The sequence below is a fragment of the Pongo abelii genome, chromosome 11 (genome assembly GCF_028885655.2).
Source record: "Pongo abelii isolate AG06213 chromosome 11, NHGRI_mPonAbe1-v2.0_pri, whole genome shotgun sequence".
In the NCBI taxonomy this organism is placed as follows: Eukaryota; Metazoa; Chordata; class Mammalia; order Primates; family Hominidae; genus Pongo; species Pongo abelii.
Genome location: NC_071996.2, coordinates 110,781,959 through 111,039,000, shown reverse-complemented (window position 1 = coordinate 111,039,000; position 257,042 = coordinate 110,781,959). Strand labels below are relative to the sequence as shown.

Here is a 257,042-nt window from a genome sequence, read left to right as displayed (position 1 = left end):
GAGGTCAGGAGATCGAGACCATCTTGGCTAACACGGTGAAACCCTGTCTCTACTAAAACGTACAAAAAATTAGCTGGGCGCAGTGGTGGGCGCCTGTAGTCCCAGCTACTCGGGAGGCTGAGGCAGGAGAATGGCGTGAACCTGGGAGGCGGAGCTTGCAGTGAGCCAAGATCGCGCCACTGCACTCCAGCCTGGGTGACAGAGCGAGACTCCGTCTCAAAAAAAAAAAAAAAAAAAAAAAAAAAAAAAAAAAAATTCTGGTTATGTAATCAATGCTTTGCTCAGGAAAGAAAAAGAAAAACTCTGAGCTCACAGGAGCAATTGAAGCCAGAGTGTCCAAACTGGACCTGTCTTGTTCTTTGCAGCCATAGTGTTAGCTTCAAGATCTAAAGAGTTGGGAACTCAGTAGCTGCCCTGCTCTGGCCATCTGATAAACCTCTATTCAGTCTTTGAGCCTCAGAGTGCCTATGAATTTCTTTGATTCCCTCAAGGCTGTGAGATTCTGCATCTTCAAAGCAATCAGTTCCTTCTCCAAATCCTTACTATAGAGCAACATTGTATTACATTGTATGCTAATTGTTTACTTGTCTGACACCCCCATTAAACTAGGAACTTGCTGAGATCAGAGCTAATTTAGTCATTTTTCAGTATCTCCCACACTAACTAGCTTGTAGCACTCTCAACAAATTTTTCCTGAATGAATGGATAAATAGATGAAAAAGTTGAATTGACAATACTAACAATCACAATTTGAGAATTGTGTGCAATGATTCCTTATTTTGTTCAGTATTTCCTATTCTGTTTTATGCCTCTGCTTCTAGTTGCTGTTCTCCTGTAGCATTTTAAAAAACAACCACCATTGTATAAAGCTCATGAGTTCGGGTCAGGAAATTAGGCAGGCCACTATAGGGACTGTTCATCCCCGCTCCAGGATGACTGGGGCCTCAGCTGGAGTGGACATAATGGTTGGACCTGGCTGAGACTGCTCACCTGGGGCCGTATGTCTGGAGTGTTAGCTCTAGCTGTCAGTGGGGTGCTTCCACTCTTCTCCAAATCACATCCCCAAGACTGAAAGTTTATGATGACTTGCAAATCAAGTGACTAGCCCATGAAGGCTGGCACATGTGGGACTGGTTGCACATTCCCTATAGCATGGTAATCTCAGAATAGTCAGACTTCTTACAGAATGCAGCTATCTAATCTCAGTGTGTTTCACTTCTCCAGGAAACATTAATCTAAAAACATGGGGCAAGTAGAAGAGGTGTGGTGAGCAACATTCCTTCAAGTGAAGGGGAAAAAAATCCCCAAATCTCAAAACCAGTTTCTTCACTATTGTGAAGTTCATCCAGGTCATCACCTTACAATGGATTATGCTAAAATTACTGTAACCAAATCTAAGTCTTTTGCACTATCTGGCATCCAGAGAACCCCATTTTTCTCCTTGCCTCTGAGTTTTTTAGGAGTTACAAAGAATGCAGTTTTCTGCAGGTGCTTTCAGAAAAAAAATTGCTATAAGTTAAGTCTATTTTGTCACGTCAACTTATATTTTCAATATATATTCAACTTACTTTTTTTGAAAACAACACACACACACACGCACACATTAAATCAAACTAAAAAGAGTAATAGGGGAAATTTCCTAAAATTTACACATTAAGAACATCATATTTTTCTTTTTTTTCTTTTTTTGAGACGGAGTCTCACTCACCCGCCCAGGCTAGAGTGCAGTGGCATGATCTTGGCTCACTGCAACCACCATCTCCCAGGTTCAAGCGATTCTTCCATCTCAGCCTCTCAAGTAGCAGGGATTACAGGCACCTGCAACCATGCCTGGCTACTTTTTTTTTTTTTTTTTTTTTTTTTTTGAAATGGAGTCTCGCTCTGTCACCCAGGCTGGAGTGCAGTGGCACAATCTCGGCTCACTGCAACCTTTGCCTTCCAGGTTCAAGCGATTCTCCTGCCTCAGCCTCTCGAGTAGCTGGGACTACAGGTGCGTCCCACCATGCCCGGCTAATTTTTTGTATTTTTATTTGAGACAGGGTTTCACCATGTTAGCCAGGATGGTCTGGATCTCCTGACCTCGTGATCTGCCCTCCTTGGCCTCCCAGAGTGCTGGGATTACAGGTGTGAGCCACTGCACCCGACCATAAAACAAGATTTTAAATGTGATTATTATTGCTACTTTTTTTTTTTTTTAAGAGTCTCGCTGTGTCACCCAGGCTGGAGTGCAGTGGCACAATCTCAGCTCACTGCAACCTCTACCTCCTGGGTTCAAGCGATTCTCCTGCCTCAGCTTCCCAAGCAGCTGGGAAAACCGGCATGTGCCACCACGCCAGGCTAATTTTTTTCTATTTTTTGTAGAGACAGGGTTTCACCATATTGGTCAGGCTGGTCTCATACTCCTGACCTCAGGTGATCTGTCCGCCTTGGCCTCCCAAAGTGCTGGGATTACAGGAATGAACCATGGCACAGGCCTATCATTGCTACATTTAACTAGCAATTACCATGTGAATGTGTACTGGGTATTGCTTTACATGATTAACTAATACCCACAAAAATCCCAGGATATGTAATATGAAAGTCCCTCAGGAAACCCTCCACCAAGACCAAAGACCTGCCTAACTCCATCACAAGAATTTCCCTTCTTCCAGGAAGTGGATGGAATGAGCAGACTGTGTGCTATGGCCTGTTTTTGAAGCAAGGTATGCACAGGTCTGGGTGCCCTTCCCCAGAAGTATCAGGGGAGGAATCTGCAACATCTGTAAACTCTGCTTAGTCCTCTTTTGGGTAGAAATCATACTCTGCTGGCATTTTATGTTTCTATAAAAGAATAGGGAGAAACCTGCCCCTCAGAGTTCTCAGTGAGGTAGAAGGGCCACAATTAGGTAGCAATTATGATTAGGTATCTATATAGAGGAAAGGAACAAACAGGGTCAGAAAAATAAATATTCCCTATTGATATCCTAACAAGGCCTTGACTGAAAGCAAAACAAACACAGAATGAGCAATGCAGCTTCTGAGGCTCAAGACAATTTGGATAATTAATTATAATTAAGTAATTAATAATGATTTGGATAATTGATGGTCTGCTCCCTTCAGGCTGTGGGCTGGAAGCAGTGCTTAACTCATCCATAATGGAGCCTGAGGCAAAGGAAAAATTACAAATACTTACTGTGTCTTTACCAAAATTATTGCTATCTTGTTCATTGTAAATTTTTATATAATTTTATGCTTTAAAATATTGCATTAGCATGTTATTTATGATGAGTACCAAGTGGTTTTGGTGCCCCTTAGGTTTGGTGCCTGTGGCAAGCACCTTACTACTTACCCTAGTTCAGGCCTGTACTCAGAAGCAATGTGAACAGTATCTGGATATTATTTGGCTTGCCCTTGAAGGGGAATAAAAGGAGAACCAAACCCTTGGACTAGTCTCTGACCCTTGGTGTCTTGATATTTCCAAATCACTGAGATCAAAAGAATAAAATTCTAGCCTGGGCCAGCGACTAGAGGCAATATGTCCTGTAAGTACAATATTACCCCATTTTACAGATGAAGAACCAGGACAATACGAGTGATAGACATGCCCGAGATGACAGATCTAGAAAGTGGCAAGTGAGGACGTGAATCCAGATGGGATGGATTGCACAGGCTATGTCCCCATCTGCTGGGCTCGGAGACATCACCCACTTGCTGTGCTTCCCACCATTCCCACTGAAAAGAAAAAGAGCATCTTTTTTCTTTCTTAACCTAACAACCAGTTAAAAGTATGACAACATATCTTCTATTAACCATTCATAACTTCTATTGTTTTTTCTCTTACAGAATTTATATTCACTACAGAGAAATTAGAAAATACACATCAATGAGAGAAAAATAAATCAAAATCTCAAGAGCCAGCCAGGCGCGGTGGTTCACGCCTGTAATCCCGGCACTTTGGGAGGCCAAGGCAGGCAGATCACCTAAGGTCAGGAGTTCGAGACCAGCCTGGCCAACATGATGAAACTCCGTCTCTACTAAAAATACAAAAATTAGCCGGACCTGGTAGTGAGTGCCTGTAATCCCAGCCACTTGGGAAGCTGATGCAGGAGAATTGCTTGAACCTAGGATGCAGAGGTTGCAGTGAGCTGAGATTTTGCCACTGCACTCCAGCCTGGGTGACAGAGCGAGACTCTGTCTCAAAGAAAAAAAAAAGAGCTACCTGCTATTAGTAATTTGCAGCATATTTCACTAAGCTTTATTTGTTTATTTGGTTTTTTCTTTTTTTTCCAAGACAGAGTCTTCCTCTTCACCCAGACTGGAGTGAAGCGGCGCAATCTCACCTCGCTGCAACCTCCGTCTCCTGGGTTCGTGCGATTCTCCTGCCTCAGCCTCCCGAGTAGCTGGGATTACAGGCGCCTGCCACCACATCTGGCTATTTTTTTTGTATTTTTAGCAGCGATGGGGTTTAACCATGTTGGCCAGGCTCATCTTGATCAAACTCCTGACCTCATGATCTGCCCGCCTCAGCCTCCCAAAGCACTGGGATTACAGGCGTGAGCCACCGCACCCAGCCAGTTTTTTGTTTTTGTTATTGAGATGGAGTTTCGCTCTTGTTGCCCAGGCTGGAGTGCCATGGCGCAATCTTGGCTCACTGCAACCTCCGCCTCCCAGGTTCAAGTGATTCTCTTGCCTCAGCCTCCCAAGTGGCTGGGATTACATGCATGCAGCACCATGCCCAGCTAATTTTGTATTTTTAGTAGAGATGGGGTTTCACCATGTTGGTCAGGCTGGTCTTGAACTCCTGACCTCAGGTGATCCGCCCACCTCAGCCTCCCAAAGTGCTGGAATATCAGGCGTGAGCCACCGTGCCCGACCTCTAAGCTTTATTTGAATACAAATAAATAATATGTACATGATTTTAAAATGAAACTACGCTACCCAGGAGGCTTTTGTAATTTGCTTTCTTCACTTTTCAATATACCTTGAACATCTTTCTCTGTCATTACTTTTTTGTGGAGTAATTTGTAATGACTTTCTATGTGTTCATCCATTCCTGAACATTTATCGAGGGCCTTTTACTGTCCAGGCAGGGAGCTAGGTACTGGAGATACATCAGTTCATAAAGAAGTTGGCGCTCTGGGGTTGACATTTAAGTAGAAGGAGACCTTCAAAAAAACTAAATAAGGCCGGGTGCAGTGGCTCATGCCTGTAATCCCAGCACTTTGCGAGGCCGAGGTGGGTGGATCACTTGAGGTCGGGAGTTCAAGACCAGCCTGACCAACATGGAGAAACCCCATCTCTACTAAAAATACAAAATTAGCCGGGTGTGGTGGCACATGCCTGTAATCCCAGCTACTCAGGAGGCTGAGGCAAGAGAATCGCTTGAACCCGGGAGGTGGAGGTTGCTGTGAGCAGAGATCACACCATTGCACTCCAGCCTGGGCAACAAGAGCAAAAGTCTGTCTCAAAAAATAAAAAAACAAGAACAAAATTAGCCGGGCATGGTGGAGCATGCCTGTAATCCCAGCTACTTGGGAGGCTGAGGCAGGAGAATCCCTTGAACCCAGGAGGCGGAGGTTCAGTGAGCCAAGATTGCACCACTGCCCATTGCACTCAAGCCTGGGCAACAAGAGTGCAACTCTATCTCTAAAAAAAAAAAAAAGAAAGAAAAAGAAAAACTAAATGAATAAATATATTCGGTTAATAAGGGCACTATTTTATAAAGAATGGTTGGGGAGTCTTCTCCAATCAATAAGCGGCTGTTATAATCTGAATTTTGCCTCCCCCTCTACCCCCCAAAATTTACATGTTGAAGTCCTAACTCCCAGTACCTCAGAATGTGACCATATTTGGAGACAGGATTTTTCAGAGGTAATACAGTTAAAATGATATCATTAGGGCAGGTCCTAATTCAGTAATGGTGTGTGGTGTCACTATAAGAAGAGGAAGTTGGCTGGGTGTGGTGGTTGATGCCTGTAATCCCAATACTTTGGGAGGCCAAGGTGGGTGGATCACGAGGTCAGGAGATCGAGACCATCCTGGCTAACACGGTGAAACCCCGTCTCTACTAAAAATACAAAAAATTAGCCAGGCGCAGTGGCAGGCGCCTGTAGTCCCAGCTACTCGGGAGGCTGAGGCAGGAGAATATCATGAACCCAGGAGGCGGAGCTTGCAGTGAGCCGAGATCCTGCCACTGCAGTGTAGCCTGGGCGACAGAGTGAAACTCTGTCTCAAAGAAAAAAAAAAAAAAGAAGAGGAAGTTTGTGCCAGGCATGGTGGCTCATGCCTGTAATCCCAGCACTTTGGGAGGCCTAGGCGGGAGAATCATGAGGTCAGGAGTTCGAGACCAGCCTGGCCAACATGGTGAAACCCTGTCTCTGCTAAAAATACAAAAAATTAGCTGGGTGTGGTGGTGGGCGCATCTAATCCTGGCTACTTGGGAGGGTGAGGGAGGAGAATTGCTTGAACCCAGGAGGCACAGGTTGCAGTGAGCCGAGATCGCACCATTGCACTCCAGCCTGGGCGACAGTGCAAGACTCTCTCTCAAAAAAAAAAAAAAGAAAAAGAAGAAGAAGAGGAAGTTTGGACATAGACATGTGGAGGGAAGGCCGTGTGAAGACACAGGGAGGGAATGGTCATCTACAAGCCAAGGAGAGAGGCTCGGAACAGATCCCTTCCTCACGGCCCTCAGAGGAACCCAATCCTGCCAGCACCTTAATGGCAGAGTTCTGGCTTCCAGAACTGTGAGAAAATAAATTTGTTTTTTAAGTCACCCATCTGTGGTACTCTGTTATGGCAGCCCAAGCAGACTAACAAAGGGTATAGAAAGCAGCCTGGATGAAGTGAGAGCGTACAAGCTCTACGGGTATTTGGGGAACAGCCCAAAAGTGGAACCCTAGAGGAAAGCCAAGGGGCCAGGTACCTGGAAGAGGGGTTGGAGGAGAATGGAAGATGTGGTTAGAAGAGGCAGCAAGGTACCACTAGGTCCTAAAGTGTCTGCAGGCCTTATAAAGGACTTTAGAGTGTATTCTGGGGGAAATGGGAAGCCACTGGAGAGCCACTGAACCTGACATATTTTATAGGGGCTCCTTGGCTCCTGCATGAAGCCCAGACTACGTATATCAAAAAGTTTGTAAGCTTCATATTAATTATTTAGCAGCACAGTTTGAAGGGTTGGGGCAAGACAGAAAGAAGCGCTTCTAAGGCATTGACCCCAAGTCCAAATCCCTCTTTGTACCCCTGCTATTCCACTTGGCCATCCTACTCCCCAATCTGATAAACTGGATAAGCCATCATTTGAAACCAGCCTGATTTTTTCATGAGTCCTCTCTGCAGGGTCATTCAGTGGGACCTCTCTTTCCCTCTTTAAAGCCAACTGGTTGCTCTTCCTTTCCCTTCCTACATCTGTTCCCTGTGCCTGTGTTTGCACACCAGGCTCCTCATCCTCAAGCCTTTCTGGCTCCCTGGTAGCAACTGCCATCTACCAGGATTCCAGCACTCATTCAGTCTCCCCTCCCCAACCCCAACTCCCACATTCCTGGCTTCCCCCTAGGGAATGCAGAAATGTCACCCTCCTCTGATATCTGCAAACAAAATTTCAGGGAAGTGGACAATTTTTGCCAGTCAGGTTTGGGAGAAAAGTCATGAGTGCTCTGCCCAGTTTGGAAATGTCCATCAAGTCAGTGGTAATGGCTTTGTGGGAAATAACACAGCTCAGAGTTGGACCAAACTTTGACCAGCATGCTCCTCTTGGGAGACTTTGAGATAAGTCTCAAGACCCCTTTTATGATACTCAGGGGTCTTCTCTTACGGAAACAGCCCGCATCGATAGCTTCCTTTAAGGATGTGTGATGGTTAATATTGAGTGTCAACTTGATTGGATTGGAGGATGCAAAGTATTGTTCCTGGGTGTGTCTGTGAGGGTGTTGCCAAAGGAGATTAACATTTCAGTCAGTGGGCTGGGAGAGGCAGATGCACCCTCAATTTGGGTGGGCACCATCTAATCAGCTGCCAGCATAAAAGCAGGCACGGAAAGAGCAGACTGGCTGAGTCTTTTAGCTTCCATCTTTCTCCCGTGCTGGATGCTTCTTGCCTTTGAACATCAGACTCTGAGTCCTTCAGCTTTTGGACTCTTGGACTTACACCAGTGGTTTGCCAGGGGCTCTTGGGCTTTCGGCTACAGACTGAAGGCTGCATTACTGGCTTCCCTACTTTTGAGGTTTTGGGACTTGGAGTGGCTTCCTGGCTCCTCAGTTTGCAGACAGCCAATTATGGGACTTCACCTTGTGGTCATGTCAGTCAATTCTCCTAATAAACTCCCCTTCACATATTCATTTATCCTATTAGTCGTGTCCCTTTAGAGAACCCTGACTAATACAGGGTGTATGTACTTATTTTTGCTTCCTTCTGCTCAAAGTCTCTCTACATCCTCCCCCAAACTGCCCACCCCAAGGCCAATCGACTCCATCTACATACACTTGTCCTTCCACTCCAGGCTGCTTTTGACAGTTATTCAACAAAAATAAGGGATCAAACTCAGGGCATGTGAATTGGAAAAAATAACAATAAAAAACAAAAAATGCCATTAGTAAGAGCCCAGGTTCTTGGGCCCATTTGCTCACTTCACAACAGAGGAAAGTTGACATTAAAAAGATAGGTAGGGGCCAGATGCTGTGACTCATGCCTGTAATCCTAGCACTCATGCCTGTAATCCCAGCACTTCGGGAGTCCGAGGTGGGCGAATCATGAGGTCAGAAGATCGAGACCATCCTGGCCAACATGGTGAAACCCTGTCTCTACTAAAATATAAAAAATAAGCCAGGCATGGTGGTACATGCCTGTAGTCCCAGCTACTCAGGAGGCTGAGGCAGGGGAATTGCTTGAATCTGGGAAGCTGAGGTTGCAGTGAGCCGAGATTGCGCCACTGCACTCCAGGCTGGCGACAGAACAAGACTCTGTCTCAAAAAAAAAAAAAAAAAAAAGATAGGTAGGGCTGGGCACGGTGGCCCACACCTGTAATGCCAGCACTTGGAGAGGCTGAGGTGGGAGGATAGCTTGAGCCCTGGAGGTCAAGGCTGCAGTAAGCAATTATCATGCCACTTCACTCCAACCTGGGCGATAGAGCAAGACTCTACCTAAAAAAAGAAAAGATAGGCAGTGGTGCCTATCTATATAAGCTGGACATTTCCAGGAGCAAACGTCTTGAGACTGAAAAGGGGACATCAGGAGGCCACTAGCTCTGGGCCTTACTATCACCAAGGGCCTCAGTGCCACCAGGTCACACCCACAGTTAAATAGAAGCACTGGCAGGTTTGAAGAAAGAAGACGGCATCGACCAACTTTAGCTCCCTGTCTCATTACTGTCTCATCTCTCATGAACTATGAACCAATATTTTAAATAAATCCCCTAATAACCCCCCAATCACTTTGGGAATATAATAATTATACTGAACTGAATGCGTGTGTGCATGTGGGTGTTGGAATTGCTTACTTGTTAAATACTGATGTTTAAAATACACGACAAATCTTGTAACCCTATTTTGGCATATCTTTTTCTTCTTCTTTTTGGTTTTTGTTTAATATGGAAGTGGACAGTGCCTCTCTTGACCTCTGGAAGGCCCTATGAAAACCTGAAACCTAGGCAAGGTGACAAAGTCTGGTCATTCAGCACTAAGGGCCGCCTCAGATTACTTCTTTACTTAGAAAAACAAAATGTTGTTGCAAAAGATTCAGAGTCACAAATATTCTTCCCGGGCCTGTCAGTTTCTGAATTCTTAGATTTTTCATTTAATTTAGCCATCAGGGAATTTCTGAGTCTAGGAATACCTAGGCAGAACCCAGACAAAATCTCGAGCATGAGCCCGTATCTTCAAGGTTGGTGAGAATCAGATATGCCTCTGGGCTGAAGTGAGCGAGGGAACTGATTTTTACCCCATGCAGTCACCTCAGGATCAGATAGAAGGTGAATGAGAGGTTGCACGTGTCTCGATGTGTATCTTACCAGATTCTCATGCTTATTTTCTTGAGCAATCCTAAATACCTTGTTTAGAATGTTTGCAAAACTATAGCTTAGTCTTTGTAACTGCCACTTCCTACCAGAAACTAGAATGCCCATATGTTCAGTATAGAAATGACAACGTAAAGCTTTTTAGCAACTCTTGTCCTCTGTAATAGTACTGTCGCCTTGAGTTTGAGGGATCATGACACTGTCTGTATGTAGTTTTAAATTCCCCAGTGATGCCAAATATATTTGTGTCAACAGATACTGTTCCAAAATACCGGAGTTCAACTTAGCTGAATACCAAGGGACTGACTCAAATTACTTTGAAGGAAATAAATATATCTTTACCGAACTCATATGACAAACTATAGAAAACTCAGAAAATTTGTATTATAAAGAGTTAGTAGTAAAGTAGGAAATTTCCAAAAAGGCTAATAAGTTTTATGCTTTAATTATATTAGTGTAGCCCTTTTCAATTCACAATTTTAGCAGCCATATGTGAAAATGCTGATTTTACTAACTAGTGATAGTATTTAATTAATTACTAATACTAAATAATTATTGTTAGAAATATAGAAAGCTGTCTTTTACTACAGAACTTTTCAATATAGTGAACTAATAATCATAGTAATAATAATCATCAAGTTAATACCTAATTTTGAGGACTTAAGATGAGCTGAGAACTCTGCTAAGCACTTTTTAAATTTTTATTTTTATTTATTTTTTTTTTGTGGAGATAGGGTCTCACTTTATTGGCCAGGCTGGTCTCAAACTCCTGGGTTCAAGCAATCTGCCCACCTCTGTCTCCCAGGGTGTTGGAATTACAGGCGTGAGCCACCCCGCCTGGCTGTAAGTACTTTTATAGGTTGTCTCATATAAACCTCCCAACAAGCTTATGAGATAGGGGAAATAATTTTTTACTTCAGAGCCTAGGGATCATAATGGCTAAGATTTTTATTGAGAATTTACTATGTGACAGCTGCTGTTCTAGGTCCTGTATGTGGATTAATTCATTCATTCCTCACGACTACCCACGAAGCAGCGCTCTCATTATTCCCATCTTAGGGAATAAGGAAACAGAGCTGAAGTGACCCGCCCAAGGTCACATAGCTGTAAGTGACAAGCCAACGTGCTCAGGCTCTAGCAATCTGGCTCTAAGCCCAATCTTTTCCTCTCTAAATGGCTAGTCAACACTAGTTACATTTTCTTTAAGACTTTTGCGTGCTAGGAACTGTCTCAAACGATCTTCAGCTATTAAATTATTTCTCCATGAGGAGCTCATTGTTTTTCCCATTACTCAGATGAAGAAAGTAAGGTACAGGTCACTTGCCCAGAGTTTAGAGCTAGGATTCAAAATCTGGTTTTGCCTGATTCCCAGGCTCTTACTGTTTCCACCTTACTGCACAGGAAAAGTTGGTATGGCTTCTAAAGATGCATAGTGACTCCAAAGGAAAAGTATATGCATAGTGAAAATTTGATTAATCAGGCCATGAAATAGAAGAAATGCCCCACAAACACAATGTACCACATGTTAGACACAGACGCGGGAGTGGAGAGCTAGATGACACCCTTCCTTTGTCTCCTTGAATCTTCCAGGGTTCTGGCCCTAGAAAAAGATTAAAAATGGGCAGGGGAGGCTGGGCACGGTGGCTCATGCCTGTAATCTCAGCACTTTGGGAGGCCGAGGCGGGCAGATCACAAGGTCAGGAGATCGAGACCATCCTGGCTAACACGGTGAAACCCCATCTCTACTAAAAATACAAAAAATTAGCAGGGCGAGGTGGCAGGCGCCTGTAGTCCCAGTTACTTGGGAGGCTGAGGCAGGAGAATGGCGTGAACCTGGGAGGCAGGGCTTGCAGTGAGCCGAGATCGCGCCACTGCACTCCAGCCTGGGCCACAGAGCGAGACTCCATCTCAAAAAAGGACAGGGGAAGCTGCCATCTTCAGCAAACCAGACTTGGAAGACATCCACGAGTCCTGGTTGCATCCAACCCGACTCTTTATTGGGCTTGCCCAGGCTGGAAGACACAGGGTCAGAATCTATCCTCATGGTTTCTCATATTTTTAAATTATTGCCTGGGAGCAGTGGGCCATACTTACTGGGCCAGCTACTTAGGAGGCTGAGGCAGAAGGATCCCTTGAGCCCAGGAGTTAGAATCCAGCCTAGGCAACATAACAAGACCTTGTCTCTAAAAAAAATGTAAAAACATTGTTTTAGTTATTTATTTAGGCCAATAGTGTGAAAAGGCTCAAGTGGCAGGCGAGCAGTGGAAGCGCAAGAGAAACTATTCTTGCAAAGCAAAGACCAGCTTGTAGTTTTTCCTGTTATTCATTTTGCGTTTCCTCTTCCTCACCATTGAACATTGTTTAAGGGATTATTTAGGCACTAAGTTGAAGTAATTTCTATTTTCTTAAATTTCTTAGATTTCTATTTCCCCACATTACTTTTTGAAGGACACTCACAGCCTCAGATTTTTGCAGTGTACTTTCAAAAATTTGGAGATGGTTCCAGCCTAGCCTGGTGTACAAGGCAAAAGACATTTCCCCTGCAAAAAAGGTGTTTCATTTTTCTGAACTGTATACATAATTGTCACTTTTCTTTGTTTCTTCAGAAGTATATCCCTTCATACAATAAACTATTGTCATTTCTTCTTTCTGAAGTCATCTCAGTCTGTTGCATTATTGAATTGGGATGCTTGAGTCCTCTGCCAGGGCTTGCTGTGAATGGCGCCCCCTGGGATTATTCAGGGCACAAACAACGATAAGCAGTGGCCCTGAGGTCAGAGCTGTATGCTAGGAGAACTGAGCACTGGAGCAGAGAACTTAGTAACAGGAACTATTGTCCTTTGATTTATCACTCCTGCTCTGTCTGTAACCTTTTGCCTTATTTCTAGTTTTAGCACTATGACATGTATTTATTTACTTATTATTTTTGGTTTTGAGATGGAGTTTCGCTCTTGTTGCCCAGGCTGGAGTGCAATGGCATGATCTTGGCTCACTGCAACCTTCGCCTCCCGGGTTCAAGTGATTCTCCTGCCTCAGTCTCCCGAGTAGCTGGGATTACAGGAGCATGCCACTACGCCTGGCTAATTTTGTATTTTTAGTAGAGATGGGGTTTCACCATGTTGGCTGGGCTGGTCTCAAACTCTTGACCTCGTGATCCGCCCGCCTCAGCCTCGGCCTCCCAAAGTGCTGGGATTACAAGCATGAGTCACCATGCCCAGCCAGCACTATGACTTTTAAATCATTTTCTCTGCTATGGCAGAATCTAAACAGACGTAAAATAGTCTATCTACCTATGTGTCTAAGACAGAATGGAAATCAACTGGCCTGTCTGAAATAAGTTCAGCTTAATTGTTTTTTAAATTTAAGTTTTCCAGGAAATTGTTGCTGTGAGTAAATTTGGTTTAGTTGATCAGAGGGTTAGTGTTTCTTTTAGTTGAAGTAAGTAATGAAGAGCTGGAGTTTGTAAACACAGCTCTGAAACGTGTATGTTTTGGTTGATTAGACATTTTGGTAAACCAATATAGTTTTTTAATGTCATTACAAAAACAGCCACCAAATACAGAATTATAACAGGAAGAAAGTCTGGGAAGGTGGTAATTTTGACTCATCTTACTGATTTGGTGCAGACATATTCTAAAGATCAAGAGAAATAAACCAACACTCCATCACCTTTGTACCCATCCAGCAAACTTGCTTTGCAAATTTTTACTTCTTTTTTTTTTTTGAGACGAAGTTTCGCTTTTGCTGCCCAGGCTGGAGTGCAATGGCGCAATCGCGGCTCACTGCAACCTCTGCCTTTCAGGCTCAAACAATTCTCCTGCCTCAGCCTCCAGAGTAGCTGGGATTACGGGCGCCCACCGTCATGTCCAACTAATTTTTTGTTGGACAAAAATTAGAGCTGGGGTTTCACCATGTTGGCCAGGCTGGTCTCGAAATCCTGACCTCAGGCGATCCACCAGCCTAAGCCTCCCAAAATGCTGGGATTACAGGCATGAGCCTCCATGCCTTGTCTGCTTTTTAAAAATTTTTATTTATTTGTTTTGCTGAGACAGAGTCCCACTCTGTCACCGAGGCTGCAGTGCAGTGGCGCAATCTCAGCTCACTGCAACCTCTGCCTCCTAAATTCAAGCGATTCTCATGCCTCAGCCTCCAGAGTAGCTGGGTTTACAGGCACACACCACCACATTCAGCTAATTTTTGTATTTTTAGTACAGACGGGGCTTCACCACTTTGACCAGGCTGGTCTCAAACTCCTGACCTCAAGTGATACACTTGCCTTGGCCTCTCAACGTGCTGGGATTATATGTGTGAGCCACCATGCCTGGCACTTTGCAAATTTTAAAATGCCCAGCAAAAGTTCTTCAATTTGGAGTTTTCTTTTTGCTGGCTTAGATCCTACAAACTGAACACAGAAAAGAGCTGAATTCACTGATGCTTCCTCTTTCCTGGCTTTTCATTTTCGAAAAACACACATAAAAATTCCAAATTATGTATGTGATGACTCTGACAATCAGAGAAACAAAACAAAGACAAATAATAAGTGTCTAGGGAAAAGTTACATGGCAATTAGTGAATGCTCAGTGAATTTTGTCGAATTGAAATAAAATACATGCATTGTAAAGATCAAGTCTTGTCCCTTGATTTTAAAAATTATAGATGTAGCCTAAGGACATAGTTAAACCCATAAACAAAGACTAATGCACAAATATTTATTGAAGAGTTATAACAATGAAAGAAAGAAAGCAATTTAAATATGCAATAATGAGAATTATTGAATAAATGGTGTATCCATGAAGAAATACCATACGTCCATTTAAACTATACTTATAGCAAGTTCTAAGGACATGGGAAAATGTGTATGATGTAGGTTAAATTTATAAAATAAAGGGTATACTAAACAATATTTCAGTGTAAGTTCAGCTTTGTTAGAAAACATTGTTCAGGGCTGGGCGCGGTGGCTCACGCCTATAATCCCAGCACTTTGGGAGGCCAAGGCAGGCGGATCACCGGAGGTCAGGAGTTCGAGACCAGCCTTACCAACATGAAGAAACCCTGTCTCTACTAAAAATACAAAATTAGCCAGGTGTGGTGGCACATGCCTATAATCCCAGCTACTCAGAAGGCTGGGGCAGGAGAATCGCTTGAACCCGGGAGGCAGAGGTTGCGGTGAGCCAAGATCATGCCACTGCACTCCAGCCTGGCGACAAAGCGAGACTCTGTCTCAAAAAAAAAAGAAAAGAAAACATTGTTCAGGAAAAAGACCCAGAAGCGACTGCTAGAATATCAATAGTGTGGCCGGGCGCAGTGGCTCACGCCTGTAATCCCAGCACTTTGGGAGGCCGAGGCGGGCAAATCACGAGGTCAGGAGATCGAGACCATCCTGGCTAACACGGTGAAACCCCGTCTCTACTAAAAATGTAAAAAATTAGCCAGGCGCGGTGGCAGGCGCCTGTAGTCCCAGCTACTTGGGAGGCTGAGGCAGGAGAATGGTGTGAACCCGGGAGGTGGAGCTTGCAGTGAGCTGAGATCTCACCACTGCACTCCAGCCTGGGTGACAGAGCAAGACTCTGTCTCAAAAAAAAAAAAAAAAAAAAGAATATCAATAGTGTTTCTGGGTAGTGAGACTATTGGGTTTTTGGTTTTTTGGGTGGTTTTTTTTTGGTCTCTTCTATATTTCAGAATTTATCTGAAATAAAAAAGTTGTGTTATTTTGATAGTTTAAAGACGTTAAAAATTAAAAACACTTTTTTTTTTTTTTTTTTTTTTTTGAGACGAAGTCTTGCTCTTGTCCCCAGGCTGGAGTAAAATGGCATGGTCTTGGCTCACTGCAACCTCCGCCTCTCGGGTTCAAGCAATTCCCCTGCCTCAGCCTCTCGAGTAGGTGGGAGTACAGGCATGCAAAGTGCTGAGATTACAGGCGTGAGCCACCACGCCCAGCCCAGAAAACATTTCTAAGTTTTTTTTGTTTTTGTTTTTGTTTTTTTTTTTTTGAGACAGAGTTTCGCTTTTGTTGCCCAGGCTGGAGTGCAATGACACGATCTTGGCTCACTGCAACCTCCACCTCCCCGGTTCAAGCGATTCTACTGCCTCAGCCTCCCAAGTAGCTGGGATTACAGGCATGCACCACCGTGCCTGGCTAATTTTGTGGTCAGGCTGGTCCAGAAAACATTTCTATGAAAAAAATTTACTGGTATAGCAGCTCAAAATCAATGAAAAATGTATGCATTTATCATCTAAGCTAAACCTGTCATATGGCTTTTAATACAATCCAACGAGAGTCACATAATCCAATGAGATAATAAAATCCAATGAGGTAATAAAATCCAATGAGAGTCACATAATTCATAATTCTTGCAGGTAATTTATTCTAAAGTATAACCAAACATTTTCAAGCTTACTTTCAATTCTCTAGTTTCAATTTGAATCCACTGTGAATCAGTGAGTTTGTAGGAGTATGTACACTTAGGTCATATTGTAACATCTCTTTTACTAAATAGCATATTACTTTTCATCTTTTCCTTTTTGTGTTGTTTGATTTGATTGCCTCTTTGTTTTCTTTTGCCGTTTCTTATTTTATCATTTACTATCTCAGTTTCTTGGGGTGCTAATTCTCCCATTTTGCTTCCTGACTCCCCTGTAGATCACTTCCTCAACATGCTCTGTAATTTTTCATTATGAGCACATTTTTAGCAAAGTGCAACTGTTCGTTAGACATTCCATGTGCCTTGAATTATAAAAGTGTCTCCAAAAAGAGATTTTGTGTTAACTTCTGTCAGGGCTTTCGCTGATATCATCCTATTCAGGGCCCACTTTTATACAAATTTCTGGGCTTGGGCCGGGCACAGTGGCTCACACCTATAATCCTGCACTTTGGGAGGCTGAGATGGGCGGATCACTTGAGGTGATCCCAGCTACTCGGGTTGCTGAGGCACGAGAATTGCTTGAGCCCAGAAGGTGGAGGTTGCAGTGAGCCGAGATTAGGCCACTGCACTCCAGCCTGGGCAACAGAGCAAGACTCTGTCTCAAAAAAAATAAAATGCCAGTCCATGGCCATTAGAACTTGTATCTGGGCACAATGCCCCCATAGGCTTCTTTGACATCATGTCACACTCTAGTTTTGAGTTCTGTCTTTTGTTCTGGTGCCCAGGTATTTCCTTTGGAAGGATTAGGCTAGTCAAGTGAAGCAGTGGGAGTGGAGAAGGAACAAAGAAATCTGTAACTCGTGGTGATCATAGTTGTAAACACCACTGCACACAGACTAGCCTACATTTTATTTATTTATTTATTTATTTTGAGATAGAGTGTCGCTCTATGGCGAGATTCTCCTGCCTCAGCCTCCCGAGTAGCTGGGATTACAGGCTCCCACTGCCGTAATTTTAGTAGAGACTGAGGTTTCACCATGTTGACCAGGCTGGTCTCGAACTCCTGACCTCAGCTGGTCCGCCCACCTCAGCCTCCCAAAGGGCTGGGATTACAGGCATGAGCCACCGCAACCAGCCCGACCAGCCTATATTTTAAACTGTTATTGCATTTGATACAGGAATCTTATTGTTTGGGGTAGGAGGAGTTCTATGGAACTCTTGTAACTTTGGAGAGGAAAGAGTTACCTCAGATGTATTTCAAGTCCTCTAGAAGTTTTCTAGATCAGAGCATCTCAGGCTATGGCAGCGCACCTGTATGTGACAGCAACCTGGGTCTTGCTATCCATCTGAAGAGCCACAAGAGATTAACAATAGTTAGAACATCTAAATTCTCCAATTTTTCACCTTTTCAAATAAATTTAAGGCTCTTCCTGTATGATAACATGATCCTTGTTTCCTTGAATTATTTTCTTTCTTTCTTTTTCTTTTTTCTTTTTTTTTTTTTGAGATAGGGTGTCACTCTGTCGCTCAGGCTGGGGTGCAATGGCCTGATCATAGCTCACTGCTGCCTTGAATTCGTGGGCTCAAGGGATCCTCCTGCCTCAGCCTTTCTGGGTAGCACACCACCACACCCAGCTTGTTTTTAAAAGTTTTTATGGAGACAGAGTCTTGCTGTGTTGCCCAGGCTGATCTCAAACTCCTAAACTCAAGTGATCCTCCCACCTCTGCCTCCCAAAGTGCTGGGGTTACAGATGTGAGCCACCACGCCCAGCCCTTTCTCTTTCCTTCTCTTTCTTTCCTTCCATCTTTCTTTCTCTTTCTTTTCTTTTCTTTCTTTCTTTCTTTTTCTTTTTCTTTCTTTTTTTTCTTCCTTCCTTCTTTCCTTCCTTCCTTTCTTTCTCCCTGCCAACCTCCCTCCCTCTCTCCCTCCTTCCCTCCCTTCCTTCTTTCTTTTCCTTCCCCTCCCCTCCCTTCCCCTTCCCTCCCCTTCCCTTTCTTTCTCTCTTTATTTGAGACAAGGTCTCACTCTGTCACCGAGGCTGCACCATGCCCAGCCAAATGTTATCTTTCATGTTGAGGTGGACAAGAAAGCTAAGAGGTTACTCTAGACTGTATTCATGACCCTGTTAGTGCCATCTGAAGACACTATCAACCTCAAACCTCTATCAAATTAATTCTTAAAAAGTAAACATTGGGCCCGGCGCGGTGGCTCACACCTGTAATCCCAGCACTTTGGGAGGCCAAGGCGGGCAAATTACCTGAGGTCAGGAGTTCGAGACCAGCCTGGCCAACATGGTGAAACGCCGTCTCTACTAAAAATATAAAAATTAGCTGGGCATGGTGGCACATGCCTGTAATCCCAGCTACTCAGGAGGCTGAGGCAGGAGAATTGCTTAAGCCTGGGGGCAGAGTTTGCAGTGAGCCAAGATCATGCCATTGCACTCCAGCCTAGCCAACAGAGCGAGACTCTGCCTCAAAAAAAAAAAAAAAACTATGCTTCATAATGATAAGCAGAAAAGTAGATTTACTTCTGCGTCTTTCTCAAGATTCTTCTTATGATTAATTCCAAAGTGCATTTTCACCAAAATGAAATATAATTTGTAAAGTGTGCGCTATAATTGGCCGGTTACTATAATAGGAAACTGAACTGAACTTCTTTTTTTTTGAGACGGAGTCTCGCTCTGTCACCCAGGCTGGAGTGCAGTGGCGCAGTGGCAGCCTCCTGAGTAGCTGGGACTACAGGCACCCACCACCACACCCGGCTAATTTTTTATATTTTTAGTAGAGATGGGGTTTCACCGTATTAGCCAGGATGGTCTCGATCTCCTGACCTCGTGATTTGCCCGCCTCGGCCTCCCAAAGTGCTGGGATTACAGGCATGAGCCACCGCACCCGGCCTGAACTGAACTCACCACAAGTCCTGTCCCAAGCCTATAAAAGAATCAAACCTACCTCAATGGGACATCCCTAACCTTGTGCCTCTACTCCATGCCAGGGGCCACTCTTGCTACTGAGATCTCTAGTATTTGTAGCCACTTTGTCCTTATTGGTGGTAAAAAAATTTAAGAGGGGGGCTGGATATAAATAAGAACAACTCGGGCAATTGTTTGGTAGGGTCTGATTTTTATCTACATCACGAAAATGCATTTTCTTCAATTACATGACACCTCAAAGAGAGTAATGGGGCCAGGTGCGGTGGCTCACGCCTGTAATCTTACCACTTTGGGAGGCCGAGGGTGGCGGATCACCTGAGGTCAGGAGTTCCAGACCAGCCTGGCCAACATGATGATACCCATCTCTACTAAAAATACAAAAATTAGCTCGGTGTGGTGGCGCATGCCTATAATCCCAGCTACTCAGGAGGCTGAGGCAGGAGAATCGCTTGAACCCAGGAGGCAGAGATTGCAGTGAGCTGAGATCTTGCCACTGCACTCCAGCCTGGGTGACACAGCGAGATTCTGTCTCAAAAAAAAGAGTAATGGTAAGAAGTCTTTACCATTCTTACTAATGATAATTACCTTTTTGAAAAAAACACAAAATGTGTTCCTTGCTGTATAGGACATCAAGATTTTTATAAACTCTTGTTGTCACCTGTCACCTCACTGACTTTGAGAATCCTCTAAGGAAAACAGATGAAATTATGACTCCACTCATTTAACAGCAGAGCTGCCCAGTGCTGAAACCAGGGCTGGGGGCCCTCATGTGCCATAGAACCTACAGTATGTCCACTGGGTGAATCTGGGGATCTAGGTTAGCATCGATCTGAAACCTTCTTTGACTCCGTATCTTTCTTTTTCTTTTTATCTGAGATGGAGTTTCGCTCTTGTTGCCCAGGCTGGAGTGCAATGGCACAATCTCGGCTCACTGCAACCTCCACCTCCTGGGTTCAAGTGATTCTCCTGCCTCAGCCTCCCGGGTAGCTGGGACTACAGGCGCGTGCCACCACGCCCAGCTAATTTTTTTTTATTTTTTTATTTTTAGTAGAGATGGGGCTTCACTGTGTTAGCCAGAATGGTCTCGATCTGCTGACCTCAGGTGGTCCACCCACCTAGTCCTCCCAAAGTGCTGGGATTACAAGCATGAACCACTGCACCTGGTCTCTTTTTTTTTCTTAACTTTTTTTTAAGAGATGGGGTTTTGCTGTGTTACCCAGGCTGATCACAAACTCCTGGCTTCAAGAAATCCTCCTGCCTCAGCTTCCCAAGAAGCTGGGATTACAGGTGCGAGCTACTGCACCTGGCTTGCTGCCATGAGTTTGATTCAGAAGTTCTCTCTAAACTTGATGGGTCTAACCTCTCACCCCAATTCCATCCATGTCTCAGCTCCACCATTGTGGAAATTCTCACACATGCCACTGCCTTACTGCCATAAATCTTCCTCCCGTTGTTCCAGAAATGGTTCTACATGGGCTTTCACATGAGCTAAGTGCACATTTATCACTTTGGCTTGTGTTGAACATTGGCCGTAATCTTCTAAGTCACAGCAGATGAACCAGTGTGATTCATGCAGGAATGGTAGGAATGACTGTGACAAATGTTTGTCTTCAGAAAGACAAACATTATTTGTAGCTCACTTGTGGTGGGAAAGTAATCTAATATGCAAAAGACATCTGAATTTATTAGGTTGGTATAGCTATAACATAACTACTAATATATGAGATTTTTCTCACAGACTGATAACAGCTTTATTGCATGTGAGTCCTTGTCATTTATTGCTTCCTAGTACTATAAAAACTGAAAATAGCATATTATTCCTTGACCAGCTGACATGAGTTTGTGATTCATTTGACCAGAAATGTGCCCTCTAACCACAGCACTTCAATTTATGGTCATAGTTTGTTTGACAATAAATTTAAAAACATAATTAGAGAGCACTTAGGAAATTGGTCTACTTACCTTGATTAGAGTTTCTAAGGTGGTTATTTATTGTGGGCCAAAACTCTACTTAAGTTTTGTAACTTTACAAAAGTTATGCAGATAAGTCAAAAGATCTAACTAAGTAGTTAAAAGGCCACAAAGTCTCTTCATATTGCTTCAGCTCTTAACAGAAGGACCTGCCTAGGGTCCTTCTCATCATGTGTGAGAATTCTCGTATGTGTGAGAATCAGGAGGCAGCAGGTACACGAAAGGGAAAATGCTGTGAGCAATGAGCCTGTGGCACAAAGATGAAAATAACCACATTGGCAACAGATAATGGACAGCGAGGAGGGATGACTGTTCCTCAGCTCTGCCCCTTTGCCTGTGCACAGAAACAGTAGTCCAGCAGCCATTCAAAGAGAACACGAGAGAAACAGATCTTCCTATTTTGAAGCCAGGAGTTTGAGACCAGGGCAACATGGCAAGACCCCATCTCTAAAAAGAAAGAAAGATCATGACTATAAAAGGAAAACTTGCATCAAGGAAGGTTGGCATATAATGTTGGTAAGAATGGTCTGGGATACACTAAAGAGGAGAGCAACAGAACTTGGCAAAAAAAAAAAAAAAAAACTATGAGTGGAATTATTGACTTAGTACCTAGTAGTACTGTACCTACTAGTAGCACCTTTAATACTTAGCAGTTATATTAAAACTGGTTTTAAATCCCAACACTCTTGTTTGATTTTTGGCTTTTAAAAAAAAGAAATCAAAAGGATTGGGTGAGGCCAGGATAACTGCTGTTGTGAGAAAAGCGGGAAATTTTGAGGTTTGGCACTTATAGGTTCTTATTTAAGAATCCCATAAAAAATCCTGAGTAGATTGGCTGGGCGGGGTGGCTCACGCCTGTAATCCCAGCACTCTCGGAGGCTGAGGCGGGCAGATCACCTGAGGTCAGGAGTTCGAGACATGCCTGGCCAACATGGTGAAACCCCGTCTCTACTAAAAATACAAAAATTACCTGGGCTTGGTGGCGGCTGCCTGTAATCACAGCTACTCGGGAGGCTGAGGCAGGAGAATTGCTTGAACCCGGGAGGCAGAGATTGTGGTGAGCCGAGATCAGGCCACTGCACTCCAGCCTGGGCAGCAAGAGTGAAACTCGGTCTCAAAAACAAAAACAAAAACAAAAACAAAAAGAACAGTCAGGCTGGTATGTGGCTCACAGCTGCAGTCCCAGCACTTTGAGACTTTGGGAGGCTGAGATGGGAGAATTGCTTTAGCCCAGGGATGTCAACGCTGCAGTGAGTTGCGCCATTGTACTCCAGCTGGAGCGACAGAATGAGATCCTATCTCAAAATAAATAAATAAATAAAGATTTTAAAATATGGAAAAGTACAGTCAGAGGACTAAGATTTATGTTCATATATGTCCATTGCAACATTATTTATAATATCAGAAAACTAAAAACAATAAAAATATATAACCATTCATATGGCTAAATATCTTCACTTGATGAAGGGTATGGTGTTTAAGAACGTGTAATAAACCTTAACAAAAAAACCCTAAAAAGCAAGATACTATTAAATTGTATGTACAGAATGATCTCAACTGTGTTTTAAAATAAAGAAAAAAAGATTAAAAAATATAAAAATATAAAAATTGTATCTACTTGGGGAAGACTATGTTTTTTCAGGAGAATGTATTATATATAGAAAGAATGTTGTTTTTTTTTTTTTTTTTTTTTAAAGTCCCATCAGTTTAATCACAATAAAAAACCCCAAAAGTGGAAAACTGAGGGGGCAGGGGAAGAGACCCCTGGGCCAAGGGCACGAGGAGCCCTGCTCATGGCACCAGGCTTGGCCGCAGGGTCCCCCGGTATTGCTGTTGCTACGAGGTCGGGGGGCAGCGATTGTCCTGTGGGAGCCACCGTTCTTCTGGGTAGGGGACCCTCACTTCTTCTGGGGTGTGCTCAGCTTCTGCATGCCCCCGGATCTTGTCCAGCAGGCCAGAGATGAAGGCCTCTGTGGGTTTGTAACAGTCAACCAGCAGCTCCTTGACCTTGGCAGCCCGGGCATCGTCACTCTCCATGTCCAGGAGCTCATCCACGTCAATCTCCAGTTCTGGGATCTCTTCCTGGCAGTCTAGATGCGCGTCAGCTGCTCCAGGATCCACTCCTCTAGGTTGAGGCGCTTCGGTAGCTCCTTGCGGTCATACTTGACGGTGACCTTCACTTGGCGCCTCACTGGGCCCTCATCGGCCGCGCCGCCCGGGCCCTCTTCTGCGGCTCCGGGGGGGCTCTGAAAGTAGACGCGTGGTCCTGGGCCGCCACTGCCCGGCCTGGGGGCCGGGGCAGCCAACGCCGCGCCCCTCGCGCTGCAGCTGTCTGCCATGGCGGCCGCCGGGGCCACGTGCGCGCGTCGGGCCCCTCCCTGCGCCGCAGCCTCCAGGATGCCCGCCGGCTGGCTCGGGTTAGCTCGCCGGCTCAGCTCCGCGCGGCTCCGCGGCTAGGGCGGCGGCGGGGGAGCCCGGGGGCAGCGGCAGCATGCGGAGCCTCCGGGCCTGGCCTGGCCGCGCCCCGTCCCCTCCCCGCCGATCCGCCCGCCCTTTGTCCTCCGCGGCCGCTGGAAAGAATGTTAAGGTTCACTAGGACTAGATAGAAGAACTTGATCGTAAAATAAATACAAGTGAGGAAAGGAATTAGATGAAATAGTATGAAGTAAATAGAATTTAAGAATTCAAGGCTGGGTGCGGTGGCTCACCCCTGTAATCCCAGCACTTTGGTAGGCTGAGGCGGGTGGATCATTTGAGGTCAGGAGTTCGAGACCAGGCTGACCAACATGGAGAAACACTGTCTCTACTAAAAATAAAAATAAAAATTAGCCAGGCGTGGTGGCGCATGCCTGTAGTCCCAGCTACTCGAGCGCCTGAGGCAGGAGAATCACTTGAGCCCAGGAGGTGGAGGTTGCAGTGAGTGGAGATCACACCACTGCACTCCAGCCTGGGCAACAGAGCAAGACTCAGTCTCAAAAAACGGAATTCAGGGAAATTGGATTATCTATGTCTTTAATTTCTGACAAGTCAACTATGTTCACACAACCTGTATTTTTCATACAATGGAGGCCTGAAATGCAAACCAATGACTTCATTTGTTGCCGATCCACAGCAACAGTGATGGACTCCAACGCTGGAGAAAAAACTGGCTGCACTGCGTTTATTAAGAGATGATAAAGAATATATTAATCCTGACTATTACTATACCCTGGACAATTCAAGGGATTTTTCCAGAGTAATATTCACAGATCAGATGCAATTTTCATTTGACATACACTGCAGAATATAACTTTTGGTGCTAGTTTCAGCAGCACATATACTAAAATTGGAATGATGCAGAGAAGATTAGCATGTCCCCTGCATAAGGATGACATGCAAATTCATGAAACGTTTCATATTTTAAAAATACCTATCAGGTACTACACTTAGTACCTGGGTAATGAAATATTCTGTACACCAAATTCTCGTGACATGAGTTTACCTATATAACAAAACCGCATAATGAGCCCCTGAACCTAAAACAAAAGTTAAAAAAGAGGAAAAAAAAGAATATAATCTTTGGTTAAAAAGTGACTTCTACCTTGATTTTAAGAAAATTTTTATCATTTAGTTTGATTCCATTCAGGGATCATAAATAAATAGTCTAATTTTTTTAAAAAAATTGAGATAGAATTTACATAGCAGCATTCACCCTTTTAAAGTATAAATTTGTTTTGTTGTTGTTGTTTGTTTGTTTGTTGTTTGTTTGTTTGAGGCAGAATCTTGCTCTGTTACCCAGGCTGGAGTGCAGTGGCATGATCTTGGCTCACTGCAACCTCCATCTCCCCAGTTCAAGTGATTCTCCTGCTTCAGCCTCCCTAGTAGCTGGGATTACAGGTGCCTGCAACCATGCCTGGCTAATTTTTGTATTTTTAGTAGAGACAGTGTTTCACCATGTTGGCAAGGCTGGTCTTGAACTCCTGACCTCAAGTGATCTGCCCGCCTCGTTCTCCCAAAGTGCTGGGATTACAGGCGTGAGCCACCACGCTTGGCCTGGAACCTCCCTTTCCAGTTTGAATTCCCTCATGTCTCCTACTCACACCTCTCTACTTCCAGCATTACCTCCTCCTTCTCCTCCAGTCTAAATCCCACGCATTTTACAAATCCCACTTCAAATCACGAGTTTTTGATAAAGCCTTCCCAGGCTATCCGACCCCTAGACACAGCTTCCCAAATCTCATTGCATATAGTAGCTGCACCTTTTGTTTGGCAAATATTCTGCCTTTCTGGCATATATTTATGGCACATTGTAGGTGGTTGCATGTATGTTAAGTGAATGAATGAATCTCTACACCAGATTATAAGCAAATTGAAAGTTGTGGCTTATGCTACGTTCTAATCCAGGGCTGTAGAGTGGTTGAGGAGAGATATATGGCAATGATGAAAATATTTGAAAAGCTTAGGAGCCCCAGGGAGGGAGGAGCATTTCCCAGAGTCCTCTCTGTTTCCTTAGTTTAGAGCAACACCAATTTACCTTCTGGCTATGATCAAACTGTTTTTGTCCACCAAAATTCATATATTGAAAACCTAATCCTCAAGGTGATGGATGGTATTAGCAGGTGGGCCCATTGGGAAGTGATTAGGTCATGAGAGGGGAGCCCTCATGAATGGAATTAGCGCCCTCATGAAAGAGGCCCCAGAGGGCTGCCTCTCCCCTTCTACCACGTGAGGACACGGAGAGAAGGTGTTGCTCACCAACCAGAAGGCAGGCTCTCCGTAGACACCACATCTGCTGGCATCTTGATCAAAGACTTCCCAGCCTCCAGAACCATGAAGAAACACATCGTTGTTTGTTTGTTTATTTTATTTATTTTTTTTGAGACAGAGTTTCACTCTTGTTTGCCAGGCTGGAGTGCAATGGCACGATCTCGGCTCACCGCAACCTCCACCTTCCAGGTTCAAGTGATTCTCCTGCCTCAGCCTCCCCAGTAGCTGGGATTATAGGCATGCGCCTCCATGCCTGGCTAATTTTTGTATTTTTAGTAAAGACAGGTTTCACCATGTTGGCCAGGCTGGTCTCAAACTCCTGACCTTGAGGCCTGGCGCAGTGGCTCACACCTGTAATCCCAGCACTTTGGGAGGCCGGGCAGGCAGATCACCCAGTCAATGTTATAGCAGCCCAAACAGACTGAGACACTCCTGCAAAAGCATGCCAAGAGCAAAGGGCCTTTTCTTCTTTTAGGGTCAGGATCAGGGATGGCCTTTAGTAACCATTTTGCCTTGGACCTTTCCTGTCCAACTTCTCATGCTCTCTTGATTTGACACCCAGATGTATGGCCAGCAGACTCCTACAGGGCCACTAACAGCTCCTCTGCAAAGTGCTCTGGTAGCACAAAGGTGTCAGTCCTTCCTCTCAGCCACCACTGCCTACGGAGAGAGGGACAGAAGTAACAAGTGAGAAGACCCCTCATACCTTCTCTCACTCTACCTCATGATGATATTCTTCAAAATCTGTGGGCTCCTTTAGTTTGAGCATCACTAGTATATTATAATATGGTATGTTATAATACAGCATAATATAGTATAGTGTAGTGTAGTGTAGTATAGTATAGTATATTCACCAATCTATTTTTTGTTCTTTTTTTTTTTTTTTTTTTTTGAGAAGGAGTCTCGCTCTGTTGCCAGGCGTAATCCTGGCTCACTGCAGCCTCTACCTCCTGGGTTCAAGTGATTCTCCTGCCTCAGCCTCCTGAGTAGCTGAGATTACAGGCATGCGCCACCACGCCCAGCTAATTTTTGTATGTTTAGTAGAGACAGGGTTTCACCATATTGGCCAGGATGGTCTCAATCTCTTGACCTTGTGATCCACCCACCTTGGCCTCCTAAAGTGCTGGGATTACAGGTGTGAGCCACCACGCCGGCCTTTTTTTCTTCATTTTTTTTAGGTTTTTGGAGGGGTCCAGCTTCTGTTACTCTCTCGTCCCATAAGCTGGATACCACTATTTTATGTGTAATTCTATTTTTATTTATTTATTTATTTTGAGATGGCATCTTGCTCTGTCGCTCGGCTGGAGTGCAGTGGTGCGATCTCGGCTCACTGCAAACTCCGCCTCCCAGGTTCAAGCGATTCTCCTGCCTCAGCCTCCCAAGTAGCTGGGACTTCAGGTGCCTGCCACCACACCAGGCTAATTTTTGTATTTTTAATAGAGTCAGGGTTTCACCATGTTGACCGGGCTGGTCTGGAATTCCTGACCTCGTGATCCGCTTGTCTCAGCCTCCCAGAGTGCTGGGATTACAGGCATGAGCCACCATGCCTGGCCTTGTGATTCGATTTTTCTAGCTAATGATAATCACTTTCTGAAAATAAGTGCTTTTGGTTTTATCTTAATATTTTGAAAAAATATCTTTACCAGAACTTTTCCCTCATCAGTGAATAGCGTTCATTGGACAGTTCTTCCTGGTCAAGGAAAAGGGAAAGGAAACTTCTGGATTACTTTTGGCCTTACGATTCTAACTACACATCCGTGAACACATCACAAAATGCTATTTGTTGTCTCACATATTTGACAGATGAGTTGAAATGCTTTTTTGTAATTCAGCAAACATTTAACATGGGAACACTGTGCTAGGCTTTTGTGAAATCTATAGCTGAATGAGAAAGTCTTGGCCTTTCTCTGTGTTTGGATGGTAAGACACAAACACAGATAACTTCACAAGAACTATTTCAGGCATCCCTTCTGACTCACCACTGGCAATAGATTGGGCCTTAGACCAAGAAAAACGAAACCCAAGATTAAAAAAAAAAAAGTCCTTTCAATTTACTGGGCAACCAACCAAAACTACAGACTTTTCAGGTTTTAGATAACATTACAAAGAATCTTTCTTGATAATACATTTGCTCTTGTAGCAACGTAAAACGTTTTCTGTAATTATAGTTAAAGTGCCGGTTATGTGACTGTTTTACCGTTGGGGATAGATATGGATTTTTACTTGTGTTTAATTGCGGAAAGTGAATACATAACTCCTCTCCTCCCCAGCCCCTGCCTACCTTCAGGGGGGCGAGGGGGAATCAGGAAGGAACTAAAATACAAGGCTTTTCCTCCCATTTTACATTCAAACTTGTCTCACAGGAAATGAACAAAATAGTGATTCTCAAATGTAACATTGTACTTCTCTGTGCTGTGGTACAAAAAGAGCTTTACAGGAATTTTTTTAAGGACAAATGTGGAACTTGGATTTTCTTTTCTTCTCTTTTCTTTTCTTTCTTTCTTTCTTTTTTTTTTTTTTGAGACAGAGTCTTACTCTGTCCCTGAGGCTGGAGTGTTGTGGAGCGATCTCGGCTCACTGCAACCTCCGACTCCAGGGTTCATGCAATTCTCCTGTCTCAGCCTTCCAAGTAGCTGGGATTACAGGTGCCTGCCACCACACCTGGCTAATTTTTGTATTTTTAGTAGAGATAGGGTTTCGCCATATTGGCCAGGCTGGTCTTGAACTCCTGACCTCAAGTGATCCACCCACCTCGGCCTCCCAAAGTGTTGGGATTACAGGTGCGAGCCACCTCAGGCGGCCAAGAACTTGAATTTTCATTTCCTGAAGAATAAATGCCAAACTCCTTTACATTCAAGATCTGCAAAATCTCATCCCAAATCATTTCCAGCTTTATCTATATATCCACCCTTACTCCATGTACCCAGCAATATCCTGTGAAGCATGTGGAATATTTTTATTTCCATATCTGGATTCCATCCCCTCCTTTAAAATACCCTTTTTCTTTTCTTTCCTCACAATCCTACTGCTAAAATCCTCATCTTTCAAGGCACATATTCAAAGAGGAGGCATCCATAAAGCATCCCACTCACCATTCTCCAAACTAGTATTTCTCCTTTCCTGAATTTTAATAATTTTCTATAATTAAGAGTTATTGTGGCTGGAGCAGTAGCTCATACCTGTAATCCAGCACTTTGGGAGGCTGAGGTGGGCACATCACATGAGATCAGGAGTTTGAGACCAGCCTGGCCAACATGGTGAAACACTGTCTCTACTAAAAATACAAAAATTAGCCAGGCATGGTGATGTGCACCTGTAGTCCCAGCTACTCGGGAGGCTGAGGCAGGAGAACTGCTTAAGCCCAGAAGGCAGAGGTTGCATTGACCTGAGGTCGGCCACTGTTATCCAGTCTGGGCAACAGAGCGAGACTCCATCTCAAAAAAAAAAAAAAAAAAAAAGAAAAAAAAAAAAGAAAAAAAGTTATTGCTTTTGTAATCAGAAATAAAAACTAAATGGTTTGCCTTTGCTTTATTGGTAAATTAAAGAAAGGAATAAAAACTAAAATGTATAAAATAGCTTGTCAAATAAAAAACGAACATAACCTTTTTTTTTTTTTTGAGGCTGATTCGATCTTTGCTCACTGCAACCTCCGCCTCCCAGGGTCAAGTGATTCTCCTACTTCAGCCTCCCTAGTAGCTGGGGTTATAGGCACGTGCCACCACGCCCAGCTAATTTTTGTATTTTCAGTAGAGACAGGTTTCGTCATATTGGCCAGGCTGGTCTTGAACTCCTGACCTCAGGTGATCCACCAGCCTCGGCCTCCCAAAGTGCTGGGATTACAGGTGTGAGCCACTGCACCCAGCCAAAACTTTTGCACCTTGAATATAAGCCGAAGGACACAATTGATATCTGCCTAAGAGGTGCGTCAGCCTCATTCTTTGATCAGTTTCTCCCCCCTCCCACCTTCAGCCCCTACCCTCATTCCAAACATGTAGCAATAAAAAGCTTATAAAAAGGGGAAATAAAAATGATGTAGTTGGTTCAGAATGCAAAAACATACATATCTCCATGGCACAGAAACAAACAAAAATTACACAGTGAAGAGAGCTGAATTGCAGCTGTATACCTACTTGCCTTCTGTTCTTATGTCCAGGGCTTTGGCTCCCACAGGGTAGTGAAGAGTAACAGTAGACAACATCACGCAGAGAGCTTTGAGGATGAGGACTAGCAACGGGGCTCCCTCTTGTGATGAAGCCTGACAAAAAGTTGGATACCCCATGGCTTAAAGCTATGGAAGCAGAAGTTGGGAAAGGAATTCAAGGACAGAGCCTGATGTAATGAAGGAATCAAAAGAAAAAAATACATTTTAATGGAAGATTTTTTAAAAGACAAATTAATGCATGTCATAGTCCTATAAATTTTTCTCAAATTGACATGTGGGTTTAATTTTTTGGTATTCCTGGCTTATTTTGATATTGTAAATATTGTGACAATTGTGATATTGTAAATATTGTGATATTTACACAGTATTTACAATATCAAAGTAAGGCAGGAATACCAAGAAAAAATGCTGTGTTTCTGCTTCTGAACTGAGGTCCCAGGCTGCCATGTGGAGAAGATAAAGGCAACACTGTCAGGTAGGAAAAAGTGAGCATGGAGGGAACAGGAAACAGAAAATAAGAGACTACAGCTCCTTCTGCTCAGAATAGCCTCCTGCAAAGTAAAATTCAAAACCACATTAAAATGTTTTACATAAGAAAGAATATGAATTCCACCTCCCCAGTTAAGAGTATGAATTCACTCTAGATAAAATTAGGCCTGGCATGGTGGCTCTTCTCTGTAATCTCAGCATTTTGAGAGGTCAAGGGTTTGAGACCAGCCTCGGCAACGCGGCATGACCTTGACCTTAACCTAAAAATAAAAAAATTAGCCATGCGTAGTGGCTCACTTCTGCAGTTCCAGCTACTCAGGAGGCTGAGGCGGGAGGATGGCTTGAGCCCGGGAGATTGGGGCTGCAGTGAGCCATGATCGTGCCATCGCACTCCAGCCTGGGCTGCAAAGCAAGACTGTCTCAAATAAATAAATAAATAAAATAATAATAATAATAATTTTGTGGAACTGCTTGATAAGGAATTGAAAATAAATGTGCTTATGATACTTAAAGAGATAAAGATATTTCCTCCATTAAAAAAGAACAAGAAAATAGGAAGCAAAAAAAAAAAATCAACAAGAAATAGGTAGATCTGAAAGAGAAACAAGTAGAAATGTAAAAATAGGCATTAAAATTAAAAAATCAATTGAAAAAATGAACTCTAGGCTGGATAGCTTTGAAAAGGGGATTACTGAATTGGAGGGAAGGACTTCACACAATCATGGTCAAAGATGAGAATAACATGAGAGAAACATGAAGGAGGATTGAGGTTAGATTGTGAGGATTCCGGAAGAAAATGAAGGGAAAGTTAATTTTTACAAAAGCGTGTTACATACCAAAAGGATAAAGAAGTCAAATCATTACAGGACAATTTTAAAACATCAAGAACAACAAGAAAATCTTAAGGGCCATCAGAGATAAAAGACAGATTAGGAGCAAAGGAATGACAATTAGGAATGGCAATTAGGCAACCCTCTTCTCAACTGAGAGATTAAATGCCACAAAGAAGCCAGTGAAGTAGTGTCTTCAAGGTGCTGAGGGAAAACAGTATCTGCACTGCTGAACTACTGCAATGCGGGTGCAAAATAAAACAGTTTTTCATTCTTTTCCACAAAAATATATTTAACAAGTTTGTTATGTGAAATCAAACAATATTTTTGGCATTTTGTCAATAATTCAAACTCTTACCAATAATTCAAACTCACTGATACCTAACTAGGAGTGCTTTGTATTTTGGAAGATTCCCTAAACTAAAAATATATTCAAGGCCGGGCATGGTGGTTCACGCCTGTAATCCCAGCACTTTGGGAGGCCGAGGCGGGCAGATCACAAGGTCAGGAGTTCAAGACCAGCCTGGCCAATATGGTGAAACCCTGACTGTACTAAAAATACAAAAATTAGCTGGGTGTGGTGGCGGGCGCCTGTAGTCCCAGCTACTCTGGAGGCTGAGGCAGGAGAATCGCTTGAACCTCGGAGGTGGAGGTTACAATGAGCTGAGATCGTGCCACTGCCCTCCAGCCTGGGTGACAGAACGAGGCTCCGTCTCAAAAAAAAAAAAAAAATATATATATATATATATATTTACAACATATGTAAATATAACTGAAGAACTACTTCAAATAATATTGAAATTCACAGAATTCTAAAGATTTATAACCTAGAAGTATCATAAATTTGTCTGCAGTTGGCTGGGCACAGTGGCTCACGCCTGTAATCCCAGCACTCTGGGAGGCCGAGGTGGGTGGATCACGAGGTCAGGAGTTCAAGACCAGCCTGGCCAATATGGTGAAACCCCATCTCTACTAAAAATACAAAAATTAGCCGGGTATGGTGGCGGGCGCCTGTAATCCCAGCTAATTGGGAGGCTGAGGCAGAGAATTGCTTGAACCCGGGAGGCAGAGGTTGCAGTGAGCCGAGATCACACCACTGCACTCCAGCCTGGGTGACAGAGTGAGACTCCATCTCAAAAAAAAAAAAAAAAAAGGGTCTGCAGTCAAACATACTGTGCTAATTATGAAAAAATGCCTTAACAACTATTAAACCAAAAGGAGAATAAAATTGAGGGGAAATATGGTTTTAAAGTCCTATGACAAACAGAAGATTAGTAATTGCGGTTTTTCCCATTAAAAGTAATGGCAAAAACCACAATTACTTTTGCACCAACCTAATAAAAAGTAATAATATAGGCCGAGCGCGGTGGCTCACGCTTGTAATCCCAGCACTTTCGGAGGCCGAGGCAGGCGGATCATGAAGTCAGGAGATCCAGACCATCCTGGCTAACACGGTGAAACCCCATTTCTACTAAAAATACAAAAAAAATTAGCTGGGCATGGTGGCGGGCGCCTGTAGTCCCAGCTACTCAGGAGGCTGAGGCAAGAGAACGGCGTGAACCCGGGAGGCGGAGCTTGCAGTGAGTGAGATTGCGCCACTGCACTCCAGCCTGGGCGACACAGCGAGACTCCGTCTCAAAAAAAAAAAAAAAAAAAAAAGTAATAATATAAAATCGATTTAACGACCAAAATTTCTTATTGAATCCCTGATTGTCATTTTTGGCAGCTTAACCCCATCTGTCGGAAGCTAGTGTGCTATGCTGTCAGAAATTCTCCACTCTCTCATCAGAGCCATGCCAAATGCAGTAAGAACCCTGGGGGAAAGTTAGGAAATTGATGTTAGCAACTTTGAGTGCTGCACACACCTTCCCCATAGAGGCTGAATCCTTATGCTTATATGTATCCCTGAAAGATTTAAAGGCCTGTCACCCTTTCACACCAAAAAATACCTTCTCAACATGCTGTAAAAGGGTTCCTTACTTTGGCGGGGAGACACAACCACATACATCATATACAGAAATTTATCACAATAAGGTTCCAAATCCTATTTTATATTTTAAACTACACTATGGTAATATTTAAACCATTCCATTCCAGGCAATATTCCACACTAGAACAGTAAATATCTTAAAAAAAAAAAACTGGTCAGGCACGGTGGCTCATGCCTGTAATCCCAGCACTTTGGGAGGTCAAGGCGGGTGGATCACAATGTCAGGAGTTCGAGACCAGCCTGGCCAACATGGTGAAACCCCATCTCTACTAAAAATACAAAAATTAGCCGGGCATGGTGGCGTGCACCTGTAATCTCAGCTACTCAGGAGGCTGAGGCAGAAGAATCACTTGAACCCGGGAGGCGGAGGTTGCAGTGAGCCGAGATTGCAACACTGCACTCCAGCCTGGGTGACAGAGTGAGACTCCATCTCGGGAAAAAGAAAAAAAAAATACTGCATATAGTCTCTGTTTCTGTTTCTGTCTCTCTTTCTCTCTCTGCAGGCTGGGGCTGACAGTCACTGAGGATGGCAGCACTGGTGTGAACAAAGAGGCTGCTTAAAGTCAGTGCCTATTCTGATGGGTCAGTGCCCTGTTCTGGCTGGTGAATGCCTGTCTCTCCACCGCTCCCCCACACCACAATCCTCCCATCCTCTTTCAACCTCTCCCCGCCCCTGCAGGAAGAGAGCATGCTGATTGGTCAGCTCAGTTTGATTCCAGGGTCCTGGCTGTTACATATTTTGAATAATACCTTGTACTGTAGCAGGTCTTCTTGAAAGTCGCAAGAAGAAAAGTGGCTCAGATACATTTGTACACAGAAAACAGATTTTAGCACACAAATTGACAAATTATGTCAGAAAATTTATTTAACAATTGTGAAAAAAAATTATGGGGTGAGGGTACTTAAAAGAATGTTAAACCTCCAGAGAACACTATTATGATGGGGTGGGAGGTAAAGTTATACAACAAATTATTCACGCATACTTTAATATGTCACAATGTGTTTAAGAAAAGATAAAAACAGTAAAAACTTTCGATTTTGTTAGAAAAAAGTATTTTATGGCTGGGCACGGTGGCTCAGGCCTGTAATCCCAGCATTTTGGAAGGCCAAGGCGAGTGGATCACCTAAGGTCAGGAGTTCGAGAGCAGCCTGGCTAACATGGTGAAACCCTGTCTCTGCTAAAATATAAAAATTAGCCGAGGGTGATGGTGTGCCCCTGTAATCCCAGCTACTCCAGAGGTTGAGGCATGATAATTGCTTGAACCCAGGAGGCTGAGGTTGCAGTGGGCCGAGATCATGCCACTGCACTCCAGCCTGGGTGACAGAGTGAGACCCTGTCTCCAAAAAAAAAAGAGAGAAAGAAAGAAAGAAAAAAGTATTTATTAAATAATATACATGTAAAAAAATTTAAGGTCTATTGTAAAAGAATTGAATTGTATAGCCTCCAATAAGAAAAAGAAAGAAAATGTAGGAAAATTTATCAAACCAATCAGTTAGTCCAGGCAAACGAGATAGGTTGTGTTAAGGCAATGATGGAGAAGAAAAAAGGAAAGCAAAAGATAATAAACAGAAAACTTCTACTGAAAGAGCTTTTAAAAATACCCATGCTCTTTGGAACACTTGTGCAGTTCGTGGGAATGTAAAATGATGCAGCTGCTATGGAAAACAGAATGGAGGTTCCTCAAAAAATTAAAAATATACTTACCATATGATCCAGCAATTCCACTTCTAGCTACATATCCAAAAGAATTGAAAGCAGGATTTCAAAGAGATATAGTATTTGCACATCCGTGTTCACAGCGGCGTTATTCACAATAGCTAAGATGTGGAAACAACCTAAATGCCCATAGATAGATGAATGGATAAAGAAAATGTGTTATGTACATACCATGAAATATTATTCAGCCTTAAAAAGGAAAGATATATAGTATTTGCACACCCGTGTTCACAGCGGCATTATTCACAATAGCCAAGATGTGGAAACAACCTAAATGCCCATCGATAGATGAACTGATAAAGAAAATGTGTCATGGGGCGGCGTGGTGGCTCAGGCCTGTAATCCCAGCCAAGGCGGGTGGATCACGAGGTCAGGAGATGGAGACCATCCTGGCTAACACGGTGAAACTCCGTCTCTACTAAAAATACAAAAAAATAGCCGGGCATGGTGGCGAGCGCCTGTAGTCCCAGCTAATCAGGAGGCTGAGGCAGGAGAATGGCAAGAACCCGGAAGGCGGAGCTTGCAGTAAGTGGAGATCGCGCCACTGCACTCCAGCCTGGGCGACACAGCGAGACTCCATCTCAAAAAAAAAGAAAAAAGAAAATGTGTTATGTACATACCATGAAATATTATTCAGCCTTAAAAAGGAAGGAAATGCTGACACATGCTACAACATAGATGAGCCTTGAGGACATTATGCTATGTGACATAAGCCACAAAAGACAAATACTGTATGATTCCACTTACATGAGGCATCTAAAGTAGTCAAATTCATAGAAACAATAAGTAGAATGGTGGTTGCCAGAAGCTGATGAGAAGGGGAAGTGGGGAGTTGTTTAATGGGTGTAGATGGCGGGGCACGGTGGCTCATGCCTGTAATCTCAGCATTTTGGGAGGCTGAGGCTGGTAGATCACGAGGTCAGGTGTTTGAGACCAGCCTGGCCAATATGGTGAAACCCCATCTCTACTAAAAATACAAAAATTAGCTGGGCATGGTGGTGAGCGCCTTAGTCTCAGCTACTTGGGAGGCTGAGGCAGGAGAATCACTTGAACCCGGGAGGCGGAGGTTGCAGTGAGCCAAGATCATGCCACTGCACTCCAGCCTGGGCAACAGAGCAAGACTCTGTCTCAAAAAAAAAAAAAAAAAAAAAAGGAACTTACCTAAGGCTGGTTGCACGGTTGCAGTGGTTCATGCCTGTAATCCCAACACTTTGAGAGGCCAAGGCGGGCGGATCACCTGAGGTCGGGAGTTTGAGACCAGCCTGACCAACTTGGAGAAACCCCATGTCTACTAAAAATACAAATTAGCTGGGCATGGTGCCGCATGCCTATAGTCCAGCTACTCGGGAGGCTGAGGCAGGAGATTTGCTTGAACCTGGGAGGCGGAGGTTGCAGTGAGCCAGAGGTTGCCGTGAGCTGAGATCACACCACAGCCTGGGGAGAGAGGGAGACTCTGTCTCAAAATAAAAAAAAATGAAAAATAATAATAAAAAAAGAAGCTTATCTAAAATAAAATCATGAATTTGAAACAAAATTTTAAAAGAAGGGTGAGAGAGAGAGTTTGGAAAGATAAATATAAAGCAAATAGAAGGCCAGGCACGGTGGCTCACTCCTGTAATCCCAGCACTTTGGGAGGCCATGTGGGCAGATCACCTGAGGCCAAGAGTTCGAGACCAACCTGGCCAACATGGTGAAAACACTTCTCTACTAAAAATACAAATATTAGCAAGGGGTGATGGTGCACATCTGTAATCCCAGCTACTCGGGAGGCTGAGGCAGAAGAATCGCTTGAACCTGGGAGGCAGAGGTTGCAGTGGGCTGAGATAGTGCCATTGCACTCCAGCCTGGGCAACACAGTGAGACCCCATCTCAAAAAAAAAAAAAAATCCTACAGGCCCAGGCTTTGAGGGAAGCTCAGCTTCTTCACTCACTGTATGTGACAGCTGGGGCCTCACTTCTCAACTTGCAATGGACAAAGCACAGTGGAGCTTCTTAACCTGGATGGGAGAAGGGAGAAGCGAGATGGATTTGCAGATGCATCCATGTGGAGACAGCTATCTTTAAACTTATGTTGTGCCATTATAAATGAGAACAACTACAGCCTTCCCTGGGTTAGAATGGGGAAGTTGAATAATTTCAATAATTTAAAACAAAGCAGTAAGTCAAAGTCAAAGACTCCTAAAAGGATTTTAATTACTGCAAGAGTATAGAGTCCCTTCAAACAGGCTCCCTTTCTGAAAACACAGCAATCCTAGATCTGGGGAATAAATGTAATACTGATGGAAACCACAAATGATGACTGAGAATGAAAAAAAGAGCTATGTAATTTAAATAAGCATTTTCTTTTAAAATTATCTATTTTTTTTAAAAGAAAGAAAAAATATTTCAAACACATTCATAGATATTTCTCTCAAGGTTCTCCCCGAAGAAAGACACCATCTCCCAGACAAGAAGAAATTATATTTTGCAAGGTTTTGAATGAGAACACGCCTCCAAATCAAACGTGTGTTGTCTTAATGATTAAAATAGTCTCTTGTTTTACAAAGGCAGGTTTGATCCTTCGATCAAATAAAGCATGTTTTGATGATTAAAATGTTTGTAAACACAGCAACAGTCAGAAAGAACACTTTCATTTGTTGAATCCATTTTTCCTCTATCTCTTCTTTCCTTTCTTCCTTGAGTTGCCCATAAGGGCCAGGCAGGTGGTGCAAAAATAGCGGAAAGTGTTAGTTGCAAGAGTAGGGATGCCGGGGGGGTGATGAACTGGAGAGCGCGGGCTCCATCTGCAACGAGAAGCCACTGGTCAGCAAGAGCCAATGGGTGCCTTGCAGGAATGCTGGCCCAGTGCTAAGGGATTATCCCATTACTCAAATAAGCCAGAATTCTTCATATTCATATGAAACCTCTCAGGTTCCAAATGGTTGCAATCCATTTAAACATTTGTTTAAACCAGGCAAGCCAACAGTGAGTGACCAGATTGCAGTCTTTGACTTAACCTGTTTAAGCTCAACTTTCTCATCTAGATCAAGGGGCTACAATACAGAAAATACTTTTTAAAAAATAATAAAAGCTGAATTCGCTGAGTCCTTACTTTGTGCTAGACAGTGTTTGAAATACTTCATAAATATTAATTCATGGCAGGATGCAGTGGCTCACGCCTGTAATCCCAGCACTTTGAGAGGCTGAGATCGAGACCATCCTGGCTAATACGGTGAAACCTCGTCTCTACTAAAAATACAAAAAATTAGCCGGGCGTGGTGGTGGGTGCCTGTAGTCCCAGCTACTCGGGAGGCTGAGGCAGGAGAATGGCGTGAACCTGGGAGGCGGAGCTTGCAGTGAGTGTCTCTCTGCCTGGGTATTTCTGTATCTTTTTTAAAGCTTTCCAGATAATTTTTTATATACACACAGACACACATACATAAAGGCTGGGCTCAGTGGCTCAGGCCTGTAATCCTAGCACTCTGGGAGGCCGAGGTGGGCCTCCCACCTTGAACTCAGGAGTTTGAGACCAGCCTGGGCAACATGGTGAGACATTGTCTCTATAAAAAATACACACACACACAAACACACACACACACACACACACCAATTAGCTGGGCATGGTGGTGCGTCCCAGCTACTCGGGAGGCTGGGCAACAGAGTGAGACCCTGTTTCAAAAAAAAAAAAAAAATCTAGTTTTGCCCAAAGTGAGAATCTTCACAGCAAGCAACACCCTTTCCCTCCCGCTCTTCACACCCAAAACTTATCCCCTATGTCCTTCGTTTTATTGAAATAAATAATTCCTGGCAGCAGTGCTAGGCAGGCCTAAGCTAGGCTCTGTTTGGGGAATCAAGGACGAATCAGACATAGAATTGCCCTGCAGTAGTTCACTGTTGTCAGGAGAAAAAGACAAGAAATAACAGTAGCAAGAGAGAGAAAGGGGAAAGTGTCATAAGGAACACAGCTAAAGTGCTCCAGAAATTTAGAGGAGAGAGATTACTTCCAGCTGCACCCTTAATCACATACTGCCTCACATCTCTTGTATTATTGTCTTGTCTGGTTATTAATTCCTGTATTGTTAAACAATAGCAAACCAGTCACACCGAATAATTCATGGTGTTGCTTCTTCCTCCACATCCAGATCATCAGCTCCTCCAAGTCAGGATTGGAGACTCTGATAGGCACATTTCAGAGGCTAATATCTATAGGCCCCCTCTTTTTTTTTTTTTTTTTTTTTTTTTTGAGATGGAGTCTCGCTCTGTCAGCCAGGCTAGAATGCAGTGGTGCGATCTCGGCTCACTGCAACCTCTACCTCCTGGGTTCAAGCAATTCTCCTGGCTCAGTCTCCTGAGTAGCTGGGATTATAGGCATGCACCATCTTGCCTGGCTAATTTTTGTATTTTTAGTAGAGATGAGGTTTCACCACATTGGCCAGGCTGGTCTTGAACTCCTGAACTCAAGTGATCCACCTTCCTCAGCCTCCCACAGTGCTGGGATTATAGGTGTGAGCCACAGCGCCCAGCCTATCTATAGCCTTAAGAATACCTGCTTCAGCAGAAGAGACCACCAATAAAATGTTATGGGAATAAAGCCTGTAACAATTTAGTCCTTTATTAGCTTACTAATATTTCTTCAATGCATTCAACAAAATAGGAAATTCAAAGTGATAAATAGAAGACTGCTTTTTGGCTGGCTGCGGTGGCTCACACCTGTAATCCTAGCACTTTGGGAGGCCGAAGCGAGCGGATCACCTGAGGTCGGGAGGTCGAGAGAAAGCCTGACCAACATGGAGAAACCCTGTCTCTACTAAAAATGCAAAATTAGCCAGGTGTGGTGGCGCATGCCTGTAATCCCAGCTACTGGGGAGGCTGAGACAGGAGAATTGCGTGAACCTGGGAGGCAGAGGTTGCAGTGAGCTGAGATCGTGCCATTGCACTCCAGCCTTGGCAACGAGAGCAAAACTCCATCTCAAAAAAAAAAAAAAGAAGACTGTTTTTCCCTATAGTCACCTTTTTTTCTCTTCTAGTGGGAGAAAATGTCTTCTTATTGGTGTTTCCTGGTTCCAGTGATGGGTATCTCAGTTGGGTTTGTTCTCTCCTCCTGGCTACACAGAAATGTCAAATAAAGGTGAGAAATGTCAAATAAAGGTGACTAACTGTAATTGTAAATACACCTTGGGTGTTTAGACTGTTTTTATATAGTAATCTCAGACTCTTCTGAGAGCTCTTTTGTGTGTGCACCACCAGAGTATTGCCTTTTGGCATCATTTCCAAGTCTTTCTGAAAAACATGCTATGTTTCCTTTTTTTGTTTCTGATTTTTAAATGACAGATGGTTAGGAAATGTCTTCTTTACTCTTATAATTATTTTCCCCAGTTTTTCTCCATTAAACAGCAATTACTCTCATGCATAATCTTCCTAAGTAGTTATTTTCTAGCTCCTGAAGAGCATAATCACCATGAATGCATTCATCTTATGCACGTCATGGTTTTTCCTCAGCGTGGAACTTCTACTGAATATAATTTGTACCACAGTAACTAACATGGACACTTAAACATGTTTGGTAGTTAACTTTTTATAAGCAAACCAAATTTTTAGATGAAACATTCATCTATTTTACAAAGGGTCGTTTTCCTGGAATCTATCCAAAAGTACCTTCAAAGGGAAATTAGAAATATGACTACCATATTTTAAATATTTTCCAAGGGAGTGGTGGAGTGAGAAAAATCTTTTTCCTCTGGCTTAAATTATCTCACATTTATACCATGCTAAGCAGTTTACAAAACATGCAAATTATCTGCTTTGTGGAGAAGTAAAACCCTTTGTAAATTTATTTCTTCATGCTAGCAATATCAAAAACAATTTAACTTACATTATGCCCAACAAATCTTATTCTTATTAATTAATTAATTTATTTATTTATTTGAGACGGAGTTTTGCTCTGTTGCCCAGGTTGGGGTGCAGTGGCGTGATCTCGGCTCACTGCAACCTCTGCCTCCTGGGTTCAAGTGATTCTCCTCCCTCAGCCTCCCGAGTAGCTGGGATTACAGGCATTGTCACCATGCCTGGCTAATTTTCCTATTTTTAATAGAGACGGGGTTTCACCATGTTGGCCAGGCTGGTCTCAAACTCCTAACCTCAGGTGATCCAACTACCTCGGCCTCCCAAAGTGCTGGAATTACAGGTGTGAGCCACAGCGCCTGACCCCCCCAAAAACTTGAGATTTAACAGTTAAACATATAAATCAAGTCATAACAAAGTAGTGAAAACAGAAACAAGCAGTTATGATATCTTCAGAAGAATTATAACTTATCTAAAAGCTTGGAAACAGTAAATGAAATATCAAAAGACAAAAACAAGAGATTTGATAATTTGTGAATTGTAATACTAAAGGTGATTTTGGCAGGCCATATTATTTTACCAGAAGCCACTCATGATGAATTTAGAAGAAATTTTATTCTTGGCATTTGGCATTCAGTGATGTCTACATTTTACAAATAATCTCAAAAGCCAATGATACACAGAATTTTTTGCTTTTGTTGTTGAGTCAAAGTTTGAATTCTGTGGAAGGCATAGTATCCCTGAGTCTCTCAATAAAAAGTAGTCCGGGTGCAGTGGCTCACACCTGCAATCCCAGCACATTGGGAGGCTGAGATGGATAGATCACCTGAGGTCAGGAGTTCAAGACCAGCCTGGCCAACATGGTTAAACCCCACCTTTACTAAAAATACAAAAATTAGCTGGGCATGGTGGTGCACATCTGTAATCTCAGATACTTGGGAGGCTGAGGTAGGAGAATCGCTTGAACCTGGGAGGTGGAGGTTGCAGTGAGCCAAGATCACGCCACTGTACTCCACCCTGGGTGACATAGTGAGACTCCGTCTCAAAAAAAAGTATCCTATCTGACCGCGCATCTTAGTCTGTTTCTGCTGCTATAACAAAATACCACAGACTGAGCAATTTATTTTTAAAAACCCCAGAAATCTATTTCTTACAGTTCCGAAGGCTGGGAAGTCCAAGATGAAGGCACCAGCAGGTTTGTTGCCTGGTGAGGGCCCAGTGTTTGCTTTCATGAACATTGCATCCTCAGGAGGGAGGAACACTGTGACCTCACATGGCAGAGGACAGAAGGGGAAAAGGGCTGATCACAGTTGGTTAAGATTCTTTGTAAGTCAGTCAAGCCTAATGCCACTCACAAGGGCTCCACTCTCATAACTTAATCACCTCTGGAAAGCCCCACTTCTTTTTTTTTTTTTTTTTTTTTTTGAGACAGAGTTTCACTCTTGTCGCCCAGGCTGGAGTGCAGTGGCACCATCTCGGCTCACTGCAACCTCTGCCTCCCAGGTTCAAGCAATTCTCCTGCCTCAGCCTCCCAAGTAGCCAGGACTACAGGTGCATGACACCATGCCCAGGTAATTTTTGTATTTTAGTAGAGACGGGGTTTCACCACGTTGGCCAGGATGGTCTCCATCTTCTGACCTCGTGATCCGCCAGCCTCGGCCTCCCAAAGTGCTGGGATTATCGGCATGAGCCACTGTGCCCAGCCAGCCCCACTTCTTTACATTGTGACATTGGTGATTACGTTTCAAAACATGAGATTTAGAGGGAACATAAACCTTCAAACCGTAGTAGACTTCTAGTACCTGAATTTCAGTCACTCTCCAAAAGTCACACGTTAGTGTGTTTGGACAAAAGAAAGCATTTATTACTGTGTTTTTTCTCAAATATGGAGACTAAAAAGGTCTCACTTAGGCCTGGCACAGTGGCTCACGCCTGTAATCCCAGCACTTTGGGAGGCTGAGGCAGGAGAGTCACTTGAACCCGGGAGGCAGAGGTTGCAGTGAGCCGAGATCGTCCCACTGCACTCCATACTGGGTGACAGAGCAAAGCTCTGTCTCAAAAAAAAAAAAAAAAAAAGGTCTCACCTAGAATGCATTTCTGGAGAATAGTATTATTGCTGGAAAATTCCATAGAATGGAGATAAAAGAAAGATAAATGAGAAGTTAGTGAATTCTGGAGCTAGTCTCCAAATCAGAACTCTCTCTAATTGGTTCAGGAGAATTGCAACTTTGAATACAAATGGCAATATTCAAGAGAAATAGAAGAAAGAAAGAGGCAGAAGACCCTCTCCCAGAGTCACACACAACAACAATGACAAACAAGCTAGTGACCATATGATCTCTCCAGGCAGTATCAGCAACAGACTAAGCTAAACAATGCCCAGAGTTACTCAGCCAGGCAATGTCCATGGCTACACACCTCAGGAATGGCGACAGCAGCTCCCGGCCACCCCTGCATTCCTGTGTGCTGTCACTTCTCCTTCCTGCTTCTCCCTGAGCCTGACCCACCTCATCACCCCATGCTGGACTGCCTGGCCCTGCAGCTGGCCTCCCAGGCTCCAGTCTGCCCACTGCCAAACTGTGAAGCACCTTCCTCCGAGTTTACTCCGTAAAGTACAGGTGTGTTTGTGTCCCTCCGAACTTTAAACTACTTCAGGGAATGGCCCATTACCTTCACCAGACTGTTCCTACTTCATAATTGTGGTTCACGCCCCTCAGGATCTAGTGTTAAGCCCCCTTTCGTGACACCCTTCTCTCTGGTGAGAGGAGTTCCCCAAGGTTCCGTCATGGAGGAGCCGGACTATTCACATCTCCACTGGGAGTTCATGATGGGGTGTTCCCCTCCCCACCTCAAGCACATCTTGATCGCTAGGGCAAAATCCACTTCCGTCAGAAAGAAAAATGACCTTGAGGGGATCGCCTTTGGGAAGCCGTCTCTCACCATGTCCCTTAGCCCACCAGCCCCTCCAACAGATCTGAGTCCTCCTTCCTGTGGACCTCACTGGTGTGCAGGGCTGATCATGTGGGCAGGCTTGTGATATTTATTTATTTAATTAATTAATTTATTTTTGAGATGGAGTTTCACCCTTGTTGCCCAGGCTGGAGTGCAATGTCGCGATCTCAGCTTACTGCAACCTCTGCCTCTGGGGTTCAAGTGATTCTCCTAGCTCAGCCTTTCGAGTAGCTGGGATTACAGGCACCTGCCATCATGCCTGACTAATATTTTTTTTATATTTTTAGTAGAGACGGGGTTTCACCATGTTGTCCAGGCTGGTCTTGAACACCTGATCTCGTGATCCACCCGCCTTGGCCTCCCAAAGTGCTGAGATTACAGGAGTGAGCCACCATGCCCGGTGTGATTTTTATTTATTATCTGGCTCCCCTAGAAGACCAGAGATCCTTAAAGGCAGAGCCAATATCTTTTTTGAGACAGGGTCTCACTCTGTTTCTCGCTTAGGCTGGAGTACAGTGAGGATCACTGCAGCCTGGAGCTCCTAGGCTCAGGTGATCCTCCCACCTCAGCTTCCTAAGTAGCTGGGACCACAGGTGTCCACCACCACACCCAGCTAATTACTTTAATTTTTTTTTGGTATCGAGGAGTTCTCAATATGTTGCCCAGGTTGGTCTTGAACTCCTCAGCTCAAGCGATCCTCCTGACTCAGCCTCCCAAAGTGCTGGGATTATAGATATGCGCCACTGTGCCCGGCCCAGAGCCAATATTGTATTCAGTTTTCAAACTCTCTTACCCAGCACGGGGACAGCCAGGTAATCTGCATCGTTGATGTCTTCTGAAGGAAGGGAGGGGAGGATGAAGAAAGTTTGGTGGGTGGGTGGACAAGCAGGCGTGAAGGAAGACACAGGACCAAGCTTCTCCTCTGCCCCTGCCCCAGCTTCCCCTGCTGCCTTGTTCTCTGTGCTCAGGATCAGAGGACTTGCCCTGGCCGCACTGGCTGCTGCACGCACATCTCTCTGGAACCCCTGTCTCAACATCCCAAAGCTAAATATCACTTAGTCCTCACAAATGGGACCCTTCCACTTCCAGATGTGGGGGCCCAAAAGGGGAGCTTAGATCCAGGGATTGCAAACTGATGGTTCAGTGCAATCTGACAGATCAAGCCTTGGATTATTGAGGAGAAAACTATCATGTATGAAGTATCTACTCCATGCAAGCCAACACACAAGGCCTGCAGACTGATCACATTTCAGTTCCTTTTCAGTCTTTTGAGAGAGGTGTTATTATCCCCACTGCTCAAATAAGGAAAGTGAGACACAGCCAGGATTCCAGCTGTTTCCTTAATGCCAAGGCCATCCTCTGATTATCACACCTTGACACCTCAAGGTTGGAGTCTTTTGAGACTTACAATAGAATAGTCCTTTTTTTTTTTTTTTTTTTTTTGAGACAGAGTTTTGTTCTCATTGCCCAGCCTGGAGCACAATGGTGTGATCTCAGCTCACTGCAACCTCTGCCTCCTGGGTTCAAGCGATTCTCCTGCCTCAACCTCCCAAGTAGCTGGGATTACAGGCATGCACCACCATGCCCGGCTAATTCTGTATTTTTAGTAGAGACAGGGTTTCACCATGTTGGTCAGGCTAGTTTCGAACTTCTGACCTCAAGTGATCCACCTGCCTCAGCTCCCAAAGGGCTGGGATTACAGGTGTGAGCCACCGTGCCCAGCCTGGTCCATTATTTTAATAACTATTTACTAGATGTCTGCTGTATGGTTCATGGACTTAGAGGATTTTAGAGCTGGAAGGTGTCTTAGAGAACACCAAATATAATCCGCTTATTATATTATATAATATTATTTCTTTTTATTTATTTATTTTTGAGACAGAGTCTCACTCTGTCGCCCAGGCTGGAGTCCAGTGATGCGATCTCGGCTCACTGCAACCTCCACCTCCTGGGTTCAAGCAATTCTCATGCCTCAGCCTTCTGAGTAGCTGGGACTAGACAAAGTTTCATTCTTGTCACCCAGGCTGGTGCAATGCTGCGATCTCAGCTCACTGCAACCTCCGCCTCCGGGGTTCATGCAATTCTCCTCAGCCTTCTGAGTAGCTGGGATTACAGGCACCTGCCACTACACTAATTTTTGTATTTTTAGTAGAGATGGGGCACCTGCCACTACACTAATTTTAGTAGAGACAGGCACCTGCTACTACACTAACTTTTGTGTTTTTAGTAGAGACAGGGCGTGGGGCGGGGGTGGGGTTCACTGTGTTGGCCAGGCTGGTCTCAAACTCCTGACCTCAGGTGATCCACCTGTCTCAGCCTCCCAAAGTGCTGGGATTACAGGCGTGAGCCACTGCACCTGGCCAAATCCCCTTACTTTATAATGAGGAAGCTGACAACTTGATGGGATCTGTAACAGTGCAGTGAGGGATCTGTAACAGTGCAGTGAACACATGTATGATATAATCATGCTCGGCAGAGATTTTTTTCTAATTGATTTTGTAATAGTATTTTTTAAAATATTAAAGCAATACAAGCTCAGTGTTTAAAAAAATGAAAAACTAAATAAAACAAGAAATTAAAAATAACCCATAATACATATTCCAAAAATGCTAACATGGTTTTAGATTTGATTTGCTTGTTCCTCATTTTAGGCCGTGCTAAGCAGATGTATTTATTAGGTGAATGGTCATATATTTATACATATACACACTTATATACATACAAAATTAGTTGCTATTATATTCTTTATAAAATATAGTGTTTTTTACTGCATATTGTGAATATTTTGTTTTATTAAAATTCTCCATAAATATTCTTTTTTTTTTTTTTATTTTTTTTTTTGAGATGGAGCTTCACTGTGTCACCCAGGCTGGAATGCAGTGGTGTGATCTCAGCTCACTGCAACCTCCGCCTCCTGGGTTCAAGAGATTCTCCTGCCTTGGCCTCCTTGTTAGCTGGGACTATAGGCCCACGCCACCACGCCTGACTAATTTTTGTATTTTTAGTAGAGACAGGTTTTCACCATGTTGGCCAGTCTGGTCTTGAACTCCTGACCTTAAGTGATCCCTCCACCTTGGCTTCCCAAAGTGCTGGGATTACAGGCGTAAGCCACTGCGGCCGGCCTGTATAAATATTCTTCAGTGATTAAAATAACTATAATCAGTGAGTAATACTTTCTCACTGGGTATAGAATTTTTAAATATAATTCCAAAATAAAAACTACCTATTATCCCATCACCAAGAAATAACTATCATTAACACCTTGACTTGGCAAGGGGTGGGGCATTTCTTTTAGCTCTGTTTGTGCATATGTATATAATTGAGACAAATGGAATAGATGTTTTAAATTCTTGATACATTTTTGCCAAATTGTTTTTGAGAAAGTTTGTTCTGATTTAAATTCACAGCATCAGTGAATGAAAATGTTTATCTCATGATAGTCTCACCAACGATGTTTTTTAAATTTTTGCTAATTCGATAGTGGGAAAATGGTTGTGAATGTGAACTTATAAAAAATAAATATTGGTGGTTATGAAAATTATTGCTTCCTGCTGGGTGCGGTGGCTCACGCCTGTAATCCCAGCACTTTGGGAGGCTGAGGCCTCAATCACAAGGTCAGGAGATCGAGACCATCTTGGCTAACATGGTGAAACCCTGTCTGTACTAAAAATACAAAAAATTAGCCGGGCGTCGTGGCGGGTGCCTGTAGTCCCAGCTACTCGGGAGGCTGAAGCAGGAGAATGGCATGAACCCGGGAGGTGGAGCTTGCAGTGAGCTGAGATTGCGCCACTGCACTCCAGCATGGTGACACAGTGAGACCCATCTCAAAAAAAAAAAAAAAAAGAAAGAAAGAAAACTATTGCTTCCTTATAATTATTTATGGAGCAAATAAAATTTAAAATTAAGCGTATAATATTAAGAAGTCTAGATATCTAAGTTCTAGTTTATATCATGCATGGCTTAAAAACAGTTTTGTAAGACTGAATTATATTAAATGGAATCAAAAGAATAAGTAAAGGCAAATCATAGAGCCTCAAGTAAGACTTCTGTAGAAGACATGAAGCCATCATCTCTCTTGTAAGCTATTTGCTAATTTGTCTGTTTATTTCCTACTGTGTTCCAAAAAGGGAACAACTAGTATTAATAGATTGATGTATATAGCACAATGCAAAGCAGTCAGATCCCGCCCACAACTAGAATTTCTCAAATATTCTACTTGGGTATATTTTGAAACCTCAACTGATTTGGAGGAATACACATGAAAGGCATAATTCCCAGAACGCTAGAATTACAAAGCAACTTCAGAAAAAGTTTAATTACTACCTTCTTAAGGCGTCCCAATGCTGCTTTATGTACTCCTCCTGTTACTTTGCACCTAAAATTTTAAAAATAAATATTTATGCCTGTAAAATTCCTAGTATGGATCGTACACCACTGTTGAACTTAATACTGTGACTGCACTGTCTGCTGAAGGAAAAGGAAATCATATTTGTGGAATATACAGTGTTTGGGTTTGGTATTTAGAGTTCCCAGGCCTGATAGGATTCCCTTTCCCTACCTGAGAGGAGGCACAGATGGTTTGTGATGTTGGTGTGTAAGGCTACCGCTGGGATCTCTAGATAAATACATGAGACAATCTGGGGAGAAGTAGAGCAACAGTATAGTGGAAATGTTTGGATTGGATTTAATAAACATTAAGACACATGGGAGCAAATGCAAAATTCTGGACTCTGTTATAGCCCGTGAATGCAATTTGATGCTGTCATTAGTGTTGCCCTCTGCAAAATGAAGTCTTTTCTGACTGAATGTATTTTCTGGTCTGGGGCCATTACTTGTCAACAATTAATGCTGTAATTGTTCTTGGGCCTTTGCGTTAAAAACGCATGATGATCTGGCTGGACATGGTGGCTCACACCTGTAATCCCAGCACTTTGGGAGGCTGAGGCAGGTGGATCACCCGAGGTCAGGAGTTCGAGACCACCAGGCCCAGCCTGGCCAACATGGTGAAACCTTGTCTCTACTAAAAATAAAAAATTAGCTGGGTATGGTGGCACCTGCCTGTAGTCCCAGCTACTCGGGAGGCTGAGGCAGGAGAATTGCTTGAACCCAGAAGGCGGAGGTTCAGTGAGCCGAGATCGTGCCACTGCACTCCAACCTGGGCGACAGAGTGAGACTCCGTCTCAAAAAAGAAAGAAAAAGCATGATGATCATGATAATGGAGGAATGGAATTAAAACTCTTTCCCTGTGTAGTCCCAGCTACTCAGGAGGCTGAGGCAGGAGAATGGTGTGAACCCAGGAGGCAGAGCTTGCAGTGAGCCGAGATCGCACCATTGCACTCCAGCCTGGGCGACAGAGCAAGACTCCGTGTCAAACAAAACAAAACAAAACAAAAAAACCTCTTTCCCTGACATTGAAGGCCTTAGATAGCAGGGATCTAACCCACGTTTAAAGCTTAATCGCTCTCCTATGCAAAACTTTGTGAGGAAAACTAGTTACTCAACATTCTATCTCCACCACTATTGCTTTATTAGTGCTCATTGCTCCTTCTGGAATGCTGCTGTTACTAAGACTGGCAGTTCTGTCAAGGATCATTTCAAATGCTACTTCCTCCGTGATACACCTCTTCTATGAACTCTCTTCTACTCTGATGAAGTTTCTTTTCTCTTTTTTTTTTTAATTAAAGATTTTTTAAAAATAAATGTTTATTTTATGTACAAAAAAGTATCATGGTTTTTCATTGGGTAGATGCCTTGGATAATCCTTTGAAGGAAGATCATTTAGTTCAACTTAATGAAACCGATATCCTTCGCATACTGACGGAAACACTGGCTGCACATCTTGAGGCTGTATTTCCAGATCAGACCGTGCTGGTTTGAGCAAACGCGACAAGAGCGAGAACCCCGGCCAAATTTTCGCGGGTGGCTCCAGTACAGCTGTTGGTGACCCATCTTGCTCTCAGGAGTTTAACGAGGTAAAAGTAAAAAAATTTTTTTTTTTTGGAGGCAGAGTTTTGCTCTTGTCGTCCAGGCTGGAGTGCAGTAGCGCGATCTCGGCTCACCATAACCTCTGCCTCCCGGGTTCAAGCCATTCTCCTGCCTCAGCCTCCCGAGTAGCTGGGATTACAGGCATGCGCCACCACACCTGGCTAATTTTGTATTTTTAGTTGAGACAGGGTTTCTCCATGTTGATCAGGCTGGTCTCGAACTCCCAACCTCAGGTGATCCGCTCGCCTTGGCCTCCCAAAGTGATTACAGGTGTGATTACAGGCATGAGCCACTGCGCCTGGCCAAGATTTTTCTTTTTAAGATCAGTTTTAGGTTCACAGCAATACGGAGAGGAAGGTAAACAGATACCTCATATACTTGTCCCCAAAGATGCATAACCTTTACCATTATCAACATCCCGCACCAGAGGGGTGCACTCATTACAACTGATGATGCCATACGGACACATCATATCCCCCAAAGCCCATAGTTTACATTAGTGCTCTTGGTGTTATTCATCCTGCGGGTTTGCACAAATGTATAGTGAAATGTATCCACCATGACAGTATAATACAGAGTATTTTCACTGCACTAACCCCAGGCTCCAACCCTTAGCAACCACTGATATTTTTACTGTCTCCATAGTTTTGCCTTTTCCAAAATGTCATGCAGTAAGCAGCCTTTTTTTGGATCGGATTCTTTCGCTTAGTAATATGCATTTAAGTTTTCTTCATAATTTTTTTGAGACAGCCTCCCTTTGTCGCCCGGACTGCAGTGCAGTGGTGCGATCTCGGCTCGCTGCAACCTCTGCCTCCTGTTTCCCAGCAATTCTTTGCCTCAGTCTCCTGAGTAGCTGGGTTTGCAGGCATATGCCACCAAACCTGGCTAATTTTTGTATTTTTAGTAGAGATAGAGTTTCACCATGTTGCCGAGGCTGGTCTCCAATTCCTGGCCTCAAGTGATCTACCTGCCTCGGCCTCCCAAAGTGTTGAGATTACAAGTGTGAGCCACTGTTCCTGGCCTCTTCATAAATTTTTATGGCTTGAGAGCTCTTTCTTTTTTCTTTTCCTTCCCTTCCCTCCCTGCCTCCCTTCTCCCTCCCTCTCTGCCTCCTTTCCCATCTCCTCCCTGCCTCCATCCTCCCTCCCTCCTCCCCTCCCCTCCCCTCCACTTCCCTTCCCTTCCCTTCCCTCCCCTTCCCTTCCCTCCTTCCTTTCTTGTTTTTTTGAGGCAGGGTCTTGCTCTGTCACCCAGGCTGGAGTGCAGTGGTGTGGTCATGGCTCACTGCAGCCTCAACTTCCTGGAGTCAAGTTATCCTCCCATCTCAGCCTCCCAAGTAGCTGAGACTACAGGCGTGCGCCACCATGCCTAGCTAATTTTTAAATTTTTTGTAGAGACGAGGTCTCACTATGTTGCCCAGACTAGTCTTTTTTTTTTTTTTTTTTTTTTTTTTTTGAGACAGAGTCTGGCTCTGTCGCCCAGGCTGGAGTGCAATGACTCGATCTCAGCTCACTGTAACCTCTGCCTCTTGGGTTCAAGCAATTCTCCTGCCTCAACCTCCCGAGTAGCTGGGATTACAGGCATGCGCCACCATGCCCGGCTAATTTTGTAGTTTTAGTAGAGACGGGGTTTCTCCATGTTGGTCAGGCTGGTCTTGAACTCCCAACCTCAGGTGATCCACCCACCTCAGCCTCCCAAAGTGCTGGGATTACAGGCATGAGCCACCGCGCCCGACCCCCAGACTAGTCTTAAACTCCTGAGCTCAAGTGGTTGTCCCACCTCAGCCTCCGAAAGTGCCAGGATTACAGGTGTGAGCCACCATTCCCCACCCTGGACATAAGTTTTTAACTCCTTTGGGTAGACACCAAGAAGCATGATTGCTGGGTCATATGGTAAAAGCATGTTTAGTTTTGTAAGAAACTCCCAAACAGTCTTCCAAACTAGTTGCACCATTTTTGCATTCCCACCAGCAACAGTTCTGTTGCTCTATGTCCTCACCAGCATTTGTTGTTGTCAGTGTTCTGAATTCTGGTCACTCTAATAGGTGTGAGGTGGTGTCTCACTGTTTTAATTTGCTTTCCCTTGATGACATATGATGTGGAGTATTTCTTCATATGCTTATTTGCCATCTACATCCTGTTTGGTGAGGTGTCTGTTAAGGTGTTTGGCCCATTTTTAAATCAAGTTGTTTTTTTCTTACTGTTGAGTTTTAAGAATTCTTTGGTCTGGGTGCAGTGACTCATGCCTGTAATCCCAGCACTTTGGGAGGCCGAGGTGGGTGGATCACCTGACATCAGGAGTTCAAGACTAGCCTGGCCAACATGGCGAAACCTCATCTCTACTAAAAATACAAAAATTAGCCAGGTGTGGTGACATGTGCCTGTAATCTCAGTTACTTGGGAGGCTGAGGCAGGAGAATCACTTGAACCCAGGAGGCAGAGGTTGCAGTGAGGACTCCATCTCAAAAAAAAGAAATTCTTTGTATCTTAGGTAATAATCTTAATATATCTTTCGAAGATATTTTGTCCTAGTCTGTGGCTTACCTTCTCATTCTCTTGACATATTCTTTCACAGAGCAGAAGTTTTTAATTTGAATGAAGTCCAGCTTATCTATTATTTCTTTCATGGATCATGCCCTTGATGTTGTATTTAAAAAGTCATCACCATACCTAAGGGTATCTAGGTTTTTCTCCTATATTTTCTTCTAGGAGTTTGTTTGTTTTTGGAGATGGAGTCTTGCTTTGTCACCCAGGCTGGAGTGCAGTGGTGCGATCTTGGCTCACTACAACCTCTACCTCTCAGGTTCAAGCAATTCTTCTGCCTCAGCCTCCTGAGTAGCTGGGATTACAGGCGTGCATCACCAGGCCCCGCCAATTTTTTTTTGCATTTTTAGTAGAGATGAGGTTTCGCCATGATGGCCAGGCTGTTCTCGAACTCCTGACATCAGGTGATCCAGCTGCCTCAGCCTCCCAAAGTGCTGGGATTACAGGTGTGAGCCACCTCGCCCGGCCTAGGAGTTTTATAGTTTGCATTTTACATTTAAGTATATAATCCAATTCAAGTGATTCTCCTGCCTCAGCCTCCCAAGTAGCGGGGATTACAGGCATGCACCACCATGCCCAGCTAATTTTGTATTTTTTTGTGTGTGTGTGAGACAGAGTCTCACTCTGTCGCCCAGGCTGGAGTGCAGTGGCGCTATCTCGGCTCACTGCAAGCTCCACCTCCTGGGTTCACGCCATTCTCCTGTCTCAGCCTCCCGAGTAGCTGGGACTACAGGCGCCCGCCACCATGCCTGGCTAATTTTTTTTGTATTTTTAGTAGAGATGGGGTTTCACCATGTTAGCCAGGATGGTCTTAATCTCCTGAACTCGTGATCTGCCCACCTTGGCCTCCCAAAGTGCTGGGATTACAGGCGTGAGCCACCGCACCCAGCCTAATTTTGTATTTTTAATAGAGACAGGGTTTCTCCATGTTGGTTAGGCTGGTCTCAAACTCCCGACCTCAGGTGATCTGCCCTCCTCGGCCTCCCAAAGTGCTGGGATTACAGGCATGAGCCACCGTGCCTGGTCTGAAATTTGATGTTTTATTCCTACAGAGCTAGAGCCATTTCCCTGACTATTACAACTTGGTATCCTTTTAATGCTTGGCTCATTTCATTTCATATGGCAGGTGCTCAGAAAGTATTTATTAAAATGAACTGAAAAATCAGAGACAAACACAAAGAAAATATAAATTAGGTTATACTATTAGAACATAGTTTGAGATGTCTGATGGCACAAAAATACTCTCTGAACCCTATTTTTCATTGAGAAAAATGCATCTTCCCCCAAGTCATTTGTTTTATAGGTTAAGTGCTTACACTTTGAGATCAGTTGTCACTTGGTTCTTGGCAAAGAGAAAATAAGATGTTTTGAGAATTGATGGTCATTCTGGTTGAATACGGATGCCAAGTTTTCTTCTGGGTATAAGAGCCAGATGGCATAACTGTGAACAGGTAACAGCAGGATGAAAGCTATCCCTCTTTGATTGTCAGATACTTGGGTCAGATTTTCAGATGATACATAATTAGTGGACAGGGGCCCTTGGCCAATAGCACATCCATTCACATTTCAATTAGAGGTGCATGGTAAGGGGATGATATTATTATTGCTGGTATTATTTCTGCAGTTGAGCTAAGTACTAAAAGGGAGATAGTCCCAAGCCCAAAATGTCATCAGGCCAAAATGAAACTGGGTCACCAGCCCTCCAAATCAAACTTCAGGCTAATTCAATATGATTGAATGAGGTATTAGAAAGTCAGAATTTAAAGCCTGAAGAGTAAGAGATGGGAGATGATCAGAAGTGTGGAATACAGCATTTGTTTTGTGTATTAAAGTTATGCTTCAATCTCCTCTCAGAGTGCTTCTTTTTTTTAACCTCTTTCACCCACTTTATTTGTCCTACATCTCAATAAGCAAGCTTCCTGTGGAGTCATGTTTCTCTCTCCATTCAGAGACATGTTCCCATGATTTCTTTCTGCTTGGATTGTATGATTTACCTGGCTGGCCTCCTGTTCCATCAGATTGTTTCCCATAAAAATGCTGATGAACATTTATTTTTGAGAATTTTTTCCAATTTTTTTTGTTTGTTTTTTCCTTAAACAAAAAGCCAAACACAGACTTTCTCATAGCAAGTAGACTAATTACAGTTTAGACCTGTTTTGGGGGACCCATTCGTAGTCATAAAAATCAACTTACTGAGGCCAGGTGTGGTGGCTCACACCTGTAATCCCAGCACTTTGGGAGGCCGAGGCGGGTGGATCACTTGAGGTCAGGAGTTCAAGACCAGCCTTCCCAAAATGGTGAAATTCCGTCTCTACTAAAAATACCAAATTAGCCGGGTGTGGTGGTGCATGCCTGTAATCCCAGCTACTCAGGAGGCTGAGGCAGGAGAATCGCTTGAACCCGGGAGGCAGAAAATTGTGGTGAGCTGAGATCACGCCATTGCACTCCAGCCTGGGCAACAGGAGCAAAACTCCATCTCCAAAAAAACAAAAACAAAACAAAACAAAAAAAACACCAAAGAAAAGAAAATATCAAAGTGTGTTATAGGTAAATATCAGTTCATGAAACACCTATTTATGTTACCTATATGTTGTTATGTACTATGAGGCAAGAAAAAACTTTTTTCTTTTTTTTTTTTTTTTTTTGAGATGGAGTCTTGCTCTTGTTGCCCAGGCTGGAGTGCTGTGGCGTGATCTTGGTTCACCGCAACCTCCGCCTCCCCAGTTCAAGCGATTCTCCTGCCTCAGCCTCCTGAGCAGCTGGGATTACAGGCATGTACCACCATACCCGGCTAATTTTTGTACTTTTAGTAGACACGGGGTTTTGCCATGTTGAACAGGCTGGTCTCAAACACCTGACCTCAGGTGATCCGCCCACCTCGGCCTCTCAAAGTACCGGGATTACAGGCATGAGCCACCACGCCAGGCAAAATAAAATATTTCTTAGTGTGGGTTGCAGTAAAAAAAAAATCCATTGATTTAGCAGATATTTTTCTGGCTATTATTAAATTAATAATTAACTATCTATTGTTGGGGTTTCTTGGGGAGGAAGAAGAAGAGAAATGTCAAGTTGTTAATATTTAGTATTGTTCCTTGAGGTAAAGGGAAGACATAGAATATAAACTTTATTCATTGTAAAACACTTTTACAATGAAAAACTTTGAAGCTTGTTTTCTAAAATAAGAATAAAATTTACAAGGAAATTATCACATTATCCTGAAGTTGTATTAACATATTAATCTGACTAATTATTAGCTTTAAAGGCTCATTTTTTAAAAACAGCTTTATAGGCCAGGCATGCTGTGGCTCATGCCTGTAATCCCAGCACTTTGGAAAGCCGAGGTGGGTGGGTCACCTGAGGTCTGGAGGTTGAGACCAGCCTGACCAATATGGTGAAACCCTGTCTGTACTAAAAATATAAAAATTAACTGGGTGCAGTGGCAGGTGCCTGAATCCCAGCTACTTGGGAGGCTGAGGCTTGAGAATCGCTTGAGCCTGGGAGGCAGAGATTGCAGTGAGCCGATATGGTGCCACTGCACTCCAGCCTGGGCGACAGAGCCAGACTCTGTCTCGAAAACAAACAAACAAACAAAAAAACAGCTTTATAGAGATGTAATTCACATACTGTAGGATTCACCCAGTTAAAGTGTACAAAAGAGTAGTTTTAGTATGCTTAGAGTTGTACAACATCGTCAACCAAAAAAGAAATTCTGTACCCATTAGCAATGAATCTCCATTCTCCACCCCCACAACCCTAATTAACCACTATTATTTTTTCTGTCTCTATGGATTTGCTTCTTCTCGATATTTCACATAAATAGCATCATACAATACATGTAGCCACACATACACACATAAATATGATCTTTTGTAACTGACTTCTTTCACTGAGCATAATGTTTTCAAGGTTTATCCATGTTGCAGTACTTCATTCTTTTTATGGCTGAATAATAATTCATTATACGGATATACCAGATTTTGTTTATCCATTCACCATTTGATGGACATTTGGGTTGTTTCTACCTTTTGTTACTATGGATAATGGTACTATAAAATTTGTGTATGTGGTTTTGTGTGGATATATATTTTCATTTCTCTTGGTAACATATCTAGGCATAGAATAGTGGGTCATATCATAACTCTATCTACAACAGTTTGAGGAACTGCCAAACTATTTTCCAATGTGGGTGCACCATTTACATTCCCACCAGCAACTTATTAGGATTCCAGTTTCTCTACATCCTCTCCAACATTTATTATTATCTGTCTTTTTTATTATAGCCATCCTAGCAGGTATGAAGTGGCATCATATTATGTTTTTGATTTGCAATCTCTGTGAATTAATAATATTGAGCATTGGCTGGGCACGGTGGCTCATGCCTGTAATCCCAGCACTTTGGGAGGCCGAGGCGGGTGGATCACGAGTTCAGGAGTTCAAGACTGCCCAACATGGTGAAACCCCATCTCTACTAAAAATACAAAAATTAGCCAGGCACGAGCAGGAGCCTGTAATCCCAGCTACTCGGGAGGCTGAGGCAGGAGAACTGCTTGAACCAGAATGGCAGAGGTTGCAGTGAGCCGACATCGAGCCACTGCACTCCAGCCTGGGCGACAGAGTGAGACTCCGTCTCAAAAATAAATAAATAAAATAAAAATAAACAAACAAAAAAACTACAATTGAGCATTGTTTCATGTGCTTATTGGCTTTTTGTATATTTTTGGAGAAATGTCTATTTAAATCCTTGTCCCATTTCTAAGTGTTTTTTTAAATTGTTGAGCTGTAAGTGTTCTTTATGTATTCTGGGTGCAATTCCCTTATCAGACAAATGACTTGTAAATATTTCCTCCTGCTGATTGTCTTTTAACTTGCTTGATGCTATCCTTTGAAGCACAAATATTTTAATTTTGATGAAGTTCAATTTTCCATTTTTTCTTTTGTCACTTGTGCTTTGGGTGTTACATCTTAAAAGGCATTGCCTAGTCCAAGGCCATGAAGATTTACTCCTGTGTTTCCTTCTAGGAATTTTATAATTTTAGCTCTTATGTTTTGGTCTTTGATCCATTTTGAGTCAATCTTTGTGTACGGTGTGAGGTAAGGGTCTGACTTCATTCTTTTGCATGTGGATACCAGTTGTCCCATCCCCATTTTCTAAAAAGACTGTTATTTCCCCATTGAATTCTCTTGGCACCTGTGTTAGGCCCTTTTTGAGTTGCTATAAAGAAATGCTTGAGACTAGGTACTTTACAAAGAGAAGAGGTTTCATTGGCACACAATTCTGCAGGCTGTACAAGCAGGGCACCAGCATCTGCTCAACTTCTGGTGAGGGCTTCAGAAGCCTTACAATCATGGTGGAAGGTGAAGGGGGAGCAGGCACATCACATGGCGAGAGCAGGAGCAAGAGAGAGAAGGGGAAATGCCACACTTTTAAACAATCCGATCTCACGTGAACTCATTCATCACCAAGGGAATGACGCTAAAACATTCATGAAAAATCTCCTCCCATGAGCCAGTCATCTCCCACCAGGCCCCACCCACAACACTGGGATTCCATTTCAACATGAGATTTGGTGGGGACACAGATACAAACCATATCAGCACCCTTGCTGATGCTCAGTTTACCATAAATGTAAAGGTTTATTTCTGGACTTCCAATTCTATTCTGTTGGTCTACATGTCTCTCTTTATGTCAGTTCCACACAGCCTCGGTTACTAGAGCTTTGTAGTAAGTTTTGATATTGAGGAGTGTGAATCCTCCAACTTTCTTTTTCAAGATTGGTTTGGCTATTCTAGGTCTCTTCCATTTTCTTCTGAATTTTAGAATTAACTTGCCAGTTTCTCCAAAAAGTCTAGCTGGAATTTTTGATAGGTATTGCACTGAATCTGTAGATCAATTTGAGGGTATTATCATCTTAATAATAGTGTATTGTGATCCACAAACATGGAATAGCTTTCCATTTATTAGTTCTTTAATCTCTTTCAACAATACTTGTTAGCTTTCAGTGTACAAATTTTGCACTTCTTTTATTAAATTTATCCAGAAGTGTTTTATCCTTTTTGATGTGATTGTAACTAGAATTGTTTTCTTAATTTCATTTTGGATTGTATGTCACTAGTATATACAAATATAATTGACTTTTGTATATTGACCTACTACCCTGCAGCCTTGCTAAACTTGTCTATTGGTTCTAATAGATTTTGTCTTATTTTGTTTGGTGTGGATTTCTAAGGATAGTCTATTTACAAGATCATGTCACTGGAAAATAGAGATAGCTTTACTTTTTCTTCCTGAATTTGGATGCCTTTTATTTCTTTTTCTTGCCCTGACTGGAACCTTTACTACAATATGAAAGAGAAGTAGTGAGATCAGACATCCTTTCACTCTAAGGAGGAATGCATTCAGTCTTTGACTATTAAGTACAGTGTTAGCTGTGGGTGTTTCATAGCTGCCCTGTATCAGGTGAAGAAATTCACTTCTACTTCTAGTTTGTTGTGTATTTTTTTTAATCACAGAAGGGTGTTGCATTTTGTCAAATGCTTTTTATACATGTGTTGAGAGAATTATGTGGTTTCAGTTCTTTATTCTATTAATATGGCATATTATTTCAATTGATTTTTGGATGTTAAATCAACTGTGAATTCCTGTGATAAATCCCACTTCATCATGGTGTATAATCCTTAAAATGTCTTTGTCTGGTTTTGGTATTAGGGCAATGATGACCTCACAAAATGAATTGGGAAGCATTTCCTCCTGTTCGAGTTTTTGGAAGTTTGTGAATCGTTGGTATTAATTCTTTAAAGAATTTTGGTAGAATTCACCAGTGAAGTCATCTGGGTGTAGGCTTTTCTTTGTGAAAAGTTTTAAAATTGCTGATTCAATCTGTTTACTTTTTTTTTTTTTTGTGAGATGGAGTCTCACTCTGTTGCCCAGGTTGGAGTGCAGTGACACAATATCGGCTCACTGCAACCTCCACCTCCCGGGTTCAAGCGATTTCCAGCTAATTTTTGTATTTTTAGTACAGACAGGGTTTCACCATGTTGGCCAGGCTGGTCTCAAACTCCTGACCTCAAGTGATCCGCCCGCCTTGGCCTCCCAAAGTGCTAGGATTACAGGCATGAGCCACCGTGCCCGGCAATCTATTTACTTACTATAGGCCTATTCAGATTTCCTATTTCTTAAGCCAGTAGTTTGTGTCTTTCTAGGAATTTGTTCATTTTATCTAAGTTATCAAGTTTGTTGGCATACAGTTGCTTATAGTATTCCCCTGTAATTATTATCATTTTCTTTCAAGATCTGTTTGTGGACCCTTGTAATTATTTTTATTTCTATAAGGTTGGTGGTGATATTCCCTTTTTCATTTGGGTCTTCTTTCTTTTTTTCTTGGTGAGTCTAGCCAACTGTTTGTTAATTTTGTTGATCTTTTCAAAGAGCAATTTCTTGCTTCATTGATTTTCTCTGTTGGTTTTCTATTCTGTTTCATTTATTTTTTCTATGTTTGTTATCATTTTTTTTCTAAGTTTGCTATTTGTTTTTCTTTTTTCTTTTCTTTTTCTTTTTCTTTTCTTTTCTTTTTTTTTTTTGAGACAGAGTTTTGCTCTTGTTGCCCAGCCTGGAGTGCAATGATGCAATCTCGGCTCACCACAACTTCCGTCTCCCAGGTTCAAGTGATTCTCCTGCCTCAGCCTCCCTAGTAGCTGGGATTACAGGCATGTGACACCACGCCCAGCTAATTTTTGTATTTTTAGTAGAGACAGGGTTTCTCCATGTTGGTCAGGCTGGTCTCAAACTCCTGACTTCAGGTGATCCACCCACCTTGGCCTCCCAAAGTGCTGGGATTACAGGTGTGAACCACTGCACCTGGCCTGCTATTTGTTTTTCATATGTCTTACGTCTTTTTTGTTTGTTTCTCTATTCTTTAATTACTGCCATCGTGTGGAATAGATATTTTCTGGTGTATTATTTTTATTCATATATATATATTTTTAATTGAGACAGAGTTTCACTCTTTTTGTCAGGCTAGAGTAAAATGGCACAATCTCAACTCACGGCAACCTCTGCCTCCCAGGTTCAAGTGATTCTCCTGCCTCAGCCTCCCAAGTAGCTGGGATTACAGGCTCCCGCCACCATGCCTGGCTAATTTTTGTATTTTTAGTAGAGACGGGGTTTCGTCATGTTGGCCAGGTTGGTCTCAAACTCCTGACCTCAGGTGATCCACCCACCTCAGCCTCCCAAAGTGCTAGGATTACAGGCATGAGCCACTGCGCTCAGCCTTTTACTATGTATGTTTTAGTTATTTCTTTTTTTAGTGATTGCTCTGGGGATTACAATTAGCATCTTAAAACAATCTAGTTTGGATTAATACTAGCTTCATTTCAATGGTATACAGAAACTTTGTAACAATATATCTGTTTCCCCCATCCTTATTTGTTCTTTGTATTATAGTGCCATACAAATGACATCTTTATGATTTATATATGCATGAACACGGTTTTACAGGTGCTACTTTATGCCCTTGTCTTTTTTTTTTTTTTTGAGATGGAGTTTTGCTCTTGTTGCCCAGGCTGGAGTGCAATGGTGTGATCTCCGCTCACTGCAACCTCCACCTCCCAGGTTCAAGCAATTTTTCTGCCTCAGCCTCCTGAGTACCTGGGATTACAGGCGCCCATCACCACGCCCAGCTAATTTTTGTATTTTTAGTAGAGACGGGGTTTCACCATGTTGGCCAGGCTTGTCTCAAACTCCTGACCTCAGGTGATCTGCCTGCCTCAGCCTCCCAAAGTACTGGGATTACAGGTGTGAGCCACCATGCCTGGCTGCCCTTGTCTTTTAAATTAGGTAGGAAAAGAGTTACAGACACAAACAGAAACCCATTTATAATGTTATTTATGTTTACCTTTGCAGTTTTATTTTTACCTTTACTGGTGCTCTTTATTTCTTGGATTCAATTACTGTCTAGTGTTCTTTCATGTAGCTAAAGGATTCCCTTTAGTATTTCTTACAGGGCAGGTCTACTAGAGATGACTTTTTTTAGTTTTTGTGTATCTTTGTTTATCTGAATGTCTTAATGTCTCAATTTTTGAAGGCTATTTTGCTGAATGTAGAATTCTTGTGTGATGGTCTTTGTTTCAGCACTTTGAATATGTCATTCTACTGACTTCTGGCCCCTACAGTTTCAGATGAAAAGTAAGCTGTTAATCTCTTTGAGGATCCCTTGTACATTATGTGTCATTTTTCTCTTGCTGTTCTCAAGATTCTCTCATTGTCTTGAGATAACTTGATTACTTGACTATAATGTGTTTCAGTGTGGATATCTTTGAGTTTATCCCACTTGGAGTTTATTGGGTTTCTAGGATGTGTAAATTAATATTTTCCATTAAATTTGGAAAGTTTTTGGCAATTGTTTCTTCAAATATTATTTTTGCCTCTTTTTTTTTCTCCTCCCTCTGTGGGATTCCCATTATGAATATGTTGGTTAATTTGATTGCCTTATTCAAAATTTTTATGACAGGCATAAGTACTCCTATAGGTGTACTCTTTAAGTGGAACTGCTAGGTTATGGCAGTGACATTAAGAATTTTGATAAGGCTGGGTGTGGTGGCTCATGTCGGTCATCCCAGCATGTTGGGAGGCTGAGTCAGATGGATCACTTGAGGTCAGAAGTTTGAGAACAGCCTGGCCAACATGGCAAAACCCAATCTCTACCAGAAATACAAAAATTAGCCAGGCATGCCTGTAATCCCAGGTACTAGGGAAGCTGAGGCACAAGAATTGCTTGAACCTGAGAGGCAGAGGTTGCAGTGAGCTGAGATTGCACCACTGCACTCCAGCCTGTGTTACAGAGTGAGACTCTGTCTCAAAAAAAAAAAAAAAAAAGAAAAGAATTTTGATACACATTGTCATTTGCCTTCTCAAACGTTTAGAACAATATATCCTCATACCAACAATGTATGAGCAAGCCCATTTTTCTTAGGAAATTTTTAATTGATTACACTGAAGATGCTTTTTAAATACTAGATAAATAACTTCTTTTCAGTTGGCTAGAGTTCCTTAGATGTGACTTACTGCCTCTCAGAATCTTCCATCAATGTTGCTGTTACCTACTCCTCTAGTTCCTTCTAGAATCATCCTTGAAAAACATTCATGAAGGAGGAAGAAATGATGGGTATGTTTCCCAATACTTTTTTGTCTGATCTGTTCTGTTTTGTTCTTTTTTGTGTTTCAGCATCTAACACAGAATCTGCTTCATAAAAGACACTCAGTAAATATGGATAGAAAAAATGTGTTTGAGGCCGGGCATGGTGACTCATGCCTATAATCCCAGCATTTTGGGAGGCCGAGGCGGGCAGATTGCTTGAGGTCAGGAGTTTGAGACCAGCCTGCCCAACATAGTGAAACCCCATCTCCACTAAAAATACAAAAATTAGTTGGGTATAGTGGCTCACGCTTTTAGTCCTAGCTACTCAGGAGGTTGAGGCAAGAGAATCGCTTCAACCTAGGAGGCGGAAGTTGCAGTGAGCTGAGACTGCACTCCAGCCTGGGTGACAGAGCAAAACTCCATCTCAAAAAAAAAAAAAAAAAACGTGTTTGAATAACAAGTTTTTTTTTTTTTTTTTTTTTTGAGAAGGGGTCTTGCTCTGTCACCCAGGCTGGAGTGCAGTGGTGCGATCTCGGCTCACTGCAAGCTCCGCCTCCCGGGTTTGCGCCATTCTCCTGCCTCAGCCTCCTGAGTAGCTGGAACTACAGGCGCCTGCCACCACCCCTGGTTAATTTTTTTAATATTTTAAGTAGAGACGGGGTTTCACCGTGTTCGCCAGGATGGTCTCGATCTCCTGACCTCGTGATCCGCCTGCCTCAGCCTCCCAAAGTGCTGGGATTACAGGCATGAGCCACTGTGCCTGGCCGAATAACAAGCTTTTATGTATTTAAATCTTTATTCACAAATTCAATTATTTCCTTTTGAAAAATCCTCAGAGGAGAAATTGCTAAGTAGGTGGATCTGTATATTTTTTGAACCCTTGGTTGGTATTTTCAAATTGCCTCCAGAAAGGTTTGGCCATTTTCCACTCTACCAGGAATATCTGTTTTTCTACCCTGACCAACTACTGATTCGTTTAAATCTATGTAATTGCTGGTTGAAGAACAGGGCATTACAGTTTTAATGCAGATTTCTTGTAGGACAAATGATGCTGAACTTTTTTCTTCTTCCAGCCCATCCAGGCATGTTGGACTTTCTATTGTCTTTTGCCATTTTTCTCTCTTGACCAGCAAAAGCACATCACTTTGGGAGAGAGAGCTGGTCTCTCTGAATCCCAGGGGCCACAGCCTGTGGCTGCTCAGGAAATGAGAGGGCTGTTTAGGGCTTGTGACAATCCACTTGTTTCTGAGACAGTCTCACAAGATGTCATCCTCATTGGTAATAAGAAAAGCAGCAGACGTTTAATTGTACCTTGCTTCTGGCAGGTTCTCCTTTCCCTGTACCATGACCCAGGCAATTCAGTTTATCTTTTGGGTCATAGGAACTCAAGTGTGGGCTTTTGTGATCATCATCTTCATTAATGTTGACCTTCCTCTAGGTAGGTAGACTCCAAGCTTTTTTAGTTTTGCACACACATTAGTAAACAATTTCCAAGCATGCCTTTCAAATATATGTCTATTAATGAATGAAGTCTAATACATGTATTACATAATACTAGTGTATCAAATACATATAAACCTATCACACAAAACTCTACATCTAGTATATCAAATACATATAAACCTATCACACAAAACTACATTTTAAAGGGTGAGATGAAAAAGATATACAAACATGGTAGTACCAACATTCCTTCTTGCTCAGTGATATTTCCTTTTGAGCACCTCACTTTTGAGTCCACTGCTCTCGTATATTTGCAGAAAAGTGGGTTGTCTCCTGTCTGAGCTTGTGAGTCATTTAAATATTTCTTAGGGTGCTAGACTTTCTCAGACACTGATCAGCTGGCTGTGTAAACCAGCACTTTCTATGGGGTTGAAAGAAGGGCACTTTAAACTACTGATCAGTAAACTGAGCCCAATGTCCTCTAATGCAAAATGTATACAATGGACAGCCAGAGAAGCAAGTAGTGCTGGCCATCTTTCTCATTCTCCTCAATCTCCACTGCCTCAGAATTAGTAGTTAATCTTTTTATTCAAAAATTGCCATTGGAAAGACATAGTGCTCATGCTTGTAACTCCAGATCTTTGGGAGGCCCCAGCAGGAGGATTGCTTGAAGCCAGGAGTTTGAGATTAGCCTGGGCAACATAGTGAGACTCCGTCTCTATTTTTTTTTAAATTGCCATTCACATTTGAGTAAAGGAAATCAACAGCAGGAGGCTTGGCAGGACCTACCCTATGCAGTTACAGTTTGTTTCCAATTATCCAATTGAGTAAAGTAGTATATTACATCATACTGTGTGATATGGTTTGGCTGTGTCCCCACCCAAATCTCACCCCCACAGTGGGGCGTAATTAAATCATGGGGGTGATTACCTCCATACTGTTTTCATGATAGTGAGTGAGTTCTCACGAGATCTGATGGTTTTATAAGGGGCTTTTCCTGCTTTTGCTTGGCACTTCTCCTTCCTGCTGCCATGTGAAGAAGGACATGTTTGCTTCCCCTTCTGCTACGATTGTAAGTTTCCTAATGTCTCTCCAGCCTTGTGGAACTGTGAGTCAATTAAACCTCTTTCGTTTATAAATTACCCAGTCTTGGGCAGTTTATAGCAGTGTGAGACTGGACTAATATACTGTGTAAACATGTAAGGTCTCTATATGTATTAGACCATTCTTGCATTGCTAACAAGAAATACCTGAGACTGGGTAATTTACAAAGAAAACAGGTTTAACTGGCTCATGGTTCTGCAGGCTGTATAAGCATGGCACAGACATTGCTTGGCTTCTGAAGAGGCCTCAGGGAGCTTTTATTCATAGCAGAAGGTGAAGTGGGAACAGGCATTTCACATTGCAAAAGTAGGAACAAGAGAGGGGGGCAGGCAGTTGCCACACTTTAAAACAACCAGTTCTTGCAATAACTCACTATTGAGAGGACAGCACCGAAGGGATAGTGCTTAGCTATTCACTAGAAATCCACCCTTATGGGCCAGGCGTGGTGGCTCACACCTGTAATCCCAGCACTTTGGGAGGCCGAGGCAGGAGGATCACCTGAGGTCAGGAGTTCAAGACCAGCCTGGCTAAATGGTGAAACCTCGTTTCTACTAAAAATACAAAAATTACCCACTGCATGTGTGCCAGGTTCCTCTCATAAATATGTATAGCTTTTCACTCAAACTTGCTCAATACGTATGATACTGGCCCTGTGAGTCATAAAACCTAACCTGTCCTTTCAAGAGGGAGCACCTTTACTTGACACTGGGGACTTTCTCTTCACGGCTTGGAAACTGATGTGGCCAATAAAGCTCTAAAATAATAATAGTAATATGACCAGGTGCGGTGGCTCACGCCTATAATCTCTGCACTTTGGGAGGCTGAGACAGGTGGATTACTTGAGGTCAGGAGTTCGAGACCAGCCTGGCCAACATGGTGAAACCGTCTCTACTAAAAATACAAAAATTAGCCAGCCATGGTGGCAGGCACCTGTAATCCCAGCTATTTGGGAGGCTGAGGCAGGAGAATAACTTGAACCTGGGAGGTGGAAGTTGCTGTGAGCCGAGATGGTAACACTGCACTCCAGCCTGGGTGAGAGAGTGAGAGCCAGTCTCAAAATAAATAAATAAATAAATAAACAAAATAATCATAATAAAAGTAACAACATACAAATAAAAGTTATGAGGGAATTTTTCACCCTCCCAAAGTTTTGGGATTACAGGCATGGGCCACTGCACTTGGCCCAGAATTTCTTCACAGAAAAATTTACTATCAAATATTTTCATGGAAGTAGTTTTCCCTGAAGAAAGAAGGAAAATCAGTTGGGTGCAGTGCCTCATCCCTGTAATCCCAGCACTCTGGGAGACCATGATGGGAAACTGCTCGAGGCAAGGAGTTTGAGACCAGCTTGAGCCACATAGCAAGACCCCATGTCTTAGAAAAAAAAAGAAAGAGGCCAGGCGCAGTGGCTCACGCCTGTAATCCCAGCACGTTGGGAGGCCAAGGCAGGCGGATCACGAGGTCAGGAGATCGAGACCATCCTGGCAAACATGGTGAAACTCCGTCTCTACTAAAAATACAAAAAAATTAGCCAGGCGTGGTGGCGGGCGCCTGTAGTCCCAGCTACTCGGGAGGCTGAGGCAAGAGAATGGCATCAACCTGGGGGGCAGAGCTTGCAGTGAGTGGAGATCACGCCACTGCACTCCAGCCTGGGCGACAGAGCAAGACTCTGTCTTAAAAAAAAAAAAAAAAAAAGAAAGAAAGGAAATCCTCCAACAGATTCTAGTTGAAAACTTGGGAGCGGGGGGAGCAGGGGAAATAAGAACATCAGGACTAATGCCTACTGGTGCCATCCTGAATAACCAGGATGTATTTACCAGGGCAAAGGGCTTTGGCCCCAGACAGTTAGCTTTGAAATAGCTTTGGGCCCCAAGCCTGCCATGTACTGGCAGTGTGACCTTTGGCATTGAGATTTTTGGTCTATAAGGAAGGGATAATCATCCTGTTACCTTAGAGTTATGATATGGTTTGGATCTGTGTCCCCACCCAAATATCATGTCAAATTGTTATCCCCAGTGCTGGAGATGGGGCCTGGTGGGAAGTGATTGGATCATGCTGGAGGATTTCCCTTTCGGGGCTGTTCTTGTGATAGTGAGTTCTTGCGAGATCTGGTTGTTTAAAAGTGTGTGGCACCTCCCCCCGCCACCCACCTTCCTCCTGCTCTGGGCATGTAAGGTGCCTGCTCCCACGTTACATTCTGCCATGATTGTAAGTTTCCTGAGGCCTCTCCAGAAGCAGAAGCCACTATGCTTCCTGTACAGCCTGCAGAACCGTAAGCCAATTAAACCCCTTTTCTTTATCAATTATCCAGTCTCATCATGAGGTCAGGAGACCCAGACCAGCCTGACCAACATGGTGAAACCCCATCTCTATTAAAAATACAAAAATTAGCTAGGCATGGTGGCATGTACTGTAATCTCAGCTACTCAAGAGGCTGAGGCAGAAGAATCGCTTGAACCTGGGAGGAGGAGGTTGCAGTGAGCCGAGATCGCGCCTCTGCACTCCAGCCTGGGCGACAGAGTGAGACTCAGTCTCAAAAAAAAAAAAAAAAATTATCCAGTCTCAGGTATTTCTTTGTAGCAATGCAGGAATAGACTAATACAAGTTACATTATGTAACTCAAAGGAGAGAATGCCCACCAACCACCTTGCATGTGGTAGTTGCTCAATAAATGTTCATTCCTTTCTCACTTTTTTTTTCTTTTTTAAGCCATGGGAATTTCCTTCAGTCCTGCTAACTTTGCCACTCTTTTTTTTGTTTTTGTTGTTGTTGTTTTTTTTTTTGAGATGGAGTCTCGCTCTGTTGCCCAGGCTGGAGTGCAGTGGCATGATCTCTGCTCACTGCAACCTCTGCCTCCCAGGTTCAAGTGATTTTCGTGCCTAAGCCTTCAGAGTAGCTGGGACTACTGGCGCCTGCCACCACGTCCAGCAAATTTTTTTGTATTTTTGGTAGAGATGGAGTTTCAGCATGTTGGCCAGGCTGGTCTTGAACTCCTGACCTAAAGTGGTCCACCCACCTCAGCCTCCCAAAGTGCTGGGATTACAGGCGTGAGCCACCAAGCCCGGCCCAAAGTTTGCCTCTTTTTTCTTTCAGCATCGATAATGTAAAACATTTCTCCTAGGGTTACTTTAACTAGTTAAAAAAAATTCTTAAGCTTGAAACTTCTATTAGAAAAATCTATGCTTCGCTGGGCGCGGTAGCTCACGCCTGTAATCCCAGCACTTTGGGAGGCTGAGGCAGGCAGATCACAAGGTCGGGAGATCGAGACCATCCTGGCTAATACAGTGAAACCCCGTCTCTACTAAAAATACAAAAATGTAGCTGGGTGTGGTGGCGGGCGCCTGTAGTCCTAGCTACTCGGGAGGCTGAGGCAGGAGAATGGCGTGAATTCAGGAGGCGGGGCTTGCAGTGAGCTGAGACCACACCACTGCACTCCAGCCTGGGCGACAGAGCAAGACTCCGTCTCAAAAAAAAAAAAATAAAGAAAGAAAAATCTATGCTCTATTTGATCATCTCCACGTCTGTCATGCAACCAAATGGGTTTATTGCTGATGAAAGTTAGTGGATAGAGGCCGGGTGTCGTGGCTTACGCCTGTAATCCCAGCACTTTGGGAGGCCGAGGCAGGCGGATTGCCTGAGCTCAGGAGTTCGAGACCAGCCTGGGCAACAGGGTGAAATCCCGTCTCTACTAAAATACAAAAAATTAGCTGGGCATGGTGGCAGGCACTTGTAAGTTGCAGCTACTTGGAAGGCTGAGGCAGGAGAATGCTTGGACCCAGGAGGCGGAAGTTGCAGTGAGCCGAGATAGTGCCACTGCACTCCAGCCTGGGCGACAGGGCGAGACTCTGTCGCAAAAAACAAAAAACAAAAAACAAAAAAAAAAGAAAGTTAGTGGATAGAGGGACAGAGCCTTGGGTATTTCTGTAATGTGATTGGCATCAAAATTATTTTTGGCATCAGATTTTTTCCTTTTTTTAACTGTAGGTAACACTGGTGTTCTAGAAATTCACATACACTGAACATACACAAAGAAAAACCTGTCTTTAAAGAAAGCTTATCCATCCAGCTCTTTCTGTTCAAATTTTCTTTGCTCCTGATTCAGTTCTGTAAATACAGATTTATATTTAGCCACTTTTTGACTCTCCATATGTTCCTTCTAAAAACATTTCCTATTAAGGAAATTTACACAGTTGTTCTCTTAGAGAACTGCTGAGTGAACGTGACTCTATACAGGTATGTGTTAGGTTTGTCTGCTGGTGGCATCGTGACTGCTGAATCAGGAGTCAAGGAGGTCCCTGGAAGAAGGTTCTTCTGCCACACAGCTCCCCAGCTTTTCTGGAAACCTTGTTGCTGATGACTGGAAAGGGTCAAAAACGGTGTCTCTGGAGGCTGGTTTCATATCCCTGGGTGTTTAGCCTTTTCCCAGCTTCCTTCTTTGGCTAGGTGTTGCTCTGTGGTGTGGAGTGGGGACTGGACAGCCAGAGGAGCGGTCGGTCAGGTCACAGCACCACAGGGAAGAGGATGAACAGGAAGACAAAAATGAGCGCTTGTTAGCAGGAAGATGCGCCAGTGCTTGGACTCTCTGGGCAGGGCGAGCCTTGAGTTTCCAGCCCCAGCTGAGGGCCTTGGCTCCAGACCTGCCCTTCTTTTTATTTTATTTTGTTTATTTTTTTGAAATGAGGTCTTGCTCTGTTGCCCAGGCTGGAGTGCAGTGGCATGATCATAGCTCACTGCAGCCTCAACCTCCTAGGCTCAAGGGATCCTCCCACCTCAGCCTCCTGAGTGGCTGGGACTATACTCAAGCATGTGCCACAATGCTTGGCTAATTTTGTTTATATTTTGTAGAGACAATGTCTCTCTGTGTTGCCCAGGCTGGTCTCAAACTCCTGAGCTCAAACAATCCTTCCCCCTCTGCCTACCAAAGTGCTGGGATTACAGGTGGGAGCCACTGCACCTGCCCTCCGCTTCTTTAAAGGAGCCCATTCCAGCCACCCCAGAGGCCTCAGGCTGCTCCTCCTCTCTATGAAGCCCCATTCATTTGGCTGAAACAGCAGGCAAGGAGAGGGGAAAGGTTCCTTTCAGAGTCAGTGGGGCTGCCTGTGGAATCTCCACTGGCCTTTTGGAATCACTCTCTGCTTCAACTTCCTCATCTCTAAAGTGGGGTTCGCATGACCTACTTTGCATCATCACAAGTGTGCATGGCACCAGCTAGTGCTCAATGAATATGGTGGTTATACCTCAGTCACTGGCGCCTGGACCCCACTTGGTCACCTGTCTGTGCCTGGGCCCTTTCTTGTTTTCCTCAATTTAGCATCTATCTTAACAGCACATCTTGGATTCCCTTTTTTTTCGTTTTTTTTTAATTCTCTTGCCTTTGCTTTTTATTCTAGTTGATTTGCCCCAGTAGATGGTGAGTTCTCCTTTTTTCTTCCTAGAAACTTTTGTGTTTCCATGGTAGCTGAATGTTACCATATTTACTTGAGCTAAAAACCCCTTGAAAAAAAAAATCAGCATGACCATGGGGAGGACATCAGGTATTCTTTGCTTGGGATGTTAAAGAAATCTTCCGTAGCCTTCATCAACTCCAGACCAGTGAGGCCCCGGTGAGTTGAGGAGTGCTACTTCTCCTCAACGGGAGCTCTGTGAATGCCACTCCAGGCCTCTCTGCCCTGGAGTATGCATTGGCAATAAATTCCCTATGTGCGGCTCAGTCCAGATCTTTCTTCCTCTAGGAGCAGGCCTGTGGGCAGAACCTGCACTCTCCTCTGCTCCTTAATGCTATAGGAATTACATGGAAGGCCTGCCCCATTCAGTGCTGGATGAGTCACCTTAGCGTTCTTTGTAGGTCCATCTGCCTGCAGATATAAGCCTCGCCCTCCAACTTCTTCTCTCTCGGTAAATAGAGAGGATGTTTTTGCCTTCAGCTTTAGTCATTGTTTTATTTCTCAGCTTGTTTAGAACCCAGAGAAGATAAAGTGAGAGGCTGTTTACTGGTGCTCCCTCACAGACCCTGACAGTACCGTAAGTAAATGAATGAAGCTTGTGGGGACAAGACAACAAGCAGGGGAGGGGACCAAGGCACACTGAGGAGAGACCATAATGTCCAAAGGGGGAAGAGCCAGCTTGGCTCTAGCTCATTGCCATCTTGTGGGCATTTGGACCCATGTTTGCCAGATATTTCAAAATTTTCAAAGAAAGCCATTTCAAATAATTATCTCAATTTTACTATCTTGATTTTTATCTGACATCTTGCTATAGTTTGAATGTGTTCCCCCAAAAGGCACGTATTGGAAACTTAATCCGTAATGCAACAGTGTTGGGAGGTGGGGCCTAATGGAGGTATTTAGGTCATGAGGCTCCACCCTCATGAATGGTTTAATAATGATTATAAAAGGGCTTGAGGGTGCAAGTTTGAACTCTTGCTCTCTCTCACTCCTTCTTTGTCTTTCCTTCATGGGATGACACAGCAAGAAGGTTCTCCCCAGATGCCAGCCCCTTGATCTTGGACGTTCTAGCCTCCAGAACCAGAAGTCAATAAATTTCTGCTCATTGTAAATTACTCAGTCTTAGATAATTCTTTTTTTTTTTTTTTTTTTGAGATGGAGTCTCGCCCTGTCACCCAGGCTGGAACGCAGTGGTGCGATCTCCCCTCACTGCTACCTCTGCCTCCCGGGTTCAAGTGATTCTCCTGCCCCAGCCTCCCAAGTAGCTGGGATTACAGGCGCGTGCCACTACGCCCAGCTAATTTTTGTATTTTTAGTACAGATGGGGTTTCACTATGTTGGTCAGGCTGGTCTCCAACTCTTGACCTTGTGATCTGCCCGCCTTGGCCTCCCAAAGTGCTGGGATTACAGGCGTGAGCCACTGCGCCCAGCCGATAATTCTTTTATAGCAGCACAAAATGGACTAAGATACATCTCCCTACTTTCAAATATTGACACTAAACTAAAAAACAAAACACCATGAGAACCAAGTCTGCATGGGACACACAAAACACACCTGTAGGTCAAGGCTTTCTGGAGGCTGCCAGTCGGGGACACTGCCTCCATCCTGCCCTGGATCCTCAGCACTGCATCCTCTCTGGTCACATTAGCATGTAACTCCACTCCCACTCCAGTACATACCACCAGGAAAACTTGAACTCCAAATGCCCTGTGTCACCTGGGAAGAGGCACTGCTATAAATATATGAGCTCTTGGAATTAGAAGCTAGCATTTTCACTTGACTATTTACTATTCTCCCCTTGATGTTGTCTTTTGGTTTGACTTAATTAAAATGTACCTGCTTTTCTAATTACACACAAATTAACCTATGAAGTATGAAAAGGCAAATGGCTCCATATCTTTTCTTGGAGTCATCAAAAGATAAGACAGTCAATAGCTTCTTGCCCAAACATGTACTATACCTGTGAATATTATTGAACCCTAGGTTAATGAAACACAAATAACGAAAGTAACTACAAATTCTTCAGCATCATTAACTCAAAGGTATCTAATAAGTCGAATTTGCATTTAAACACTTTTGGAGTGAGGTGGACTATAATTTGATGTGATGTATTGTAACATTCATTCATTTAACAAATAGTTGTCCAGCCATTTCCAGCTAAAAGCCACAGATGTGACTCTAAAACCCAACAGAACACAAGTCTGGAAACTTCTCCCCTAGCTGCTGCTTCTATTTTGTTGTAGAACAAGGGCATCAGGCATGGCTGCAGTTGTCCAGGAGCTGTGATCAAAAATGTGATTTCATCAGCAAAATGAAAAATCCAAATGTAGCTATTTATGCTGCATATTCCCTCAAGGTAGCGCTGAGCAGTTGTCTTGTTTTTTCTCTCTGCAGTCAGGTCTTACGGAAATACTGAGAAGCTAGAGAAGAACTTAAAAAAGATGGTGGTGAACACAGTTATACCAATACTCTGTCGCTAGTTGTCTTTCTTTGGCACCAGCTGGAGCTTTATTCCTTAAGGCTTTTTGAATATCCTTAAGCCAACTCCTTAGCTGTATGGTAGTGTCTTCAGGGCAGCCAGCCTCACCCTTGAGGGCACCCAGGGTCTGTGACTCACACAGAGAGTTGGGTAGTGATGATGCAAAAATGCCTCTCCTGCAGGGTGTAAGTTGTTAGTGGAGTTTGGGTAGTTCAAAGCTTTCATTCTTCTGTTTGACTTAATCTTAAGAGTTATCTTGTGCCACTTCCCCCTTGCTCCTGGCTGGTCAGTTGACAGTTTCTCTCTTCTGCCTGGGGGCTTTTGCAGTTTCTGTTCCCTTGCTTGAAATGCCATTCCCTTGGCTCTTCAAGTGGCTGTTTTCTTCTACTCTTTTAAATTTCCATTTAAATGTCACCTCTTCAGAGCCCTCTCCTTTCCCCAGCTCAAATGGCCTGCCCTTGTGTATTAATGGAGATAGGCTATATGCTGCAATAGTGAATACATTCCAAATGTCAGTGGCTTAACATGACAAAGATTGATTTCTTGCTCATGTCACAATCCACTGTGAGTTGAACGACTCTCCTCTAAGCAATGACTCAGGGATCCAGCTTCTCCAGTTTGCCCACCTCTGAGGGCGTGCAGATGGGGAAGAAAGGGCTTTTAGGCAGGGGCATTACGGCCCACATCATACTGGCCAGGACCCAGGCATATGGGCAAATGTCCTCAAGTTATTTCGAAGGAGGGGTGAAAAACTAGTTTTCTTCTACATTGATTTTTTTTTTTTTTTGAGATAGGGCCTCACTCTGTCACCCAGGCTAGAGTGCAGTGGTGCGATCATAGCTCACTGCAGCCTCGAATTCCTAGGCTCAAGTGATCCGGCTACCTTGACCTTCCAAATTGCTGGGATTAAAGGCGTGAGCCACCGTGCCCAGCCAGTTTTTGTTTTTTTTTCCTAATAAAAATTTTACTTTATTTTCTTTCTCCACTTTTGAAGAATAGATTAATTCACTTAATTTTCACAGCAAAGGTAAATAGTAATATAATGATCATTTTACAGATAGGACATTGAGGCTCAGAAAGGCTAGGTGACTCACCCACGGTCACCCAGCTAAGCACTGAGATTAGAATCCAGGACACCAGCCTCCAAAACCCACTTTGAACACGCTCTCTATACTGCTTTCACATTAAAGATAATAAGAAAATTGATAACGTATCAGTTGTATATTTACAGTCAGTGATAGGAAGTCAGTGTTATAAGTATTCTTATTATTTAGTCCTTGAACAACAGTAACTTAGACAAAAGATAGTTTTGCTAAGAAGGCTAAGAAGCAGTGTAGACTAGTGGTTCTCAAAATATGGTCTGCAGCTTCTGGGAAACTCTATCACCTTTCTAGAGCATCTATGAGATTGCAACTATTTTCGTAATAATACTAAGATGTTATTTGCCCTTTTCGTTCTCATTCTCCCATGAGTATACTGTGAAGTTTTCCAGGGGTTCCCTGATATGTGAGGATGTCACTGCTGTGATGTTAATCCATAATGGAGGTATGGCTGCTACCTTTACATAAAGTAACAAATAGTTTATTATTTTAAGTTTTAACTTCTTAAAACTTAACATTTCTAACACAATAAATATGAATGGTTCTTAGGAGTCCTTAATAATTTTAAGGAGTGTAATAGATCCTGAGACCAAAAAATGTGAGAACTGCTGCTGGGTTAGACAGTGCAAGGAAATGTGTTTTCTGATATCAGCTTAATCTCCAGTGTACAGCAATTAAGGATCTCAGTTAAAAAAAAAAATCTTTTAGGGTAGGCACAGTGGCTCATGCTTGTGCTTTGGGAGGCCGAGGCGGGTGGATCGCTTGAGTGTAGGAGTTCAAGACCAGCCTGGGCAACACAGTGAGACGCCATCTCTAAAAAGAAAAAAAAATCGTTAAAAATTCTGTCTCAATTTTTTTTTTTTTTTTTTTGAGATGGGGTCTTGCTCTATTGCCCAAGATGGCGTGCGAGGGTGCAATCTCGGCTCACTGCATTCTCTGCCTCCCGGGTTCAAGCAATTCTTCTACCTCAGCATCCCGAGTAGCTAGGATTACAGGGGTGCACCACCACGCCCGGCTATTCTTTGCATTTTCAGTAGAGATGCGGTTTCACCATGTTGGCCAGGCTGGTCTCGAACTCCTGACCTCAGGTGATCCACACCCCCCCCGCCTTAGCCTCCCAAAGGGCTGGGATTACAGATGTGAGTCACAGTGCCTGGCCTTCAATTTCTTTTTCCTTTTTTTTTTTTTTTTGAGACGAAGTCTCACTCTGTCGCCCAGACTGGCGTGCAGTGGCGTGATCTCAGCTCACTGCAAGCTCTGCCTCCCGGGTTCATGCCATTCTCCTGCCTCAGACTCCCGAGTAGCTGGGACTACAGGCACCTGCCACCACGCCCGGCTAATTTTTTGTATTTTTAGTAGAGATGGGGTTTCACCGTGTTAGCCAGGATGGTCTCGATCTCCTGACCTCGTGATCCGCCTGCCTCGGCCTCCCAAAGTGCTGGGATTACAGGCATGAGCCACCATGCCCGGCCTCAATTTCTTTAAACTTTTTAAAGAACACTTTTAATACTACCTATATTATAACATTGAATAAAAGATTAATTTAAAACATCTCACAGTAACCTGGATTAGAATCAAGAACTCTAAAGAACTAACAGAGGAGCATTAATAATAAATTCAAAAATGTCCTCAATTTTCTCTTTTCCCTAATTCCATTCTTTCTCAAGAATATTAGGAAAATGGGTCCAATTTGTTATCAGCACAACATTCAATCACTGAGGTCTTCTGTTTATTGGAGATTAGTAGTCTAATCAATTTACCTTCATTGATTTACTCAATTAATGAGAATTGGATACAGGTGAAATTCCATGGCAAAACTCATTCGAACTGCCCTGCTGTGTGAACAAATAGCTCTCAAACTTGGCTGATGGTTGGAGGTGTTGTCCTATGTTGTTGTCATTATGGTAAACTTCAGTTTAAATAAAATCAAGTGGCCACTTTCTTCCAGTTCACTGCAATAGCTATATGTCATAATAACTTGATATTAATAATTCATGTTACCTTATATAAAAAAATTGCTATGTGGCACAAAGTAGCCCATTATCATGCATGATTAAAGGCTTGATAACAATGGATTCATTTAAATTATTCCAGCTTTTTGAAAACTTAAGATTCTAAATAGTAAATTAAAAAAACAGAGCCAGGCGCAGTGGCTCACGCCTGTAATCCCAGCACTGTGGGAGGCTGAGATGGGCGGATCACCTGAGGTCGGGAGTTCGAAACCAGCCTGACCAACTTGGAGAAACCCCGTCTCTACTAAAAATACAAAATTAGCCAGGCGTGGTGGTGCATGCCTGTAATCCCAGCTATTCGGGAGGCTGAGGCAGAAGAATCACTTGACCCCGGGAGGCAGAGGTTGCTGTGAGCTGAGATTGCGCCATTGCACTCCAGCCTGGACAACAAGAGCAAAACTCTGTCTCAAAAAAAAAATAATAAAATAAAAATAAAAATAAAAAACCAGTAAACCAGGTGAAATTATCCCATACTCTCATGGGTTAATAATGGCTAAGTGCTATTAAGTAATAACTCTGTGCAGGTGTACACATGGTGACTGGTATGTTTCAGTGCATTCACCACCACTTCCCAATACTCCAAAGATGTAGGCATTAGTATTATTCAATTTTTTTTTTTTTTTTTAGATGGAGTCTCCCTCTGTCACCAGGCTGGAGTGCAGTGGCAGGATCTCGGCTCACTGCAACCTCTGACTCCCTGGTTCAAGCGATTCTCCTGCCTCAGCCTCTTGAGTAGCTGGGATTACAGGCATATGCCGCCACACCCAGCTAATTTTTGTATTTTTAGTAGAGACAGGGTTTCACCATGTTGGCCAGGATGGTCTTGATCTCCTGACCTCATGATCCGCCCACCTCAGCCTCCCAAAGTGCTGGGATTAGAGGTGTGAGCCACTGCGCCCTGCCCTATTATTCAATTTTTTACAAAAGTGAGGAAATTGATCTTTGCAGGATTTAAACTCAGACAGTATGAGTCAATAACCCAGGCTCTCAACCACTATCCTATGCTTTTTTTTTTTTTTTTAAGACTGTACCTCACTTTGTCACCCAGGCTGGAGATCTCGGCTCACTGAAGTCTCCTCAACCTCCCAGGTTCAAGCGATCCTCCTGCTTTAGCCCCACAAGTAGCTGGGACTACAGGTGCACACCATCACACCCAGCTAATTTTTGTATATTTTTGTAGAGACAGGGTTTTGCCATGTTGCCCAGGTTGGTCTCGAACTCCTGGGCTCAAGCAATCCACCCCTCTCGGCCTTCCAAAGTGCTAGGATTACAGGCGAGAGCCCCTGTGCCCAACCTATCCTATGCTTTTAAAACAAATCCCTAACAGGTTTTTTTTTTTCTTTTTTTTAGAGATGGGGGTCTTGCTATGTTGCCAGTCTGGACTCAGACTCCTTGGGCTCAAGTGATCCTCCCACCTCAGCCTCCTGAGTAGCTGGGACTACAAGTATATGCCATCATACCCAGATCAAATTCAGAGTTTTGAAACAAATATTTTCATTACAATTTTATCCTCATTTGCTTGTCTTTGCTGTTTTGGTTTCCGACTATTGTGGGTTGAATTGTTCCTCCCTCTGCCCCGCTCCCCAAAAAGATACACTGAAGTCCTAAACTCCATCTCTGTGACTGTGATCTTATTTGCAAATATGCACATTTGCAGATGTAATCAGGTAAAGATGAGGTCATACAGGATTAGGGTGGACCCTAAATCCAGTGACTAGTGTCCTTCTAAGGAGAGGGAGAATGAGACACAGACACATAGGGACAGGACCGCCATGTGAAGACGGAGGCAAACTGGGGTTATGCTGATGCCAGCTAAGGAACACCTAAGGCCACCAGAAGCTACAAAAGGCAAGGAAGGATTCTGTACTGGGACCTCTGGAGGAAGCATGGCCCTGCTGACGCCTTGATTTCAGACTCCCAGCCTCCAGAACTGTGACAGAATCATTTTTTTTCCCAAGCCACCCAATTGGTAGTCCTTTTTATGGCAGCCATGGGAACTAATACAATGACTTCCTGGGCTGCGGTCCCAGATGAACCTAGAGCCCAAGAGAGACCTTAACTTTTGTATCCCTAGGGAGATGGCAATCCAATGAACATATGACCTGAGCACACTGAGCTCATAATTTAATCTGGGTTCTTGGGTTATTTTGGTGGTTAGTTTTAGAGTGAGATCATTGTGAATTGTAAAAACCATAATAATGAGACTACCTGAAAGTTTCTGGAACAAGGTAGAATATTAAGAAAAATACAGCAGGCTTTTGAATTGAATGTAATGATGATGACAGTAGGTTTTTAGGGGAGGGTGGTAGAGTGATCATCTGCAAAGGCTGGGCACTGACCAATGGGATGGCCGTGGGGGCCTGAAGACGCTCCCGCCCCACCTGGGAGGCAGCCCTCTGGCTGACAGCAGAGTGGTGTAGTGTTTTAAACTCCGGTGTGGCTGCCTAATGTGTGCTGATGCTGGCACATGGATGGGAGACTAGGTGGCCTGTCTGGAAATATTGGGGTTTGTCTCAGAGGAGGAAAGAAGGTTTCAGGGAGAAACAAGAAGACTGCTGCTATACATTAAGTATCCTAAAGTTCAGACAGACCTAGGGTGGGGGCTTATGCCTGTAATCCCAGCATTTTGGGATGCCAAGACGGGAGATCGCTTGAGGCTGCAGTGAGCTCTGATCACACCACTGCACTCCGGCCTGGGTGACAGAGCGAGACCCTGTCTCTAAAAAAAAAAAAAAAAAAAAAGTTCAGACATAACCTGAAAGATGGCAAATGATGCAAGTCCTTCTCTGGGTCCTCAGGTCAGAGGCGTCTACCCCACAGCTTGGTGGGGGAAGAGCAGAGGGAAACCCTGGGCTTCTTCCCACGGCACATCCCCCAGGGCTAGTCCTTTGAAAATTCCCATGAAGGCAGAGCCACTTTGGCCACCTGGGATTATACAAGCATCAACCACTCAGATGAAAATTATGGGCACTAGGCCGGGTGTGGTGGCTCACACCTGTAATCCCAGCACTTTAGGAGGCCAAGGCGGTGGATCACCTGAGGTCAGGAGTTCGAGACCAGCCTGGCCAACATGGTGAAACTCCGTCTCTGCTAAAAATACAAAAAACTAGCTGGGCACGGTGGTGGGTGCCTGTAATCCCAGTTACTCGGGAGGCTGAGGCAGGAGAATCGCTTCAACCTGAGAGGCGGAGGTTGCAGTGAGCTGAGATCATGCCACTGTACTCCAGCCCGGGCAACAAGAGCAAAACTGTGTAAAAAAAAAAAAAAAAAAAAAAAAAATATATATATATATATATATATATATATATATATATATATATGGGCACTGAATGGGAGGAAGGAGCTACATACGTGTGGCTCTCAGGTTACAAATCCTGTTTACCAGGAAAAAGCTGGCGTAACACCCAAGAATGAAGAAGTAAGTAACAGCAAGTATTTAGTAAATGCTTATAGTCCACTAGGCACTGCTCTAAGCACTGAGTATGTGTTAACTACCTTCTCCTCTCACAACAAGCCTTGGGGGCATGGTAATATCTGCATTTTGCAGATGAGAAAGATGAGGCACAGAAATGCTAATTCATTGGTCAAGATGGTCCAGCTAGGAAAAGACACAGCCAGGAGTTACATCTAGTCCTTTGACTCCAGGCTGGTTTTCTTCATTCTTGCGCTATACACTGTGTTACTCTATCGTATGTGCTGCAGTGTTCAAGGAGTGTTTGCATACATCATGAGTTTGGTATTATTGCCAATTCCATTTTACAGTTGAGGAAATGGAGGCTCAAGGAGTTTTAGTGCCTTGCCTATGGTTGAATGGTTGGAGAATAGCAGATGTGGGACTCACGTTCAAGTCCTGCAATCTCAACCTCCCCGCTCCTTCCACTACACTGCTGTGGCTGCTGAGCAGAGGACTTGGCTTGTGTGGAGGTGGTACTCTTGAACATGTTGAATCTGAAATCACAGTAAAATGGTTAAGTAGGCAAAAGTGCAGGAAAAAAGAAAAGCAAGCCCTCTGAGAAGCTGCACTAGTCTAGGGGAAACCTAGAGGTTGAGTGGAAGTGGTGGGAGAGGAGGAAGAGGGTGAGACTGGAAACTGGTGGCCCAATGTCATGGGAAGGAATGCCGCAGACAGAAGGGCCTCTTGGGTCCAGTGCCATAAAGAAGTCTGGGGGGTCCAAGATAGTGGCAAGACCTGATGTTGGCCAGGAGTAGCTCATCTCAGTAGGGCACAGAGAGCAGAGACAGACTCCAGGCAGCTGACTGAGCAGTGCAAACCCAGAGGCAGTAAGCTTGGATCACTCTTCAAATCCTGACTGTGACGGAAGGAGCAAGACAGCATGCTGGAGAGAACGAAAAGAGTTCGAGTCTTCAGATAACAGGGGACTCTCATACACGTATAGAGGCAAAAAGGAGATGGTGGTGGCAACAAATTGAGGGGCAAGCCTCCTCAGGACTGGAGAGGGGACAGAACACCCAGGGCCATTTGTGGTGGTGGTGGTGGTGGTGGCAGGGGCAGGCAGCATCTGCCTCTTCATCCTGGAATGGACAGAAAGATGGAGCCAGAGATCATGCTTCCATTTCACAAACATGTATTGATGTTTGTGCTAGCTCAAGTCACTTGCAGACAGCAAGTGTGGTGAGGGGACTGACGTCTTTCAAATACAAGCCGTCTGTTAGGATCAGGTTGTTTGGCAAATAGGATGGAAGTCAGCCATTATCAAAACAGGTCTGAGGAGCTTATAGAATGTTTATATTCTGTTTACATCACTTCCTAAAAACAAAAAACATCCTTTTCACTGGGACTCTGGCTGTATGTATGTCACAGGCACTCCAGCGAGCTTAATCAAGAAAGGAAAATGTCTTGTCGGGTTACCCTGGGTTCCCACGGGACCTGAGAACCCAGGTGCAGCCAGGAAGGGCTCAGGACAAGAGAGGCATCGGGAAACTGGCAGCTGGCAGCTCAGCCCCAAGTTTCTGCTGGTGACTGCTCTCTGTAGAGTGGTTTCTCCATCTATACCGCACAGTGAAGATGGCCCCATACAGGCATGGCTTTATATCTCTCCTTTGCTTAAGGGACCGGCCCAGACTGAATGTATTAGGATTGTTTTTCTTCTTCAGGACACGGGGGAAAAAAAAAAAAAAAAGCTGCTCAAATGACAGCTTAAGCTAATTAGGGAATTTAATGGCTCAAATAACTGAAAATTCCAGGACAGTTGGATCCAGGTGGTCAAACATCAACAGGAGGCAGCCTCTCTCTCCACCAGCGCCTTCACTGGCCACATTTGCTGCTAGTTTTGTCCTCTTGGGACCAGATGACCAATAGGACCTCTACATTTCTATCCTTCCCCAACAGGCTGGTTCTCTGAGAGTCTCAAGTCTCAGAATGGGCTCTGGTTAGGCCCAGCTTTGGTTACATGTTCACGTCTCACCTACCTGTGGCCAGGTGGAAGGAATCTGTTCATATTGGCCAGGCCTGGGACATGTGCCTGATCATGTAGTAAAGGCTGAGGATAGACCAGTCCAAACACATAACAGTATAAGCAACTGCTCTATAAAATGTGTTTTTCGGGCACAGTTCTAAGTAGATAAGTTAACTCATTTTAATCTCAGGTTATCTTTGTTGTTTACTCATACAATCATCACATTATCCCTATTTTATAGATGAGGACATTGAGACACAGGTTAATGCATTTCACCCAAGCCCTCACAGCTAATAAATTGCAGAGCTGAGTTGATGCAGAATTTACAGTCCAGAAGCTGGGCTCCTGACCATCAGCAGAAGAGAACTGCTGCTACCAGGAAAATGAAAAATAGATGTTGGGCAGGCAGTAACAACAGATGTCTGATAGTCACTCTGCATTCTTTCTGCAGAGAGAATTCTGTACCCAGCGCGGGGTTGGGTATCCACCCTGGCCTAAAAAGGGAACATGCCTGGGGGAACATAGGGATCAAGCTATGCCTAGGTAGTAGCAAGGTGACTGCTTCCACTGTGACTTTGGACATGGACTAGTTCCAGAAGACAGGAGGGACAAATGCCTAAGTGTCCTTCTACCATTATTTTGCAGTCAGGAGTCATACGATTGGGAAAAGGCCATTTCAGTCATTCAGATAAAAGTAAAAAGCACTATTTTTTTTTTTTTTTTGAGACAGAGTTTCACTCTTTTTGCCTAGGCTGGAGTGCAATGGTGTGATCTTGGCTCACCGCAACCTCCGCCTACTGGGTTCAAGTGATTCTCCTGCCTCAGCCTCCCGAGTAGCTGGGATTACAGGCATGCGCCATCATGCCCGACTAATTTTGTATTTTTAGTAGAGACGGGATTTCTCCATGTTGGTCAGGCTGGTCTCGAACTCCTGACCTCAGGTGATCCATCCGCCTCGGCCTCCTAAAGTGCTAGGATTACAGGCGTGAGCCACCTCGCCCAGCCAAAGCACTATTTTATACACTGTTAACATTACGATTAAATTGCACTTCGGAATTACAAATAATGCAGAAAGTAAATCTATCTTTTTGCATATTCCTAACAAGACTGTCAGGAGAGGCCAGGCTCAGTGGCTCCCGCCTGTAATCCCAGCACTTTGGGAGGCTGAAGCAGGAGGTGGGGGGATCACTTGAGGCTAGGAGTTCAAGTCCAGCCTGGGCATCATGTCAAGACTCTCTCTATACAAAAAATAAAATTAGCCAGGTGTGGTGGCACACACCTGTAGTCCCAGCTACTTAGGAGGCTGAGTCTCAGCTACTTAGGAGTCCCAGCTACTTAGGTGGCACACACCTGAGTCCCAGCTACTTAGGAGGATCGCCTGAACCCAGGAGGTCCAGGCTGCGGTGAGCCGTGATTGCACCACTGCACTCCAGCCTGGGTGACAGAGTGAGAAGACTCTGTGTCAAACAAACAAACAAACAAACAAAAGACTGTCAGAAATTCTTTGTTTTTTTGAGACAGGGTCTTGCTGTGTCACCCAGGATACAGTGCAGTGGTGTGACTTCAGGACTCACTGAAGCCTCCACCTCTGGGCTCACATGATCCTCCCACCTCAACCTCCCACGTAGCTGGGACTATAGGTGTGCACCACCATGCTCGACTATTTTTTTTTAAATTATTATTATTTTTTTTGAGACGGAATCTCGCTCTGTCACCCAGGCTGGAGTGCAGTGGTGCAATCTCAGCTCACTGCAGGCTCTGCCTCCCGTGTTCACGCCATTCTTCTGCCTCAGCCTCCCGAGTAGCTGGGACTACAGGCACCCACCACCATGCCCGGCTAATTTTTAGTATTTTTAGTAGACACGGGGTTTCACCGTGTTAGCCAGGATGGTCTCTATCTTCTGACCTTGTGATCCACCCACCTCAGCCTCCCAAATGTGAGCCATCGCACCTGGCCTTTAAAAAAATTTTTTTAGACATGGGGTCTTACTATGCTGGCCAGGCTGATCTTGAACTCCTGGGCTCAAGTGATCCTCCCACCCTGGCCTCCCAAAGTGTTAGGATTACAGGCTTGAGCCACCACACTCAGCTGACTATTCTAAACAATACATAGTCTGCCACACACCAACTTGTTTTTAGGATTAAAAATGTATTTTCAAATATTCAGTGGACCACTGGCTTATTTTGATAAAAACAGAGCTCTGCTTAATGGCTACACTGCTATACGAGTTGTACATGTTCCTCAATATTCCTTTTGGTGCTTCCTGAGCCATCTGATACTGCTTAGAACATTGGGAGGACAAGACAGTTGAGAAAAAGTAAATGACACCTTCCTAGAAAACTCATAAGTAAATATAATGAGGCACATATTCCATGTTAGAGTGCTGGAGAGGTAGGGAAGGTTTTGCTTTGTTTTTTGAGGTCATATGCTTGATTTCAGGAGAAAGGATGGAGAATAGGGAGAAGAAACAGAAGGGGCCCAAGGCTCCAGGCCAGGCTTCAGGGATGAGCAGTCTTGACATCTAGGGAGGTTTAGTAATTTCCCAAAGTCATCCCACTTAAAGAGTCAGAGGAAGAATTTAAATTTTCCATATTTGTCTAGCCCCAAAGCCCATACATATTCTTTCTTGTGCCCAATGCTGGTTCTCCCTGCAATAAGGGACAGAGAGAAAATAAAGTCAAGAAAGGGAGGTCTTCGATAAAGGGAAAGCTGAGAGGCAGAAACAACACCAAGTACAGGAGGAAAGGGAGAAAGGGAATACTGAGAGAGAAAGTGAGAGGACCAAAAAAGAAAACGAAAAAGGAGGTAAAAGACCCTCACTGGTGGTCTTCCAAGTTCCCTGAAGTTACCCTCGAAGCCGCAGGCCCCAGCCTTCCGATGGAAGATTAATCTGGAGGCCGGGGACGCCGCCTACAGGACGGAAGAGGCCACGAGAGGGAGGTTCAGGCCCCCGCCAGGCTCCCACCGCGGGAAGCAGGCTCGGGGCCCCCGGGGAGCTCTTAAAAATACTAGCGCTTGCTGGGCGCGGTGGCTCATGCCTGTGATCCCAGCACTTTGGGAGGCCGAGGCGGGTGGATCACCTTTAGTCATGAGTTCGAGACCAGCCTGGCCAACGTGGTGAAATCCCCGTCTCTACTAAAAATACAAAAATTAGCCAGTCGTGGTGGCGGGCGGGAGTGCCACTGCACTCCACCATGGGCGACAAGAGTGAAACTCTGAATTTAAAAAAAAAAAAAAAAATCAGTCCTCGGGCGGTAGGGGTGGGGGAGGTGGCAGTGGTTCACACCTGTAATCCCAGCATTTTGGGAGGCCGAGATGAGCGCATCACAGGAGATCAGGAGTTCGAGGCCAGACTGGCCAACATGCTGAAACCATGTCTCTACTAAAAATACAAAAAAAGCCGGGTGTGGTGGCGGGCGCCTGTAATTCCAGCTACTTCGGAGGCTGAGGCAGGAGAACTGCTTGAACCCAGGAGGTGGAGGCTGCAGTGAGCCGAGATCGCGGCACTGTACTCCAGCCTGGCGACAGAGCAAGACTCCGTCTCAAACAAACAAACAAACAAAATCCCACAAAAATTATCTGGCGTACTGGCGCAGGCCTGTAATCCTAGCTACTCGGGAGAATGAGGCAGGAGAATCGCTTGAACCCGGAAGGCGGAGACTGCAGTAGGCCGAGTTCGCGCCCTTGCACTCCAGCCTGGGCGACAGAGAGAGACTCCGTCTCAAAACAAAACAAAAACAAAAACAAAAACCAAACCAAAACACCAAACAAAAAATCAGCCCTCGGGCCCCCTCCCATGGCTGGCTCTCGGGGCGGGGGACTGGTAAGGGAGGTTTACCCCAGCTGGTTCTAACGAGCAGCTGCGCTGAGAGCGCAGCGGGCGGCGTGCGGAGAGGGGGCTCAGGAGGAAAAGGAAGCCTGCCCCGGGAGGATGCCGGTCCCCGCACGCTCCCACTCAAGGGGACCCACTCCAGCCGCGCGCTCTGCCAGGACCTGCGGCCAGGGTACCAGGCCCTCGGCACCTTCCACGTCCAGCGTGGGTCCTCACGGGCAGGTGCGTCTCGGCATCTGGAGGAGGGAGACTGGGGCACTGGAGTCTGCAGCGCCGCCTGGGGACGGGGCTGGAGCCCAGAGCGCGCTCAGAGCTCCGCGCTTCCGACTGCAGCCGGAGCCCGCCGTGCGCCCCGACCCACTTTAAAAACTTGGACTCCGGCGTCACGTGTTCATTTCCCTCACTGCGCTTTAGTTGAAAAGGGTTTTGTGACTTTTCCACTCGATTGCCGCCAACCGGGCTATTACGCCGCTTCTGACCCCACCGTGGAGACGCGGGGACGAGAGTGACCATGCATTATTCGGAGCGAGCTGTCTCCATCATCCGCTAACGCGCCACCTTTAAAAAACAGGCACAACCCGCAAGCGAGAAAGTCAGAGGCAGAGAGCGGCGAAGCATATGATAGAAAAGGTCGAGGGGCACATTCAGCGCCAGGTGGGTGGCTTTTCTCTCCCGCTAGGAGAGCCCGGGGCACCCCATGCTCTCCCTGCGCACCCGCGGCAGCTCGGCACCCCGATCTCACTCTTGCTCCCGCCCCCACAGCGCCTCCCTCAGCGGCCGGGGAAACGGATTAGGTCGTCCGTGTACCTTGCGGACGCACGAGGGAAAGCCCCGGTCCCCCCTCCCGCAACGTCACTCCTCCACCGCGCTACGGCCCGGCCCCGCCCCGTCCTCGCCCTGAGCTTCGGGGGCACCTGCCGGAGGCGGGGTGCTGGGAGAGCGGAAATGCGTGGCTCCGGGCCGGGGCCGCCCGCCCCCGCCTCGCGGGCTCTTTAAGGCCAGCGGTTTTCGCAGCCAGCTCGGGGCGGGGAAAGCGGAGCGCGCGCCCCACGCGGGACCGCCTCCCGAGCCGTAAGTACCGGCGTGGCGGCGCCTCAGCCCGGCCTGGGCGAGCCCTGGGTGCTCCGCCGGGTAGCTCACGGCGCCCCGCATGGCCTGGGGATCCTGAGGGGCCCTGTGACCCTCCTCGCCTGGTCTCCCTCTCACCCCTGGAGGTTTGCCGCAGCTCCGGGCCCGGCGGGCAGTAAGGGCGCACTGGTTGTCCCGGGAGAGGGGTGAGTGGGGGGCAGCTATAGGGGGACTTCGGGGAGGCCTCCGAGTCTCCGCTGTCCCCGCGAGCCGCTTGGAGGCCCCCAGGGTCGCTCAGTTCCAGGGTCGGGGAGACGGAACTGCGGCGACCGTGTATTTCTGGTTTATCAAACCGCTAACACCCAGTCTAAGGGCAGGTTCGGTCCCATTGTTACCACTATTGAAGCAGCCGATGGAGGAGGGGAGGTGGGTAGCGAAACCGTAACGAAAGAACCCGGGCCGCCCGGCTGGCTGCAGCTGCAGTCCGGGCCCCCGGCTCTGGGTTGGAAGCGCCGCTTTCCGGCTGCCCTGGGGCCCTGGGCGATCACCGCCGCTTCCGCCGCTTGTGTAGTTCTGAATTCACGGAGTGGTAGCAGTGCAGTGTATAGGGTATTCTGCGGAAGTTGGAATGTTCTGGGCTTTTTTTTTTTCTTCCCCAAACACATCCGTTGACACAAATTCCGAGCCAAATCTCACTCAGATTCGGAGGAGCCATGCAAAAGAAATTGGACAAAGGCTTCCTTCACCTGTTTCTTTTTTTCTTTTGAACTTGTAAACAACCGTAAAAGCATTTGGAGTTAGTTAAGAACAGATATGTATCTTTTGGCCAGAGCGTCACCCAGGATTCTTTTGCACGGCAGGTCTGAGCAGAGGGCGGGGTGCAGGCGGAATGGCCCTCGTGCCCTATGAGGAGACCACGGAATTTGGGTTGCAGAAATTCCACAAGCCTCTTAAAACTTTTTCCTTTGCAAACCACACGATCCAGATCCGGCAGGACTGGAGACACCTGGGAGTCGCAGCAGTGGTTTGGGATGCGGTAAGTAAGCCCTGGGGCACCTCCGAAAACGTCCACATTTGCAAGACTGGCTTTTATTTTTTATTTTGTTTTTGAACAGCTTTACTGAGATATAATTCACATACCATACACTTCACCTATTTAAAGTGCACAATTCAGTGTGGTTTTAAAAATACAGTATATTCGCAGAGTAGTGCAACTATTACCGCTTCAATTTTAAAACAGTTTTACTATCACTGCCACTCTCAAACCCGTATCCCTTAGTCACTCCTCTTGTCCCTCCACATAGATTACATTTTAAAGGTGTAAATGAAAGCTGAGGAAAGTTAATGACTTGCCGGGGAGGATAGGAAGGAAAGCCCCCAACTGCTTTGGACACGAGTTAGTCCTTTTTTTTTTTTTTGAGACATAGTCTCGTTCTGTTGCCCAGGCTGGAGTGCAGTGGCGCGATCCTGGCTCACTGCAGCCTCCGCTTCCTGGGTTTAAGTGATTCTCCCACCTCAGCCTCTAGAGTAGCTGGGGCTACAGGTGCGCGCCACCACAGCTGGTTAAATTTTGTATTTTTTGGTAGAGATGGGGTTTCGACATGTCGGCCAGGCTGGTCTGGAACTCCTGACCTCAAGTGATCCACCTGCCTCAGCCTCCCAAAGTGCTGGGATTACAGGCGTGAGCCACCGCGCCCGGCCGAGTTAGTCTCTTTATTTCACAGAGTATTGTAAAGTGGCAGAGCCCAAAATGAAGATTATGTGTTTTCTTTAAGTTTTCCATAGTTGTAATTGTTAAAAAATTGTAACTGCTTTTTAACTTCTTCCTCTCCCAGCCCTGTTCTGACTTGAGTCCTTAGCATCTAGCCCCACACCTAGGACTCAGTGGGAACTCAATTAATGTTGAATGCATGATTGGCATAAATACAGTTTGACAGTTTTAGCATTGTTAGGGATGTTAAACACGTAGCAATAAAAATCTCAATATATTCCAATGTAGTAATACCACTTCTAGGAATCCTGTCCAGGTAACTACATGAAAATTACTCGGGTAATAATAAAGATATAGGCCTGGTGTGGTGGCTCACACCTGTAATCCCAACAGTTTGGGAGGCTGAGGTGGGCGGATCACTTGAAGTCAGGAGTTGAAACCAGCCTAGCCAACATGGCGAAACTCCATCTCTACTGAAAATACAAAAATTAGCTGTGGTGGTGCACACCTGTAGTCCTAGCTACTCGGAAGGCTGAGGCAGGAGAATCGCTTGAACCTGGGAAGCAGAAGCTGCAGGGAGCTGGGATTGTGCCACTGCACTACATCCTGGGTGACAGAGTGAGACTACATCTCAAAAAAAAAAAAAAAAGATGAATAATAATGAGGAATGGGAAGACTCGTAAATGCTCACCAAGAAGAGGAATTGCCAATTATACTCACAGTATGTGGCTGTGAGAAATAAATTATAGTAACAAGTTATGTTAGCTTTATAAACTTTTTTCTGTAGGGTCATAAACAAATGTTAAAACCACACATCAAGCATCCAAAACTTTGGCCAAAACTTACCTTCTGATGCCCAAAACGTATGGTGAGGGCCCCTGTGGGGTGATGACCATCAGTGACGCAGTTCAGAGACCCTTGGGCAATGTGTTGCTTTTTCCCTATGGGTGAAGTTGTGGCTTTGGTGACCTGAGTTTGGTTTAGGAACTGGGCATTCCCTTAAACAAAATCATAGAAATTGTTCATGTCAGTTCTTGCAGAATAGTTGTGTAAACTTCAAGCATAAAAGTGCTGTGACACAGTAAAAAGTTAAGCTTTCCAGGCTGGGTGTGGTAGCTCACGCCTATAATCCTAGCACTTTGGGAAGCTGAGGCAGGAGCTCAGGAGTTTAACACCAGCTTGGCCAACATGGCAAAACCTCATCTCTACCAAAAAAACTACAAAAATTAGCTGGGTGTGGTGGTGCACGCCTGTGTCCCAGTTACTGGGGGTGCTGAGGTGGGAGAATCGCTTGAGCTTGGGAGGTGGAGGTTGCAGTGAGCCGAGATTGTGCCACTGCACTCCAGCCTGGGTAACAGATGGACTGAGACTCTATCTCAAAAAAAAAAAAAAAAAAAATTAAGCTTTCCAGATCCAGCAGGACCCCATTTAGTGTGGGCGCCATCTCTGGGCACTGCTGTGGGACCCTGTGCTTGCTCTAAGGGGGAGGTTACCTTGCTGCACCAGCTAAGTTCCTGTATGTGTTGTTAAGCTGGGAATTGAACCTCGAAGTGGGAGAGGGGTGTGTGTAGCTGACCTGAAACCCTGCAGCTACTCAAGCACATGTTGACCTTAATCGTCATCACACTGTTTTCACTCAGGCCATCGTTCTTTCCACGTATCTGGAGATGGGAGCTGTGGAGCTCAGGGGCCGCTCTGCCGTGGAGCTGGGTGCTGGCACGGGGCTGGTGGGCATAGTGGCTGCCCTGCTGGGTGAGTGTCATGCATTGACTCCTTAGTGAGCAGAACTCATTGAGAGGTGCATTTGCTGTTTTCTTAGCGGAAAACCCTTTGTGGGTTTTCCCCTTACTGGGTTATTATCTTTTGCTTATACTTATGAGTTGTGGGCCAACTGCTGGGGCTCTTAACTCCAGTGAGGCTAACGGGCTAATTTCTCTCTCTCTAATTTCTGTCTCTCTCTCTCTCTCACACACACACACACACACACACACACACTCTGTGTTATTTATACTTCCCATGGGAGATTGCTCTGCCCCCTTCAATTCTGTGATGCCAGTAATACGATCTTAAAGTGAGTTGATTCAAGGAGAATAATCTTACCCATGGAGAGAGTTTTTTTCACATTCAGGGGCTTTCTTTCCCACACACTATCTGATTTAACCGTGTGAGGGAGATATAGCAGACAGTCTTTTCTTCATTGCTGAGGAAACTTTGCTGGTTTTTCTCTTGTAGGGAGGGCTAGCCCCCACTATAGTTTGTACCGACTTGTTATTTTTAAAATTGTATGAACAGTATACAGTTCTGACTTGATATCAAGGTTTGTCATTTTAAAATTTGGTATACACACATTAATTGAGGCTTGGAGCTAGAGCATTTTTAGGCTTCATTGTTATTTTTATTATTGACTATTGACTCATTTCTATAACTTCTGACATACATAGTTCGAGCTATCTAATCATAAGGGTAGACCAGCTTTCAAGATACCATGTATAATATTTATCACTTCCATATTGTCACCTGGTGCTCTTGTTAAAATGCAGATTCTGATTTGGCAGGGCTGGACCGGGGCCTGGGAACCTGCATTTCTAACAAGCAGTAGAAATGTCAGTAGTGATGCCGACACTGCTGGTTCTCAGACCACACTTGGGTAGGAAGGATCCAGGATTCCAGAGTATTCTAAACCCATCACATTGTCTACAGATATTTGAGGACCAGCTAAAGCCCCTCTTTTGTTCTGCCTGTTTTCCAGAAACCGAATTCTTTTTCACTACTCCTTTTTCTGCTTAGCTGTTGCTTTCCAAAATTCAATAGGGAGCATGGGCAGGGGTGGTGGTTAAAAGTCTGCGTAAATTGACAGAGGTTTCCGTCCGTCTTCAACCACAGCACTTAAGTCATCGATGAAGCCCTTGCTGGTACACTGCCTTTTATTCTTTTCAGGTGAGCCTTATAACATTCCCGTGTATGTTAGGTATTATTTTTAATTTTCATTTTTCAAACAAAGCTGGGATTCTGGGAGATTAAGCTACTTTCTGAAGTCCTGATCACTGGAGATCTGGGACTCAAAACCAGGCTTGTTAGACACAGTTAGTTATTTTATTTTATTTTATTTTATTTATTTATTTTTTGAGATGGAGTCTCACTCTGTTGCCCAGGCTGGAGTGCAGTGGCATGATCTCAGCTCACTGCAACCTCCGCCTCCTGGGTTCAAGCAATTCTCCTGCCTTAGTTTCCCTAGTAGCTGGGACTACAGGCATGTGCTGCCATGCCCAGCTAATTTTTTATTTTTGGTAGAGATGGGGTTTTACCATGTTGGCCAGGCTGGTCTCGAACTCCTGACCTCAGGTGATCTGCCCACCTTGGCCTCCCAAAGTACTGGGATTACAGGAGTGAGGCACTGTGCCAAGCCTGTTTTATTTTTTTTCTGTAACACCAACTTCTCTCTCTGCTGATATAAGAGTTACTATAAGGGGAAATGAGGTTTCTTCTGTTTCCTCCTGAGAACCAGGGCTTCATGCATAACTTTCTTGGCTGGTGTATAGACATGTTAGTGTAGCAAAGTGCATAGGCTTAGTTATACTTGGTTTTGACATTTCTTTTCATTCTTACTAGTCGTGTGACCTTGGGCAAGTTGCTTAACCTTTAAACATTGATTACCCCATCTGCACATTGTGCATAATAGTAATATTTACTCCACAGTGAGGAACCAATGAGATTGTGTGTATAACATCTGCTGGCTCATTGAGTGACACAAAGGAAGTGCTCCATGAGTGTTGATTACTCTCTGAGTACTGCTTTTTCTGATCTAGCAATCTGGATCTCTGGGGTTGGGAAAGTCAGAATAAGATATTTCAGATCCCACCACAGAGTTACCATTAGCATTTTGGTATGTTTTGTTTCTCTCCATCTGTATTTTTAATCATAGTTGTAATTATGATCATATATATATAAATATATATGTCTGCGTATGTGTGTTTTGTGTATCTGTATACACACACCTATACAAATGATGTTTTCACATTATGTCATAGCATTTCTCTGCTACTGTATGATTTTCATACTCACTATTTGTAGTCGCTTCAAAGTATTAGGTTGGAGAAGTTTTGCTGTTGGAGCCTGAGGGTAAGAAAATGTTAGTCTCTTCAAAATAGAATCAGTGAGTACTAAAACAGGTAGTGATTTTGAAATGTCAGGAAGAGATTAATAATTATTCTTTTTAAAGTATATTCCCTTTTTGTAACCTTAGTCATTTATTCCTGAATTTGGGGAGAACCCACCACAAGCCTGGCAGTCCACTGTGGATGGAGCAGTAAACAGGCCAGCAGGTGTCTCTGGAAGCTTACGTTCTGAGTTTAGTGGGTAGAGGTAAAGAAAGAAGATTTAAAAAAAAAAAAAAGTGGTGCTATGTAGATGTTAATACAGGGTGATGAGACTTTCCTGTTAAAAACCAGCTGCTAATTCCTGAGTAGTTCCTGTGTTCTGAGGACTGTGCATTACACCCTTTCATTCTCACAGTCACCCTGCATGGTAAGTAGGCCTTACCTACTTATAGCGCCCTTCCAGTGGTGAAAGGGAGGCTACTTGGAGGGTAAGTAACTTGCCTGAGGTCACAAAGCTAATGGATTGTGCTTAGAATGTGAATCCAATCTGACTCTCAAACCCTCGTTCTTAGTTTGAAAATCTCCCTGGTCTTTATGCTACTTGGAACTATAGTAGTCCCCCCTCACCTGTATTCACTTTCCCCGGCTTCAGTTACCCACTGTCAGCCTTGGTCTGAAAACAAGTGACTAGAGTATGATAAGATACTTTTTAGAGAGAGAGAGAGAGACCACATTCACATACCTTTTGTTGTTGTTGTTTTTGAGACGGAGTCTCACTCTGTCACCCAGGCTGGAGTGCAGTGGTGCGATCTCAGCTCACTTCAATCTCTGCCCCGCCTCCGGGTTCAAGTGATTCTCCTGCCTCAGCCTCTCGAGTAGCTGGGATTATAGGCACCTGCCTCCGCACCAGGCTAATTTTTTTTGTATTTTTAATAGAGATGGGGTTTCACCATCTTGGCCAGGCTGGTCTTGAACTCCTGACCTTGTGATCCACCCATAACTTTTATTATGGTATAGTTATAATTATCCTGTTTTATTATTTATTGTTTTATCTCTTACTGTGCCTAATGTAGAAATTAAACTTTACCATAGGTATATACATATTGGAAAAAGCATCTTATATACAGGGTTTGTTACTATCTGTGGTTTCAGGTATCCACTGGGGGTCTTGGAACGTATCCCTTGCAGATAAGAGGGAACTGCTGTATTCATAGAATAAAAACACTCCATCTTGAAGATAGGAGGATTCTGTAAATTGAGATGGGGTCAGGGAATCTGAATTTTAAAAGCTTCCCATGTGATTTGATGCCCAGCCAAGCCTGGGGACCACTGTCTTGAAATATAATGCTCAGGAAGATACTGTCTTCGATTTTTCTGTAATTCGAGCGCAAATCTCAGTTGAACTTACGGCTTGTGTGTTTAACTGAAAGCTGGATATCTATACCTGGCTATTTCCCAGCACCTCAAATGGTATCTGTTTAAACCTAAACTCTTTTCTTTCTAAACTTGTTCTTCCTCCTTTATTCTGAGCTGGCATCGCCTTCGTAGTCACCGCCCCCACCCAACTCCTTGACTCCCGTCTACCTCCCCTAACCCTTGGAGTCCCACTGATTCTGTCTTTTAACTATTTCCTGGATCTGTCTCTCTCTGTCCACTCCCACTGCCTGGTTTGAGCTCTTATCATCTGTCACCTGCCTGCATGATCACGTCACTCTTCCACCTGGCCTATCTGCCTCTGTTTCGTCTTTTTAAACCTATTTTCTCAATAGCTGTCAGAGTGGCGCATCTAAAATGCAAAATCGATGGCATGACCTGTGCTTGAACACTTCTTTGCCTTCCCACTGCCTGCCTGCAGGCTAAATCCCAGGCGTCTTAGTAAGGCTTTGTTATCTCATCCTGCCTGACTCTACAGCCTCACTTTTTCTCAGCAAGATTGGAGTGTATGAAGTTCCTGGGACACACATCCTGCTCTGGCCTGTCCCATTTGCCTTGGATGCCCTTTCTTCACACCTTTCCCTTGGTTCATGCCTCATCTTTTAAGCGTGAAGCTCAGATTTCCCTTCCTTTGGGAATTTTTCTTTGACCTCTGCTCCTCTTGAAGAATTTCTCCTTTGTGACCTTGTGATTTCCTGTGCACACTCATGTTTCTATTATTTTTCTTCCCACACTGCATCACAACTGTGTTTATGTGTCTCTCCCGCATGAGACTTTGAGCTGTGTGTAAGGACTTTCTTCCTCATCTTTGTATCTCTAGCACATAGTATGTGCTCGAATGTTTGCATAAATAAGGTGCTATAAAACTAAAACGAAAAGTGATGACACATGTTTATACATTCTTTTCCCATTACTAATGGACAGCATACTGTGTTGTTGTATTGGGTCAGTTTCCACTAGTCTTTTCTGAACTAAATACTGTCTCACCCTCCTTACCCAGCATAAATCTCACGGGCAGTCATTTCATCACCATCTTCATGTACGGTTGACACTGACTCCCTGCCTTTCCTTGCTTCAAAACAAGCCAGGTTAACTGCAGCCTTCCACTGTCCCTGGTCTGTGCCTCTGTGGCTGAGTGGGTCTGAAGGAAATGCTGCTGCTGGGTTTCACTGTATCTTTTCTTTTGAGGTGGGAGTTTCACTCTTGTCGCCCAGGCTGGAGTGCAGTGGGGCGATCTTCACTGCAACCTCTGCCTCCTGGGTTCAAGTGATTCTCCTGCCTCAGCCTCCTGAGTAGCTGGGATTACAGGCACCTGCCACCACGCCTGGCTAATTTTTTGTAATTTTAGTAGAGACAGGGTTTCATCATGTTAGCCAGGCTGGTCTCGAACTCCTGACCTCAGGTGATCCACCCGCCTTGGCCACCCAAAGTGCTGAGATTACACAGGCATGAGTCACTGCACCCAGCCGGATATTCTGTTTTTTTTAAAAAACATCTTACTGCCTATCTCTCACTTGAATGTGAGTTGTATGAGGGGAGAGGTTTCTGTTCCATGGCTGATGGTAGTCATTCAGATATGTGTGGAATTACAGGGAGTGGTCAACTGACATTAAGATCCTATTCAGACTTCTGGAATACCTACCAGGTTAGAAGTAGCCTTTGAAATGCCTGGGACAGGCATTAGAGAAGGCCTTTATCTATGAGCTGGTAAAGTGAATACTGAGGTGATGTGCAGATGACTCAGTCACTCCAATATTGCCTGCAGAGTGCTCTGTGTACTGTTAAGAAATTCAGAGATACAGTTCTAACTCAAACCTTGGAAAAGGCTGTCTGCATTTTTTTTTTTTTTTTAAAGAGATAGGGTCTTGCTCTGTTGCCCAGGCTGGAGTGCAGCGGCATGACCATGGCTCATTGCTCACATGACAAAATACCAAAAATAGGGAAAGCCTGTTTCGTGAGGTTAAAATTTTAAAAAAGAATAATAGGGCTGAGTACAGTAGCTCACACCTGTAATCCCAGCACTTTGGGAGGCCAAGACGGGTGGATTGCTTGAGCCCAGGTGTTGGAGGCCAGCCTGGACAACATGGCAAAATCCTCTCTGTATATTTGGAAAAAAAAACAAAACAATTATAGAAGAGAGAAATTGGCTATTAAGAAATCCCAGTCCACCTCTCCTTAGGCTGTTATGAAGCAGCCAATCTATATGTGTTTATGTAATACATATATAATCACTGAAAAATTACTGAATTGTATGACAGTAAGTGAAAATACTTGTTCTTTAAGTGCTAAGTTAAAGTTGTTCTTTTCTTTTCTTTCTTTTCTTTTTTTTTTTTTTTTTTTTTTTTTTAGATGGAGTCTCACTCTGTTGCCAGGCTGGAGTGCAGTGGTGTGATCTTGGCTCACTGCAACTTCCACCTTCTAGGTTCAAGCAATTTTCCTGCGTCAGCCTCCTGAGTAGCTGGGACTACAGGCACGCGCCACCATGCCCAGCTAATTTTTGTAGTTTTAGTAGAGACGGGGTTTCACCATGTTGGCCAGGATAGTCTTGATCTCTTGACCTCATGATCCACCTGCCTCAGCCTCCCAAAGTGCTGGGATTACAGGTGTGAGCCACCGCGCCTGGCCTAAAGTTGTTCTTTAAGTGCAGCCTTGACCTCCTGGGCTCCAGTGATCCTCCCACCTCAGCCTCCTGAATAGTGCTACCACGGCTGGCTAATTTTTTTAGTTTTTTGTGGAGATGGGATCTCTCTATGTTGTCAGGGCTGGTTTTGAACTCCTGGGCTCAACTGATGCTCCTGCCTCGACCTCCCAAAGTGCTTGGGTTACGGGTTGAGCTACTCGGCCTGGCTGTCTGCAATTTTTTATTTTCAGAAAAGATGAAAACTGTCACTGAAATCTGTCCATTGGGCAACACACTGTCTAGCAACGAATGGTCAAAGTGGTAGGTTCAGGCTTGTAAAACCTAACAACTTGAGCATTTTCATCAGTATCTCATACTAGGACTGTAAATGTCAAATTGAATTACTGCCCTAACTTATGTGTCAAGATAAGAAACACTGAGTATCAGCTGCCACTGAAATAGTGCTTACTGCAACTAGTCTGGAATCCTGTGGGAAGATTACCTATGAAGATTACAAACTGAAGAAGGATGCAAACGGAAAGAATTTTATGGAAGACTGAAACATAATTTTAAATTTCAGAATTTCTGGGGCCAGAAGTAAAGAGTACTACACATATTATATCTTTCCTACAACGTAGATGAGGTGGATCCGACCTGACCTTATGTGCTTGCTCCACCTTAAGGTCTTTCTTAGCCACATTGGTTCAAAAAAAAGGATCTTTTTGTCAACAACCCATAAGAAACAGTTTAATTTTCCTACACTGTGTGTAGAAACTTAGCATTAAGAACAAGCATTTTAACCTACATTAATAAAATTAAGTAATTTTTAAGCTTACAATTTTTCAATAATTATATATACGTAAAACGTGTAAATTGGCTGCTTCATAACAGCCTAAGGAGAAGTGGACTGGGATTTCTTAGTAGCCAATTTATTTCTTCCATGATTCTTTTTTAAACTGTAACCTTACAAAACAGCCTTTCCCTGTTTTTGGTATCTTGTCATCTTTGCAATAATAGTCTGCTCCCAGATTTTTTTTTTTTTTTGAGACTGGGTGTTGCTCTGTTGCCCATGCACAATAACAGTTCACTGCAGCCTTGGTCCCCCACGCTCACATGATATCCCCCCTCCGCCTCCTGAGTAGCTAAGACCACAGGTGTGCACTGTGCTTAATTAAAAAAAAATTATTTGTAGAGATGGAGTCTCCCTGTGTTACCCAGGCTGGTCTTGAACTCCTGGGCTGAAGGGCTCCCACCTCAGCCTCCCTAAGTGCTGGGATTACAGGCATAAGCCACCATACCTGGCCTGCTCCCAGGTTTTTCATTCTTGGATTCCATTTTGCCCTGCGGCCAACTGACTTAAAGATAATGACCCAATGAATAAAGTATGGGCCAGCTCTGTTGGCAGAATTCAGAAGCATCAGCTGTGTCACTGGTTAATTCTACTTTTTTTTTGAGATGGAGTTTTGCTCTTCTTACCCAGGCTGGAGTGCAGTGGTGAGATCTCAGCTCACTGCAACCTCTGCCTCCCAGGTTTAAGTGATTCCCCTGCCTCAGCCTCCCGAGTAGCTGGGATTACAGGTGCCCGCCACCATGCCTGGCTAATTTTCTATTTTTAGTTGGCCATGTTGGCCAGGCTGGTCTCCAACTTCTGACCTCAGGTGATCCGCCCGCTTTGGCCTCCCAAAGTGCTGGGATTAAAGGCATGAGCCACCACACCCAGCCAATTCTGCAATTTATAGGCACAATTTTAGCAAATAGCAGGTATGTCATAGAGGCAAATCAAGAGTCACTTTTACCAGTAGTTTATGCAAAAGGAGCTGTGAGTCATTTTTCTATTGCAGCTGTCCATGAAAGGCGTGATTGATATTCTGCATATCAGATGCAATATTTAAGAGACACTCTACATTTAACTTGACCCCCTCTCTACCTAACAGAATTGTACTGATGTGCACATCACTTTTTCTTTGTTCCACATTGTAGGTGCTCATGTGACTATCACGGATCGAAAAGTAGCATTAGAATTTCTTAAATCAAACGTTCAAGCCAACTTACCTCCTCATATCCAACCCAAAACTGTTGTTAAGGAGCTGACTTGGGGACAAAATTTGGGGAGTTTTTCTCCTGGAGAATTTGACCTGATACTTGGAGCTGATATCATATATTTAGAAGAAACATTCACAGATCTTCTTCAAACACTGGAACATCTCTGTAGCAATCACTCTGTGATTCTTTTAGCATGCCGAATTCGCTATGAACGGGATAACAACTTCTTAGCAATGCTGGAGAGGCAATTTACTGTGAGAAAGGTTCACTATGATCCTGAAAAAGATGTACATATTTACGAAGCACAGAAGAGAAACCAGAAGGAGGACTTATAATTGGCTATAATTTATAAGAATGTTGTCATTGAGTGTGTCACTTAAGGTCTTAGACTGCAAATCTAACCATATTTAATGAAATGTCTTACTACAAAAAGTCTAAACCAAAGGTTCTCAGGTGAGAAAGCACATGTGCAGTTTTAAAACAAAGCAGTGCTTTGTCCCATTGCTGTGATTTTTAGTCAGACTTTACTCAGTCTGAAATCCAATTAACATTAAAGGATTAAGTGTGAGATTTTGATTTATGCTATTTCTGTATCCCATACTCCTCCCTTTTAATAAACAGTTTCCACTGATGATATGAAGGGCTGCTATAAAGATGTCTTTAAATGAGTAAGCTTTCTTTGGTAAGATTAAATCTTACAAATTATTTTTAAAACCTTCTGATATATACAATGTTTAGCCGAGTTTTCTAATTTTCTGGATGTAAAACGAAAGGTTTAACCTATACATTCCTTGAGCTGTTAGTGCTATTGAAATCTTTTGCCCTGTTTAGGTCCTAAACACTTTTAGTTGGTTGAGTAGGATATGAGCTTTTTTGGGTCTCATATCATGCTTTTTGCCTTAATTTCAGGTATGTATATATATAAATAAAGGAATTAAGTAAAAATAAAATTTCAGTTACTTTTTAAAAGCACCTGAAATCTGGCTGGGTGCGGTGGCTCATGCCTGTAATCCCACCACTTTGGGAGGCCGAGGCAGGCGGATCACCTGAGGTCAGGAGTTCAAGACCAGCCTGGCCAACATGGTGAAACCCCGTCTCTACAAAAAATACAAAAATTAGCCAGGTGTGGTGTCAGGTGCCTGTAATCCCAGCTACTCGGGAGGCTGAGGCAGAAGAATGGCTTGAATCTGGGAGGCAGAGGTTGCAGTGAGCTGAGATTGCACCATTGTACTCCAGCCTGGGGTACAAGAGCGAGACTCCGTCTCAAAAAAAAAAAAAAAAAAAAAAAGCACCTGAAATCTTGAATAGGTTGTCTATTTCAAGTCAAGAGCTGAGGTTTTCCCATTCTGTTTTACCCTTGCTCAAATGTCTTAATGCAGTGCTTTCCCTGCTTCCTTAACAACGCATAGGATGACATTAAAAGTTTTAAATCTCATCCCTGCCTGGGAGGTTAGCTTCCCACATATAAGCTCCTTTTGTATTGTACTTGTAATTGCTCATTCAATGTTAGTATTGCCCCGTAGAGTGTAAGCTCCTTGAGGGCCAAGAATGCTTCTGCCTCTTCCATTGTTGCTTCCCCAGTACCTTCTGCATATTTCATAACCAAATAATGAAAAAGATATTCCATTTAAAGGGCATTGACTTTGGGTTAAATGATTGTTATATTGTTTTAGGATTATCTATGATACACTTTGACGTCTGACACACACACACACATGAACTTTTCTTTTTACAATGCAAAAGTTTAAACAATAGCTTAAATTTAGACTGCAAGAATATTATAATCTCAATATGGTATTTGGTACTAGAGATAGATTTCTTTTATAAAATCTTAAAAACAGGACGTTCTCTTCCTTTTGAACCTTTATCCCAGAGGTGAAAATATCCAATATGTTGTTTTCTGCATCTATTGAAATAGCAGTTTCACTTTAATAAAGATGGATTAAAAGTTGTGAGCATTCTGTGATATACGAGTTCAACACAATTCTAATACACATGAAATGGAAATATCCATAGCTTACTGAATCCATAAAATGTCAGTACTGCACCATGAATATGAAAGATTGTTTAAAATAAAGCCTGGCAGTATCACCAACACTATAATGACAAGCCAGTCCCACTTAGGTATGTTATTGGAAATGCATATATTAGAGTTCAGTTTCTGTTTTTTTTTTTTTTTTTGAGATGGAGTTTCGCTCTGTCACCCAGGCTGGAGTGCGGGGGCGCGATCTCAGCTCACTGCAAGCTCCGCCTCCCGTGTTCACGCCATTCTCCTGCCTCAGCCTCCCGAGTAGCTGGGACTACAGGTGCCTGCCACCACAGCCTGGCTAATTTTTTATATTTTTAATAGAGACGGGGTTTCACCGTGTTAGCCAGGGTGGTCTCGATCTCCTCGTGATCCACCTGCCTTGGCCTCCCAAAGTGCTGGGATTACAGGCGTGAGCCACCGCGCCCGGCAGAGTTCAGTTTCTTTAAGATCCATTAACTTTGGAGATGGATGTTAACGTGGATGGGGCAGGGTGGGTTAGAGGTGGGGAGCTTCAATAATATGCCTGGGTGATCTATCAAATGAGGTAAGCTGTTATTGGGTTGTTTTCCATTTTCATAGAACATTAAGAATCAGAAAAATTTGAAGGCAGCTTTTTTCCCTTGCTCTACAAATTAGCAGCACAGGCAAGAAAAAAAAATCATCAGAAATAGTTGGGTTGTCCAAGTGAAAATCAAGTGATTTTCTTGGCTTTGGGCTTAGAATATTGTTGCAGGTCAGGTTTCTTGGGGAAATAGACTCAAAGATTGAGATTAGGGTGTGAAAAGTTCATATGGGAATGCTTTTTCCAAGATCAATATTCTGATCTTGGAAAGAAGACAGACTGGGAAAGAGGAAGAAATTGGGCTGGGATGTAGTCGGGGAAGTCCTCAGCTAATTCTTTAGAGTTGAGATGGTCCTGCAGTTAGGCCATATTGAGGCAGGGTGATGGTCCTTTATGACCCTGCATGGACTAGTGGATACAAGGGTCATAACCTGAGGCTGAAGACAATATTAGAGAGGGAGTCAGTTGGGAGCCATCAGCCACCAACATTCCTGGAAGCTGGGGAAATGAGTGTTTCAGGTGTGGGGTGTGTGTGTGAGAGAGAGAGGAGAGAGAGCTCGTGTATCTGGGCAGCACACCACAGTGTCCACTATGAATGTCAGTGAAGTTGGGACATATTTTTTACTTACATATTTTATCCCATAAATGTACATTTTAAGTGTGCTTGTTTTGTTCTCAAGTTAAAGATAGAAACCTAATCCAAACCTATTTTACTAAGTCTTGATTCTCACTCACATTGCCCAGTTTCTTTAAAGTTATGCAGTTAAATAATCCAGTGGGTATCACTAATTTTTCCCCCAATTAATACCAAATACTGCTGCCAAGATGCTATGTTAAAATGTATGTATGATACCAGGTTCTTGGAACCCCGCTATAAAGAATGCTGTTTTCCAAGTAGATTATCACTTAAAGGGTAGCTTGCTTTTAGTTCATGGTAGATGGCCTGGATACCATCTTCAAATAGTAGTTGATCAAAATGCTTTTATCTGTTAACTGAACACTAGATTGCAAACTCAGGGCAGAATAACATTATTTGGAATGTTTTATCTTTCTTAGCAAATACAATTTATGCTCCTAGAAGGCAAGGATGATAGCATATATCCATATATTGTTTTCTTTCTTTCTTTTTTTGAGATGGAATTTTGCTTGTTACCCAGGGTGGAGTGGAGTGCAGTGGCGTGATCTTGGCACACTGCAGCCTCTGCCTCCTGGGTTCGGGCGATTCTTCTGTCTCAGCCTCCTGAGTAGCTGGGATTACAGGCACCTGCCACCATGCCCAGCTAATTTTTTGTATTTTTAGTAGAGATGGGGTTTTAATTATGTTGGCCAGGCTGGTCTTGAACTCTTGACCTCATGACCTACCTGCCTCAGCCTCCCAAAGTGCAGGGATTACAGGTGTGAGCCACCAGGCCCGACCTTATATTCTGTATTTCAAGTGGTAACATGGTGCCCTGTTCATAAAGGGTGTTCACACTGACTCATGAAAAATACACATTCCTTTACAGATGAGTTACCATATGCCTAATTTATGTGCTTTATTTCTCCTTGCCGAAGGTATGGGAGAAATAAATTCTAAGGGATATTAAAGTATCAAGGCATATGCTGAATAACAAAATTACCATAATGTAAAAGATTCACCTCCAATAATAATACCATTTAATTGCTGTTTATGGGAAGCATTTACTGCCAATTCATTAAAAATGAACAAAAATAAAATTTTAAAGTACTTTAAAAAATCACTATATAATGTACCCCAGTACTGTTAAGTGGCCCTAGATATAGGACTTCACTTAATAGTTGGTAAAACAGACTTGTAATTTGTGTTAGTGTTAGACGAAGTCACAACCTCACTGCTCCCCAGAACCTCTACCTAGAGAGAAGTAGCTTTCTCAAGGTCTTTAACATGAATTGGTAAGTACAGTGAGTATAGAGAACCCTCCTCTGGGAAGCTGGAGACTTGTACTGTCTTAGCACTGACATAAACAGCATGACACCGGACAGTCCTTAGCTCTGTTTTACCTTAAAACTTGAAGTTTTTTTTTGAGACGGGAGCCTTGCTCTGTCGCCCAGGCTGGAGTGCAATGGCGCAATCTCGGCTCACTGCAACCTCCGCCTCCTGGGTTCAAGCGATTCTCCTGCCTCAGCTTCCCGAGTAGCTGGCATTACAGGTGCCCGCCACCATGCCTGGCTAATTTTTGTATTTTTTAGTAGAGATGAGGTTTCACAATGTTGGTCAGGCTGGTCTCCAACTCCTGAACTCAGGTGATCTGCCTGCCTCTGCCTTGGCCTCCCAAAGTGATGGGATTACAGGCGTGAGCCACCCGCACCCCGGCCCAACTTGAAGATTTAATTGTTAGCTCTTTCTGCTCTAAAATCACGTTACACCTTTCCTTCTACAACCAGAGGGGTTAAAAATTTAGTAACACTAGAAAAGATGGCATGTTGAAAACTTGTTTCTTTGCTGAGAACAGTTATTTCTGAGGATATTAGAAAGAAAACAGTATTAACAGAGATGAGAAAAGGAAAGCCTTATGAAAGTCTGTGCCACTTCTAATTTTAATTCCAGAAAAAAATGCCTAGACTGTAAAGTTTGACATAAAAATAGTAATCAACATGTTAATAAAAATTGCTTAGCAGATACCTAATAATCATTAGGAAACAATATCCAAATATGAAGAAAACCATAATTCAGAAATAACTTTTACTTCTCAGTATCCTGGAGATACAACTTGTGTAGACCTAGTTACCAACCTGTGTATATCTGTAACAGTAAAAAATTTCAAACAGCCAAATGTCCCCAAAAGAGGGTACTGGTTAAACTGTATCTGTATAATGGCAGCAGTTTATAAACCACTGTTTGTAGCTACCTTTTGTGTAAAAAAGGGAGAGGGAGGAGGAGAGAACATACATTATATTTGTGTATATATGCACAGACTGTCACCAAAAAAACACAAAAAACTACTTCTTACAGTTTGCCCTTTTCCATGTTTCTTTTTTTTTAGAAGTGTACATATTACATAAAGTAAGTTTGAAAACAATGAGGACATTATAAAGCAAAAACTTATAGGTGAAAATATTATAAGGGCCTAGTACCCAGAATATATAAGGAACTCAGAACCCAACAACAAAATTTCAATGAACAAAGGACCTGAACAGACATTTCTTCAAAGATACACAGGTGGCCAAACACAACAAAAGATGCTCCACATCATTAGTAATCAGGGAAATGCAAATCAAAACCACAATGACAGACCACACCCATGAGGATGGCTATAATTTTTAAAATGGCAAAATAAGTGTTGGTGAAGGTTTGGAGAAATTGGAACCCTCATACATCAATGGTGGAAGGTAAAACGGTACAGCTGCTGAGGGAAAGTTTGACAGTTCCTCAAAAAGTTAAATGTGCAATTTCAATATGACCCAGCAACTCCACTCCCAGGCATATACCCCAAATAATTGAAAACAGGGACTCAAATACTTGTACAGGAACATTCATAACAGCACTATGAACATTAGCCAAACAGTAGAAACAACTCAACTGGATGAATCGATAAACTTGTGGTATATATCTACAATGGCATACTTACTATAAAAAGTATACTTAGCTATAAAAAGGAATGAAGTACTGATAACATGTTACAATGGATCAACCTCAACAACACGTTAAAGAAGCTAGACCAAAAAAGTAATACACATAGTGTATAAATCTCACATGAAATACCCGGATGTAAATCCATAGAAACAGGAAGCAGATTGGTGGTTGCCAGGGACAAGGGTGGGGAGGAGAAAATGGAGAGTAATGGGGCTTTATTTTTGGAGTGATGAGAATGTCTCGGAGCTAGATAGAAGTGGTGGTTGTACACCATTGTGGATGTACTACCACTTAATTGTTCACTTAAAAAGTTAATTTTGTTACGTGAATTGCATTTTAATTAAAAACAAGGATAGCATTCAAACTCCTGGACATTATCCTTCCTTTCCATTTGATGTCAGGCCCGTGTTAGAATTCTCATCCGGTTTGGTCACTGCGCTTAAGAAAGATGCGGAGAAATTAGGACGCACAGTTAAGAGGAAGGATAACACTGATTAAGGTAGTGCTTTTCTAGGTTTCCCCTAAACAATTTAACAGATGGATAGTGGCACCACTTTCGAGATGGAAAAACCAGCGGAAGAAGATTTGGGGGAGAAGTTTTGTCTTGGGCCTGTGTTTTGCAACCTGAGTGTAAAAGACGTATGTTAAGTCTTCAGTGACGAAACACTAAAACTAGAAATGGATCAGAATTTTATCTTTGGATGTGACTTCTCAAGGATGGTCTTGTCACTTCAGTGCCTGGTCAAATGACAAGATGAGCAATCTGTTCCTGAAGGTCCAAGCACCTGAACGTGGCAGGGTGACCCCAGATTCCGATTTGCTCAGAACAATCCTGGTTCATGCCTATTGTCCCTCATGTAATTAATATCACTCTCAAAAATGTCTCATTTTGTGCAATAAATTATGTAATCGTTGTTGCAGAAAATGAAATTCATTAAGCCTTCCAATACAATGGCAGGTATAGCAGGCTTGAACACATCTTGGCAGTGAAGAAACATACAAATAACGCAGCTGCTTATTTTCAGATGTCTCGTCTCAGAACTTATTTCTGAAGTTAACAGTATAGGAGATAACTTTTTTCTTACATCTTAAGCAAAGATTAACCATATCCCCTCCCCTTTCCTTCCAGCTTATATGATCACAGAGTTTTAGAATTGCAAGGGGACCTGAGAAGGTATTCTTATTGTCCTTTCAGTGAACACGTGTGTTTTATGACATCAGAGACAGCTGGTCGTATGTCTCCATTAGTCATCTCGACAGTAACATCTCCAAATCCACAAATAGGCACTGTTCAATCTTACTGAAAAACAGGTTTTGTCCTGAAAATTAGGGATCCAGTAACTGAAGACATGTTGTTGTCTGAATTAGTTTTGTTGCCTTCCAACACAAGCTTGTAATATATTGTAACTTTAAGTCCAATAAAACATGGCTTCACACACTAGCAAAAAAACCAACAAAATAGAGATCCCATCCCCAAAAAAGAGACTTACAGAGTTTTTAAAAGCATGTTTATGTGACTGCACATAAATGTTTGTGTAAAAAGAGCATTATGACAGTTGATACCACAAAGATTACAGTAAGAAAAAGCACTTTATGACAATATTTCACAAATTCACAAGGATCACTTTAATATACAAAGCAACTGCTACCATTCTGAACATAAAGCAGCTATTATGTACATAGTGTTAATAAAATGCATTGTAACTCAGTACATTTTTTTCTTTACACATAAAGCACAAAAAGATTTAAGTAAAAAAATTAAAACAGGGATGTTTCTAGAATGTAGGGAATTTTATTAGAAATGTATTTCTCTCATTATAGTTATTTATTTAGTATTCAACTCCAATAGAAACATCAGAGTTAAAAATCAATACCCTGTTTTGTGCTGACAGTTGTGGGGGAAGTCTTCTTTACCCCAATCCTCAAAAACCAAAAAGCCAAACACCTTTCTAGGAACTTCCCTGATTATTTTGCTTCTAAAGTTTCAAGTGATACATCTGGGTTAGAAATAATTCCTTTTGCAGGGAGTGGGGGAGTTACAACTGACATGTGGACAAATCAGTCAAGGACAACTTTACATGGAAAACTGCTAACTAGCACTCTTCTTTGCCACCCCTAATAAATCTATACTCAAAAAAAGTTGACAATTATTTCCCACTTTTAATATAAATAATTTTATTACATACACAAATTGGAGTGGCACTTGGATAAAAATACATCTATAAAGCATTTACCAATTCAATTTTAAAAACATAAGAAAATAAAACCTCCCAAACACAATGATAGATCATTTCACTTGGCCAACAAACATAAAATCATTATTTGCAGAGATTTTCTTCCTTCCCTACCAATTTTTAAACTATCTCAGATTTACTCTCACTTCTCTGAGATGCTCCTCAGACAAAAGCTTGGAAATGCCTTACTTCCATGGGCAAGTAATGTTAGGTCAAATGTGAATTTCCTACTCTTTGATCCTTTTCAAAGACATTTCCAAAAGATTGTTCATTTTCCTTTTACTTGCTGGTGAGAATAATTAAAAGTGTATCATGTCATACCCAGCTGGGACCTGCACCCACCGTACCAGAATGCAGACAGGTCAGTATTTTCTTTCTGTGCTAAAACTGCCTGTTTATAATATCAACTTGCATCACCGGCTTTGTTCTATTTTATTTATATATTTTTTAAATTTTTCTTTTTTTAAAAAATAAATTTCAAGCTAAAACACCTGAAATATAATCCCTCCATTCAAACGTTATCTGGTCCCTCTTAAAGTCGGTCTGCCCCCTGAGGACACATACAAAGGCTTAAGCTACATTCACTAATCAATAAGAACTTATCATAAGCAGATGAGACAGATGGAACTTCAGCACCCTGTTTATTTGAAAATTTTCCATACTGACTCAGCTTCATGATATGTTCAGCCCCTCAAAGATTAATGCCTCTCCTAGCCATTGATTCTAGAATGTCAAGGAAACCAGTTCCTAGTACATACAGTGACTGTGTAGCCAACTTAATAGTCAACATTATTACATTAAGAATATTCAAGATGTATGTAAGCCACCCAACAAAAAGTTCTAGTTGTGCTTTGTACAACTGAGTGAACTATTTATCTCACAACTCTTCACCTACAGCCTTACTATGCACACTTTACTTTCTCCTTCCTCATCTGAAATCAGTCAAATTTAGGCAGCATTTCTTTGATGTTAACAAAGCCATTAAAAATGAACATATTTCAGTATAATCATTATTACATGTGGTCTCTGTGAAGATAATTGCTTTAAAAAGTCTTGTACTATTCTAGACAAATTAATGGATATTTTGGCATACTTTGTACAGTATTAATGTTGTGATGAGGATAAAGTCTCATTAAAAATTGAAAACAAATATTATGCACTTGGGTTATTTTCCCTTCAATCTTTATCCAAGATGAAAAAGAATAAAACAAGGTTTGAGCCCGTCTTTTAATTAACTGGGCTAGTCATATCTAATTTACTGATGTTTTTCTTTTACAGCTGTTTTTAAGGCTAGCTTTTAGGTGCTAAAATATTTTAATCAATGAAAAACTTCCATTTAAAAAGTCACATGATTTGAAGAGAGGAGAAAGACTAAAAAGTTGAGAATTACTTGATGAGGGAATTTCTTAAGTTGCTAATACCCAAACTGGGTCATTTTAAAAAGTGCAAGTTACACCAAACATTTACAAAGGACAGAATGTAAATATAATCCAAATAAATATACAACTTTTCTATTAGGTCCATGAGGGAAAAAATATACCAACAGCTTTCAGGGCTACAAAGGCAACAAAAATAAAGCCTCTTGAAAACAACTGAAAAGGTATGTAACACTATTTCTAAAACCCACTTTAATTCAAGATCTTAACTTTAAGATATATTAGCCCTATTTAATCCTGCAAAATGAAGCAGCCGTGATCTTCAAAATAAACAGAGACCAATTTATGGTAATAGCTGACTGTGGCTGATCATAGAATTAAAAATTTGTTAAATATTAAAAGAAATCTAGATTGAAGTCACTTCAAGTAAGTAAAGCATCCTGGTTTAAACAAACGTATTTCTTCCTAAGCCTTTGTATGATTCCACATGTCACCCCAAAAGGTAAAAAAGATAGTAGGGATTTGTCCTGAGAGACAGAGATAAACTTCAGCCAGATGACATCTGATGGGATAGGCTGCCTGACTGGTATTGTGCTTTCAGAGACTAGCACTGCTGCTGATCTACTGTCAAAACACATTTTCTGACAAAATCCCTGCTCAAATGAAATGCCAAAATTCCTCCCCCAGGATGATTTTTGAAAAAATCCGTGGTTCCTTTAAAAAGCTATCTTCAAAATGTTCTTACCACTGTTATAGCTGCCACAGACAAAGCATAAAAACCAAATACTTTTGGGGGAGAGGCTTTCAAGTGACTAGTAACATATTTAAAAGTATCAAGCCAAAGAAAACTAATAAAAAATAAAATACTTGGAAGAAAATTAGAAGATAAAATCAATCATGAGTGCTGGAGTAATGCAGTCATAGAAACTACCAGAAGGGATGCAACAGAACACACAAAAATGTAAAATTTCATCTGACCTCAATATACTATAATACTCAGCATTCCTGACTTAAGAGCTCTCAGAGCTTTAGATTATATACTGTTTGTATATATATATATATATATATGTACACATATATTATACAAATGCCACCCCCCCAAGAATATCTAAATGAAGAGAGCACCTATGACAATATTATGGTTGCCAATATGGTACTTGAGTTTGAAAAAGAATGAACTTAAAATTGTATCTGATAGCAATTATTTAATAATGAACACATTGGATCTAGCCCTTTCTAAGCCACTTTTCAGTTAAACACTATCAAAGCTTGAAAACTCATAAGAGTAATATATCAAAAATAAACCCCTCCCCACTTCATTTTTATTAGAGTTAATCTGTCCTATAGATAAAAGTGCCACATGGCCCTATATTTGCAAAGTGAGCAATACCAAACTTGCTATTTTCTAGGCAAATCAGTAGCATATGTACAAATTCCTATGATGACATTTTTATTCCCTTTTGGCCAATATAAAGAGAAAAACATTTATCACTGGTAATGTGGCCACATATGTTCTTGGCTACAAGGTTTTTAAAAATTATGTCATTTTCTTAATAAAGATTCTCAAAGTTTCATGCTTACAAACAAACCTCCCCACCATTCTTGCATTAAAAAAAGAAAACTGCACAAAAGATGCTTGATTTTATCTTTATAAACTGAAATCTTCAAGTTTCACCAAGGGTCTAAGACAGATTTAGCAACAGGATACATTTCTCACCTCACCATTAAGTAACTGACTTCAAAACCAGTGCAATCATCCTCAAGGTATGAAGGATAAGGTCTTTATAACTTAAAAATTCATCCAGCTCACATGAATGTGATTGCCTTAATTTATCAGGGACTAAGAGGACCACCAACTTCCCAGTAAGTAGAAAGCCTGAACTTTTGAAAAAAAGTTTTAGAAAATACAAACTGCTAAAACATCAGGCAATTTTTCATTTATAACACGACATTCAAAATGTTCAATATGACATTTTGACTCTAAATAATTCCAACTTGTGAACATATTTGTGACTTTGCTTGATTTCTGTTAAACCAGTTTTTAAAAATGACATATCCTATGCTGTTACATAATTTTTATGCTATAACTTTCCCCATTAGCTCAGCAGGACAAACATCAAACTTTATAGTTGTTTGAAAGCCTTCTTGAGAATCTGGTGGACTGTCCAAACATAAAGACTACATCACTCAATTCTTAGAATGATGCTCCTTCATAAACTCTGTTCATCCTTGAAAAAAGACAATGGTTTGTTACAAACGAAAATATACCATTTACAAATGTTAATTAAAATCTTACTTTTTAAAATGGATCCAGCAGTTAACACTTAAATCTTCATATTTTGTTGTTAAACACGCTTGACTTTCTTAAATAACTCTTAACTAAATATAAAACATTAGTTTTCTAAGTGTCTCAACTCTTTTTTAAAAGGAATTTCCTTCCCAAATGAGACATTTTTTTATTTTTATTTTTTGAGATGGAGTCGCCCAGGCTGGAGTGCAATGGTGCTATCTCGGCTCACTGCAACCTCTGCCTCCTGGGTTCAAGCAATTCTGCTGCCTCAACCTCCCGAGTAGCTGGGATTACAGGCGCCCGCCACCACGCCTGGCTAATTTTTGTATTTTCAGTAGAGATGGGGTTTCACCATGTTGACCAGGCTGGTCTTGAACTCTTGACCACAGGTGATCCACCCACCTTGGCCTCCCAAAATGCTGGGATTACAGGCGTGAGCCACTGCGCCCGGCCCCAAATGAGAAATTATAATCTAACATTATGTCAGTTTCCAATTTTTAAAATCCACCTTAGTCTTTTTTTTTTTTAAGAGTAACTGTTAGATTTATCGAGCTTAGTGAATAAAATGAGTAACAATTAAAAGTGGTATTGAAAACAATTATGATATACACAAATACAGACTGTTTTAATCAGGAATTAAAATTATAAAATGACAAAGGCTATACAGCATATTGGAAAGCTAAAGCAGAACTAATAACTACTCTTTTTACAAGAGAACAAAAAAATGTTTTGTAATGACAATCCAAATATTGCAGTACAGCAGTCATTCAAATATGTCTGAAAATAACTTTCCTTGTGCACATCTAACACTGTACTTTTTATATCCTTACAACTCCTTTCATTTAAAAAATTCACTAGAGATTCTCTGTTAAATTGTTAATATGGAAAAGATTTAAAATCAGTATTTTTCTACATGTAACATTTCATAAACAAATATATATCACTGCTTTATTTGACATCTTGAAGGCTTTCTTGGTGGTGGTATAATGTAAGTGCAATGGGCAACAGTAAATTAGAAATATCTTTTTACGTAAATGAGTGACAATATAAATATTTTTGAAGGTGAGGACAATAACATTTATTTAAAAATCTTGTTATATAACTCAAGGGATTGGTTTACTGATCAGCATTTTACTAAGAATTTAGTACTAACTAAAATATGCTTTGTACTTTTATTTACTTTGCTTTAATTTAAAATTCAAATACCATGCTTTTTCGTTCAGTTGGTTACTTCTTTTAATGTATTCAAAAATGTTGAACACATACAGAACTGAATTAAGAAGCAACAACTGCCCTATGGAAGAGCTGTATTAGTACAGAATGCTTTTAAGAACCAAGGACAAATTTAGAAGAGAACATACATAAAAAGCACTCCAAATTCATTTCTAATTCCTTCAATACCATACTAAAGTTCTTTTTTAGAGGGTATGTCTCTTAACAATTTTACATAATTCACAATGAGAATGTGAAAACATGTCAATTTGGCAATCAACACTTCTTCATTGCACCTTACTTACTTTATGCATGCGGCCCACACATTACTTCAGCTCAAGAGGCTAGGGTAATTCTGTCCCTAAGGCAATCAAGGAGCTCAGCACAAACCTTGAAATCATTTTTAAAAAGATTTTCTTTTCCTCATTTCTCCCATCAATTTACAAGTAAACAAATTATTACTTCTTGAGGAGGGTGGGGGTTGAAAAGCAGAAGTCTCTTCATGATTCCTGGCGTTGAAAATTTCTTGAGGGGAGAAGTGGAGGCAGGTGTTGGAACATTCACAGTTTAATGCAAAAGCACAAATGAATGAAATTCTGTAGTTGCTTTCAGGCAGTTTTGCGCATAGAAAAAAAGAAATGTTTAGAAAATAAAATGTTTATTTTGTCTTTCAGGTTGTGGCCAAGCCAGTCCATTTTCCACCTTAACAGGTGAAAATTTAAATCCCAAATTAATCTGATTTGTGGCAGTAAAGGTCCTTAAGTGCTTTTAGCTCCTCAATCAATGTCTTGTTTTGATTTTCAAGCACTGCCACTCTGTTTTCTAAACATTTCACATATTCTTTCTTCTTTCTACGACACTCTCGAGCTGCTTCCCTACAAGCAAAAGAGGATGGGAAAAATTATGCAAATGATTTCCACATATTTATTTTGGATTACCCTTTTTTTTCTTTTTTAAAGAAATAGCTCACAGCAACCAACATTTTAGTATATATTAAGCACTGGAAAAGATATACAGAATGACTTGGAAATTGCCTTATATTAAAATTTTAATCTGGCCAGGTGTGGCAGCTCACGCCTGTAATCTCAGCACTTTCGGGGGCCAAGGCAGGGGGATCACCTGAGGTCAGGAGTTCAAGATCAGCCTGGCCAACATGGCGAAACCCCTCTCTACTATAAACACAAAAATTAGCGGGGTGTGGCGGCACATGCCTGTAGTCCCAGCTACTTGGAAGGCTGAGCCATGGGCATCGCTTGAACCTGGGAGGCAGAGGCTGCAGTAAGCTGAGATTGCGCCACTGCACTCCAGCCTGAGTGACAAGAGTGAGACTCCGTCTCAAAGAAACAAACAAACAAAAAACAACTCCATAAACAAACAAGACCTAAATGACCACTTAAAAATTACATCTCTTACTATTAATTAAAATATTCTGCATAATTCCTGCAAAACTTGAAATTCTATCCATAACTAAGAAAACATTAAAGCTAAATTTCAATGTGTAACAATCCTTTAAATAGAAAATCTTACAAACTAATCATTTCAGGGCATTTAAAAAAATCTAACAGTCTCTTCAACAAATGGTGCTAGGAAACCTGGATATCCACATGCAAAAGAGTGAGGTTGGGCCGCACCTTATGTCATACACAAATATTAACTCAAAATAGATCAAAGACCTAACCGTAAGACCTAAAACTATAAAACTTCTAGAAGAAAGCACTCTCTGACATTGGATTTGGCAGTGATATCTTAAATACAACACCAAAAGCAGAGGTAACAAAAGCAAAAATAGACAAATAGGTCTATATCAAACTAAAAAACTTCTGCACATCAAAAGACACAATAAATAGTGAAAAGGCAACCTACAGAATGAGAAGAAATATCTGCAAATCATATATCTGCTAAGGGGTTAAGATCTAGAATAGGCAAGGTGTATGGCTCACGCCTATAATCCCAGCACTTTGGGAGGCTGAGGTGGGAGAATCTCTTGAACCCATGTGTTCAAGAACACCCTGGGCAATATATTAAGACCCTGTCTCTAAAAAAATTTTTTTTTAAATTTAGCCAAGTGTGGTGGCACATTCCTGTAGTCCCAGCTGCTCAGGAAGCTGAGGTGGGAGGACTGCTTTAAGCCCAGGAGGTCTTAGGTTGCAGTGAGCCGTGATCCTGCCACCTGCATTCCAACCTGGGTGACAAACCAAGACCCTGTCTCAATTAAAAATTAGTTAGGTGGTGTGTGCCTGTAGTCTCAGCTACTCAGGAAGCTGAGGTTGGAGGCCGGGAGGTCGAGGCTGCAGTGAGCCATAATCATGCCACTATACCACAGCTTGGGAGATAGCAAGATGCTGTCTCAAAAGAAAGGGGAAAAAAAAAAATCTAGAATATACAAAGAACTTTTGAACTCAACAGCAAAATAACCCAATTTAAAAAATGGGCATAGGGACTTGAACAGAGATTTCTCCAGAGATATATAAATGGCCTATAAAAAGATGCTCAATATAGACCAGGCGCGGTGGCTCATGCCTGTAATCCCAGCACTTCGGGAGGCTGAGGCAGGTGAATCATGAGGTCAGGAGTTCGAGACCAGCCTGGCCAACATGGTGAAACTCCATCTCTATTAAAAATACAAAAATTAGCCGGGTATGGTGGCGGGTGCCTGTAGTCCCAGCTACTCAGGAGGCTGAGGCAGGAGAATCGCTTAAACCCAGGAGGCAGAGGTTGCAGTAAGCCGAGATTGCACCACGGCACTCTAGCCTGGGCAACAGAGTGAGACTCCATCTCAGAAAAAAAAAAAAAAAAAGATGCTCAACATCACTAATCATTAGGAAAATGCAAATCAAAACCACTAGATATCACCTCACAACCATTAGGATGGCTACTATCAAAAACCACCACCAGCAGAAAATACCAGTTGTTGATGAGGATGTGAGGAAACTGGAACTCTTGTGTACTGTTGGTAGGAATGTAAAATGGTGCAGCTGCTATGGAAAATAGAATGGAGGTTCCTCAAAAAATTAAGAACAAAATTTACCATATGATCCAGCAATCCCACTTTTTGCTACAGATCCAAAAGAACTGAAAACAGGGTATCAAAGAGATAACTGAAAACAGGATATCAAAGAGATATCTGAACACTCATGTTCATTGCAGCATTATTCACAATAGCCAAGAGGTGGAAGCAGCCCAAATGTCCATCAGCAGATGAGTGGTAAGCAAAATGTGGTATATACATACAATGTAATATTAATATTATTCAGCCTTAGGAAGGCCCTCTGCATGCTAAAACGTAGATGAACCTTGAGGGCATTATGCTGACACAAGCTAGTCTCAAAAAGACAAATATTGTGTAATTTCTCTTATGAGGCATCTAAAGTCAATCAAATTCATAGAAACAGGACTTATATTAGTGGCTGCCAGGGGCTGGGGGAACGAGGAAATGGGGAGTTGTTGTTTACCAGGTATAGAGTTTCAGTTTTGCAAGATGAACAAGTTCTGGAAATCTACTGCACCACAATGTGAATGTACTTAACATGACTGAACTGTATACTTAAAACTGATTAAGATGGTAAATTTTGTTAATTTTTTTACCACAATTAAAAATAAAATTATTTTTAAAAATCTAACACAGATTAAAAATAATTAAAAATTATTCTTTAGCAAGCTGCTCAATCTAAACCAGTAAATTCTTTTTTAGCTCTGTGTGGTCAAGGGCCACAATCTTATTATAACCTTAATTTCCTGACTGTAAAAAAGACATGGTAATATTTTCTACCTCAAAAGGTTTGTGAGGGCTGGTGCGGTGGCTCACCCCTGTAATCCCAGCTCCCAGCGCTTTGGGAGGCTGAGGCAGGCAGATCACTTGAGGCCAGGAGTTTGAGACCAGCCTGGCCAACATGGCAAAACCCTGTCTCTACTAAAAATACAAAAATTAGCTGGGGATGGTGGCAGGTGCCTGTAATCCCAGCTACTTGGGAGGCTAAGGTAGGAAAATCGCTTGAACCCAGGAGGCGGAGGTTGCAGTGAGCCAAGATAGCGCCACTGCACTCCAGCCTGGGTGATAGGCGTTTCCGTCTCCAAAAAAAAAAAAAAGTTTGTGAGGATCAAATGAGTTAATATATGTAAAGCACACAATATAGTGCCTAGCATGTTGAAGATGTGTTAGCTATTATTATTTTTAGGTAACTCCAAATGGCAGTATACTGTAATTCCATTGATGTCTTCATCCTCATGTAACTATCGATTCAGAAAAAAGCAGCATTTGCTTCTATTTTTCATTTAAGAGATGGTGTCTTGCTCTGCTGCCCAGGCTGGAGTGCAGTGAGTGGCACAATGAGGGCTCACTGCAGCTTTGACCTCCCAGGCTCAAGTGATCTTCCTGCCTCAACCTCCCAAGTAGCTGGGACCATAGGCATGCACCACCATGCCCAGCTAATTTCTTTTATTATTTTTTGTAGAGAGAGTGTCTTGCTATGTTTTCCAAACAGGTCTTGAATTCCTGGGCTCAAGCTATCCTCCTGCCTCAGCCTCCCAAAGTGCTGGGATTACAGGCATGAGCCACTGCACCCGGCCTTGATACAAATTTTAAGTATGACTAATATGCTAAAGGCTCTAATAGGAACGGTGGATAACATGTAAGATCAGATGGGTTATTTCAGCAGTGGCATGGAAATTATGAAAAGGAACCAAATGGAAATGGAGATAAAGAATATGTTTGATGTTCTCATAAGTAAAACTGACACAGCTGAAGAAAGAATCAGTGAACTTGAAGACAGAACAACAAAAAGCTGTGTGACCGTCTCCAACATCCTAACATATTTGTAACTGTAATCTCAGAAGAAGAGGGAGGACAGGATGGAAAAATATTTGGAGAAAGTATATCTGAGAATTTTCTTTTTCTTTTTTTTTTTTTTTGAGATGGAGTCTTGCTCTGTTGCCAGGCTGGAGTGCAGTGGTGCGATCTCAACTCACTGCAACCTCTGCCTCCCAGGTTCAAGCAATTCCCTTGCCTCAGCCTCAGCTGGGACTACAGGCACGCGCCACCACGCCCGGCTAATTTTTTGTATTTTAGTAGAGACGGGGTTTCACCATGTTGGCCAGGATGTTCTCGATCTCCTGACCTCATGATCCGCCTGCCTTGGTCTCCCAAAGTGCTGGGATTACAGGCGTGAGCCACTGCACCCGGCTGAGAATTTTCTAAAATTAATGACAGACACCAAGCCACAGACACAAGAACAGTAAGATAAATATGGTGGGGATGGGGGAGGAAGGAGGGAAGGGAGGGAAAATCCCTAGGCATATTATATTTGAATTGCTGAAAATCAGAGACAGAGGAAGAAAAGGAGCATTATATACACACAAATTTCTTGTCAGAAACCATTTAAATCATAAGAAAAAAAGTGACATCTTTTTTTATTTTTTGAGATGGAGTCTTGCTCTGTTGCCAGGCTGGAGTGCAGTGATGTGATCTGGGCTACTGCAACCTCCGCCTCCTGGGTTTAAGCGATTTTCCTGCCTCAGCCTCCCGAGTAGCTGGGACTACAGGCGTGTGCCACCACGCCCAGCTCATTTTTTTGTATTTTTAGTAGAGACGGGGTTTCACCATGTTGGCCAGGATGGTCTCAAACTCCAGACCTCGTGATCCGCTTACCTCGGCCTTAAGTGACATCTGTAAAGTCTGTTACTTCAAAGAAAAAAATGATAAATCCAGAATTCTATACCCAGCAATAATATCTTTCAATTATGATGAAATAAACTTTTTCAAACAAAACTAGAGGGAATTCATTGCCAGAAGATCTATTTTCTAAGAAATGTAAAAAAGAGTTTTTGAGGCAGAAATATAATAGATTAAAACATGGATTTATATAAGGAAATGAAGACAATTGAAAATTAAATATATAAATGTAAAATTAAAAATTTCTACTTGTGCCATAGTTTGCCAATCCCTGATCTAAACCATGCAGATCAGGTCTAAGGCATGATCTAAGATCAGATCTAAGGCATGTAGCTCAGTAAAAAAGCAAGACCTAAGTATATGCCATCTACAAGAATCCCACTTCAAATATAAACAGAGAAGAAAAAGGATGGAGAAGGATATATTATGCAAATACTAATCAAAAGGAGGCTGGGAATGGTGGTTCATGCCTGTAATCCCAGCACTTTGGGAGGCTGAGGTGAGTGGATAACTTGAGGTCAGGAGTTTGAGACCAGCCTGGCCAACATGGTGAAACCCCGTCTCTACTAAAAATACAAAAATTAGCTGGGTGTGGTGGCGCACACTTGTAATCCTAGCTATTTGGGAAGCTGAGGCACAAGAATCACTTCAATCAGGGAGGTGGAGGTTGCAGTGAGCCGAGATTGTGCCACTGCCATTGCACTCCAGCCTGGGCAACGGAGCAAGATTCTGTCTCAACAAACAAAAACAAAACAAACCAACTGGGGTAGTTTTATTAGTATCAGACAAAGACTTCTGAAGAGGGAATATTGTCAGGGATAAAGAAAGACATTATATAATAATAAAGAGGTCTATCCTCTAAGAAGACATAATTCTAAATGGAAGATGTAATTCTCATGTATGAGGCAAAAGCTAATAGAACTGAAAGGAGAAATGAACAAAGGGATGAATGCCTTAATACACTCTCCTGTCAGTGATGATAGACTAAGTAGAGTCTCAGAGATGACAGAATAAGTAGAAAATTAAAAATGATATAGTACACCTGAATGACATAATCAACTACACCTATTTGACATTGATATGATACTTGATAATTTGAGAGAATAAAAATAATACAAAGTATGTTCTTGGGCCATAAAACACCTGGGAAGATCCTCGATTATTTGGAAATTGAATATTAAACATTTCTAAGTCTATAGGTCAAACAAGAAGTCTCAAAGGAAATAAAAAAAATTTTAAACTGAATGCAAATAAAAATGACAACCCAAAATTTGTGGGACACAGCTAAACCAATGCTAAAATGGAAATTTACAGCCTTAAATACTTATGTTAGAAAAAAAGGGCTTAAATCAATTATTTATATCAAGGGTTGCCAAACTTTGCTCCCCTGCTTGTTTTTGTAAATAAAGTTTTACTGGAACACAGTCAGTATTATCCATTGCTGCTTTGGTATTACAACGGCAGAGTTGAGTAGTTGTGACAGATCATTTGGTCTGCAAAGCCTGAAATATTTACTATCTGGACCTTTACAAAAGATTTGCCAAACTGATCCAACTATTGTCTTAAGAAACTAGATACCTGCAGATGTTTTCTTAGAAACTGAAATAAGACAAAGGTATATATTAATAGGAAAAAATTTACAGTTAATGAAAAAAGAAACTAGAAAGAGAACAACTAAAAAAACCAAAGCAAGCAGGAGAAAATAATAAAGATCAGAGTACAAATCAATACAATTCTAAGGAGAAAACTAATGAAACTAAGAATTTTCGCTGCTTAAAAACAATCAACAAAATTGATAAACCTTTAGCCAGACTAAAAAAAAAGGAGGGTGGCTGGGGTAGGGGTGGCGAATAGAGAAAGAGAGGAAAGACAAAAATTATCAATATTAGGAATGAAGGGGGGGGACATCCCTACTGACATCCCATACGGTAAAAGAATAATAAACTAACACCACAAACAACTCTATGGTCATGAATTTGATAACTTTGAAGAAATGGACCAATGTCTTAAAAACACAAACTTCCAAAACTCACTGAAGAAGAAATAGTCTGAATGATCTCATATCTATTAAAAAAAAAAAAAAAAAAAAAAACTTCTCAAAATAGAGAACTCCAGGCCTATGTGGGTTCACTGGCAAATTCTACCAACCATATAAGGCTTAAATAATACAAATATTATAATCTCTTCCAGAAAAAGAGAAGGGAAGGGAAGACTTCCACCTCATTTATAAGGTCAGCATTACCCTAATAACAAACTAATGACAAAGAAACTAAAATCCCGTATTAGCCATAAACGTAGACATAAAAATCCTCAACAAAATATTAGCAAATTGAATCCAGCAATGTATAAATGATACTTCATGACCAACTGGGGGTTCATCCCAGGAATGCATGCATATCTCAAAATTGGAGTATGAATGTAATTCACTCTAATAACAGACTAAATAAGAGAAACAACACAATCACCTCAGTAGATTCTGGAAAAGCATTTGACAAGATTAAACAACAATTTATGATAAAAACTCTCAGAAACTAAAAATCAAAGAGAGTTTTTAAAAAAATGTAATGAAGAGCTTTTTACAGAGACCCTACAGCTATTACATTACTTAAGGTCCCCCAAAGGTGTCCATGTACTAATCTCTGCAGTCTGTGAGTATGTTACCTTATATGGCAAAGGGGAATTAGGTTGCAGATGGAATTAAGGTTGTTAATTAGCTGACCTTAAAATAGGAAAATTATCTTGGGTTACCTGAGTGGGACCAGTTAAACCACAAGCATTCTTAAAAGTAGAAGAGGAAAGCAGAAGAAAATGTGACTGCAGAAGGGGAACAGAGATACACTATGTTGAAGATGGAGAAAGGGGGCCATGAGGCAAAAAATGTGGGTGGCCTCTAGAAGCTAGAAAGGGCAAATAAACACATTTTCACCTAGAACCTCCAGGAAGGAATGCAGTCCTGCTGACACCTTCATTTTAGCCCAGTGAGACCCAATGAAGGCCTCTGATCTTATAGAACTGGAAGACAATACATTTGTGTTGTTTAAGCCACTAAGTTTGTGGCAGTTTGTGACATGCAGCAATAGAAAACTAATACACCCCCTAAGATCAAGAATAGGGCAAAGATGTCCTCTCTCACCACTCCTATTCAACATCATAGCACAAGTCCTAGACATTGCAATAAGGAAAAAAAATTAAAAGGCATGCAGATTAGAAAGAAATAATTAAAACTGTCCATATTTGTAGGTGACATGATTATTTGTGTAGAGAATCCCAAAGAATCTACACCCCCCCCCGACAAAGCTCCTAGAACTAATAAGTAAATTTAGAATGGTCATAAGATAAAAGGTAAATATACAGAAGCCAATTTTATTTCCATATACCAGCAATGAACAATTGAATACACCATTTCAAATAGCACATGTCCCCCCACCCCCACAAAAAAAAAACCAGAAAACAATTCATACTTGGGTATAAATCCAGTAAGATATGTACAGGATCTATACGCTGAAAAATAAATTAAGATTATATTGTGTTCATGGAATCAAAAACTAAGTATTGCTAAGATGTGACTTCTTCACAATTTGATCTATAGACACAACACAATCCTAACCAAAATTCTAGCACATTTTCCGTAGACATCAACAAGCAGATTATAAAATATACATTAAAGTGCAAAGGAACCAGAATAGCCAAACAATTTTAAGAACAAAGTTGGAGGACTCACATTATCAAATTCAAGACTTATTATACAGAACTCAAGGCAACATGGTGTTGGCTAAAGGATAGACACGAAGATCAATGGAAAGATATCCAAGAAACAGACCCACACAAATATGGTCAATTAATTTTTGAAAAAAAGAGCAAGGGCAATTCAATAGAGAAAGAATAGTCTTTTCAACAAATGGTCTGGAACAAATGGATGTTCCTATATAAAAAAATGGATCTTGACACATCCTCATACCTTATACAAAAGTAAACTCAGTAAACTCAGGAGGGAATTATAGATCTAAATATAAAACTCTAACATAAAACATAACACTTTTAGAGGAAAACAAAGAAGTCTGTGTGATATTGATTTAGACAAAGGATTCTTTTTTCCCTTTTATTTTTAGTTGACATAAAATAATTGTAGACATTTATGAGATACAGTAATATTCTATGTGTATACAGTATGTAATGATAAAATTATGGTAACTAGCATATCCATCACCTCAAACTTATCATTTTGTTGGGTTGTGAACATTCAAAATCCTCACTTCTAGCTTTGTGAAAATACACAAGTTGTATTTAACCATATTCACCCTATGGTGCTACAGAACACCAGAACTCATTCTACCAACCTAGATGTAAGTTTGTGTCCATTAACCAACCTCTCCCCATGCTCCCTATCTCACCTTCCCTTCCCAGGCTCTAATACCCACAATTTTACCCTCTACTGCCATAAGCTAAAAAAATTTTTAGCTCCCACATGAGTGAGAACATGTGGTATTTATCTTTCCATGTTTGAGTTATTTTGCATAACCCATAATGTCCCCCAAGTTCATCCACATGGCCACAAATGATGAATTCTCATTCTTTTTAGTGGCTTGACAGTATGCCACTGTGTATATATACTGCAATTTTCTTTATCCATTCATATGTTGATTCCCTATCTTAGCTACTATGAAGTGATGCAATACTGGTTTCCTTTCTTTTGAATGAATACCCAGTAGTAGGATTGCTGGATCATATAGTGGTTCTTTTATTTTTTGTGTTTTTTTCTTTTTTCTTTTTTTTTTGAGATGGAGTCTCGTTCCGTCACCCAGGCTGGAGCGCAGTGGTGCGATCTCGGCTCACTGCAAGCTCTGCCTCCTGGGTTCACGCCATTCTCCTGCCTCAGCCTCCCGAGTAGCTGGGACTACAGGCACCCGCCACCATGCCCGGCTAAATTTTTGGATTTTTAGTAAAGATTGGGTTTCACCGTGTTAGCCAGGATGGTTTTGATCTCCTGACCTCGTGATCTGCCCGCCTTGGCCTCCCAAAGTGCTGGGATTACAGGTGTGAGCCACCATGCCCGGCCCTTTTGGTTTTTTTTGAGAAACCTCCACACCATTTTCCGTAATGGCTGCATTAATGTACATTCTCATCAACATTGAGAAAATTCTAACACAAGGAGTTAGAAAGAGTTCACCTTTCTCTGCATCATCAGTGTTTGTTACTTCTTGTCTTTTTGATTATAGGCATTCTAACTAATGATACTTCCTAACACAAAGAGAAAGAGTTCACCTTTCTCTGCATCCTCATTAGTTTGTTACTTCTTGTCTTTTTGATAATAACCATTCTATCTAATGATACTTCATTGTGGTTTTAATCTGACAATTAGTAATGTTGAGCTTTTCAAATATATTTCTTGGCCATTTGTATGTCTTCTTTTGAGAAATGTCTATTCAGACCTTTTGTCCACTTTTTAATAGGTTTTTTTTGTTTTCCTGTTCGGTTGAGTTCCTTATATATCCTGGTTATCAGTCCCTTGTCAGATGAACAGTTTGTAAATATTCCTCCCATTCTGCAGGTTGTCTCTTCACTCTGTTGTTTCCTTTGCTGTTCAGAAGCTTTTTAATTTAATATTTCCACTTAACTATTTTTCTTTTTGTTGCTTGTGCTTTTGGAGTCTTAGCCACGAAGTTTTTGCCAAGTCTAATGTAAGGAAGCATTTCCCCTATGTTTTCTTCTAGTAGTCTAAGAGTTTGGGGTCTTATGTTTAAGTATTTAATCCACTTGGAGTGGATTTTTGGGTATGGTGATAGGTATCTAGTTTCATTCTCTGCACACAGATATCCAGGTTCCCCAATACCATTGACTGAAGAGAGTGTCCTTTCCCCAGTGTATGTTCTTGCCACATTTGCTGTAAATAAGTAGATTTATTCTGGGTTCTTTATTCTGTTCCACTGGTCTATGTGTTTTTATATCAATACTATGTTTTGGTTACTACAGCTTTGTAGTATATTTTGAAGTCAGGTAGTGTGATGCCTTCCATGTTGTTCGTTTAGTTCAGGAATGCTTTGGCTATTTGGGCTGTTTTTGGTTCCATAAGAATTTTTTCTTTGTCTTTGACTTTTGAGTTTGAAAATAATGTGTCTTAGAAAGGCCTTTTTGGATAAACTGTTTTAGTACATATGAGCTTCCTGTATCTGGATGTATATCTCTCTCTCAAGACATGAGAGGTCTTCAGTGATTATTTTGTTAAATAGGTTTTCTATGCCTTTTCCTATCTTTTCTCCTTGTGGCACTCCCAAAATTGAAATATTTTTTTGCTTTATGATGTCCTATGTAGGCTTCCTTCATCCTTTTTAGTGTGTGTTTGACTGGGTTATTTTAAAAGACCTCTCTCTTAAAGTTCAGAAATTCTTTCTTCTACTTGAAAGTATTTTAAGTAGAAATTCTTTCTGCTCGACTGTTTTTTATTTATTAAATTCTTCAGTTCCAGAATTTGTTTCTTAAAATATTTACCTCTTTAATTTCTCATTCAGATCATGAATTGTTTTCCTGATTTATTTGTATTGTCTATCGTGTTCTGTTGTTTCTTGCTGAGTTTTCTTAAGATCATTATTTTCAATTCCTTTTCAGGCATTTTATTGATTACCTGTTCTTTGAGATCTGTTAGTGGAAAATTATTGTGTTCCTTTGGAGGTATCATGTTTCCTTAGTATTTTATGTTTCTTGTGTCCTTATCTTGATATCTGTGCAACTGCTGCTTTCTCCAATTTTATGGACCAGCTTTTGTAGAGACAGACTTTTACTGTAGATGTAGCTGTAATGTTAGCTGGGTAGGGTGCTCTGGATTTGATTCTAGGTGGGTTCAGATGTGTTGTCTCTGTATGGTTTCTTTTACTGTCATCAATGGTGGTATCTATGATTCTCTCATGGCATCTTGATTTCTTTAGTGGCTTAGGCTTTGGTTGTCAGTGGAGGCTGTGATAAAGCTTTGCTGAGGATGGGGACATCAGGTTGGCTGGTATGTGGACACAAAGGCCTTTATGGTGGCAGCAGGCCAGGCAGGCCTCTGGGTGGCACATGTGATAGTGAGAGCGAGCTGGCCTTCATGATTCCAGACAGTGGGTGCTGGTGGGCAGGACCAACCAATCCTCAGGCACCCCAGATGATGCATGTGGACACCAATGGGCCTGTCCATAGGCTCCTAGACGTGTGTAAGTGGGCTGAGCCTATCCAGGCAGAAAATTCATAAATACAATACCACGAGCATGATGTACAAAAGGACACAACTGATAAAATGGGCCTCATCAAAATGGCAACCTTTTGCTCTGCAAAAGATAGATAATGTTAAGAGAATTAAAGAAAAAGCTGCAGACTGAAAGAAAATACTTGCTCTGACAAAGGATTTGGAAAAAAGTTCTCTGAAAACAAAAGAAAACAAACAATAGAAATGAGTAAAAGATCTAAATAGACATTTCATCAAAGAAAACATATAGATAGCAAATCACACAAAAGTCACTAATGAAGGCTGGGCACAGTAGCTCACACCTGTAATCCCAGCACTTTGGGAGGCCGAGGTGGGTGGATCATCTGAAGTCAGGAGTTCAAAACCAGCCTGGCCAACATGGCGAAACCCTGTCTCTACTAAAAATACAAAAAATCAGACGTGGTGGCAGGTGCCTGTAATCCTGACTACTCAGGGAGGCTGAGGCACGAGAATCTCTTGAACCCAGGAGGCAGAGGTTGCAGTGAGCCGAGATGGTGCCACTGCACTCCAGCCTGGGTGACAGAGAGAGACTCCGTCTCAAAAAAAAAAAAAAAAAAGTCACTAGTGAAGTGCAAGTTAAAACCATAAGATATCCATTATACCAGTTCTAGAGCTGAGGGACAAATAATAAACCTGACAATGTCAAGTTTTGGCAAGGATACAAAGCAACTGAACTCTCATACATTCCTGGTGGGAATATAAAATGGTACAGCCATTTTGGAAAACAATTGGACAGTTTATTTAAAAAGTTAAATATATAGTTAGTTACATTTCATGCAATCAGCCTACTCCTAGATATTTACTCATGTTAATGGAAAGTTCATATAAAAACCTTTATGTGTTGATAGTAACTTTATTTCTCTAAAACTGGAAATAACTGGGATGAAATTCAAAGTGAATAAACAAAGCACAGTACATCTATAAAATGGAATTATCTGGGATAAGTCCCAACTACTGATTCATGCAACAAAATCAATAAATCTTAAATGCATTTTGCTAGATGAAGGAACCAGATCTAAAAGGCTACAAATTATAATTTAAGATTCCATTTATAAGAGATTATGGAATAGGCAAAACTATAAGGGTAGAAAACAGTTCACTGGTTTTCAGGGTGTGGGGAAAGCTGACTTCAAAGGGATATAAGAGAATACTTAGTATTATATAACTGTTAGTTAACTAGTATAATTGTTCCATATGGCATTGTGGTGACAGATACATGACACTGCATCTATCAAAACCCATAAAACTATACACAGCACACAGAGTGAACTTATGTATATGCAAATTTAAGGATAAAAACTTAGGGATGTCAGAAAATCCCAGACTGAAGATTGTGACAAATCTAACTGTACTACAATCATATGATATAACCTCATTGAAAGGGGTGGAGAAAAAAGGAGCAGAGTGAAGTAACTTTAGAAAACAGCACTTTCGCTAAATACTATTAGGCCAAAACCAAAAAGAAGTGTATATAAATACTGCACTGTAACTGGTAAAACTTGTTTCTCACAATGGTACATATTATCAATTCTTACAAGTTTTCTGTATGTATAGTAGATTTAAACAAACATATAAGCCAAGTTTCTGTTGGAGAAAGAAGTTACAAATAGGCAAAGAGAAGTCTAAAATGAGCTATGTGGTTAAAGCTTAGAGTCAGATATGTTAGTGTGTATTCCTATTTAAGTATATAGTTGTCCCTCAGTATCTGTGGGGGATTGGTCCCAGGAACTCTCATGAGTATCAAAATCCACAGATGCTCAAGTCCCTTATATAAAATGGCATTATATTTGCATATAACCTATATGCATCCCCCTATATACTTAAAATCATCTCTAGATTACTTATAATACTTAATACAATGTAAATACTATGTAAATAGTTGTTATACTAGATTACTTTTTTATTTGTATTATTTAAAAAATTGTTATATTGTTACTTTTTTTCTTGAATGTGGACTATGGAAAACAGAGCCAACTATATATAAAGATACAGAAATAAGAATGTGTGCATATATGAAGGTGTATGTGTGTGTGTGTGTATATATATATATATATTTTTTTTTTTTTTTTTTGAGACAGAGTCTCACTCTGTCACTCAGGCTGGAGTAGTGGTGCCATCTCAGCTCACTGCAACTTCCACCTCCCAGGTTCACGCAATTCTTCTGCCTCAGCCACCTGAGTAGCTGGGATTACAGGCGTGCACCACCACCCTGGCTAAATTTTCTCTTTTTAGTAGACAGGGTTTCACCATATTGGCCACCATTTTCTAATAAAGGAACTAGAGATCATTGGAAAAACGGCTCATTCCAAGGCTAGGGAAGGGAAAACACAAGATGAGAACGTGGACAATCTTGTAGTCTCAGAAAGTAAAGATGTGCTTAAAAAGAAAAAAATGGGGCATGTCAAAAGGACACAGAAGACACTTATAAAAGATCCCAGTGGCCAAAGCTAGAACAATATGAACAACATAATAAATAACAATAGTATTGGATTATAACTCCCAAAGTATGTGTCTGTATTGATAAAATAAATAATGTGGAGAAGAAACAAATCTTGTTTATAGAATTCAGATGTTAAATATATAGAAGGGATGGAGACATACAAAATTCCCATTAGAATAGCAAATAGTAATAATTACTGTAGACAAGATTTACTGATGAATTCTAAAATTGGTGGGCAAAACTTTAAAGAGAAAAGAATATATCTGCATAGCCTCCAAGTATTTCTTCTAAAATACACCTAATTACTGTGGTGGTTTTAACATATGACCATAAATTCTTTCATATTCTCCCTTTTAGGGGGTGGAATTTAATTCTCCTCCCCTTGAATATGGGCTGGACAAAGAGAAAAATGGTAGCTCAACAGTGGAGACACCTGGACAGCACTTTAACCAAGTGATCAAAGTTAACATCCCCAGTTATGTATGTGCTCCTGGATGTGATGTTATGAGAACAGCACACTATACCTCTGTGGAATTCCTCCCCAAAACCTATTATCTCAATGTATCCATAGAAAACACTGGACAAATGCAAACTGAGGGATATTCTAAAAGAAAACAGATCACTACTCTTCAAAAGTGACAAGGCCATCAAAGACAAGCAAATAAACTTTCACAGACTGACGGAGACTATAATTAAATGCAATATGGTACCCAAACTGGATTATGTAAGTAAAAAAACTGGGGAAATAAAATGTATAATTCAGTTAATGGTATTATATCAATGTACTTTTATTTTTGATAAATGTACCCTGGTTATGTAATATACTAAGATTAGAGAAAGCTGGATGAAGAGTATCTGGAACTCTGTAGTACTATTTTTACAACTCCTTTGTAAGTTTAAAATTACTTAAAAATATATTAAAAATGTATGTTTACCTTTGTACTGGTTTGAGTAAAAAAATTGACTTTAGAATGTTAACATTTTAGATGGTGAAATTAGAAGTAATTAAATTTTTAGGTAATGTTTCTTAATTTACTTATAATGAACATGTTTTACTTGTGTAATAATAAATTTAAAAAAATTGATAATAATGTACATACTCTTTGGTAACCTGCTTTTGTCCGAGAACATCTTCCCATCTGAATAAAAATACATCTTTATTTACTCTTAATGGCTAGTTGTATATAGTTGAATGGATATATTTTAATTCATATCAAATACATTTTAATTTTTTTAGAATTTTTCAAATTTTTTTACCGTATCCATTTTCTAAGAATCTGCCTATTTATATCCCTCAACTCATTAGTCTTCTGACATTATTTGTTAAAATGTTTGCTACTTTATCTTTTACTTTGCTAAATAGGGGGTTTATAGTTTTATATGGTCAAATCCATTTAACCTTTTCCTTTGTTACTTCTGCCTTTAGGGAATCTGCTTGTAAAATCCCCCTACAATGTAAAGTTACATAAAGGCAAAGGTGATAGATTGTATTACTTTCACAATTTTTCACTCTCCACTTCCTGTAGGAAGAGTTCATTCCCACTCCACTGACTTTGGGCTTGTCCTTGCCTGTGCTGTGGCTAACAGATCACGAGTAGATGTAACGTTCACCAAAATCAAGCAAATGTTTTCAAAAGCATTGCCCCTTTCTCAAAGAGGCTGCTCTAGCCCAGGATCCTAGACCCAGATGGGCATATGAAGGAGAGCCACAGCAACTGACCCGCAGCTGCCAAAATGTAACAGAAGTGAGGAAGAAATTTTAAGACACTGAGATTCGTGGTTGTTACTGTAGCAACACAAATTAACAGAAGAGCTATCTACACTTTCTTTTAGAATGTTTACCACTTACCTTCATCTTGAAATAAATGGCAATTTGGATAGTGATGAATTTTTTGGATTACAATCTTTTCCTATCAAACTTTAGTTTAAGATAGGCTGTGTTTGATGTGCATAAGGGAAATTCATCCTAGTGAGCATGCTTAGGAGTGTGCTTTTCTTAACTTTCCCACTGAAATAGCCACACTAAAAGAGGAAACCAAATATGGAGATTCTGGGGGTGCAGCAAAACCACTGCTGGTATAAATTTCTTTTAAATCTCTTATTTTACCTTAAAAATAAGATTTATTTCTCTCAAATATTTTAGCAAAATGAACAGTCAAGGAAAGCACTCCATGTTTACCTCCTAAGGCTACACATCCCTAGCATACTGCCATGTGCTCTGGTTTGAGAGGCACAGCAGAAGACGGCTGCATACTGCAATCAGTGAAGTAGCATGTTTACAGCCTTTGGTGCCAGATATGGGTTCAAATTTCAGTTCTACTAATCTCATAAAGTGTGTGAACTTTGGCAAAATATTTGAATTTTCTGATATTTACCTTCTCCTCCTCTAAAGTGGGGATAAGCTTCTACCTCACTGTAAGTAGAATTAATAAAATAATATATACTGGAGCTTAATAAATAGCACTCGGCAGAAAGGTCAAAGCCAGAATATACAGAATTAGGAAGTATCAGCATATAAAGTAATGCCTGAAATACATGGGTATGGATGAAGGTTCAAAGGAAAAATTTGAAAAGTAGTCAGAAAACCAGGTGAAGTAAGCCAAGGAAGAGTTTAGAGTAATGAGAAGTCGAAAGTGTCAAATACTCCACAGAGTTAAAATTAAATGAAAGAAAATACTAGATTTGCCAAGTGGGAGGGAATTTGTACCTTTTTATAGACATATGAGCGGTATGCTAGTCAAAGAAGCCAGATTCCAGTGAATGGAGGCTGAAAAAGTAAAAGCAGCAGTAATTTGGTAAGGAAGGGGAAAAGGAACTACGGCAGAATCAATGGGAAGTTTCCTTTTTAAAGAGTAGGGTAACTATATCTAAGCAAAGTAATGTTATGAAAGAGTCCATGGTAAGTCAGGTAGCTTCCCTGAAGACCTCAGGCAAGCAAAGCCTGGTAGGAACTGTAGTTATGTGTGCCCTGTTCCTAACTTGTTGGTGGCAGTGGTCATAAATCTGAAAGAAAAATAAATAGAAGAAAAAGGAAATTTGGTCTGCCAGTCAACGGGGGGAAACGTTTTATTCCACAGAGCCAAACTACATAGACAATAAACAGAAGTCCTTCTGTTGTTTTTTATAATCAAAAGGATTTATTTTTTGATTCTGCTCCTATGTTTGCTTAGAACTGTTTTCTTTAGTAAGCAGTGTTGTCTTAAATATTACTATTCAGCCTTTGCTTGAGACTTCTTGATCAGACTTGCTTCTAATTTTAAGTTAAAGGTTTCCTTATAAAGATTTTTAAAAACTGAAAATATTTTAATTTTTATTTAGATTTTAATTTATATTTTAAAATATATTTGAATTATGAATGCAGCTTTTATGCTTCTCTTTAGTAAAACTTAGATACTCAAAATCACAGATGGATGGAGCACAAATAAAAGTCACTTGAGAGCTGGGCACCATAGCTCATGCCTGTAATCCCAGCACTTTGGAAGGCCGAGGAGGGTGGATCACAAGGTCAAGAGTTCGAGACCAGCCTGGCCAAAATGGTGAAATCATGTCTCTACTAATACAAAAATTAGCCAGGTGTGGTGGTAGGCGCCTATAATCCCAGCTACTCAGGAGGTTGAGGCAGGAGAATCGCTTGAACCCAGGAGGTAGAGGCTGCAGTGAGCTGAGATTGCACCATTGCACTCCTGCCCGGGTGACAGAGCAAGACTTCGTCTCGGGAGGAAAAAAAAAATGTCACTTGGTTTGTTTCCAACTCTTTTTCTAATATCCCAGAAAAATCTCTGCCATTTCTCAGAGTTTAGATATAATTTACTAACATTGTGACAGCTAAGAATATTTTAGGAACAAAAAAGCTGATCTGAGCTGTAAGTGAAATTGCACACACACACAAACCCATTTCAACAGAGCACTACAGTTACAAAGTGCTTTCAAAGGAATTCTCTTACTTGACTCTTAAAACAATACTTTGGGTGTGTGCTGGAATCCCGTTTTACAAAACTGAGGTACAGGAGGTTACTATCTTCTCCCAAAATGGAGGGATAGGGCTAGGACTTGGAAGCCCTGCTTCTTTCACTTTATCAGTGTTTGAAGTATCCTGGGATGAACAGTGAGATACTTTCACCAATTTCAAACTTTTTAAACCTTTACATACCCTTATTTTCATTTTCTTCTGTTTGTCTCGGTCACTTCTATATGAAAGTTCTAAATTAATATTTAGTAACTTATTTTTATTGTTTTTGATGGCAAAATCATTTACAGCAATAAAGTTACTTTCTGAGAATTGCTTTACCAGCATTTCACAGATTTTGAATGTAGTATTTTTTGAAGACTATATTTTAAGATTTTTGTCCGTAACATGGTATTCTTAGAATTAACATATTTTTGAAGAATCTTTAGGTGTTAAAATGTTATTATTTTGAGTAAAGATATTATTCATTAAAACATGAACTGGCCACCATACATTTACTTTATATCAAGTAAATTTAATATAGATAAAATTTAACACACAGTTAATATACATATATGAAACTCTTGATCTTCTTGAACAATACTATACATGAAAAGAAACCATTTTTAAATAACCTGGCTAACTGGTTGGAGTGCAAACATAGGAAAGTTGTGCACTAAATCTCCTGTGGGGAAACTGCATGAAAGAAAACTACTCCATGATCAAAGATTGACCCATAATCATATAGCTATCTTATAAGTGCAGCTTATTAAATAAAGAAAATTTAGCAAGATCCATTAATTCTGCTGGAAAAAAAAAATCCAATGCAAAGATCCTATTACCAGTAGATGTAAAGATACACATCCAGCAGAATGTGAAGACACAACCCACAACAATCTAAGTAAATGCAGTATTTGTACCTGTTCTTCATTAGACGGACCTCTCTCTTTCGTGCTGCTTCTTCAGCAGGCTGTGTAGGAAGTGCTGGGGAGGATGCCATAACAACTCCAGGGGCAATAGTGCTAGTGGGTGCTGTGCGAATCTGGTATGTTTGTACGTCTCCAGAGGCAGCTGAAAAAAAGAGTGAGCATGGTGTAAGACAGAAACACTGCAACTTGATTCAATTATGTGTATCAATCATCAATCTAAGCATGTATTTTGGAATAAAAGGGAAACAAAAAAGAAAAGATGATTCTGGCTAAAGTGTTGAAAGAATCAGCACTCTTTGTGCCACTACTAAGAAATAATTCCCAATGTAATGTATTTATTACAGTAACCTATGTCCGCTGGATCTTACGTTTTTCATTTGAATGCAGTTCTATTCTGTTAACATGCTTACCAACCTTAAGTCTAAAAGGTAAGTGGGGCACAGCTTGGATGATCTTCCTAGATAGAGTATAGTCCTCAATGTCTTCCTTTGATATTGGTAAATTCATATTAAAAAATTTCAAGTAGACTCTTGCCACGACATAAAAACGACCATGATTTTTCATAAAATAGCAAAATGAAAAAGAAAATAAAGCATTATGGTCAACTATTATAAATTTTGAATTAAAACAAAACTAAAAGTATGAAAAAGTGTATCACTTGATGCCAATTATATTATTTGAATACATATTGTTTTAATGTAAATGATAATGGCTAAATAAACTCAAGTTTTATTTTTCTAACTGATTCACCATTTGTAAAAACAAACACAATCACTATTTGTCAAACTGCTTCTAAAAACAGCGTAATATGCTCTCCTAAGAATAAGGAACCTAATGTTACTTAAAAAAATTGGAAGGTCTTTATAAAATTATTCATATTATTAATATCAATTAAAATGTATGGTTTGAGTGGAAAAGATTTATATACTAAACATGTTACCATCTTCAAACTGACGTTCAGAATTCAAATTCACTGACATCCTGCTTTACAATTTTTGAGTACCTGCATGTAAAGTGAAAAGGTGTTTTACTCTCATCAATAAGCAAAATAGTATCTTTTTCAAATACTCGTTTAATAACAGAATATATTCTGTAAACATTAGGGCTCTTTAAATAAGTTATGACTCTCTCCAGTTGGTGTTTCAGGATTATTCAATTATCCATGGTGAAAGGATACAACTGTCATTACCTAACACAGGCAAAATGCATTATTATTTATAAAAATATTTTCAGAAACAAATTTATTATTATTTCCTCGATCAGCAAATTTCTAACCTGGCATTAACTATATTCTTGAAATATCCAAACGAATCCAAAAAAAAATGGTTAACTGCTATCCATAAAGATTCCTGAAATAAACAGAAAAAAAAACCTAAAAAAAAAACCAAAAAACCAAAAAAGCAACTTCTATAATTTGTCAAGAATTTAACAACTACTTTTTCTCTAAAGAGCAGCAGATTTGCATATTGGTATAAGATCTTGTGGAATATAATGTTTTCATTTGAAACAAAAACTGGGTCAAGTGCAGAGGTATCCCAACACTTTGGGAGCCCGAGAAAGGAGGATTGCTTGAGGCCCGGAGTTTAAGACTAGCCTGGGCAACACAGTGAGACCATGTCTCTAGAAAATAATAATAATAATAATAAAAACTGATGATCTCAGAAGATTTAAATTTCTTTTGGAAAAAAAAAAAAAAAAGCAGAGAAACGGAATCCTGAACTTCTGAAGATTGTTTCCAGAGATTCAGTGCAACTCTTATTTTACAGATGAAAAAACAAAACAAAAACAACAACAACAAAAAACAAAACACTTTTCTGAGGCTCAGAGCAGCTGACTTTTACTCAAGGCCTCATAGCAGATCCATGCAGTAGATATAGAATCCATCTTTTCTAACTTCTGATTTCCTGGTCTTTCCTTCTAACCTATCCTGTTTCTTCTACCCCAAAAGATGTTAAAGATAGATGCAATATTTTTAAAACTGAAAATAGTTGTTTTTATGCCATGACATTTTGGTCCAATTGGAATAATGGAAGAGTTCATGGAAAATACTATCTATACTGAAGAAATGTTAACTACATTTGAATGGTGCTTTGCAATATGATACTTACTTTTTCTGTGAGTTTATAAAATTTTAGTATTTTGAAGAATTTACCACACCTGTGAATTCTGAATTCCCTTACCTTGAACAACAACTTGGTTGCTGGGCACTAAGATCTGCTGTCCATCAGTGGTCTGTGCATACTGTAGAATGGTAGTACCCGGCTGAGTGGCAGCTGCATTGGTCATGGTTAATGTTTGCAGGCCCTGTACCCCATCGGTACCATTGTTAGCCAGTTGTATTGCTCCTCCCTGGGTAATGGCAACTAAAAGCCAATGGATTTTATTGTTACAAGTTTAATACCATATAAGACTTTTAAAACATTACATCCAATGTAGAATAATTTGTAAAATAATCTAGGAGAAGTTACAGCAAATAACATCACCAAGAAGGGTCTGATATATTCAAGTAACTTGCTCCTCAGGAAACTCATATTCAACTTCTACAACAGAAATGCACTCTATGAACTGCATTCTAATTTATTATAATAAATGCCTGTTAACAATTTTTTTAAGTGGAAAAATGTTAAATTCCTTCTGAAGTTATTTGGTTCTGAAGAGGTTCCACTCTGTGATCCTTTCTTTTATTTTAGCATTAACTGCATAATATATTAATACTTGTCCCACTAGTAAATAAATTTCTGGAGAGTAGGAATTTTCTTATATACTTTCATACACTTAGCACAGTGGCAGCCATGAAATAGGCACCCAATAAATGGTTGTTTTAACATATAACTAATAAAGCAGTTCATCAGTGCATTCTATTCCCTAACTCTTTTAGAAATTCTTTAATGGTACCTAATCCGCTCAATGAAACAACTGAAATATCCTATGGAACTTAATTATCAACAGTCTGTCATGGAATTTTAAAATCAGAGCTCAAGATCATCATTTAGAAAAAAAACTTTTACTGTCATTTCTAAATTATTTAATACATATCCAAGCATTCTCATATAGAACCCTTTGTTGTTTATGCCCTAATTAGCCACACCTGCCATTCATTTGTTAAACAATAAATCAGTCAACTTTTGCTCATACTAGTAGATATTTCACTTTATGAAAAACTAAATCACCTTTATGCTACAGTACATAGAAAAATTTAATTTAAAAATTAGATGATTTATTTGGAAAAAGCATTTTTTAGATAGGTGGCAATATCCTCTCTAGACAATTCTCCCTGTAGGGGTCAAGCTTTTCAGAAAGAGAAGGACCAAAAATCACAATATCACATATAAAACTGCAAAACTGATTTTAACTGAGTAAGAAAAAAGTAAACAATGCAGGAAAGTCAACATGTCTGATTAAGCATGTTACTGTCCATTACAAGGGAATTAGTTTGGGATCAGTTATCCACCAGCTATGGGAAATCATAACATCCTGAGCCATCTGTACATGGAAAATTGATTACTGCCCCATCAAGAAGTAAGAAGAGTTAATGGCTACAGTGTGATTAGTTCAGCAAAATGACACTTGTGAAAATTAAGATGCTGGCATATACACTGGATCTAGTTTAGCTAATCCCAGAAGTTTTACTTATCTTAGGCAGGGAGAAAAATGAGTAAGAACTATTCTAAGATTAATTTTGCATGATTACTTGAAAGAATCAGAAGGTTAACAGAAACAAATCACAATTTCTCATTTAGAGTTAATGAGTGAATTCTACTGTATTTAACATACCACTTTCTTCTTGGCTACAGAGCAGTGAACTCAAGGTGGGAAGAAGAAAGAAATAGTAAACCATATATGACAAGACTGGGTTGTAGTTTGAGTTCCATCACTGAACAGTTTTTTGTTTTCATTTTTTTCTTTTGAGACAGGGTCTTGTTCTGTCTTCCAGGCTGGAGTGCAGTGGCAAGATCACAGCTCACTGTAGCCTCCAACTGGTAGGCTCAAGTGATCCTCCTGCCTCAGCCTCCCAAGTAGCTAGCACAGGACATCAGTCCCTACTAATTTTCTAAAAACATTTTTTTGTAGAGAGTTTTGCTATGTTGCCCAGGCTGATCTTGAACTCCTGGCCTCAAGCAGTCCTCCCACTTTGGCCTCCCCAAGTGTTGGGATCACAGACGTGAGCCACTGTGCCCAGCCATCACTAAACTGTTATTTGATTCTGTTATCTGTTCTCTAAAAACAAAAGCATCTGGGTTCTAGCCACTAAGTACAATTGTTGTAAATATCAAATGAGGTCATGTATATGAAAATACTTTGGAAACTGAAGTCTAATCCTACTGAACACAGTTTTTCTCTATAATATTTACGTATATACACTTTATTATTCCAAAAAGATTTGAGATAGCTTTCAATATAACACAATTCATTAAAACAAAAATAAAAAGATAGAAGTCGAGTAACGGATGTATCCTTAGTTATATAAAACAATTGTAGAAGAAAATCTAGACTAAGAAAAGAATACAATTAAACAGAAAGTTAGCTAAGAATCAGAGTGGCCAGAATAAAGAGGGAAACATCATGAGTCATAGTTTTATTTAGTGAAACAAAAAAATTCAAGTTCAAAATGACAGATACACATTTTCTATCTAAGAGCAGAATCACTAATAAGATTCTACTATCTGGGACACTGAACTAAGTAACAGATAAATCTAGTAACAGCATGAATTTAATAAAATAACCAATTTAAGGAAGGAGTGGAAATTCATGCCTCCACCTGGAAGGGTACTTGCGGAGGATATGCTTTAATTTGATAATTCCACTCTTTTTTTTTTTTTTGAGATGGAGTCTCACTGTCACCCAGGCAGGAATGCAGTGGCCTGATCTTGGCTCACTGCAGGCTCCACCCCCCGGGTTCACACCATTCTCCTGCCTCAGCCTCCAAAGTAGCTGGGACTACAGGTGCCCGCCACCTTGCCTGGCTAATTTTTTGTATTTTTAGTAGAGACGGGGTTTCACCATGTTAGCCAGGATGGTCGATAATTCCACTCTTAGGATATTTATATAGCACTGTTTGAAACAATAGAAATGTCCTAAATGTTCATCAGCAGGAGAATGTTTAAATAAGTGCTGTATTTACACAGTGAAACACAATGCAGCTATTAAACAAAATATATAACTATGTGTGTTTATATATCTATGGTGAATTCTGACAACAATATGTTCATTTTATAAGTTAAGAAATATAAATGTTGCTGTATATGTATTTATTATATTGCTCTTAATGAAAATCAAGAATATAATGTTAAATCAGTTCCATCAAAGCCATGTGTGCATATACAGAGAGGACACAGGATAAAAATAATGAACAAAGCTTTAAAAATTTCAAAGTATTAATCTCTCTCTTTTTTTTTTTTTTTTTGAGACAGTATCTTGCTCTGTCACTCAGGCTGTAGTGCAGTGGTGTGATCTCAGCTCACTGCAAGCTCCGCCTCCTGGGTTCAAGCAATTCTCCTGTCTCAGCCTCCCGAGTAGCTGGGATTACAGGTGTCCGCCACCATGCCCGGCTAACTTTTGTATTTTTAGTGGAGGTAGGGTTTCACCATGTTGGGCAGGCTGGTCTTGAACTCCTGACCTCGTCGTGATCCACCACCTTGGCCTCCCAACATGCTGGGATTACAGGCGAGAGCCACAGCGCCTGGCTCAATCTCTTAAAACTAGCAATTTTCAGCTGCTGGAGGAGACGAGTGTACCAAATTAAACATCTATGGGGGCGCTGGTACTTCTCTAACCTTTATTTCCCCTTTTTAGATTCTGATAGGCCTCTTTCCTAAAGAGCATGCTTCCTAGTTCAAGTGAGAATCTCTGTAACAGTGAATCTGTTACTGACAGGAGTATGTTGTATCCCTCAGGTATGCTGAAGTAGGGGAAAAATAAAGATCATGTATCAATGTCTTCAAATATACATCTTGAATAACTAAAAGCATCTGGTATGAGACTTCAACTGATAATACACACACACGTACAGAGTTGTAGGTAAAGAGTTGTACTTTATATCTGCCACAAAGATCTTAAGAAGAAAAAACATGACTAAGCTAATTGAGCATAGTGGATAAAAAGCTTAGTCAAAAATGCCTTCCTTCTACTTAGTGTCAAAAGTTTCAGCCTTGGCAGAGTTAAAAAGTTTGCTACTTGAGAACTTGTCTTTAATACAGTTGGGAATGCAAATTAGAGTTATGCAAAACAAAGCTGAACCGGAACTAAAAAATAACATGGGGGTCAAACTTTCATGCATATTTCTTAATTTTATAAATAGGGATGGGGTCTTAAACTCCTGGATGGCTCAAGTGATCTTTCCACTTTGGCCTCCCAAAGTGCTGGGAATACAGGCATGAGCCACTGTGCCTGGCCTCAAACTTTTATGCATATTTCTGATACAGATTCCCTCAGGGATTAGGAAACTATCTCAGTAAAGAAGTTTCAATGTGTACATTTAATTTGAAACTAAGGTGGGTGGGGAAAAGGATATAAATGGGCAGCACTGGGTTTAATATATAAATCCAAATTTAAAAAATCACTGAATGAATAAAGCACTTTGAGAGGCAAAAAAAAAAAAAAAAAAAGGGAAAGAGAAAAAAGTACCATTCACACAAATACCATTCAAACAAATTTTGTTTGATTTTAGATCAAACAAAATAAAATTCAAAAGTGCCTTATAACAGATTTTGGTGAAAGATAAGAAGACAGACCTAAGTGCCAGACAGAGACATCATAGAAATGAAAACTTTTAAATAATTTTGTAAGAGCAATTTTTGCTTTATGTGGGCCAAAAAGTATATTACTATCTTTCATATGAAAAGGAATAATTGAATGTGCTGACTCAACCAAGCCACGCTTATCCCCACTTGAAACATTATTAAATACGAAGATATTAAAATGCTACTTTCAGAAGGCAAGAAAAACTATTAAAATGAATACCGAGATATATTCAAGGAATGATTTTTTTTAATCTAAAAAACTCATGTTCTCTCAACACATATGAGGCCTCAAACCTAGGGTCTCAATTAGTGGTTCAAAAACTTCAGACTTTTCATGCATCTGCACAAAACAAAAGGACATCTAAAAGGCTTATATACTTGACTAATCCTAACTAAAACTCTCTGAAGAAAAGAAAATACTACCATTACAGACCTTTGCATAGTGAAGAGTAAAGGAAATATAATAATGGCAGCAAAACTGAGAAGACTTGGCACTTATATGGTTTCTCTGAAGAGAATGCAACTATTAGCTTTTCTCTTCACTTTTTTCTCCTCACAATAGAAATAGAAATTGTCTATTACTCACTATACTGTCCACTGCTAGTTTGGTAAATTGGAGTTGGCACCGTTACAGTGGTGATGGCAGGCGCTGAAGTCTCCTCTTCAGACTTCTCTTCTTCAATCCTTGGCACTCCTGGTGCATCAGAAGATAAGTCATTCAAAATTTTCCTACAAAATTAGAAAACTAGAATAATTAAAAATATAAGTAAAGTTTACTGGCTAAATACAGTTAAAGATGAGAAAACTGACAGAAAGCTGCTAGTGCTTAGGACAGAAGGTTTTTTTTTTTTTTGAGACGGAGTCTTGCTCTGTCGCCCAGGCTGGAGTGCAGTGGTGCGATCTTGGTTCACTGCAACCTCCGCCTCCCGGGTTCAAGCAATTCTCCTGCAACAGCCTCCAGAGTAGCTGGGACTATAGGCGCCCGCCACCACGCCTGGCTAATTTTTTTGGTATTTTTAGTAGACGGGGTTTCACCATGTTGGCCAGGATGGTCTCGAACTCCTGACCTCAGGTGATCCACCCGCCTTGGCCTCCCGAAGTGCTGGGATTACAGGTGTGAGCCACCACACCCAGCCAGCAGAAGTTTAAAATATATAAATTACATGAATAAACTCTTCATCGGTCAGGGATTGATCTAGATGTCAAAAGGAACCCAAATATGTACAAAAAAAAAAAAGATGTATTATCTTTAACCTCAATGTAAGGAAGGGTGCAATTAAGGGTAATAATAAGACTGACTACATTAAAAAAAATCTTTTGCATCTCAAAGAACACACACACAAAGTCGGAAAGTAAAAAGTCAACGATCAACTAAAGGGAAAAAAGATCAAAACCTGATTTTTAAATTCTCACTTCTCAGATTGGGAAACATAAAAAAGTGTAACAAAATCTGTTAGCAAAGTTACAAAAAAAAAAAGAAAAAAAAAACAAAACAACAACAACAAAAAAACCACCACACTCTCATACATTGCTGCTGGGAGTATAAAATTGGCACAACCCCAATATAAGGAATTGTTGATATTTAAGGAAATACAGGTGTTCGTGCCTCAATCCCATTTCCAGGAATTCACCCCAATTCCAACAATATGAAAATAAACTTGCTTAAGATTATTCCCATTGGCACTGTTTGTAACTGCAAAATACTGGAGACATATATCCAAGGTCTAAAATCAAAAAACAAATAAAAAGGAAAAAAAACACTGGAAACAATCTATATGCCTATATACAGGCGAGTGGTTGAATAAACTATGGTACATCCAAATAATGGATACAGCATATCTTTTGTGGAAGTAAAAAAAGGGAAATAAGAAAACGGACATGTATCTGCTCATTTGTTCAAGAAAAAAAATCAGGATAGATAAACCAGAGTAATGGTTTTAGCTATTTACTGGGGATGAGTAGGAAAGAAATGAAAACGACAGAAGGAATGGGGAGGCACTACTGAGTATACCTTTTTTGTGCAATTCTGACTTTTGGTACAGTGTTAAATGTTTCACTTACTAAAAAAAAAAAATAAAGATCAACAAGGATGGGTGGAGAAACTCTAAAATGGAACCCAAAAACAAAGGAACCATACCATATTTCAAATGAATAACATAATCACACTGAAAGGTGGGAAAAAACCCCTAAAAACCCTAACCCAAGTAATTTTTGATATCTTAAATTTGTAACAAACTAGTTATAAACTCTGTCCCTTTATGCTGTTATTATCAAAAATGACATCTTCATATATCATGTGCTTATTCACATAAATTTATAGTTATTGTTCTATGCCTTTGTCTTTCCAATCACTTATGAAAAAAAGGAGTCACAAACCAAAACTATAATAATCCTGGCTTTTGTATTTACCTGTGTAATTACTTTACTAGTAGTATTTGGTTGGATCTGCTTCAGGATCAAATGTGTTATATACTAACAGGAGACATACTTCAAAGTTAAAATCTAACACTAGCTATACTTAAATTATGAATACAAATACATATAACATAAACTGGTAACATAAAATTTCTTAGACCTCAAAATCAATTTATTGCTAGTCACTTAGGATTCTTAATTTAATTGTAAGGACAGAGAAAAGGGTTAGTTTAATAGCCAAGCGGGGGGAAAAACCATCCCTTTGAAAAACAGGAATATATAAAAAATAATTTACACTAACAAGGAAGATAATTATGAGTCTGAAGTTTCTTCAACGCTGAAGTAAACTTATCAAGATTTATGGAACTGCCCTTCCTGAAGATATTTAATGTGGAGCTAATTTTTACATTAAAAAATGGTTTTGGTTCCCCTTGGAGGCAAGGCATGGACTAGGCAACATCTATAACTGAACATAAAAATTACAGTAAGCTACCGCTAAAATTAGGGGATGTTAGTAAAGCATCTCCCTGAGACAATTATTAAATTAATAGCTATCTGTTAAGTACCATGGCATAAAAAATGGTTTGCAATGTGTTACTAAGTAGATAAATAACGGAGCCTCGGAGTTGGCTTATAACTAAAAAATGCTATAACCTTATCAACTGTATTCCAAACTTTTAACAGAAAGACAGCCAGCACAGTCTACAGAAACAGAAACAGAAAAAAAAAAAAAAAAAAAAAAAGGACTGGTGAGAGTAACAAAGTGCTCTTCTTATTCTGTAGGATAAGCTTCCACTTTATTTGAGACAAATAACTCAAGATGAAGAAAAGTAATCTATAAGGAACTGACTTGAGCAACTAACTGGTCTTCTGACATCTCTTTATCTGCAACTACCTAAGACTTCCTCCACATCTTTGATTCTAAATATTAAATTCCATACCTGTAGGAAGGCCTCCTTGAAAGAATTTCCCTTCGCTTTTGGGAATCAGTTACACTATCCACTGACTCCTGTGAATCTTCACTTTCTGCAATAGTTGAAATCTGAAAATAAAGAAAAACTTCATATTGATAATCAAATTTAGTTCCTATAAAATTTTTATTAAACAGTCAAATACAAAAAGTCATATATAAACTTTATACATGCTTCAGTAGAAAAAAATCAGTTCTTATGGGAGACAACCAAACCAATCACTCTCCCCCCTTCCCTTTACTTACCCTATAAACTAAGATGAAGTTAGAGAACCTGAAATAGTTGCAGTTTAATTTTTTTTTCAGGACTCCATGTAATCAATCCTAAATGCATCAGTATTACTTACCAGTTTTTTCTTACATTTGTTGGAACAAAACTACCAACTAAAATAAGGTTTCTGATATAAGGGATAAAATGGATGGCTAAATATTTGGTCCTAAGTCTATATAGTGACTATACCAATATTATTCTTTAACTGTATAAACACTTATGAATATATTTACAGTTGTACAGTAAGACTGGCGATCCATCATCACATCCCTGACAGTTGTTCCTAGCAAGTTAGGAAAAACTCCTAACATGTTTCAAAGTTAGCATTCCATAATCACTTTAAAGTAAAAATTCAAGGTAAAGAACTATGCTTTTCTGATAAGAATACCTAGACTGAAAAGTAATGAAGATAAGTGAATAAAAATTTTACATGGGATATTAATGATAGAAACTAGAATCTACAGATGCCTATGTGCCAGGTGTTATGCTAATGCATTTACATATACTATATTACTTAATACTCACAGTAATGTAGGCGCCAGATGGGTACTATACTATTATATCCATTCCATAGATGGAAGAACTAAGGCACAAAGAAGTAACTCACCCGAGTCACAAAGCTAGGAAGTAGTGGAGCCACTGTCAATATTTAGTACCTCCATTTTAGACGTCCTTACCAGCATCAAAATCCTGGTGATTCCAGTCACAAACCAGACTGTTCTAGTCTCAAACCAGGTTTGTCAGAAGCAGCAACCAGTGGCATTTTCACACCTTTTCTAGACTAGAAGAGTTCACTTACCTAAGTATGCTTGATTGTCAAATTTATACTGCCCAAGTTTCTCTAATCAGCAGAAATGTTATGCTCTTTCCTGAACTAGGGGCACGTTATGCAGTTAGAGTAAGAATTATACTTAACCAAGACAAAAGGGTCTATGTAGGTCAGCTCCACGTCAAAACGTATGGCAATGGCAGTAAGAAAACATATTCAGAGGTACTTGAGAAATTCCAAGCGTACTCTATGTGTGGTCTGAGCCTAACAGTTCTCCCAAGTAGGCATTCATTTTACAGGGCTTTGTGATATGCATGCTCCTTTAAAAATGAAACCAGGTAAAGCTAGTAACTTGTAGTAAAATATATTTATAATGAAGTAATCTGCCCCATCCAAACACTTTAAAGTCTAAGTACAGTCTGAAAAAATCAACAGGCAACATATAATGAATTCACAAATGACAGATAAAAAGATGAGTAATGCTGAATTTAGTCTGTGATTCTCAGCAGAATAATAATGCTGTAATTACTGCCAAAGAAGCACACAGAAAAGTTTCACGTTAATCAGTAGCTGCTGTAACTAGCCCACACACGAGTCTCTGCACAAACTTTCTCACATACAGGAGATCAGGAGCTATGAAAAGGCCTAAGGAAAGGATCAGAAATTCAAGGAATAACAAGACTGAACTCAAAGTTGATAGTACTGTGACAAGTGTTGTTTCCCTTCATTAATACTCCACTCAGAATTCACTTAGCTCCTCTGCGGCTCTTTCTGTGTCCACTGCTTGACTCTCATATGCCCCATCCTTACGTGCTTCTCTTAAGGACATATAGTGATTAAGGAACACCCCCCTTCCAAGTTGGAACTCATTAAAACAACAACATTAAAACATGACATAAAAACTACCCACAGGATAGTTCTGAATTGAAACAAATTAATGTTGTTTTTAAATCTGCGTCCTTTTTTTTTTTCTAACTCTGGATCTATGACCCTTAATGAAAAAAAAAAAAAAGGTTGCCTTTCTCTGACCTGTAAGATTTTGTCAATTCACACAGAAGGAATTAACTTATCACTATTTAGTGCTTGCAACTTTGTAAATGTAAAGAGAATTCAGACCACTGAAATAAACACAATACTTCTTCTTTGGGAATACCATCCGAAGAGAAGTAAGCCATGAAGCTAATTCCTATGGAGTCCCTATCTACCACTTAATCAATAATAAAAATACTGCCACAGAATATACCAAGCCAAGAATGAAGTTTAATGTAAACTATGGACTCTGGGTAATTATGATGTGTTAATGTAGGGTCATCAAATTATAACATAAATGTACCGGTCTAGGGGGGGATGTTAAGAACAGGGGAAGCTATCCACGGAGTTGGGGAGGGAGTATACAGGTAATCTCTGTAGCTTCCTCTCAATTTTGCTGTGAACCTAAAACTGATATTTAAAAAAAAAATCATACTGGACCCACATAACTGAGATCAATAAAAATCATGTCAAAAATCTGTTTTATAAATAACAGAATAAAAACATACATATGAAAAATTATATCCCAATTATAAACATCACATATCATCATCACATTCCAATGATGGAACCCCTTCCTTTTATTCTCATCTCCTATCACTTATTAACTTCTTTCTGAATTCCTTAAATAGGTCTTTAATTTTGGCCACTTGTAAGTCAAGAAATTTTCAAAAAGCTAAACTACCACTTGTAGATATAAAGTTTTAGGTCTGTATTTCTCAACTTTGGTTTATTTAAAACCCATACTACCTGTTTATATTGGAAAGGTGGAGGACTCCATTTTGATTATTTGAAATTTTAAAATAAACTATAAAGTAACTAGAACCAATCAAAACAATGGTAATATTCGATGTTTCCTAAACCTATATATGGTCCTTTGGAAACTTAAGTACTATCCCTCGGTAGAGTTGAGACTCATGGTTTGGATATAGTTTTTTTGTTTTTTTTTTAAGAGACAGGATCTCATTCACTCACCGAGGCTGGAGTGCAGTGGTGCGATCACAGCCCACTGCAGCCTCAAACTCATGGGCTCAAGGGATCCTCCAGACTCGACCTCCTGAGTAGCTGGGATTGCAGGCATGCACTACCACTCCCAGCTAATTTTTAATTTTTTTGTACAGATAGGGTCTTGCTATGTTGCCCAGGCTGGTCTTGAACTCCTGGCTTTAAGCAATCCTCCTGCCTGGGCTAGGATTATAGGCCACTGCACCTGGTCTTAGATACACTGTTTTACTCATTTGATCAAGAAGCTTACTGAAAGTCTAGATTAATGATTTTCCAACTCTTTTGATCTGCGTGTATCTCTTATAAATAAGAAAAATTTTACACAGGCATACATTTTTCTTATTCCTAAATTTTAAGTATTCGTATTATAAAACAAGAGTTCTTAAAGAGATAGGATAAGCATAGATATTAAAAATTTATACATTTCTTCCAGATAAATAATGTTATTTTTCAGGATAGTGAGAATGACATGATTTAATATGCTTCATTAAAAAATCATTTTAACACTTTTATTTTTTGAGACAGAGTCTCACTCTGTCACTCAGGCTGGAGCACTGCAGCATGATTTTGGTTCACCGCAACCTCCGTCTCCAGGGTTCAAGCAATTCTTGTGCCTCAGCCTCCCCAGTAGCTGGGACTATAGGCGCCTACCACCACGCCTGGCTAATTTTTGCATTTTTAGTAGAGATGGCGTTTTGCCATGTTGGCCAGGCTGGTCTGGAACTCCTGAGCTCAAGTGATCCGCCCGCCTCAGCCTCCCAAAGTGCTGGGATTACAGGCATGAGCCACGGAGTCTGACCTCATTTAACACTTTATAACAGTCATTTAGAAGTCAGATTCTAAGCTTGGGTTTTCTGAAATGTGATTTAACAACTGCTGGCATTGAAAAAGAAAACTTCATGTAGATAACAAAACTAGGTGCATTTGAGGTATGCTTACTAAATAATCATTTTCATTTGCATCTACCAATTATGTAAGCTTTCAATGAGATTTATCTAGTTTATTATTTTCATCTCCCTGGCTCTAAGTCAGTTTATTCCATGTTAATTGGAAGGGGTTACAATTTTGTATTTTTAACAAATAAGTTCAATACCTGCTGAAACTCCGGAAGACTCCTGAACAATTTACAAAGTTCTATTCCTAGGGTTTTAAAGTACGTAGATTTGACATTTTAAAGGAGACAAATTTACGTTGTAAATTGCATCTCCAATCACTTCCCTCCTCACTTACTCTATTCCAGCCACACCCTTCTGTTATTCCTTGATATCCCAAGTATACCCTTACTTCCAAACCTTTGGATCTGCATGCCTTAGCCTCCTTCATTGCCTTCTGGTCTGTGCTGTGCTCCCTGAGCACATTACATAAAGTAGAACACCCTTCCCTCCACATCATTCTCCATCCCTTTCTCCTGGCTTTATTCATCTCTCTCGTTAATTCTCCTCACCTGACACAATTTATTTTTTTCATAGTCTGTCTCTTTTCATTAAAATGTGATCTTCTTGAGAACAGAGAAGTATTATTTGCTCATTGCTGTCTTTTATAGCAACTAGAACACTGACACAGCATGTCACCAATAAACATTTGTTGTAGGAATGAATGATAATTTAAAGTAATAATCTATTCTCACATCAAGAGAACTGTACCTTGTATATTTTGGAAACTTTATTCTGGAATATTAATGAGGTCTCCCATCTAGAAGATCCTCTCCTTGTTTGATCATCTCTTTTGATATAAACTATTTCCTAGTTGTTAACACTAATCACCATTAACTGGCTAAGATAACTATTAAAATAGATACTCTATAGTTTAGGCCTTTTAAAGAAAAAAATATTATATTTCTATCTCTATTTGTAGAATCCAGGGTTCAATAAGTCCAACTTAACTTTTATAAATACACACTCTTAAATTAGAAGTACAGCTCACCTTAATGGACCTTAATGGAAAAATGTGTTCCTTAAAGATGAATACAAGCACATTAAAAAAAAAAGAATATTTCTACACTTAATGGCCATAAAATCTTCATGTCCAAATTATGTTGCCCCAGAATAATGATTAAAATCAAGAATACGATCAACAGTAACACATATTACAATAAAAAACAGTACTCTTAGCAAATTTTGTGGCTGTAACTTAAGTAATTTTTGTGTTCTTTATAGAAAGATCTTCTATAAGTGAAAAAGAGAAAGGTAGATGTGCCCAAGGCAATTTGACTTCTTAATGTCCAAACTGGGTCTGGAATCTAGGTCTCCTCACTAGCAAATCAAGTTTTCTCACTATCACCAAGAGGAGAATATGGTTAGGGAATTAGTAATGGCACAGTATGGACAATGGTAAGGTAGCACTCAATGGAATAAAAACTAAGGCAAAGGACTATTGCTCAGTCATTGTGATTTCATAGAAATATCAAGTTCTTAGATCTTTACCTGCACAACACTATCTTTTACTTGTTAACAAATGCCATTCCCAGTGTCTTACGGAAATTCATATAACTGATGATTTCACACAAAAACATTACTTCTCCTCCCCCACACTCCCACTTAAGTGTCAAAGCGAACCAAAAGCACAAAGACAGAATGAAGTAGAGGTGGGTAATAGCAGTTCAATGACTCAATAGTATAAAATGGCTGACAAATTCTACGGAGGACATTTATAGAATGCTTCCAGGACAAAGACAGCACTTCTCCCCTCTACAAATATTAATCAGTTCTGGTTACTATATGTAAAGAAAACATAACAGCGCTCACCCAGAAGAAAACAACCAGGATGGTGAAGAGGAAACAAAGTTATACCATCTAATAAATGGCTAAAGAAAAATAGTTTGTTTAGTCTGGAAATTTTCTTAAAAATAGGAAGGGTGCGGGGGATGGGGAAGAGGAAGCAGTCCAATAGAACAGGAATTAAGACTTGCTAATCTAGTTTCCGAGAATAGAACCTGTGTTTACCCGGGATCACTAGGTAAAAGTTTTAGGAAGATATATTTTGGATCATCACAGGGAAGAATATTTTAGCAATCACTCCTAATTGTAAACACGTTACCTCAGGAGATTGAGCTTCCTTTCTCTGAAAGTGTTCAAGTAAATGCTGGACTACCATTAGGAAGAGGGGAGAAATGTTAAACAGAATTAAGCAACAGACTAAGGGCTGGGGAGGTAACAAGTATGGCCTAGACCCAGAAGATCTCTGAGGTTTTTGTTCAAGTGTTGAAATTCCATGTTTATAGAGGAAAAGGACAAAGACATAAAGAATAATTTCTCACCTTCCTTTCTAATAATAGTTCTCTCCAAATCTAGGACCTAGGACTCACCTGTGTTCCGGAGAAAAGTCTTTTTAAGTCCTTACAGGAAGACTGTGAAGCAAAAAATATGAAATGGGAGGCTGGGGTTATGGCCTACTTGAATGAACGTTCAAGTCTTTTTTTTCAATAAGCTCAATTGCAATGATCTATACTGCTCTCGATTCCCTACAGTTAAACAGAGTAGTCACCTTCAAAGGTCTACAGTGCCTTTATTACCTGTGGATCAAACCCAAAGGAAAGATCTCTCCAAAGAATTAGATAACATGCATAGTATAATTCCTGACCCTTAAGATGTACCCTCTGAATATATTATTTCAAAGTTACACACTGTAACTGAAAACCCTAAGCACAGCTGATTTTACGAATGCTTTATGTAATTTCTAAGTTCAAATAATATCTTAGGTAAGGTTATTAATTTTTGATCAAGGGTTTATTTTTTCCAATTGCAGATTTAGAAAATTAGTTACTATTTTTGCATCTCAATTTTCCTTAACTGAGGTACTTCAGTCCTACGGTTTCTCCCAAACACTTCCACTTTATCTCATGTACTTCGTTATTTTCCCCAATCAATTCTTTTTCTTCTGCAGCTTAAGAAATTAGTCATTTTCTTTTATGTTTGTTCTTCTGTATATATGTTCCTATACATAAGGTGACTATACAGATGCAGCATATTCCTATACTGTGAATAAAATAAACTGAACTAGATGTGTCCTTATTTTCATAACTAGTGAAAGGAGAGAGATATGGCTATAAACAATAGTTATTAAAATAGATGCAGAACTTTTTATACACATACCTGAACTGTTTGGACTTGTGGAGACTGAATAACTGATGGCTGGGCCGCCTGAATGACTCCATGGACTTGAACTGTCTGCCCATTGGGCAGCTGCACTAGAGTTACGGTGGGAGCAGATGATGTTGCATGAGCTGCTGGCATAGATACCTATGGTGTTGAACACAGAAAAGAATTATCATCCCAGACACTCTATGGCAGTACTCATGTTCAATATGAAATAACTTTTTAGAAGCAAAAACGTGACCTTTTTGCTAGATATGTATTTCACTGATATGAAAGTAATGACTAAATTTAATATTCTTTAAGGAAAAACACTATAAAAAACACCAAAAACTATACCCCTACCCTTTTCAGCTCTTCCCAAGTGACAAAAAATTAAAAACTATTTCCATGTTAGACCAAATATGTAATACAGACTCTCTGAACATGAGATATCACTTTATTTGTATGGCACTTTACATTTTCCCACCTGCTTTCATTTCCAATTTCTGATTTTGCTATTTGAAGAAACTGAAGACTGGGTGATAATGATCTCCATTATAAAAACAGAAATAACCGCTCAATGAGATTAAGTGTTCACCCAAGGCCAACAGATATACTATCCTTGAAGAAACATAAAATTCTAAAGAATATCATATTAAATAAGTCACATTCTAAAATCTAACTGCTCTCAAGCATAAGCAAACCTGACCTACTAAGTCTAGAACTAAGGCAGTTTTAATGAGTCAATATCCAGGTTAAAAGGGTCCTTAAATCATACATGTCTATCAGATGCTATTTATTGCTCCTATGCTTGAACACGTTCAAGGATAGGAATTTTATTTGCTAATTCAGGAAACAGTTATTGGGGACCTATGTTCCAGGAATAATGTTAGAACTGAAACTACAAAAGTGAGAAAGATGGGAGTCTCTGACCTCAAATAAATTATTGGGGGTATGTATCTGAAGGAATGGGGAAAAGAAACACAACACAATTCAGTGTAGTAATGAGGTTTGCTAAAAGAAAAATGGACACACTGAGAATTACTCTACCCAACCTAAGAGAAGGGGAGGCTATCAGGGAAGAATGTGAATTTAAAACAAAAGAAAAAAGTTCGACTTGTCATTATTACTTACAGGGAAGAGTCACAGAATTTCAAGCACAGAGTGGAGTAGTGGCAAAAGCAAAGAGAAACAGCACACATGGCAGAGTGGGATAACCAGCAGCTCAGCACCAATGGTGCACATAAGTGTGTTACTGTATGATGTATGAAGTAGGGAGAGAGAAAACAACAGAGGCAGGTGGGGCTAGATGTGCTAGTCATAAAAAGCCTGTATTATGTCACATCAGAGAAACTGCATTTTATCCTTAGGGTATTGCAGAAGCCACTGAAGGGCCTTTGAACTCCTGAATACCATGGTGATGTTTGCTTTTAGATAGATCACTTTAGGCCGGGCAAGGTGGCTCACGCCTGTAATCCCAGCACTTTGGGAGGCCGAGGTGGGTGGATCACCTGAGGTCCAGAGTTCGAGACCAGCCTGGCCAACGTGGTGAAACCCCATCTCTGCTAAAAATACAAAAAATTAGCTGGGTGTGGTGGCAGGCACCTGTAATCCCAGCTACTTGGGAGGCTGAAGCAGAACTGCTTAAACCCAGGAGGCAGAGGTTGCAGTGAGCCGAGATCGCGCCACTGCACTCCAGCCTGGGCAATAAGAACAAAACTCCATCTAAAAAAAAAAAAAAAATCACTTTAGTGGCAGTGTGGAAGATACATATTTCAGGGGGAAAACTGGTGGTGGGGAGACCAACGAAGAAAGCCCATGCAGTAGTTAAGGAAAGATGATGAAGGCCAAAAAGAGGGCAGTTAGTAGTAGTAGAGATGGGAACGAGGGAAGTGATTTTATGAAAATTTGGAAGCAGTCCAGAAAGGGCTTTCTGAATGGTTAAAAGAGGTGAGAGAGGAATTGCAGATGACCCACGTTTCATGTCTGAAAGAGAATTGGCAGACTGTCCTTAATTGAAAAAGAGAATGCAAGAAGTAAGGATAGGCTTTTGGGTGACTGGGGTTGTAATGGAAGATGATGAAACTAATCTGACATCTGAATTTGTAGAGATGTTTATTTTAGCAGGCAGCGAAATATGTGACTGTGAAGCCTGGGGGAAAGATCCCTATAAAGACAGTCTTTCGCATATAGGTTAAAACCAGGAGCTTCCATCTCTGGATAGTAATAAAGTCCTTACTTATTAATCACTTTCTCTCTGGCCACTATAAGTCTTGCTTAGTTTTATTTGGTTCTCAAAATGTGGTCCATGGAATAGCTTCATTAGAGTCACACAGGATACTCTGTAAAGTCAACTCTAACAGGAATCCAATCATACTTTCCCCTACACTGAAGTTTGAGAACCATAACCTTATTCAGAGTATCTCATCTCAATTCCATATAAATGCTATTCTAATATTTGAAGCAATTACTATGTTCTCTTTCCTGAGTCTTCTCTAGGGAAAATATACCTAGCTAACGCAATGAATAATCCCTTTTCTACACTAATAATTTTATATAATGGCTCCTCTCATTATAAATTTATAAAATACAGATATAAAAAACAAAATAAAAACCCTTTATATTCCTATCACCCACAGCTAATCACTTTTAATATTTTTGTTGTACACCTTCTAGATGTTAAGGCACATGTACATTCAATTTTTATTTTTATTTATTTACTTTTTGAGATGGAGTCTCGCTCTGTCACCCAGGCTGGAGTGCAGTGGTGCGGTCTCGGGTTCATGCCATTCTCCTGCCTCAGCCTCCCGAGCAGCTGGGACTACAGGAGCCCACAACCACACCCAGCTATTTTTTTTGTATTTTTAGTAGAGACGGGCTTCCCTGTGTTAGCCAGGATGGTCTCAATCTCCTGACCTCATGATCCGCCCGCCTCAGCCTCCCAATGTGTGGGATTATAGGTATGAGCCACCACACCCGGCCCATACATTCAATTTTTATAACATGCTATCTTTACTCAGCCAACCTTTCTTTCTCATAAAACCACTGAAAAACATGCTTTACCGTATCAAAAACACAAACTGTTAGAAAATGTAAGTAGGGAGAAAGGAATTCCCAGGATGACACAATACAGCCGACTCTGGGGACAACCAGACTGGACAAAATAGTGTGACTCCAGAGATAAGATGTATTAAGGGCTATCATCATAAAGAAGCCTGCTGGCATTGCATCTTCTTCTTTTTTTTTTTTTTTTTGAGAGGGAATCTTGTTCTGTCACCCCGGCTGGAATGCAGTGGCACAATCTCAGTTCACCGCAACCTCTGCCTCCCGGACTTAAGCAATTCTCCTCCCTCAGCCTTCTAAGGTCGCTGGATTTACAGGTGTATGCCACCACGCCTGGTTAATTTTTGTATTTTTAGTAGACATGGGGTTTCACTATGTTGGCCAGGCTGGTCTTGAACTCCCGACCTCAAGTGATTCGCTCGCCTCAGCCTCCTGAAGTGTTTGGATTACAGGCGTGAGCCACAGTGCCCAGCCTAGCATTGTGTCTTCTTCTTTCTAAAGGGCAAAATGTACAGATGAGCCCAGATTCTTATCTGTTGACCCTATATTGATGGAAGTCCTGGCTCTCTCCCCTTCAATCCTGCAGCCTGCCTTGTATGAGTACATTAAATGTATTTGGCTTTGTCTTATTCCTGAAGGCTGGAGGTAAACCCTGCTGGTCTTAGGAGAAAACACAAAACAGCTCACTCCTGCTGACTATATTCTTGCTGGAAATCCAGTATCTGGCTCACAGTATCTCAGCCAGACACCCAAGTGTGGTGAGTCCTCTATTTCCCATGATTCATTCTTGCTAGATGACTTCTCTAGGAACTTTTAAACTCTTGGAGAAACTGAAGCTACATATATCAGAGCTTCTGCTAGGATTATATTCTCCTGGGAACCTTCATCTGAAAGAGACGGTATCACACTATTACCCAGCAGGTCTGTATTTGCTATTTGTTTTTTAAGTTAACCACCTTTCTCATTCCTATCTATGTAAACAACTGTTAATAAAATAGGTGAGGAGAATGCATGCAAACAAAAACATAAGAATGAGAGAAAATATTCTTAAAGATAGGATGTTAAAGACAAAGATGAAAGAATCAGAAATTATATTTAAAATATACAGGAAACAAAAAGCTGCTATCATCCTTAAAATTTCCTTACATGTCAATTTATTTGCTTATCCTAATTTTTAGTTTAGTTATATAAACTTAGGCTTTCATATTATCTGCATTCCCACTGCTGAAAAATAAATCTGTGTCATATTAAAAAAAAAAAAAAGCAGTTGTCATACATAGCCAAGGTTTTCTTCCCTTATCTGAGAGCACCATTTACCCATAAGTTTAAAATGTAATTATTTCTGGATCATTTCACTAAAAATACTGTATTAGTGTTTAATAATACATTTTACTGTTATTGAATACTATCATTTCTAAATATACTCTAATACTAAGTAAATAGGAATTTTGATATTGTAAGAATATCTCTGCTCATTCTATGTATATCTATGTAATAACAACTAAATTCTCTTGGAAACGTATTCCTCTAGGAAGAGACACAAACTGGAATCTCTCCATGTATTTTATACCTGGGCTAATGTGGCAATCTGTGGCTGGGCTTGAACTGTCATTTGTTGGTTTTCAGCTTCTGTTACAGCTGCATCTCCACTCTGCTGGTTCTCGGCTCCAGATTCCATGGTCATTTAGTTACCTATAATAATATGGAAGAGTGTTACAAGCACCACAGTGCTTTGGGCTTTCATGATTTTAAAGGCAAATTTCAAGTTATAAATAGGATATATGTGGTGGTTAGGTTACCATATGAACTCAGAAATCTAGTTAAAATATAATGTAGCTGAATTACGGTCAAACTTGTTCAAATCTGCTGAGCTATAAAAGTTCTAGTCCCTTCAAAGAAGAAAAAAACATTTCTTCTCCCTTGGCTGTTTCTTCCCAATGGGATATTACCTTGTCTAGAAATAAAAGATTCTTCTTTTACATAAATCTCCCCTACTAACAAGGAGAGGTGCAGTGGTAGCAAAATTATAATTTTTCAAAACTATACTAATCAGGTACAGAGAGATGGCAGAAGAGTGGAAGTGAGCTAATGATGACAGAGTCTTAGATATTGGCTTCATAATACCTCCTATAAGGGTATTTCCCCCCATAAGAAGGAAAACAGCAATTGTAAGCTACTTCCAAAAGTGATTACTAGTGGTAGGACAAAATCAGCCCCTTTCAAGCCCAAATTTTTTAGAGATGAGGTCTCGCTCTGTTGCCCCGACTGTAGTACAAGTAGCGTGTTCTCACAGTTCATCTCAATCTCAATCTCAAACTCCTGGGCTCAAGTGATCCTCCCACCTCAGCCTCTGGAGTAGCTGAGAATACACGTGCATGGCACCATACCAGGTAATTTCAAGAGCCCAAGTTGTGGAATTTCAAGGTAGAAAGGTGGAATAAATGGCCACAGAGCCAAACTAGAGGTGCCAAACACTGAAAAAGTTAAAGCATTCTGATACCTCACCCCATGTATAGCATGCAACACTATACTGTACACATACATACACACACAGAGAAATACCTTTTATATTTTTTAATTGTAAAATTCTGGGTAAGACAGAAATTGATCTTACATTTGGACTCTGCTTTGCTAAGCACTTAGTATATTTGTAGGGTAATGTAACACTGGATGGCAGCAAAAGTGGAGTGGAGAGCAATTCCTACCAGCAGTAGCTACTGTAAATCAAGGTTAGAGAAATCTCTGGTAACTGGGGAAGCAATCCTGTCTAAAGGATTCAGGAAAATAGGCAACGTTTCTAGTGCCTATTATAATTCAGTGCCTCACATATTATGTGTCAAAACAAATTTGTTAATAGTGAGGGACTACCTTTAGTGATTCCACAAATAACACAAAAAGCCCACAACTTTTCCAGAATATATTTCATTTATTTTATAACTCTGAAATTGATCATCAAAACTGTCACTGATCCTTGTGATCATTACACTCCATCACAATGTATTACATACTAATACATCTTGCTATCACTCATAAGGTTCTATAAAAAGAAAGTGTTTTACAAGTGACAGTTTAAGAAATGGAAATGAAAATATCTCTGTAGAAATGAATAGTTTGGAAATACCAAAATCCACAAAACACAGATGACAAGGAAAAAGATAAACAGACTTGACTACATTATTTAAAATGTTCATAAAGCCACAAGTGCACTGACCATATAATTGATAGTAATATCCAGATGTAGTTCAACAGTATTCACTGTAAAATTTTTTAATCATAGCAAAAAAACCCTGAAAACAATTATCCATCATTAAGAGAACCATTACAAAATTGTAACAATGAAAAAAAATTAATATATTGACACATTGTAAAATAGAGCCCATTTTTTAAAAAAAGTAAAACAAATTGTTGTAAAGGTTAAACACTAAACTATAAGCAGTAGCTCTGAACAGAGAAATAGAATTTTGTAGAACTGTACAGAATGACTTTCACCTTTAACTCTTTACATATTTCAGTATTTTAATATTAACTGAAGTATCTTTCTTCCCATGAGCATGGATTCAGGATTACTTGTATAATTAAAACAAACTTTAATATCAGAAGACATGTATAACATTTTAAAATAATAAACCAAAACTATACTTTAATCATGATTTTGAGATGCATACAAAGTTTTTAAAATATCAGATACTTTTTTACATGAAATTACCATTTTTGTTTAAATTTTGCCTATTTACCCTATATTTCTAAATTATAAAAAAACTTAAAAATTATCAAATAACTCTGGTTATTATCAAATAATCAAATTATCAAATAATCACTGGTGATTAACTCACTGAGTTATATTTTGCAAACTGTGGTCTTTTAAACTAAAAATAAGACATCAAATGTAGCAAACAACAACAACAAAAGTTTACCTGGGCCGGGCGCGATGGCTCACACCTGTAATCCCAGCACTTTGGGAGGCCAAAGTGGGTGGATCACCTGAGGTCAGGAGTTCAAGACCAGCCTGGTCAACATGGTGAAACCTCATCTCTACTAAAAACATGAAAACTAGCTGGGTGTGGCAGTGGGTGCCTGTAATCCCAGATACTCGGGAGGCTGAGGCAGGAGAATTGCTTGAACCCAGGAGACAGAAGTTGCAGTGAGCCAACGTGGTGCCACTGCACTCCAGCCTCGGTGTCAGAGTGACACTCCATCTCAAAAAAAAAAAAAAAAAAAAGTCTACCTGTAAGTTATCCATAATTTTCATCTTGAAGAAAATGGCATATAAACACAAAAAACTAATTTCAATAACAATAAAATAAAATAAACAAATGAATACACTCAATGACAGTAATGAGTCAAGGTATTAAGAGCAGACATTCACAGCCAGGTGTGGTGGCTCACACCTGTAATCCCAGCACTTTGGGAGGCCGAGGCAGGTGGATCACCTGATATCAGGAGTTCGAGATCAGCTTGGCCAACACGGTGAAACCCGGTCTCTACTAAAAATACAAAAAATTAGCCGGGCGTGGTGGCAGGTGCCTGTAATCCCAGCTACTTGGGAGGCTGAGGCAGGAGAATTGCTTGAACCTGGGAGGCGGAGGTTGTAGTGAGCTGAGATCGCGCCACTGCACTGCAGCCTGGGTGACAGAGCAAGACTCTGTCTTACCAAAAAAAAAAAAAAAAAAAAAAAAATAGACATTCATAATTTTTTCTTCATTTTCTCCCCTTGTAAACCATCATTTTATCTAGAATGAAGATAAATACAAATGTATCATAATACCTCCTTTGTGGACAGAGTATACACAACCATTTTTGAAAGACTTTACTCCAAGCCACATTTTTAAAGCTATGCTGTCATCTGGTATGCATAGTTTTATCCTACCATTTGATTAAACACAATCTAATGCACAGATTGACCATTTCTTTCATTTTTATTTATAACACATTGAGACTACTTAATTTTTTTTGACATTTAAGGTATAGAACACCATTACAACTTTTTGTTTTAGAAAATATTACTCTATTACAATAAAATAACAAAGCCATTAGTGAATCCAGTAAATTTTAGTTACAAAGACATACTCAAAATGCTTTTCATCCTCTTCCCTCCACAACTCGATAATATTTCTTTTTAAAACAAAGTGTGATATTTCCAATGTATAGGAGCCCCATTTAAACAACTGGTGTTTTATTATCATTTCATTCAAGCAGCCTACCAATCCTTTTTAGGGTAGAGGATAGCCTTATTTTTTTTTTTTTTTTTGAGACGGAGTTTTGCTCTTGTTGCCCAGGCTGGAGTGCAATGGCTCGATCTCAGCTCACTGCAACCTCCGCCTCCCAGGTTCAAGCAATCCTCCCGCCTCAGCCTCCCAAGTAGCTGAGATTACAGGAATACACCACTACGCCCGGCTAATTTTCTATTTTTAGTAGAGATGGAGTTTCCCCATGTTGAGGCTGGTCTCGAACTCCTGACCTCAGGTGATCCGCCCGCCTCCGCCTCCCAAAGTGCTGGGATTACAGGCGTGAGCCACCGTGCCCGGCCAGCCTTCTTACTTTTTATAATTTTTTATCTTAAGTAGATATCAATCACTTGGGCAACAGTATAAATATAATCTTTCATCAGAAAAAGTAGGCCTTTCCTTAAAGTGCTGGTGAGAATTATTTTGGACTTTGAAAGTTTTTGCTCTTTTTGTTTATACCCTCAGGTGTAGACAGAAGAGATGGTATAGTATCATGTGTAGAATTTTTAATTTTCCTATTTACCCAGTACCAGTCTAGCTGGCAGTGCCATAATCCAGACACATATGTGGGTTCCCAAGTGGTATGAAGGAGATTCTTAATTCACTGAACAAATGCAAAAAATAAATAATAAAATACTGAATAATGCTATAAAATAAGAAAAAGACCAGATACATATGAACTCAGAATGTGACATGAAACATCAGGCTTGGAACATCAGAAACAGAATGTATCGTAAAGTCACTTAAAATATACTATTGGCTTAATAGTCCTCTAATTCTTGTTCTTTCAATGATTCTGTTTTTAAAATTTATTTGGCATTAAGGTTTAAGATTTGGGGGTTTTTAGGATTTATCTTAAAATTAACATAAGATTAATCCTTTAGAAACTATGAGCTTATATAATAAATTTTGAAATAGTGCTATGTCTAAAAGAAACAATTTTTTAACCAATTCACAGATATACATCATTTTGCTATAATGGTCTCTGGAATTCTACCCCTTAATATAAAAAGTAAAAAGTCAAGTGATTCTGTAATATTATTCATTCAATCTTAGAAAAACAAAGAATGTTGTTCTAAGTAGGTGGGAAACACAGCCTAACACGTGATGACAAGCTGGATTTGTCACCAACTGGTATTGTCTCCAGTGGTTGTTAGACAAACTAAACTTTCTGTTTCAGTCTCTCATCTGTAAAAACAAGAGGGATGAATTAAAAAATTAAAAGATGTCTTCTTTATCTTTTTTTTGACATGGGGTCTCGCTCTGTCACCCAGGCTGGAGTGCAATGGCATGATCTCAGCTCACTGCAAGCTCTACCTCCCGGGTTCACGCCATTCTCCTGCCTCAGCCTCCTGAGTAGCTGGGACTACAGGCACCCGCCACCAGGCCCAGCTAATTTTTTATATTTTTAGTAGAGACGGGGCTTCACTGTGTTAGCCAGGATGGTCTCGATCTCCTGACCTCCTGATCCGCCCGCCTCAGCCTCCCAAAGTGCTGGGATTACAGGCGTTGAGTCACTGCGCCCAGCCGAAAAATGTCTTCTAAGTTTAAATCCTCTGATCCTAGGAGCTGAGACCATAATTACAAGGCCACATAATAAAATAACATTTATGGTAAAGGAAGTATTTCCTTTTACTATATACTAATACATATAACAAAGAATGACACATTGAGTAAGAGGTCACCTAGCCTCTTGATCCTAGGCAAATAGAGATATTCCCAACCATTTGTATAATCATGAGACTGTAATACAACCTGAGATTATTAGCAGCATTTTTTTAAAAAACTACAAGTCATACTATTACCCAATGAAGACTCTTAGTGGAGATTGTCTTTTATCTATTATGTAGCTCTGGTCATAACTGTTGTTACAGTTATTAAACAGTTAATTACAACAGTCCCTTTGCTTAACTTGTAAAGTTTTTCCTTTCCATCCTAGCCTCAAGAAATTTATCTGACTAGATTTCCCAATCGTAAAGGGCTGTAACACTTTCATACCCCTTTCCACAGTAAAAACAGTAGTAATTAAAAAGTTTAAAATGTAGTTTAGGTAAACATCTCAGCAAAGTGTCAAATGAGTGCTTCCTCAGCATTTAAAAGAAGAGACTATGTTCAGCAAGTCAGGAGAATGAGAGAATTCCAAAGAGACATTAAGGATGAATACAGTATTGATAAGTTTTGGAAGAACTTTTTCTATAAGAAAAATGGTATGAGCAAAGGGTTGAACTATAGCCCTGTATGGAAATGAGCAAGTAGTGGCTGATAAGAGACTCTGCATAGAAAACAAGGAAAAAAGATAAATGATAATAGCTACTGAGAATAAAGCAATGAACAGAATAAAAATTTTTAAAACTCTGCTTGTATGTAGCTTACATTCTAGTAAACAAGTAAAACACGCAAGTCAGATGATGGGAAGCGTGTAGAAAAATAAAGCTGGGAAGAAGTTTGGAGGTTCTCAGTATAAGGCTGACCATTGAACGCTTACTAATAAAGTAGCATTTAAATTCATCTACTCAAGACCTGCACAGAACTATACTGAATCAGGGACAAATTCTGGCACCACTGTTTCCTTAACTGACTACCTATAGCAAGTTAACAAAAATCTTCATCAAATTACAAATTAAAGCTCGTAACAGAAAGCAAGCCCATATTACCGCTTTTTCTTTCAATCGTTAAGCAAAAGGAAAGAATACATACTTTCACCTTAAAATATTTTGACCTTTAGGAAGTGTCCCAGTCCTTATAATCGTCAACATTCTAGCTCAAGTTTATGAAAAATAAACCCATCTTCCCCACAACCTAGTAAACTTTTAAAACTCCTAAATCTAGGACAATTTTGATCTCATTTAGGATCAGAGATAATATTCAAAGAAATGAGTCATGAATTTTGACTCTAAAGAAATAATACATTCATAACTAATGGAACACATGCTATGATTTAAAAAAAAAATAGAATGACCTCAACTAGAAATGAGAAAAACACATTTCCCTGCACACTAACAAGTGGGCAACTCCTCCTGAATTCTCAGCAATCAAAAATTCCAGGGATTTAAGGAAATCACATGGCAGAACTCCAAAGTCTCCAGGGTAACCACAGCAAAACGCATATTTGGGCACATGATTTTAAAACTAAATGACTATTTTGTTGTCACAGTCAGATATGTTAACTAAAAATACTCTGCATAAATATATCTAGAAGTACTTACATGTGATACATAATTATTTCTACATAGCTATGTTGTGCCTGTACTTAGTTTTTAGGGTAACTGTTTGAAAGCCTTGCTAATACATTTTTTTCTTTTTCTTTCTTTTTTTTTTTTTTGAGATGGAGTCTCGCTCTTTCGCCCAGGCTGGAGTGTGGTGGCATGATTTCAGCTCACTGCAATCCCCGCCCCCTGGGTTCAAGCAGTTCTCCTGCCTCAGCCTCCTGAGTAGCTGGGACTACAGGCGCGTGCCAATTTTTTTGTATTTTTAGTAGAGATAGGGTTTCACCGTGTTAGCCAGGATGGTCTCGATCTCCTGACCTTGTGATCTGCCTGCCTCGGGCTCCCAAAGTGTTGGGACTACAGGCGTGAGCTTGTCTAATTGTTTTGTATTTTTAGTAGAGATGGGGTTTCACCGTGTTAGCCAGGATGGTCTTGATCTCCTGACCTTGTGATCTGCCTGCCTCGGGCTCCCAAAGTGTTGGGACTACAGGCGCGAGCTTGTCTAATTTTTTTGTATTTTTAGTAGAGATGGGGTTTCACCGTGTTAGCCAGGATGGTCTTGATCTCCTGACCTTGTGATCTGCCTGCCTCGGGCTCCCAAAGTGTTGGGACTACAGGCGTGAGCCACTGCGCCCAGCCAACGCCTTGCTGATACATTCTTACATCCTTCAAATGTCTTAATTTTCTAAAGTGTTATAATGTTCAGGTGCTACACGATAGACTTTACCTTTCCAAGAATCAATAACTAGGGTGCACTGTCTACTGTTTTCCCCTACTTTTTTTCCTGCACTTTTTTTTTTTTTTTTTTTAGCGGGGGAGGGTTAACCTTAAAATACTTGTCATTTATCTTCACCATATGTCCAACCCGGCAGAACTGAGATGTTATCTAATCAATACTGGAAACTTAGCAATACTCCAGGTTTCTGATGCTAATAATAGTCTATTGGTGTTAAATATAGCACACCTTCATTGAAACCAGACAGGCAAAAAAGCATATTCAAATGTCATATGCATATACATGTATGTATATACGTACACACACTCCTCAACATAGATCAACCTCAACTGAATAAACTTTAGACTAGATTGGACTGATCACACTGTAACAAAGGTTATAAATATTTTAAGGGAACAAGTCAGAGCAGACAATGTGATAAATGAAAATAAATTGGTATCTTTATCAAGCTGAGTTTTCCCTGTGCTCCTACCAAGGTCTTTCTGCTTTTAACAGAGAACAAATCCTTATTTCAGCCTCCAATCTAGATATTAGAAAGCAAGAAAAGTTATATATGAAGTTAACTCTGTGATCTGAATTTGATAAGATTTAAATTACTTATATGACAAAAATAAAAGCAAGCTTGAAAATTTGTTTACTTTTATAAACTCTGTATTAATAGTAAATACCAAAATAACCCGACTACCACCATAGTCACTAAAAAGAGGGCGATAAATAGCAAAAAGGAATCTTTTTTTGGGGGGGCGGGGGAGGCAGGCGGGGATACAGTTTTGCTCTTGTTGCCCAGGCTGGAGTGCAATGGAATGATCTCGGCTCACTGCAACATCTGCCTCCCTGGTTCAAGTGATTCTCCTGCCTCAGCCTCTCAAGTAGCTGGGATTACAGATGTGCACCACCACACCTGGCTAATTTTTGTATTTTTAGTAGAGACAGTGTTTCACCATGTTGGCCAGGCTGGTCTCAAACTCCTGACCTTAGGCAATCTACCCTCATCAGCCTCCCAAAGTGCTGGAATTACAGGTGTGAGCCACCGGGCCTGGCCCCAGGAATCTTTTCAATATTATTTAAGAAAACAAATTCTCTGATTTATTTATTGGATTTAATTCAGAGAAACTGTTTAAGTTCAATATTTTGTATTTTATTATTGCAGTTTTGTAATTACCAGGGTAACTGAATGCCATCCTTGATAAATAAATTTGTTTTTAAAAAATGCAGCATATTCTATGACAAAGATATTGTTCTTGAAGGAAGTATTCAACAGAAGTGTGTTAGAAATAATGCCAGCCAGACGCAGTGGCTCACACCTGTAATCCCTGCGCTTTGGGAGGCCTAGGCGGGCAGATTCCTTGAGGCCAGGAGTTTGCGATCTGCCTGGCCAACATGGTGAAACCCCCCTCTACTAAAAATACAAAAATTAGCTGGGCGTGGTGGCGTGCACCTGTAATCCCAGCTACTCAGGAGGCTGAAGCACAAGAATGCTTGTACCTGGGAGGTGGGGGTTGTAGTGAGTCGAGATTGCACCACTGCACTCCTTCCTGGGTGACACAGTAAATGAGACTCCACCTCAATTAAAAAAAAAAAGTCATCTGATATATAGAAACATATTGCATGGTTTGACAGCCATCTCAGAATATGTGACTAACTCTATAGCGCCTTTCAACAAGAAAACTGTAGTGCTTTCTTAAAGTTTTTTGTTTGTTTGTTTGAAATTAAGTATTTGCAAAGTTTACTTGCCTTGTTTTCCTTCAGGTAAGACTATACTCACGAATTTGAAACAAGTCTTCATGTATGTGACCACCAAGAGACAGTGTTGCTTAGCAAAGCAGCAGCCACGACTATGCATTATTTTAGATAATATTTTTATCTCATCTCTTTCCATTCCCCTTTCATTCCAAACACCCACTTAATGGGTGTTTCACAGCTTTTTACACTTTGAACACTTCGAAGAATTGATCTCACAGAAACCTCTATACGTGAAGTGTTACTAAATGGCTATTTGGAGCTCATTTTTTTAATAAAAAAGGATTGTATACTTCCTACATACAGTTACTTTGACAAAAGCAATTTTTATGTTGACTAAAGAATGAAGCTGTCTTCAAATGTTAGTTCTGCTTTGTAAACTAGCTCAATGCTGAAACTGTAAGTACCCAAAAGTTATTATGCCCCGAAGTTAAAAATGTATAGCCTACTTACATTTACTTAAGAAAATCAAAGTGATTACGTCAAAATCACTACATCCAAATGGGAGATGAATGTCCAAGTGTTTTTTAAATAAGTTTATGAAGTAACATTTGTTATTTTGAACTAAATTTTGAAATGTTATTCTTGGTGAATTATTTACAAATCGGACATGGAAGAGTGAAAATTCAGTCTTCTTGAGGTGAGACAGCACATGTTATGGGAGGAGTCATAATACAGGAATTCTGGTGTTAGCTAACTTCACAGATGGAGAACAAAAGATGTTAAGAGATTTGTAAGGAATGTTCAAGACTTCAGGGTTATAACAGATAGCCTCCCATATTATAAAAAATGAGGAGTTCTCTGTAATATTTGGGAATGGAACTATGTGGACTATTATGCAATATGCTAATTACTTTTATTACATTTTGCTTACTAGTCAAACAGCAAAGGAAAAAGCCCAAGAACTCAAAGGTACCAAGGATATACTGGACTACATTTAAAAACTGAACATAGTTAATCTTTAAAACTGACAAATGGCATGCAGGCAACAGTACATACTTTATGTACAGGCTTTGATTTGTTTTTGTTGTTTTTTGTTTTGTTTTTTTTTGATACAGGGTCTCACTCTGTCCCCCAAGCTGGAATGCAGTGAGTGGCATGATCTCAGCTCACTGCCACCTCCGCTTCCCAGGTTCAAGCAGTTTTCTTGCCTCAGTCTCCCAAGTAGCTGGGATTACAGGCACCCGCCACCACACCCGGCTAATTTTTTTATTTTTAGTAGAGATGGGGTTTCACAACGTTGGCCAGGTTGGTCTCAAACTCCTGACCTCAGGTGATCCGCCCACCTCGGCCTCTCAAAGTGCTGAGATTACAGGCATGAGCCACTGCGCCCAGCCTATTGTTGTTGTTTCTTTTTTAATCTTACGGTTCACTCTCGGTGTTGCACATTCTATGGACAAATGCGTAATGATATGTGTCCACCATTACAGTATCATACAGTGTATTTTGCTTTATGTATGGTTTTGATAAAAGACTTGATTTAAGTTCAGGCATCTTCATCTTTAATCTTGAAAGAATCAACATCAAGTCCATCCTTCCATGTAGATGTACTGTTTTTCACCAACCTGGTGGTGATTTCTGGTAAGGTCATTTTGATTACTACAATCTCACGCTATTTCTCATGTCTCAGAGGCTGGAAGTACTGTCATAGCAAAGTGTCAGAGTTAATAAAAACTCAAAGTAGAAAACCTTCCTTTTAAGCTTTGGACAATGAATCTAATTTCCTCAGTTAAAGAAAAATATGTTTGGCCAGGTGCGGTGGCTCACACCTGTAATCCCAACACTTTGGGAGGCCAAGGCGGGCAGATCACCTGAGGTCAGGAGTTCAAGACCAGCCTGGCCAACATGGAGAAACCCTGTCTCTACTAAAAAAATACAAAATTAGCCAGGCGTGGTGGCGCATGCCTGTAATCCCAGCTACTCGGGAGGCTGAGGCAGGAGAATCGTTTGAACCTAGGAGGCAGAGGTTGCAGTGAGCTGAGATTGCGCCATTGCACTCTAGCCTGGGCAGAAAGAGCGAAACTCCATCTCAAAAAAAAAAAAAAAGTCCACTTCCTTTAATCTGTACAACTCTAAAGAGGAATTGTTCTTAACCTTTACCTTTCAAATTTATGACCCTTTAATAGAGAATAACTCAAACAAATATTCTGTGCCTACTACGTAGTAACGACTACAGCATTTTCAGCAGAACTGAAAATTACTACATAGTAGTAGTCCCATACTATGGGACTATAGCATAAAACATATAAGAACCTTTCTCTGGAATTAGGCCAGGCGGAGTGGCTCACGTCTGTAATCCCAGCACTTTGGGAGGCCAAGGCGGGTGGATCACTTGAGGTCAGAAGTTTGTGACCAGCTGGCCAACACAGTGAAACCTCATCTCTACTAAAAATACAAAAATTAGCCGGGCATGGTGGCACATGCCTGGAGTCCCAGCTACTCAGGAGGCTGAGGCAGGAGAATCACTTGAACCCAGGAGACAGAGGCTGCAGTGAGCCAAGATCATGCCACTGCACTCCAGTCTGGGCAAGAGAGTGAGACTGTCTCGAACAAAACAAAATAAAAATAAAAGAACCATTCTCTGGAATGCTTCTACATTGTTGGTGGTGTTAGTTCAACCATTGTGGAAGACAGTGTGGCAATACGTCAAAAACCTAGAGGCAGAAATACCTTTTGACCCAGCAATCCCCTTACTGGATATATACCCAAAGGAATATAAATCATTCTATTATAACAATACATGCACGCATATGTTAACTGCAGCACTATTCACAACAGCAAAGACACGCAATCAACCTAAATGCCCATCAATGACAGACTAGATAAAGAAAATGTGGTACATACACACCATGAAATACTATGCAGCCATAAAGAACGAGATCATATCCTTTGCATGAACATAGATGGAGCTGGAGGCCTTTATCCTTAGCAAACTAATACAGGAACAGAAAACCAAATACCGCATGTTCTCATTTGTAATGGGAGGTACATGATGAGAACACATGGACACATTGGTGGTTGGGGTGACAACACACACTGCGGCCTGTCAGAAGGTTGGGGGTGGGAGAAGGAAGAGCATCAGGAAGAAGAGCTAGTGAATGCTGGGCTTAATACCTGGGTGATGGGATGATGTGTGCAGCAAACCACCATGGCACATGATTACCTATGTAACAAATCTGCACGTCTTGCACATGTACCCCTGAACTTAAAAGGTGGAAATAAAAAAGAACCTTTCTCTCAAGAGCTTACAGAAACTAATGAGAGATAAAATATGTACTATATATGAAAGAGCTTGAATAAATTATTATAACTAGTTTAACTATAAATTCCTTCCAAACAAGTACTTAACATCAGTAATTTAAAACCATAAACTTCTATTTGGAAATGGTAGGAATACAATGAATTGTGGAAAAAAAGAAAGAATAGCTGCCTATTTATGGTAATCTGATGCAGATCTGATTAAGAACATAATGAAATCAACGTATTTTTTCATGATCTTGGCTAGAATATTTACCCTAAGTGAGCTACTTACAAGCCTAAACTAATATTGCTTAAAAACAAAAATTTTGGCCGGGCAGTGGCTCACGCCTGTAATCCCAGCACTTTGGGAGGCTGAGGCGGGCAGATCACGAGGTCAGGAGATCGAGACCACAGTGAAACTCTGTCTCTACTAAAAATACAAAAAATTAGCCGGGCGTGGTGGCGGGCGCCTGTAGTCCCAGCTACTTGGGAGGCTGAAGCAGAAGAATGGCATGAACCCAGGAGGCGGAGCTTGCAGTGAGCCGAGATTGTGCCACTGCACTCCAGCCTGCACGACACAGCAGGACTCTGTCTCAAAAAACAAACAAACAAAATTTTGGCTGGGCGCGGTGGCTCATGCCTGTAATCCCCAGCACTCTGGGAGGCTGAGGTGGGCAGATCACAAGGTCAAGAAATCGATACCATCCTGGCCAACATGGTGAAACCCTGTCTCTACTAAAAATACAAAAAAATTAGCTGGGTGTGGTGGCATGCACCTGTAGCCCCAGTTACCCGGGAGGCTGAGGCAGGAGAATCATTTGAACCCAGGAGGCGGAGGCTGCAGTGAGCCAAGATAGCACCACTGCACTCTAGCCTGGCGAGACTCCATCTCAAAAAATAATAATAATAATAATAATAATAACCATTAATAAAACAAAAACCCTGAAAACTTCACAGAGATAATGCAGTACTACAAGAGTGATGAAGACTACGCCTTACTTACTGTGAGTTTCTACACAGTAAATAAATCACTTAAATTCTCTACGACTCAGCTTATTTGTAAAAAATGAAGGAATGACTACTCACTCCCCCTTCATAGGTAAATGTTTCTAACTGTGAATTTCCCAAATATGGTAGAGTTTATAAGTTATAAACTACCATCACAGTCATTATAATAAATTCTCTCATAATAAATAATAAATTCTTGAATCACAGTTACAATTGGGCCTCTGTATCCAAAGATTCAGCATCTGTGGATTCAACCAACTGCAGATCAAAAATATTTGGGGGAAAAAAATCCCCAAGTCCCAAAAGTAAAGCATGAATTTGCTGCATGCTGACTCCTATGTTGAACCCATGAGAGTCAAGTGATGGGCAGGCACTGTATAAGGTATTATAAGTAATCTAGAGGTGACTTAAAGTATATGGGAGGACATTCGTCAATTACATGCAAATACTATACTACTTTATATAAGGGACTCAAGCATCCGTGGATTTGGTACCTGAGGGGGTCCTGGAACCAATTCCCCATCGATACCAAGGGACAACTGTGCTTCAAATTAAAATGTTTCACTCAAAATTATTTCTCGATTTTCATCTTTGCTTCTTTCATCTGTCACTACAAACTGAAGGATATGGACACAGAATAAAGGCAAGGCCTGAGGTAGGTGGATTATAACTCCAAATACACATTAGTAGCTTCAGTTATTTTTCATTAAGTAATGGTATCTTGTTTGCCTGGGCCTTCACAGAGATCACAGAGATATTTTTTAAATGTTTATAATAAACAAGAATTTATGATGTACACAATATAACACCAAAACACAAACAATAAAAGAAAAATTAGATGAACTGGAAATCATAAAAATTAAAAACTTTTGTGCTTCAAGAGACACCATCAAGAAAGTGAAGACAACCCACAGGAGAAAATTTTTGTAAATCATGTATCTGACAAGAGATTTGTTATCTAGAATAATAAACAACTATTACAACAAAAAGCCAACCCAATTTTAAAATGTGCAAAAGATCTGAACAGAAATTTTCCCAAAGAAGATATACAAACGGCCAAATCAGCACATGAAAAGAAGCTTGATATCATTAGTCATGAGGGAAATACAAATCAAAACCAAACTGAGCTACCTCTTTGCACTCAGTAGAATGGCTATAATTGGGAAAAAAACAACAACAAAAAACAAAAACAAAAACCCAAAACCCCAAAAAACAGATAATAACAAGTGTTAGTGAGGATGGGGGAAAATTCGAACCCTAATACACTGATGGTGGTGCAGCAGATTGGAAAACAGCCCGGCAGTTCCTTAAATGGTTAAACACAGTTACCATAAAATTCCATTCCTGAGTATATACTCAGAGAAATGAAGGCAAGACAACATAAATGAATGTTTATGGCAGCATTATTCATAATAATCAAAAAGTCCAATGTCCGTGAACTCACAAATAAAATGTTGTATATCCATAAAATGGACTATTATTTGGCAATAAAAATGAATACTGATGCATACTACAACATGAACCTTGAAAATATTATGCTAAAGGCAGCTCATCACAATGGACATTATGCTATATGAATTCACTTATACACAATGTCCCAGAATAGGCAAACCTATAGAGACAGAAAGGTGATAGGTGGTTGCCTAGGGCTGCAGGTATGGGGAGATTAAGAGGTGATGGCTGAGAGATGTGTAGGTTTCTTTTAGGGGTAATGAAAATGTCCTAAACTGATTGTGGTAACAGATGTACAACTTTGTGAATATACTGAAAACCACTGAACTGTACACACCAAATGGGTATATTATAGAGTATGTGAATTATATTTCAATAAAGCTGTTTAAAAAAGAATCTATGATGTCCAATTTTTAATTGTAATACATATACAGTCATGTGTCACTTGATGGTAATATGTTCTGAGAAATGCATCATTAGTTAATTTTGTTGTGAAAACAAAACCTAGATGGTATAGTCTACTATGTACCAAGGCTACATAGTATAGGCTACAAACCCATACAGCATGGTATTGTACTGAACACTGTGGGGAAATGTAACACAATGGTAAGTATTTGTTATCGAAACATATCCAAACATAGAAAAGGTACAGTAAAAATAAAAGAAATAAAATATAAAAGATAAAAAATGGTACACCTGTACAGGGTGCTTATCACAAATGGAGCTTGCAGGACTAGAAGTTGGTCTGGGTGAATCAGTGTGAGAAATGTGAAGGCCTACAACATTACTGTACACTATTGTAGACTTCATAGGCACTGTATACTTAGGCTATACTAATTTTTTTTTTTTTTTTGAGATGGAGTCTTGCTCTTGTCACCCAGGCTGGAGTGCAGTGGCGTGATCTCGGCTCACCGCATGCTCCACCTCTGGGTTCAAGCTATTCTCCTGCCTCAGCCTCCTGAGTAGCTGGGATTACGGGCGCCCACCACCACACCCGGCTAATTTTTGCACTTTTAGTAGGAACAGGGTTTTGCCATGTTGGCCAGGCTGGTCTCGAACTCCTAATCTCAGGTAATCCACCTGCCTTGGCCTCCCAAAGTGTTGGGATTACAGGCGTGAGCCACCGTGCCCGTCCAGGCTACACTAAATTTATATAAACAAAATTTTCTTTCATCAGTAATACATTAACTGTAGCTTACTGTAACTTCATATGCTTTTTAATTTTTTTAACTTGTTGACTCTTTTGTAATAACATATAGCTTAAAACACAAATACATTATACAGCTGTATAAAAATGTTTTTTCTCTAAAGGGTTTTTAAGTGAAAGCAAATTTATTAATAAAGTAAAGCAATAAAAGAATCTAAGGTTTTTCCTTTTTTTTTTTTTTTTAACTTTTTGAACTTTTTTGTTAAACTTTATTTTTTTGACACAGGGTCTCACTATGTCACTCAGGCTGGAGTGCAGTGGCACAGTATCAGCTCACTGCAATCTCTGCCTCCTGGGTTCTCCTGCCTCGGCCTCGTGAGTAGCAGGGATTACAGGCATGCGCCACCAAGCCCAGCTAATTAATTTTTGTATTCTCTGTAGAGACAGGGTTTTGCCATTTTGCCCAGGCTGGTTGAAACTCCTGGGCTCAAGCAACCCGCCTGCCTCAGCCTCCCAAAGTGTTAGGATTACAGGCATGAGCCACCGTTCCCAGCCACTTTTTAAAATTTTTTGTTAAAAAGACATTCACACACATGTTAGCCTAGGCCTACACAGGGTCAAGATTGTCAACATCACAGCCTTCCACCTCCACAACCTGTCCCACTGGAATGTCTTCAAGGGGCAATCACATGCATGGAGCTGTCATCTCCTATGGTAACAATGCCTTCTTCTGGAATACCTCCTGAAGGACCTATCTGAAGTTCTTAATAGGTTTGTTTACACTAGCACAGGACCACTGTTGCATATGCAATCTGTCATTCACCAAAACGTTCTTATACAGTGCGTGACCGTATATCTCTATCTACACTAAGGAGAAGGATTGGGAGTCAGGAAATCTACATTTCAGCCCAATTCATCATTGTATTCCTGTTTATATCTTACCTTCTCTTATGTGAAACTCAAAGCTCCCTGCCTCATACTCAGCATTCCTCATAATGTAGATCTATAATCTAATACTTTCTTCACCAATTTATGAGTATGTCAAGTTCACTATATGTCCATGTCTTCATTTTTTTGTCCATCCCACTGCCTAGAATACACTCCATTTTATCTGTACTTACTTAAGTTCTTTAGTATTCAACTTGAATTCTACTTCTCCCACAAAACTTTTCCTCACTAAGCCCCTTCTCTTCTGAACTCTATAGCTCTCCAAGACAGTAAAAACTCTGTCATGTATTCTAGGACATATAAATCATTCTTATACTATTTCATCATCCCTACTACACCATAAGATTCTTGAGGATAGGAGCCGTATAGTCAGGCTTTATTGCTTATATCAACTAGAACAATCTTCATTTAATACCTAGGTATTTTTATAAATACCTAACGGAATAAATTTTCTTGCGATTATTTCCCAACCATAATAAAGTCAATGGTCAATAAATCTTCACTGAATAAATGATTGATAAATGGCAATACATAAAGTCAAGGTGTTACCACTGATCACAGCAAACAATAGAGCTACTACTGATACTTATTATAAGAAAATGACTCCCCTTTAAGAGTACAAATAGGGCCGGGGGCGGTGGTTCATGCCTGTAATCGGAGGCTGAGGCGGGTAGATCACATAAGGTCAGGAGTTCGAGACCAGCTTGGCCAACATGGCGAAATCCTGTCTCTACTAAAAAAAAAAAAAAAAAAAAAAAAAAAAAAAATTAGCCAGGTATGGTGGCACATGCTCGTAATCCCAGCTACTTGGGAGGCTGGGGCAGGAGAATTGCTGGAACCCAGGAGGCGGAGGTTGCAGTGAGCTGAGATTACACCACTGCATTCCAGGCTGGGAGACAGAGCGAGATTCCTCTCAAAAAAAAAGAGTACAAATAATTCAGAATAATCTGTAATTTTCACTTCAGTGGTGAGAAACAAGGTATTTCTGCGTCCCCTACTGCCAACTACTTACTTATACCAACAGGGAAAACAGCCCTCAAAAATAATGGTTATTTAACCTTGGGTAAATTACAAACATTTTTAGTTACATCTGTACTGTCATACAATTACAACCAAAAACTCACAAGTAGATAACCAGATCCTTAGAAATTCACTTAAAATTGATGAAAGAAATGTCTTCGTTTCAGAGAAGATGCAATAATCTTTGGGGAAAGACACATTCTATCATCATTGGCATAAGTCAACTTTCAGATCCACTCTACTCCTAAACTATTTTATTAATAACTTCCCTTTTAACCCTTTCTTATCTAATCAAATGTCACTTTTCTTCTTTCAGAAAAAACTCACCATCAATTCCTTAGACCTCATCCTCTCAAAACCTCGCCCCTTTTAAGATTTTTTAGAGATCCTAGAATCATCCAAGAGGAAGAAAACTGAAAGGGTGTTTTTCATCTTTGTTCACACAGCTAGTCTCACGGTAAACTCCTTTATCACCTTATTTCAACCCTAAGAAAAGGCAACTTGGCATCTGTAAGTTCATCAAGGAGTACTACTGTTTATTTTCTTTTTTAGAAGTGGAGATTATGTACCTAGCTTCAAGAATTTTTTAATACATAGTGATTTTTCATCACTGGAGATGTATAATGCATGTATTAAATTATAGGTAATTATTCATCACTGGAGAAACTGCCTTCTCATCTGTTGGAATAAAGGCCAGAATACGTTTTTCTAAGCTACCCTCTTTCTGGTAGCCTAGAAAACAAATAAGCAAACATCTGGGCAAAATATAATACAGGGTTAGCATCCCTAATAACACATCCAAAACCTGAAACTTTTTGAGCACTGACATGATGCCATGAAAAATTCCCACAACTGACCTCATGTAACAGGTCACAGTCAAAACTGTTTCATGCACAAAATTATTAAAAATTTTGTATAAAATTACCTTCAGGCTGTGTGTATAATATGTATATGCAACAAATTTCATGTTTAGACTTGGGTTCCATCCCCAAGATAGCTCATTATGTATGTATATGCAAATATTCTAAAATCTGAAAAAACCCAAAACTGGAAATACTTCTGGTCCCAAGAATTTCAGATAAAAGATTCTCAACCTGTAAAACCTATCTTCATAGGGCCTTGTCTGGCAGAGCTTAAAAAGAGAGAGAAAAAAGGCAAAACAAAAAACAACAACAAAAAACCCAGTAGATAAGGCAAGAGTGTGTATATATTAAGGGGAGTCAGACATTCTGAATGTGAAGAAAAACTAATGTCTATTCTTATTTAAGTTTTGTCTCAAAAACCTACATTTGCAGATGTGATAAAACCACACCTTCTACTTACAACTTCAGCACGCTGACCAGCATCTGGCTCTTCTATAATGACTGAACTAGCATATGTTTAATTGGCAGAGAAAAAACAACCAGGTTCACATTATCAGTTTGTTGCTTTAATGATCTTTGCCTCCACCCCAAGAGGCAATCCACTGATGATTCCATGACACTGTGGGAAATCATTTAACTCTGTTAGTCTACAGATATGTTCCAGATAAAAAACGTTCTGCCTTTACAGATTTCAATGATCTACCCCACCCCCATCCCAATATGTAAAGACAAACACTTTGTAGGCCAGGCGCAGTGGCTGAAGCTTGTAATCCCACCACTTTGGGAGGCAGAGGTGGGTGGATCACGAGGTCAAGGAGATCGAGACCATCCTGGCCAACATGGTGAAACCCTGTCTCTTTAGCTGGGCATGGTGGCGGGCGCCTGTAATCCCAGCTACCTGGGAGGCTGAGGCAGGGGAATCGCTTTAACCCGGGAGGCGGAGGTTGCAGTGAGCTGAGATCACACCACTGCACTCCAGCCCTGGCAACAGAGAAAGACTCCATCTCAACAACAACAACAACAACAACAACAACAAAGCACTTTGTAAACATTTTAATCATTTAGCAGGTACAAATAGCACATAGTAATATTTTATTTATGAGATGGCATCTTGCTCTGTCACCCAGAGTGGAGTTCAGTGGCGTGATACTGGCTCACTGCAACCTCCGCTTCCAGGGCTCCAGCAATTCTCCTGCCTCAGCCTCCCAAGCAGCTGGGACTACAGGCGTATACAACCATACCCAGATAATTCTTCTATTTTTAGTAGAGATGGGGTTTCACCATCTTGGCCAGGCTGGTCTCAAACTCCTGGCCTCAAGTGATCCGCCCGCCTCGACCTCCCAAAGTGCCGGGATTACAGACGTTGAGCCACCATGCCTGGCCAAATAGCACATAGTAATATTTTAAATCAAATATTAGTAAAACCTCAAAACAATATTCTTACATTAAAAACTTTGGCATATATGATCAACGCATAAACACCAACTTGGGAATACAAAAAACGAAATATACCATGACAGCTTTTGTTTTTTTTTTAAGATAGAGTTTCGCTCGTCGCCCAGCCTGGCGTGCAATGGTGCGATCTCAGCTCACTGCAACCTCTGCCTTCCAGGTTCAAGTGATTATCCTGCCTCAGCCTCCTGAGTAGCTGGGATTGCAGGCACCTGTCCCCATGCCTGGCTAATTTTTGTATTTTTAGTAGAGACGGGGTTTCACCATGTTGGCCAGGCTGGTCTCGAACTCCTGAACTCAGGTGATCCACCTACCTCAGCCTCCCAAAGTGCTGGGATCACAGGCATCAGCCACCACGCCTGGCCCATGACAGCTTTACTTAATGATGTTTTTCTGGAAAGAGATTTGTGCCCTTGCTGCTATATTATTAATCACTTTCTGAGTTTAATCAACTTAAAAAAGTCATAGTGTGTACATTTTAAAGATAAATACAAACAGCATGTATATTTAAAATGTACTACAGCATTCGGGCATGGTGGCTCACGCTTGTAATTCCAGCTCTTTGGGAGGCTGAGGCAGGTGGATCACTTGAGCTCACTGAGTTCGAGACCAGCCTGAGCAACATGGCAAAACCCTGTCTCTACAAAAATAGCCGGGCCTGGTGGTGCGCGCCTGTTGTCCCACTCACTCAGGAAGCTGAAATGGGAGGATGGCTTGAGCCAGGAAACAGAGGTTGCAGTGAGCCAAGTGTGTGCCACTGCACTCCAGCCTGGGTGATAAGAGCCAAACCTTGCCTCAAAAAAATAAATAAATAAAAATAAATAAATACATAAACACATAAATAAATAAAAAAGTACTGTAGCTCAATGCTGTTTCGAAAAGCTAGAGAAAAAAAAGGTAGTGAAACGTATTTTGTGCTTTGGCTGAAATACGTATTACTTGGTCCAACTGGTTGACCAAAGGTTTCCACAGGCGGAAAAAAATCATCTATGCAGTAAAGTTTATCATCTCAGCAATCATATAGGTGAATCTCACTATTTTTAAATTTAGATACAAAATATAAAACTCACATAATTACATTAAGAAATACTAGAAAATCATCAAGGTAAGTTAACAAGTATGTAAAAAATAAATGAATGCAGGGAGAAATCTAGTATAGTACTCAGCCTTACTGGGTAATAATATCCCATGAGCTGTCTGTTAAAAAAAAAAAACCAAAAAACAATGGACTATATGAAATGTTCTTTCTCATTAAGAAAGAAAGCTATAAAAACCTTTTGGGCCAAAATAATAATTGAAAGAAGTAGTCTGTTCAGAACTGTAAGAACCTCAACAAAAGAGTTAAATTCACCTTGTGAGTTAACTCTTAACCTGGCTTGCTTGCCTCCTCATGTACATTTTGATCATTTTACTAAAACTTTTAAAAACTGGAGTTAAACAGGAAATGAGGGACTTTAAATAACAATTTCCTGTCACAAACTATTTATTTTTCATTCAAATAAATAGTTTTTCATTTAAAGAAATAAAGGCAAGATGGCAGTTTCCCTTAGTTAAAAAGGTCATATAAGACCTAAGAATAAAAGCAGCTCACTAACTGGTTAATACAGTCTACTTACAGAATAAAATGCCTCCAATTGTATGTTAAAAAATGAAGAAGCTCTTTATGTGCTGATACAAAATTGCTAAGCCATATTAAGTGGTGGGGGTAAAGCATGATATAGGAGAGTGTATACCTAGTATGCTACCATTTGTACAAAAAGGGGGAGACTGTACATACATATTTGCTCGTGTTTGCATAAAACACCTCTTAAAGGACAAATAAAAAATTGCTAACACTTAGGTAACAGGGCAAGAGAATGTAGGGCATTTTGCTGTATTATATATGTTTTGAATTATAGATCATGTGAATGAATTACTTATTCAAAAAACCAAATTAGAAATATAAAAAATATACCCCTCACTTCACCAAAGGTGATCCCTTTTTCCTTTGACTGCTTTCTTTTGACACATATTTTGCCTTAGTCACTGTGTCCCCAACAGTTCCTGAGGTAGAGATAAAACAACGTAATTCATCTTTGGATTTGTTGTAGCTTCTGACCCACTGTATTACATATAGTAATAATAAATAATTTAAAAAGTAACAGGCCAGCTGGGCGTGGTGGCTCACGCCTATAATCCCAGGCATTCAAGACCAGCCTGACCAACATGGTGAAACCCTGTCTCTACTAAAAACAAAAATTAGCCGGGCGTGGTGGTGCATGCCTGTACTTCCAGCTACTAGGGAGGCTGAGGCAGGAGAATCACTTGAATCCAGGAAGCAGAGGTTGCCGTGAGCTGAGACTGCATCACTGCACACCAGCCTGGGCAACAGAGCGAGACTCCGTCTCAAAAAAAAATTAAAACAAAAGAAAAAAGCCTTGTCAACACTTGAGCACTTGACACTTGCACAATGCCTGGAACTTAGTATTACTTTATAGTTAACCCCCACAATTCTGAGGTAGTTATTCTACATTGATCAGAAAGGAAAGTGAGGTATTGAGAAGTTAAGATAACTTGCCTAAGGGCCCACAGGTAGGAAGTTAAAATAAAGCTTAAGGGACTAGCTATCATTAGTTGTAGCCCTAAGGTACTTTATGTTTATCTCACAATCTTATGAAATAAGTAGTACTATCCTAATTTTACATATAGGGAAACTGAGGCTGAGAAAGATTAACAAACTTCCTTTAGGACACAAAATTCCTTTAGGGTGGGTACAGGATAGTAGTGGCAATGCTTGGATTCAGACCTAGGCCTATGATTCCAAACCTCATGCTCTTTCAACTACCTTCTCTGTCACAGTGAGTGCTAAATAAATATTTGAATTACCATAAACTGTTGTCTCAAGTGATACTGCAGTAGAGATGAGTTTACACATGGGTAAGAAAAAAAAAATCCTGCATTTTTCCATCTTGACATCTTATTACATTCTTAAATTTAGATTTGAGTTCTATTCAATAAAGAAGCCATCAAAATTACACCACATATCAAGATATTTGCAAAACTATGTCACAAGCTGGCCGTAAACAAGTTTATGTAACTCATATCTGATAAGCTATTTATGGAATAAATGAAATTATAAATTTTGTAATATACTGTAAGCATTAGGTTAAAAATAATTTTGTTATAAAAAGGAGAATTTAAAAACAGGTGAAGAAGACACATACTTGGTTTTACTATAACCCCATAACCATACTGTACCCAAACAAACAAAACCAAATGTCTTAGAATGAGAGAGAAATAAAGCTACTTCTCTATGAAGAAACCAAAATTTCTAATAATGAGACCTAATCAAGAATATGAGTTTCAGAAAGTAGAAAAAGGTGCCATTTTTATGGATCAGGTGTCTAAGTTTCTTCAGGCTCTTTATGTGAAAAAAAAAAAAAAAAAATTCATTCAAAACAGGTAACACTTAAGTCTTAAATTCCCAAAGAAGTGTTCTTTTAACATTCTTCAAGCAAATTCTGTCAAATAATTTATTAGCTTTCTAAATGTAGGTGTTCATGAAAAAAAAAAAAAGATTCAAGCAGATCCAGCTGTAATTTTTACCCATGGCTGGAACAGTGCAGAAGTACAATTTAGTAACACGTTCCAGGTGAATGTTCAAGTATTAATGAATATAAGTTTGAAGTTTCACCTGGAATTGCTAAGAATCACAAATTATGAATGTATAAATAATAAAATAGGCCAGGCGCGGTGGCTCACACCTGTAATCCCAGCTACTCGGGAGGCTGGGGCAGGAGAATCGCTTGAACCTGGGAGGCGGAGCTTGCAGTGAGTGAGCCGAGACCAGCCCACTGCACTGCAGCCTGGGCAATAAGGACGAAACTCCGTCTCAAATAAATAAATAAATAAAAAATTAAAATAAAAAATACAACTTAAAATATCTCTCGGGCAAGACTAAAGAAAGAACCTATCAGTAAACTTTTTTTTTTGAGATGGGATCTCGCTGTCACCAGGCTGGAGGGCAGTGGCGCAATCTCGGATCACTGCAATCTCCACCTCCTGGGTTCAAGAGATTCTCCTGCCTCAGCTACCCTAGTAGCTGGGATTACAAGCACGCGCCACGACACCCAGCTAATTTTTGTATTTTTAGTAGAGACGGGGTTTCACCATGTTAGCCAGGATGGTCTCGATCTCTTGACCTCGTGAGCCGCCTGCCTAGGCCTCCCAAAGTGCTGGGATTACAGATGTAAGCCACCACACTCGGCCATCAGTAAACAATTTTTTAAAAATCTCACAAATGAAGAGTCATCTATTCTTTCTTTTTTTTTTCCTTTGAGACGGAGTCTTGCTCTGTCGCCCAGGCTAAAGTGCAGTGGCACGATCTCAATTCACTGCAACCCCAGCCTCCCGAGTAGCTGGGATTACAGGTGCGCACCACCACACCCGGCTAATTTTTGTATTTTTAGTAGAGATGGGTGGGGTTTCATCATGTTGGCCAGGCTGGTCTTGCACTCCTGACCTCAAGTGATCCGCCCGCCTCGACCCCCCAAGTGCTGGGATTACAGGCCTCAGCCACCGCGCCCGACTTATATTCTTAACAAGAAAAAAAATTCTACTCAACTGATAGTGGCTTGCGGAACAACATAAAGGAAAAATGGTAACCTACCATTATCAATACTATAATTTTTTCAGTGTTTGGAAATAAAATCATTTCCCCAATCTTCATAGAAAACCTCCCTTTATTGCCTCTTCTTAATTAAGTTTCTTGGAAATGACAAATTGCCAAGGTGGTCTTTTAAAGAGAAGCAATACAGCAGAGCACGTTTTGGAAAAGTGACTAGGATAAAGAAAAATAAGACAGTGCTTCTGCTGCCAATCAATATTTGTTCTTAACCAGAATGTTTGTACGTATCAATCACAATGCAATCATACAGTGACAGACAAGTATTTTTAAAACAAACTTGTTCGTCTTTTGCACCACCTAAAATAACCGTTCGGGGCTTTACTTTTAAATCAGGAAATGAGCCATAAATGTAAAAGATTTCAATAGGCAGCAATCAAAAGTATCTTCTACTAAACCTTCAGAAGGTAGACGCCAGCTGAGGTTAGAATTATAACTTGAGATGGTATTACAAACTTAAATAGGTCATTCCTCACGTCCTTTAAAAATTGTCTTTTAATTTTTAATGTGTCAATGACTTTTCTGCTGTCCTCTTTTCCCAACAGGCGAAGAAAAAATACAGCTTGTGGCTTAAATTGTCAATCTCAAGACGGGGGTTACCTACTGCATGAGAGACAAATAATGGATACTTTAAAGTCTATTTTTAGAAATAGTATTAAATCAATTTCCCATTAAAGTTCACACAGAAATTCGTGGGAAATATGGTAGGGGGAGTGGGACGGCGGGTGAGGGGAGATCCAGATGACCCAAACGCGGTTGGCAAGGTTGCACCCCGCGAAATGATGTAAAACAAGAGTACATCGGCTGATACTCGTTTCAACTAAGTGTTTCAAAATGATAGACCTCAAGTGATGATTACCTTATTGAAAAGGGTTAAAACCGAAACTGTTTTCAAACACCAGCTTCCCTTTTATAAGATCCCAACAGTTTAAAAAGTTATTATAAATGTTTTTCTTAGCACCCTTTCTCCCAAAAAGCATGCATTTCCATGACTGACTTAAAAAAAAAAAAAAAAAAGCAAAGGGGTGAGGGAGTCAAAAATTCCCCCCAAAAGCACAAGCTCTCATCTCTCAACTAAGCAACACAGGGCAGAAAGCAGCATTTCCTCAACGGTGTAGGAGCGGGGGGGAAAGGGCATGAATAAAATACAGCACGAGAGGAAACCTTGGGTTTCGAACTTTATTGCACAAAGAGTGGAGAGAAGAGTAGGTCAGACGTTGCAGCTCTTCCCCTTGCGAAGCGGGCATGGCAGACACCGAAGCCACCGGGAAGGCAGCAGGCACCTTCACCTCCTCTGCCCTCAACTGTCGCCTTCTTCCTCCTCCACCCCCCACCGGCACCTAGGCGGCGGCTGCCCCGGAGGCCCGGCCGGGTCGGGCCGGGGGCGAGGCGGGCGGCGGGGGCCGGACGAGCAAGCGGCGCGGGGGGCAGCGCCGGGCCGAGCGGGCGGCCTCCCCCGGGGCGGCTCCGGGTTCCCGGCTCCGCGCCCGGCCCGGCGGCGGCGGCGGGAACGCGGGCGCCAGCTCGCCGCGGCCGGCCGCCCGCACACACCCCCGGCCGCCGGCTCCCACCCCGCCCGCCGCCCGCCGCCCCCCGCCATGAGCGCCGCCGCTGGCTGCAGGCAGAGTCGCTGCCGCCCCGGCCGCCGCTGGCTCCAGTCCGCCGCCATTATTCTTTGTTCGCTGCGAGCGGCGGCGATGTTGTGGGGCTCGGGCGGAGGCTCCATCTTTACCGCGGCCCCTCCTGCGAGGGGAAGGCCCCAAGCGCGGGTGTCCGGCGCCTCCCCGTCCCCCCTCCGTCCCCCCGGCTCTCTCTGGCTCCTGCCTCCTCCTCCTGCTCCTCTTACCGGTGGTACAAGCTCCTCCGTCACTGCTTTCGTTCACGGCCCGGATCTCGCTGGAGTTTTATTCTCTCCCCCACGTAACACACCGCGTCAAACTACACCTCCGCCGCGTCACTCACCAACACTCCGCTTCTCCCAGCCGCCCGGGCCACAGGCAGCAGCAGCCGCCGCCGACTGAGGAGCCGCAGCCAGGGAGCCAGCCAGCGCCGCCCAGTGCCGAGTGCGCAGCGGCCGCGCACGGAAACAGCCGAGCTAGGCCCGGAGCGGCTCGAGCGGCCCCGCCCCCGCGCTGGGGACGGAACTTGCCGAAGACCTTCGGGTTTCTTCGGGCGAGGAGAAGGGGTTGCGCCGGGAGAGGGAAGGCGAAGGCGGGCTGAGCCCGGCGCCGGGAGGAGTGGTCTAAACCCCACTGCGGCTTTCGCATCGATAAAGCCGGCAGCGGAAATTTGAAGGAGGAAGCGGGGTTTGTGTGTGGCCCAGTGGGGGAATTCCCGAGGGCTGTCGGCGACTTGGTGGAAACCCCCGCGCAGGCCTGCCCCTGCGGCGGTGAGCGGCGGGCTAGAAGGCGGCTGCGGCTGCCCTGGCTCTGCTCTTGACCGCCGCCAGCCCCGGGAACTTTCCGACGCCGCCGGGAGACCGGGGACGGGCAGCCCGGGCTGGGACGCGGCCGGACCGCGGGAGCTGTGCGGGCTAGGGAAGAAGGTCTGCTGCGCCTCTGCCAACGTCCTGGGGCCTGGGGCCCGGGGGCGTCGTGGGACCCCCCGTGGGGACGGGTTTTCCTTTCCGAGACTCCGCGGAGAAACCTGGCGGCCGCCGGCGGAGCATGCTTTTCCGGGGGGCGCTGGCCCCGATACTGTGGCACCTCGCGGGGCTGTGCCCGGGCCATGGCTGACGTCGACGGCCCTCGGAGGCCTCCAAGCCACAACCTGCCCGGACCGCTGGAAATACGCCCCATCCTACCTGCCCGCCTTTCTCCAGACAACATCCTATGTCGCTTTCTTTCCTCAGCCTGTTTTCTACAGCAGGGATTCGCACCCACTGCACCCTAAACCCAGCAGGGGGACTTCCGTGGCTGGAAACTACTGAATTGTTCTTTCAGAGGTCGCTCAGGACCACACCACTAGGTCCCCATTCTCCTTGGTAGTGAACTCTGCAGCCCTCTCCTTGGGGTTTCAAGTCTTTTTTTTTTTTTTTTTTTTTTTTAAATGAGACGGAGTCTAGCCCTTGTCGCCCAGGCTGGAGTGCAGTGGCACGATCTCGGCTCACTGCAACCTCCGCCTCCCGGTTTCGAGCGACTCTCCTGCCTCAGCCTCCCAAGTAGCTGGGATTACAGGCACCTGCCACCACACCTGGCTGATTTTTGTGTTTTTAGTAGAGACGGGGTTTCACCATGTTGGCCAGGCTTGTCTGGAACTCCTGACCTCAGGTGATCCACCCGCCTCGGCCTCCTAAAGTGGTGTGGTTACACGTGTGAGCCACCGCGTCCGGCCTCAAGTCTTAATCATTCTTTTTCTGTCCTTTAAAGGAGACGTGTCTTTAGGAAGCAGAGAGGGTTCGATTCTGGACTCCGCCCATGACTCACTTCTCTTGTAAAGAAAGAGTTGTCCTTCCTGGTACTCCAGGTATCCTACTGTTTTCTCATGGACTTTGCCCTTCACAAGTCTCCTTTCCTTCTGTTATTCTCAACCTTTCTTTCTCTACCGGCTTTTTCTTACTAGTATTTAAACATGCTTAAGTCTCTCAATTCTTTAAAAAGATTTCTCTTTTCCCTAAATTGCTCTCCAACAACTCCAGCTGTCTCTTACTCCATGGACAGTCTCTCATGTCCCACCTCCCAGCCCTCTCCAGTGTCCCCACTGCTCACCTGAAGTGGCTCTGAGTTGTCCACAGACAAGCTTCATGTCTGTAAATGCAGCTGATCATTTTCAGTCCTCATTTTACAAGCCCTCATCCCAGTATTTGACACGATTGACCACACTCGCTTCCAAATACCCTCTTCCCTCTGGTCTTAGTCCCAGGTTTCCACCCTACCTGAGTTTGCTCTTTAACAACCGGCTCCTCCTTGATCTACCTCTTACACATTGGAATCATGCTGAGCTGAACCCCTGGCCCTCTTACTGAGTCTCCCCATATACTTTCCTAGGTGGTCTTATGCTCTTCCAGCAGCATCAAATACCTTCTGTCAAAGACTCTTCAATCCATAACTCAAGCTTAGATCTTGCTCTGGAATCCTACATTCATAGTTCCAACATACTGCCTTTGGTACACTTTCATTTGGATGACTTAGGGCATTTCAAACTCAACCTGTATATCATAATTCCTTCAAAATGCTCCTCCCATAGTCCCTGGTTCAGTAAAGGGTACCTTAACATCTACCCAGTTCATGCCAGAAACCTAGCACACCTCCAACACACAGCAGAATCGCCTACATCTGTCTGCTCCCTGGAAAATTGGGTTTGTGACTTCTCTCTGTTCCCATGACCATTTTTTCATTCCCATTCTAGTCTAAACCACTGTCACCTCTTGCTTGAAGTCCCACAGTAACCCATTCAGGTCCTCCAAAACTGCTCTTGCCTCGTTCCAATACATTTGCCATACTGCTGCCAGAATAATTTTTTAAATATAAATCTGATCATTGACCTGCTTAAATTCCCCCAGTGGCCTCCCTTTGCTTACCACACATTGTCTAAGCTCCATTATCTGGACTTGGCTTTCTCTCCGGCCTCTCCATCTGTCCCCCTAGCTGCCTGCACTCCTGCCATAGTATTTTAATTTTTTCCAGGCTCTCCTCTTTTTATTCCCTACTGTAGGCTCTCACTTCAGGGCATTTACGCATGCCTTTCCCTTCCCCTGGAATTCTTTTCTCTCACCCATTCCTCCTACCTAACTGTAATTTATCACTTTCTTTTCCAATTCCTACTTCTCATTATTTGTTTAGTGTCCATGTAGTTGTGCAGGTAGGGACCACATCTGTCTTGTTCACCACCAGCTTTTCCTCTCCCTAGCAACAGCACAATGTCTAGAACATAGTGGTACTTGTTAAGTATTTATCGAATAAATAGTGAATTTCTGAGTGGTCCCGGGCAAAGTTTTCTCAACATTTGAGTTCAAATCCTGGCTCTCAGTGAGTTCAGGTTGCCGTAGTAAAGTACCATATAGACTGGTGGCTTATAAACAACAGAAATTTATTTCTCATAGCTCTGGAGGCTGGATGTCTGAAATCAGGCTGCCAACATGGTCAGGTTCTGGTGAAGGCCCTCTTCGGGGTTGTAGTTGGCTGTTTTTTCCCTTTATCTCACAATGTAGAAAGAGAACAAGAGCTCTCGGGTTCCTTTTATAAGGCACTAATCCCATTCACAAGGGGTTTACCTCCCAAAGGCCTCATCTCCTAATACCATCACGTTGTGGGTGAAGATTTCAAAATATGAATTTGCAGGAGATGGGGGTGGGGATGAATTCATTGCACTGGCTCAGCCACTTATTAGCTAATGACTTTGGGCAAATCGTTCACTCTTGTGCCTCAGTTTCCCCATCTGTAAAATAAACATGATAATAGCACCTACCTCATAGTGTTATTGTAATGATTACATGACATAATACATGTGAATTATACTTGGAACAATGTTTGTACTTGGAACAATGTTAGGAAAAATGTTGCTTATTACTAGCTTTTACTTGGATAGCTTATCCTTGTGTCAAATATGTTTTCAAAATTGAGTTCATCTTCCTGCTCTTCTTACCGTGGCTCTATACATGATATCAAAACTTTGGAATCATTTACTCATAACCTGTAATTATCACCCACCAAATATGATGAGTTTTTATTTAAAAATGTCCTCATATTCATTCTTCCTTTTTATATACACTAACCTTCATTTAGACTCTATTATCATTGATTATTTTGCTAACTTCCTAGGTGTCTTCTAACTGGAGGCTAGCTTTCACTATTCACTTGGGCCCTTACTGTCAGACCAGTGGGCCTCAAACAATTATTAAAACATGTATTCTTCTTGACTTCTGCTCTAATGACCTCCTTTCCCACCTAACTTTGTTCATTCATTTATTCAATCATCCATTCATTCCAATGCAAGTTATTTTACTACTAACATTTTGGGTATACTCCAGATTTTCAACCTCTCTACTTTGACATTTCTCTCTTGGGTATTCTCTCTTCGGATATACTCTAGCATTTTCAACCTCACTATCTGACATTTCTACTTTCAGCGTCCAAGTTTTGTCTCTGGGATTTGGAAGCCATCTCCATTTTAAAAGAAATTTTTTCCAGGATCAGGCTCTCACTGTGTTGCTCAGGTTGAAGTGCAGTGGCTGTACACAGGAGCGGTCATTGCATGTGACAGCCCCGTACTCCTGGGCTCAAGCGACTCTCTTGCCCTCAGCCTCCTGAGTAGCTGGGACTACAGGTGATCCCCCATTTTTGACTCAGTTTTCCAATTGCAAAATGTGATCAATATCGGGGAGATGAAAGAGGAGCGCACATGGGTGTAACTTGATAGAGTATAAGAAAAGTATCTTGAAAGAGGTCCAGAATAGGGGGAAGGTCCCATAAGATGATTATAAAAGGCTTCAAAGAGAAAGTAGTATTTGAGAGCTTTTCTATAGTCACAACTTCCTCTTCCTGTTATTTTTTGCTCGTTTCTGCTGTCGAATATAATTTTCACCCTCGCCATGAGCTCAAGTTCCATGAACCCTGTCTGCCCTAGTTCATCACCTCCTGTGATTTGCTTTCCTACCTAACCCCAAGACCATGGTGACCTATTTCATTTATTCTAAAAATATCTGTGGAGCACCTCCTTTGTGCCAGGCATTCTTCTAGAGACTGGGGAAATTATGAACAAAACAGATTGTCTTTCCTCTCAGATGTCCTAACATTTTCAACCTCTCTACTTGGGAGGTAAACCCCTTGTGAATGGGATTAGTGCCTTAAAGCAAGGACGGAGATATATTATGGGTTTCTTTCTTATTTGGTAAGATTTCCTATAGCCTTAATATAATAGATATCAATAAATAAATACTTCTGGGTGAGGAATTAATTGAAATCCTCAGTATCCCTGTATTTATAATGGCTAAAAAAATGTGAATGACCCAAATGTCCCCATTACTGAATAGATAACCACTTAATTTGTTTTTGTCTCTTTTATATACGTGTACCCCTCTTAACTCTTATAACTATACTTATTCATTTCATGTACACTTACACATATTCTTTATTGAACCATGAACTCTCTAAAGGCAAAGTTGTGCTTTGTTGAACTTGTATCCTAGTAACTGTCATGTAATAGTAGTTGCTCAGCAGTGTCTGTTGAATGAAAGAGTGAATGAATGGTAACAGTTTCTCCAGCACTGGCCAAGGGAGTGTGCTCTACCTTGCTGATTCAAGCATCAGATCTACTCAGAAATTCTTCCCCTGCTGAGAAGATGGGGATGCTGAGACTCGTCACAGTTGAAATCAATGTGAAAGGAGCTATTATCAATGCTCACTAAGTAATCTTGTGGGTTTATTTTATTATTTATTATTTATTTGTTTAGTATTTTTGAGACAAGATCTCACTCTGTTGCTCAGGCTGGAGTGCACTGGTGCCATCATGGCTCACTGCAGCCTCTATCTCCTGGCTGAAGCAATCCTCCCACCTCAGCCTCCTGAGTAGCTGGGATGACAGGCACACACCATCATGTCCAGCTAATATTTTTAAATTTATTTTTTGTAGAGACGGGTCTCCCTGTGTTGCTCAGGGTCGTCTTAAACTCCTGGGCTCAAGCAGTCCTCCCACCTCAGCCTCCCAAAGTGCTATGATTACAGGCATGAGCCTACCACACCCAGCTGTGATTTTAATTTGACTTTCCAGACAGAAAAGAAAGCACTATTCTCTTCACAACTATTTCTGGTCTGTTTACCAGTTACATTTCCCCCATGCAAATTAATGTATTGTATCTTAAAATTGATTTAAAAAACCAGAAAAACAAAACAAAAAAAGTTTTGGCTTTTACTTCCCCTTCCAGTTACTGTCCCATTTTTTTTTTGTTCTCCTTTACCGTAAAATCCTTGAAAGAGTTCTATATTCACTGCCCGAATTCCTTTTCTCCTGTTTTCTATTAAAACTATTTTAACTACCTCTTGCCCCCAGCATTCCACTGAAATTACTCTCCAATTACTGTTACTTTGTTAGTTAATCCAATAGCCGGTTCTCTGTCTCTATCCTTGACCTATCAGCATTTGCCATAGTTGATTACTCCCTCCTCCCTGTAACACATTCTCCACTTAGTTTATAGGACACTTCAGTCTCCTGGTTTTAGTCCTACACTACTGGTCACTGTTCTCAAACTCCTGCTCATGACCTCTTAATATTGGAGTGTCCCAGGCCTCTGCCTTGGAATTTTTTTCTTCTGTTCCTACCCCCTTTTCTGTAGTGCTCTCATTCAGTCTTATGTCTTTAAATGTAAATATGCTCACAACTCTCAAGTCTTAAATCCAAACTTGTATTCCAAGTACCTCAGCATCTTTACTTGTATATTTAATAGACCTCTTCATTTGCTCATATCCAAAACAAAACTCAGCATACCCCTTCCCCTCAAAAACTTTACCTACAACCTTCTTTATCTCAGTTATTGGCAACTCCATCATTTGATTGCTGAGGCCAACTCAGCAACTCTTTTATATCCCACATTCAGTTTGTCATCAAAGCCTGTTGCTCTCTCTTCAAAATATATGACCACTCTCCCCAACTCCACTGATAGCAGCTTGGTCCAAACTACTGTCATCATTGACTAGAATTTTGTATTAGCTACCCTTAACATTCATTCTATTCTCAACACAGCAGCCAGAGTGATACCTTTAAAATATAGAGCAGACCATATTAAGACTGTTCAAAACTTTCTACAAGCTTCCTATCTCACTCAGAGTAAAAGCACATATTTTTACAATTAGTCCCTGTACACACCTTTACCTCTCTGGTCTTAATTCCTGCTGTTATTCCCCTCCATTCTCTGTTCAGTCACGTTGGCGGCCTCCTTACTGTTTCTCAAACACTTTGAACACACTTTCTCCTAAGAGACTTTGCCCTTGCTGTTTCCTCTGCTCTGAATGCTTCTCCCAGATACCCATGTCTTCCTTGACTCCTCACGTCTTTGCTCAAATGCTCCTGTTTCTGTGAGGCCTTTCGTTACTACTCCGGTGGAAATTGATCACCGAACAACTCATCTCTTTGCTCTTTTGCTCTCCCTATTTTCCTTTACTACTTATTTTTCTCCATTGCACATATCACTTTCTCTGTGCTATATATTAACTTATTTATTGTGTTTATTGTCTGCCCCCTCTAGGGCAGGGACTTTTGTCCCTTTTTTTTTCACTGCTGTATACTTAACATCTAGAAGAGTGCCTGGTACACAACTGGCACTCAAATATTTGTTGAATGAATGCAATTGAAATTTTGGATGTAATCTCCTGGATTAGCATAAGCAGGTCTTTCTTAGACCGATCACCTGTAGGTGCATCTATAAATATTGAGCTTCTGTATTACAGCCTGAATCATGGTGGCTCCACCAAGCTAACAGCTTCTTGTGGTGCCCAGTTTCTATGTGGCTACACTCTGCCATTTCTGTCTGGGTTCCTTATAACCTGAAAGAGAGAAAGACCTCTTTGAAGCCTTCTGGTCTTCCCATGTCACAGAGTCAGAACTGGAGAACTGATCAGCAAGATTCTGGTAGCTTGTAATTAGCATTTCAAGGGCCAAATGGTAGGATACTAGTGCTGCTGCATGTTCCATCTTCTCTGCAACTGAAAGCAATACCATGTAAACAAAGTCAGGTGGTCTCTTATTATCTTACAAATTGCAAAAAGTCCAGTGGCTGGCACTAAAACCAATAACAGTAACAAGCAAAGATTTATTGGCTGGGTATGGTGGCTCAAGCCTGTAATCTCAGCACTTTGGGAGGCTGAGGCGGCCAGATCATGAGGTCAAGAGTTTGAGACCAGCCTGGCCAACATGGTGAAACCTCGTCTCTACTGAAAATACAAAAATTAGCTGGGCATGGTGTCACGTGCTTGCAGTCCCCAGGTACTTGGGAGGCTGAGGCAGGAGGATTGCTTCAACCCGGGAGGTGGAGGTTACACTGAGCCGAGATCGTACCACTGCACTCCAGCCTGGGCGACAGAGTGAGACTCCGTCTCAGGAAAAAAAAAAAAAAAAAAAAAAAAGAGATGTATTGAGTGCTTGCTTTGTGCTGGCACTGTTCTAAACACCTTTTGATATATTACCTAATTTAATCCTCACAACAACCCAGTGAGGGAAATATTAATATTAGCAACATTTTATAGATGAGTAAACTGAAACCAGAGAAGAAATGTGTCTGTGGTCTTAGAGCCAGTGAGTGTCGGAGTCAGAATGTGAACCCAGGCACGTTCTGACAGGCTTTAGAGCCTGAACTCCTAACCATTGTGTTCCACTGCCTGCTTACAGAATGAAAAGGGGAGAAGAACTTTACCTTGAAACGAAAGCAAAATAACTATGACTCCAACACGGTAATTCTGTCATTCTAAAAGCACCTTCGTAACCAAGCACTTTCTTCTGGCATCAACCCTGTTGCTATTTCATGCATAATACAAGATTTAGGCTGACTGGCCTCCAAGGTACCTTGTCACTCTTCCTAGCCAAAGGAGTGGGCTCCTCGAAACACTCTGTCAAACCCTTCCCCTGTATCTTTGCTTCACTAGCTCCTGCTCTTTAGCTGAGCTCTTAAGGGTGTGTCATTAACTGTTGAGAGCTGCACATAACTCCCCAACACCAACCACCCTAGTCTGGTTTAGGTCCCTGGACTCTACGTTTTTATTTCCATCAAAGCACCTATCATACTTGTCATTGTTTGGTTAATTGTCTATTTCCCTGCTGGACTAATCTCTGTGAAGACAGAGATTGTGTCTGCCTTGTTCATTGCTGTACCCTTAATACCTATCATGGTGTTTGGCATGTTGGAGGAGTTTGATAAAATTTTTTTGAATGTTCCATCCGGACTTGGTAAAAAAAAAATTTGAATGAATTTAAGTGATATTTCTATAGCCTATCTGCAATTATATCCAGGTATTAAGGTGAATTTTCTTGTGGCTAGGCTAGCCTACTTTTTTAGAAATGGAAGAGATGATTTTCTTTCAATCTGCCTTCTAGCTGTTGGGTTTTCGTGTTATGGTATCACTGCCAGTGCCAAAATGCTAAGTTTTCAATTAGTGCCACTGTCCGCTTCAGATACAGCTGACATTCAACTGCTGTGTGATGGATGTTTTCCTAGGGTCTTTTACATATATGTGCTAATTTAAAGTCAGATAACTTCTCTGGGTTTCAGGTTCCTCAGCTATAGAACCAAGTTACCTAACTGACTTCCACAAGATCAAACTTGTAAGTTTGAGACTTGGGGTCTGAATTTAGAACTTCTAATTCTAACTTTAGCTTTTTTGTTCATATATGATGTTGCCTTCCTATTCCCAAGAATCCTATTGATTCTTCTCTACTAGTCCACAGGTAGCACCAGATTACTAAGTAACCTGCACATTTCATAATCTTGTCATATGCATTTCCTTTAAAAAAACTTTCCCCCCTTTCATTTTTTTCTTTTTTCTACTTTTATTTTCTTCCCATTCCTATTCTGCCTGCTTTCCAAAACAGTGACAGAGTTTATGAAAACATTTCTGAGGCCTGTTCTAGCTTCTTTTCTTTTCTTTTTTTCTTTTTTTTGAGATAGAGTCTCGCTGTCACCCAGGCTGGAGTGCCATACGTGATCTCTGCTCACTGTAACCTCTACCCCCCCAGGTTCAAATGATTCTCCTGCCTCAGCCTCCAGAGTAGCTGGGACTACAGGCATGCACCACCACACCCAGCTAATTTTTGCATTTTTAGTAGAGATGGGGTTTTGCCATGTTGGCCAGGCTGGTCTTGAACTCCTGACCTCAGGTGATCTGCCTGCCTCGGCCTCCCAAAGTGCTGGGATTACAGGCTTGAGCCACCGTGCCTGGCCCTGTTCTAGTTTCATATGTGGATTGAGGACTTTAGTGAGATTTGATTATTTCTGTGCTGTTATTATATCTATATCAGAAGTAGATGTGAGAAGAGTCTCAAAGATTGGAACCCATGGCACATACTATTTGGGTTCCTGATTAAACAAGATGATTGAACAATGCTTTTTACTCTTCTCTTTCCTGATACCCTACAGTAAGGAATAAGAAAAGTATAAAACCGGCCAGTGCAGTGGCTAACACCTGTAATCCCAGCACTTTGGGAGGCCAAGGTGGGTGGATCACCTGAGGTCAGGAGTTCAAGACCAGCCTGGGCAACATGCTGAAACCCCATCTCTACTAAAAATACAAAAATTAACCGGATGTGGTGGTGCATGCCTGTAATCGCAGCTACTTGTGAGGCTGAGGCAGGAGAATCGCTTGAACCTAGGAGGCGGAGGTTGCAGTGAGCTGAGATTGTGCCACTGCACTCCAGCCTGGTTGACAGAGCAAGGCTCTGTCTCAAAAAAAAAAAAAAAAAAAAAAAAAAAGAGAAAAGTATAAAACCTTATGTAGAACAATGCTCTCTCCCCCAAGATGTCCATGTCCTGATTCTTGGAACCTATGAATATGTTTTCTCTTATGGCAAAAGGGACTTTGCAGATTTGATTAAGTGAAGGAGTTTCAGATGAGGAGATTAATTTGGAGGTTTTGGGTGGGCCTAATGTGATTACAAATATCCTTATAGGGAAAGAGGGAGGAAGGAGAGTTAGGATTTGCTCCACTGCTGGCTTTGAAGAAGGAAGACGAGGCCATGAGCCAAAGAATGCAAACAACCTCTGGGAGCTAGAAAAGTCAAAGAAACAGATTCTCCCCTAGAGTTTTCAGGAGGAATGCAGCCCTGCTGACACCTTGATTTTAGCCCACTGAGACTGATTTTGTACTTCAGCCCTCCATAACTGTAAGATTATAAATTTGTGTTGTTTTAAGCCATTAAGTTTGTGGTAATTTGTTACAGCAGCGATAAGAAATTAATATAACCTTCTAAGGACAAAAAAGGCAGGAAAGGAGGTAATAGAAATTGAGAGAACTCAACATATGTTTGGAAGATGAAAAGTGGATGGAAGAAAGGTAACTGACTTGGCAGAGTAAAGGGAGCTGATACCTAAGTGCCTGCAAAAGGAATCGGAGGCTATACTTTTTCATTCCATTTGCAGAAGCTAGGAAAAAAGTAGAAAGGGAGGCCTACGGAACATTTAGCTAAACATTTAAAAGGTATATAGGCTGCTAAAAAATTGCTCACTAAAATATATCCAAGTTCTGTTATGCACACAGAGCTTTCCTTCATCATTTTAGTGCATTCTTAAATATGACTGGAAAATCAGAGGTTAGCATACGCTTAAAGAAAGTGTTCAGCATGAAAGAGATACGTCAGCAAACCATCTAACCAACTGACCAAACAAACAGAAAATCTGATGTGTTTGAATGTATTGAGATGAGATTTGAACAAGTGGTAGATAGTTTTGAATTAGTGATATCTTCTTAGAAAACTAATGAAAAGAACAATACACTTATTAACTGCAGGGAAAACAAAGAGTTGGGTAGGAGAAGAAAAGTAATCATAGTTTATATTTGGCTCAAATGTGACTAAAATACAAGGTTCTAATAATATAAATACTGATTATTAATTTAACTAAAATAATGATACACGGTGAAAGGTGAATGTATGTGGTGGGTATGCAGAGAGGGAGGAGCCTTTTATTTCCATAATGAAGTCAATAAATAATGTCTAAAGCAGAAATATCACATTGTCACAATTAAAACATTTTATTTAGAGATATGGTAGTCAATTCCAAAGAATCAGCTAGAAGAATTTACAGTGGCTGTCTTTGGGGAAGGGTAAATATTCAGTGAGAGGGCTGTTGACTCTTCAAACTATGAACATATGTAACTTTGAAAAGGCTAAATTATTTTTTTAAAAAAAGGACTAAAAGATGATCTTAAAGAGAAAAATGATAGGAGATATTTTCCTAGATTAGAAACACATGAACATTAAGATTGAAAGAGGTATTTAAATCTCTTGAAAAGGACCTGTGACCATGACATTTTGGAATAACAGTTATTTTTTTAAAAACACATACAACCTTGTAGGTGGGGATTAAGGGTTACATACAAAGGATTAGGAGTGAGATTGGCCTTGGACTTCTCAACAGCATCATTGAAGCTAGAAAATAATGTATCAATGCTTTCTAATTCTGAGAGAAAATTATACCAAATCCAGTATTCTGTTGTTTTCAGACTACTAGGTCATTGCCTGTTATGAATACTTTCTCAGGAAGCTACTAGAATACCAAATGAGGGAGTAATCCAAAAAAGAAGAGCCAGGAACAAGGATATATCTGTCAGCTTAGGCTATGATGCAGTAACAAATAACACCAAACTCTCCATGGTTTACATCATAGGTTTATGGGATGCAGGCTAATGGAGCATGCTCTATCTGGGACTGCTAGTCTTATGACAGAGGGAGAAGACAGCGATGGTAAGTCTGCCCTTTAAGCTTTCACCTGGAATTGATGTATCACTGGCTAATCCAAATCACCTGGTCACCTCTGAGTTTAACAGGGCAAGGATCTAAAATCCTTCTATTACAGCATGTCTATAAGGCTGACATCACAAATCATGGCCAAGACTCATATCAATGGGATGAAGAAGTAGAATCCACCCCAATGCAGGAATAGCAGATATTTTGAACAATAATACAACCTATTTCAAAAGGAACCTTCGTATAGAAGGGAGCAAAAAGAATGCTCAGGACAACATGTGTGCAACGGTCTCAGAAGCAACAACTTGGGAATGAGAAGGATAGGTAAGAGAGCCCCGAGAGGAAGGTCAGGTTGGAAGGTGGGTGGGTGACATCTGTTGCTTTTCTGACAGATTTGGTTATTAGATAGCTGCCTCTGGGTGGGCACTAGAAGATACAGAGAGATGGGGTAGGAGACTGCTGTTTTCTCATCAGCTTTTTTTGTATGAAGTGTTTTTAAAAACTATGCAATGTAATAATATACATTTAAACTATTTTTTAAGTGGATAGAAATTTACTTTCTCTGATATGTCAGTGTGTGTGTGTGCATCTGTGCTGTGTATATGTTCTGTGTTTGTGTATATGTGTGTGACGAATTGTCAAACTATAGTTAGGGATAGTTTGTTACTGTCTGCAGCAAGGTAAGTGTAGGCATTGAGAGTAAGAATTTATAAACTTGAATAGTAATTTGACAGAATATTTTATGTCTATTGAAATCAATAATATAAACTTTTTGGGCTTATATTTTGTATTCTTGGCTTTAAACATTTTACTTTTCTAGTAATTCATTTTTACTGTATTTTACAAATTGGTCTGCAGTGGATTGGAAATTTTAAAAAATTGGTCCATCTTTACACAGTTTAGAAACACTGGTTTAAGGTATAAAGGTAAGATTATAGGATAAAAATATTTGAGAATTGTTATGCTAGAACAATCAGCAAATCACCAATGCTACATTTTCTGACCATCCTTCCTCCTCCACAATTATGAGAATTTACGTGGAAGAAACAGAAGCGTATTGAAGTCAGCACTCCCTGTCTTTCCATAATTAAGCCTCCTCTTCCTCCATCTTGCCCTCTCAACAGCCTCCTCTTCCTCCATCTTGCCCTCTCAATAAAGCACCTGGAAAGAACCCAAAGAAAATAGTGGTATTTTCCAACAGGCCACGGGAAAACAGCATTAGCAACCCTGAGAAGGTGGAGACACTTAACTTTGTGAGAACAACAAGATCACTTTTTTGTACTTCTGTCCAAATTCTGCATTTTTGACTGTACTACTTCCATACCAGTGAGTGTTAATAGTCAAATATCTAAAGCATTAGTAGTAATAATGCAAAATGATAGGGATTCTCATGCCTTTTTAACTGATTCATTGGGTTCTTGCTTCTTTTCCTTTAGACTTTATGCCCATGCTACCTGATGCTAAAAGAAAGCAAAGAAAATGTCCACAGCAAATGTCTTTTGGGGCTTAAAAACTGATGCTTTACTGGGGATAAAGTAAAATAAATTTATCATAGGATGTATTTTTAGGAGCACAAGCGAACAGTTCTTGTTAAGAATAGTGACATTTCTTTCAATATGTAAGTAAAAGAGATATCAGTAATTCTACCCATCCTAAAGCTGAAGTTCACGTGCATCTTGATAAAGCGCTTCTGTTCTCTGTGTTAGTTGTGGTTCAGTCATGAGTGTTGTCTTGGTAATACTGGAAAACAGAACACAGAAGACTCATGCCCTAACAGGAATCGTTACTACCTAAACTCAGTTACAGGATACAGTGGTTCATGCCCAAGGAGCGTCCCATCTCTGCATAGTAAAAGGTTGTCATGACATGGTTAGGAGTTACAGTGTTTCTAAAACTAACCTTGTCAGAGTATCTGACTTGTGTGTTCAGATACTTGATCAGTGGTTGTCTTCCCACCCCTGCCCCAATCAAACACACACACACAACACATTTACATTAATAACATCCAAAGAAGGGCTGGGTCTATTTTCAAAAGCTCCTCCCAGCAAGACTTTTATTCTCTCTCCACCCTCCCCACTTCTTCGAGGATTTAGAAACAGGTTTCTCGTCTGGGTGTGTACATATGATGGGGAAGGGGAGAATGAATCTTTTTTTGTTGTTGTTGTTTTTGTTTATTTGCAACTTTAAGTTTGTTTCCTTTGACAATAAGGCTGTGAAGAATTATGTCTCTTTTCAGGATTCCCCCCCAGTTTATTAAAGTATAGTTGACAAATAAAAATTGTGTATGTGTCAGGGCATGGTGGCTCATGCCTGTAATCCCAGCACTTTGGGAGCTTGAAGCAGGAGGATCACTTGAGCCCAGGAGTTCGAGACCAGCCTGGGCAACATAATGAGACCCTGTCGCTACAAAAAATAAAATTACTTTAACTAGGCATGGTGGCATGTGCCTATAGTCCCAACTACTCAGGAGGCTGAGGTGGAAGGATCACTTGAGCCCAGGAGTTGGAGGCTGCTGTGAACTATGATCATGCCACTGTACTCCAGCCTGAGTGACAGATCCAGGCCTTGTCTTTAAAAAGACAAAAAAAAATTACCAAAAAAAATTGTATGTATTTATAGTACATACAATGTGATGTTTTAATATATGTAAACATTATGGAATGATTTAATCAAGCTAATTAACATATCTATCACCTCATATTCTTTTTTGTGGTGAGAACATTTAAGATCTACTCTCTTAGCAATTGTCAAGTACATAATACATTATTCTTAACTATAGTCACCATGCTGTATCATAGGTCTCCAGAACTGAGAATAAATCTTTTAATCTGTGTACATCCCTGGGCAGCAAATGAGAATAAGAACCCTTAAAAAATTCAATGTCATGATTGCTAGTGTTCTTTTTCTGTGTAAACTTTTCTTAGCAAGGAATCTCTTCCTGTTAACTAAATTCTTAACTATTTGACATACTTTTTAAAAAAGTCTTGTCAAAAATGACAATGATTTATTGTACATGTTTGTTTTTCTTCCAGGAATATCTTCTTGCTAACAGAACTTAGAGGAAGGCACATATGCCTGTGCCTCCCCTGCACAAGCAGATTTTCATATCATTAGGGTTTATGCATTTATAGATCAGGAAACATGTCTATTCTATCCTAATCCATGAGTTGGAGCAGATACATTTACAGTTCTGAGATCCTTTTAAGATTAGAGGCCTCTTAGTACCTATATTCTCAAACTATGAATGAGAATTATAAAGAGTGAAGTGGAATTGAATTAGCTAGAATTTGTTGTGCTCACAGTCCTGGCTCTTGCCAGTATAATTTCTTAATCAAAGTCCACAATCTCCTTAACTAGGCTTCTTCCAGGACGAACTACATTCTTTTTGTCCCTCTCTTCCCCCAGTACAATTACCCAGTGCAAATTCATGGACCGAGTCTGCAGATGTTATTGTCTAATATGTTACTGTCTGATACTCTGTAAGTGTTACTAATGTCTTTCCATGGCACAGTCCTAAATAGTTTTCGTAACTGTGGTTTTGAGCCTATGCTTTTGTCATTATGTGTCAGAGTTTCTTGCACATTTTCCAGGAAGCTGCAACTGAATCATTTTCAGGACTTTTATATAACCTAGTCTATCATCTGTAGTCCAAGATTAAGCAAATACTGCATGCTCTTGTGGCCTAAGTGATACAAGATGCGAAAGGGTTATAACCAAACACTCCTAAGTAGCTTGCTGAAGCCCAGGAATGCTTACTGGAATTATCCACAATATGTGACATAGCCAAAGGAGTTTAAAAAACACCCTCTCTTCTTTTCCTTAGGGCTTGTCCTAAGTTGTCCCTTCCTTGTCAGAGCTTGCTACAGACACAGAGGCTGAGCACTTGTCATGTGTTATGAATTATATTACGCATTCAGATATTTGTCTAACCCATTAGACTTTAAGTGTCCCAATCCTCTTAATCCCGACTTCTCCTTCTTTGCCTGAATTTTGACCTTAACAGAGAGAACCAAACTTAGCATTCTAAACACAAGACAGAGGAAACTAGAATTCGAAGTCTACATGGAACAGAGATATAGGCCACACTTGGGATAATATATGGAGCAGGTATGAAAGGCCTGTGCTAAAGATTTTGTTTTTAAAATTCTTAAAGGTGAGGAATTATTAAATAAGAGGCTAATGACCTTTTTCCAAGAAAAAACATTGCAAAGTATGAAAATCTTATGGGACATACAGAAAGTATAAATTTACTTTGCTATTTTGAGCTTTTGCTGAAGAGGAAAATAATGGCAACTACTTCATAGGACTGTTGTGAGGATGAAATGAAAAGATCCAAACATATCACTTTGCACTGTCCCTGGCACATTGAAAATGATTAGTATTGGATATTACTATCATATTTCATTGCATCTGATTAAAATGTCATTTTTTGTATCACCAATAAAAATTAATTTCCAATTAAACTGATGCAATGATTTATCACCAAATTATTTTATATTTATTGAATAAATATTAGACTTATTTAGACAGGTTTTTAAAATCATATTATTGTGCCATAGATATAAAGGCAAATGTAAACAAATCTGTAAACATAACATTTCAGGTATTTCTAGGATTTTTTCATGATCAGAGTCTAATTCTTCAGGATCACTTTTCAACTCAGAGACATTGATTTCTGTGTTTTTTTCCTCAAAATATTGTCTGTGATATCAAGTATTGAAAGTGAGAAATGCAACATTTCTAAAATGTTCCTCTCTGCTGAATCCCAGATTTTCTTTCAAACTACTATGCCCACTCTCCTTCTGTTTGCTCCGTCTTACTAGAACATGTCAATGGAAGGTTTTTAGAAAATGACCAGGTTTATATTCTTTTCTGAATTCCTGCTCTTTGGATCCTAACTTGTTTCTTTCATAGTCTCCCTGCTTTGTTCATGATAACTCCGTTGCAGTAGTTGCTTAGATCAAAATCCCAGGAGTTATCCTTGGGATCTCTCTGTCTCTTACATACCACATCTAATCTACCAAGTTTCTATATAGAGAATTTGCCCTCCTTTACTGCTACTGTTCTGGCCTGAGGCATCATCATCTCTCACCTGTAATTACCTCTTAACAGGTTTTTCTGCTTCTGTCTTGGCCCCACTACAATTCTATTCTCAGTATAGTGGCCAGAGCAAATCTTACAAAACTAAGTCAGATAATGTCTCTCCTCTACTCAAAACTCAGCTCTCCCAGCTCCCCATTTCGCTCAGAGTAAAAGCCAAAGTCTTTGTAATGGCTACAGGTCTGACAAAATTAGTGCTCCCTGCTTCACCTCTCTCCCTCTCTTCCTTGCCTCTGGTGCCCTTTGCTCAAGACTCACTGGTATCACAGTTTCTCAATCTCATCATCATGCTCCTGCTGGAGGGATCTTTGCTTTAGCGCTTCCCTTTGCCTGGAATCCTCCTCCTCCAGGATCTACAGAGTTAACTTCCTCACCTCCATCAAGATTTTGATGAAATCTCATGTTCTCACTGAAGCCTACCATGGCCACCCTATTTTAGACTGCAACCTGAATCTCTTCTGTGCTCCAGTCCATCCCATTCCCCGTAATCCACTCCACGGTTTCTTTTTCCCATAGCACTTATCAGTATAACATACTACAACATTTATTTATGTATTGTAGTTTATTATCTATCTTTCCTTAGAGGGGTAGGCATCTTTGATTTGTTCAGTAATGATTCCTAAGTGCCTAGAACCGTGTCTCATTGGCATTCATTCAATACTTGTTGAGTTTTACTGAATTGTGATAAAACCTATGAGCAATGTCAGCACAAGGTGCTATGGGAGTATATAGAAATGACCCCACACAGATCAGGTTAAGAAACACTGTGAAGGAGTTGGCCTCCCTTGAACTTTCCTTTTTTGGAGATGAAGTCTTGCTATGTTGCCCAGGCTGGGGTACAGTGGCTGTTCACAGGTGTGATCATAGCATACGACAGCCTTGAACTCCTGGCCTCAAGCAATCCTCCCCACCTTAGCCTCCCAAGTAGGTGAGACTACAGGCACACCTCAGCTCTCGGCAGAACTTTTTTTTTTTTTTTTTTTTGAGATGGATTCTCGCTCTGTTGCCCAGGCTGGAATGCAGTGGTGTGATCTTGGCTCATTGCAAGCTCTGTCTCCCGGGTTCATGCCATTCTCCTACCTCAGCCTCCTGAGTAACTGGGACTACAGATGCCTGCCACAACGCCCAGCTAATTTTTTGTAGTTTTAGTAGAGACAGGGTTTCACTGTGTTAGCCAGGATGGTCTCGATCTCCTGACCTCGTGATCCACCTGCCTCGGCCTCCCAAAGTGCTGGGATTACAGGTGTGAGCCACCGCACCCGGCCTCTCTGCAGAACTTTTAAGGATAAATAGAGTGAGGCAGATGAAGGACCCACAAGAAGCAATGAAATCATAGATGCAAAGTGCTCCATTGGTGTCTTAGTCGGCTTGAACTGCTATGACAAAATACCATAGACTGGGTGGTTTAAATGACAAACATTTATTTCTCATAGTTCTGGAAGCTGGGAAGTCCAAGATCAAGGCATCTCTATCTGTGGGTGAACACCCACTTCCTGGCTTGCAGATGGCCATCTTCTCATCTTCTTGTCATATCCTCACATGGTGGAGAGAGACCTAGAGACATCTCTGGGATCTCTTATAAGAGCACTAACCCATTCATGAAAGCTCTACCCTTGTGATTTAATCACCTCCCAAAGCCCCACCTCCTAATATCATCACATTGTGGATGAGGATTTCAATATATGAATTTTATGAGATCACAAACATTTGGTCCATTGTACTTGGGTATTGTTTCAGGTGGCTATTTGGATTGATTATTACCAGTTGATTCCAGTTCAGAGTATAGAAATCAAACCTCATGGGTAATGCACTTTGTAGAATATTTCTTCAGCAAAGCTTATTTCTGCCTGAATTGTACCATGTTATCATAGTGAGCACTCATAACATTTCATAGTCAAATTGCATTGGCTAGGAGTTTCAGTCTGACCAGCCAAGGTGCCAAATCTTTGTTTTGGTCAACAGGGTAGCCAATAATAAAAACACTAAGCCAAAATCATAGTTAAGGTTTACAGTGAATATCTTTGGAAAGTAATGCAATGACTTAGAGATTTTTCTCATTTGAGATGTTCTTTTACCAGGGATATATTCGGAGATAGAGCCTTCACTATAAGTACAAGACACAAACCCACTCTTGAATCAGCTTTGTAACATATGATGTATGATTTATGTGTTCTTAACACTATGTGCCATCTGGTGGCTTCATATTTAAGTAATTTTTCTTGATAATTAGATATCAAGCTTAGTTGTCTCTACCTGTTAGAGAAATATATGTGTTGTCAATATGTAAATATAACACATTTCAGAACAGAAAATTCTTGAAAATGTTTGCTTGTGCCCTTTAAATTTTAGTGGGCTGATACAAAGCCTCCTTGCTCTCCCAATTTTAACTCTGCTCATAGAATTGCCTAAACTCAGTCCCTTACTGGCACACAATAAGCGATACACATTATTTTAAATAATTGAATCAAATAGATTTTGATCCAGAAGAAACATATAGCGTAAGCCTAAAGGACTTTAGGGAACATAACTTAATGTACATTTTGGATCTGTAAAATAGGGCTCATCGTAGTTATCTATCTCAGTATCTATGAGAATTAATACATGCAATATGAGTTGATATATGTAACAGTCTTTGGCACACGTCTTTTATTAATAGACTTTATTTTTAAGGAAAGTTTTTTTTTTTCTTTTTTTTGAGATGGAGTCTCGCTCTGTCATCCAGGCTGGAGCAGCGGCAAGATCTCAGCTCACTGCAACCTCCACCTCCCAGGTTCAAGTGATTCTCCTGCCTTAGCCTCCGGAGTAGCTGGGATTATAGGCACCTGCCACCACGCCTGGCTAATTTTTGTATTTTTGGTAGAGACGGGGTTTCACCATGTTGCCCAGGCTGGTCTTGAACTCCTGACCTCCAGTGATCCACCCACCCCGGCCTCCCAAAGTGCTGGGATTACAGGTGTGAGCCACTGCACCCAGCCCTAAGGAAAGTTTTGGACTTGCAGAAAAAGCAAGCAGATAATATAGAGAGTTCCCATGTAACCTCCCCACCCCACCCTACACAAAGTTTCCTCTATTGCTGACATCTGACATTAGTATGGTACATTTGTTATAATTAATGAACCAATATTGATAGAGTATTGTTTTGAACTAAAGTCCATAGTTTATTGAGAGTTTCTTAGTTTTTGCCTAGTGTCCTTTTCTGTTCCAGAATCCGTCCAGGATACTGTGTTATATTTAGTTGTCATGTCTCCTTAGGCTCCCTTGGCTGTGTCAGTTTCTCAGACTTTCCTGTTTCTGATGACCTTGACAGTTTGAGGAGGACTGGTCAGGTATATTGTAGGTTGCTCCTGTATTGGAATTTGTCTTTGGCACATTTTAAAGCTTCTAAAAGTGTTTGTTACTGATATTATTGCTTCATATTCAGATTAAATGTGGAACAGAGCTAGGATGTGGGCAGGGGATAGTTTTGTTGAAAATTTAGTATTTAAAAGAAAGATTTATTTTGAAGCATAGTCAATTTATCAGTGCTAAAAAACTGGACAAAATTTGATTTGCCTACATCCATCCTTCCGTCTTCCATTCAGTAAATATTGTGAGGATAGTGTGTATTAGATGCTGGGGATTCAATAATAAACAAAATGTAACTGTTTTCATAGAGCTTCCAGACCAATAGGAAGAGAGTTAAACAACTAAAGAAATAATCTACAAGATAACTTGTGATAATAAAGAAAATATTCTTATATTAAAGAACATCTTAGTAGGTGAGGGGAAAGGGGACTAACTTTATTAAGATCATGCATTAGGATATTATAGAGATAGAAAACAGAATAACAGGCTTAAACATGGTAGAAATTTTCTGTTCAGGAAATCAGGGAGTCAGTTCAGAGCTAATATGGCAGCTCCACAGTGCCAGGGTCCCATACCCCTTCCACTTTATTGCTCTGCTGTGCATGGATTAATTTCTCAGCATCATCTCTTGTCTAAGACTGTTTCTGGGGCTCCAGCTATCACATCTGAATTCCAGCCATCACGAAGCAGAAGGAGTCAGAGAAGATAACTCCCCTTTTCCCATTTCTATTTACTTTTTGCTGTTTTGACGGAACTTTTTATTTTACTTTTTGTTGTTTCTGTTTTGACAGAATTCAGTCAAGTGGCCTTATGCAGCCACCTTACTTAGTCTCTTTGTCCAGGTGGCCATGTATACCAGCTAAACATCAGAGGTTTTATTGCTATACTGGTTCTCAAACTATGGCATGCATCGGAATCACCGGCAAGACTTGTTGAAATACAGATGACTGGCCCTCATCCCCAGAGTTTTTCATTCAGTAGGAGAGTAAGAATTTGCATTTCTAACAAGTATCTATGTGATGCTGATAATGCTGGTCCAGGACCACATTTTGAGACCCATTGCCGTAAAAAGGGAGCATGGCCAGGTACAGTGGCTCACACCTGTAATCGCAGCACTTTGGGAGGCTGAGGTGGGAGGATGACTTGAGCCCAGGAGTTTGAGACCAGCCTAGGCAACATAGCAAGACCCCATCTCTACAAATAATAATTTAAAAAAATTATCATGTACCTGTGGTCCCAGCTACTCAGGAGGCTGAGGCAGGAGGATCACCTGAGCTCAGGAGGCTGAGGCTGCAGTAAGCCTTGATTACACTAACACACTCCAGTGACAGAGTAAGACCCTCAGGTGACAGAGTAAGACCCTGTTAAAAAAGATGAAAGAAAAGAAAAAAAAAAGCAAACATGGATATTGAGGGAACACTCTCTGATTTGGACCATGATATGGACTTTGATCATTTACATTTTTTGTACTGAGACAGACTATGCTTTCTTTTTTTTTCTTTTTTTAGACGGAGTTTCACTCTTGCTGCCCAGGCTGGAGTGCAGTGGCGCAATCTTGGCTTATTGCAACCTCCGTCCCCTGGGTTCAAGCGATTGTCCTGTCTCAGCCTCCCGAGTAGCTGGGATTACAGGCACCTGCCACCACACTCGGCTAATTTTTGTATTATTATTATTTTTTTTAGTAGAGAAGGGGTTTCATCGTGTTGGCCAGGCTGGTCTCGAACTCCTGACCTCGTGATCCACTGCCTCGGCTTCCCAAAGTGCTGGGAGTACAGGCATGAGCCACCGTGCCCAGCAAGACAGACTATGCTTTCTTAGATCAGGTATCTCGTCTTTGAGATGTCTGTTCTGGGTAGCTTTACACAATTTAGTCATATTTGTATAAGGTCTGTGTTTTAGTGTTATGTAACAAACCACCTCAAAGCAAAGTAGCTTAAAGCAGTCATTTGCTTATGATTCTGTGGATCTGCAATTTGAGCAGGACTCAGTGGAGAAGTCTGGCCTCTGCTCTTCATGTGCTGGCTGGCCTTGACTGGTAGAAGGGTCCAATATGGCCTTCCTCACATGTCTGGAGCTGGCTGTCAACTGGGGCACCTCGGTGTTCTTCTAGGTGACTCTCTAGCAGTACAGCAGTATACCCTGGACTTTCTTACATGGAGGCTTAGAGCTCCAAGGGGGCAAGATAGAGGTTCTAAAGCTTTAGAAAGCCTAAGCCTAGCAATTACACTGAGTCTTTTCTGCTAGAATCTCTTGGTCGAAACAAATAATGAAACCAGCCCAGATTCAAGAGGAGAGGAAGCGGACTTCATCTATTGATGGGAGGAGTGGCAAAGTCACAGCAAAAAAGAGCATGCAGTGGGGAGGGATTATTATAGCTATCTCTGCAACAGACTGCCACAGTCAGAAATGAGAATGCCAGTATTACAGTAGGAACCTCATATAATTGTCATGTGGACATAGACCTATCATGTATTGGATTTTATCCCTATCAGGACCAAAGTATGATTTGGATAAAACACTTCCAAAATATTTTGGTTTACTAATAGAAGTGTGACAAGATCAAACAGGGTTTTAGAAAGGTTTGTTGGTTATTGAAAAAATGTTTCCATTTCTTCACTGATAAAAAAGTTCAAAAATGAGGACAAGTTGAAAATAAGTTCATGAATATTTTTCTGCTGGTCTTCTTTAAATACATGAGTATTTTGATTGAAAGTTGATGTCAACTTTTGAAAGTCAGCATTTAAAAAATCATGTTATACCTATGCAATGTGAATTTCCACATAAAAGAGGTCATGTTTGTAGTCTGTTTTTATATGTGGTATAATTTAGGATATGAGAAAGAGACTCTTCTTTCCCTCCCCCATCCAATGAAATTTTTACCAGTGCCTGAAATATTACCAGGAGTGATTCACTATTTGTTTCAAGCATTGCTCACTTTCACTGGATTTTAACATAGCAAATATTTCTTGGAAGGAAAGGACAGGAAGTAGCATAGTGGTATGAATAATTTAGAGAAGCATTCTTTCTGAGGTTCCTGGGTGTCTTTGGAGGAAGGCGGTTCTGAAAGGCAGGAGGTGGGTGTGGTGGAGCAGGGGAGGATGAAGAACGTGGGATAGAGGTACTGAGCCCACATTTCTCTACCTCACATAGCCTGCTGCTTAGGAGGCATGATTAGGCTGATGTGATTCTGAACCTACTTTTTATTTTGGATAGAACATATTGTACCTATAATATGCTATTCATGCTCTCTTTGTGTTTTTTCCTAAACACTTTTCCACAAAGAGTATTTATTTACCCTTAAAATTTTATCTCCAGTAATGTGCTTTAGGGCCTTTCTCTTATAATAACTTTTAGCTTTTGTGATTTTCCTTTGGAACTAAATATCCCTTTGAGCCTGTCCTTTTCATCTTGTTTTCCAAGGTCTAAGACACAGTCCTGGCATTCTAGGGGCCTCTGAAATTGCTGGTCCACTGTGGGAAAATCCTGACTTGGGCAGAGTCGGTGTTGTTTTGTTTGCCAGGTGTTGAATAGACTGCAGAGTGAAGCTGCCTCACAGCCTGTGTTTTCCTGGTTTGAATAGCGAGCTTAGTTACTTCATTGACTTTCTTAAGGGTACCCGGTTCCTCCTTTTAATTTATGCCTTTACCCAGTGAAAACTAAATCCAACTAGAAACCCCTCATAATTTTATTCTAGGGAGTTGCTTTTGTTTGAGGAGCTAATAAAGTTACAGGACTATGATTTTATTATTCCCACAGAAAGCAAAAAGCAAGAGCCTGTTCTGTGGTTCAGATGAAAAGCTCTGTGACTAACAGGATTCTTTCTTCCTTTCTTTCTTTTCTCGGGTTCCATTTCTCTCATTAGCTGCCAGGTCGTTTCACGACAGTTCTCCCAGCTGAAGTGATTTATCACGTAGAGTGAAGGAGAAGTGGGAACCGTCTCGTTTCTTTTTCCCCCGACAGTGGGGCTTCTCCTCCTGCCGTCAGGGCAGGCCAACAGCCCATTGCTTTGGTGGTATGGGCTGAGGAAAGGAAGCTTGACTTGTAACTATTGCGGTTCTGCAGAAGGCCCTGGCATGTAGGGCAGCGAGCCAGTGGCTGCAGTCTGCCTCCTGGTGCTCCCTCCTAAAGCCAAAGGCTCTTGGAAGAAAAGACTTAGTTTTGCAGCCAAACTAGAGGTGGAGGTCCTTCTGCGGTAGTCATGGTAATCTACTCAGTATAGATTTTATAGTTAAGCAGAGGCTGCCATAAGGAAAACTGGAGCCAGAGCTGGACGGACATTTGCCTCTTGAAAGGCTCTGCCTATGGCTCCTCCTCCACCCCCAGCTGGCTGATAGGATCCCCAGGAATATCCACAGGCTGTTGAAGTCTCCTCGGTGTTAGTGTCCCATCCTGTCTTCCTTAGTGACTCTTTTCTCCCCAACCATTTCATATCAGCAAGCACCTTTTTTTTTAAACTTTTAAGTTCAGAGGTAATAGGTTACATAGGTAAGCTGCAGGTTTGTTACACAGGTAAACTTGTCTCATTTCATCATCCAGGTATTAATCCTATTAGGTATTTTTTCTGATCCTCTCCCTCCTCCCACCCTCCACCCTCTGATAGGCCCCAGTGTGTGTTATTCCCCTCTGTGTGTCCATGTGTTCTTATCATTTAGCTTCCACTTATAAGTGAGAACATGAGGTATTTGCAGTGTGACAAATCCAATAGTAGCTTACAGTTATGACAACAGCTGAAGAAGCTGGTGATAAAGGCATCTCTTGTCTTGATGTCAGTCAGAGGTCTACCTGAAAAATAAGTGAGCCATAGACAGTGAATAAATCAAACAAGTGCAAATTTGGTAACAAGATGGACAAATAAGTTGTCAATAAGTGGAGAACAAATGTAATACAATTCCTGGTATTCTCTTGGAGAAACCTTTGCTTATGAGTCCTCTAGCTTTCAGCCTCTGTGCCTGGGCTCCATCTATATGTCTAGATTCATCCCAGTTACTGAGCCAGTTATGACAAATAGGGAATATGTCAGTATACCAGAAAAGTATAATCCAGAAAAGAGAAACCCTGCTGAGCATTTGAAACAGGGGGAATATGCAGGGAACTGGTTATACAGGAGACAGAAGAGCTGAGAAGCCAAACAATGGAAGGTGAGATAATCCAAAGAATTGCGATAGCAGAAAACCAGTACCACTTCTAAACTGGAGGTCAACAGGGAGGAGGTCGTATTTTTATTTTATTTTATTTTTTTAACCAAAGAGGAGGCACTAGGGTCATCTCTTGGAAGCTGGAGCCAGAGAAGAGATGCTGAGATACTGCCCAAGGCAGAGAGGGAAGAGGAAAAATATCCTGGGAAATACAGCTTCCAGTGGTCAGTCTTCTGGGACCTAGAGAACAGCAGCAGAGCGTGAGGACTGGCCCAGGCAGGAAGCCCCATGCAGTGTGTGCATAGGAGGGAGGGAGCTCAGAATCGAGTCTTGCTGGAGGTGGACCTTGTGTCCACAGTTCTAGAGATGACCACTGCCTGCTGTGAAATCTACCAGTGGCAGCACCTTCTGTCATCACGAGGTCTTGTAGGGTGTGGTAGTTAAGAGAACTGTATCGTTCTTGATAGACATGTGGGTCCCATGGACATAAGCATTTATTCAAAACTAAATGAACTATAATATTTAAATTATACCTTGATAAAATATGTATTAAAATAAACACACAAAAAGCATCAGGCTCTGGAGTCACACTGTCTGTGTTTGCTCCTTATGAGCTGTTATGGACTGGATTGTGTCTTCCTCAAATTCATATGTTGTTGAAGCCTCAGCCCACAATATGACTATATTTAAAGATAGGGCCTTTAAGGAGGTAATTACAGTTAAATGGGGTTCCTAAGGGTGGGACCCTAATCTGACAGGGCTGGTGTTTTTGTAAGAAGAGGAAGAGAAACCAGTGATCTCGTTCCATGAGTGCACAGGGAAGAGGCCACGTGAGGACATAGAAGAAGGTGGCCATCTGCAAGCTGAGAATAGAGGCCTTGCCAGGAACTAACCCTGCCAGCACCTCGATCTTAGATTTTGAACCTCCAGAATGTCAAGAAAATCTATTTCTGTTGTTTAAGCCACCCGGTCTGTGTATTCTGTTATGGCATCTGGAGCTGACTGATATATGAGCTATGTGACTTTGAGCAAAACACATATATTCTGTCTACCTTAGTTTCTTTATCTGAAAAATGGAGATGATAAAAGTTCCCTCCTCATGGGGTTTTTGGCAGAATTCAGTGAAATATAGTTTAAAGCACTTGGCATGTAGACATGTAGTAAGTATGCCATGTAGCTTTTACTATTCATAAGCCTGAATTTTTACCTCAGTGTCCCTGCCCAGAATCTGGGTCTTCCCTGTAAGTGGATGCTGCCTCCCAATTCTCTAGCCCCACACAGGATTTTGCCAGTCCCCTCTCTTGCTATTCCTGGCACACTCCACCTTTCATTTCGGGTTCTGCTAGCACCACTCAGAACTGTCACCTGCTTTCCTTTTAGCTGTTTGCACTCCACTTGCCAACGTCATCTCCACCCTGAGATTGTCATGTCCTTATGATTACGTGCTTTGACCTATCTACCAAGTGGCTCATGGCTGAGCCAGCCTCTGTATCCATTTCCCATAACCCCATTCTCTCAGGTCCTGGTTCCATCCCATCAGCTTGTGTGCGTAGAATGGTCCCCCATATTTTCTGCCTCCTTTAGCATTTAGCCTTTTTATACAAACCCATTGACCTGTGGCAACTCTAGATTTTTCTCTCTAGAAGTGTATTGGGCTGGAAAGGGGCAAGTGGATACGCTTGTTTTGAAGCTGCAGTTGCAGAGCAAGATTGCTGGTTTAGGTTTTGTTTTTAAACTTACGTCATAGGCTTACTTAGGTTGGATTTTAGGGGAAATTATCTGTGCATGTGGGGCCATGGTCACAGGCCAATTGGATACAACTTCCCAGCATCAGTCCTTCACTCAGCAAATTGTTACTGGTTTTATGTGGGCATTGGGACCTGTGGTTGTCTACCTGAGGTTTGTTGGGTGGTTTGCAAGCAGTGGTTGTCAAGTTTGCAGTGATTCCCTGTGTGTATTTTCCGTTACTGTATACCTCAAACTTAACAGCATCAAATAACACACATTTATTATCTCAGAGTTTCTGTAGTTTTTAGACTTTTAAAATTGCAAAATGATACAAGCTCATTATAACAAGTTTAAACATTGAGAAGTTTACAAAGTACAAATGATACATATGTCCTCCTTACTCCCCTCCATTCTGACTCTCCCCAGAAATAACTACTGTCGACTGTTAAGTGTATCCATTCCGATTTTTTTCTATGCTTAGATGAAGACACATTCACACTCATGTACCCACTTTTTTCCCCACTTTTTTTTTAAAAAAAAACAAAACAAAACAAGAATGGCTCATACTTAAATTAGGCAGGACTCTTGTTTGCAAGTGATAGAAATGCTGTGTGAAATATCTTAGGCAAAAAGAGGAATTCACTGCCAGAAGAATTTAAATCACAGGACTCTCTCTCTCTTTTTTTCTCTGCTTCTGTCAGATCAGCATTGTCCACAAGCTAGAACTGTGGTCACCAGGAGCTGCCTGGCTTACACCCTCAGGCTTCTGCATATGGAGAGCTTGTTCCTCTGCCTTCTTTTCTACATAAAATATTCCCAAGGAGGTCTTCAATTGGCCTCATGTATCATGGGCTGGGTGCAGTGGCTCATGCCTGTAATCCCAGCACTTTGGAAGGCCGAGGCGGGCAGATGAGCTGAGGTCGGGAGATTGAGACCATCCTGGCTAACATGGTGAAACCCCATCTCTACTAAAAATACAAAAAATTAGCGGACGTGGTGGCACATGCCTATAATCCCAGATACTCAGGAGGCTGAGGCAGGAGAATCGCTTGAATCCGGGGCGCGGAGGTTGTGGTGAGCTGAGATCCTGCCATTGCACTCCAGCCTGGACAACAAGAACGAAACTCCATCTCAAAGAAAAAAAAAAGTACCTTTGCTGCAAGTAACAGAAAACCCAATTAAGAGTGATTTAAACAATAGGGGCTTATTCTTTTCACAGAACTAGATACTAGAGGTAGGTGGTCATTATGTGGCTCGGTTGTGCCTGCATTCTGGGCCAGCTTCTCTGAAGCTCTCTAGGTCTTGCCCCCTGGTTGCCACATGGATAAGGCAACTCTAAACACCACGCCCTCCCTTAACAGTGTCTTTCTTTTTTTCTTTTTTTGTTTTGTTTTCTGAGACAGGGTCTCGTTCTGTTGTTCAGGCTGGAGTGCAGTGATGCAATCACAGCTCACTACAGCCTCAACTTCCTGGATCAAGTGATCTTCCTGTCTTGGCCTCCCTAGTTGCTGAGACTATAAGTGCACACCACCATGCCCAGGTAATTAAAAACATTTTTTTAGTAGAGACTAGGTCTTGCTATCTTGCCCAGGCTGGTCTTGAACTCCTGGGTTAAAGTGATCCTCTCAAAGTGCTGGGATTATAGGCATGAGCCACCAGGCCTGGCCAGCAATGTCTTTCTTAACATGGCTTCTCTCAAAAGCAAATTCTGAGACAAAAGCTTGAATGCACTGACTTGGGGAGGTGACTGCAGGGCGTAGGAGCAGGGATCAGGGCGGGGAGTGGGTAAAGCAGGGAAAGAGGGGCGGCTAATAGAAAGGTTCATTACTGAGCTGGATAGTGCCATGAGTAACTGGTGCTAGATTTTGCTGGGACCTCCTGGGGGGCCTTGTGCAATGCATCTCAGAACTGTCAACCTGGGGGATCAAAGAGGGAAGCATTTTTCTGTCAATACTCACTCCTCTAACTAAACAATATAAGAAGGAACATAATTTTCACTTAGTGTTTATAAATATGTAGTATACATAGTTCATAGCTGCATAGTATTTTGTTATACAAGTGAGCCTATTATTTTGTTAATGGACATTTAATTCACAGCCCTGGTTTTTATCAAGTTGCTATAAACATCGAAAGGGGCATGACTTTGGTGAGGGGGTCAATACCAGGACTGAGGACTCCTATTTTATCTCATTTCAAGACTTTGGCTGGGTGAAGTGGCTAATTCCTATAATCCCAGCATTTTGGGAGGCTGAGGTGGAAGGATCACTTGAGTCCAGAAGTTCAAGACCAGCCTAGGCAACATAGCAAGCTCTTGTCTCTAGAAATTATTTAAAACTTAGCTGGGCATGGTGGTGTGCACCTGTGGTCTCAGCTACTTGGGAGGCTGAACTGGGAGGTTGCTTGAGTCTGAGAAGTCGAGGCTGCAGTGAGCCAAAATTGTGCCACTGGACTCCAGCCTGGACAACAGAGTGAGACCACCATCTCAAAAAAAAAAAAAAAAAAGACTTTGGCACATTAAAAAATATAGCAATATTTCATCTTGCTAAAACAATTATTTCACACTAACCTATTCAGAACAAAAATAGAGAAGAGGTAAAAATAGCTTCTAAGTAGCCAAATAGATAACAGACAGTCATGCATTCCAGATGGAATGGACAGTCCTGCCTGCAGCGTCACTCTGGTTTTGTCTTAAATCTCATACACTTCACTTGTAAGTATCTTGTATCTTTATTAGGATCTCACTTTACCTCATTTTACTTACAAGTTTAACTAGATTGGTATCCTAGTTACTATTTCCACAGCAAAGGAGAAGAGGAAGGAAACTGTTAAAGGAAGTCACACTGACAAAACCAAAATTTAAAAAGTGACCACTGACAGCCACAGAGGAGGCAAAAACAAAACAAAATAAAACAACAGCAGCAAAAACCTTTTAAAAATGACATAAATATGCAAAGAAGATTGGCATTCTATCTACTCTACAGAACCGTAAAAAACTCTGAGGTTCACAGCCAGAAAGAATGGTTAAAATTGCACTCAGAGTACTCTTTAAGAGGCAAGGAAATGAATAATTTATTCCATGCTATTATATCTTTTCATGCAGTATTGACTCGATGTGATTATTCTTTTTCTGTAATATATTTTAGAGAGATTTCCCAATAAGTAGGTTTAAAATGATGAGAAAAGCTGATTCTCGCTTGAACCCAGGAGGCGGAGGTTGAACTGAGCTGAGATTGCTGCATTGCACTCCAGCCTAGGCAACAAGTGTGAAACTCCATCTCAACAAAAAAAAAAAAAAAAAAAAGTTGATTCTCAAAGCTCTGGGGAACTTCACTTTCCAAACAACCATTTTCCATGGAGTTTTAGCCAAGAAATTTCCTCCAGCAAGACAGGTGGGGAGCCATGGGGAATGGCTTTTCTGCCCCTCTGCACAAGGGGGCGATGTCTACCAGCCTCTTCCTCGAATTTAGGCCAGTGGTGCCCAGTCTCAGGAGGGCACTTTGACAATCACCCCCAAGTCCTTGCATGGTGATGGCTTCTATTGGGGAGGCAAATGTGGAGTCTTTTCTCTCCCTTCCTAGAAATTTTTAGACATGTTAGAGGTGAGCTAGAATGCAAAGGGTAAGAAAATAATCCTTTTTCAGGAAGAAAGGAATTTGGGAACTTCTTCTACAAAAACTATAAATAACACACGTGCCATTCATGCCTTGTGTAGTTTGTTTTATTATTAGTAAGCAGTAATATCCCAGCAGTGACATCAGCTAACCAGAATATTACTTTGTGTGTGTGTGTGTTCACTTACGTGTGTGCAAGTGCTTGAATTTAGCTAATAGTGTGGGACAGGTCCTTTTTTTGGCCTTGTTCGAGCATCTTGTAGTCCATGCACCAATCCTTATATCTCTAGTGTTATTACTGTTATTAACTCTATCACTCCATTGTGTCCATTCACTGTCTTTTCTTCTTCTATTTGTCCTTTTTCTTTGTTTTACGTCTTGTGATAGACACAATAATGACCCCCAAAAGGTGTCCGTGTCCTCACAACCAGAGCCTGTAAATGTTATGTTACATGGCAAGGGGAATTAAGGTTGCAGATAGAATTAAAATTGTTTATCAGCTGGCCTTAAAATAAGAAGATTATCCTGAGTCCTTAAGTGGATAAAGTAGAGGCAAAAGAGTTAGAAACAGAGAAATAGCATTGTGAGAAAGAACTGCTACCGATGAATTTGAAGATGGAACAAAGTCCCAAGCCAAAGAATGTGGCAGCTGCTAGATGCTGGAAAAGGCAGGAAAACAGACTGTCCCCTAGAAGCTCTAGGAAAGAACACAGCTCTGCTGACACCATGGGTTTAGCTCAGTGAGACCTATTTAGAACTAACCTCTAGAACTGTAAGACAACACATCTGTATTGTTTTAAGCCACTAAATTTGTAGTAATTTGTTATACCAGCAATAGGAAAGTAATACACATGCTTATAAATTGCATTTAAGAAGTATTTGCCAGCTGGGTGCAGTGGCTGATGCCTGTAATCCCAGCACTTTAGGAGGTTAAGGCGGGTGGATCACCTGAGTTCAGGAGTTCGAGACTAGCCTGGCCAACATGGTGAAACCCTGTCTCTACTAAAAATACAAAAATTAGCTGGGTGTGGTGGTGGGCGCCTGTAATCCCAGCTACTTGGGAGGCTGAAGCAGGAGAATCACTTGAACCGGGGAGGTGGAGGTTGTAGTGAGCTGAGATCACGCCACTGCCCTCTAGCCTGGGCGACAGAGTGACTCTGTCTCAGAAAAAAAAAAAAAAAAGAAGTATTTGCCGCCAGATGTGGTGGCTGATGTCTGTAATCACAGCACTTTGGGAGGCCGAGGCTGGTGGATCACTTGAGGCCAGGAGTTCGAGACCAGCCTGGCCAACATGATGAAACCCCCATCTCTACTAAAAATTACACAATAATTAGCTGGACGTGGTGGCACATGCCTGTACTCCCAGCTGCTCGGGAGGCTGAGACACGAGAATCTGTTTGTTTGAACCCGGGAGGTGAAGGTTGCATTGAGCTGAGATCATGCCACCGCACTCCAGGCTGGTCAACAGAGTGAGTCTCTATCTCAAAAAAAAAAAAAAAAAAAGTATTTACTTTGCTTAACATTGTGCATGGGGGAAAATACAAAAGTAAATGTTGTGACACCTTCTCACAAGCTGTTGATATTTCAGAAGATGAAATAGGATTTTATTTCTGTTATGCCATTAGCTATCGTGTGATGCTCATAGTTGCCTAGGTAAATACTAATTCATCTAGTCATCTACATTTATTGATTGCCTTCTCTGTGCCAGGCATTGTGCATACAAAGATAAGCAAGATATAATGATGAACAAGATATATTTACTTAATATAAACCAAGAAAATTCTTCATGTCCACTACCACCAAGTCAGCTTTTCCTGCAGTCTTTTCCCAATCACCCAATTCCTTAAACTCCAAATCTACAAAATAGAGCTGAGGTTTTCAACCAGTGGTGTATGTGAGTGTCATTGCTATGGTGGGCATTATGTGGCAGATAAAAATACAATACCTGGATCTGTCAAAGTAAAATTGTGAAACGTTCAGAATGAAATCACAATGAAAGTAGTATATATTAAAACTGTGGAAAGCAGCCAAAGTGGTATCTGAATAAATATGGAGCCAGTCTCTTTTGTTGTTAATTTATTATTGTATCATATCGTAATCAGACAACATGGTATCACCCATATGAAATCAAACATTTTTTAACTTGCTGAGATTTCTTTTGTGGCTTGTTTTTTTTCTAAAATTTTCTCACTCTCTAAAGCAAGGTAAAGAATTATGTAAGGAGCTTTTTTACAAAAAGATCTATAGCAGTAGTCTGCCAGAAAAAAAATCTCAACAAGTTAAAAAATGTTTGATTTCATATAGGTGATATGTTGTTTGATTATGATGTAATACAATAATAAATTAACAACAAAAGAGAGTGGCTCCATATCTGTACATTTGGAGACTAACAAAGCACATCCCTATGTAATTCTCTGGATAAAGAGACAGTCAAAATAAAATTGTGAAATATTCAGAATGAAACCACAATGAAAGTAGTATATATCAAAACTGTGGAAAGCAGCCAAAGAGGTATCCAGAAGGAAATTTATAGGCTTGATCTTTTATTAGAAAATGAGAAAGATTCAAAATAAAGTACTCAACTCAAGATAGAAAAGGAACAACAAAAATAAATCCCAAAGAGTAAATGAGTTTACAGCAGATTAAAGATAAAAGCAAAATTAATGAAGCAAAACAACCTTCATAGAATTGGTTAATAAAACCAAAAGTTTGTTTCTTGAAAAAGATGAAAAAAGCAAATAAACTTTGGTTGTGATAAACATACAGTATTAGCATTAGTAGTAGTAGCAGTAAGGAAGCATGTATATAATGCTCTGTGTCAGAGACATTCTTTACCCACCAGAGATGTGTGTGCATCCATACCTTTCCAGTCACTCTTGGTTGAGTTCGATGCTGGTGATTGAGCTACAAGAGGAGTGACACGTGCCATATCTGAACCAAACCATTTACAAACCTGTGTGCAATCCTTCAGCTCCTGTCTTTCTCTGCAGCTATGATTTGGAAAGCCATATGCTGAGACAGTGAAACCATTGGATGGATGTCTCCTGGTTTATTGAGTTCCCAAAGAGAGGACAGATGCTAGGGACTTGCCCAATTGCCATAGCACTCCGTGTGAGCAAGAAATTCAACTTTGTTAAGTCACTGGCTTTTTTTTTTTTTTTTTTTTTTTTTTTTTTTTTGTGAGATGGAGTCTTGCTTTGTCGCCCAGGTTGGAGTGCAATGGCACGATCTCGGCTCACTGCAACCTCCGCCTCCCAGGTTCAAGCGATTCTCCTGCCTCAGCCTCCTGAATTGCTGGGACTACAGGCATGTGCCACCATGGCCAGCTAATTTTTGTATTTTTAGTAGAGTCGAGGTTTCACCATGTTGCCAGGCTGGTCTCAAACTCCTGGCCTCAAGTGATCCACTTTGGGATGCCTCGGCCTCCCAAAGGGCTGAGATTATAGGCGTGAGACCCCCCACTGGCCCTCACTGGCCCGTGTTTTAATGTAGCATAGCCTCTCTTATCCTGATTAATTCATATTTTGTAAAATGTGTTCTTTCGAGAGTACCTCTCAGTTATTAGATAAATACCTATAACTTACCAATTTAATTTTAAAGTTAAAGTGTAGGGAGAGAGTAGAAAAGGAAAGATAAGCCGAGCTCTTCAAAGTTCATTATTTTTCCTGTTTGTTGACAGGCAAACGTACTAAAGTCCCAATCAGTTACAAAGACCTAATAGGCCACATTGTGTGCATCCACAAATACATATATACCTGCAAGTCTGTAGAAAAAAAAGAGTTTCCAGCCACCTCTTGTATTGTTTTCTGTTTAAAACATTTTTCTTAATTTGTTAATTCACTGTCACTTTAGAAAGATAGTAAGACGAAAGCATCAGCTCTTTCTAATCTCTTACTTCAATAAACTATCATTGTGCTTTATCACAATTCACTCATTACAGCATATTTCCATCAAAATAAGAGAATGAAAATAAAACAAAACCAATGTCTGTGCATCAAATTACCTGTAACTGAATTTGACCTGATTCTGATGCTAATTCTCATATTAAGAATGCAGTAGAGCAAGCCATTTATTAATATTTATTGAAATGCTAGTTCCATGATATTCACACAGGAGTGGTTTAAAGTGTTAGTCATATTTCCAAAATTTACAAAATATTAAGCATGCAGTGGTTAAATGCATAGAGTCAACTTGCCTGAGTTCATATCCCAACTCCATCACCTTAACAGCTAGGTGACTAGCTACGATTTAACCTACTTGAGCCTCAGTTTTCTCTTATGTAAAATTGGAATAACAATAGTAACTACCTCAAGAGGTTATGATGGGGATTACAAGTGTTACTGTATGTAAACTGCTCAATTAACATTGTTGTGGCTGTTGTTGGTGATCATGATGATGTTCAAGATTAAACAGGTTTGAGAGTGGCCCCAGAGCTGTCACTGGCGCGCAGCTTTGCCTCTATCTGTGTGTCTTTGAGCAACTTACTGTCACTCATCTTCAGTTTTCCTGTGTACAGATGCAGATAATTATAGTTATCTGATAGACTTCCAGAGAGATTAGAATATTATAAATAGTGGTAGTGCAGAAATGAGTATACAAAGCACTTAATAAAAACAATTATTATGAAAATTGAATATTGGAAAACTACTGTTTAGTTTACCTATATAGCACAAGTATCCAAAATAATATTCTCTGTTATCATGCTCTTCCACTTCTTCCTGTGCCGTCGACATTGCTATTATTATCTCCTGAACTACAGGTCAAATTCTAATACCAAGAATTCTAATATATTACCCAATATTCTTTTGTGTTTGTATTTTTAATGCCTAGATTTCATGAGGTTTCAATCTAGAAACTTGAAAATCTTTTTGTTGCTGTTGTACAGATTTTACTTGCCCATGTTGGATTTAACTCAGTGTCTACATGTTTGCTTTTTCTTCTTCCTCTTTTCTTCCTCCTCCCCTCACTCCGTCCTTCTGATCCTCCTTCCCTTGCTTCCTTCATCTCTTCCTTCTTTATAGTTAGGTATGCCTCCAAACTGTGCTCCAGGAAACTCTCCATGGCATAAAGGACTAGGTCTGTTTTGTGGAAGAACAGCTTTGAGAATGTAGCACCTTGTTTTGGCTTCCAAATGCCCATCTAAGTGATTATCTATCTACTCTGCCACACAGAGGCTACCATTGTTCCATTATTGCTTTCATTCTCATTTTTGCCTAAACTTCACATTCTCCAAATGCACTGAATATTAATTTCAGATTGCAATCATTTGATCATTTTAAACTCATGCTTCTTTCTTAAATGCTACTGTAAACTTATTATCTCCAGATTTTCTATTGATTACTAATTTGAAGTCCTTAAAGAGAATGCCAAAGAATTAAAATTCGATGTAGCCTGGCAAAAATACCACAAGAGTATAAAGTTATTCCAGGGAAAGCAAACCATTTCTTCCTTGAATTCTAGGGCTATATTCATTTGTTTGTTTGGCACTAAGCTGCAGGGGAAATGGAATTATCTAGATTGTCTTCAATAAAGAGGATTCTTACTTTCTGAAAATGTTAAAGCACATGTACTGTTTTAGGACTTGAGTATATTATTCATATTTTATTTCTAAAGAAGAAAAAGTACCAATGAATATTAACAGTGATTGTGTGGAACTTATCTCTTCTCTGAAGAGAGGAGGGTGATTGTGAGGTTTGGGGAGATTAGGAAGAGAATCACCTCTCCAGGCATGCTTGGCAAGGCTCTTAGATGAGAAAGTGTGGGAGAAAGGAGTACCATGAACTTGATAGATCTGTGGTCAGCCTCCTTGGCTCTTCTGGGGAGTAGGGGCACAGTTTTACATATTCATTTTGAGGGGGACAAGATGACATAATGGTTAAGAGAACAGGCCCTGGAGGCAGACATAGCTGTCTTGAAAAGCTAGCTCTATCATTTACTAGTTGCTTGAGCTTGTATAAATAACTTAACTTTGCCACACTTTGGTTCCTTCATCTGTTAAATAGGGACAGTAATGACAGCTTTCCTCCTCCAGGGCTGTTGTGAGGACTGAGTGACAGAATGCATGGAAAGCATTTAGCACAGTTCCAGGCACATGAGAAACTCAGTAAATGTTTAGTAATGTTATGGTTGTATTAACATGATTCTTATTTTACTATTATTGAATTCTAGAATTTAATAATTCAGTTTAGTTATGGAATTAGAGGGTTTTTTTTCCTCTAATCCATCATGTGGTTCTGGCTTTAAAATTAGAAGGGCTTATTTCTTCTCATGCATTTTTAAAATGTTTGCTAAAATATATTAAGGGCGAATCTTCCTCTTCTCTTCCTCCCCTCTCTTTTTCTTGTCCATTTAAATGCATTAAAACTGCCTGTCTAATGTGGGTCTTACTATATGCCATATAGACATCAGCGCGAAGTGGTCACTTGCTCCTGCCATTGGAGATACGGATTTGGACACAGTGGAGCCCTGTTGAATGAGACAGTGTTCTAGGACTCTCAGGGGCTTTGCTGCTTGGGTTTGAAGGACTTGGTGCTCTCATTCTCACTAGGGGTGATTTCCTTTTTGTAGCCTGGGGGTTATTATGGGGCTGTTTTGGTCTGGTGTCTGGGGACATCTCTAGACATCTGTGTTGGTTTCTGGGCAGCTTTTCCTCTTTGGTTAATGAGGCTGCTGTATGTGAGAGGAGCATATCTCAATCCCTCCCTGGCCTTTGTCAGCTGCATGGATGCTGGGAGAAGTGAATGTCAGCCTCTGGCTGAAACTGAGAGGTGACAAGGGAACAGAAGCCTGCCAACAGACAGGGGCAAGGTCAGTACTGAAACTGCAGGGCTGAAATCCAAATGTGTGCCCAGGATCCTGTTGGCTTAAATGATCTGTGATTGCTTCCTCACTTCAGTGATGTTTTTTGAATATATCTTTTACTTACAGAGCGCTTTTATATACATCAACTTGCATAATCTTTACAACAGTCCAGTCACAGGGGCAGGGGAGGTCTCACCCTTGTTTTACGGAGAAGAAAATGGAGGCTTTTCTCAATAAATTTTCCTAATAAGTGTCAACCCATTTTCAAACTCTCGGTCCCACTGTCTAGAATGTTTTCTTGGCTGGACTGACCTTATTTCTAGGTAAAGACCATGGCTTGAGGCCCAGTGGGACAACCTGCAGGCACCAGACAACTTCTACTTTTCTGCATGATTTTCTGAGATTCCATCATTTTAACCAATTATTCTTCTGCTTTAGCCAGTACCTCTCTAAGTTCTCTCTTAAAAATGCAAAGAATCCCTAGGAGGGGTAGGTAAGTCAATTTGTCACATTAAATACTCTCTTGACAGCCCGCTGAGATCAGGGCAGTTAGGGTTGGAATTGATGGCAGATGGGGAGAGAAACCTCTGGAGTTTGATGCACTGTCTGAGAAGGGCAAGTTGAGGGGGGTGCACTGGTTTTCTATTGCTGTGTAACAAATTACCACAATCTTAGTGGCTTAAAACAACACCCATTTATTATCATACAACTGCTGTGGGCTTGACTTACCTGGATCCTCTGCTCAGGGTCTCACAAGGCTGAGATCAAAATGCTGGCTGGGCTGCATTCCTTTCAGGAACTTGGGATCCTCTTCCAGGCTCACATGGTTGTTGGCAGAATTCAGTTCCTTTGGGTTGTGGGACTGAGGCCTACATCTCCTAGAGGCCACCTGTTTCCCTGCCATGCAGCCTTCTCCATAGGCAGTTCACACCATAGCCACTTGCTTTTTCAGTCTCTAAGATGGAGTGTTATATGGTGTGATATAATTGTGGGAGTGGCATTTTGAGATTTCACTTGAAAATCTCAATCTTTAGGCAAAGCTGGGTGCACATTCTCATGGGAAACAGCTGGTAGGAGCTGAGTAGTGGCTGCTGCCTTGGGAAGGGAAGGATTCTTGGTTTTCCAAAGTCTCTGCCTTCCGCTGGTGCTGCTTGTGCCTGCTACCCAGCCTACTTCAATCGTTGGCTGTGCCCATTTTTCTGTTGGTGGCATTTGAGTTTATGACAGGGGATTATATGCTTGAAGGAACCTGAAGAAGTGTATGACTCCAGGAAATGGAATAAAAATGCTCTGATTGAGGAAAGGGAGTAGGCAGAGGTAAATATGGATCCACACCCTCTCATTTGTCTCATTTTAACATAAAAGAAGGTGGGACTGCACAGATCCAGGTTCTATTCCTGGCTCTTCACTCACATGTGTGGACTTGAGCCTGTACTTTAATCTCTCTGAACCTCAGTTTCCTCATCTGGGAGGCTGCCCTTTCCCCAGAGTTTCTGATTCAAATAGTCTTGGGTTGGGATTAGAAATCTGTAATTTTGACAAAGGCCCATGGTGACATTTAATGGTCAGGCAAGTTTGGATACAAAGTCCATTCATAGTTGCATGGATTTTGGATACAAAGTCCATTCATAGTTGCATGGATTTTGGATACAAAGTCCATTCAAAGCAGCATCACCATGTCTGGCTAATTTTTATATTTTTAGTAGAGATGGGGTTTGCCATGTTGGCCAGGCTGGTCTCGAACTCTTGACCTCAAGTGAGCTGCCTGCCTCAGCCTCCCAAAGTGCTGGGATTACAGGCATGAGCCACCGCGCCTGGCCTTAGGCACCTGTGTCCGTTCATGCCACTCTCCTGACCAGTGATTTTTCTCCTGCCTGCACATTAGAACACCAGATAGATGCCCAGGTCCCACATCTGATGTTAGAACTTGGAGGCAGGGGCAGGGGCAGAGGAGGCTTTGGAAAAGAATCTCTCCCAGCGGATCCTAATATGCAGCTGGGGTTAACCACTGCTTTATAGACAGGCTGAACATTAGCCAGCAGCTATGGGCTTAGGAAATAAAGGCCAGCTCCTGGGGAATGGCATTGACAATTTGGGCTCATCTGACAGGCAAGGATTCCGGAAAAGATTTCAGTTCCGGCAGGAATATTCTCAGGGAAAAAATATTAAGAAGTTGAGAGTCTAGGAAACTGAGTCAGAAACCAAACCATATAGACTGGTCCATCACAGCAGGGCAGGGGAAGTGTGTATGTAGTACTTTGGGTCCCCCTGCCACCACCAACACCCCCTTCCCAGCCACCCGCAGCTGGCTTCCTACATCGATAAAGCCGTGCTATTCAGGGCTGTTCAGGTCCTGAGCAGGCTGCAGCTGCCTGCTGGGTCACTGCAGGGGTTGACAATTTGCGTCTTATCTCTCAAAATAGTTTGTAAGCTACTGGTGGGGCAGAGCCACTCAGCCCAGTAGAATGCAGGGGCCGGTAAATGTTGGTTGAATGAATGAATGAGAGGTGAGCATTCAGCCTTGCTGTGAACATTTGCCTGAGTCTGATGCGTGGGGCCACTTCGATGCACTCTCTCACTCTCGACCTCCCTGAGAACACAGAAGTTAACGTCTGTCTCTAAACACTCTCTACCAAACTGAGTTCAATCTATAGACAGATGATAGTTAATGAGAGGCCCAATTTATAGAAAATCTTTTATTTCCAGCCAAAAGCAAGTCGAGTGCCTATAACATCTTGGTTTAAAATGCAAAGCGATCATTTTTCTTTTCTTTCCTTTTTTGAGACAGGTCTTGCTATGTCACCCAGGCTGGAGTGCAGTGATGCAATCATACTCCATACTCACTGCTGCTTCAAGCTCCTGGGTTCAAGGATCCTCCCATTTTAGCCTCTCAAGTAGCTAGGACTACAGGCACATGTCAATTTTCTTAAATTTTTTTTTTTTTTGTAGAGATGGGGATCTTGCTATGTTGCCCAGGCTAGTCTTGAACTTCTGGCCTCAAGCAATCCTCCTGCCTTGGCCTCCCAAAATGTTAGGACTACAAATGTGAGCCACTGTGCCAATCATTTTTCATTGACAAGAAAAATCATTTTGGTTTTGGAATTTCAAATTCTGGAACACATTTTCCCAGCCAAGGGAAATTTTTAGTAACTTATAGGAGTGGAAGCCTTATTGTAGGCAAACTTGGATTTTAATATTACACTATCATGTTTGAAAGTAGAAGAGAATTTTAAGTAGTCTAATAAAAATGATGATTATTATAAAGCTTTGTGGTTAAAAGGACATGAGATTTATCAAATTGTGCAATTTAATATTGCATCGTCTATTGTTTGTCATTCATGCCTCAAGAAATCTGTAAAAATGAAAGGACATGAGGCAAAGAAGGACACACATGCTTCGTGAAGTCCTGCTTGGGGTAGGACTTCACTTCTCCTATAAGGACAACTGCTAATATACAGTTTGGTCAATTAATTCACATATTTTGGGTCCTATCTCTTTGTAATACGCAACATTGGTTTGGTTTGATAACTCAAGAAAGCCTCTAAATATTTCACAGCTGACAGTCCTGATGAAAACTTAACTCATAGCAAAGTTGTTTTTTATTTATGGGCTTCTAGGGGCATCCATGGTGCTCCACAAAGCATGGGAAAGACAAGTTTATGCTCTGGGCCTTCTGTGAGTGCTTAGCATTTAGATAGCAGTGACAGTTACGAGCATGAGTGGCTTTGTGAGTTATTTGGAATGATAGCCTCCTGGTAGGAATGACAGGCAGTCCTCCCTCAGGAAAGATGATTATACTGGGTACGGTCATATGGTCACCAGTCACAGCATTGGGAGTCACTTTTTTAGAAGTAATGATAAGCATTTAAGGGACAGAAGGACTGGGGAGGGTAGCAGGGAAAAATAAAGGCATTCAAAATGAGGAAAGCAGCATGACCCAGGCACAAAGGTGCTGTATCTGGTGTGTTCGTACGACATATTTTGGGGACAGAATTCAACAAGGCTGAGTAGCAGGGTGGACCCAAAAGGTGAAGGATCTGGACAGGCAGACCTCGGCATTCCAGCAAATGGAAAACAGAAGGTTTTATATTGAAGGTGTTTGAATAATGATTTTTTTGGAATGATTACCATACACAGGTAATTATAGAAGTGCTCCTACATTGACTCAAAGCAACTCTGTGATGTAAACACTATTTTTAGTATCACGTTATAGATGAGGAAATGGGGCACAGTAAAGTGGCAGAGATAGGATTTGAACCCAGTCTGTTCAGTCCAAGAGCAAATACACTTAATTACTAGGCTGCCTAGTATTCCTTAACACAATAAGTGGTATTTAAGGATGGGTAAATCTGGTGGTGATGCGCAGGGTTGATGAGAAGGAAAAAAGTGTGGGTTTGGGAAATCCAGTTAGGAGGCTGTAGCAATAATTATAGGCATTCCAGAAACCATTCTTATCTTTGCTTCCTGCAAATGGAATGGATTTCATCCATTCCCACTATACCTGTGCTAAATCCAGTCTCCACCATCTTCTAATTCTTCCCTTGCCCGTCTCCACTCCCTTTACAATGTGCAGTAAGAGGGCCTTTGTAGAGAACAAACCTGATTATGTTGCCCCCTTGATTAAACCCTTCGTGTAAGATCCATACTCTTGGGTTACAAGATTTTTCATGAGCTGGTTCTTGCTTTTCTCTCCAGCCCCATGACTAGGCATCGGTGTCCTTGAGACAGAGTCTCACTCTGTTGCTCAGGCTGGAGTGCTCGGCTCACTGCAACCTTCGCCTCCTGAGGTTCAAGCGATTTTCGTGCCTCAACCTCCTGAGTAGCTGGGACTGCAGGTGTGAGGCACCATGCCTGGCTAATTTTTGTATTTTTAGTAGAGACGGGGTTTTGCCGTGTTGCCCAGGCTGGTCTTGAACTCCTGACCTCAAGTGATCTGCCCTCCTTGGCCTCCCAAAGTGCTGGGATTACAAGTGTGAGCCACCATGCCCAGCCTTAGGCACCTGTGTCCTGTCATGCCACTCTGCTGACCAGTGATTTTTCTCCTGGCTGCATGTTAGAACACCAGATAGATGCCCAGGTCCCATCTCTGATGTCAGAACTTGGGGACAGGGACAGGGGCAGAGGAAGCTTTGGTAAAGAATCTCCCCAACAGATCCTAATAGCAGCCAGGGATAGCCAATGCTTAATAGGCTGAACCCCACGTTCTGGAGCGACCTGCTCTCTTCCCTCTCTGGGCCTATGCTGTTCTTTCTGCCTAGAGCACATTTTCCCTCATCCTGTTTCACCTGGTTGACTCCTACGCAGTCTTTGGATCTTATTTATCACTACCTCCCTAGTGCCTAGAAGAGTGCACATGGTAGACTTTCAATAAATATCACCCAGGATTAGTTAAATGACTGAATAATGCCCCCCACAACCCAGGATGTCCACATCCTAATCCCCAGAATCGGTGAATATGTTACCTAACATGGCAAAAGGGACTTTGCAAATGTGTTCAAGTTAAGGATCTTGAGATGAGCAAATACCTTGGATTGTCCAGGTGGGACCCATGTAATCACAAGGGTTCTTATAAGAGGGAGGTATTGCACTGGAGGGAGGGAGGAGATTTAAGGACAGACACAGATATCAGGGAGGGAATGCTGGCCGGGTGCCGTGGCTCATGTCTATAATCCCAGCACTTTGGGAGGCTGAGGCAGGAGGATCACTGGAGTCCAGGAGTTCAAGACCAGCCTGGGCAACATGGCGAAACCCCATCTCCACAAAAAAAAAAAAAAAAAAAAAAAAAAAATACAAAAAGTACCAGTAGTGGTGCCTGTAGTCCCAGCCTCTAGGGAGGCTGAGATGGGAGTATTGCTTGAGCCTGGGGAGTGGAGGTTGCAGCGAGTCAAGATTGTGCCACTGCATTCTGGCCTAAGTGACAGAGTGAGACCCTGTCTCAAAAACAAAACAAAACAAAAAACAAAGTGAGAGAGGCAATGCTATGCTATTGGCTTTGAAGCTAGAGGAAGGAGCCATGAACCAAAAGAATGTAGGTAATCTCTAGAAACCAGAAAAGCAAGGACACAGATTGTCCTCTAGAGTTTCCAGAGAAAGCACGGCCCTGCCAACAACCTTGATTTTGGCCCAGTGAAGTCCACTTCAGACTTCTGACCTCTAGAGCTGTCAGATAATAAATCTATAGCGGTAAATATTGTTTTAAATAACTAAGTTTCTGTAGGCCATTGAAAACCACCTATGAAAAAGTGTAATAAATAACTAAGTTTCTGGTAATTTCCTACAGCACCGATAGGAAACAAATACATGTGCCATATCTGAGAAGCTTTTCTTCATCACCTCTTCCCCCAGGGGCAAGTTAAGTGCCTCTCGTGCTCACTCCCTTACACTCTGATGTTTCTTTTCTGTGCCTCAGTTTTTCCATGTGTAAGACAAGTACTTACTTCACTGGATTCAGATGAGGATTAAATGAGTTAATATCCATGAAGTATTTAAAATAGTCACTTTCCCATAGTAAGTGCCCAATAAATGTCATTATTACCCCATCACTGCCCACTTATCACACCATTGTATTTGCCGAATGAAGTAAGTGAGTGGGAATAGAGATTGAGGAGTATGATTAATACTTCCGCCTGTCTCGTGGGCCTGATCCTGGAAGAAAGGGATCTACCTTTTTCCAGGGCCTCAGCAATCGTTCCTTCTAGAACCTGACTACCAAATATTTTCCCCCTTTGTTTTGCCGTTTTGGAGGGCCTGTTTCCTGGATTTCCTCTTGCACATCCCCCTTGGCTCCCTGCTCTATTGCCTGGAAGCCTGGGGCCTCGCCATGCTTACTGGCGGCTGCAGCTCCAGGAACCCAGCGTCCAAACCTTGAGTCCCTCTGCTGCTTTCAGAAGGGAATGTAGATCATTTCAAGAAAAAAGGAGAGGGATGAGTCAAAGAAGCGTAGAGGGCTTCAAGCTGGCTGACTCAGAGAATGACTAAGAGAAGAAAACTGGAGAGGATGGGAAGACAGTAGCTCGGATGGCTTCCCTTGCTTGCTGTGTGTCCCTGGCACTCTATCCAGCTGCCCCAAGCCTCAGCTTACTCTCCTTCAAGTGGGGCTGATCACGGCACCTGCTTACAAGAGTATCATAAGGGTTAAAGGAAAAGTGACCCTTGAGCACTTAGCACAATGCCCCATCTGCACACAGCACCCTCTAAGTGTCAGCTGGCATTCATTTGAGTAGGAATGATGAGAAAAGGGTATGACCTGTAACAGCAATTTTCCAACTTTTTGGCCTCATAAGGTCTCCTTTATACTCTTAAAATATTATTGAGGACCCCAAAGAGCTGTTGCTTATGTGTATATCTAGTAATATTTACCACATAAGAAATTGAAATATTTAAAAGTATTTATTAATTCTTATAAGAACAGTAATAGAGCCATTATATGTTAACATATGATTTAAAAATAAAACATAGTTAATTCTTCCAAAACAAAAATAATTCTGGTGGCATTGCTTTACATTTTTGCAAATCTCCTCACTGTCTGGCTTAATAAAAGATAGCCAGATCCTCATATCTGCTTCTGTACTCAGTCTGTTGTAGTATCACATGTCGCAAGTCAGATAGCCTCTGGAAAACTCCACCGTACGCTTGTGAAAGAATGAGAGTTAAAAAGGCAAATGACATCTTGGTATTATTATGAAATAGTTTTGACCTCAGTGACTACCTGTATAGATCTCAGAGGTCCCCAGAACACACTTTGAGAACCACTGACCTATAAGATCTTTTTGAAAAAATGTTTTCGCCGGGTGTGGTGGCTCATACCTGTAATCCCAGCACTTTGGGAGGCCGAGGTGGGCGGATCACAAGGTCAGGAGATCGAGACTATCCCGGCTAACACGGTGAAACCCCATCTCTACTAAAAATACAAAAAATTAGCCGGGCGTGGTGGCAGGCGCCTGTAGTCCCAGCTACTCTGGAGGCTGAGGCAGGAGAATGGCGTGAACCCGGGAGGCGGAGCTTGCAGTGAGCCGAGATCGTGCCTCTGCACTCCAGCCTGGATGACAGAGCAAGACTCTGTCTCAAAAAAAAAAAAAAAAAAAAAAAAGAAAAAATGTTTTCAATCTGTGTATATAGACCATGATAAAAATGACATTAAATATTACCTCCATCACATGGGCAAAAATAGAAAATTTGACAAAGATGTGAAAAGTGTTTCTGAGATTATGAAACACTGGAGCTCTGAACCTCTGTTAGTAGGAGTATAAATTGTATAAATTGGTTTGATTACTTTATTAAATGTTACTAAATTTCTCTTTAGAGTTAAAAATGCTCATATTCTATCATCCACTTATTCTGTTCCTTAGGAGAATTAAGAAACAAATTATGATATAGTTACATAATTGATGACCACAATTGAAGACTATAATGCGTGGTAATAGTAGTAGAATGCCAATGAATGGAAACATATAATTCACATAATAGAATGCTACAACTAAAAATGAATTAACTAGAGCCATGTAAACATGAATACATCTCAAAAACAATGCTGAGCAAACAGTAAGAGAGTCAAGTTCTGTGTACCATTTATTTTATTTTTAAAAAATTATTATTAATATTATTATTATTCTTGAGACAGAGTTTCACTCTGTCACCCAGGCTGGAGTGCAGTGATATGATCTCGGCTCTCCTCCTCCCAGGTTCAAGCAATTCTTTTGCTTCAGCCTCCCAAGTAGCTGGGACTACAGGTGTGTACCACCACGCCCGGCTAATTTTTGTATTTTTAGTAGAGACGGGTTTTCACCATGTTGACCAGGCTAGCCTTGAACTCCTGGCCTCAAGTGATCCTCTCACCTCGGCCTCCCAAAGTACCGAGATTATAGGCATGAGCCACTGTGCCTGGCCAGTGTACCATTTATGTGAAGTTTGAAAACATGCAAAGCAAAAATAGATGTTGTTAATGAGCACATACATATGTAGTGAAAGTATATAGTCATGCATGGAATGAGAAACACCACATTGAGGACAATGGTTACCCGTGAAGAATGAGATAATGAAATCAGGGAGGGGTCTTGGACGGCCTTAACTATATTTGTAATGTTTTATTTATCTACTTTAAAAATTTGAATTAGAAAAACCTAAAGTTCTGCTTAAGCTGGGCAAAAGAATATGGCAAGAAAAAAAGTCCAATAAAAATGACAATGACAAAAAAAATTAAAACTCTCTGCATAAAGCCTTTGGACAATGACCCCCAACCCTTTGCTCATGTTGGCTATATGGACAGTGCCCGGTTATGAGGAACTGGGTTTCAGTTGTTCATTGGTGATTGATTGCAGGGTGCTTACCATGGATTTTCCCACAGCAACAGTTAAACACATTGCCTAAGTGCCTAGACTAGACCCATCTGCCCAGCTCACAGAAACCTATTAACTTTACAACCTGCCTAACCAATGGTAAGAGATCAGCAGGGTTGAGAGGAAGTTGACAGGGAAATTTGTTCTGACTTAGAGAGCCAGGAACATATCCTCTCTCTGGCAGACCTGGCCTTATCCTTCCTCTACCTTCCTTTCCAGCCACGTATTGGGATAGGAGATTCTTATATTCCTGAACCAATCGAGGTTGGCTAGGGTAGAAACCCTCTCCAATAGGACAGGTCTGAGGTAGGTGAATGGTAGTGGAATTCGGGATCAGGAGATATAGAGATATGGGAGGGGCCAAATCTGCCAGCACAAATCCCTGAGTTGGAATAACTTTTTTTTTTTTTTAGACAGAGTCTTGCTCTGTCACCCAGGTGATCTCAGCTCACTGCAACCTTCACCTCTAGGGTTCAAGGATTCTTGTGACTCAGCCTCCCGAGTAGCTGGGATTACAGGCGCATGCCACCATGCCCAGATAATTTTTGTATTTTTTGTAGAGATGGGGTTTCACTATGTTTCCCAGGCTGGTCTTGAACTCCTGACCTCAAGTGATCTGCCTGCCTCGGCCTCCAAAAGTGCTGGGATTATAGGTGTGAACCACCCCACCTGGCCAAGTTGAAATAACTCTTGATTCTCAATCTGCTTTGGAGTCATCCCTCACTGATTTTCTGCTAAGACTTCTTTTACTTCCTCATTTACTGCTACATGGTTTCTAACCTGACTTGCCTCTTCTGTTCCACTGTGGAAAAAGCCACTGTGCCACGGAGCCTCCTGGAGCCTGCCACACAGTAGACACTCAGTTACTGGTGACTCCGTAATTTTCTTCTAGATGGGGCTGAGGGTTTGGTTGGAAAGAAAGATTTGAAGATGTGTTTATATACATTTTACACAAGATGGAAGCAACATTAGTTGTCCCTCCCTACCAGTCTCAACAAGTGTTAGCTCTCCTCCCCCACTTCCACTCTTCTCAGTGTCTGAAGTGATCACTCAGCTTGGGGATTTGGCAAAGAAGGCAAAGACTAAAAATAAAAAGCAAAAGGAGAGTTAAGAATTTCAAGCATTCTCTAAGAGCCTCCATTAACTGTTGGTTCTGATATTCATTGAAACGTAGGTCCAGCTCATTAAAAGTACCTTTGAATTATATTACAAGTTTTTTTTAAAACAATAGTAACATATTTAAAAAGACTGCCTATCATTGGGCATTCCTTTTCAGCTCTTGTTACAATATGTTTCAACAGCTATAGATTATAGGCACATATACTTTTTATCTTCTTATTCTCTGTGCTCCTACCTAGTTGTCACGCTTGTTTTTTAATGCCTGGCAATATTCTGTCAGTGGCTATTAATGGAGTAGGGAACATATGTTCTGGAGTTCTAACTCAGGAAGAACATCAAGACCTCAGAGGGTTGATTCAATAATTAAAGGTCACAATAGATGTAGCATATTTACAATAGTATGTAGACAGCATAAAGGCTGACTAAATGTTGGCTGTTATCTATAACCACATCAACTCAATTAACTTCATCTTTCTTCTTTACAATGTAAGAGTAACTTTTGGTGGGGAGCGTGTAGGGTGAGGGCAAGAGTAGGGTCTCTGGGATGAGGCACTTGGAGAGGTGCCAGGGTCATTTAGTAATGTTACAGCAGATATTTTTTAAGCACTGCCTGTTTTTTTTTGGGTTTTTTTTTTTTTTTGCCAGTTTAGCACCAGACACTGAGCAAGCCTCCTGGTCCTTGAAGACAGAAAAAATGAATGACATTTTCTGCTCTCAAGTTGCTCAGTGTGTAGTCAGGAAGATGGGAAATGAGGAAACCGCACGTGGGAAGAATGTTCATCCCAGGAGGTCAGGGAGGAGCTAGACCCACACTGGGCTGATGCCCACACTGAACTGAGTAGCGTTCCTCCTAGGAACTGGTCAACTTTTTAGGCAATGACACTAGAAAAAATGCCTAGAAGCCAGATCATGAAGCAGGTTGTACGCAGTCATAAGGAGGGCCCCTCCCCCTGCCCTCAACAGGTGATTCGAGAAGTTACAAAGCATGGAGGGACAGAAGAAATGAGTGACGAAGGTTGACTCTGTATTCCTCTCTCATATTTGTTTCCATCTCTACCACCCCTGCAGATTGGGGCCTCCATAGCACAAGGGTTATAGCTGGGGAAGAGGAGGAAAGAGGAGATACAGGAGAAAGAAATTCTAGATAGTGACAGTGGAGAGGAAAGGGGAGTTTTAGGAGCCCACTGGCTGGTGCAGTCATTTGTATTTAACAGATGTATGTAATTTAAGCTTCTAAAAGCCAGAGACTGCCCTAGAAAATAAATTTCCCATGCTCTGCAGCAATTCATCAGTACCAAACTTCATCTCCTAGTTATTTATGAGTTTGCATAACTTGAGTAAGTGCCAGGCAAGTTTTTCTGAGTTTGATTCTTCATTTAGTATGTTTATTTTTGAATATTTTCTAAAGTAACTTTTAACCAAGTTAAAAGTTAGATCCTCACACTGAAAGGTGAAGAGTATTAATGTTTGGGAGTAAATGAAACAGTTATTCCAATAACTCCCAATCTGAAACAAACTTTTCTCTCAATTATGAGGCAATTAAGCAAAGTGAGGTGGTGTTTTGACTTGAGATATATGAATAACTGAGACTGTAAAGCTAGCAGATGGCATATCAACATATCAAGTTTGTGAGGTAGTTCTGTGAAGTGAAAAAATATGTACAGTTCCAAAAAATATTGAGGTTGACCTAAATACGTTTGCTTATGCTATATGAGTACAAGGCTAACTATGCAACGTTATTTGAGTGATGACTAGGATACTATTTAAACATCTGAGAGAACAAGTTGATTCCTTTAGCAATTTTTTTTGAGCAGTCATTTTAATAAGTGCCTTAGAAGTTATATGAAGACTTGATTTCAACTCTAAGAATAAACTACATAATGTTTCAAATCTAATATTATCTAGAAGATCCCAGATGTCATGATACAGTTTAGTTTTGGAACAAGAAATAGTAATTAAAATCAACTAGAAAGTCTAGTGGGAGATCATTCAAAAACTTCATATGAGAGAAACTTTTAAGAGGCAAATAATATGAACAGTGATTTCATCAAAAAGGTGTAAAAAATAAACAGATGGGGACCTTGAAGAAAAAAATGTTATAAAATATCTAATGTTTTTCTTTCAAATAATTTCCAAAAATAATCAAACCTGTAAGAGTTATATAATGTGTAATTAGTAATTATTGTATCTCCTTGAGTTTCTTTCCCCTTTAAAAATATCTCTGCCTGTGGCCGTATATACAGAATTAGAAGAATTATACTGGCTTCTCAAAACCAGTAAGGGGCGAGGGAGGACAGACCAGATAAGCAGTCATCAGCAATTGTGGTTACATTCAGCTGCATGGGAGAGAAACTTGGCTTCCTAGGCTTATACGAGGAAGGTGGATATTTTCCTCATGTTACATGAACCCAGAGCAGGGCAGTCCAGGGCAGGTGCTGGTACCTATGAAGGTCACTGAGAACCTGGGCTCCTTCCTGCTTCTCCACAGTCATCCTGGCTAGAAACTCAGCCATGTGTTTATGCTCCAGGCAAGAAGAAGTAGAAGGATGAGAGGCAGAGACCTGCAGAGCTGGTGCCTTTTTCAAAAGCTTTCCTGGAAGCTCCACCCTGTGATTTTTTGCTTACATTTAATCAGCCAGCACTAATTCCATGGTCTCCTCTAACCATCAGGGAATAATCCAGGTCAGGGCAGGGTTTTTAAACCGAGTGCCTTGCCACCCCAAATGGATTTGAGTTCTCTTGATAAGAAAAAAAGGGAGAATACTTTTATTTTTGATTTTAAAGGTATTTATGTTATCCTGTTTGCCATCAAAAGGAAGTCAGGATTAATCTATTTCTGTTAGGATCTTTCATTTCCTGCTGTATATTGTAGTACGTGGTAGACATTCAACAAATGTGGTTGATTGATGAATGGATTCATTTAACCAGTAATTATCAAGCATACTACATGTCAATGTTCTATGATATTTAAAAAGAAATATATATTCCTATCCTTGAGGGATTTATAGTTGCAATTTCAGACATTCATATATATGAAATGATTAGAGAACAATCCAACTGATAAAAAGAGCACAATTCTTCATCTGTGTTTTGCTTTCTATTGTTCATGCTATTATTGTACTGCTACACTGGATTTGGTTCCAGGACTATTTTCATCAAATTATGTGGTTAAATATGCCCAGTGGTGCAGAAAAACAGTGGAGGCATTAGATACTTGGGTTTTCATAGCATCAGGGTTGTGGATGGTCATACAGCTTTTGTGCTTCTCATTTTCTCTCTATAAAACGTGCCATAGCAATGGCCATCCAGCATAGGCATTGGATAGACAAGGGGAGATGAAGACAATTAGGAGCATGCCTGGGCTCTGAAGTCAGGCTTCCTGGATTCCTCTTCCAGGTCTGCCGTTTGCTAGCGTAACCAAGGGTGTGTGTCCCACTTTCCCCATCCGACAAGTGGGGTGATGACTGTACAAACTACAGGGGCTGATGTGAAGCTTGTGCTAACATATGAAAAGTATTTAGAAAGAGCTTGGCACATAGTAAACACTCAATAAAAGTTAGCTACTATTATGTAGTATTTTCCAATGGTTTATTTAGAAGCAAAATAGTATCAGTCTAGAAGTCCAGGCTTGTTTTTCTCCCAAACATGTTTTCACAAGTGCTTCCATGGTCTCCTTCTCCTTTTCTTCTTCCTCTTCCTCTAAAAACATATTTTGCTGTCTCTGCTTGGTCATCTTTCACTGGGCCAGAGAAAGAATCCCTGAGGGTTGGACAAGGGGAGCAGCTGAGTTGGTGGGAGAAGGGAGAACCCAGCAGGTTGAATGCCTCGAACCACTGTGATGAGTTCTTGAGCTGGGTGCCAATCAAAGTGAAGCAGTGGGGCTTGCCAGGAGAGATGTTAATTTCAGCGGTCACACGTGTCCCTGTCTGGACTCTCCCTAGGACTCTTGACCCTACCCTGCAGTGGTTTGAAATGGATTTTATTAGGCTTTCATTACATTCTCATATCATTTTTTTCACTTGGTATCTAAGCTACACGAGAGCTAGTGTAGTGCTTTCTCCTTGGCTAATACTCTACCCAGACCTCTCCTGAATGTCCAGCTCTCTCTCTGCTTCACCAAATCTAGAGTGAGGTCAGGGGCTCAGAGACTCAACTCAACTCAACTTGTTAATGAAGCGATGAGGCTATTTTGTCCCTTTCTTAAATTTCTTTCTAAAGCATAATTATAAATAGGATACTCTGTGACCTATGGGTCAAAAAGGGAACAATCAGGCAAATGATTTTTGATTATAATATCTATTATGAACACATTAATAATGAATGTCAAGGATTTGGCTCAAAGACAATAAAAGCAAAGGCACCACATGTATGCTCTCTTTCTCCCTTTCTACAGTACTGATTTCATAACTTATCTTTAGGTAGAGTGGAAATTAGATTTCAAAAAGTGAGTAAAAATTTTCACCCGAAAACGTAATTTGTTAATTTTTATCTTGAACAACTCCTTGACTGATGAAACTCCATTTTGTCTTACACTATTTGCAAACAAAAAAGAAACAATAATCCACACTAATAAGCCCATCTGAGAATGCCTTTAAAACCCCTTTATTTGCCTAATTGGGGAAATTTTCTGGAATGATTGTCAACGGAAAACAGTTACAGCATTTGTGTCTAAATATATCTTCTTGCTTTTGTTTTACTTCCACCTGAGTGTTTTTAAAATTCTTATGTAGAGTTGATCTTCCTTTGTTAAGGATACTAGTTTTCAGAATAAGTTTTTTTTTTTTTTAAGAAAATCGTTTAAAACATTTATACTACCCTAAGCTTCCACAGTTCTTGTTAAGCGTATTTTTCTCTTTGAATTTCAAGGGAGTGATGTCTTGTTGGCATGTTTGATGTTGTGGATGTGGGTTTCACTTTATTTGAGCAAAGCATTTAGAAAGCTCCAAGAATTTCTCTCATCTTCCTGGGTTGAGGGAAATGTAAACAGTGACAAACAGTTCTTCAGACTCTCCCCGATTTTTTTTCTCGTGCTGTTACTTTCCACAAAGTTCAAACACATGGGCTTTTAAGAGATAATAATCTTATTTGACAGTAAGCAATAGCTATTATGACAAAGATTAGTCAATATTTTGTGAAATACCAAATTATCAAGTAGTTTGGATCTGCTAGACCCCTCCCATTTCAATCATTATGCATGAAGTTGATGACCTTCATCCTTGTGACCCCACAAAAATCTTTATGACACTTATGTGTGAACTTAGAGTATTTTTCTACTCAGCCGCAGTGCTGCTAACTCTTTGTTTGGGACGGAGGAGCTGCCTGTGCATTATAGGCTATTTAACAGCATCCATGGCCTCTCCCTATTAGATGCTAGTAGGACCCCTTCCTCCAGTGTGACAATAAACGGTGTATTCTGACATGGCCAAATGTCCCTGGGGAGCAGTATTGCCTCCCATTGCTGTGGGGACCTCAGCCATCAACCTATGATGGGTAAAGGAAAAGATATTTTTCTTCTCCTACAGTTAAAAACATAAAAATTAGAAAATCCCTGGGAAATATTTTTATATCACCAGCAAATATCCTGACTAGTCAAAGTGAGGCTTGCCATCAAAAGGAAGTCAGGATTCATCTATTTCTATTATGACCTTTCATTTCCTGCTGCATATTATAGTACATAGTAGACATTCAACAAATGCCTTTGCCTCCCATTGAGAACCACTGTCTTACAGCAATCTTCAGTCCAGGAGTATAGTGACAGTTTTTCACTACAATGAACAAAATTACTAGAGGCTGTTAGGAGTTAGAAACCCCAGATTGCTGATGGGGCAACATAGGCACAGAAGTTTACACATGCCCAATCTGTCATAAGAGAAGGAGGCCGAGTCCCACTTCCCGTAGTGCTTGGATCAGTCTGCCTGATAGTGCTTGCTTGATAATTACCGGTTAAATGAATCCATCCATCAGTCAACCACATTTGTTGAATGTCTACTATGTACTATAATATGCAGCAGGAAATGAAAGGTCATAATAGAAATAGATGAATCCTGACTTCCTTTTGATGGCAAGCCTCACTTTAACTAGTCAGGATATTTGCTGGTGATATAAAAATATTTCCCAGGGATTTTCTAATTTTTATGTTTTTAACTGTAGGAGAAGAAAAATATATTTTCCTTTACCCATCGTAGGTTGATGGCTGAGGTCCCCACAGCAAAAGACAGATTAACAAAAGTATACAAATGTATTTAATTTAAATTTTATGTGACATGAGAGCCCTCATAAAGAAATGAAGACCCCCAAGAAATGGGTAAACGTGAGTATTTTCATGCTAGGTTTGATGAACAGTGAAGAGTCATGGAGAAATACGATAGGGCGAAAAGGGTGTGATCTAATGGTAAGGCACTGGGGGAAATTTAGCAAGACCTGATTGTTCAGATTCTTTTCTATGACCCTAGGTCTTCAGAGATAAGGATGTTTTTTTTTTCCTTCAGGCATAGGGAGAACACCTCTCACCTGAAGCTGTTAGCACCTGCTTCAGAGAAGGGTAGCGGTATGATGAGAGTGGACTTGCTGCTTCTATCATTCTTCTCAAATTCTTTCAGCTGAAAATATTCTGGGATAGTCTGTCCTGAACCCCATATCATAACTTAGACATATATTAAGTATATAAAAAAAATTTTAAGTAATGCTTGCAGTAGCAATCAGTAATCAATCAAGTCCATTAAAAATAAAAATTGTGGCTGGGCCTGGTGGCTCATGCCTGTAATCCCAGCACTTTGGGAGGTCGAGGTGGGTGGATCACCTGAAGTCAGGAGTTCAAGACCAGCCTGGCCAACCTGGCGAAACCCCGTCTCTACTAAAAATACAAAAATTAGCTGGGTGTGGTGGCACGCACCTGTAATCCCAGCTACTTGGGAGGCTGAGGCAGGAGAATTGCTTGAACCTGGGAGGTGGAGGTTGCAGTGAGCTGAGATTGTGCCATTGCACTCCAGCCTGGGTGACAGAGCCAGACATTGTCTCCAGAAAAAAAAAAAAAAAAGAAAAGAAAATTGTAAGGAGTTTTATTTCCTTTCTCCCAACCTCGGTCTTTTAAAAAGTTATTATTTGTTATATAAGATATGATTATATAGCAATAGCTTCCTTTTTCATAAGGTCCCCTTTGAATAACTCTTTCATATTTACTGTATATCAAATGCTGCATCATCTAATGCTATCTTGGTCTTTCTAGCATACATTTCTTTTGTAGACTCTGAATACTTAACACATGTCTTCTGATTTATGATTATTTTTAAAAATCTTGGTGAGGTAGGAGGAACAAGCATCATTGTCTCTTATTTATGGAGTATTAAAAGGTAAAGAGGGTTTAAATGGATTACTTAATGCCACAGACTTTATCCAGGAAAAAGGTTTGAGTAGGATCCTAGGTTTTCTGCTTCCTAATTCAATGTGCTTTCCATTAGCCTGTTTTAATCATTTTAAATGTAGATTTATATAAAAACTTCCTTTACAAAAACTTCAGGTGCTTTAGAGATAACCTGTAATTCAAATAATGCCTAAAACCCTTGCGGGATGTTGTAATGATGACAGGATAAAGTGGAAGAAAAGTGTATGGGAAATGAAAAGGAATACATCAGAATTAGTGCTCATAAATTTTGTCCCCTGCGCAAGTGCTATTTAAATTTGCTGAGCTTTGTGGATGTTAAAGAATAAATATGTGCCTCACAATTCTCAGAGACAGAACCAAAAAGGATGTAACTTAAAGGTCTACAGAATGCAGACAACTAGTGAAAACCAGTGAGATGAGCTGGGTTCATGTCAGGGAGGGGTAGGGATGATGGCAAACAATAGTGATGTGCTCTCTCTAAAGGGGCAGTCACTCGTCAGTTCCAGTGGAAGGATGGGCCCAGTCACTCCAAGTCCTCTGACTTTACTGAGAAACCCAAAATTGGATTTTTATGTAAAATATTTTGATTAAAAGAACAAACAATGTAGGCCACATTAGTATGTGTGCAAGTGACGTATGCCCCACAGGCCTCAGTCCACTCTTGGCATATTTGATTTTTGACTTTTAACTATTTTCAGATTTAGAGTTCCACTAAGAATAACAGTTGATCTGTCAGGTGGAAAGGTTCCTTTCACTTGCAAATATTCCTGAAGATGGGCCTTGAAGGTAGCTTGATTTCTTTTTCATTCTTTCTTTCTCTTTCTTTCTTTCTTTGTTTCTTTCTTTCCTTCCCTCTTTCTTCCTTCCTTTCTTTTTCTTTCTTTCTCTCTCTTTCTTTCTTTTTCTCTCTCTCTCTGTCTTCCTTCCTTCCTTCCTTCTTTTCTTTTCTTTCTTTTGAGACAGAGTCTTGCTCTGTCACCCAGGCTGCAGTGTAGTGGCGTGATTTCTGCTCACTGCAACCTCCACCCACCAGGTTCAAACAGTTCTCCTGCCTCAGCCTCCCCAGTAGCTGGGATTACAGGCATGCACCACCATACCCGGCTAATTTTTGTATTTTTGGTAGAGATGAGGTTTTACCATGTTGGCCAGGCTGGTCTCGAACTCCTGATGTCAGATGATCCACCGGCCTTGGCCTCCCAAAGTGCTAGGATTACAGGCGTGAGCCACCAAGCCCGGCCAATTCCTTTCTTTTTACAAAAGTACTCCCCAACCTTATTTCTATAAAAGGCATTTCCTCTGCTTAGGACTGCTGTCTACCCACTGTTCACATCACAGCTCCTGTGTAGGTGTGTCCTCTCACAGCACGGGGGCTCGTGACACAGGCATGCAGGCAGCAGGCTTCTGTTCTGTGGTTCGGGAGTTGTCACTCAGGTCCAAGAAAACTGCTTTGCAGCGTCTACCCTTGGCATGGTAACTCTTATTGATAGCCTCCTCTTGGTCTGTCATTTCTCTGTAATTCCTGCCCTGCAGGAAACCAGAAAGTGATTTTCTATGCACAATCATGAACCATGTTTTTACCTAAAAATATATTTATGAACTGATCTCTTGTTTCCTCCAAATATTAAACCCTTTTCCTTAGAATGGAAGAGGACAGTCATTTCTGTAAGATCATGTTCAGATTAGAGACACAAACATTTTCTGTCCTAGAGTTCTTCGAAGTTTACTGTCATGAGAAAACATTTCTTCCCTGAAGAATTGAATTCTGAAAGTTCAGGAGCCCAGTAGCATCATAATTTTTTTCCATTCATTTCTTCCAGTGCCCTATAAAACAATCGCAAAAATAATATAAACTCAATCCCAAATTACATATGAAATATGCAAAGGTGTTGTGCTATGTAAGTAATGTACTTATTATCACATATGCGATGCAAATGGATGCAACATTTTACAGAATACTTCGGGAAAATAGAGAACGTAAAAATGTTCTGATTTTAAACACAAAATAATTCTATTCAGAAGTTAGCCACGAGAGGGCAGCATTGTCTACACAAACAGAATGGCGACTACATTTGAACCTCAGACATTTTCGTGAGGCTGTTTCACCATTTGGTTTCAAACACAGGGAATGATCATAGAAACAGCATCATTGATGCTTAAATTCACAGTTTTTAAAATAAAAAATCTAATCTCTTGGTCTACGCAACCATTAGGACAAGGCTAAATGTCGTGGAACAATGACACATATTTTTCTTATGTTTCTCTGTCTTTTCCAGCATGTCTTCTTCACGCTCTACGCTCCGTTTCTGTAGTTTATTTATCTTGGAAAAAAAAAAAATCACCCGACTATTATTATGATTCTGGCCACATGAATCCCAGTGAGCATCAATTTCTTTATCTACGGAACTTTTTTTCCCCCGGAGTCTTGCTCTGTCGCCCAGGCTGGAGTGCAGTGGTGCGATCTTGGCTCACTGCAACCTCCGCCTCCAGGGTTCAAGTGATTCTCCTGCCTCAGCCTCCTGAGTAGCTGGGATTACAGGCGCCCGCCACCATGCCCAACTAATTTTTGTATTTTTAGTAGAGACGAGGTTTCACCGTGTTGGCCAGGATGGTCTCGATCTCTTGGCCTCGTGATCCACCTGCCTCGGCCTTCTGAAGTGCTGGGATTACAGGCGTGAGCCACCGCGCCCGGCCATCTACAGAACTCGTAAGCAGTCTAGGGTAGTGAATAGAAACGGGGCCCCAGCTGTGAGCAGGGGCGGCTTCTGCCACTCCGAGATTTGCTTTTCCTCATCGATGAACTGAAGGTAATAACAGCATCTGCCTCTCACTGTGCTGTTGTGAGGATGCACTTTGTAATGGATTTCATAAGGTGCCTGGCACATAGAAAGTGCTCAGTAAACATTGCGGTAACAGTGGTGGACTCTTTTTTTTTTTTTTTTTTTTTTTAATTGAATGAGTTGTCAACATTTAAAAATCTGGAGAGCTCACATAAAAATCCTCACTGATCAGTTTTGTCCACATATGTTACTTGCCCGGCTTCTGTGGGCACGCGGGTTGTGGTCCCTCCTGAGCCCTTCCATCTCCCGCCATTTGTTTATTGCCTTCAGATGATGATAAAAAAACTGCACCATGGCCAGCAAGAACAGCTGTAGGAAGGAAGACTTCAGATTTTTTCTCCAAGTTGCAGAAGATGATTGTGCTCAGTCCTAACAACTCTCTGTAGATTCTTTTATCTGAGCAATCCAAAGCCCTTAGCGCTGCAGTTTAATCTAATTTGTTTCTTTTGTCAGATTTCATTTTGAGGCTGAAGGCTTTGAGAGACTAGCAGAGAGCATTTCCTATGGGAAATTTGGTTTCATTCATTCCTAGGTGGCAGGTTGGGGGGTCAGGATTGTCAAACTGGGGAGGACATCTGATGCCTGATGGTAGAACAAAAAGCCACCAGGGACAGGCTTAGGACAGTTCCACTGTGACATCCTTTTTCCTTTTTTCCCCTTCACTTCCTCAGCTCCCCTACCCCATGTGTTAAATGGGTTTTCTTATTTTTAATCTTAAAGGAAAAGAATTTGTGTTTATAAAATAAGATTTAAAAGGTTATTTCCTCCTCACAGTGGGAATCCAGGGAGATAACTTGGCAGCCCCCAGGAGCTCAGGGAGGAACTCAGCAGTCCTCTCATCTGTCTTACAGAACCGTGCTAAGTTACCAAAGGAAACCACCGCTCATTTATCTAAACCCTTTGCAGTTAAATGCTCAGAGACGAATGCGCTTGTTGCAACTGCTCTCAGGGTGGCAGCAGACACTCAGAATGGTGTTTCGATTTAACTTATTGCATTTCAGCTCATTGAAAAGCAGAGCACATCGAAGGGCCTCTGCGAGAACACTTTTCAGACTATAAATCGGGGCTGGAGGAGATGTTTAATTAAATCAGTCCTGAGGTCACAGGAAGGAAAAGCAAACCTCTCCCTCCCAGACTTGACCTGGTTCACGTAGCATGGCAGCTGGAGAACTTGGAAATGTGTTAGTAGGACTAATGTAAATATACCAGAATAAAGCACTTCCCTGCCAGACTACGAAGCAAGAAATCGGATCTAGAGACAGACAATGGCTCTGACCTTCCAGTTTAATTCTGTATGCAAGAAACACACAGATGAAGATGGCCGGAGAGGCCGAATTGCTACATTTCAGATTGCAGTGCAAAGGATAGACTTTCTTAAAAGAACTTATTTCCAAAGAATTCTGTTATTTGCGAGCAGGGACTTGGGAAGCCCTGAGTCAGTCCTGGATCAGAACTGAGTGTTTGAAGGGGTGAATCATGAACTAAAACCCAACAGTTCATGAAGGAGGAAACCTAGTTAGAATTTGGGATCCTAGACAGGACACTAGCCAGGTGTCATCTGCAACAAAGGAAAGCGTGGCCAACCCAGCATGGCCCACACTGGAAGGCTCCACATAAACCTATTGGTCTCACTTGCTGAATTCTCTCTCAGGTTCATGGGCTTGTATGATGAATGTTCATGCAACATCTCTCAACAGCCTTCTCTTCCCATCCTTCCCAAATTTAAAGATAGGATCACGTGACAGAAAGAAAAAGAGCAGAATGTAAATGTGAAATCATAGCATTTGAAGGTGTGATCTTGGTTTTTAGCTAGAAGACGAGGAAGCTGAAGAAGTAACTAATTCAGGCCGGGCATGGTGGCTCACGCCTGTAATCCTAGCACTTTGGGAGGCTGAAGTGAGCAGATCTCTTGAGCCCATGAGTTCGAGACCAGCCTGGGCAACATGGCGAAACCCTGTCTCTACAAAAATACAAAAATTAGCCGGGAGCAGTGGTGCACTCCTGTATTCCTAACTACTTGGGAGGCTGAGGCAGGAGGTTGGCTTGAACCTGGCAGGTGGAGTTGCAGTGAGCTGAGATCACACCAGATCTGCACTCTAGCCTGGGCAATAGAGCCAGACCTTGTCTCCTTAAGATAATAATAATAATAATGATAATAATAATAAAAGTAATTAATTCAGTCCAGCCAGTCAGCATAGGGAGCTAGCACGTTGGTCATAATTGCATGGCCCAGTCTGGAGAACATAGGTTCCTGTGATGAACATCATGATGTGAAACAAATGAGTCAGTGCCTTGGAATCATTACCCACTCCCCTTGCATCTCTAATCATACATTGATTATGCTTATTTTTCATTCATAATTTTGCATGACTCCTTATTTCCCATGATACATCCATATCAGTCCTATTACCCCTTTGGATCTATTTGTTTGCTGGATCAATTCTCGTTAAGATTTTAGTTTCACAGTTGTGGGAGGAGGGCAGGAGAGTTGTCGGGGAGGCATTTATTCACTTCTCTTGGTATCTGAGCAGGTAGACACAAAAACCTCTCCCCACGCCGTTTTTTCCTTATTTCTTCCTCTTGGATACTTTCTTGGTTTCCACTGTCTCCTCCTGTTTTCCTCTCCCTTCCAAACTGCAAAGAGGACCTGAAGGATGAGATCAGGGTTTGTGGTAGAGGTCAAGCGTCTGCCTCACCTTAGGTAGCTGCCCCTTATCCCTCTTCCTGTTCTAATGATCAGCAAAGGAATGAGCAGATGAGGGATCAGAAGAAGAGAAATAAGGACAGCAAAGCCAAAAGGTCCTGCAGGACAGGGGGTCTGGAGGCAGAAACTTGAGATCCGATGCTGAGATGGATGAGATGTTTGACTTGGGCAGTCATTCACCTCTCTGGGTCTCAGTTATCACAGCTGTAGAATCAGAGGAACAGACTGGATGTGCTCTAAGCCTGGCTCTGGGGTTCTACGAGTCTATGAACTAGGAAACAGCAGTTTACAATTTGAAAACGCTGCAGGATGCTTGTAAAGTTAATTTACAAAAAAAAAAAAAAAATAGCAACAACAACAAAACTCTTCCTGTGATATATGTATTTATACCCCATCACTGATACCATTATGTATGAATAACTTATTAGAACCAATCAAAAAAAGAAAAGAAAAAGCACCAAAGGGCAGAATGATGAAGTTGGCGATGATGCCACCAGGCTCATTCTGGTAAGTGAGTGATTTGTTTATTTCCTCTGTACTTGGGGTTGCCACTAAATCTGGGCTGGAGAAACCAGTAAATATTTTTAATGTGACAAGAAAATCAAAGCATTCAGTGCCTTGCACATTGTTGTTACTACAAGTTTTATTTCTTCTTTTATTATTGGCCATAACCTTTTGAGCCTGATCTGGTACAAGAGCCCTGTGCAATCCCAAAAAAGGTGAGAGGCCGGGTGTAGCCATCTCTGTGTGCTGGGCCGTCTGCTAGTAATTCATGAGACAATGGCCAGGGCCCTTCTGATAACAGTGCATGGAACCGATTTGTTACACAATTCAAAGATATTTATTTTTATTCTGGTCTTACCATATATATCTTAGCCTAATCATGCAGAGGGGTTCAAAACCTCTTTAGACCAATACACATTTGCACCATTTACATTCTGCATCTTGATCTGCCCACTAGCAAGTTTATTATCTTCTCTCCAGTGCATCAAGTAAAGGAAACACACACACACACACAGACACACGCACACACATACCCTCAAACCATCTGCTCATCCTTGTGAAAACCTAATAAAAGTAACAGCAAAGAGAGGCAGGGTTTATTCAATTTTGTTTAGACCTGGGCAACATTAATTTCCTTGTCTCAAGACAGCCTATATCAGAGAAGGATTTGATAAAACTCAGGAAGGACAGAAGCAGGACTGGTGAGGTTCACTTAATGACTCCTTGTGGCAGAGACAGTTAAACTTAAAAAAAAAATGAAATGCAATCCTGGCTCATGTTACCCATTAGCTGGGTATATTGACCAAACTTATAGTCAGATAATGCAAACAATAACAAAGTTATTGATTGAGGAGATGTCAGGCAAATAGGTACTTATCATGATGCTGCTGATAAGCTCTGGATTTCCCTCCTGTGGCAGCGACAGAGGCCTATTGATTTTGCAGTTGGTCATCTGTGGCTTCCAGCTGACATGGGATCTGCAGGCTGATTCTATATGCAGGAGCTGCACTCATAGCAGGACACCGCAATTACCTAAGAGAATGCCACCCAGCTCTGGCCATGGGGAAAGGAAGGGTTGAGTCCACATCAAGAAGAGGCACCTGCAAGCAAAACCTGGCAGTGCCACTAGGTCACAGAACGCTTTGGGGCTGTCTCCTCCTGAGGGTGCATTTCTTTCCCCTATGACTGGAAGATACACACAAGATCAGGTCCTTAAGCAGCTGGCATTAGCGCTGAGCTTTGAGCTGACCAGTAGGGGTGCAGAAGACAGATGAGACCTGCAGACCCTCCCCACTGAACACCAAATGTATCACCTCCGCAGCACATCTGCTCCCCAAACCTGGGCCTTCCAGTTGGCAGGGAAATCTGGCCAGACATATTATTATTGCTTCTCCCAGCATGTGATCAGCCTGAGGCATTCATGGTTGATTGTCTAAATTTTAGATGTGAACCAGCAAAACGCCATCTCTCTTAGCACTTTTAATATTAGCCAATTACATGGCCGTGGAGGAGATATAATAATACTCATTATTTTTTGGATAGCCTTGCAAGAAAAGGATGCTTGATGTCTGCCAAACAGACCCGGGCAATTGTTTGACATTCGAGCATGTGAGGGAGAGGGAAGCTGGTGGGGTGTGGAGGATGAGAGGAGTCGGGGGTTATTTATTTCTTACTTTCCCATAGATAATTCTGGAGGTGACTTGCAGGCCTCATAAGTGAAGGGGCAAAACATTTTGTGTTCATTGTTGACAGTTCTTCTTCATGCAAAATGATGTCAAAGGGTATGTGATATTTAACCAAAGATCATACCCTAGGTAGGAAGAAGAATTCCATCTATTCATTCGTTCCAGCCATCATTCATTCAGTGGACATCTTTGAAGGATCTGCTGTGTGCTGGCATGGTGCATGCACAGAGCTGGCTAGAGCAGGTGGACGAGGCAGCCCTATCCTGCCCTTCTGTTGGTTTCCATCTGATGAGGGGAGAGCAGGGTGGAGGCAGTCTGTTCGCAAACATGCATAGCTACCCCTGGCTCTATTTTTGGAAATTTTCCTGCTCTTGTAAATAAGCGTGGACCTCTTTTGGAGGCCTAGGATTACTCTGTGGGAAAACTGCTGTTGGTCCTTGTGGTGTTCTGGTATCTATACAGTTCTAGGCTCATAGCTCTCATAGCCCTTGTTCCAGTCTTTTGTTAGAATGCTGGGTGTATTAGGCCTCAGGGGCAGGGCTCTGACTTTCTCCTGCCCTCCTTTCACCTGCCCCAAGGCAGGACTCTACCCTTCTTCTGCCTTCCTGACTGTGAGTCTTAAGATACTCCCATGAGAGGGTCTCACCCTATACTCTGGGGGAAGAAACACTGACGTCACAAAGCTTCCATAAATACCTAAGAGGACAGGCTTCAAGGAGCTTCCGGATAGCTGAACACATGGAGGTTCCTGGAGGAGGGTGCCTAGGGAGGGCATGGAAGCTCCACACCCCTTCCCCCATACCTCGCCCTACGCTTCTCTTCATCTGTACCCTTTGCAATATCCTTTATAATAAACCAGTAAACATAAGTGTTTCCATGAGTTCTGTGAGCTGCTCCAGCAGATTAATTGAACCCAAAGAGGGGATCGCGGGAACCTCAACTAAGAAGTTCCGGAGGCTCAGACTTGCACCTGGTGTGTGTGTGTGTGTGTGTGTGTGTGTGTGTGTGTGTGTGTCTTGGCAGAGGGGGCAGTTTTGGGGACTGAACTCCCAAGCTGTGGGATCTGACACTAATAGATAGCGTTGGAACTGAATTAGAGGACACCCAGCTGGTGTCCCCTGCTTGGTGATAGGGAGAAACCCTCACACATTTGGGCACAGAAATCTTCTTCCGTGTTGATTGCTGTGGTGTGAGAGCAGAGGGAAACGGTTAGGGAGTGCTCTCTACACAGTCCTAAAGCCGCCACTTTCTGATCTGGGGTGTCCAGCAATACAGATGTTGTTTTCTGTTTTTGAGACAACATCTTGTTGCTGTTTTGTTTTCTTTTTTGAGTTGTCTTTCAGAACTCATTTTTAATATCCTCAGTCCTTTGAGGGTGAGTTGAATTTGACTTTTAGAAACAGTGAAACGTCATCTGGCCTTACATCTGGTGAACATGGTGGGGATGAATCATCACCATCTTTCTTCAGTTGTTGTTAAAAATGTGTGACTATAAAGTAATGCGATGGATTTTTTTGTTTTGTTTTGGGAGGGGTGGTGGTGGGATAAGGCTCCTGAAGGCATTCTAAAAGTGATCACAGAGGAGGGCTTCTGAAGCCTTTTAAACAATGGCAGCATCTTTGTTACAGAAAAGCAGGACAGAGGAGAGAACACAGGCTCAGAGGTCTAAGCTGGGGCTTCTCACTTTGACACCTTCACATCCTTGCTGTGTAACATTAGAGCAGTTACTTAGCCCACTGTAAGCCTCAAGCTGATCATTTGCACAATGAAGCTAATTTGATCCACTACATAGAGTTATCATGAGGATTCAATAACATAAAATAACTAATGGCAAAGCATTGGGTTCAGTGCCTGACACATGGTAGTTGTTATTATCAATAATACATGAAGAGCTTCCCAAAAGGAATGTGTGTGTTTGTGTGTGTGTGTATATATATATATATATATTTTTTTTTTTTTTTTTTTTTGAGACAGAGACTTGCTCTATTGCCCAGGCTGGAGTGCAGTGATGCGATCTTGGCTCACTGCAACCTCGATCTCCTGGGCTCAAGTGATTCTTCTGCCTCAGCCTCACGAGTAGTTGGGATTACAAGTGCCTGCCACCACGCCTGGCTAATTCCAAAAGGAATAATTTGAAGGGAACGAATAATTTTTTTGGAACTATAATTTCCAACCTGTTTACAAAGTATATCTACACGATGTTTTGCATCGCTGACTTCTGTGCTAGGCATTATCCATCGGCTGCCCCAGATCTGCCCTCTGTTCTTCTGCCCTTGCTCTGTGTTCTGTGTGGACTCTATGGGGCAGATTTTAATTTCCTAGAATTCACACTAGGGTGGCTCTGCCGAGTGGTCGGAGAGTGGTTGGTTGGAGTGTTTACTTACCCAGCTTGCTTTGCCAGAGGATGGAGTTCTCTCCTGGGGCCACAGCTCTCAAGTTCTAGCCTCTCTCTGGCAGCCATGGCTCTGCTCCCTTTCTGCCTTCTCCCCTAGACTTGGCAGCAGCACTGCTGTTGCTAGCCCCAGGGTGCTTCACCATCCTTATTGCTTTATTTTAGCTCTACCCATATCCACAAATAGACTCCTCCCTGAAGTTTCCTCAATTAACATGTCTGGATCCCTGACTGATAGACCCAGTTACTGTACAGTCAGTCCTCTAGTGTTGATCTATTTCTTTATAAGATAAAAATGGTTTGATTGGCCAGGCACATTGGCTTATACCTGTAATCCCAGCACTTTGAGGGGCTGAAACGGGAGAATCGCTTGAGCTCGGGAGTTTGAGACCAGCCTGGGCAACATAGTGAGATGACGTCTCTAATAAAAATAAAAAAAAATTAGCTAGGTATAGTGGCATGCTTTTGTAGTCCCAGCTACTCGGGAGGCTGAGGCAGTGGGATCTGGGAGATCGAGGCTGCAGTGAGCTGTGATCACACCATGGCACTCCTTCCTGAGTGACAGGAGTCAGACCCTGTCTCAAAATTAAGTAAATAAAATAAAAATAAAGGATTTGACTGTATTGATTGTGTCTGGAAAGAGAATAGGATCTTAGAAATTTGGAGCCATGCAGAAAACAGAACTTACAGAGAAACTGAGAACAGGCTTCAGAAATGCATACACTGGCACTCAGAGTTTGCTTTCCGGGCAAATTGTGGGGTTTTGCTGTTTCTTTTTTCCTCCTGTAATGTTACACATGTCTTCATGTTAAGTGCCTGCATTGTCAGAGGAGCACTCAGAATAAGTAATGCTACTCAGTGAGTCACAAATGGAATCCATGTCAGGCAGTGTCATGAAATGGATCTATAACTGGCTTTTTGTCCCTCAATTTGAGATGATCTAATTCAATTTCTGTGATTTATAGCTTGAGAGAAGACACTTTCTGTCCTCCTCCCAAACTTTTGTTCTGTTTCTCTCTTACTCCCAAATTTCCTGGGATCTGAAGGAAATTCATTTCTGTTTTTTTAATTTTTTTATTTTTTTTTTGAGACAGTCTTGCTGTATCGTCAGGCTGGAGTGCAGTGGTGTGATCTCGGCTCACTGCAACCTCTGCTTCCCAGATTCAAGCGATTTTCCTGCCTCAGCCTCTTGAGTAGCTGGGACTACAGGCATGCGTCACCATGCCCAGCTAATTTTTTTGTATTTTTAGTAGAGATAGGGTTTCACCATGTTGGCCAGGATGGTCTCGATCTCCTGACCTTGTGATCTGCCCGCCTCGGCCTCCCGAAGTGCTGGGATTACAGGCGTGAGCCACCAATGCGTCTGGCCGGAAATTCATTTCTAAAGGCAAACCTGAGCCCATCTCCATGGCCCAGTGATAATTATAATTACTTTGCTTTATCATTGCTTTGAACACAGGAGATATGAAGTATCATGGAAGCCAATCTGTGTGTCTGATATTAAGAGGAAATTTCTTTTGCAGGAAAATCAAATTATTTTTTCTTTTTCTTCTTTTTTTTTTTGAGACGGAGCCTTGCTCTGTCGCCCAGGCTAGAGTGCAGTGATCTGGACTCACTGAAACCTCCACCTCCCAAGTTCAAGTGATTCTCCTGCCTCAGCCTCCCAAGTAACTGAGATTACAGGCACCCACCACTGTGCCCAGCTTATTTTTGTATTTTTAGTAGAGACGGGGTTTCACCATCTTGGCTAGGCTGGTCTCGAACTCCTGACCTCATGATCCACCTGCCTCGGCCTCCCAAAGTGCTGGGATTATAGGCATGAGCCACCACGCCTGGCCTTTTTTTTTTTTTTTTTTTTTTTTTTTTGAGACGGTGTCTTGCTCTTTCACCCAGGCTGGAGTGCAGTGGTGCAATCTTGGCTCCCTGCAACCTCCGCCTCCCAAGTTCAAGTATTCTCCTGCCTTAGCCTCCCTAGTAGCTGGGACTACAGGCGTCCACCACCACGCCTGGCTAACTTTTGTATTTTTAGTAGAGACGGGGTTTTACCATATTGGCCGGGCTGGTCTCGAACTCCTGACCTTGTGGTCTGCCCGCCTCAGCCTCCCAAAGTGCTGGGATTACAGGTGTGAGCCACCGTGCCTGGCCAATCAAATGATTTTTGGAGACATTGGCTATGCAAAACAGGAGAACTGTGTTAAAATAACTGGTCTAATTGCCAACATGAGCTGCTATTTTAAAAATGGGTGTAGTGCTCAAGTAGCTACTGTCATGGATACTGTCCAACCTAATTCCTTCTACCAGGCTGCTGCAACATCTTCAGAAGCGTCTCCAGCTGCTGGGAGTGTTGGCTGCTAACATCACACAATTTCCCTTTCTCCAAAGAATTGCCCCCATCAACAGGAGGCTCTTTGCAGGAAGTTACTGCCCTCTGTTCTCAGCCTCTAGTGACTGACATGAAGAGAACTGAAGGCAAAGCTCAAGTTCTGCCCCTCTGCAGAGGCCTCCCTTCCTCCACCCTATTCCCACCTCTTCCCCTGCTTCCCTCACCCCCTCACAGCGGTTTTTGTCTCTATTTTCTGATGAGTATGTCCTCAATAAATCATGTGCTCCTTAATTCCTGTCAAGAGTTCTAATTCTAGGGAACCCGGGCCTTCTCTCTATTTTGTGGCTGAAGAAGTGTTAAGTGTGAAAGGTAGAGAGAGAAAGGGGCAGCTCCTCTGTCTGCTTGGCAGTGGATCCACCCATGGCTGCTTCTCCGAATGCTCTCGGAATAAATAGATGGCATTTTGATGACTGCATCTGAGGCGTCTGTGGACATCATCAGTTGTTTGAGGTCTAACTTTCACCAGTTGTGAGAAGACTTTAAATATTCTGACCCGAAACTGCTTCAGGAGAGCGAATGTCACCCAAATTCTTGAGTCCCAGAATATGTTTGCCATTTGTTCTGCTGAAAGCCAGGTCGTTCGTCTTGGAGTCTTTGGTGTTCGTCGTAGTTATTTTTGATAACTTGGAAACACAGTCTTTGTCTATCTAGAAACCTCTTGGTATTCCTCATGGGCAGTGTCTTTTTTGCCAGGTCAAGTCCCTCATCATGCAGAAACCACATTTCTAAACAATTTCTGAGGGACAGTCCTCCTCCTTGGCCACTCCAGGCTGCCCTGAATCCCTCTGACTGTGTTAGTCTGTTCTTGCATTGCTATAAGGCGATACCCAAGACTGGGTAATTTATAAAGAAAAGCGGTTTATTTTGGCTTGTGGTTCTGCAGCCTGTACAGGAAGTGTGGTGCTGGCATCTGCTTCTGGCGAGGGCCTCAGGAACCTCCCAATCATGCCAGAAGATGAAGGAGGAGCAGGCGTGTCACATGGCAAGAGTGGGAGTAAGAGAGAGTGAAGGGGGAGGTCCCACACTTTTTTCTTTGAGATGGATTCTCCCTCTGTCGCCAGGCTGAAGTGCAGTGTCGTGATCTCTGCTCCCTGCAACCTCCGACTCCCTGATTCAAGCAATTCTCCTGCCTCAGCCTCCCAAGTAGCTGGGATTACAGGCACGTGCCACCACGCCCAGCTAATTTTTGTGTTTTTAGTAGAGACGGGGTTTCACCATGTTGGCCAGGCTGGTCTCTCTCTCCTGACCTGGTGATCTGCCGTCCTCCGCCTCCCAAAGTGCTGGGATTACAGGCGTGAGCCAGTGCACCCAGCCCAGACTCTCATGAACTGAGAGATTTCACGTGAACAGATTTCACGTGAACTAACTGAGAGAGAACTCACTTATCATCAAGGGGATGGTGCCAAACCATTCATCAGGAATCCACCCCCATGATCCAGTCACCTCCCACCAGGCCCTACCTCCAACTCTGGAGATCACATTTCAACATGAGATTTGGTGAGGACAAACATCCAAACCATATCACTGACCTTCATTCATTATAATTCCACACAGCTACATTCAATCACATTTAAGGCATCTATAGACTTTCTTCATTTTTTTAAATGTATGTATAACATATATAAAGGGCTTCCATCTTTATGGTGCCCTTGATGGCTTTTTACATATGCATTTGCCTTGGAAACCACTATCCAGATTAAGATCTAGAACATTTTCAGCACCTCCTGCCCTTTCTCAGTCCATTATCCTCTACCCACCGGTAAGAGGAAACCACTACTCTGACTTCTAGTAACAGATTAGTTGCACCTGGTTTTTTTTTTTTTTTTTTTTTTTTTTGAGATGGAGTCTTGCTCTGTCACTCAGGCTAGAGTACAGTGACACCATCTCGGCTCACTGCAACCTGCACCTCCCAGTTTCAAGTGATCCTTCTGCCTCAACCTTCCGAGTAGTTGGAACTACAGGCGTGCACCACCACACCCGGCTAATTTTTTGTAATTTTTAGTAGAGACAGGGTTTCACCATGTTGGCCAGGCTGGTCTCGAACTCCTGACCTCAAGTGCTCCACCTGCCTCGGCCTCCCAAAGTGCTGGGATTACAGGCATGAGCCACAGCGCCTGGCCTAGTTGCACCTGTTCTTGAACTTCATATAAATGGAACCACACAGCATGTATTCCTCTGTATCTGGCCTCTTTTGCTCATTGTTATGCCTGTGAGATTCATCTATTGTTTACCTCTTTATACAATAGCATTTCTTGTTATATGTTTTTGCCTTATTATTGTGTGTGTTTTTGCCCTCTTCCTTTTTACCTTGAATACTTGTTAATGTATAGGCTGTGTCTTTTATATATTTTATATTTTAGCCTACTATGGATAATAAAAATATTACACGGGTGACCACTGACTATATTCCAGTTCATATGGTTACTTAGTGAAAGCGAGCTTTTGTCTTCTCTCCCTGGTTGTGTTGCGTGTGTAGCTGAAATAGTTGTATCTGGGGCTGAAGCATGTTTTTCTATAATAATAACAGCTATAGATATTTATAGGACCTTTATAACAGGGATTCAGAGTGACTTTCATTTTCTTTTAGAGTTTGGCAGGAAAGGCATTGAGGTCCTTTTGCCCATGGGTAAGTTAAGATGCTCTGAGGATAAGCCGCTGACCAGAATATTAGTGGCAAAACTGAAGGTGTAATTTAGTTTTAGCTCATTCTCTCTCTTGGTCTCATTCCCCAGGTGCCCACATCTCTGGCAAGGGCTTTAGGATTATTCTCATGAGAGAAGAACCACAACTATTAGGAGAAGTTTAAAGTTTTGGAATACTGTTATTATATGAGTTCATAGTATGCTGTTGTTTCATTCTATATGTGTGAGGGTTAATGGTGTGTCTTTAATGTATTTTGTTGTCTACCTTTTGTGACTTTTTATAGGTATTACTTTCACATAAACCAGATGTGGGGAGTTACAAATTTATTCACATAAGGAGAGGTACACATTGATACCTTTCCACATTAAAAATGCAAATGTTTTTAGTTTCTGAGGAGCTCAATATACTAGGGCCCACAATTCCAGAAAGGCCACAGAACTGGCCATGTTCTTACCATTATTATTTTGTGGGGGTGGGGGGGGCAGAAACTGTCTTTTTTGTTTTCTTTGGGAATGCATTTCTGATTTATAATAGAAATGAGTGGGAAAACCGGATTCATTTGATTAAAAAATGGAAGTGATTCCCAACTTGGCCAGATCATATTTGAAGTCTTTTATAACATGCAAATACTTTATGTATTATTCACAAATACATGCAGTCGTAAATATTCCATCTAATTAATGTACAATAGGCACTTTTCATATGAAGAGTTTAAAGACATGGCTGCTAGAGACGAGTATGAACATATTTTGAGAGAATTTGTAAAACAGTTTAAAATCTAATCCGTCTTCACCTTGCTTGTCTCAAGTTTGAATTTTGTTTTTATTCTCGTTTGATTTGTGGTTTGTTGATATATTGAAGCCTCTTGCTATTATCAGCATTTCATTGCTTCTTTATAAATGGATTAAAATGGAAATTTCTCCCAATTTCTAGTCTTTTGTGTTTTTTTTGGTTTAATTGTTTTTTGTTTATTTTTTAAATCAATTCAAATTCATGACTGGGATAATTGTAAATTTTTTCTTAACTTCTAGGGTAATTTAACAAGAAACTTTAAGAATAAAAATATGTATTAATGGCAATTAATCTGTCAGTTTTGAGATCTGCTTAACTGCTTTTGATTCCTCAAGCTTGTAGGGGTGAAATGTATAATGAATGCCCTTCCTTACCCCTTGTAAGAGTCATGGCCTGCACTCCTACAACAAAAGGCAGGTTAACAAGAGAAAAGCGTAACAAATTTATTTAAAGTTTTACATTACATAGGAGCCTCAGAAGTGAAGACCAAAGACTCAGGAAAAACGATCTATTTGTATGCTTATGTTTGATGAAGAATGGACAGCCATATAGAAATGTGTTGGACAAAAAGGGTACGATTGAATGATAGTAGACTGCAGGGGAAAACCCAGCAAGGCCTGTCTGTTCAGAGTCTTCTTGGCCTCTCTGTGTAGCATTCTTTCCTCCTGGGTGTGGGACAGGACCCCTCTGGAATGAGGGTCTTCGAGGAAGAAGGGCAAAGGGAGAGAATGACCTTTCTAGGTTTTATGGCTTGCTTTGGCGGATAGGGGTTCTAGTTTCTATGGCCCACCTTGGGGAAGAGAAATTTTGGTTTCTATGCCTCACTTCAGGGGAGAAAGAGGGGTGAGAGACAGGAGGGCGGGGAAAAGGTCATAGAGATCATGCTTCTGAGGCTTTCTAATATTTTCTAGTTCAAAGTACTCAGCGTGCCAAAGTGCCATACTTTGAGATTTCATTTTCTGAGCCCCAGTAGTCCCCTGTCTGAAACTTCCTCAAGAAGTTTCACATCCAGAAATTGGTTTGGTAGATTGTCTCATTAGCTATTGAACCAGACCTCTCAGTCCTAAGCTCAGTCGAGTTAAACAGTTAGCAGTTGTCTCACTTCAGGCAGAGGTGTTGCAAATGGGCTTCCACTAAAGTTAGGCACTAATGCAGTGCAAACAATCAGATATGTAACAAGAGGCATTTCTATGGAAACAATAATAACAACAAAAATAAGTGTAATGGTTAGAACAAACTATAAACTCAGTTTTTAATTCCAGAGGGCAGCCAGTCAAGATTTCTAGATGCTGGACTTAAAGCATCTCCGGCTGGAGCAGGGGCAGGCAGTGATAATCTGACAGATTTTCCTTGTTTGCAGAAGTTTGCTTCAGGTGTTCCAGTGAGCTTTCTGAGTAGTCCATATAGCAGCAGGCCCGAAGGTTATCTCTACATAGCTGTTGTAGTGATTTCTCTGAAGTCTGTATCAAGCCATCTAATTTCACCTTGCAGGGCTTCAGAAAAAGGGGTGCTTTAATTTTTAGTGATTCCAAGCCAGAAGATGGGAGAAAAATTGGAAATATTCGTTTGGAGAGTCATAGCCAGATACTGGAGGAAACTAGAGAAATTCAGGATCCAGCGCAGATTTCAGGTGGATAACAAACTCTCAAAAACAATGAGCTAGCATCTAATACTGGGTGCACTATACTTTTCTTCTGAAACAAAATTTTTCTCTCTATAGTCACCTTCATCTCTATCAAAGAAATCAAAGTAAAACTAATTTGTTTGCAAAATAAATTTGGTCTCATTAAACTTGACCTGATTATTTATACAAGTTCAGCAAGAGTAGTGATTGGCCACATAGGCTGTCTTTAAATTTGCTTTGCTGGAACGTTTTATAGGGAATCTCAGATTAGACATTGAAAAGCCTCTTGAGGCCAGGAGGCCAAGCTAAAGATTCACCATTAAAATTCACCTGAAGTGGCTGGGCGTGGTGGCTCACACCTGTAATCTCAGCGCTTTGGGAGGCTGAGGCGGGTGGATCACGAGGTCAGGAGTTTGAGACCAGCCTGGCCAACATGGTGAAACCCCATCTCCACTAAAAATACAAAAATTAGCTGGGCGTGGTGGCGGGTGCCTGTAATCCCAGCTACTCGGGAGGCTGAGGCAGGAGAATCGCTTGAACCTGGGAGGCAGAGGTTGCAGTGAGCTGAGACTGTACCATTGCGCTCCAGCCTGGGGGACAAGAGCGAAACTTCATCTCAAAAAAAAAAAAAAAAGAAAAAAAAAATTCACCTGAAGTACTTCTATATTTTGCTGAATTCCTCTCTGCTTTAGGTCCCCAAAATATCCTGAGGTTCCTGGTCCTGCCAGGAGGTGACATTCTTTACCTACCTCTAAGGCAGCCATGTGAACGATGCTTTCAAAGTACCAGGCCAGTTTATCCAAGCGGGGGCTTTATTGGCTCCATAAAGTCAACCTTAGTTCTTTAAAGTTGTCTGTCATGTTTGAAAATAGAATATTCCAGTCAACGCCTTGGTAAGGTAACATAACCAGTATTTCCAATTGTGTGCTGTTACAAGGAGAACAGATTTTTATTAAACTAGTATAGATAATTATATTGCCATAAAAATAAGAATACTCACAAATAGTTTCTGAATCCTAGCAGGATCAGGTAGGAAGAAAAAGTAATTGTTCCAATTCTGTTCACAAAAGTATATGCTACCAGATCTCTGCAAGCTCTAGAAAGCTTAAGAGAAATAGTTTCTTTAAATCTGTAAAAGGAAACATTTACAATAAGAACCAAATTTCAAATTTAAAAATTGCAAATTAAAAGTCATGAAAACATTACCTTCATCAGTTCAGTTTCATGTAATTAATTCTTGATCTGCTTGATCTTGCTTGGCAGTTGCATGAAGCCATTCATTTCTTCATTAGAGTTCTGAAAATTCTCACACAGTCCAATGGTATGATCTTATGGTTATTAGAAACCTGTATTCAAGGGTATTTGTCAAAGTCTTTTCTATGAATCTTTTCGAAGAAAAGCAGTTTTGGACTATCACTGATTGCAAATACTTTTAGAGAAAAATCAAAACAGTAATGGCCTGTAGATGACAAAGACTTAATATGGCCATGGTTAAAAATCTGATGAGAGTTCATTACGATCAGCAGTTGACAAGGAAATTTAGTTATTTCTGTGGATACAACATTTTAACATAATTGCCAGAATTGTTACTGATAACGTTAGACTTTTAAAAATCTCACACATTTTCATATCAATAATACGCTCCTAAGTATAACTCTAGGTTTAGCATTAGTCGTTATTTGACCACATTTACTATATAATTTAATGCATCAAATATATGTAAGCCCAATTATTTTAATATCTTTCTTTTACAAGGTGAGAAAAACACATATTTTGTAGCTTTCAAGAGGCCTAACTGGTAAATCTCAAAGTAAGTTCAAGGTCAAAAAGACTTAATTTAGAATTTGATTTTGGGAAGTATGTCAAAATGTCAAAAGGTTTAAAAAAATTAAATATGATATTGGCTATCTAATTAAAGTGACAGTTTTAAATAGAAAAACAATTTTCTATTTTTTTAACATTTTTTTAGAGACAGGGTCTCACTCTGTCACCCAGGCTGGAGTGTAGTGGCACAAGCATAGCTCACTGCAGCCTCAAACTCCTGGCTTAAAGCAATCCTCTCACCTTGGCCTCCTGAGTAGCTGGGACTACAGGCATGCGCCACTGCACCTGGCTCATTTATTTTTGTTTTTATTTTTGTAGAGATGGAGTTTTACAGTATTTCCCAGGCTGGTCTTGAACTCCTGGCCTAAAGCAGTCCTCCTGCCTTGTCCTCCCAAAGCACTGGGATTACAGGTGAGCCGCTGCACCTGGCCAACAACAAAAGATTTTAAAGGCAAATACAAAAGGTTGCATAGTTGTGAATAAAATGTAATCAAAGACCTAATAAAATATAGCATGAAGCCCAAAAATGATCTTGATAAAACACAAAATCTTTGTTTTCTAGGTCAGTTACTGAAAAGGAGAAGAAAAAACCCTTCACATTCTCAGACCAGTACTTCTAGAAAACTTTGTTATTTTAACAGAGAAGACCAAATTCCACTTTTGCATTAGTGTACTATTAATACTAAAGCTAATTTTAAATAAAATATTTTAATAAATCCATCCAATGTTAGTTTTGATCACAA

General features: G+C 41.2%; 3 protein-coding genes, 1 long non-coding RNA gene, 1 other non-coding gene and 1 pseudogene across 35 annotated transcripts; 2 read left to right on the top strand and 4 right to left on the bottom strand.

Moving 5' to 3' along the window:
* Positions 1-22,920: 22,920 nt before the first annotated feature.
* On the bottom strand, positions 22,921-23,744 carry LOC100457898 (protein phosphatase 1 regulatory subunit 14B-like; annotated as a pseudogene).
* Positions 23,745-24,546: 802 nt separating this feature from the next.
* LOC112132545 (U6 spliceosomal RNA) lies at positions 24,547-24,653 on the top strand. The gene has a single exon (XR_002914293.1). It is a non-coding gene; the product is annotated as a U6 spliceosomal RNA (small nuclear RNA).
* Positions 24,654-26,075: 1,422 nt separating this feature from the next.
* On the bottom strand, positions 26,076-42,298 carry LOC134759618 (uncharacterized). Its single transcript, XR_010136084.1, has 4 exons — positions 42,160-42,298; positions 37,117-37,182; positions 30,128-30,252; positions 26,076-26,657 (listed from the first exon to the last, which is right to left on the bottom strand). It is a non-coding gene; the product is annotated as an uncharacterized LOC134759618 (long non-coding RNA).
* A 7,437-nt stretch (positions 42,299-49,735) lies between these two features.
* On the bottom strand, positions 49,736-49,906 carry LOC112132368 (small ribosomal subunit protein uS14-like). Its single transcript, XM_054549709.1, has one exon. It carries the CDS (start codon positions 49,904-49,906, stop codon positions 49,736-49,738), a length of 171 nt encoding a protein of 56 aa, XP_054405684.1.
* A 35,713-nt stretch (positions 49,907-85,619) lies between these two features.
* On the top strand, positions 85,620-129,825 carry METTL21A (methyltransferase 21A, HSPA lysine). Of its 25 annotated transcripts, none has more exons than XM_054548536.2 (5): positions 85,620-86,105; positions 87,380-87,555; positions 89,871-89,982; positions 91,114-91,167; positions 98,362-99,060. In XM_054548536.2, the coding sequence occupies exons 2-5, from the start codon at positions 87,409-87,411 to the stop codon at positions 98,757-98,759; spliced, it is 711 nt and encodes a 236-aa protein (XP_054404511.1). In that variant the 5' UTR covers positions 85,620-86,105; positions 87,380-87,408; the 3' UTR covers positions 98,760-99,060.
* On the bottom strand, positions 106,099-181,039 carry CREB1 (cAMP responsive element binding protein 1). 7 transcript variants are annotated; one of them, XR_010135872.1, is made up of 10 exons: positions 180,937-181,039; positions 153,845-153,966; positions 149,230-149,376; positions 148,443-148,484; positions 142,036-142,136; positions 139,266-139,408; positions 134,120-134,302; positions 131,931-132,081; positions 112,025-112,594; positions 106,099-110,445 (listed from the first exon to the last, which is right to left on the bottom strand). XR_010135872.1 is itself a non-coding variant. In NM_001159804.2 (9 exon segments), coding segments are annotated over 8 exon segments (1,026 nt in total). In that variant the 5' UTR covers positions 153,959-153,966; positions 180,821-180,930; the 3' UTR covers positions 110,836-112,449.
* Between the last annotated feature and the right edge of the window lie 76,003 nt (positions 181,040-257,042).

Excerpts from the sequence above, each read along its gene's own strand:
- LOC112132368 (XM_054549709.1), bottom strand. The coding sequence starts at position 49,906 with ATGGGTCACCAACAGCTGTACTGGAGCCACCCGCGAAAATTTGGCCGG.
- CREB1 (XM_063712588.1), bottom strand. The coding sequence starts at position 153,958 with ATGACCATGGAATCTGGAGCCGAGAACCAGCAGAGTGGAGATGCAGCT. Across the intron at positions 139,409-142,035 it reads TCAAGGAGGCCTTCCTACAG|GAAAATTTTGAATGACTTAT; the intron begins GTATGGAATTTA and ends CTAATTTTGTAG. Across the intron at positions 112,595-131,930 it reads GTCCGTCTAATGAAGAACAG|GGAAGCAGCTCGAGAGTGTC; the intron begins GTACAAATACTG and ends TTTTGCTTGTAG.
- METTL21A (XM_054548536.2), top strand. The coding sequence starts at position 87,409 with ATGGCCCTCGTGCCCTATGAGGAGACCACGGAATTTGGGTTGCAGAAA. Across the intron at positions 87,556-89,870 it reads CAGCAGTGGTTTGGGATGCG|GCCATCGTTCTTTCCACGTA; the intron begins GTAAGTAAGCCC and ends GTTTTCACTCAG. Across the intron at positions 91,168-98,361 it reads CTGCCTTTTATTCTTTTCAG|GTGCTCATGTGACTATCACG; the intron begins GTGAGCCTTATA and ends TCCACATTGTAG.